The sequence below is a fragment of the Pleurodeles waltl genome, chromosome 9, assembly GCF_031143425.1.
Source record: "Pleurodeles waltl isolate 20211129_DDA chromosome 9, aPleWal1.hap1.20221129, whole genome shotgun sequence".
NCBI classification, from domain to species: Eukaryota; Metazoa; Chordata; class Amphibia; order Caudata; family Salamandridae; genus Pleurodeles; species Pleurodeles waltl.
Genome location: NC_090448.1, coordinates 881,893,058 through 882,181,415, shown reverse-complemented (window position 1 = coordinate 882,181,415; position 288,358 = coordinate 881,893,058). Strand labels below are relative to the sequence as shown.

The 288,358-nt window shown below is 44.5% G+C and overlaps 2 protein-coding genes across 5 annotated transcripts; one reads left to right on the top strand and one right to left on the bottom strand.

The window, feature by feature from the left end:
• Positions 1 to 76,208: 76,208 nt before the first annotated feature.
• NDUFB1 (NADH:ubiquinone oxidoreductase subunit B1) lies at positions 76,209 to 98,351 on the bottom strand. Of its 3 annotated transcripts, none has more exons than XM_069208206.1 (3): positions 98,261 to 98,351; positions 79,459 to 79,603; positions 76,209 to 76,385 (listed from the first exon to the last, which is right to left on the bottom strand). In XM_069208206.1, the coding sequence occupies exons 2-3, from the start codon at positions 79,596 to 79,598 to the stop codon at positions 76,349 to 76,351; spliced, it is 177 nt and encodes a 58-aa protein (XP_069064307.1). In that variant the 5' UTR covers positions 79,599 to 79,603; positions 98,261 to 98,351; the 3' UTR covers positions 76,209 to 76,348. The 3 variants fall into 3 exon arrangements, with proteins under 3 accessions (XP_069064307.1, XP_069064305.1, XP_069064306.1); XM_069208204.1 differs by lacking the exon at positions 98,261 to 98,351 and adding an exon at positions 97,818 to 97,967; XM_069208205.1 differs by lacking the exon at positions 98,261 to 98,351 and adding an exon at positions 97,813 to 97,958.
• A 441-nt stretch (positions 98,352 to 98,792) lies between these two features.
• On the top strand, positions 98,793 to 287,657 carry CPSF2 (cleavage and polyadenylation specific factor 2). 2 transcript variants are annotated; one of them, XM_069208202.1, is made up of 16 exons: positions 98,793 to 98,956; positions 105,586 to 105,735; positions 107,819 to 107,996; positions 118,378 to 118,537; positions 118,641 to 118,746; positions 135,172 to 135,301; positions 140,991 to 141,106; positions 157,196 to 157,383; positions 166,039 to 166,329; positions 194,907 to 195,007; positions 229,956 to 230,156; positions 231,486 to 231,638; positions 245,952 to 246,177; positions 246,874 to 247,176; positions 259,165 to 259,299; positions 287,017 to 287,657. In XM_069208202.1, the coding sequence occupies exons 2-16, from the start codon at positions 105,675 to 105,677 to the stop codon at positions 287,107 to 287,109; spliced, it is 2,442 nt and encodes an 813-aa protein (XP_069064303.1). In that variant the 5' UTR covers positions 98,793 to 98,956; positions 105,586 to 105,674; the 3' UTR covers positions 287,110 to 287,657. The 2 variants fall into 2 exon arrangements, with proteins under 2 accessions (XP_069064303.1, XP_069064304.1); XM_069208203.1 differs by lacking the exon at positions 105,586 to 105,735 and having other exon boundaries at positions 98,803 to 98,956.
• Positions 287,658 to 288,358: the final 701 nt, after the last annotated feature.

Genomic DNA, 288,358 nt, shown 5'->3' with positions numbered 1-288,358 from the left:
CAACAAAAGAATAAATAGAGTACACTCTATAAATGAATCTGCAACCAATTGAGGAATCATGTTTGTCACCACATGATAGTTAAGGCCACTGCATGTGTGCATATGTGTGTGTATCACTCACTGGAGTGACAGGGTCTATACATGTTTGCAGTGGTATTTCTATTGGAGTGTCATCATGCCTGAGGGGCTGGACTTTCAGATATAATGTCACACACATATTTTTTTCTTCAAAGTGTTGTACAGTGCACAGATATTAAGCACATTTCACCCTTCTATGCTTTACAGGTGGACCTGACCCCTACACATTTGGAGAAGTGGCTCAATTTGCAGACCCAGACATATCCAGTAAGTGTTGATATTTCAGTTCTGTGTTGTGTTTGCAGGTGTTGTGTGATTGACTCCTGTGTGTTGGACACATAGCAAGGTATGATGTGCTGGCACATGATCTGATATGTGACTTGACTGGAGTTTGACTTGTTTTTCCATATTTGAGTCTGACAATCAGTGGCATAGAGTCATATTTTGGGATTGTAGTGCAGCCCTGTAGGCATGGCCATGTGAATAGGGTGGCATTTGTTGTTAAATTTCTTGTAATGAAAAATTTGGAGAGAGACATTTTCATGATTTAGTCAGCAAGTCATACCCTGAATCACACAGAGTAGGGATGTCGAAGTATTACCCACAGACTTGAGCCTCCCTGTTCACTAATGAACATGTTAGACTGTATGTTTGACTTCCTAGCAGCATCTACCTCCACATGTTGTGCTACGTTTATGTGGCACTTGAGTACAATGTCATAGGTGTGCATGCAGCTCATGCCCAAATGGGTGCTTGCATGTAAGTGCTTGTTGTAGGACAGGTATTGGTGGTATCAAATGATGTTGACAATTGTCCGCAATTAGGAACATAAATGTGGATGGGATTGTACAATGTTTGTGTCTATCCTAGTTGAACACCCTCCTTACCTGTGGTGGACTGACTAAACCCATGGACAGCTGTCCAAAGATTCCTGGCTGTCCTTGATGTTTGAAAGTATGTGTTGCTTGTCCATCCCCCCACTGAGGCACAGGCTTAGGGTTATGAAATATGTGTACCTAGGTGTGAGGATCCAAGTGTAGTACACAGACATGTAATTCTGAAATTAATTTGTTCCAACCTAGGATACCCACTCATGATTAGCAACTGCATACCATCCTGGCAATTCCATTTACAAATCACATGTCTTGTGGCCCTTGATTGTCATCCAGAAGATAGTTATTAGATGGTCTGTCACATGTGGAGGACTTGCAGCATTTGTTATGTGACTAATGGCAGAACAATGATGCTTAGATCATTTAAGTAGGTACACATCTTTATGAGCATTGCTGTGCTGTTAGATAGGACATGTGTGGGCTGCGTTGGCATATACTTCCTCAGGGAGAATCTGTGATCTGTACTGTGATTTGGCCTGTTTAAGCTAAATTTGATGATTATTTTAAATATCATCAGTAGCTGTATCACACAATGATGTAACTAATGTTTGGTTTTATTTTTTTTAACAGCAGCCAATATGGATGCCAATCAGATCCGCAATTCTAGAGAGGGCGATGCTTTACTGCCACATTCTGGATGTTGAGTCTTGGTTCCGCCACATGGCACGGCGTTATCGCCATGAGAGAGCCACAGGGGTGTGGAGGGCATTTGCCCAAGGGGGTCCATCTGAGTCCACAACAGCCGCCACCACCAGCACCACCAGTCCGACCCAAGTGGCACCAGGGATGACAGTCACCACTGCAGGTCCGTCAACATCATCAGCTCCTGGACCACTGACAGCAGCCCCTGCACCTCCCTCTCCAAGCATGGCACCGGCAACTGCACAACCCTCCACGACTGGCACACAGACTACCCCTGCTGCAGTCATTGACAATGTAGGATTTCATAACATGCAACGTGACATGCAACGGTTGTTGCGCAGACTGAACAGGCTGCAGCAGGAGGTGTCCCAGATCAACAGGAGAGTGCATGGGATAAAGAAGATCCTGTGGAGGGCAAACTTGTGGCATTGTGACCGTCAGCCATGATTACCTCCCCTCCCTCCTCTTTCCTGTTCTTATATTTAGTGGGTTTAGAGGGCTTTGTGTTAGGATAGAATAGGCTGTTAGTTTAGTTAGTATAAGAGGGTTGGGGGGTGAGGGTATGATAGTTTTATATGTGTTTTTTTGTGGATGGGTGATGATGTTGGGGTTTTTGTGTATTAAAAAATAAAAAAAGATACACATTTTGTTTTTAAAAAAATCCAAAAAAATATATAATTGTTTGGGATAGGATAGTGTATGTTTAGGTTAGTATATGTTGTCCTCCATGTGTCCCGTCATATAAGGGGGTTGGGGGATTGATGTCTAGAGTGTTTAGTTAAATGTGATAAGTATGTTTAGCTTAGGGTAGTTAGGGCCAGTTGTGGGTAATGTGTAGTTAGGATAGGTTAGGTTAGTTAAGGTGTTTCCCCTAGTTTTAGCATCCTTTTTTTTACAGTTAAATAAATACTCCTTTACAGTATGTGTCATGTGCTTGGGGATCAGGGCCTTGGCATGGGTGAACAGTGTCAATTTAGTATTAGCATTTGTGTTCCATCCTGCATCCAAATCCCATTATTGACACGGTTATTCCCAATTCCAATTGAGCTGTCACATTGGCAGCTACACCAAAGCTACATCTCTATGCATCTGCCATCCATTGCACTCACCACTCAAGGTTACTATGGTTCCCAATGTGTTGTTAAGTTTGAATGTATGTTTTCAATCTGTCATACTTTGAGACCAGATTTTGTATCGAGGACACTGTGGTACGTTTGTCTGCAGCCTGATGTTCATGTGAACCCTGATAAGGTGAGTGATGGTATATTCTTATGTAGTATAGAATACATAACTCACACCTATCATTTCTTACATTGTACTGCCAGGCTACTTATTTGTCTGTGCACTCGTACACATCCAATCCTGCTGTATGGTGTGTGTGTGTGATGAAATTTAGAGTCAAATGTCACATTCCTAAAGATTGTCTGAAAGGAAAATTTGATGACATTGATTTTCTGCTTAGACATCCCTTGAAGCAGACTTTTTCTGTCCAACACAGCATTATACTGTAATTTATCTATTTACCTCAGACTTAACCCTCAGGAAGAGCAGATGATGGTACAATCCAGACCCCAGTGCATAGTTATCAGCCCACAATCTTTCAAGGCAGTTGTATTAACATTCTATGGGCATCGACATGAGGCAAACATCACTAATCTCTCTCCCGGTTGATGTGTCACATTACACAGAGACAAAGTGGTTGTGTAAGTGCTATTTATTTTAAAGTGCTGTAGTGCAATATTTACATAGTCCAGGCTTGTGAGTCCGTTAGTGTGACGCCTCTATTGTGATACTACACAAGTGCAAAAGAACATGTAATTGGACATGCTGGGGTGAAGTATCACACAGTGCAAAGGAACATGAATTGCCAATGAGGTAGTGATCACAGAGCATAGTGTCAACGTAAACAGTGGGCTGGAGAACAGTGCTTGTGAGCAGCTGTTGCAAGACTGGCATGTTACGAAGCACAGGACCTTGGTTATAAGTGCCTATTTGGCATGGACTTGTGCTACCGGGTACTCTTACGGGTGAAGGTGATCTTCATCTTCTGATGTGTGTGTCGTCTCCTCTGCCCTTGGTGGTGGTGGGTTTGAAGGGGCAACACACACTTCAGTGTTTGAAGACGTGGAGTCAGAAATCCAGGTAGCTGCCAACTGTGGGGCTATTAAAGGCAGTACTGCAGCAAGGAGGAGCTGCTGGTTCTTAAGTATAGCAGCTACATCACTGTGGTAGGCAGCCAGGTCGGCCCTGAGGGGGTCAATATTACATTTGTGCACGCATTGAAAGGTTTGGTGTGCGAGGCGTAGTGTCAACTCCCTTACTGCTGTGCTGATTTCCTTCACACTTTGTTGACGTTCTTGCAAGATAGATGTTCGCCCTTGCATGGCTGCTGCCTGTTCTGCAGATGACATAATGCGCGAACGCACCCCCTCTAGGCTGGCCGCCATATTTTGCATCCCCACCAATACCTCCTTGGCCAGCTCCCGCTCTACTCCAGCTACAGTCCTCCTAAAGCTGGTGCCAGTGTCGTCAGAGTCCTCAGCTGGGTTGGAGCTGGCAGGTCATACTATTGGGGTGGTGGGTGGGTCCTCTGTGATGGCTGCTACTTCTGTGCTCCTCCTTGCGACTGAAGGTGGGGTCTGGAGGGTTCCAGGGACGTCTTGGAGGGTCTGGTGACTGATGTTTGTCAGCTCGTCATCCATGTCATCAGGGAAGTCCAGGACAGGCATATCCCCAGGAGAGCCATCGTCCTCTGCAATGAGATATTGTACAATTAGTGTGACTGTGTTGTGGCATTTGTAATGTGACATGCCTGACTTCCTATTAGTTGCACATTGTGATCTTGGTTCCTGTTAATTGTTCCTATCATTAAGATTAGCATTCTCCCAGGCCTATGACCCACCTGCATGTCACATGTAGTGTGGGCAGTTTGGGGAAATGTCTGCGTCACATCCTCTAGGTGGAGGTTCTGCCCAAATTGTATGTTGCCACCTTATTGTACAACTCAACCCTCCGACTACTTCCATTATCATGGTGTGGCCTTGTACTGGCTGTGGGTGTTCTGATGGCACTTGCACCACACTTAACAATCTGGAACTGCCCCAGTCTCAGATATTTCACATCCAGCTATATTTTGCTGAGACCTAGCATATACTATGTATAGCATTGGCATGGCACAATACAGGTGTCAGCATTGGTAGTGTGTAATGTTGATGTTGGGGAATGTGTGCTACATTGGATTGCACTGATGGTCCTAGCAGTGTTCCATTTCCTCTTCTGACTGTGTGGTTGTGTTTCACTAGCCAGAAACATATGTCCTCCCCCTCAATGTTGTTGTCTTAGCAGTATAACAGTTGGGATGTTGCATGGTGGCATTGCAGCTATTGTGACCCAGGCACAGGGTAGACCCTGACATGTGCAGCATGGGTATGACATTACTGCTGTGTACCTCATAATGTTTATGACAATGACTGATGTTTGTAGTGACTGTGGACATTAGCATTTGACAGGATTATCACATTTGTATTGATTACAGGGGATTGATAACTTCGTCATCCGGAACCCTCTAATTTGGGTGTGTTTGATCCATGGACACATAACTGCCATTAGCTAATTGACCTGCACACACAGCAGAGGTGGAAGTAGCAACTGTTGTCAATGTTAAATTCCACTTGCGGATATGGCCTGAGACTGTTAATTGAGCCCTAGTTCATGTAGTGAGAATACCAGCTGTCGTGTGACAGCATGCCAGTTTTACGTTGTACCCTACCCTCCTGGACTGGCTTTGCTTTTCGAACGTCCTTGGCATGGCAGCATACCCCAATGCAAAGGTTGTTGGTGTAGTGTTGTGGTGTGCCCCAGGTTTGCCCTGCACAGCCCTTGCCCCGTGCCGTACCCCTTTGCCCTTTCCACTCCCTGATTATCATGACTTACATGCATTGTGTAGGAGGTATGTACCCCCCCCTGCTTGCAGTTAACAATTAGGCATTATAGTTCCCCATGCCACTTACCCTGCATCTGTGTTGTCTCCTGGTAGTCTGCGCTGTCCTGTTCTTGAATCCCTGTGACGATCTCTTCAAGGTTGACGGCTGCCACCAAATCCTCCATGTGGTCCAGGGCCTCCTGCAGTGCTGGACTCCCACCTCCAATCTGCAGTGCTGCCTTCCTGTTCCTTGCCATATTTTCCTTGGTCCCGCGCTTGCAGTCATGCCAGCGTTTCCTGCACTCAATGACTGTTCTCTGTACTTCTGCCACACTGTTTATCTTACTAATTGGCAATTTAGAGGTGACAAAAAGTTGGTGCTGGTGTTCCATCACCTCTTTCACCAGTATTTTCTGCTCCTCTGCACTGAACCATCACTTCATTTTCTTCTTCTCCCTCTCCTGGGTCTTGTGTGGGTCCTCCTGGCTGGTTCCTGGTTGGTTGTCATCTTCCTGGGGTCTCTCATAACTTCTGGGATCCATTTTGACTCTCCTTTGCACATTTTGCTGTGTTTGTGTCGCTTTTTGACGCAATTGCAGCAAAAAATGCACGTATCCGGTTTACGACGTCGTAAACCAGATAAAAGTCATTTTCGCTGCGTTAACGTCGTTTTCTTTGCGACGTGGTGCATTGGTTTGAGTAAAAAAAAATTACTCTGACCAGCGGTTTGCGCCGCCGAGCGTCAAAGTATAAATTTGATGCCCGAGCGGGGCAAAGAAATGGCCTTAGCCGGCGTTAAAACTTTTGACGCAAAACTGTCTCTGCTCAGTTTTGCGTCAAAAAGTGTAAATATGGCCCAAAGTCTGCTGAAGTAAAAAAACTAACAAGTAACAAATAAGCGGAACCCACCCTCTCAAGCTGCAATGCGTAGCCCAGCCCAACAATGCAGCAATACTGGTGTTCTGCAGCAATGTCAGTAACAAAGCCCTTCAAATGTGTTCTAAGCAGACTGTTTTATAATCATACTGCATTACGCAATTCGCCTCGAGCTGGACCATTTTTTAGCGAACCTACTGGAGCTTAACACCCCAGGGAAGTACATAATAATGAACAAGTCTTTGCTCTTACTTAAGGGCCGGCTGTCAATCAAATACTATGACCTAGTAAACGAGTTCGGGATCACGTTGTACTTCATAGGCTGCGCATGAATTGCACTGGGCACACACACAACCATGGAACCTATGCGGGAAATTTTGTAGTTATTAACCCTGCAGGATTCCAATCTGCGTTAGATATTAGTGAGAGGATTGTGCTGACTTCCAGTTTCATACAGGTCATAACTTTTATACAATCAATTTCTGTAAAGGAATCCATATAGTCAAAGAATTGTCCAGGAACGAATGGCACTGTGGCATGCGGCCTATGTGACAATAAATTAGAAGCAACAAAGTTATTTGAAGAAGTTTTTTTGTAAAAATCTTAGAATGAGTGCAGTACTTTGTGTTACATTAAAGTGCCGTATATTGTATTCCACAACAGATGCTAAGTCCAGGTTGTCACGACAACTCATGGTAAAGGTATATCGCCAAAGTGTATTCTGGATTATAACAAAGTGCACAGGTGGGTTAGATAAAACAGACCATTCATTGAAGCTCACAAAACCTGAGTTTGATGTAAGGCGTTGGCTCGCCACCTGATCCACGTGGCCATGTATAATGTGTACACTAGACCAAGCCTTAAGGGGAGAATGTCGTTTCTTGACGATAGGCAGGCTTTTATCAACATCGTAGCTGGTGCACAGGCAGCAGCCTCCTGCACAATTAGAGGAGAGGCCGTGACAAAAGGCTGAAGAACTGGCCCTTTGTTGACAGCACTCCTGCACAAGCCAAGAGTCAAACTTAAAATGCTGGCTTTGTGGTTAGCAAGGAAGGATGTTGGAGAGTCAATACTACTATTGCCATGCCCTTCTACACCAGGCTGGTATTATCTCACTTTACTTTATGTTAGATATATTTGAAGATCTGGAAGGTTGACTGAAGTGAACAGTCCTTTCTGAAGTTCAAAAGGACCCACATGGGTAAACATCTTTCAAAGAGTATTTATCGAGTCACGCATGCTACTCAATTGCCTGAAACATTAGAATGGACTTTCTCCATACATTTCCATAAAGTTATTCAGAGATTCATAAGTTAAAATCAGATTTTTCAAAGGTTCTGTAGATTTTGATTAACTATAAGACAGCCAACACTTTTTCTCAGAATTGGTTTATGAGGGCTTGCCGGGCAAACACTGCAGCGGATTATGATGACGATAATGATGATAAAATGACTTGTAGAGAACCAGAATGCTTTCCTGATGCAAGAGACACCACTAGGAGAAAATGTATTACTATTTCTAACTTCTTGCAAAAAAAGACTAAAAGATGACAAAACTCTTACTGTCAGCCGGGAGAGAATTCAATATTTTGCTGTCAAGTAAGAAAATCAGACTCCTTGTGGGCTTTCTCCGTTGATCGGAGGGACTGATAGATTTTTGCTTGAGGTTGAACAATGAAGGCGAGTGGGTGATAGGCAATGATTTTATCGTTTTCCTGCGATAGTGAGAGTCACATATGATAAAGGCATGGGAGGTAAACCAAAAGACTTTGAAGATTATTCTCTTGCAGATGGGAAATTACTGTAAGAGTGACAGAAGCATGAGAATGCAGATGCAGGAGGAGCTCAGCATATTTTTGAACACTTTGCGGATGCTGTAGAAAGTATTGAGAGGCTACAAAATAAAAACCATTTCTATAGTTTAATCTTTAGGAAATAAGGGATTTTACACAATTCCAAAGAGAGCAAAAAAGAACCTTTCATACTTTAGTGATAAAATGAAAGAAAAATAGCTGAGACCTGATTGAATTGACTTTAGAAGAGCAAGGTTGTTGTCTAAGAAAATCACCAGGTTTTAGCTGATGTAACAGCACCACCCTGTCCAAGTGCAGCATGCCACTAGGCTAGGGATCAAATCAAATTGTCCCTACAAAACATAAGGCCCTCTGTCTTGTCTCTATTTTATTTTAGTGTATTCATATTCATCCAGTTGGCAACCTCCTCAATGCAGTTCCTAAAGCGATGTTGCCCTTAGAGCCATTACAGTAGGAGACAATATCAAAACTGTGATTGAAGACAAGTGTCGAAAGAGCAGAAACATAAATATTGAAGAGCGTGGGGTTCAATGAGGCACCTTGAGGAACATCATATTAATCAAAGCAAAATTTGACCTAAATGGATGAAGAGAGACAGCCTATGAATGATCAGACAGAAACGATTGAACACATTTTAAGGCTTGATTACACATATAGATTTCCAAAAGGTGAGTAATTAAAATAGAGTGTGATTCCATATCATGTGCTGCAGGCAAATTTAGAAAGACCGAGTCACAAGAGATGCTTTAGTTCATGTCAATCTGGTGTCATCAGATATTTCTACCAGTGGAGATTCCGTGCTATGAGATGAGTGGAAGTCGGATTCAGTTAAATCAAGAAGGTCACTGATTTCCAAATAATTAGATAATTAAAGATTGACCACTGTTTCCAATATTTTTGAGGGAAAATGTAAGAGAGAGAGAGACAGATCTAAAATTGATCAGCACACAGGGATCTGCAGATGGATATTTCAATAAAGATGACACAAGGGCCCACATCCGGTCATCTGGACCTGTTGCAGTTGAAAGAGATCGATTTCACAAATTGGTAAAGGTAGGAGTGATTGAAACTTCAGCAATAGAAAGTATGGTAGGAGGACGGGAATCCAATGGAGACATTAACTTGATGGTGGTAATTGGAGTTTTTATTTGCTGAGTGAGAAACATTGCAAATTCAGTCACAGAGGAGCCAGTTTCCCAGAGGAGGACAGAGTAGAAAAGCTTGAATAAATTTTGGCAATATTATCTGAGAAAAAAATTGATAGAATAGATCATCCCATAGTTGCTGAGATGGGATAACAGTGTTATCACGTCAGAGGGTTTAAGAGTTTTTGGGCGATGAAAAGAGTCTTACAGGTCGAAGGTTTGGAGGTATTTATCTTGGCCAAGTAGAACGAAGCGTGGACCAATCTGATAAATAGTTTATATTTAGGATTCTCATGACAATATAAAGATTTGTCATCAGTGTTATAGCTTTCCATGTAACAATTTTACCTGCTTAAAATTGTGTTTGGTGGCTCATAATTCTATGTATTGAAGAGTGAAGGATTATTTCCAATTAATTTTGGTAGGCCTTAGAAGTGCTGTAGAAACCGAGGGCAAGAGTGACTAACATGGTGAAACTTTTTAAGTGAATGGATACATCTAACGAAGAAGAAGTAGGGGAGCAAGTCAACGCAGAAGACAGACTCAAATGAGTGACCCAAGTCCAAGCATGTAACATTTTCTTGTGCTTTATTACCGTAGTGGGACGTTGATTGTAGTTGATTGTAGTAACTCATCATTTTAATAGATACATCAAAATGGCCAAAACCATGTAAGGGGAACAGGAATCACCAGTTTGAGATGGGTATGATTGGTAAATACTGGATCAAGAGTGTGCCCCGCTTGATGTGTAAGCATTAACTGTTGAAAACATAGGACTGATAAAAACTTTAATAAAATCTTCGTTTTACGCACTATATACTTTCAAGATGATAATTAAGATTGTCAAGAATAATGAAACTTGTAGTCTTTATGTGTGGGGGAGGGGGCGGTAAATCAGGGCACTGGAAAAAGTGATAGATGGATTAAATTTAAGCACAAAGAGCAAACACCCAACATGTTTTTACTTTCAATTTAAAATCGATATTTGTACTAGATGCATTCATTAGATTTCACATTTGCCAGCAGAGTCAATTTGGAGTGTAGGTCTTTGAACCTGACGATGCTATGACCTTTACATTTGTTTCATGGCTTCATACAAACACATAGAATCCAAGAGAAATCTACTAGTCAATACCATATCAAACATCTTCCATCAAAGTTGCATATTTTAAGATTATCTCCCTGTAAAGCAACAATATCTAACAGTCAAAGAGCTCTTGGCCACCTCCACCTGTGGCTATACTGTTATAGTCTCTAGTCAGAAAGCGAAGAGTGAGTTCCCTGATTTTCTGAAATGTTTTCTAATTAGCCACCTTACAATCCTCTTTTCCATCCTCAATAGTGCACAAATATTCTGCAACGGCAAACTGTACCAGGGGGCTTTCATTTTCCTCGAAAACATGAGTACAGCATGTTTTGCTGCCAATAGTGAGAAGGATTTTGTTTTCCTCTTAGATCCATGAATTGGGTAAATAGTTCCTGATGGAGCCCCAAGTAGTGTCACTGCTAGGCATCTAGGGAGAACAGCAATTTAATCAGTAGTCGACACTACAGAAGTTCAGTCGAGTATATTATCAATTGTGGGCAATACCATAAGACATGCATAAATGTTCCCTGATCGTCACAGTCTCTCCAGCCAGCATCTTATCAATCTGTGTGATCAAGTAGGAATACAGAACGTCCCATGCAGCAAGAGTATTTCTCTCCTCTGCATGAAGTGAGGAAAATGAGTACATCTTGTTAGGATTTTTTTTACAGGACCCAAGGCTCATATTGTGCAGTCTTTTCTTGCTTTAATTTTTAGAGCAGCCAAGAAAGAAACTAAATTTCCCAAGAAAAGTTAAAACTACAAAGTGACATCACAATGGGGGGAACAACCAATGGGACGTCGAGTACAGCTATTTGTATATTGATTGCAAACAAGTCCTCTTTTTTTGCTGCTCACTATCAAGAAAAGTACTCGCACCTTTTCCTTTTGTTCATAGACAGCATGTTTATATTTATTGGTATTTAATCAGTATTTATTGTGCATACCGTTCATATTTCTGTCTTCCCTTGCGCTCTCTCCCTCACGCATGTGTTCTTTTGTGCCTTCGCGTCTTCCAACTGTCCTTTTTCGGCCATTGGAGATGCATTAAACTGGTCTGCTCCTTGCTTCGGCCTTCCTCGTTTGTTGCTCCGGTCGCGTTTGCTGCGTCCGATATTCAGTTTTGGCTTCCTGGTTTGTCTTTCACCTGGGAGAGGTTTGGCTCTCGGTTACTGCCTCCTCTTGTGTAGCGGTAGTAATTTTCTTCGTTCGGATGACACGCCTCTCCTCAGGCCACTCCCCCCTCCACTAGGTCGCTTTTTTAACCCCTTTTTTGCTGGAGTAAATTAGTTTAACCGTTTTTTCTTTATTTCCTATGTATTTTTTCTTTCCCCAGCACAAGGTCTCCCTGATCAAGAAGGAAATTTGTCAATCTTTATCTCTTCCTCAGATCTCTCTCAGAACTCTAGCTCGTCTGGTGGGGTTCTTGCTTCCTCAATTCAAGCTATCTTTCCAGGTCCCTTGCATTATCGTGCCCTCCAGCGTTTGAAGATTCGCCATCTTCACAAGGGTCTTGCCTATTCCGATCCACTTGTTCTAGACCCCGAGTCCAGAGAAGAACTACTGTGGTGGCTGACGCACCTAGACTCCTAGAATGGGAGAACTATCTTCTCTCCCGTCCCAGATCTTGTATTAGAATCCGATGCAAGTCAGATTGGTTGGGGCGCAAGATGTGGTCGGTTCTTGACTGGAGGCACATGGTCTCGGAAGGAGTCATTCTTGCACATAAACAGTTTAGAGATGCTTGCAGGTTCCTTTGCCATCCGCTCCTTCACAGAAGACAAAGTAAGTTGCACCATTCTTCTAAGAATGGACAACCTTACTGCCGCCAGGTACGTCAACTATCTAGGAGGCACTAAGTCCAATATTTTATCAGCCCTGGCAAAGCATTTTTGGGAATATTGTCTTCCTTGAAACATCTCAATCCGGGCAGTTTACCTGCCAGGGAATTTGAATCCAGTCGCAGACTGCTACTCCAGACATCTTCAGGATTCCAGCGATTGGCAGCTGCACCCTTCATAGTTCAATCGTATTATTTCCATCTTTGGCAACATGTCCATAGATCTCTTTGCTTCTCACCTCAATTCCCACCTTCCTTCCGTTTTCAGTTGGAGACCGGATCCGCAGGCTCTCGCCACAGATGCTTTCCTTCAGATATGGCCGTCATCTCTTCTTTACGCTTTTACTCCTTTCCTGCTGATTCCTTGAGTCCTTGCTCAAGCACTCAGACAGCAGTCCACTTTGGTTCTCGTAACTCCCTTTTGGCAAGCACAACCTTGGTATCCAACTCTATTAGAATTAACAACCAACCATCCCATCTGGCTTCCTCATTTCCCCAACTTATTGTTGGATCCCCAAGGTATAATATAATCACACTACCGGAGAGTTGTGAGGGAGAATAGAAACATGTGTTTGGTGGGAAACATCCCATACTAGCTCCCTCTTCAAAAAAGGGAGCTAGTACCAGCGAGGGGTCAGGATAGGTGCACAGCGAGCGCCTCCTTTGATGTAAGTGTGACTATAAGGGGACACTCCCCCTCCTGGAATCTGAGGCCAGTTGCCTCAATCATTCGGGCCTCCGCGAGGTAGTTCCTTGCTGCAGGTAGGCCCTCTCAATCAATATATTATATATTCCCCCTCCCCCCTTTTTATGAGGGGAGGCTCATCTATCTCCACCTTGCAAGATGGTTAGGGATCCTAGGCCCTGAAGAATGCCCCTAGACCTTCCACGTCTCAAAGTAGAGGGCAGAAACATGTCGGGCAATTTTTTGTGAGGTGACCCAGTGAGTCCTTTGTTCTCACCGTGGTGTCCCCCCCCATTTTTAGTTGCACCAGCAGTTACCACTATTAAAAGTGTAGACTACACACAGGTAATTACCTAGGTGCTTTTATACCCATGTAGTTTAGCTGGATCCCATTATCTCCAGATAAAATATATTTACGCACTCCCTCCCGTTCTTTTAACGGTGAGGTTGAGTCCACCCAGGTGGTACTGTCCTACCTGGGTGGGGCTAGGTGGTCAAATGATGAAGCATGAAGCATGACACTATATAGTGTGTGAGACCACCTAGTCCGTAAAAGGAAATCCCCCCTTCCCTCCCTCACCCGACACAACACCCACACCACACATTTTCTAAACCCAGCGAGGTCCAGGAGCCCACGGATAATCTCTTGTGAACTTAGCTCCACATCATTGGTGAACCCCATACCTTTTTGTGGTAACTGGATCCCCAAGGTAAACAACACCACATGGTCCTCGATAACTCCTTGTTTCTCATTGCTTGGAACATTTCGGGTCATCCTGGAGAACCCCAGGAATTTCAGAGGATGTTCTCAAACTCATCCAACAGTCTAGAGCCCCGGGAACCACCACTGCCTATAAATCTGCATGGGCCACTTAGTGCAGCTGGTGTATGGACAGGAATTCAGATCCCCTTTCAGCTGATGTAGTGTTAGTTGTGAATTTCCTTGCTTCCTTGGCTTCCTAGGGTAAAGCCTACCGGACTATAAATGCTTACAAATAAGCCATTTCAGCTGAACACTATAGAGTGAATGGTAGGCCGATTGGTGAGCATCCTCTCATTTGTCAACTTCTAAAGGGAGTAAGATATGTTTTTCCTACATCTCCTATATATAACATTATGTGGGATGTTGATTTGGTGATAAAAAATTTCACTGCCTGGCCGGATAATGCTTTCCTTTCCCTTAAGCAACTGTCTTTAAAATTGACTATGCTTTTATGTCTTATCTACTTAAAACGTGTTTCGGATGTTAAAGATTTGGATGTTACCTCCTTTTCCTTCTCTCCTTTAGGTGTTTCTTTTCAGGTTCGAAGGCGTACTAGAACTAACCTGGCCCCTGTTTATTATCCGTTTTTTCCCTCTCAACCCAAATTGTGTGTTGGAATTCTTTAAAGAATTATGTGACTCGTACTGCAGAGTTGAGATCATCCTCAGCCTCCAATTACTAATTTATTTCCAAAAATCCCATAAACCCGTTTATTCCCCTACCTTAGCCCGTTGGGTCAGATGGATCATGTCTTTAGCATGGATCAGTGTAGATTCCTTTGGAGCCCATTCTGCTAGAGGGGCTATGGCCTCTCAGGCTTTCTGGGCTCGAGCCTCAATGCAGCATATTCTCAAGTCTGCAGAATGGTCTAATGAAAACAGGTTTAAAACTTTTTATTGTAAGCCAATTTCTAATGTTTCGGATCCTGTTATTTCTATGCTTTGAACATGCATAATATGTGCCTCCGGTCTTGTAATAAAATGGAGATGTTCCTAGCCTTGGTGTCTGAAAGGCTAGATTTTATTAAAGACACGGAGGCGAGTATTATCCCACCACTTTATTAACCCTTCCCTGTTCCTTTATTTATAGTTCCAACTCCCTCTCCCAGCGTTGGTTCCTCCTAATCCACATGGTGTTCTTCCATCAGAACAGGATTACTTCTTCAACAGCTCTTCATCCTGGGCTCATGTCTACGCTCGCCAGTTTCAAGATTGTTTTATGGACATTTTCACTGAGATGACTATTTTTTTATGCTGTTTTATTTGTTACTTATTCTCCTCTTTAGTTCTTGCATCAAGAAAATAGGACTTGTTGTTCGCAGTCAATATATTAATACCTGTACTCGACGTCCCATTGGTTGTTCCCCCCATTGTGATGTCACTTTGTAGTTTTAACTTTTCTTGGAAAATTTAGTTTCTTTCTTGGCTGCTGTAAAAATTTAAGCAAGAAAAGACTACATAATACTCGCCTCCAGCTCTTTAATAAAATCTAGCTTTTCAGACACCAAAGCTAGGAAAATCTCAATTCTCGCCCACTGATCTCCAAATAGGGCAATCCTTAGTTTGCGCTTCCAGACGGACTGCTCCTCTCTCTCTGCCTCTCTTTAATGAACATGGTAGTTGCTAAGAGGCGAGGAGAAATGACCTTGTACTTTCAGTCTTGAACGAAGGAGAGTAAACATTTAGTAGTAGATTTCTGTGTAATTCCTATAATCTGAACAGAAGTATTGTTCATTGTCATGTGTAGCAAAATAGGAGCCAGGTGCATGTTGACCCCTACTTGCTCCATACAGCACAAGATTGGTATATAAGGTACAGGTAATAGGGACAGGGTTATTTACATGGACTGGTTGCTGGAGGGGTACTGAAACATGATGATCCGACTTCAGGCCAGATGACATAAAATCTTATGTAGAGACCTTTAGACATCTCAGCATATTAATACAACTAGTCTGTTAAATAGCTACTTATGTATAATATAAGTGGGTGGATAGAGCAAGCTGCAAATACAGATAGACACATTGTGTTGCTACTCCATTCCCGCCACCAACAATCTGTTCTAACATCCTTTAACAGTGATTTATACAACCGTTTTTGGGGACACATGCCTACATGCAACAGAGCTAACTATTGAACCCAATTTTGACTTCGTGACCGGCTGATGCTGAGACTGTGTTTCTTTGTGAGGCCTGTGCCATGTAGGATTAGCACCAGAGGGCCCTGCAGCACAGTTGGTGTCCTTTGTTTGCCCGGGCATTGTTGCTGGAGAAGCACACCTCAACAAGGGCCCATTATGTATGCCATTGGTCTTGGCCTGGCCTTCTAGAGCACTCTTTGACTTGTGTGAGTCCCCTGCTTGAGGGCAAGGCCATCATCTTAGCTACTGTGGGCCTAGCGTTGGCCTGCAGGAGGTGTTTCTGCTAGGATTTGCTGGGCTAACTGGCAGTCTGCTTGTGGCCTCTCCTGCTCCAACTTGAATCCATGCTGGAACTCTTCATGGGTGGGGCCTTTAGGTCTGAGCACCATCGGCCAGCAGACCTGCCAACGCACACTGTGGACCATGTGGCACACGAAATTGGCTCCCCTCACACGGTCTCCCGGTGAGGAGGGAATATCACATGGTGGCAGGGAAATGTAGCTGAAAACCACTGTAAGCAGTGGTTTTCAGCTCATTTTGTGAGACTTTTACCTGCTGGTGTAGATTAATTGGTGTGAAAACACCCCAGGACATCGACAGCAGCCTCAGCCAGCATTTGCTTCTTTTTTAGAGGAGGGGGTTTGGGGCCGTGGTGGGGGAAAAAGTGCTTCTAAGGTGCTTCTCAGTACAATTCCACCCCTCCCTCCAAGGCTTTGCCTCCTCCTCCTCATACTAAGAGATTTTTGGTGAAGTTTGATGGTTGGGCCTGGGGCTGACTGGAGTGGCAGCACATCACCCTGTCGAAGGGACTGACGTATTTAGACAGCAGATCCATCAGCTGTAGCCCTTTGGCACAGCTCTGTGAATGGGGATTGTTCTAATAAGTGTGTTCCTAAGAAGATGCCCTGATGGAAGGAGGCTGCCTGCCTGGAATTGTGTGTGCTGGAGGCTGTTGGGCCTCGGGAGAACATCAAGGGTCAGATTTAGTGTTTGACGGAGGGGTTACCTGTCACAATTGTGATGGATATCCTGTCTCTCATAGGCTACAATGGAATTGTAAGATGATGGACGGGATATCAGTCATGTTTGTGATGGAGTAACCCCTGCCAAACTCTAAATCAGACCCTATGTCTCCTTAGTATGGGCGCACAAGGAGATCTCATTCAAGAGAACTCAGGGTAATTTGCACTTCCGTCTGATAGTCAGAGAGCGTTTCTGATATGTCCTAGTGGCAGGTTTGGGGATTACAGTCTGCATGAATACTCCATGCAATGATAACACTCTAGTTATGTCAGACATTACCCTTTAGTAGTGGCTACATGTTGTCCTGTGCTGTATTCTGGCCAGCGTTCAATCACATAGACCTCCAAGCCAAAGCATATTTCTAATGAACAATCTGAAACCAATCTGGCCAATTTAATTATTCTGCGCTGTGTAAGAGAATGGGCAAGTAAGGCAAGAGACAAAGTAAACTATTATTTGTTTCCAAAGGGTGGGAGAAGCAAGGCTTCTAAAAATGTAGCCTTTGACAAAATGGCCAGTAAAGATGATGGCATGTCTGAGCCCACCAAACAGATGCTTTCTTAAAATCATTATTACTAAATATGAATGATCACGTTCACACTATTGTTTAGTAAAATTAACACCCTCACAATCTGCATTGACCAGAAAAAGTAGAATTTGGATAAACATGCGAAAGGTTGAATATGGAAGGGAGAGAGCGTAGTTTAAATATTACATACCTTAGATATGAAATGCTTATACTTAACAATGCTGCACTAATAATCATAAAATATTATTTGTTTGAATGTTTTCTAAACATACTTATAAGTGTGAAGAAATTATTGTACAGACTATAAGAAATAATTGCTTGCATTATGATTAATTGAATATGTTAACACCTACGAAGATTGCGTTTATTAGAATCCATAAGTCTTAAGTTAGCGTGAGCCGAAAACTTAGCTGTGTAACTCGCATATTAAAGCATATTTTTCTGTTTCTTCAGTGTGCTGACTCGCACAAGGCCATGACCCAGCATTTGTTCCTTTTCTTTGTTTTATGTTGCTAATTCATTCTGTTCCCATCCGCATATTAGCTGCCTTAGTATAAGTTTTATACGTTTTGCAACAAAATTTGAAACATCCAAGGACAATCGACCATGGAAAAGAGAACTTTTGACCCGAAGAACGTGCCAGAGAATGAAGTAACCCCGGATGTGCCACCTACGAAAAACGTCAATTATGAAGACCAATCAAAGTGTTATAAATTATCGTGGGGTGACAATTGCATTACCTAATGTATAATTTGATAGGCTAAAGATAGTGAAGTATAGCGATTATCCAATAGAATTTTGGGGGAATGTATTGTGAAAAAGGGATAAAAACTCATGACACAGAACAGTCATTATTATTAGGTAGGGAATGATATCGATTGCATCCAGAAACTCTGTCACTCTGCTTGGTGACTTGAGACTTAGACTAAACCATCTTCATCCATAGACTGCCCCTTTACACTTTTCCTCCTTATGAGGGAAGTGTCCCCTGTCCCTTAGATGAGATAGATTGACAGCGATCTAACTGATGTCCTGAGGACGAAGACTGATCCTGTATGCTGACTCATTCCGAGGAGGGCAATTATGACAATTGCTATTGAAATTCGTCTATCTGCTTTTCCTTTCTAGGTACCAACTGCTGTATTTTTGGAAAGAGACCCTAGTCAGATGGTTTCTAAATTAGTGTTCTAAATTGTTTTTCATGAAGTCCAACATGCTGATGCTAATTAGTGGTTAGATTAGGCATTCACCTTGACTGACGCAACAGACGCGACTGAATTTGTGCTATGCTGAACTGAGACGTATATGAAATCTTATGCACTCTGATCTATGCATATCTTATGTTGTTTCTCTTATGTTTATGATCTTTGCATTATTGAAGTCTTATCATAGTCGTTGTGTTGTGATTTGCTCAATTGCTTCTTGGTTTTGAGATTAACACTTCTATTATTAGATTGTAATCAATAGGGAATAAAATTCACAAAACTCCAATAAAGGTGTGGGTATTCATGGCTGAAAGGTCATGGTTGCGTCAATAGTTTAATAAATGTCTTCATCCAAAGTAAAGTATATTGTGGTGATATATGTTGATAATGTCATTGATGTTTTACTTGACATATTGATCAGTTATATCGTCCTACGGTGTCTCACCACTGGGTCAAAAGATTCATCGGCCTAAAACGAGTCCTAATGTGTATAAAATTGACATAAAGGGACGCGTTAACAGTTCTGGTAGCAGAGCGACGGTTTGGCCCTTGGGGGCCCTAGGACGGAGATTCATTGTTTAATTTGTTTTTCTGTGATAATGCAATTTGGAAGCATGATGGGTTTCTAAGTTCACCATGGCTTTCCCGGGATCTCGGAGCCTGCCTAAATGAGTTGGGAATGTTCTCGGCACCATAGAGTGCGTGGTTAGGGTCTCTGCACTTGCCTAAACATATGCATTTTGCAGGTGATTGCGAAATATTTGTGTGTATTTAGGCCAAATTTAGTGTTGTTTAGTAGGAGTGGGCGTACTCCACAGTATGAGAGTAGGGAAGTCGGCGTACTTCATGTGAATGTAGCGCTTGTTGCTCAAAATTATCCACGTGGTTGGTTGTTGTGTACGGACCTGTCAATGTCTAAGACTCCGGAGTATGAAGATAAATGTGGTTTATGTTGTAATCTGTGCGGTTTAATAGGTCAATTGGGCGTGGTTGACAAGTCGTGTTTGAGTTATAATGTGTGTATGAAACCTTCAATGGAGATTTGACAAATTCTAAAGTGCACTAGAAGGAGTCATTGACAAGTCGAGAGTAGAATTTGCGGGTCGAATTCTGCTTGCGTATGCGGGAACTGATAAGGAGGGAGTAGCGGCTGAGGCTTCAAGTGAAAGCTCTGTAAAGTTCTGAAGCGAATGTGTTACCCTTCCTGTAGTAAACCGACAGATTTGTGTTGTCATTTTAAGGTGCTCGCAATAATTTGCATTAGTTTGTGTGAGTTGTAGGGGTTCAGTGAGGAGCGGACAAGCCACAAGACTTTGTCAGCTGCAGTGTGTGTGTGTGTGACGTCAGTGGTGCCGCGCTGAGATAGGTCAGATGTCAAGAGGGGTCGCGCATGGATTGGCTGCCGTCCTTGAGAGGCAATAGGTTGAGAAAGGCAGTTGAAGAGTATCTTGGGAACTAAGCCATTTCTGATTAAAAAACTAAATAAGAGGATCGCAAAAATGAATTTTGTCAAAGCATTCAAGAGCGCTTTAAAGGGAGATATATATATTGTTGCAACTGATGGGGAACCTACACCACCTGAGAGCACACCAGCTTATACGGTTATGGAAGAAAAAGGTGTTTCGCCTTGTTTATGGATGAAACAGTGGCGCAAATTAACAGAGAAAGAAGGGTGTCTAGCGTTCCCAGAACATGGGACGTTTAACCCAAAGGTACTAGAAAATCTAAGGTGGATGTTAAGTACGCAGAAACCACCTCCAAGACCGGCACAATATGAGGCTTTGGCGATTTGGGATTTGATGGCTCTTAAACATAGACAAGAAAGGTTTCAGAGAAGACTGAGAAGGGCAGAAAGATCATATGCAGAGGCTCGGTGGGACAATGAGAGCAAAATGTGGAGACGGGGTATTGTAGACGGGTTGAAGTTATTCCCAGCGATAACTCAGGGAGAAGAAACGCAGGGAAAGAAAGCCTCCTGTAAAACCGACAAAGATTCAGGCAAATCTAAAGAAAATAAAAGATCCTGGGAAGAGGAAGATGATTCAGATGATGAGGAATTTATGGATAGATTGTTACATGATCGTCCGCCACCATATGCGGTGAGCGACAGTGCTCCAAGTACTAGTCTAGATCCTGGGAACCAGACGCAGGAAAAGGGAGTTACTGATACGGTACAGACTAGCGATACAGCTTTGATACAGAATGGTGACAGTGTACCCACTGCACCGGACATGCCGATACAGTTGCAGCCTCCACCACAGATAAAGAGAATCTACCCTGATGTCCCAGTGCTTGAGAGTACTACGAATTTGATAGTGCCGCCGGATCCGATATACACAAAGCCAAAGCTAATACAGATTGAATCAACTCCGAAATTAATGTCTCAACCACAACCACAGTTAATACCAGGGTATAACCCTGTAGCGGGACCACCGTTAGTACCTGTTCCGGGTACATTGGAACAGACCTATGGAGTTGCTGCTCCAAGAAGTCTGGGTATGGTCAGACACCTGCCGCCATATTGTTACCCATTACTGTTGGTCCCCCAGTGCCATTATATGCACAAGGTAAAGCAGGGGTGTGCGACCAGGGAGTGATGACTCAGGAGGCGATAAGAGGAGGGTCTATGGGAACTCCACAGATAATGGCCCCTGGAGAACAAGTAAATGAACCACCAAGACCCTTAATGGACCTTGGTCCAGTAGGAGCACCTCTTGAAGCAATGCGTCAAGCAGGGTTGGGAACTTAACTCCGCAAACCATGAGCACGAATACCTCACATTCTCCAATGGTACATGCAGGGAACATTTCACTGCAGGGTTTTACTGTTCAACAGTTAAATGAATGGTTAGAAAAAACTTATACTTCACAGAAGACTGCAGTGACTACAGTTGAACCTGAGAAAGAAAAACAAGATGAATACCTGAACTTTGTATGACTAGGGGCGGAAGCTGCCGAGTTAGTGGAAGGAACAATGGGAGTAAATAGATTGGAATCATACACAGAGGCAGAACTAAGATACTTGTGTCCCAAGATTACCAAGGAAGTAGGCAAAGTACATCAGAGATTAGAGAACCTAGCAGACAAATACAATATCGATATTGGAAATACTATGCATTTGAAAAGGAGTTACAGATTAGATTTTGACTCAAAAGATTTTGAACATATGAGATCTGCAGGCATGAAGGCACATTTGAGAGAACTGTTGCAAAGTGCACAGATTTGGGGTGCATTGGAGAAATGGGAAGGCCGATGGGCAAAAAAAAGAGATAAGGGAAAGGGTGATAGCCCAGGGTCCAATCAAGCTAGGACCTCACCTGATTTGGAATCGGTAAAAATATTACCTATGAGAGAGACAGCTGGTGGTGTTTTAGTACATGTGCCATGGACTAGAGGAGATATTCTATCCTTTACTAATGATTATCCCAGATTGAGAGAGAAACCGATCGAGTGGTATCAACAAACGGACAGGTTTGTGAAGCTTGCAAAGTGTCTCTGGGAGGACTTGAATACTTTGTTTGAGATTATTGTTCCGCCTGATTTGTGGCTTGAGTGCAAGAGAGGGGTAGATTGGCCGACGAAGGAGCCGGCGAGAGATAATGTGACCGGAGCACCTTCAGAAGAGGTGATGAAATATTATCATAAAGTGATTGAGTTTTTTAAACAAAAGGTGTCGCCGAAAGTGACTGATTGGCAGAAAATCGACCGGACCTCTCAAGAGGTTAAAGAGTCAATACATGCTTATTACGAGAGATTGTTAAAAGCGTTCAAGCATTACAGTGGTACTGAGACTATCGAACCGAAGGATATGAACCACCTTGTGTTTAGATTCGTCAAAGGATTGAGACCGGAGGTTAGCCAAATGATTAAGAATCATTTGATTTGTTGGCAAGCTAAACCGATTGATGAGGTATTGCAGTATGCAAAGTACTGTAGTGATGAGATTGAGTTGAAGCAGAAAAAGTTGAAGGAAAAGGTGATGGTGATGCAGATAAGAGCTGCACAGACTGGAATACAGGGAAATGGAGTTCAACAGATGATACAGCTCCAACCGCAAATGAATGGTGTGTTTCAGTCTCAACCGAGGGGCCGAGGTCGAGGGTTTGTGAACCGTGGTTCGGACATGAATAATGTTGTTATTCAAAATGATGTTCAAGGAGCGAAAAAGATGTCACCATGTCACGCGTGCGGGGGCGTGGGGCACTGGAAACGGGAGTGTCCAAATATGGTGCAGGAGGGTGCAGTTCAGCAAAGCACTAATGTTGGTACATTACAAAACTCACGAGGTCTGAAAATAAGACATCAAAATCCAAATTTTCAGAATAATTTAGTACAAATGCAAGCGGTACAGCCCATGCAGCAGATGCAAATGCCACGTTTCCAGTCAATACAAATGCAACCAGTGCAGCAGCAGTTTCCTATGGTGCCTAGACAGCAAATGCAATTACCAATGGCTCCGATGGGACAGCAACAGGTGATGCTTCCTCAGCAGGTCACAGGTCAGGTAACAAATCAAAACAACACTGTACAGCAGTTTCCATTACGAGGAGAAAATGGCATGAATGAGGACTGGTCAGATGATAGTTCAGACAGTGAAGAGTGCAGGCTTGCAGCATCCCTAGAGGTGGATCAGAGAGGCCCATATGTAGAGGGAAAGCTGATGGGCTATAAGGTTTCATTCTTGGTTGACACAGGAGCTACACGCTCTACAGTTCGAAGTGCAGAAGTCCCAAGATTACCTCTCTTGGGGCGTACTATACGAGTGGTCGGAGTAGCAAATCGGTATTTGACTAACCCGATTACCGATCCGGTACAAGTTGAAATTGGCAACTTCCAAGGGCTACATAGATTTGTTGTATATGATTCAAGTCCAGTATGTCTACTGGGAAGGGACTTACTCTGTAAAACAAAATGTTCAATTACCTGTTCCAACGATGGAATTGAAGTACAGACAAATAGTGACGATGAGGGAGATGAAAGTCAATTTACAGAGGAAGAAACAGGGACAAATGAAGGTCTACCCTTTGATTACTCTATTCCCAATGCATACTTTGATTGATCTACCTGTCGAACTGCAAGGAACAGTAACAGAGAAAGTGTGGGATTTAACCGGGAAAGAAGTAAGATTAATAAAGGGAGTGGAACCAGTCAAAGTTCAGATAAAACCGAATGCAGTGTTCCCACAGGTGCCACAATATCACATGACCCAAGACGTCCTTATTGAAGTGTCACAAATAATTGCAGACTTTCTCAGACAGGGAGTCCTGAAAGAGGTCTTGAGCAGTCCATGTAACTCTCCCATAATGGGTTTAAAGAAGCCCTGTGGAAAAGTTCGAATTGTGCAAGACTTAAGAAAAATAAATGAAATTGTGATAAAATGTTGCCCCGTGGTACCTAACCCAGCAGTAATAATGTTCCAGGTTCCCTGTGACGCTGAATGGTTTACCATAGTAGACCTATCACAAGCCTTCTTTTCGATACCTCTTCATGAGGACAGCCAATTTTTGTTCAGTTTCAAATTCCTGGATAAGGTGTACAGCTGGTGCAGAATTCCTCAAGGGTTCTCAGAGTCACCATCCATCTTTAATAAGATATTGAAAAAGGATTTGGAACCTCTTGTGCTGCCTTTCAATTCAACTCTTGTGCAGTACATCGATGATTTTCTAATTGCATCCAAAACAAGAGACAGTTGTAAATATGATACCATTGCATTACTAAATCATCTGGGAAAGAATGGACACAAGGTATCACCTAGAAAGTTACAATATTGTCAGAAAGAAGTAAAATACTTGGGACATCTGATTGAGAAAGGGTCCAGAAGAATATCAAAGGAAAGAATAACAGCTGTTTTACAAATGAATCCCCCAACAACAAAAAGAGATGTCAGGATGTTTTTGGGAAATGTGGGCTACTGTCGCCAGTGGATACCCAACTTCTCAATCATTTCGAAACCCTTGATAAAATTGACAGGTAAAGAAATCAAGGATGAGCCATATACTATAACCCTATCAAAAGAAGAACTTGAGTCATTTTTGGAATTAAGAGAATGCATGTGCAGGGCACCAGCAATGGGAATGCCAGGCTACGAGAAGCCTTTTCTGTTGTTTTGTCATGAACGTGATGCTTGTTCTTTGTCTGTTTAACACAGGTCCACGGAGATGCAAATCGCCCTGTAGCATATTTTTCAGCTACCTTGGACCCTGTCACAGCAGCCTTACCAGGTTGTTTGCATGCAGTTGCAGCAGTTGGTCAAAGCCTTTTACAATGTGAAGGCATAGTCATGGGATATCCTCTGACAGCAATGGTTCCACATTCAGTTGAAATTCTGTTGACACGAACTAAGACACAGCACATGACAAATGCACGTCTCACTAAGTATGAGACGATCATACTGGGGTCGCCTAATGTCACTCTTAGAAGATGCACTGTACTGAACCCGGCAACTTTGCTTCCAAATGAAAATACTGAAATTAAAGATGGGGAAGAATTTGAACATGATTGTCTTCAGGTGACTGAGTTGTACACCAAGCCTCGTCCAGATATTCAGGACACTCAATTGAAAGAAAATGATTGCATCATGTTTGTCGATGGGTCCTGTCTAAGAGATTCTGCAGGAACCCTGAGAGCTGGTTATGGGGTATGTACCATAACTGGCATCGTCGTAGCCTCCTGGCTCGAGAAAGTGTTTTCAGCACAAGTGGCAGAATTAATCGCCCTTACTAAGGCATGCCACGCAGCTGTAAATTTGAAAGTCACTATCTATACTGACCGCAGATACGGATTCGGAATTGTGCATGATTTTGGCCAACTTTGGTCACAGAGAGGTTTTATGACCTCCTCTGGTTCTCCTGTGAAAAACGGTGAACAAATAAGAGATTTGTTACACGCGATTCAGTTACCTCTCGAAATTGCCGTGGTGAAATGCAGTGCTCACATCAGATCACAAGATTTTGTGTCTATGGGAAACGGCTATGCAGCTCAAGTCGCAAGATTTTGTGCATTGAACTGTATATCGTTTAAGGAGCAATGGGAATTGTTACCACAAACTGAAAATGATACGTGTTTAAATCTATCATTACGGGTGGTTGACACTTTAGATGAACTAAAAACATTACAAGGTCGCGCGAGCAAGGAAGAAAAACGCTCTTGGCAAAGAATGCAATGTGTACAGAGAGCTGATGATTTATGGGTTTCGGAGGAAGGAAAATTAGTTTTGCCAAACAGCCTTCTATCCCAGTTTGCCCGGCTCTATCATGGGCAGGCACATCTGGGAAGAGATGCCATGATCAGATCCTTTAAGATTGATTGGTTCAATCCAAAATTCAGACATGCCACGGAAATCACTTGCCACAGGTGCGTCATCTGTCAACAGATGAATGCTGGGAAAGGAACTGTGGTAACTTTGAGCCACATTGGGAGAGCAGGAGGTCCATTCAACAAAATGCAAATGGATTTTATCGAAATGCCTGTTTGTGGAAGATTGAAGTACGTGTTGGTGATTGTGTGTGTTTTCAGTCATTGGATTGAGGCATATCCCACACGTAGAAATGACAGTCTTACAGTTGCAAAACTATTACTCAGGGAACTGATACCCAGATTCGGGTTTCCGGTTTCTATAGAATCAGATAGAGGTAGATACTTCGACAATGAGGTGATTAAACTTCTGTGTGCCGCACTCAACATTGAACAAAAGCTGCATTGTAGCTATCGTCCTGAAGCATCAGGATTAGTAGAGCAGATGAATGGTACTTTGAAATCAAGGATGGCAAAAATGTGCGCAGCAACCAATATGAAGTGGCCAGATGCCTTACCTCTAGTGCTGATGTCAATGAGAAACACCCCAGACAAGAAAACGGGACTGTCCCCCCATGAAATCCTCATGGGCAGAGCTATGAGATTACCAGCAGTACCTGCAAATGCACTAGTGAATATTACAGATGATATGGTGTTGGATTACTGCAAAGGTTTGGCTGACGTGATTCGCTCTTTTTCTCACCAGGTGGAAACTAACACGTTGCCGCCGATTGGCGATCCAGGCCACTCTCTACAAGCCGGTGATTGGGTGGTTGTCAAGAAGCACGTGAGAAAATCGTGTCTAGAACCACGCTGGAAAGGACCATATCAAGTAATATTGACAACTACTACCACTGTAAAGTGTGCCGGGGTTCCCAACTGGGTACATGCCAGTCACACGAAAAAGGTAACGTGTCCTGTTGAAGAGGAACTTGAAGTTTCCGGCACAGCAACTTTGGAGGGAGAGGTCTCAGGGTCAGAGAACAGTCAAGAAGGAACTGAGACTACCGGAGGGCCCACTGAGAACAGCCTTGTCCCTCAAACACTCAATGAGTTTGAGAGGGGTGACAGAGTGCCTATCTCAGTAGAGGCAGCAGGAGATCTAAGTCAAGGAGAGGTTCTCCCAGAAGTAGACGGATACGGGTTAGAGCCCGAACCCAACATAGAACCGGAAGAAGAAATAGAAGGAGAAATTGTAGAGAGAAGTCAAAACGTGTCAGAATCTCCAGAACCAGTTGCAGGTCCGTCAAGAGAAAACACCATATCACAAGAGGAGGGTGCTGTCCAAAGCCCTGAAGGAAAACGTCGAGAAAAGACACATAGAGGCGACAATTGGCCAGACAAGCAACTCCTTAAAATAAGGGAGATATCAAATGACACAATAATAGAAGAGAGTGATACTTCTCAAGCAGATGACCTGAGTGAAGGAGAACAACAAGGTGAACGAAGGTTAAAAAGAAAAGGAATCGCAAATAAAAGATATACAGGTCCTGAATGGGCATACGCTACAACCTCTGAATGGCAACAAGAATTCCTAGCATTCTGTTTTGATCAAGAAGTACCAGGCCAATATTACGGTACCTGAAAGAGTTCAAAGGAAAACTTGGCTAAAATTGAATTTTTGAAAACTGAAAAGAGAGAGACTCTAGAAACTACTGGAAGTGACACTAAAACCGGATTTGACTTTTAAAGAAACCTGATTATGACAAGCTGCTAACCTGATTTGACAAAAGAGGTCCTGGAGTGATTGAAGACGCTGTAATATACGCAGGAGTGAAAAGAAAAGAAGAAAAAAAAAGAGTTTTTATCCTCAAGTTGATTGTTGATCTGCTATTCTGATTCTATATAAACATGGCTTACAATAGAAATAGTAGCAAGGGAAGTAAGGTGTGTGGTTGGTTAGGTCTTATGATAGGTGTTGTGTGTGCAGTAATAATTGTGGGAGTGATTGTAGGAATGCCATGGATAGAGAAAGAAACTATTAACGCTACTTCAGAACCTGAAACTACTACACTAACACCATGGGAGAGATTTGGGCAGGATGCAAGACATATGCATGAAGGGACTAATGCAAAAGGAGAACTTTCTACTAATGTCTTTTATTGCTTATTAAATGAGTATGTGGAAACTATGGATGCGAAAGATTGTTATGTATGTACTAAAATTCCTTCATCTGTGCAGGAGGGAGTTACTTATCATAGCCTCCCTTTAACGTATGGGATTAGTTGTAGCTTGCTATTAACAAGATTCTATAATCAAGAGCATGTGTAATATTTTTATTCAAATTTGGATGTTGTATTTTCTTTTGTGCCTGTGATTGAATTTTTAAACAAGTTAGCTAAGGAACATGATATAAAAATAGTTAGGGGATTCTTTGAGCCGACGCTTACATTTGGAACTGCCTATGCACACCACAATAATTTGACTTGCTTATTATCGCCTGTAGAGAAAAGCTTCTTAGATCACACAGATGATAGACGCAAAGCATTAAAAGAAAGATTAGAAAAAGGATTAGAGAAACGCACATACGCAAATGATTATGCCTACACTGCAATCAAGACACAAGGCAAATTAGCTATAGATGCATTACATGTAGGTAGGCTTTGTATATATAGGCCAAAATCTGAACAGGATAATTTGTTTGTGGGTACGAGTGAATGCAGGCATGTGTTTTTGTTTCAGAGTAAATGGACCTTTATGTTGAATGGACAAGATCCAGCAATCCCTGGAATCTATTACATCTGTGGGCTAAATGCTTATTACCGTCTCCCTAAGGGATGGTATGGGACATGTTATTTGGGGATAGTATTCCCAAAGATTTACCAAATTGATGACTTAAAACAAATACCTAAAACATCTGAATGACAACATCCTAGACAAAAACGAGAATCAGTGGCGGCTGTCATTGGTGATATATTTGGAGCTATAATCCCATCAGTAGGGGTTATCTTAAATTCCATGAAAATTCAAAAGTTGTCTACCATAGTGGATAACATGCTGACTAATTTTACAGGGGCTATACTCCTGATGGATACTGAACTTGCTGCAGAAAGGGCTATGACTCTTCAAAATCGGCTTGCTTTAGACATTCTTTTAGCAAAGAGTGGAGGGGTATGCAAAATGCTCAATGAGCGTCATTGTTGCTCATTTATCCCAGATAACAGTAACAAAATTAGAAGCATGCTTACTAACCTTACTAGAGATAGTACAGATTTGAAAGATTTGAAAGAACTTGGTGTTTGGGAGAAATTTGGAAAGGGAATTGCCCGAGTTGGAAGCTGATTTACCAACATTTGGAATGGGGTACTTGCAAAAATTCTGATGGGATTACTAATTGTTTTGGTTTGTCTATTAGGATTATGGGGGACATGTAAAATTAATGACAAAATAAAAAGAAATTGGACTAAAAGAACCAGAAGAAATGAAGAGAGTGAAAGAGAGAAAATGTTCAATGAGATATGGGAAAGCTCACATAAAGGGAAAGATGTTGAAATGCGTATTATGCGCAAGGTGAAAAATTAAATGAAAGAAAGATTTGTGTGATGACGAGCGTCATCAGAGGAGGGTCTGAGAGAGCGTAGTTTAAATATTACATACCTTAGATATGAAATGCTTATACTTAACAATGCTGCACTAATAATCATAAAATATTATTCGTTTGCGAGAGCCCATAGTCGCTATGGGGTCGCAAAATGCTACCCACCTCATTAATATTAATGAGGTGGGTCTTTGCGACCCCAAAGCGACTCGCAGACGGTGTCTGAGACACCCTTCTGCATTGCAAATTGCGAGTTGCAATTTGCGAGTCGATCGGTCTCGCAAATTGCAAGTCGCAATTTGCAATATTGCTACATCTGGCCCTTAGTTCTTAGGAGAACCATAGACGATTCCCATGTCACAATTCTAAATGTAAAAATGAATGAATATTTTGATGAAATTTGTCTACCTACAGAGTTTAAAATTCCACTATATTGTTTCAGGGGGAAATTTTAATTTAATACTCAATCCAGTTTTAGGTAAAATCAGTAAAACCCGAGTGAAACTATCCAAATAACGAAATTGACTGGTCTGTAGGATGCATGATGGGGCTGACACGGTAACAACAAGTTCTTTTAATGCTACTCTTCTGTTCATGAATCATTTTTGAGAATAGATTTTTGGCTTCTGTTGACTAAGCTCTCAGATTATCAGACATCATATATGTGCTGTGTACCGTCTTGAATAATTACCCTGTACTAGCCATCATTGAATTCTTGGAGGGCAGGGGTAGTCATACCATTAGAGCTTCCTTTCAGAAGGTCTTTGTGACGCATTACATAGGAATTAACGTCAGACTTGTATTTGAGAGTTCTTTTCCATAAATGCTGCATCCGTATCACAGGTGTCCACACTATGGGAAACATTCAACGTTTACACATGGAGCACATCCATTTCTAAGCATGTGGAAGCAAATCTATTCACAAAATACTGGCTCTGAACACACTAGAAAAACAACATAAATCAGAGTTTACACTGTCCAATTAAACAACCTAAAAACCATATTACATCAATATATAGATGCAGCAGGTACAGAGGTTAAATACATGCTTAAATATGCCACTGCCAGGCGATATGGGGATGGAGAAATGCCCAGCCACATGCATGCTTCGATTACTGTGTCAAATACACAAACAACAAGGTGATGGAAGGAATGCTCAAATTAATCTCAGTCACTGGCAATCACTCAGGCTACATCCCAATCCATCATTTTTCACCCACTATGCCACCTCAGGGTGGACTCAGCCACATGAAAATCAGTGTTGACCTTGCTCCTCATTGAAGCAGGCCAGCCTGAACCACCAGGCCAGGTCCTCCCTGAACAGGAACACAAGCTACCTAGGACCAGTTTTTCCCTAGTTAGGGGTTGAATTAATTTCAGCCATTTACATCTATTTCATGATACTCTGCACCGGATATAAGGGAGTTACTTCTAAAATGTCACCCTGACTCATTAGACCCAGATCTCGAGTGACCAAAGCAACACCCACTAAATATATTGCATGACCTGAAACAAGGAAGAAAAGGGATAATTGGGATGCGTCCCCAAGCAATTGCCAGTGGCGGAGATTAATTCAAGCATTCCATTCACCACCTTGTTTTTGCAATTAATGCCCTAAGTGTGCCAGATATTCCCAGACAATGGCCCTGGGCTCACTGTGCCACTGGAACCAAGCAATTATAAGGAAAATCATAACATATACAACTTTCTTTGAGCTAAAAAAAAAACTGGGACATTTTGCACCCCATCATCTAGTTCCTCCTGCAACGGTGATGGTGCATGGACACAGTCAAATAGATGGGTACCCAAGTTAGTGGAGATAGAGATGCAATGGTCAGAGACAATCTCGGCTCTGCTATGACCTAACTCTAATTGCAGATGGACTGAAGAGTAAAACTTCCTCCTCCATTGGTGGCAAAATAGCCCTGATTAAAATGATGCTCTCTGTTTTATCTTTTTTTTGCTAACATACCTGTTCCATTCAATAAACGTTTTTGGAAAGATTGTATTCCTGTTCAGCTCACTTCTAGTTACCTTAGCACTCGATGTTGGGATAGGGTGTGGGGTAGCAGGATGTTTTTATCTGCAGGGGTTGTAGTTATATGCAGTCATATAGGGAGTGCTTCTATAAGGCTAGGTAAGACAACTGGCTTAGGGCAATCTTGTGGGTAAATCCGTTTGGAAATGCCCCATATCAGTAACAGTGATTTAAATGGGTAGGAACTGTCAGGTACAGAGTACGTGTAGAGAGACACCCGGGCTCTCCTATATTTTGTTGCCAGTGCAGGTCAAGAGGGCAGCGCTCACTGAGAGTTAATGAATACATGGCCACACCGGTGGCCCCAGCAGTGTGGTGCTACACCAGGCAGAGTGTACGTGTTATTACTAGTAACGTGTGCTACACACGGCTGATGCGGAAGGTGGTCAGCTACATTGGCGATAAGGCAGCACGTTCCCACCGTGCCCACCGCCAGGAATTGCTGTGTGCCCCTTATGATCGGGCTGAGGTGCCATCTGGAAGAGCGGGGTGTGATTGAGAAGGTTACTGGAACAACCCTGTGGGTGTCACCATTAGTGATCGCGCCAAAACCCAGGCTGCCAGGCGCCATTCGCCTATGCATAGACATGCGGCTCCTGAACTGCTGCATCAAAAGAGAATGGCATCAATGGACAACATTGTGGCCAATTTAAATGGAGCCCAGTGGTTCTTAAAACTGGACTTAAATGCGGGATACCATCAGTTGGAGCTTATCCCTGATAGTCAGAATATCCTGACCTTCTCCACGCAGGTGGGGCAGCCCAAGTACAGGAGGTTCCGCTTTGGAATCTCATCTGCAGCCGAAGTGTTTGAGAACGCAATTCGAGTGGTATTGTCAGGACTTGAAGGCATACTCAACATGAGCGATGACATTTTGATCTACTCGGAGACTCTGGAAGATCACCATCGTCGGCTGAGAGCCACTCTACAGTGACTGGCGAAAGCAGGCCTTACCTTGCACAAGAAAAAGTGTGAGTTCTACAAGAATTCAGGGGAGTTTTTCAGGTACATCTTTTCCCGCAAATGGCCCCGAGCAGACCCTAAGAAGGCGGCAGCCATCCGGAACACCTCCATACCCCGAAATGCAACTGAGGTGAGAAGCTTTTTGGGAATGGCGACCTATTGCAGGCATTTCATTCCCCAGCTGGCCGCCATGGCCAAACCCCTGCGACAACTCACAAGAGTGGGTGCCAGTGGCATATGCCAGTAGAGCGCTGTCGGCGACAGACTCCCAATATGCTTAAATCAAATGGGAGGCTCTGGCTATCCGCTTGGCATGTCAGCACTTTCACTTGTCTCTGTATGGACATGAATTTCAAGTGGTCACTGACCACAAACCTTTTGTCTCTTTGTTTGCTGGGTCTGCCCATCTAGCCCCGCTGAGGATAGAGCGATGGGCCGTACTGCTACAGGCATACCAGTTTCGTGTTATCTACTGGCCTGGTGTAAACAACCCAGCTGATTATCTCTTGTGGCACCCTCCACAGTGCCCGCCCGGTATTATCCAGGAAGAAGGGACGGAGTGTTTCGTCAGAATGGTTGTGCAGGCAGCATGCCCGGCTGCCATGACAGCATCTGAAATCGCAGAAACCTCGGGCCAAAATCCAGTCATCATCCGTGCGAAGGAGGCGTTGGCAAGACGAGAGTGGAAACATTTTCTGGATAGTTCTAAGAGTTTTAACCAAGATGACCGGCTTGCCATGCAAATGACTTGGAAAGTCCGAAACGAGCTGTCCGTGGGGAGCAAAGGGCTCTTCTGCATGGTCGGAGGATAGTAATGCCAAGAAGCCTGTGGGACAGAGTTGTTGAGTTGGCCCAATCAGGTGCACCAAGGGGCTGCTAAGACCAAGTCCTGGCATTGACACTGCTATGGATGAGTGAGTGTGGGGATGCCATTCCTGCGCGATCACAACCATCAGTCAGCCATGTGCTCCTGTCATCACAGAGGCTCCATCACCAAGCCTTAGACCAAGATCAGCATGGATTTGGGTAGCTCTCCGGATGGGCGGCTAACTCTTGTCATGATTGACTCGTATACTCGCTTTCCTGTTATAGAACTCATTGCCTCCGCGGCATTTGAACAAGTGCGTCCCATGATTAATAAGACTTTTGCCATGCTCGGCCTCCCGAAGGAGGTCCAATCAGATAATGGTCCGCCATTTCAGGGACAAGAGTTCAGAGGCTACCTGCTTCAGCTCGTCGTCCATCATCGGTAGATCACACCCTATTGGCCTCAGGCTAACGGGGATGTAGAGCGATTTATGCGGACCCTCAATCGAGCCTTACGGATTGGGGTCAACCAAGGTGAAGATGCCGAGTGGTGCATGCATAAGTTCCTACAGGCCTGCCAACAGACACCTCACAGCACCACCGGGTGTGCTCCAGCAGCCCTCATATTCAGGCAGTCCCTTCGGGATTGCATATCTGCTGACTTTCAGTGGCAGCCCGAGGAGATGGAGTTGGAAGCTGTGCAAGACAAAAGAAGGACAACCAATGAGAAAGCAAGTGACCAAAGGAGTACAAAGCAACCAGACATCAACATGGAGGACGTCGTGGTGGTGAGGGGGTGCCATTCCAGATGGAAGCCAGATGATCCAGAGGTGTGGTCCGTAATGCACGTGCAGGGAACCATGATGATAGCCTAGAGAGGAGATCAGCGGGTCACCCGCAACCTGTCATGTTTCAAGTGTGTCAAAACGTCCGGTGGGAAAGACGCAGATGAAGTCGCCGAAGAAGAGGAAGAAGGACCTGGGGATTTGTCTGGCTACTGGTGAGCCTGGTGGTGTGGCCAACTGCGGAAGGCCCCTGCTCTGGTGAGAGTGACAGCCATCATCTACGGTATCACCTAAGACCCAATCCGGCACCCAGCCAGACACTGAAAGATTTTGTGTGACAGTAGTGATCACTTTGGCTGCCAACGCTTCCACCAGAAAATGTTGGCTGCCATTTTGGGACTCGGCTTCAAAAGGTAAAGGGTCCAGGGTAGGGACACCCTGATTGCTTAACTCTGGTGCTGGGGTCCCAGAGAGACACTGCCAGTGCAGAAAAGCACTTTTTTTTAAAACAAAATTGCCGCAAATTCACGGCCACGTTGCAAATTCGCCACAATTTTTTTTTTAAACCAAGAGCGATATCCTGTGCTTGGTTTAACAAAGTCCCTGAGTGGGCCACGTCCTGAGGGCATGTGAAAAATAAAGGAGGGGGTCCCTGGAGCATGGGCTTATTCATGCTCCAGGGACCACCACCTCCCCGGGGCTAGAATTCAATAGTCAGGGCCGCGTCAGCCCAGGGAGGGGGACTGCACAGCCCTCCCCACTGAATTGTAATGTTGTACTGAGCCCCAGGGGATGTGGTCCCTAGGGCCAAAAACAGCCAGGGGAGGGGGCTACATGGCCCCTTTCCCCCACACTGGACATTTAACCAATGAGGTACCACTTGTTAACTAACCAGTAGAAAGTGCTTAAGTTGCATAGACATTTTGTGCAAAACTGTGGACTCTTGTTGGATAAAGAAGCAGGTGAGCTGCGTTCTGGGCATGAAGTTCATTTCACAGAAATTAAACCTCAAAACCTGCAAACAACCCCCACCACGCATGGCTGAAGGACTATAACTCAGGTCATCACCCTGCACTGGTAATTACCCCAGTTATTACAGCACTCATATCGACTTTTATAAAAACTTCAATAAAAATATCAATGAAACATTACAAGTCAAAATACTGAAGAAAAAACTGTGCAGGGCAGTGCTGTGAGTTATATTTATACTTACTTGAAATATCTCTGGCTATTACTGCTGTATTTCTCTGGTTTTGTGTGAGTAAATTCAGAACCTAACTATAACGTCCCTGTAACCTTTGTTTTTTTCAGTGAATTTCTAAGGTTTTTTTAATTCTATTTCCAATTATAACGTCCCAGTAACCTTTAGTTTTTAAAGTGAATATATAAACTGAGTTTATTAGCAAAGCTTCACCAACGTGTTTCGACCGTAGCCTTGATTACGGTCGGCGTTTGTAGTTAAGGCATCACTAACATGGAAAAGTGCAATCATCGATCCATCAAAATGTTACAGAAGCCTGAGATAACAACATTTGGTATTTTTATGTACATGTTTTACAACCAGTTCTGCAGATAAAAGGTTCAATAATAAATTAAACAAGTATTGTCCGATTTGTACGTGTTGTTTGTTGCACCCGAAATACTAATGATACACAAGTGAGCATGACAGTGCACTTACCCAATTTGTAGAGGTAGACTATACCTATACAATTCCGTGTTAAATGCACTCAGATGCACAAATTCTGAACATACACAATGCGCAAAAAGGTGTGAGCACCATCTTTAAGTGAGTTCATAACGTCAAAACTATTATGTTATCCAATGCTCTGTTTAGTACCTTGTACTGCACAATGGAAAGTGTTTCCAAATGCACATGAGGAAGTGCCAACTGGAATTGTGTCCATGGCATACTGGCTCACTCTGGTGAATACCTTCTTGCAAGCAATTGTACGGGGCACTATTTCAAACACATGCAGTTTTCTGCATACATTGCAATAATGACAGTATCCTGGCAGAAAAGAACAAAAATTATATTAACACCAAACTGACCCCCAGAAAAACCCAGCTTGCCCTTATGGGTCAGGTGAGTCACAGAATGAGATGTCACCCTGGTCTGAACTAAGGTGCTTGAACCAACATGGGGAAGGAAGACAATCTAACCATCATTCCCAAGTGCTAAGCTTGTAGAATCACTTGTGCATGAGTTCAGACCATGGTGTCATCTCATTCTGTGACTCACCTTACCCATAACTTTTGTGACTTGGTGTAAATCTGATCAGTAGTTTTTGAGAAACTAAGGGTCAAAAATAATTCTATATAGTTTGGCATTTTGGCTTGTGAGAGTCTCGGAGACTCTTGCGGCATCACCAATTTAAAAATCGTGTTCTGATTCGCCCAAGGAGCTTTATTTCCCCTGGGTCATCTCTCTCCCACAGGAGTCAGACTCCCGCAAGCGCTTTGACTGGCTGTCAGCAATGTAAGAAAAATTTTGTTGACAGCCATTAGAGGACTTAGGGGGTCATTCTGACCCTGGCGGTAAAATCCGCCAGGGCCAACGACCGCCGGAGCATCGCCAACAGGCTGGCGGTGCTACCATGGGCATTCTGACCGCGGCAGTACAGCCGCGGTCAGAAACGGAAAACCAGCGGTGTACCGCCGGTTTCCCGCTGCCCTGGGGAATCCTCCATGGCGGCGCAGCTTGCTGCGCCGCCATGGGGATTCCGACCCCCATACCGCCATCCTGTTCCTGGCGGTTTTGGCCGCCAGGAACAGAATGGCGGTATGGGGTGTCGTGGGGCCCCTGGGCACTGCAGGGGCCCCCGTAACAGGGCCCCACAAAGATTTTCAGTGTCTGCCATGCAGACACTGAAAATCGCGACAGGTGCAACTGCACCCGTCGCACCCCTTTCCACTCCGCCGGCTCCATTCGGAGCCGGCATCCTCATGGAAGGGTGTTTCCCGCTGGGCTGGCGGTCGCCCGCCAGCCCAGCGGGAAACCCAGAATACCCGCGGCGGTCTTTTGACCGCACAGCGGTATTCTGGCGGTTCCAGAATGACCCCCTTAGGGTCTTAGTTCCCTGTCCTGAAGTAAAAAAAAAAAAAGTTATATGGAGACAGGGTAGGGATACCCCAGGCCCCCCTTTGCCTCATGGGGGAAGGAGGGACCTCCCAGGAGCTGAAAAAGACAAAAAGAACAAGTTACTTACCTTCGGTAATGTCTTTTCTGGTGGATACACCAGCTACCTGTGGATTTCTCACCTAAAGGATTTCCCACGATTGCCCGACTCCACGCAACACTGTATGACGTCATCCAGGCAATAAGAAGCCCTCGTCGATGTGCAGACGTCAGTTATCACCATTTTTTACGTTCCTTTGAGGCGAACAGGCGAACATTAACATTACAGAAGTGATATAAGTACATCAATTAAACTTATATACCAACTTTTATTCCAATAATCCAAAACGAAACTAATAGAAACAACAACACGAATTATGCATATAAATCTATATACATATGCAAACATGTTTCCTTTGATATATATACACATATACAAAAAAATATATATATACATCACATTATCATATACATATATACAATATAAAGGTGCTCACCCAAGGAATTCGTGGTAAGACCAGTCAGGCAACGGGGAGGCGGGTGGGACCTTGAGTAATCCACAGGTAGTTAGTGTATCCACCAGAAAAGGCGTTACCGAAGGTAAGTAACTTGTTCTTCTGATGGATACAACTACCTGTGGATTCCTCACCTAAAGAATAGAGTCCCAAAGCAGTACCACCTCAGGAGGCGGGTGCCTAAATGGTCAAACCATGAAATCCTGCAGCACTGAGCGGGCAAAATGGCCATCCCTCCTGACCTCAGAGTCCAAACAATAAATAATGCTTGTCAAAAGTATGGAGGGATGCCCAAGTTGCCGCTTCTCAGATGTCAACCATATGAACACCTCTAGCCAGGGCCGACGAGGCAGCCTTAGCCCTGGTGGAATGGGCTCCGAGCCCTACAGGAGGTTCTTTCTTTGCTAAAGAATAACAAAGCTTGATGCAAAGAATGACCCACCTGGACAGCGTTCTCTTGTGGACAGCTCTGCCTCTCCTCTTCCCCACGTAACCAACGAAGAGCTGATCGTCTTGCCTGAACTCCCTCGTCCTGTCGACAAAGAAGCTCATCGCTCTTCGTGGATCCAACCGGTGAAGCCTTTCTTCCTCCTTGGATGGATGAGGTGGAGGACAAAATGAAGAGAGAGTAATAGACGGTCCCAAATGAAAGGGTGTAACATCCTTCGGGAGGAAAGCCGCCTTGGTCCTTAACACCACTTTGTGACTGAAAAAGGAGATATATGGGGACTCTACGCTAAGAGCCTGAAGCACACTCACTCTTCTAGCAGATGTTATGGGCACTAGAAAAACAGTTTTTAAAACCAAAAATCTTAATGGACACGAGTGCATCGGCTCAAATGGCGATCCAATAAGAAAGGTCTATACTAAGTTAAGATCCCACTGTGGCATAACAAACGGAGTGGGCAGAAACTTATTAGTGAGACCCTTAATGAACCTCAATACAAGAGGTGACTTAAACAAGGAGGGTTGGTCTGGAAGGCACAGAAAAGCCAACAGCGCTGATAAATAACCCTTAAACTGTGGCAACTGCACAACCCCTCTGTGCCAAGGATAAAGCGAATAACAATACATCCGACAAATGGGCCTTCAAGGGATCAATTTGGTTCTCTCCACACCATCTGACAAATCTGGCCCAGATGCTTGCATAGATCGATTTGGTGGAGTGCCGCCTGGCCGATAAAATAACTTCCACCACCTCCGGCGGGAGAGAAAAGGAACTCAGATTGCCCCGTTCAATCTCCAGGCATGAAGGTGCAGGCTTTGGAGGTGGGGGTGTAGAACCTGCCCCTGTGACTGCGAGAGGAGGTCTGCCCTGTACGGGAGATGGAGCGGAGGGCACAGAGAGAGTTGGAGAAGATCCGAGTACCATACCCTTCTTGGCCAATCCGGGGCTATTAAGATGACTTGGGCCCGATCTTGGCAGATCTTCCTCAAAACCCGAGGAATCAAGGGAATGGGAGGAAACACGTAAAGCAACTGACCCTTCCAGGACATCTGAAACGCGTCCCCAAAGTTCCTTGCATCGGATACTGGAGGCTGCAAAACGACGGGCAGTGGCGTTCTCCCGAGTGGCAAACAGATCTATTTGTGGATATCCCCACCTCTGGAAGATGTAAAGGGCCAGATCTTGATTAAGACGCCACTCGTGATCGGACGAGAGGAGCTGACTGAGACTGTCCGCACGCACGTTCAGAACTCCGGCCAAATGATTTGCTACCAAGCAAATCCTATGTTCCTGAACCCAGGACCAGAGCCGAAGAGCTTCTCTGCAGAGAAGATTCAATCCCACTCCTCCCTGCTTGTTTATATACCACATCGTGGTAGTATTGTCCGTCAGGACCTGAACTGACTGACCGCGAAGGGAAGGGAGGGAGGCCTTGAGAGCCAGACGTATCGCCCATAGTTCCAACAGATTGATGTGAAACTTATGTTCCACTGGAGACCAACAACCTTTGATCTCCAGGTCCCCCAGATGAGCTCCCCACCCTAGAGTGGAAGCATCCGTTATCACTGTGGCCACTGGTGGAGGTAGCGAGAACGGCCTTCCTTGCGACAGGTTGCCGACCGATGCCCACCATCGAAGATCCGCTGCAGCGTTTCTCGTGATCTTTATCGATTCCTCGAGATCTCCTTTGTGTTGAAACCACTGCCTGCGAATGCACCACTGAAGAGCCCTCATGTGCCAGCGTGCATGAGTGACCAGCAGAATGCAAGAAGCGAACAGACGAAGGACCTTGAGGACTGGAACGACCGCTCCATTTCAAAACATTGGAATCAACGCCTGAATGTCCTGAACCCGCTGCGGGGGAGGAAAGGCCTGATACAATGTTGTTTCCAGTACTGCCCCTATGAACAGAAGGCGTAGAGAGGGCTCCAGGTGAGATTTGGGAATGTTCACTGAAAAGCCCAGATCTAACAACATGAGTTGTCGACTGCAGATGATGCCGCAAGAGCTCCGGAGACTTGGCTTTGATCAACCAATCGTCCAGATAAGGAAATACTGCTATCCCCTTTCTTCTGAGCTCCGCTGAAACCACCGCCATCACCTTTGTGAAGACTCGAGGTGCCGAAGCAAGACCAAACGGAAGGACCGCAAACTGATAGTGTTGCGACCCCACCACAAACCGGAGATACTTCCTGTGCGACTTGAGGATCGGAATATGGAAGTACGCATCCTGCAAGTCGACGGACACCATCCAATCTCCTTCGTTCAACGCCAAAAGAACCTGTGACAGGGTCATCATCTTGAACTTTTCCTGCTTGAGGAACCAATTCAAAATCCTCAGGTCCAGGATTGGTCTCAACCGACCATCCTTTTTGGGGATCAGGAAGTATCTTGAATAGCAGCCCTGACCCCTTTCCTGCTCCGGGACCAACTCCACTGCGCCCTTTGACAAAAGGGAAATCACCTCCTGTTGCAGTAACAGAAGATGGTTGTCCGAACAGAAGGATGGGCAGGGAGGGATGGGAGGAGGAAACTCCCGAAAGGGAAGAGCATACCCTTTCCCCACAATATCGGTGACCCAGGAGTCTGACTCCCACATGCGAAGAAAGTGAGCTAGTCTCCCCCCTAAAGGAGATGTGTGAACAGGGAGTGGTGGAGAACTAAGTTTGCTTTCCCTGCTGCACCCCTCCGGAGGAAGAGGAAGAGGTAGAGTGCTGCTGGGCGGCACCTCTCGTGCGTACTCTACCCCTGCCCCTGAGGGATCTAAAAGGAAGAGTTCCTGCAGAGTGCTGTCCTGCCGCATGGAGCCTGCCACGAAAGGAAGCACCACAACCAAATCCTCTAAACCTTCTAAATTACTTTAAAGCAGAGGATGTGGCTGCTTGTAGCCCCAAGGATCCGCCGTGGCTCTACTCTCCTTAAAACGTTCCAAGGCAGAGTCGGCTTTCGATCCAAAAAGCTTCTCCCCATCAAATGGCAGGTCAAGGAGAGTGGTCTGAACATCAGGGGAGAACCCTGACGATCGCAGCCAGGCATGCTGCCTCGTCGCTATGGACATGCCCATAGCCCTGGCCACCAGGTCCGAGGTGTCCAGCCCAAATTGGATCACCTGGGTCGCCGCCTGAGCGTCCGACAAAAGGTTCAACACCTCCGGTGATAATCCCGGGTGTCCCTTAGCCTCATTCATAAGGGCATAAATGTAACGTCCTAAAATGCAAGTAGCATTTGTGGATTTTAAACCCATGCTGCTTGATGAGAAGGCCTTTTTAGCTGTCTGGTCCATTCTCTTAGACTCCCCGTCTGCTGGAACTCCGGGAAACGATCCAGGAGCAGAACAGGAGGAGCCAAACGCTTGCACAACCAAACTCTCCAGAGTTGGGTGCCTGGACAAAAAGTCCAGATCACCTGGGGCCACTCAATAGCGTCTCGCCACCGCCCTGTTTACGGCAGCCGAAGTCACTGGCTTCTTCCAAACTTCCCTAATAGGGTCCAAAAGAGCCTCATTGAAAGGAAGAGGGGGCTCCGCCAGAGCTGATGCTGGATGCAGCACTTCTGTAAGGATGTTGGTCTTCACATCCGCAGCAGGAAGTGGAAGGTCCAAAAAGTCTGCTGCATTCCTCACCACAGCATGAAAAGAGGCAGCCTCCTCTGTATACTCCCCCGGAGAAGCCAAGTCCCATTCTGGGGAAGTGTCTAGGCCGCATGCAATATCCAGGCCTTGCAGGTCCCCTGAAGGCTCCATGGTTTCTCCTTCCTCCGAGTGCTGCTTCTCATATTCTTGTTCTTCCAGCAGGCTCAGCGCCAATCTTCTGGAGCGGAGCCTGGACTCGAGCCCCGGCGTCGATAAGGTGTCAGCCGATGCAGAAGATCTCTGACGACGTCGACCCTCGCAGCCATCCGACGTGGGATCCCCCGGCGCCACAGGCATCTTTAAGGTCAACTGGATCCGTGGTGAATCCATCGCCAAACGGGACGGTGGACGTCATCGGCGTCACCGGTCTTCTGGGCGACACCAAAGGCATCGGCGCCGAAGAGGTACTTCAGGAAGGAAGAAAGGGCATAAAGGGTGTTGGCTTGTAAGGAGCCAGAGCACCCATGTCAAAGGCCAAAGGACCTGCATGCCCGCCTCCAGGCCCCATGGTGGCAAAAATATTAAATATAGCATTTAGAAATGCTGCGGGGTCCGTGCCTTGAGGAGCCGGCGCCGGAGGTGAAGCCAATGACGGCCCAGGCATCTCCACCTCCGGAGAAGCCCTCAGCTCCTGAATCGGATCCTCTTCATGCACCAACAGTGGAGACGTCGGTGAAGCTGGAGTCGTTGGAGGCGTCACAGTTGGGCTGATCTCCCACGTCGGTTGACGCCGAGCTGATGGAGACCTCGAACATGAGCGATCTCTGCTCGATCGGCTCCGTGAGCCATGTCGGCGCCGAGAGTCCCGATGGTGCCGATGAGACTTCGAGGATCTAGAAGAAGACTCCCTATGATGATGCTTCTCCTTCTTCTTCTTAGATCGAGCAAGAAACAACTTAGCCTCCAGTTCTTTCAGGGCCTTAGGATTCATGCGTTGGCAAGGACCGCAGGACTCGACCTCATGGTCGGAAATAAGGCACCACAAGCAATTCTCATGTGGGTCGGTGACCGACATGCGACCTCCACACTGCTTACAGGGTTTAAAACCCGACATCCTCAGCTGCGACATAGTTACACCAGAGTGAAACTGTAGCTCCCGGGTAGCCTCGAAGAAAAAACGTTACTCGAAGGCACGGAAAAAAGGGAACTGACATCTGCACGTCAAAGAGGGCTTCTTATTGCCTGGATGACGTCATACGGCGTCGGGTGGAGTTGGGCAATTGTGACATCATCGTCGACGTGCAGAGCTAGAAGAAAATTTCTGTCGAAAGCTGGTGCGAGGGGGAAATTCTTTAGGTGAGGAATCCACAGGTAGTTGTATCCATCAGAAAGTGCAGCGATCCCGCAAGACTCTCACAGGATTTTAAAAAATGGCAGCCAGGCTGCATTTATTTATTATAAGCCCTGGGGCCAAAAAACATTTTTATGGGGAGTGAGGATGCCTGAACCCCCTCCCTGAGCCTCAAGAGGCCCCATAGTGCCCACCCCAGGGCTGATCTTATTATTTATGGGGAGGAGGGGCCATGAGCCCCCAACATTGAACCTCTAAAGGCCTGGGGAGTCCACTCCCGGAGATGGCTTAACAGCTATGTCCCAGGTTGCCCACACCCAGGACAAAGCGGCTTCCCTGCCCGCAGCAGCGTGGGCAGGGAAACCTGTGTTCGCTCTCGTTTGGCGGGAGTATTTTTAAATCGCCTGACAAGTGGGAGAAAACATCAAGTCTGCTCCATGTGGGCAGGAGCTTACAAAATGCTGCCAATCACTGGAAGTGGACTTTAGATCTGTTTCCCTGCCCACAGTGATGCTGGCAGGGAAACAGGTCATGTGTGAACATGTCATGAATTAGGTCATTTGTGAGGTCATAAGCAGTGCATGGCAGGGGCACAAGGTACTGGTTAATTTCTTTGTTTTTTTAGTTCAAAAAGTTAATTTTATCACTGACAAATTCATCTAGCTATAACATTAATTTACCTTAACTTTTGTTAAAGGGACGTTATAGTTAGGTGAAAATGTCAGTTAAGATATACTGTTTTAAACTACGAAAACCGCTGAAATTCACCAGCTATAGTTATCTCAAGTAACTATAACTCATGCTCTAAAGTAACTATAAATCGCGCCCTCACCATATACAGTCTGGTCATTAATGATGTCATGTTATTCATTTTATCAATAATGTCAGAGATCATGTCATGAGTGACATAATGTAGCATAATTAGCAGAGCAAGGCAATGGCACGAGTGGGAGTTACTGTAATTTATACATTTGTTACTTTAAACCAATAGCTTAAACTAACATATTCACGTAACCATAATGTACTTTTAACCTTTTTTTCAGTGAATTTCCACATGTTTTTAAATGGAAAGTAAGGTATTATTACAATACCTAGTTATAACGTCACTTTTAACTTTTGTTTTTTGTCAATTAATTTTTGAGTTTTGTTTTTTAATAAAGGGATAGTTTATTACCATATATAGGTTTGCCACAGGGACTACAACCAACACCTCACGGGCAGCCAAACCCATGCCACACATGGCCTTCGGACATGTGTGGCGTGGGGTTTGCCATGGGTCAGACTCTGCACCATATCACTACTGATGCCCAACCCTTCCAGCCCTCATTTCATTAATTTACACAGTTCAGCGTTTAATAAAAGGGTTGTCATCAAAAAAATAATAATGCTTTATTTAAAGAAAAACATCAGCAACTTTTAGTCTTTTTTAACATATTTCAAGATACAAAGTGCATTGAACTGAACCCACGGGGCTCTGCAATCCAGCTAAAGAGTATAGAGCTGATGAGAATAGAGCTAGGAGTACTAAAAAATATGACAAGCTCTCCTGGGGTCGTGGATTCAATGGCCCAGTAGACTTACTGATGTTTTTAATATTGCTGGGGGTGCTGCTGCACCCACTAGAGTCCACCACCAACAATAACAAATGTTTGGTGGTGCCACTGCCTCTTCTGGGGGCCCCACAAGCATTAAAATATATTTTGTTAAAATGCCAGAGGGCATTATGGTGCACTCTTTGCTAGAAGCAGTAAATAATAAATAATTAATATATTATAATTATTTTATATGTATTTTCGGTGGTCTGGTGCCCACACGAGACACATGTCCTCTAGATCAATCCCTACAATAGAGCCATCCAAAAGGCAGTTGAACTAAACAATGTTAGCAAGGTGTCAAAGACCATAAAATAAAGCAAATGCATTTGCACTATTTCTGTTTTTATCTAATAAGGAATCACACAAATTGTACATGCTTTTTACTAGCCCAAAATAACTAATATGACTCTGCCTATATTTTATTCACGTAATTGGAAATGAATAAAATAAACTTTCTCAAATTTTCAAACACAAAAGGAGAGGGAAAGTTAAATATTTATAACACTAGCGGAAAACATTCTTTGGTAAAATCTATAAGGGAACTCCATTCTGGATCCATGCCAAGATACAGCATGTGAACAGCTGCATTGGGGTTGCATGATGATGATCAAGGATAATGGTGAAGCTTGCATCCTGGATGTCATAGGCTTGTCTGGTACCTGTCACAAATTACACCAGAGGAGGAACTTGGTCTGCTTCACAACTTGCCTCGATCATTGATAAAAGGCTGTAGCTCGTCTAATATTAGGTACTCACTGCTATGGTCACATAGCACCTAGTCTGAATTCCCAATTAAGCTAGGTAAATCTTCAAAACAGCCCGCACAGCCTACTTTGCCATATATCAAAATACAAGTTACATGATTAAAACATTCAGCATTCCAAGTGGTCTAAGAAAGCAAAGCTACAGAACTTTCCAGAAGAACCCTTCTTCAGTTGTGCTGTCTGAATCTAGAGCTCACTTCGTCCTGCCTTGAGACCATGGACTAAATTCACCGAAATACCAGTGGTAGTGGAAGTGACATCACATGCCCTTTCACCTCCACTTTCACTCCTACACACATACTTCCACATACGCACAAATTCACACTTACACACTCTCTCACATAAACACACACTCACCCGCACGCACACAACAAACATTTAAAAGCATTTTTTACTTACCTCAGATGCCATGGAAGGACATATTCCAGCTAATTGTACTCAATTTTATTACACTTACAGTGAATAATATACCATTATTCACTGTTAGTGTAATAAAAAATTTACAGAAACCTAGAACAGTGGAGCCCCAACTGACGTCCATGATAACGAGCTGCCCCTGTGTTGCTGGCACTGAATTTGGCACCTCTGAGGCCAGGGGTCGCAAAAACAGTGCAAGGGGTAGCAAAGGGCAATCCAGGGGTCGCAGCTGCGATCCCTGGTGACTCCTCAATGACGTCCATGTTCTTAAAATGGAAACTTCTTTGTGTCAGACTACCACTGCTCATATTCATGTGCGACAGCTTCTCATGGAAAATTAATCGTGTTTTTAAGAACATATTTTGAGGTTTCAAACTTTAATGTTGCAGTAAGTGTCAAATAGGGTCATAGTGGATTTTGAAAATGAGGTATGATCATTTCATTTTTTTTGGCTGTGGCAATCATTGTGTTTGTGATACCATGTGTCTGCCACCAAATTCAGCTTTCAATATCGTTTCGAATACGGGCAGTGTGGACTAATAGAAAATAAATGAATGTCCGACGGGATTCCATAGACAATATTTGATTTCACATAGTCACAGGTTGAATTTCACTGCGAACTGTATATATTGTATCTATCAGGGTTTCAAAGATAACATTATATCCTATTTGACTGTATTTTGATATAGGTTGCAACGTATGTGGGAGACAGCTCTTCATTGTTCGTAGACTATATAACGAGGCTGATAGAAAAATGGCTTATGTTCTGATGAGACCTGATCAATGCAATGGGTTGAAATGTCAACAATACGTATTGGGTTAATTACGGACTGTTCAAAATGGAGAACTGGAAACGTATGAAGGATTCCCTAAGTTGCTTTCAGTGTGACAACCTTTGGTGTATTTTTGTACTTCATTTTGATTTTATATAGTCACTTTTTTAACACTGTGGGGGTCATTCTGACCCTGGCGGCCGGTGGCCGCCAGGGCCACCGACCACGGGAGCACCGCCAACAGGCTGGCGGTGCTCCCACGAGCATTCTGACCGCGGCGGTTCAGCCGCGGTCAGAAGCGGAAAGTCAGCGGTCTCCCGCCGACTTTCCGCTGCTCGTTTGAATCCTCCATGGCTGCGGAGCGCGCTCCGCAGCCATGAGGATTCTGACCCCCCCTACCGCCATCCTGTTCATGGCGGGAAAGCCGCCATGAACAGGATGGCGGTAGGGGGGTCGCGGGGCCCCTGGGGGCACCTGCCGTGCCCATGCCAATGGCATGGGCACGGCAGGGGCCCCCGTAAGAGGGCCCCGCAAGGTATTTCAGTGTCTGCCTTGCAGACACTGAAATAAGCGACGGGTGCTACTGCACCCGTCGCACCTTCCCACTCCGCCGGCTCGATTACGAACCGGCATCCTCGTGGGAAGGGAGTTTTTCCCTGGGCTGGCGGGCGGTCTTTTGGAGACCGCCCGCCAGCCCAGGGAAAAACTCATAATACCCTCCGCGGTCTTCTGACCGCGGAGCGGTATTATGGGGGCGGAATTCTGGCGGGCGGCCTCCGCCGCCCGCCAGAATTAGAATCCGCCCCTGTGTCTTCTGTCCTATTGTTGAGTTATTTTCAAGGCCTACGGAATAATGCAATTTTGCAGCTGCAGTGTTTTCCTCATAATTATAGGTCTGACACATTTGCCACTCTGTCCATCATCTGTTGCATTATCTGAAGATTTTAACAAAATAATTATTTCTAGCTCAAAAGTTAATGACACGTGACGGTGCACAGTGGGAGGCCCTTCACATCGATTGAACAGTCACCATTCTTTTGCTTATTGACGTATTTTGTTGTTAAACTGGTTCTAATTAGGTGAAACCTTTGCCCAGACAGTGTTAATGTGTGTAAAAATCACAAAGCAATTAAGAAAATTTATCACAAAAAAAGTGCTGCATTAAGATACATAATTTGCCTCTTGTTGACACAAAATTAAGTCAACTCTGCTGCATAATTGTACATCAATGGCACTACAACGTATGCCATAATTAGTTAGAAGCCACAACGTAACCTTAAAGAGCTTAAATAGTGTTAGTGCAGTACCTTAGGTTGCAATGAACTGTTGGATATGAAATTCCATGATAAATGCGAAGACCATGTTATCACTGCAGTTCATAATAGGCACACCTTTGTCACTGAAATCAATTAGCTAAAGTACATAAGCCTGAATATCTTCTTGATTATAACATAAAATGTAGGTGCATTAGATAAAACAGACCAGACCCTTAAACCAAATATTGCAGCTCGCAAAACCTGGAGTTGATGTAAGAAGATGGCAGTCCACAAGACATGTTTGCCATATGTTTATTGTCAGACCAACCCTGGAGGAACTATGGGGGCCATTGCAACCCTGGCGGTACAAGACCGCCAGGGCTGTAATGACGGAAGCACCGCCAACAGGCTGGCGGTGCTTCCCAGGTCATTATGACCGCAGCAGAAGTGCCGCGGTCGCACCGCCGGGGCCGTGGTTTCCCGCCACAATGGCCCCGGCGGTAGTAATGCCACTTCAGAAACACATCTGAATTTAAAACTCGTAGAATACGTTATAAAAAATAGAATAATCCTTGATGGTTTTCATTTACTAATTATGAGCGAATAGCTTTGTTGAAGCGGTGATGTGAGGAATTGCCCAGCACAAGTATGGACTTGCCATTTTGGGACTCTATCCACCTTTATCCAGCCCTTTCAAAAGATATTTGACAGACTGGATTTGTGTGAATTCTTTGATTAAAAACCATACCGATTGACTCAATTCCCTTTATCATTCAAATTGAGTTAATCCAAAAAATTATTCAGATATCAAAATGCTCAAATCAGATATTTTCAAAGGTTCTTTGGAAATTCCTTAATTGTATCACAGCCAACACGATTGACATAATTGCATCATTGGGACTTAAATGAGAAAACAATGTGGTTCACTTTCCTTTTTAATGGAAACAACAATACTTGTTATAGATGCATTCTAGAGCTTTCACATCTGCATGTGGATTGCTCTAGGATCATTGATTTTTGTACCAGGTAATGATATTTACTTTGTTGCGTGACCTTCACTGTTTATATCTTACTAGGTTGTTTTTGCCAACCCCTTTCCAGTTTTTATATTCATGTCTGGAGAAAATTATTTCATCAGACAAGGAGACAATACATTAAAATAAAGAGCATACCACTGCCTCGTCCAAACACCTAAAAATAAATTTATGGAAGCACTCTATTTGTATCATGCAAACAATTGAGACAATTGAACTTGTATAAACTTAATTTAAGGATCCACACAAATCTAGCAATATTATTGTATTTAGGCAGTACCTTTGTACTGACTAATGTAAATAGGAAGATACTAGTGACACCGTCACCAGAGGAATAACCTGCATCCCTCAGGAGACAACACTTTCACCACGCCTCACATCCAGGGAGTCAGTTCAATAATAGTACCATCTGCATACCAGGACCCATTGTCTCCATCCCAGAGGCTCAAACTGACACAAAGACCACAGCTGCCTAACATCTTCAGCCCTGATGTGGAAGAGCTGAATAGGAGAGGTGTTCCTTACAATTCCTAGCTAGCTGATTGCTATTGCATAGCCATCACATCACCAATTATTGTTGGTGCTGAAATTGGCTCTGCTTTAAAAGGGCCATGCAAGACCTCCGTCCCTTCAGCCTTAGGCCAAGTGTCCATCAGAGTTATTTATTCGATTCTCCATATGTAGTGCACGAGTATACAAAAAAGGGGTCTTGCTTGCCTCACAAAGCAGCACACATCTTCAGTGTTTAGAATTCTGTTTTCCGTATACGGACAGTGGATGAAAAAAGATATTGAGATGGTCAAAGCAGCCACATTAAAATGGTGCCATCTTGGCCATAACCTTCTTGTGCCTCCAGAAATAAAAAAAATTCCAGAGGCCTTAGGTCTACATCAATACAGTTGGCATCTACTTTTTACTATAGTATCATTGTGAAGCATCCATCCCTTTTTTCATATATCTAATGCTGCTTTTTTGTTTTAATTCAGAAACTACGTAAAAACCCTATGGAGCCTTTGTTTGTTTTTCATTTATTCTCTGCCTGTTCTTCCTTTGGTTTTGCCCTTTTCCAACTTCTTTTTTTTAATCTTGACCCAACAATTGTATTATTTTTTCAAGTTAATGTTTCACTTTCCTTAAATCACCCAATTCCCTCATGCTGCGTCACTCTTATTGCTCAGTGGGTGTCTGCTGGTTTCTCCAGTCATCAAAATCTGCTCCTTTCTTTGCCACAGCCCTATGTGTGCCCTCTGGTAACAGGGAGGAGTCATTATTTGGATTCAGCTGGACCATGAGGGTTTCTGTCTCGTGTGTTCACTCTCTTATTTCTAACTAAGGGTCCAGGCACATCTGAATGCTTCATTTGCCGATGTTCCTTCCCCTACACCCGCACAGTAGTCAACGTTATGTGCAATTTGCAGAGAAATACAGTTTCCCTTAACAACCGTGGAAATCCTGAGTTGATTCTGTGTATACCCTTTGAGGAATTTCAGCATGTGTCATAGTTGCAACCCGATCCCTTTTTCTATTCAGTGTTTTAATTGTCTATAATACACATATTGCTTATGCACCTTTTTCGACAAAGCTTCCTTCTAGGAAGCTGGTTCTGTATATACTATATCAAAATTTGATTTAGTCTGCACAGGGTCCAGGGGTTCCCCAGAGACTTAATAGAGACCAAAGCAGATAATACTAATGCTCTCTTTTGTGGTAGCATGGTCGAGCAGTTAGGCTTATCAGAGGATAGTGCAAAACATTTGTTGTACACACACAGACAGTGGAAGAAGCACACACTCAATGACTCAACTCCAGACCAATGGTTTTTATATAGCAAAAACATATTTTGTTAATTTATTTCTAGAACCACAAGTTCCAAGTTGCAGGTAAGTACATAAATTAATAGGTATTTCACATATGTATCAATATCACTCTCATTGTAATTGGTAAGTTGTTCAGTTTTTGAATAAATGGCAATAATTTGTTTTAAAAGTTGACTGCAATTTTCAGAACAGTTCCTGGGGGAAGAAAGGTTAGTAAGTTTTACAGGTATGTACAACATTTACAGTTCCAGTCTCTGGGAGTTAGGAAGTCGACTGGTTGGGGTTCAAGTTAACCCCAAACACCCACCACCAGCAACACGGGGCTGGCCGGGTGCATAGGTCAAAGTTGAGGCAAATTTTAACATGGGCTCCTAAAGACTGGGGGCACTTGGTTGCAGATCTGCTGGCAGGTAAGTACCAGCGTCTTCGGAGGGGAGACCTAGGGGGTTTAGAGGAACACCAAGGGGGCCACAAGTAGGCACCAAACTCGCACCCTCAGCGGCACACGGGCGGCCGGGTGCAGGGTGCAAACAGAGAGTCGGGCTACCAATGTTTTCCTAAGAGGGTCACTTAGATGTTGCAGGTTGGGTCCAGGTTGTCAGTTCGGCAAAACCACAAGTTGGACAAGTAGGAGGGCTGCCTGCTGAACATTGGTGCACCAGTGGTCGGGTTCCCAAGGCCTGGGTACTGCGGGTACAGTGTACCTTTAGGCATCAGATATCTTTTTCTGGAGCTTTCGCAGTCAGGCGGGTCCTCTGGATTCACACTGCAGGCATCGTCGTGGAGGGCAGGAGAGGTAAACTCAGGGTGGGCACTTGCTCGGAATTGCCTTGGGATCCTCTCTAGCTATTTGGGCCACCTGGATACGGGCCGTGGGTGTTGGGTGCGGAATGGTCAGGACTAGCAGGCCCGGGGAGGCTCTGGAGCCCTTAGATGTAGTTTCTTTTTCAACAGGGCCGCTGTCCACCAGAGTTCTTGGTCCTCTATGATGCATGGCAGCCCTCTGGAGCTTGGCAGAGGTCGCTGGACCCACAGGATGCATCGCTTTTTTGCAGGTTCTTTGAAGTAGGAGACAGGCCGGTAGGGCTGGGGTCAACTCAGTTTTCGCCTTCTCTCTTCGCGGTTGGGGCTTCAGCAGTCCTTCTTCCTTCTTCTTTCTTCTTGGGAGGTTGCCAGGAATCTGATGACCTGGGTTCAAGAGAGCCTTAAGTCCTGGATTTAGGGGCATTACAGGGGTCAGACGACAGTAGCCAATGGCTGCTGACCCTGAGGGTGGTTACCCCCTTCTTGGGTCCACTCCTTTTGGGGAGGGGGACACAAACCTAACCCTATTGGTCCCTGTCCTCTAAACTAAGATGGAGAATTCTGTAGGGAGGGAGTCACCTAAGCTCAGGACACCTTAGGGGTGGTCCTAGCTGGGGTGGTCACTTCTTCCTCCTTCTACTACACACACTATACAAATGGTATCCTCCCAGGAAACCGAAGGTCAAAGATTGACCTGAAGCAGACATTATTCAGCTCGCTTGAGGGGGACAGCACACTACCAGGCCCAGTTGCCTTGCTGCAGGACGCCGCTGTTTTGGATCTTCATGCCCAGAGGCGCAATTAACGCCTCAGCACTTCCTGCTGCTTAGGACACACCTGGGCTCCTGCCGGGACAAAGACCGGGGCAAGACGGGCATGTCTTAGCCCGTTATAGCATGTCAGAGGCTGGGCTTCGCCCTCCCCATTTTCAAAGTTATTTTTCATTTTTTGTCAATTTACTGGCTACCTGTGTTGTGGGTTTTTCTTTTGCCACCCCTGGGGGAAGTCTAGGAAATAGGAGGAAAAGGAAAGTTATTACTGGCTCCACCTCTACTCTGCAAAACCATCCTCGGTCTTCCATTGATAACTTGCAGGTACGGGCAGTGGATTTAGTGTCAAACTAAATTAAGTTGGAGGAGCATCATCTTTCTCCAGTGGTGGAAGACATTGAAACCGTGCCCCTTACTAAGTCCCCAGGTCCCGCTGTTACATGCAACATCGGTCCTACTGGAGGTACTTTGCACAGTACTCCTGTGGACCCTGTCTCTCAAAAACTCTTGCTTGGAGTCAGGTGAAGAGGACGTGGGCGATTCAGTGGTGGAAGAAGGGCTGAATGTAGCTGACTGTTCTGGTGCCTTTAGGGATTCTTTGGACTCTGGCCCGTAACCGAAAAAAATAAATTAGGGAGGGCCTCAAAATCTAAGCCAGCCTTCAAACCGTAGGTCCTGAATCTCGAAACCCCTACCAGTCCAGCACCATTGGATCCACCAATCGTCTAATCTTTGGCACTGATGAAGTCTTGGCTTGATGACCTGTTGGACTTAAACATAGCCGACTAGCCTTGCTTGAATCTAGTTTGGACAAGTTAATGTCCGTGATAGGGAAGGGACCTGCTCATTTACAGTCCATAGCAACCCAGCCAGTGGCTTCAGATCGGTCCCTACCCAAGGTTGTGGCCTCTGGCCCAAGGTATTCATTTGATGAACCTGTTCAGTCTTTTTAACAGCTTACAGATCAGGGGGAGAGACGTTGGTCCAGCCAATCAGCCAGCTGCAATTTCTGTTAATTCCTGCCACAGGAACCAGCTACTCAAACTTCTACTAAGATGCCATACCCTGCAAGTCAACTAGGCAACAATGGGTGGAGCACCCTCAGTCCCAGCTCCCGGTCAATGATTTGTCCCCAGCTTCTTGCCAATATGTAGTTATCCTAGATAACATGCCTAGGTTACAAGGGTCCATCAATGAACCCACAGAAGCTCTCAAAAACAAATTCATCTTTTTATTTGTTTGTTGGGTAGGTGGCATAGGCCCATAAAGGAGATAATCCCTTGGCAACTGTGTGATTATCAACTTCAGTGATCCTGGTGTTGCTAAGGAATACCTAGCTTTTTCTAGAGCGGACATGGTGAGGCTTAAGGAAATTAGATTTTACTGTTGGGTTTCTTTGATAAACATCTAGCCCCTTTGCGGGCCGTTGATACCACCGATAATCAAATTTCCCAACATGCTTTTGCGTCAGGCATAGAGAGCCACGTCTTTCTACTTCTCTCCCACTTAGTAATACATATTCAGCCCTGAGCGAACTGGAAGAGATTGATTGACCGGTATTTACAACTTCCATTAAAAGGCCTAATGGAGTTGTTAATGGGGGCGACCAGGTAATGGAGGGGCACAATACTGCTTTGCCGACTGGGCCAGAGACCAGTTTAATTGTAATTCCCCCTGGGGAAGGGATAATCTTACCGACAGGTTCACAACCTCCTGTTAGCAAGATGCTGATTTTGAAACTCCTTAGCTGGAATGTAGCTGGCTTGGCCTCAAAACTAGAGGTCGAAGGTTGGCGGGTATTTATATCTAATTTTGATGTTATCTTTATGCAAGAAATGTGGGCTGTATCAGAATTCGTTCTAGATGGGTTTACTTGCTTCAGCAATGTTGCCATCCCCTCACCCTCAGGTCGTGCTAAAGGGGATTTGGCAGCGTGGTTTAAGATTGACATTGTCCTTCTGGTAGTAGGTCAGCTGGGGTGGTAAGCTAAGAATTTTTATGGTGAAACACTATAATAATGATTTCGCATTTAATAACAACTCTACCTTTCAAGACTGTTGCACAGGGGAGAGTATAGAAGTAAATAAAGGTCCCAAACGGAAATTGGTTTCCAGGTAGTTTTATTCTAGGACGAGGACCCACGACAGCATCAGCAAACACAACCATCCTAGAGGAGAGTATGTCAGCAACTGCCAAAGGGACAGGCTTCTCGAACTCAGAATGTTTGCTGACGCTGCCAGGGCAGGAGAGCAAACTCAAAGTAATTGAATACAAATAAAAGAAAAACACAATAAGACACAATGCAGTATGACAGTGAAGTACAAAACAATACAGCACGTTACAGAGACCTCTCTCTAGCTATTAGCTTTTTGGCTGATAGAGCCCGGGCAAAAGGTCGGTCTTTTAATCTACTCCTGGCAGGGGATTTTAATGCTACACTGGGAGATATATCCATTCAAGTGGACTCCCCTTTTGACCCTCTTAGCTATGAAGTGGATCAAAAGGGTCTGAATCCAAAGGGGGGGGGTGGGGACTTAAATGCCTTCCTTCTGGCACATGATCTCATCAGACCTACTTTTAGTACAATGCACATGGTAGCTCCAACTTTTACTGGGTGGGGATGTAGCTTGACCATCGACTGTGTTTGTTTCTCGGAACCCCTTAGCTTTGATCTATGGAACAGAGGTGATACCATCTGTCTAAAGTGAACATAACCCCTGGTTCTATCTCTTAAACTACCTCACAGGCTGGTCTAAGGGAGGCTGGTCCCAACCATAAACTAGGGACTAAGGACAATGGTAAGAGGATGGTTTGGTGCTCTGCAAACCTAGAGCTTATCATGGTCCAAGTACAAACCGCCTTCCCTTTCTTGTTAACGTTGTGCCAAGTGGATAGCGGTGACGCTGCCAATTCTCTATTAGCCTTCATCAAGCTTTTCTCTTGTATTAAGGATTTTATGAGCAGACCAATTAAGAATGGCCCCATGGTTGGCTGCTTATGGTTTGATAAATCATGTAAAATAGCAAACGCTTCTCTGCGCCAGGCACTTAGGCAAAATCCCATATATCAGGCCATTTTTTCTGCCTGCAGAAAGGCATATGCCTGGGCCTTGAAGAAGCGGAGGGTCGAAGTCAATGTAGAACAGTGGGAAACCATAGTGGGAACCTGTCAGAAAAAGGATTCCCAGGCATTTTGGCGGGTAGTTCGGGCTGGCCTTGCAAATGGTAAATCTCTGGATGCTGTTACATCACATATCACTCCTGAAGCCTGGCTTGTTCATTTCTCTAGAATTTATGGGCCTGACGAGGCAAGGTTTGACACTGAAAAGGTGATCTGGCCTCTGAATCTTAGCCCTCCCTTTTCAGAGTTGGAAGTATCTAAGGCCATCCGTGATAGCCTCCCCAGTGAGGCCGCAGGACCGGATGGGATTTCAATGTATTTATTTATTAAATATCCAGAGTTTTGGTCTCCCCTTCTAACCAATATTTTCAATGTGGTGTGCGGAGCTGGGACTCCAATGTCCTGGCAGACCTCTGTAGTGGTACCAATTTTTTAAAAGGGCAATATCCTGGACACTAGGTGCTATTGAACATTCTCGCTGCTAGACTCCTCAAAATGAATAGGGCAGGTTGTGTTGGAACACCTGGTGTCCAGGGTGCAAGACAATAAAATGCTGTCCAGGGCCCAATATTTTTGGAAAGGTTTGGAGACTATAGAGCAGTGTCTCAACCTCCACCTCGTTATGGCAAAGCAAAAGTACGTGAAGGGAGCATTCCTTCATTTAGCCTTCATGGACTTGTCAAGTGCATTTGACGGTGTCAATAGGCAGAAGTTGTGGGGAATTTTATAGACCATGGATCTTGATGGTGGGTTGGTAAACCTTCTGAGACTTCTACACCAGGAGCGGAGGACAAAAGTGAGGTATGGGCCTAACAGGAAGACTGTTTCAACCTTCTGTGTCAGGAGGGGCGTATGCCAAGGGTGTGTTCTTGCCCCCGTCTTATTTCTCCTTTACATTGATGCCCTGGAGAAAACTTTGGTCTCCATTGGAGCTGAAGTCCCTTCCCTGGCATTTGTAATTTCGCCATTCTGGCTCTATTGTATACGGATGGCGCAGTTCTATTGACCATGACAACGAATGGCCGTAAGCAGCTGGTGGATAGCTTTCTCAAGTTCATGCAAAGTTTGGACCTTGACACTAATTAAACAAAAACTTTTGTAATGGTCTGTGGCCCAAGAACACTAAGATGCGTCCAGTGCACATTGGAGGACGTTTTCTGGCAAAAGTAAACTTTCAATACTTGGGGTTAGAATTTGACGAGGCATGTGGTTGGCTCCCGTGTTTGAAAAATTGGGTTTTACGCTTTACACACACAGTCGATATCACTTATTCCCTATTTGCGAATATAGGGAGGAAGCCAGTTGCCCCCATACTGGAAGTCTACAAGAGAAAGTGTTTACCCGCCATGACCTATGGCATGGGACAGTGGGGGTTATAAAGAGGTTGGGAGCCTTCCGATAGAGGAAAATTGACTTTATCATCAGTTGCTGGGCATTCTGCTCTCCACACCACACGTTTCTATTCATCAGGAATTGGTGTTAGAATATCTACAGGATAGAATTAGTGTTACTCCATTAGAGCTCTGGTGCGCCATATGGGCCAATAAAGAGGCTGTCCTTAATCAGTTGATCATTAAGGACTGCCTCGCTAGCAATCTTGCTTGCTTAATCCCTGTGGCTGGAATATATCAAAGCCTCTCTGACTGCCGTGGGCTGCCCGCACCTGTTTGAGAATCCACATTTAATATCTAAAAAAAAGATCAATTATGGGTCCGCAATTGGCTTCTCGAGCATAGAAGGGCCCGAGAGACAAATGAAGTAACAAAGGTAGCAGTTAGGGAGTACTGTATGGCCCAAACGTCTCTGGGACCAGCACCTTATTTATTGTATGTTCACAATGTATATGAGCGAATGCTATTAACCCGCTTTAGGTTAGGGTCCCTCCGCTGGATGTTGACCTTTCCCCCAAGGGCAGTTCTCCTCTGGCGATATTTGTATTTACCCCTGTGATGAACTATCCCCACAAACACTGCTGCACTTTTAGTTTTTTTGTAAATTTTATGAGTCTTTTAAAAAACTGTATTTGGTACCACTATTACGGAAAAACTGTTTTACTAACTGTCGGGCAGCTTTGCTCTTTCTTCGTCAGCTGAATGACTATGAGGTATGCAGTTCAGTGGGCCATTTGTAAAGAGGAGCGGTGGCTTGACATAAGACGTTTTAACCTTTGTTGATAAGAATTCGTTCTCTGCTTTTAGTGGGATTTTATATTGTTTTTAGGTAAGTTTTTAACTGTTTTTATGATATGTATTTATATGATGTATTGTGTTGTGATTCTTTTATGATCTATTCATATGATCAAATAGAGTATACTATTACTACGAATGTACCAACTACAAGGTGACACACATAGGTCCATATTTACAAGAGAAAAATGTAATTTATTCTCTACACTAAAATCTTTGGAGTGCAGCCTGCTAACAATGCTTCTACGTATAATCCCCTTCCTGAAACTGAATTCCAAACCAACAAGTTACTTAATCTTTTGATGATTCTCTTTTTAGTGGATACTTTTTCTAGCTGCAGATTCCTCTCATTTAAAATATTCCCAGTGCCGGGCTGGAGCTGAACATTGTTTCAGCAATGCTGTCCACATGCCTTTAGGTAGCACTGTATAGCACTACGGTGACTTCGTACCGCACTGAAGTGACAGAGCTGAGCCGCATATAAGTGTCACGCCTATGTACTGATGTCAGTTTTTTAATCTTTCTCCTTCCACACCCTCAGACACAGAGTTACTTCAAAGAAATTGCAGGTAACAGTTTGTCAAAATCTAACTTGAAAATTTACTATGATGCACAGCAGCCCATTCTACTGAAAGGAGGTGAGAGGGTAGTGGTTAGAAAGAGCACTACCAAAGGCGTCTGATGGGGACTTTTAACTGCAGATTTTTCACTTTTAAAATATGTACCACAGCAGTACCTCCCAAAGGTGGAGGGTCAGCAGACTGGACTCAACTTAGAAAGTCTTGCAGGAATGATTGGGCAAAATGTCCCTCTTGTTGGACCGGACTGTCAAAGCAGATGTGTTTCATGAACATGTGCAGCGATACCCATGTGACAGCCTGGCAGATGTCCAGACAGACACCTGGTGGCCAATGCCATTGTAACAACCTTTTCCCTGGTGAAATGAGCCCACAGCCCTTCTTGGGGTTCTGGTGGTTCCTTCTTATTTAGGGCACAGCTGATTTTAATGCAGTGGACTATCCACCTTTGCAAAGTCCTCTTTTGTACCTCCTAGTCTCACTTGGCCCAAGTAAGCCCCAAACCCAACTGATCAACTACACGATGATCTCTGATACAGCCAACGTAAAAACTCCAAGCTATCTTAAGGTCAGGCCAATGAAGCCTCTCTTCTTTTGAGAGGTGGGGGGGAATCTCTGCAGGGTAATTGATTGACTGACTGTTACAAACAGGTGATACCAACTTTGGTAGGAAGGAAGGCCAAGTCCTCAGCACCAATTTATTGGTAGAAAGATTGGTTGGGAGGTTGCATAGAGAATGCCTGGGGCTCACTCATGCAGTGTTCAGAAGTTATGGCAATACGAATGTCTGTCTTGTAAGAAGCTGTAATGTGCAACTGTGCATAGGCTCAAAAGGCATGCATGTAAAGAACATGAGAACTAGATTTTAAGACTAAAAGCTTCGAAGGGACATTTGTGTCAGGCCCTTCAGAAAACGCTCTCACACACACTACGGCTACCCAATATTCCCCCAGGAGACTGTGTATTCTGAGTTGAGTTGGTATAAAAATCCAACATATTGAATTAAACATATAAGGCATACATCACAGACTTTCTGACCATAGTCCATCAGGCACTGATTTAATTGCAAGTGATTAAAGTCGGATGATAGAAGTCAGACAGGATGTACTGTTGATGTTGTGGTCTCAGATGGCTTAAGAGTCCGCAAGACCATTCTCAGGACTGTGTGATGGAAACAGAGCCAAATGGACAAGCCCCTGAGGAACCGAAAAAGTCATCAAATACTAAACCATTGTCTACTTTTGAAAAGTCATTCCATCTAAAGTTTGTATGATTTGTATGATAGAAAAGCTGAAAGTTCTGCAATCTTTTGAATAATTTATAAATAAAGTCACAAAGAGTCTGACCAGCACTGATCTCCATAAATGGAAGAAATCAGAAAATGCATCACAACCTGTAAATTAAGTAGGTTGATAAGACAAACAAAATATAGCTGGCAAGTAACCCTTAAATATACCCAATGCTGGGCTGTGTTGGGCAAACAACTATACATCAGAAAGTCTGGCCAGCAGAGAGAATTTAGGCCACAAACTTTCCAAGCCTGGTGTAGGGATTTTGTGTACAGGCATCCGACTGCAAGAATGACATCTACCAATTCATGTAACAAGTCAAAACAATTCAACTTTCACTGCTCAGTCTCCGTGCATGGAGGTCTAGATTGTCGATATTCAGGTGTAGGACCCACCATTGTTGCTGAGGCAGCAGGTCCTCTAGAAAAGGTAGTTGGATGTGAGAGTAAATGCTCAGTTTCAGGAAGGCTATGTACCACTCTCCCCTGGTGCAGTCCAGGACTATTAAGATTTGGGCCTGATCAGTCCTGACTGTACTCAGAACTCGACACAGGACAGGTAGCGGTGGGAACTTTACAACTTCAAAGAAGGAATGTGTCTCCCAGTACCCTTCCTGGAGGAAGCTCCAGTGTGCAGAAGCCTTGCAACTGTGCCTTCTAAATGATGGCAAACATATCTAGCCAGGTCATGCTCCTCTGATCGAAGATTTTACCTCGGGATGGAGATGCCACTCGTATTCTACCAGCTGACATCCGCTCAGAGCATTTGCTTTTGTGTCCAGGGACCCTGCTAGGTGGATGGCAACCAAAAAGATCTTTTGCTGCTCAAGCCACCTCCAAAGATGCAGAGCCTCCTGGCACGGGATCGAGGACCCCTCCCACCCTCCTTGTTGGAGTCCTCCGGGTGATGTTTGTTCCTTAGGACCTGTATCAGCCTTCCTTTGATGGTCAGCAGGAATGCTTTCTGGGCCAGGTGGATCGCCCAAAACTCCAAAAGGTTAATGTTAAGCTGGCTGTCCACTGGAGGCCAGAGGCTCCTGACATTCACCATGCCAGACGACTTCCCCAACCTTGCTAGAACCTAGACGTTACAACTGTGACATCTGGGTGGGGAAGGGTGAATGGCTTGTCATTTGTCAGGTTAGCACTCGTCTGCCACCACATGAGGTACAGAGCCATTTCTTGAGAGATCTGAACAAAGTCGGAAAATTCCCCCCCACCCCCCAAAAACACCCTCGCCTTGTGGGTGATGCACAAGCACAGGGGTCCACATAGTCTGAGCACCGCCCTCACCTAGACCCAGGATGGAGCCCAAAATATTGAATGTCCCAGGCTGAGTGTAACATTTAAAAGGCCTTAAACCCTACTGTGTCCAAAATAGCCTCTATGAATGAAATCTTCTGTATAGGACTCCGGTGGGACCTCAGTTTGGTGAAGGAAAAGCCTAAGGAGATTAGGATCCTGGCTATTGGTTGGAGGTTGTCTTCAATGGACTGTGGTTAGTCACCTATGAACAGCCAGCCATCTAGGTACGGTAATACATGTATTACTAACCTCTGGAAAAGAGCTGCGACAACGACCATCACTTTTGTGAACAACTGAGTGACTGAGGTAAAGACAAAGGGCAGCAAGGTGAATTGGAAGTATTCTGTCCCCACCTGTGAACCATAGTTAGCATCTATGGGACAGCAGAACAAGTACATGAAAATTCACGTCCTCCAAGTCCAGGGATACCATCTAGTCCCCTGGATCCCGAGGAGAGAAGAATCTGAGCCAGAATGACATTTGAATTTGTCTATCTTCAGAAAGCCATTCAATGGCCAGCGGTCCGGTATATGCCAGAGTCCTCTGTCCTTCTTCTACCCAAGGAAGTAGCATGTATAGCACACTCTCACCGAATAGCACACCCTCTCTGATCTCCAAGATTGGCACTTGCTGAATGGCACCTTTCATCAGCAGGAGATTGACTTCTTACATTAAGATAGTGGCGTGGACTGCTGAAAATCACTCTGGTGTTGAAGCAAAAAAAAATAGGGACACAATGAAAGGCAGGGCATAGACCCTTTGAACAATTTGTAAAACCCATCAGTCGGATGAGATGGATTCCAAGCCGGCAAGAAATTATCATATCCTGTCCAAAACTGGCTGCTTGTGGGCTTGAACAGGCAAACTAATATGGCTTGAGAATCACTGGAGCAAGGAAGGAAGAGTTGGAGGGTTGCTGTCCAGCTGGTGAACCTCTTTGGCTGCCACCATATCCTCTGCCACAAAAGTGCTAAATTTGCTGCTGCACTGGCTAGGAAGGCTGCCATTAAGCTAGACCTGTGGAATAGCCCCTAGACATTCTATATTGGTGGTGGTATTGTCTAACAGGAGGCAATAACTTTAAAGATCTAGGGGTTAAACGAAAAGCATGTGGATTAACTTTACTGGAGGATGCATGCACCACAATGTTTTGAGATGTTGGGTGTGGTCAAAAGCTCAGGGTCACCAAGGGATGGTCTGTGCTGTCTCCCACGGGCTGGAGGGTCTGAGCATAGCTTAGACAAAGTAGAAGTGAGAATGTTCATCAGGGCCTCATTAAATTAACATAGTAGCTACGATGAAATTGAACCAGTTTGAAGAATTTCAGTCAATAAGTCGCCTTTTGATTCCAGAGTTCGCAAAGCAAATAAAGCACTTCTGCTGCTCTTTGCACTACTACAGCAAACAAAAGGCATTTTCTTCCATTGGTGGTCCAAGAAATTAATCCATCTATATATCTGGTGAGGTTTCTAGCCCACTGTCATTGTGGAAGTCTAAGTACAGTCCTTCATCAGAGTAATGAGGTTGGAGCAGATTGTCCACTTACTCGTCATCATCAATGTTGTGAAGGACATTATGTGTATCCTGCAATGCAGAGTAAGATCCAAATGTCGCCTCTAGCCTCTGATAGTAGTGGCATTGAAGGAGAGGCCAAGTCTGGAGACTTGGCTACCCAACTACTGGGTGCACCTTAGTTATTTCATAGTACTACATAAGACTGGTGAGGGCCAACAGTGGTTTAGAGGCTGGCATAGCTATTCGATCTGGTACCGGTGGAGTCAGTATTGGTGCCTGCACTGAAAGAACTGGTGTGGCCCATGGAACTAGAGTGGAGTTCTGAATGAACTTTGCTAAGGGCTCAAGAATGAGCCCCTAGGAGACAGTTAGTGTCATGGGAAGGCCTGCTCACAAATGTTCAACCAGAGATGCCTGTGCTCTGTGGGGCACAAAGGTGCACCAAAGAAACCCAGTAGCATCTGGAAAATATGCAATATGGCCTATTTGAAGATTGCTATTCGATGCAGCATGGATGGCCTGGAAAATTGTGGCCCTAATGACATTGAGCTGGAAAGGAACTTCATGCAGGACACCAAGGAACACTTGAACTTTTCCTCTGGAACACTGCTTGGTTTCGCCACCCTGTATTCTGGAGGTGGAACCCATGTACAACCCCCTCTGCAAAGGCTTTGGCAGGAGTGTTTTGGGGTTGGAGCAGCTGTACCCAGTGGTAATAGCTACAGGCCTCCATTTCTAAATGTAGTTCAGTGGCAGATGGGGGCTCCTTTGTTTTTATTTTTTCTATTATTGGATATATTTGCAACTACTATGTTAACTAGTTTTGCAATACAGATCATTAAAAAGCAAATTTTGTGCATGTGAAATTGTTTGCAATTACTCAGATGGACCTGTCATTAGGGCTACCCTTTGCTCATTAAGTACTTTTTGTGTCACTGGCGTTTTTAAGACTAACCATGTGCCAACCATCATTACCCTACTGAATGAACAGGCTACTGGATTCCAATTGTGTTGAAGAAGCATCAGTCAGTAAGAAGGTACTTTGGAGAGGTCATGCAATCTTCACCATGCCACTGATGGTGAATGGCTGGCCCCTGCCTGACTTCCTGATCCTTTTACTTACAGTCTATGACCAACCAATCCCACACACACACCCTCACCCACCCCACCCCCACCTCCCCACCACCACCAACACTTCACGATCTTCACCTCTTTTTGCCTTCTCTCCTCGTGGACCCCTCTCTGCTTTAGGCCTCTTTCACTTTGTGCCTTTTCTTTCCTTTCCAGCACTTCTAGCGTTTATAGCCCCTTCCAGCACACTCCCATAAGTGTTCTTAAATGGGGGCTGCGGTGTGGATCAGCCATTGAGAGGCTACCTTGGCTCTGACTGATCCTTGGGTGGTGCTCTGACGCCCGCAGCCCCTATCTCAGTCTTTTGACCAAGACTACATTGCCCTTTCGGACCTGCAACTTTTATGCCACCTCCCCACCCCCCTTGCTGCCTCTCTTTTGTGCCTCCTCATTGCTCCTGCTGTCTCTTGGTTTGTGCCTCTTGGTATTTACTATCCTTTTGTTTGAGCCTCGATTTTGACATTTCCTTACTCTTCTCTCTGTCTTTTGTGCCCCTCCTCCTGTACTCCCCTTTTGTTTTCTGCTGCTTTTCTATGATTTTGTTTTGCTTCTGCCCCTTTTTTTGTGCTTCTTTCCATGTCTATGTTAGTGTCTCCTGATCTTTTTTTCTTGATTTTCTGTCTCTTCTCCATTTGCATGCCTCTCTCCACTTTCACTGCCTTTCCTTTACTGTCTTTTCCATTCCAGCGCAGATAGCCCCATCCATCACCCTCTTCTTCACCTCCCAGGAGCCTTCTTAGCATCTACAAGGTGAACAAAGAGAGGACGTGCCAATAAGACACCAAAGGTAAATCCATCTGTGCCATCCTTACCAAGTCTGCACTCACACAAAGACTCCCTGGTCTGCCAGTCACCAACCGCAGCCCAAAAAGCTACTCGGGCAAAACCATTTGTGCCCTCAACTCCAGCCACACAACCCCACTCCACACCCAGGCCTCTCCTACACAGACAAAAGGTGCGTTCTCCTGACACACCTGTCGCTTCACCTGCCCAAACCCCACTCACAATCTCCGCCTACCACAGCACACGCAACTGCCACCTCGGTGCACAACACACACCACACCCTCACCTGCTTAGTGCTCAACACCCATTCTTTGCCGAGCACTCCACACAAGTCTTGGACCTCCTATGTCTCACTGAAACCTAGCTCAGCTCAGCATCCGCTCTGGACATAGCAATGGCCACAACTCTCTGGTACAAAATCACAAGTGAAGACAGAACCAGCAAACCAGAGGCAGACTCGCCATCATCTACCATAAGGGAATCATTTGCTCCATCACTTCGGTGCACACCAGGGACTGATTAGAACATGTGGCCTTCAAAATATGGAGGAGCTCTACTCTATCCCCACCTCTCCCCCCAGATCTAGATCCAATTTCATCTCTACTCTGACAGACCTTATCACTCCTCTGGCCATCGTTTACAACTCCTTCATACTGCTAGGCGACCTCAAACTCCATGTAGAGGACTAGACTGACACCAACTCTAACACTTTCCTGAAGAACTCAGAATCAGAACCTAACAAGTGAACGACCCCACTCAAGCAGCAGGACACCTCCTTGACCCCATGTTCACCAATTCCCCAACCATCATGGTAGACAAGCCCACTTGGACAGACTAATCCCTTGTTTGCTTTGGCTTTCACCTGCGGAACCAGCACAGAATTGCTTATAATCACTCTGCCTGATGCCAGTGGAACAAAATCCCATGAGAATGTTTGGATCTACAAGCTCTGGTTTTGATGCCTCCTGCATCACAGCTACCCAGTGCACTCCATCACAAACCTCAACATGTGGCTCACCGCCTGCAAGAACTTCCTGGCTCTCTTGAGAACCAAGTGCATATGTCGATTTAAGCATCCAAGCAAGTTGGTACACTGAGGATCTCCGGCTTATGAAGCATCATTGCAAGCAACTGCAACAAATTGGCACTGCTCCCATGGCAACACAGAGAAGCATACAAATGCCTCACAAGCACCAAGCCATCAACAAAAAGGATTCAAACCAGCTCCAACATTACCAAGGAATTATTCGCAATTCTGAAGGAATTCATACCCCCATCTGCCAGCTCCACAAACATCCCCTTTTCCCTAGAACTCTGCACTCAATGCTCTCACTACAACACAAACAAAATAAACACCTTTCACAACAACTCTGCCCCCAAGTGGACCTCACAACCCTCAAAATCCTCAACTCCAATAACAGCAAAACCCCGGAAACCACACTGATTATGGCTGTCAAAACTGTGATAGCCAGCCATCACCACAACCAAAACCACTAACACCATGTGCTCCATCCTCAGGTGCCACATCAGAATCTTGCCCACACCATATCTTCACCAAATGGCTTGAGCCCCATCTGTACAGCTTTTACACCCGATCCCAACTTATTACTTTCCACTGTCACCTTTCTGGTCCTCTGGAAACACCACCACCCTGCTGCTCAAGAAACCTTAGGCAGACTGCCTGATCATGGCTAACCACAGGCTCGCCGCTCTCATCCCCTACCAAGCCAAAGTCCTGGAGAAGCTCATCAACACCCGGCCAGCCATATACCTTAACAGTAACCACCTAGACCCTTCCCAATTAGGATTCAGATCCAATCACAACCCTGATACAGCCCTCATCACTGCCACTGACAATATCCGCCTCATCATGGATAATAAGGACAAGGCAGCACTCATTCTACTAGACCTCTATGCCACACTTCACACAATATCCGCACCCCATCCTCATCCAATGCCTCCACAGGGTAGAATTTATGGCCCAGCACTACGATGGATCAGCTCCTTCCTCTCAGGGCACACCCAAAGTGTCAGCCTACTCCCCCCCCCCCCACTCATCTGACCTCTCCAATCTGTTCAACATCTACATTACTGCCATCTCCAGCATCATTCACTGCCATGGATTCAGCATCGTTTACTGTGCAGAAGACACTCAGCTCTCCTCTCCCCATCAGAAACATCCACCACAGAGCAAACTTTGTAAGCTGCATGTCCTTGGATACAGACTGGATGAAAATGAACTGCCTCAAACTCAACAGTAACAAAACAGAAGTGGTCTTTTCAGGAAAAGGCACTTCTCTGGTCCTCAGGCGACTGGCCCATCGAGCTAGGCCCAAATCCCTCCCTATCGAGTGCTGCCAGTAACTTTGGCATCATGCTCGACAATCCAATTTCTGAGATCAATTAAGTCAACAGTCACTTTGACCTGCTTCCACATCCTCAAAATGATCAATAAAGTCTTCAAATAGCTCTCTCCGGACACCAGTAGATCCATCATGAAGGTCTTCTTTACCAGCAGTTGCAGCCACTGCAACATTATCCACGTTGTCAAAGGTGTTCAAATCACAACATGCACTCTCCACTAAAATATAAAAACACCAAAAAGACCTTCACTGGTTCCCTATCCACAAGTGCTTCCTTTTCAAAACGTCTCACACACGCCTACAAAGTACCTCACAACCAGGGCCCAGCATACCTCAAGAAACTTGTGCTGTGTTACACCCTGGCCAGACACATCATCTCAGCTAACCTACTCCTGGGCCACGTCTACTGCATCAGCCAGGTCAGATGTGGAGGTTGAGATTTCTCCTACACTGCCCCCAAAGCATGGAGCAAATTCCCCTACCACATCAGAGCCATCAGCGCTCTCCTTTAATTCTGGAAAAAACTGAAAACCTGCATCCAAAAGGATATAAACAATCCAGCACTCCCCCTTCACAGGGGCCAGGATTCCCTCACAGGTGACAATAGCAAGACAGTAACATTGTCCAATAAATCTTAGTGCTGGATGGTGCTGTGCTCCTACTGGGCATCTGGTCTGGGGATAGTCACAAAGGAGGTTCTAAATGGATACTCTTCACGGTAGAGCGATTTTGTCCCTAATGAAAAATAAACTGAAAGCTAGTGCTCAACTTGTCCCCAGTTGGCGTTTATTATGCCTATGCACTTAGGCTCCTGATAACACTTTATAGGTGTAACTGATTTATGTTGCATGTTTATGTTCTACCCAATATTTTACCTATAACCAACTCGACACAATTTGGAGCTACAATGTATCATTTAATACTGATATTCTGTTATATGATGAAATTAGGACTGGGTGTGTGTATGTATTTGTATATATGTATGTATGTGTGTATATATATATATAAACACGGGGAGACCAATCTCCATCTTGAAGTTCTTCAACATAGAATTAAACATCAAAGAGCACTTCCTTTGTTATTGCTCCTTGTGTTAACAGATAAGGTACTTATCAATGCTTGTGTTACATCGCACCAATTTAGCTTCAGTTTATGAAAATATTTTGCAACCACATTTACTATCAAACGATCATTTGGATAAATTATTTTTTTTACCTACTAGTAGTGGTCTAGTATCTGCACGCTGTGTTTATTTTTTGGTTTATTGACAACCTTTTGGATTTCATTGCCTTAGGGTTATACCACTTGGGTCATGGTTCTTAAGAAAATATTTCTCATTGAATGGGTGATCTTGATTTATATAGTTTACTTATTAAAGCCTTGAAAACATTCTGAGTGTAACAAAACATCTTTAGATTTAATAACTTAGAATTTGAATAAGTTTACTATTATTATTATTTTTAATCGAGCTGTAGAACATTAGCCCAAAGGTGGTTTTAATGCCATAAATATTTAGGAATCATAGTAAAAAAATAATGTATTCTTTTAAAAAAAAAAGTTTAGGATTTTATAAACTATTACTCATAAAATCGTAAACAAATCTAGAAAACCCTAGATCTGTTTTACTATGAGTTCATTTACCATTCTAAGCATGAAAGCAGAGGGTGTGGTACCTTCATTCTTAAAGTACTTACAGTTGAAGAGGTCAGTGAATTTTTCATACACACTCCTGTTAACCCATTGAATTCCGAAGTGACAGATGTTTTAAGGACTGCCCGCCTTCAATGCTGTAACTATGTCACTCTAACTAATACTACCAATGAACTTAGAGTTAGGAGTTTCATTGGATCAGCCATCATCGTACAATTTTGTAACTAGTGTCTTGCGGGGCCTCAAGAAGTATCACTGTTTTGCATCTAGTGAGTGCAGCACCTGCAATTAAGTAAGTATCCTCCAACATGGCCCAGTATACCATTGGTCTGGGCAAGACCACAGGACGTGTTAGTATCCCATGCTGTCCACAGTCTCTCCAACAAGCGTCTGACAGAGTATTGTCAAATCTGTGTAATGAAGTAGGAGCACAGAGCCACAACTTTAGCACTTTGAAGAGAATATCCATCCTCTGTGTGTACCAAGGAAAATAATTTTGCCTTATAAAGATGTCTGCTCCCAGATCCTCATCTAGTACAGTTCCCAATTCTAGGTCCCATTGAAAAAGTAATTTCTCTGTGGAAAGAAGTGAATCGTAAAACTAAGCACTATTGTGTCTACTTCAGCAGTGTGTGTTTTCACCAGACTTTCCAAAACTAACAAAGGCCTAATCCACCCCTTCTCTAACCTGAAGTTGCACTGATGTGCTGTGGGTTAAAGGTTGAAGGACACAAGGTTAACACTGGTGGTGTGTTGTTTTTTTAATATGTGTTTTATAATGTTATATACATACAGCAGCAAAGGCAGTGATATATGTTAGCAGGTCAGTCCATGCACTGGAGTAAATTATGGAAGGATAAGGGGTAGAAAAAAGGCCTACTTATTTTCCAAAAAGAGCCATTCAATCCTTGCACACAAACAAAATATGTATGAAGATTTTGTTAAGGCTCATGTTAACCTGTCAGGAGAAGGGATTTTTCTATTCTCTGAAGTTCTTTAATAAACACAGCAGCTGAAATGTGGTTACAAGGAAAAATGACATTGTAATTGTGAAAGAAAGAGAGAAAATATTGTAGCACTACGCTTTTGTTCAATTACTGAAATCTAAACAGAAGTATCACTGACTGTCATTTGTATTAGAAACTCGATTGGTGGTTGATAGAGGTATAAACCTTGGTCAAACAGCAACCACAATCCTAGTCAGAGTAAGTGCCTGCAAACCCTAAATTACAAAACCACTGAATGCACAGTTCCACAAAAAAGACAATGAAAGCTAAACCCAATATGGGAAAGAAGGGCAGGTCCCTGTGAATGTCCGTAATCTGGGACAAGAGCCCTCACTCACCAATTGGTGACATGCTTCATCATCGGGCTTTGCTCCTCGTCAGGCCGTCGCTGCAATGCCAGACAGGCCCCTCAAGGTGGCTCTTTGCCAGAGATATTTTATTAAGGATATTTGCCAGTGTACGAGTGCAATTATGTGGAGATTGGTAAAAGGAGATGCTATTAAAAATGACTAGAGTGAAAAATCACACTAGAACAATTTATTGAAAAAGGAAAAGCCTCTGTCATGATTAAAAACAATAAGTAAGGGGAAAATAGGATAATGGCTATTCTGCCCTATTCACATACGTTGTCTGGTGACCACAAACCCTATCTTCTGGGGATGTGGTGAAGGCAGGATTGGGAACCCCTATACTGCCACAAAGTAGGTCAACATGTTTCTCGCTCAAATAGTCAATAAAGATCTGGTGCGATTCGTCAGGACCTTTAATAACCTACCTAATCCTCACTCCGCTAATGGACTAAAATAACTGTATATTACAGGAACCCTCCTCACATTAAAGGATAGGCCCCAGAGGGATGGCGAAGAGCTTCAATGGTCCAGTCACTTACGGACATTTTCTCGAAGAAGGACCGGCCGAATACACCCACCCCCAGCTCAACGCTACCCTAAATTAACCTGTGCTCACCCTCTAGTAGCTTGGTACAGAGCAGTCAGGCTTAACATCGAGGCAATGAAGTAAAGTATGTGTGAAACAGTAAAACAGTGAAAACATCATACAAAAACATTCCACACAAAGTTAGAGAAATAGAGCAAAATGTAATAAATAAAACAAGAACAAAAAAACAAAAATCTTGTAAATAGAACTTGAGTTATGAATTTTTAAGGAATAAACTGTAAAATAGTGCTTTGAAACAACCACCAACTGGAGATAACTGGGCACGCTGGACTGCGACAAGGTCAAAAGTTCAGCTGACTGTGATGAAGCATTGGCCGGCTACAGGGGTCCAGCTGAACCAAAGTACCTTAAGTTTTGGTTGTGAAGCGTTGTGTGGATCTATTACAAAGATGGATTGTGCAGCTAAGGCGATGAGGTGGTTCCGAGTTGCGTCAAGGCTGCTGTGCGGGTTCCTGTTGCACAGAAATTGAGGACCCCATTGATGGGGCTTGCATTGCCAAAGCCAGTGTCAAGGATGCTTTGGCAGCTGGGACAATGCGTAGGATCCGATGAGCACTGAGGCTGCAAAGCATCTATCGATTAGGGATGCGAGGAGCTGGTGCCGGGGAAAGCTTTGCGCAGTGCCGGTTCCGAAGGCAAGGTGCCAGTCCCAAGATGCGGAGACACAAGTCTGTTGCGTCTTTTCTGACCCATGTAGTAGCAGCAATGAGCTGGTTCTGATCCACACAGCAGCAGCCTCAATGAATCGGTTCTGCTCTTGCAGCAGAGGAGACATTTGTTCTGGTGGACCAAACACCTTAGGTCCACTTCCAAGGGTCCAGGATTCAGGTGGTGACACTTGGCAGTGCTGACTCCAGGCAGAATCCAGGAGCAGGGTGGTTTAAAGTTTTTTATGTATTGAGACTTCAGATCAGGAGGCTAGCCAACTAGCCCTCTGGGTTCAAGTGATGCAGGTCCAGTCCTTCTCACCCAGGCAGGGGAACAGCAAGCAGCACAGAAAAGGAGTCCCCCAAAGTAGCAATCCAGCAGTCCCTCAGCAGCACAGCAGTCTTTTCTGACAGAGTTGTCACAGGTCCAGAAGTGTACCGAGTTGGTGTGTGTCAGAGGTCCAGTACTTATGCTCAGTTGGGACTTTGAAGTGGGGCATACTTCAAAGACAGGCCTTTGAAGTGCACAGAGGTCCCGTTTGTCCCACCCTTGTCCCAGACTACCTACAGGGGGTTGTGCAGCCCTTTGTGTGTGGACAGGGCCCAGCCTATTCAGCTGTAAGGTTGTGCCCACCTCTTCCCTCACATCCTCCCGGGATGGCCCAACAAGTCACACGTAAGCTCCCATATTGTGTGGCTGTCCAGAGGGAATGCATCAGTTCCAGCTGTCACCCACCCCAGACAAGTGATAAGAAACAGGCATAAAATAGCTAACCTAAGAAAATGCCAACTTTCCAGAAGTGGCATTTTCAGAATTGCAATTTAAAATCTGACTTCACCATAAGTTATTTTAAATTGTGATTCCAGAGACACCAAACTTGAAAAGTTTATCTCTTCTAGATTGTGAATTAAACTTTTAATAGATAATAAGGTAATCCGAATGTTATCATATGGGAGGGATAGGCCTTGCGTTAGTGAAAAACGACTTTGGGAGTTTTTCACTACTAGGACATGTAAAACATAAACTTACATGTCCTGCACCCTTCCCCCCGGGTTGTCCAGAGCGTACCTTAGGGGTGACATATATAGAAAAATGGAAGGTTTGGGCCTGGTATAAGGGCTATTTTGCCATATCAACATGGCAGTGCAATATTGCACACACAGGCTCTGTAATGGCAGGGCAGAGTCAAAGCTAAAGGGCTAATTAAGTGGGTGGCACAATCAGTGCTGCAGACAAATAAACATATAAGTTACAGGCCCCTTGCACATGTAGTGCACTTTACTAGGACCTATAAGTAAATTATGTATGCCAACTGGGGATAAGCTAATATTACGATATTTAGAGGAGAGAGCACAAGCACTTTAGCACTGGGTAACAGTGGTAAAGTGCACAGAGTCCTACGGCCAGCAAAAACGAATTTAGCAAAAAAAAAGAGGAGGAGGAAGGCAAAACATTTGGGAATAACCCTGCAGAAAGGGCCAGGTACAGCAAGTAGCAAAACAGGAGCCATGTGCATGCTGAACCCTGTTCACTGCAAAAATTGCCATATACAAGAAAGATATATAAGGTACCAGAGATAGGGGCAGGATTACGCACATGGACTGGTAGCTGGACTTATTTCACGCTTGATGGCATAAAATGGTATGTGGGAGGCTTTACATGTCCCTCCACAAACACCACTATTCTGTTAACCAGCTACTTCTAATTTATATAGGTATTAAACTAATTAGAGATGTGGTATGAAATATAATAAGGACATATCTAAAGACTGTCCTTTTGTACATATTATTTGCTGAGTGGTTTATACTTTTTACATTCATTTCTACTCATATTGTATGTAGAAGAATGGTATATACACTTGCTAACCATCTAACAGGCAACACCAATACCACTATGTGTGTGGGTGTTGTACTGATTTTGAAATTCAGGGCTCAACTCTATCACCCACAGATAAGAGATTCTCTGAGAAGTCTGTCAAACTCCTAACACCTTTACAAGTATGACTGAGAGGAAGAGTGAAAGACTCTTCCAAATATCCCTTTTCTATCAGGAACGCTACCAGGTAAACCACAATACTTTCAGGGTAACACAACAAGATCAGGTTTCTTTTAATGACTATTTTGAGATAATTTAGATCTTATCCATGCCACCGCACACAGACTTCTAGGCAAGAGCTTATGGCCAATGTAGCACCACACAGTTTACAAACACAACCACTCAAATATATTAACTGGGGAGTTTTGTAATATAGAAGTATGAGTAATTCCCCTCTCTCCTGTGAATTATATGCTCCATCCTTGCCGTCATCATCTCACAACATAATTCAAACAAATATCCGCTCGAGATGCTCACTGGAAGTCTACAAAAAAAGTAAAGGATCTTGGGTGCCATCTCCATACTCACTACTACAATTCAAAGAACCAATCAGGTTGGTGACTACACAAACTCAGTACCTCTGACTTGATTACATGGATAACCCTAGTCACATTTTTGGTCAGGGGGCTGGGAAATGTTTTGTCCTTTGACTATTCCCAGCTAACCTATGCTCCCATCTGTCCACTGGAAAGGTGGGCCCCTAAGGTTTTTAACAGTCCATCACAGGTGTTGATGTTTAGGCCTTCAGATGTATACAGACTAAATTTATCCTGAAACTGCTTGGAAGCAATACAATTCCGGCATTATGACTTTGACAGAGGTGTGAGGTTTAGTCAAGGTAACAATGACCTCAATAGTGAATGCTGTAACTTTTTTTAAAAGAGTTTACGCACTGAAGCAAACATCAAAGGTGATACAGGGTATCCAGTCTAGTGCCTCTACAGACACAGACTATCTGTGAGCCTATCATTGACCCTGAATCGTTATCTTGGGTTTTAATATTTTACCATGATTCCCTAGATCAACTAATTCACAAGCCCCCAACCCCTGCATAATACATATTGTAAAGGCCCAATCCACTCTGAATAATAAGAAAGCCATCCATTTAGCTCGCCTCCTGGCCACATCTATAAAATACAGACTCCATTTTGTGTTCTTAATTAAGCCAGCCGGCTCAGGAAATATAAAAAAAAAAAAAATCAGCATGTTAAGTCTTACCATCAGTATGTTAGTAAAGAATTCAACATCTAAGCTAAGGAAAGAGAGGTGCCCGAGTTATTTGCATAGTTTATTACCTCTGTCCAATTTATAGAGGAGGGTAATAAAAGCCTCTGCCATGGTTGGGTTAAGATCTGTCTTGGAGATTGTATCATTCATTAACTTTGTAATGTCCTGCAGTAGCAAGGGTGCAAAAGTCCTATAGACGTCAATCGATAAACCTTTAGGGCCTACTGTTTTGGTATAACTCTTTCCTTTTTAATTGCTATCAGAACCTCTTTTTTTTTTTAAATAGATGCTTCCAAGCTCCTTTTAGCTGTACCGGATATTGTTGGAAGAGATGCATTAGAGGGGTAAGCCTTACAGTATCTAGGGTGAACAAACTGATAAAGTGAAAACACCCAAATGTCTCATTGCTTCTTATGGCACTCTCAAAAAATTCACTACAGCGCTCACCAATGAAGGTGAGTGCTCGTTTATATCTCTGTATAGCAAAGGACAGGTGGCCAGCTTTAGAACACTCTTCCTTTTATTTAAGCAAATTATAAGGTAGTTGGTGTTCTCGGTCTTCCATGTTCCTGGTATGCACCCCTCAATGAATAATGCTACACCAAGTTCGTTGTGACGGTGTTCCGTGTTGGGCTTCAACATCCAACAGTTCTTACACTAGTGATTTCAGAGTATTTCGGAGATGTATTACCCTGTCTTCATCAGCAAAAACCTGCCCCTTCATAACTGCTTTAAGGGTGTCACAAATTATTGCTTTACTCAGTTGTCCTTTACCTTCGTGTGTGAGTTTTAATATATTAAACTATGTTACTGGTAATGACAGAAGGGAATGTGGCCATTTTAGGAAGAAATGAAGACATCTTCAAGCAACTCCTAACTCACAAGAAACTATATTTGCTGCACATGACACCTGCACGCCTTGTAAACAAAACCAACATTAACCATTACCAAGCTATACTAGCTACCCCTATTGGTCCATAACCTATCTTTCCAACCGCTCATTCTCCATCTCCTGGGGCTGCTCTCTCTCCTTGTTAAGTCCCCTACACATTGGTGTCCTCAAAGGTTCTCTGCCGGGTCCACTCCTATTCTCTCTCTAGAGCACCTCCCTTAGCAGCAGCATCTTGCCTTTCAGGTTTGTCCAATATGCAGAAGATAACAATTAATCATCTTTTCGGTCCCTTCCTTCTCTCTTTACCTTTAATAGAAGAGATTATTTCTACAAAGGCATGCCACCGTAATGCTCTCTCATCTCCCGGACAGTGTGACCCTTTCCTTGGCAGCCAAAAGTGTCCATTTACCCAGACATTGCAGTTGGTATGCTTTCATTACTATTAATGACACATACACCGGGTACCAACTTCTCAATATACACACAATCCATTCAAACATACCCTTCTATGTTGCCAAAGCATTGACAGCAACACTAGTTATAGGCAAAGTTGACTGCTGCAGTTTGCTACTGAAGTGCATATAAAACAATTCCCATCCCAAATGCTGTGTGCAAAAAAGCTGGGCCATCTAAATCATAGCAAAACGGTCATGGTAAAAGTTATTGCAAGTAAAGGAAGTAAAATGTTGCATTATTTAAGTTGAAAATTGCCTAGGCATACTTGCTTTCTATTCTTCACTCACTGATTGAGGGGCGTTATAAATTACTTATCACCCTGCATGCCTAACTCCTGTCACTCTTCCCTGCCTATGTTTCGCAATACTCAGTGTCATTCTCCTCTTCCGGTTCATCTGTGCTCCTCTCATGGCCTTTAGGAAACCGCCTCCCGCTGGAGGTTATTGGAATGATTATTCTGACCACACCATTTCCCACCAGTGCCATCCTGAAATCTCCTTCCATTGTGTTCTCTGCCCTCCTGCATGCTGCATTATTCAGGGCAGTAGAGCACTTTTAAAAAGGCGTGCACACCACTTGCTGGATGACTCCGAGTGTTTGGTACAGTAAGAGAAGTGTAAAGGAATGGTAACTCCGAGTCTTGCCCCTCCAGCGCAGTGGAGGTATGCTGCTCTGTCATGTCTGTGTCACGATGGGTTGTGTTCACGGTATTCAGGAAGAAGTAGTACTCTTCTGGATACAGCACTGGAAGGGCACACCTGGGAATGATACAACAGTCTGCAAACCACAGCAGGCTTCGGGGAGGATTACTGACCATGGGATTGAAAAAGAGACTGAGACATTGTATATTTGCTGTCTGTGGAAAGGCTACTGGGGTAGAGTGACATGTGGGGGTTATTCATGGAAAGCAATGAAGCATAGTAGTGACGCTAACAAGTTATGGATTAGCTGTCATTTAATGTTTACATACATCCGTTTCAAGCTCTTCACCAAATCAAAAAGCAGATGAAACAGCGAGGGCAAGATGATACACCAAAATATGTAATGGAACATAGAAGTCCTTCTATATTGTAGAATTCATTTCCACGTAACTTCTTCCCCTGGCTTCAATTCCCTGCAAGAAACAAAGCAGATAATTGAGATATGCAAACTAAGTGGTCACTATCCATATGTATTCCAACAATTATCTTACTATAGCGTTAACCTATACTGCATAGTATCATAAGACAGATGTTTATTGTACGGTAAGTTAAAAATCATTGCAAATTTAAAATGGAAGTATCAAATGTACTTATAAAAAGTTTAAACATATGTAAGAAGAAAAAGTGCATAATATTTTGAAAAACATAAAAGGGAACCACGCTGATCTCCTTCACTGCCAATGATCTTAGTCTGTGTCTTTCTTGCTTAATGAACCAGTGCTACTTCCATGTAACTTCTGCATGGCTTCCGACATCCCTTGTGGATTGTCTTGCAAGTGCGTATGGTTGAAAACTGTGCTCCATCTTCAGAACTATCAACTAGATAGAACTGCTAAGCTTCTCAGTGGTGGTTCAGCAGTTTTGGGGGACCCAGAAATTGACATGGCTGCTAATACGGAACTTTTTGAATATGTGGTAGTTCTAATCAAGATCAAAATAAACTATTATTTCAAAACACCTGTTAATATATTGTTTCAATGCAAGAAATCATGCAGTTCCCAAAAAGCTCCCTGCTAGCAGAAGGAATTAAAAGCGGCGCTCTCTGTGGTGTTAATTTGTACTAAGTTTTTTCCCCTTGCCCCACGTTGATCCTGAAATACTCCTGCGTTGCAGCTCTTAACCAAAAGTCACTATTATGGTGTTATTCAACCACCATAATGTCTCACTAGGCAAATCATTTTTCTGTTCATTGGTAACAGGTACAACTGCATATAAGAATCTCATGTGTTTATAATCATAGGCCACTGCTCCCTTTTGTGTGCAAGCCGTCACTATGGAAAATTAAGTATGCCACAGGGTAGAACAAAATGTAAAGATAAAATTAATATACTGCTTGGAAACAAAGACATAGACGGTTAGATTAGCTCAACTGTGCAGTTTACATGGACAAATGAGGTATGACAGATACCACAGGACGGTAGATCTCCAAAACGTACCATATTGCTCTGATTATAAATTAGGTATGCAGAATCACAGTACGAAATTCCACCTCATCATGAATGGGCTTGTGTTCCCGCACCTGGTTTTCCCGGGTGTTGAAATACAAGAACCAATTTTTTCGAGGCAGTAATTCCATCCAGTTAAATAGTAAGGGGCTTTGACTACAGCAGAAGAAGCCAGGTCTCACCTCTGATTTTATTTCTGTCAGGCGCGCGCATTTGATGCTTCCGACTGTGAGGCCACCCTTGCCCTTCCCTCTCCTACTCCTCACACCTACCTTCGCACTCACCCCACAGAGGTCCCCACATACATTTACCACCTGCTCGGAGGAGGTGGTAAATGTATGTGTTAAACCCAACAATATAGGGAATTCTGTGTGGTTTTACGATGGTAATTCCTCAGTCTACAGGGGTCAAAAAGTAACTGCATTATACCGGTGTGGCCACAGCAGGGATAACTATATATATATATATATATATATATATATATATATATATATATATATATATATATATATATATATATCCTTGCCTTTCAAGTTGTCCTATTCACATTCAACATAGCACCTTCATTTTGCTTCACACCAGAGATACCCTAAATTTAACCCACCCATCCACTTTTTCTTTCTACAATAACGTTTCAAGCTATTCCAGAATGTGGCGGGTGGCAAGTCACATGACTGTGCTAATTAAACTTGCCACTTTAAAAAATCAACTTTCAAAATAAAAATGAGTGGTCATAAAAAGGGCCAGTTACATTGGGACTAAAAACAACTTATAATGTATGACAAGATACACACCTTGATTTTCTACAGACATGCGTTCAAAACTCCTCCAGTTGTTCAAATAAAATTTGTAATTCTAATGACATGAATGTGTGCTAAGCTTTTAGATGAAGCACGTATACTTCCAGCACACAAGACTTTGTAGGTCAATTATGTACTTTCACTTTCTGCTGCACATAGAAACAATGGGCAGATAAGACGGATGAATATAAGCATGTTACATACATTATATACCAAAGGCGATTCACTAATCGAAAACCTTCTTAAATTTTGATAATATTATCCTCTTCCTCAAGTTGAATGGGGAAGGGATTCCAGTTTATGGCATCTAAACATCGGGTTTAGTCCTATAACGGATAGTAAGAATTTAAATAACCCTATTGCTTTTTCCAGCTGGATCCACTTATCCTCCACGTACATCTCTAATCTGGTGGTTATGTGTCTCTGACCTGGTGGTTAAGTGTAAATGTCTGCAAGCTGATTGGGCCTAGCAAGAACCCTACTCCAAGTAGGCTGATTTGTTTGATGCATCTTAGAGCAAAGCCTATCTGTAGCATTTAACACTCGGCCTTACAAAAAGACTGTAGCCAAAGATGCTGATTCCATAGATAAGAAAGTCATTACCAATGAGACTCAAAAATATAGTTACCAACATTTGAAATCTAAAAATACCTCCCAAAAATGAACACGTTTTGTTGGAAACGATTAAGATGGCTTGAAGCACATTGAACTGGTTGGTCTATGGCAGTGGTTCCCAATCTGTGGTCCGGGGACCCCTAGTGGTCCGCAAAGCCCTCTCAGGGGGTCCGCGACTGCTTAGAAAATTAAAAAATATTAATGAATTAGGTCCCCAGCTTTCAGTAATGACTCAGCTGGGGGTCCCCGGATTCCAATAATGATTCAGTGGGGGTCCCTGGGTTTCAGTAATGATAAAGTGGGGGTCCACAGAAGTCAAAAGGTTGGGAACCACTGGTCTATGGTATGAATTATACTGCTTTTGTTAGCATCAAAGGACTTTTTATTTTTAAGAAATCCGTTTTTTCATTCACTTTTTACTATACAATACTTCAGTTTGGAGAATATAAACAACTAGCCACACTCCATCAATTCAGATCTGGACGATGTCTAAATGGCATGCAAATGCTGTGCTTACAAATATTTGAATTAAACGCATCCCAGTACAAAGTCACTGCATGGGTAGTTATCTAACATTTTTGACGTGGGAAGATTGTGTGGATAAACGAGGATGCACCTCAACTCACCTCCTGAATAACACACTCTTGTTGCGAAATGCTGTCAACTGTTCGTCATTCTTTCGATCCCAGTACCATCCAATCACAAATCCCAGAGGGACAAGTACATTGACCCAATGATCACGTACAAAGCTGAACATGTTCACCATTGTGGCTAAAAAAAGTTTAGAAAATCACAAAAAGTGAAAAAACAAATATAACACTTTAAAAATTTGGCACTGCATATAATACATTTTATAAGTAGTTCAATTAAATCATCTCATATGTCCAATTAGTCACGGGGAAATTACATATCTAAGTATTTGGAGACCCGATTGATGTTAAAGCGATACTGAAAACATGCAAACAGATAACATTTCAAGACATTTCGCCCGTCTGGTAAAAAGGGTAAAGGAAATTGGGTTCAACAAAAATAAAGAGAACATAGGGGGGGATGAGCAAGAAGGAGAGAGGGGTTCCCGGTTTCAGCTTTATTGAGTGGGGGATTAGGCTTTGGTAGTCGTGTTGGTGGGCTTTATTGCCCCAGCTACAAGCATCATTATTACAGGTGCTGGCAGCTGTAGGGTAGGGAGGCCTTTCAACGTGGTACATCACAGCACCCCCCCTTGCCCACCCTGGGTTCAGCGTCCAAATTGCTATGTGCACACACTTTCGAGTATTAAATAAGCTCTGTGGTAGTTACAGAAATGTTTTGGTGTCCATACAAAGTTTATTATCACAGCAGCAGAAGTCTTGGGCACTTCCATGCTACTTATGCAGCTTTATTCCACTGTCCTCCTCTTTACATGCCAAACTTAATAACCCCCAAACCTAGATTTCCACTCTGTTCTCAATTAAGGTTTGAACTCGGATGACGCACATTTGCTAAAACATCAACTGAGGAAACATAATTGTGATTTAAAGGTCGATTTAATTTATTACTATGGACGCCCATGCTCATGGACGTCATTTAGGGGTCGCTGCTGCAACCCCTGGCTTGCCCTTTGCGACCTCTGACACTGTCATTGCGCCCCGGGGCCACAGAAGTGGCAAAATCAGTGCCAGAAACACAGAAGCAGCTCCTCCTCATGGACGTCGGTTGGGGCTGCGCTCTGTTTTCTTTTACTATTGTTGTTACACTAATAGTGAACAATGTTCCATTAGTGATTTAACAAATAAAGTACAATTAGCTGGAATATAGCCTTCCCTGGCAGCTGAGCTAAGGAAGAAAAGTGATTTTACATGTAAGTTGTATGCATGCTTTATGTGTGAGAGTATGTAAACGAGTGTATGTGTAAGAATGCATGCGTGTGTGTGTGTGTATATATGCAATTGAAGGTCAAAGGTCGTGATGTCACTTCCGCTAACCCTAGCATTTTGGCGAATTGACATTCATGCTAAGGCTTAGGCTTGGTCTAGTCCCTAGTGTGAAGGCCTTGTAAGGAAGAACTCATCAGGGTCTTTACAGGCTAATGCCATCTGCAAGATGAATAGTAGTTCCGGTGCAAAGGATCGTACAATTCTTTTACAATTAACTCCTGTTATTAATGTAATATAATAGTGGGTTGGTTGGGTGTAGCCTCTGGACCCAGATTTGTACTAATTATCACATTTAAATTTGAACATAATGTAATTGGTATAGTCGATTTATCATAAAAATTTCACAGTTTTGGAAATTGGTTAGCGTTTTATGTTTCCTTTATTTACCATGTGTGGGTATGGGATTTTTTATTTTGAGGTATTTTTACATGTTTCATAGTTTTCAAATGTTTCATGATTTACAGAGAAAATGGTTTTATTTTAGAATATTGTAACTGAACATTTATGTTACTAATTCAAAATCAAAATTCTGCATATTTTATTACTTCAAACCATAATGCCAAATACTCCCACAAGCTTTCAGTCAAAATCAAAAGGAGCGGCAATGTTTTCATAAAACTATCAAATAGAATACAGGGGTGTGGATTTTAATACAATATCTACTTGCCCATGGGACAGGTTGCTTCATAAACCTACTTGTCCTGCAACAAACTCCACTTGTTCCTTTGGTGCCATGTACTACGGCGACAAATAATGACAGCATTCTCAAAATATAAGCGCTCTGATAATGGTCTCTCTGATTATGCCTGTGTCCATAATATAGTGAGGTTAGAATACTAGCAGTTACCTTATTTTGCCACTTTTCCGTATATGTGTACACTGGGACGGGAGTTAGCAGTAAGCAATAGTTCCAGAGTTGGAGTACCCTTTTGAGTCTGTGCAGACCAACTAATCTGTATGTTTTAGGGGTTTTCACAAGCCCTTCTCTACTCTTTTCCCATGTTGAGAAAGGTTGGAGATGTACTCTTTGACAATGGCAGAAGTAAAAAGTATTGCTGGGTATGAAAAAAGTGGTTGGAAGGATGGTTAACTTGGAAACTCTCAACAGCTTTTCTAACCAGCAAATCTACACATGCATATTTGCTCATTCTCACATGGAGTCCACAAATATTTTCTAGGAGTACAATTTCCTGTCCTACTTCCATACATTATTCTGAATTCATGAAAGCCATAAATCTACACTTTTGCAAGGACATATACCATGGGTGCACTTTTGTTACTTTCTTTGAATTGGGCATCTCATTTGGTCTGGCGTTCACCAAGACCTTTTGTAATTATTAAAGTTTTAACTCCCTATCGGCTGGCTTCACTGTGACAGCATTCTTTTCTTTCACTATTAGCGTACCAGCAGACAAGGTATTGCTCAGTGCCAGGAACTACTGTGGCAAAGTGTGCTTTTTGGGACCACCATATGTTTTTGCTATTTGCCGATGTTTGTCGTAAGGGTGAGGGCAGGGCAGCTCCAAAAACAATAATGTTTTACAAAAAACATGTTATAACAAGATATGCACTGACAAAACCAAACGGCTGGTCACCAATGTCGGACCTGTTGGTTTTGCCAATGCTTGTTTATTGTCATGTTTTCCGTAATCTTGTTGAAACTGGTTAAACTGATTTTCCACTATGAATATTGCTGGCTCATTTTACTAAAAGATGCTTCAAAGAAATGGTACCTAAGATTTCACAGTAATTTAGCTAACTTTTTTTTTCTTAGCTGCATTTGTTTGTGAACATTTGAAAGCAAATAATCATCAGTCTTACTTTCACACTTATGCAAATACTTGCATCTAATCATAGAGCATTCTGGCAGCATTATACATAGTATCATATTGTTAAACTTTGTAAACGTGTATACGTTGTTATGCTGGAACCTCCGTAAGTAATGCAGTCCGAGCTAACAATATTTCCTTAAATTGCTCACCCTAATAATAAAGGATTTGCATTAAAGAATAACAAATACAATTTTAAACAGAATTAGCACATGGACACAAATATTTCCTTAACTGCAGACGATGAACTACCCTGATCCATAATGTGTTACTGTAGACTGGCAGCCAAAGGATTTGTGCTGCATGGGGTTGGGCCTACTTGTGCCGAGGACAAAATAAACAATAAAACTTGCTGTCCTTGTATTCAGGAAAACACATTTTAGGAGGTAATATTCATTTATTGTAAAAAATAAACTTGCATGCCTTGAACAAGCAGCCTAACATATTGTTGACAAAACTCATCTCTATGAGGTTTTGCTCTTCAAATCAATTAATTCATGTTCAATTCATTGGTCATATTTCAGATTCAAGAACAGATTATTTTTATGAAATGTAAATCCCTGGTAAGAGAATGTAGGGAACAGTGTAGGGGTGTGGCCAAGATAGAGGCAAGACCGGACGTGCTCTAACGAGCTGCACTGGGGCCTTCCCAAATCCTGCAACATCTTGTGGCACCTGAGCCTGGGATGACTGATATTGCTCACTGCGGCTCTCGTAAGCGGTTACTGCTGACATCTGACTCCTGTTCTAGAGCGGCACATGGGAGCCCGCGGGTTGCGGTGACGACTACGCCGCTGGCAGCGTCATTTATGCTGGGCGGCATCGCAAAGCGTTACTGAGGGGCTAGGTAGCATGAGTACTTGAGCCACCCTCGTGGGGGTGCTGGAAGGCAAAAGGAGCAGCGCTAGCCCAAGTGGCTGTGAGGAGCCACACTGACAGGCAGCGACGGTTGGTAATTGCGAACCCACGAGAGGGCCCCCAACCATGTGTGGCAGCGAGTACTCAGCTGAGCGGGGGACGACGGAAGTGAAATCCCACTCTTCAGGACCCGCACTAGGGCGATGACCGATAAGGGAAGTGCTTTGCGGTCCTATGTGCACACCCAACCAGTGAATACTGGACGCTACATGACCAGCAGCTATGCAGCTAAGGGCTGACAAGACTATTATGGGGTTTATGGGTGTGGTGTTTTTGCTTGACGCCAGAGATGGTGAGGAGGGCCTGCAAAGCATGCCTAATACAGGGGAGGGGAACCAGTGCAAGGTGGTGAGTGCTACAGGACCCCTCCCCACTATCTGTGGCCCACTGCGTGCTGGACTGTGCTTCTTTCCTGGACACTGCTGAGCGGCCATCTGCTGCCCACTCATATGGAGGGCATGACTGTGGGGTGCACTGAGTGCCAGCTGCGGGTACAACCTGGCCTGAGCAGACACCCTCTCCCTTCCTGAACACTGCTGCCTGAACATTGATGCCAGGGAATACAACCTGGGATATAGACCTCTTGTGCTTGAAACCGGTCCTGGATCGAGGAGACGAATGCCGTTGTCCCGGTGGAGCAAGATGGAGGCTTGAGGGGAGCTGCTGCCTGGTGAGTCAACAAGAATGTATCCTGTAGCAGGGGCCCTTGGGCCGGTGCAGGAAGGACAGGGTTGCCAGATCTGGCATGTGAACCTTTGACTGCTCTTCTTGTGGAGCCCCTCTGAATGCCGTGATTACAAACCTGGGCCCACTGCATGTTTCAAGTGCTGGGGAAGCCAGAGGCCCTACGCTTGCTCTCTGTCTGAGCCTATGACACCCCCCGCACCTATGACATTAGTACTTCTATCAACCTGAGTGAAATTGACTTCTGATTAGGTCATCTTGGTTCACTTCCTAAGGCCTTTCTACATAGCTCACAACCACTGTTTGGGGCGAGTGAGGAGCCTGGCCCAGAGCACCAGGAACAGCCGGCAGTCCATGGGGGAAGAAAACTTGCAGCATTACTCAGCCCTGAACCTTTGGGCCAGTCATGTCGGTGAAGCCCAAGCCTATCAAAGGCCTGACCTCTGCCCCAGTTGGCGACACTGCGCTATCTGCCGTCTCTGAACCCAACAGTGGCAATCTGGCCCGTCTGGAATCCACTCTGCGGCAGCACTCAATCCAGTAAGAAAAGATCCTACATGCTATACTGGACATCAAGACAACTTTAGAAACCAAGACTGATGCTGTGTCGCTGGATGTGAACCTCCTTCGAACAGACCATCAGAAGCTGACAGAGAGGGTGAATGCCGCAGAAACCCTACTGACATTTATGCACACTACACTGGTTGAACGCCAGACACAAATGAAGGACTTACGGGCAGAGGTGGCCTCTCTTCAAAGATGGGTGGAAGATGTGAGGGCCACTCGTGATCCAATAACATCTGCTTTTTGGAGTTTCCTGAATGTTCCGAAGGACTGAGATTGGAACTCTTTCTTGAGACCTGGCTGGTGAACACCGTTTTGGAAAGGCAAGGTACCGAAATTGTTCTCAGTGGAGCACGCACATTGCATAGCAGGGCAACATCCTCTTCTAGGAGCTTGTCCGCAATCTGTTATTGGCGTATTTCTTATCTTTAGATAGGGACCTGATACTACAACTGTTCAGGACAAAAGGCCCTTGGTATTCAGAGAACCACACCATCACTGCTTACCCAGACTTTACCGCAGAGGTCCAATGGCTTCGTACCTCTTACATGGCAGTCAAACAGCGACTCCGTGAGTCCAACTTGAAATATGCAATGCTATATCTCGCAAAACTCAAGGTAGTCGATGATGAGATATCTTACTTCTCCTTCTCAGAAGATGTATGGACATGGCTGAATGTGAAAGGACTAACATCCAAAATTACTGACGATCCACACATGAGAGACTGGCTGACCCCCTGGCAGTGGCACGGGGAGCAGGAGGCCATCCAACCCGGGAACAGTTGGCACTGGAACTGACACAAGCAGTGTTGCTACACCATAGTCAGGATTCCTAAGATGGATTGCATCTGGACCACACCTCAGGGACTGACTCGGACACTGGACACTCTAAGACCTCAAGTGTGGAGCCCTTTCGGGGCCCACAACTGACTCCAAGATCGGTGGATAATATTTTGTCAACATTGATGATTTTCGTGCCAAGTAGTGGATAGCTTGTCCTGTCCCCACAACGCTGACCTCCTGCTGTCGTGCGGCTGACTATGGCAGGGTGATTGGTCATCTGATGTGGCGTTCATTTCCCACCTCCAATCGCTGGAAACCACTACTACACAGAATATCGTGCCCCACGTGCACTGCAGACAGGACATGGTTTCTTTAGTTTACAGTTGTGTTTGCTACAGTTGGATGGGCAGTTTTGGCTGGGGGCACATGGCCCTTCTGACCTGGGATGGATGGGAGGTGTATGTTCTCACTTTTTAATCAGGGAATGAAGTCTCATACATTCTTTCTTCAACAAAGGTCTAGACAGACATCAGGCATACAGACATGTCTGGGACACACAGGAGGCACTGCATGAGGATATGGGTTGGGACATATGTACCAGACCTCACCTAATACCTTTTGTCATGGTTACAGCGACTCACACTTCTATGCTGAACTATAGCGTGATAACATGGAATGTGCATGGCTGAATTCTCATACTATTTTCCTGGGCATGGGATACACCCCAGAATGGACTTTTCATCTGCAATGCACCCCTGGATATACACATTATTAACATGGATATCTGGCCTGCACTGTTACGGACTATTGCCCACTACTGTTGATGCTCCGGTGGGGAAAACACCCAGCCATGTCGACTTGGCGGCTTTAAACAGAAGCACTGGATGACACCCACTTCCAGGAAACCAAAGGACACCACCCAGTCCAAAGCTGTGAAGTGGGACACCCACAACGTGGACATATGGGGAAAGTGTATTTCCACCACATGGGGGGGGTTTACCAGGTCCTAACTGATGAACTATTGACAACAGAACAAGAACTGCATCGCCTCAAGGAGTAAGTGGTTCAACAGACCGTACATGTCAAACGCCTCTGATGTCTGAAGTTCAAATACAGGGAGCCTGTGGCAAGGTTAGGAAAGCACGACTATAAATGGCAGACTGAGCTTCTCCATGCTAAGGGAGACCCGGAGGGCAGGTTACTGGCTTGGCTAGTTACGGAAGATCAGCTGAGGATGCCGATATGTGCCATCAAACTGAGAGATGGCACAATGCTTAACGCCCAAGTGGACATTAATAACGCATTCTGGGACTACTGCCAAACCTTATACACAGCTGGTGTGTTACCTCTCTTTGGTCACATGGGGGATTCCTTCAGAATCTTCCGCTATCTCAGATAGATCCGCTACAACTAGCCGAACTGGAAGCGCTCCACTAATTATAGGAAATGGGAGTGGCCATTGCACAGATAACCCGGAACAAAATCCCAGGCACTGACAGCCTACTGACCACATCATCTTTAGTGCTCACCTCTCTCAATATCTCCTGGACATGTTCAATGAAGCACGGACGCTCGACCAACCTCCGGACTTGCTCCGTGAGGCGTTGATCGTGGTCTTATCTAAACCAGGTCGTGACTCTCTGGGTGTCCGATCATATCACATAACGCAAACAGGCTTCTCCCTGTGATTGCCACCCTTCTGGGTTTATCCCAGGGCAAAATACCTTCTAAACATTCGTTGGCTACTACCCCTAATATGGGCCAATCCAACAACAGCTCTGACCAAAACGCTGGTATCGCTGGATAATGAAAAAGCATTGAAACCCTCAGCTGGGAATATCTGACGGCTACGTTGGAGAGAATGGGCATGGGACCAGAGTATCTTGTGTGAATTTGCACACTTCACAAAAACTCAAAGGCTCATGTTCCGAAGTAGCAACTGATCTGAGAGCTTGGTTATCCAGATGGGCACAAAACAGGGCTGCACTCTGTTGCCCCTGATATTTGCCATGGAGCCACTAGCTTGCAGCCTGTGCCCAAGGGCGCACTGATGGGGATCCAGGCACAGAGTGAACAGCACAGTCATTATATGCAGATGATGCACTGGTCTTTTTGCGGGATCTTACCACCTCCCTCCCTGCCCTGATGACGTTATTAGAGGAGTTCAGTAAGTTTTCAGGCCTCAAGGTGAACTGGCCCAAGTTGTACCTGTTTACCCTTGCCCCGTCCCTGAAATAGACCAGGAGAGCACACCAGGAGCTTGCCTAAAGTGGTTATATGATTCTATTAATTACCTGGGTGTCCAGATCTACCATACTGATGCCAACCTCAAAGAGGGTAACATACATAAGGTGATGGACTTGATCTGCAAGTCCCTTCCCTTTTGGGGCTCTCTACCATTATCTCTACTGGGGCGTGTAGCAATTGCCAGGATGCTAACACTACCTCACCTCCTCTACTTCTTCACTGTGTTACCGATTTGCTTACCTAAGAGTGTTTTCCAGGAATTGCATGGTATTTTGACAGGGCTGATGTGGGGCCCAAATACACGAAGAGTGGCACTCTCCAAACAACCAAGTCCACTAACAGGAGGAGGTCTGGGAGTCCCCAATTACGAATTGTATTATGCAGCAGCAAAACTGCAATGGCTGAGGCATACCGCCTATCCTGAATGGGTGACAGTGTGCAAAATACTTGGGACGACCCCAATCTATACTTTTCTTTCGGCCCCCAAAGTCCACCCCCGAAATGAGACGCACCAAGGAAGGTGGCCCGCTTAAGCTGACAGAGGACTGTGCATCAATAAGGACCACCATACTCTCCATTACTACCGGTGTGGCTACTTTTGGAGTTTTAGTACATGCCTGCCAATTTGACATGACACTCTGGAAAGCAGCGGGTATAGGCTGCCTCAGAGATTGTTACACTGATGGCACACTTACGTCCCTACAAGACACCGTAGACACTTATGAACTGCCAGCAGTGCAGCTCTTTACCTACCACGTGACACAGCATGCGATCCATGCTGCCTAGGGGCCAGACATGGTAGAACCCCCCCCACAGGCCCCTGTGCTGCATGCACTCCTGACACATGACAGGGCGAGTTAAGCAATATTGTTACTTTGTGTTGCCTTGAACTCCATCCCAGTGGAAGCACTGGACGGGGCTAGGACCAGATGGACCATAGACATCCCGCAATGGCTGACGGACAAAATTTGGGCCTGGGCATTACAACAGGTTAAAGAGGTATCTGAGAACTCTTGTTTCCCTTTCACTCAATTTAACAACCTTCACAAACATACTTGACAACACTCAGACTATATCGCATGCTCCCTGTGGTGTCTCCCTCCGGTCCTAGATGGCGTGTAGTGAACTTTGGGTTCTACCACATGGTCTGTGAACTACTCCCGTAGGCATGACACAAACTGCAATAGTACTGATGTGCTATATGCCATCAAAATGTCCGTGCAGTCAGATGCACATAGGTCAAACACGCCAGAAGGTGTGAATGCTAGGATTCTACAGCACTGCAGTAGAATTTGACTAGGACCAGGACCACGGACCGCTAGAGTGCTCATTCACCCCTAAATCCAGCATTTTAGAGACTTCCTCCTTGATGCTTTTTCTCACTCTGTCAGTTAACCTGTAACACTTGTGCATAACAGGTAGGCTGTCCCCAGTAACAATGTTATGGGTGCACCAGTGGGTGACCCCAGGGGTAAGTGAGAAGAGGGAGGCAAACTGTCCCAGCAACTGGAGACAGTCCCTCTGCGGATCTAGGGTCAGAATAGGGAAGAGGTTTACAACTTCCACTGAGTCTGCTCTTTGGAAGACATGAGTTCAAGGAGAGGTTAATTCTCCTCTTCCACCCCATCATCTGTGACTAGAGCATGATCAACTCAGATCTCTCAAAGTGTGGTTTGAAACGGTTCACTTGCAGAACCATCAAAGGGTTCCTAGGAGTCGGCATGTCCACCAAGTTGGTGACAATAGTTGTGCACTCCTTCACCTCAAATGGTCCAGATTAACGGTCTTGGAGACCACGGGGCTCTACTGGGGTCATCATCCACGATTTCTGGCCATTCTGAAACTTAACCAGAGTGGTATTCTGGTCATACCAATGTTTCAAGTCTTACTGGCTCGCTTTTAGATTCTCTTTGTCTAGGTTCCGGACATGGGCTGTCTGGTTCCTGAACACCAGCATGTAACTAAATGCATTCTGGGGGGCTTCTTGGGCATCTTGCTCCCAGCCCTCCTTCACCAAACTGAGAGGCAGTCTCACAGGGTGCCCATACAGAAGTTAAAAAGGGCTGAAGCCAACCCCCTTTTGTGGCACTCCCTGTAAGCAAACAACAGGCATGGTAAAAAGATATCCCACTTATGCCTCATGGGTTTAGAAAGACCCATAAACATGCCCATCAGGGTACGGTTGAATCGCTAAAGCAACCCATTGCTTTTGGAGTTGTAAGGCATGGAGAACTTGTATGTTACACCACACGTCTTCCACATGGCCTTCATGTACAGTGACATGAAGTTGGTACCCCAGTCAGATACCACCTCCTTGGGGAAATCCACACGGGTAAAGATCCCCATAAGTGACCTGGCCTCTGTGGGCGCAGGTACACTGTCCTCAGGGGGATAGCATGCCACCCTCCAGGTACCGGGTGGCATGGTCCACCAAGACCAGGATAAACCTCTTGCCCATGGCTGTCTTGAGATCCAGAGGCCCCACAATGTCAATGCCCATCCACTCAGAAAGGGGTGCTCACAACAGGAAAGGGTTGAAGAGCAGCCTTGCACCTCTTCCCAGATTTGACACTTGCCTGGCAAGTCTGACAAGTCCAGCAGAATGCATCTGAGTTCTTTATCATTTGGGGCACATAAAAGTGGATGACAAGTCTGTCAAAGGTCTTGCTCTGCCCCAGGTGACCTGTCAGTGGCACATCATGAGCCAGACCCAGTAGAAAGGCTCTGAAACACTAGGGTACCCCCAGCACACGCGCTGTCCCAGGCTCAGCAACATGGTGGACCACATTAGGGATTAACTGCTCTTGAGACACCAGATGACAGCGGACTATTGTCATACCAGCTCCTGTATCTCTAAAAGCTTCCACCTACCGCCCATTGATGGTCACCCACTGCCTGTACATCTTTGTATTATCAACCATGAGAGTTCTCTGGACCACCTCACCATCACCAGGGAGACTAGGGTTAGCTCAGCTGGCCCTTTACCACTAACTGGGGCCAGCTTCTCCCCAAATGCTACACTGGCCACCCCAAGTGTCTGCCGACTGGTGGGGGGCTGTGCCCACTTATGACACTTGGGACTGCCTCTGATGTGCTCTTCCTGACCACAGGCAAAGCATTTGATGGGTCCCTCGCCTGCAGGCTTTACTGAAGAGAACCAACTCTTCTTCTTAACAGGGGGCTGGGAATATTTGCTCTGGAAACTAGTTTGGGGCCCTTTAGAGAACTTCTTACTTTTATCCTTGCCACCCCCTCCTTATGTTGAGGACCCTGCCCACCCTCTGCGAAGTCTCCCCCATACAACTTCTGGTGGACCCTGGTACTCACCCAACGGTCCACCTCCTGAGCAAGCTTCCTGAGTTCAGTATATCTGCTGTCAATCAAGTGCTGGTGCAGCTCTGGAAAACACAGATTAGACAAGTGCTCCCATACAAACAAATAGTACCGCCCCTGGAAATCTGTTACCTCACTGCCCTTCACCCACCCATCCAGTGCTCTGCAAAATGAATCAAGTTTCCTACTCTCCCTGAATTTCTTTCTGTACATTTGTGGTGTCAGGCCATACCTAGTGATAAAAGCACCCTTCATGTTAGAGTAGGTGAGCTCACTAGCTGTTCCTGGTGCTAACAATGTGTCCCTCCCTTCTGCTGCAAAGTAATTCCACAGGCCCACCCCCAATCTCTTTTAGGAATTCCATGCACGTGGAGAGCTGCCTCATAGCCCTGAAACCACCAGTGCACAAGCATCTTGATTGGAGGGGTAGGAGAAATGGGACAAAAAAAAAAGGGCTCAGGTAGAGAGCAGACATAAATTATTGGTTAGGAAAATATTTTTTTTGCAATGGGATTTTTTTTCCAGAACAAATGATACAGAATAAAACTGTTGCTGTCTTAAAGAAAGACAGACCAAGTATGTTTTCCCCTCCACACTGACTGTGGATCAAGAGGCCCCATTTCATCATTCGTTTGACAGTAACACATATTCAATATTTATATTCTACACTTGTTATCTTAGATTTATTAGGTTAACACATATTCATTTATAAATGTGATGGCTTGACATCAAAGTACGGTTAGATAACACCAAAATGTTCTCTTGATGAATTCCATACGTTTTCAACTGTGCGAGGGCAGCCTATACTAATATACTCTTACCTCTCTGCTCTTGTACTGTACACCAATCCACATTCAAAATCAAATTAGAAACTGTAGGCTTTACTTCTCTATCATAATCTGGCACAGTGCTGTCTTGCCACCACTAGTCCTATATCCCACAAGATTTTCTCATGTTTAATGGGAATCAATTCCTCCTATCTTTCCAGTGCATTGGTCGAGGGGCAGGGTTACACTTAAAGTCGAACTATGTTCTAATTTACCTTCTATTTGCCTCCAAAACTCTTGGACTCCGGGCATGGTTAAAGTGACATGCTAGAATGTGCCTACTCACCCACTTTCCCTAAGACATAAATTAGTAAGTATTCTTTAAAATGTTTTCATTTGCACTCTTGTGTAATAAGCGCTCGTATTGTAATTGTAACCCGTTTGAATTAACTGTGTAATGTTACCCGTCTAGGATAGATAGTTTTCTTCCACTCAAGATTCTTCCAGGTGACCCATTTCTTGTTCCCACTTCTGCTTTAGTCTATCTCATAATAGGTACATCATTAATGGGTGTTTTTTTAAATCCTCAAACTCGCCTTATATTTCAGTGGCTAGACCACTAGTTTCCAATGATGAGCATTAAAGGACAACAGCTTTCTCATGCTGACGCATGCTCGCACTAAGTTTCAGTTATATGTACTGAAATATTTCCAGCAGCTGAAACAGACATTGACACTATCTTATTTGATTATCTAAGATAAAGTGCCTATGCCAGACTAGAGAAGGTGTTAACCTCAAATTGTAAGGGGCAATGTGTCCCTACAGATAACACATAAAAAGTATTTAAACTTGAAGCCTTCTTTAAAGGTCAAAACCATGAAGGTTTATAAATTAATTAAAGTGCATTACAGAAAGGAAAAATAATAATCAAATGCATAGTGACTCAGCATAGGAAATTAGCATAAGTAAGGCTCAATCAAATACTAGAAGAAATTAAGGCTTCCAGGTAACACATTTTTAAGTCCTAAGCAAGAGAAAGACTAACATAGGTCTGCTCTCTAAAGTTGGGTAATTCACAATCTGGCTCACATCCAACAAGCATTGACAGAGCCAATAGGTCTCGCCTTTGGGACCTTGGTATTGCCAATGTTTGTAAACTAAGTTGTACAGTATTGATTCTGCTGTGCAGCATGGTGATAAGTTATAATAAAAAAGTGTAAAAGCATTTCTGTTACTTTTAAATCACCAAGAAGATATTGTGTAGAACTGACCGACCTTATCAAAAAAATATTTATTATAAAAATGTTTTCTATATTTTTGTCCTTGCACAAGTGGCAACTTCTTTCTTCCTGTTGTTATGCTTATTTGTTATCGTTTTGTTGTTTGTTGGGGGGAATATAAGTAACGGGAGGATTAAGTTTTGGAAACAGTATTTAAATTATAATGTAAGCAACGGACGGACACTAGGGGAGAATGAATAGATGCCATATTCCGAGAGCATATTGGAGGTGGTGCTTAGTGATGCTGAGGTGGTGCTAAGGTGGTGGTGTGCTGGTGTGGAGTTGATGCTGAATGGTACTTAAGTGGCGCTTAGTGACGGTGAGGTGATGCTAAGATATGCTGAGTGACGCTGAGGTAGTGCTTAGTGATGCTGCTTTGGTGCTTAGTGATGCTGAGGTGGTGCTGTACTGGTGCTTAGGTGGTGTTGAGTGATGCTGAGTTGGTGCTACAGTGGTGCTGAGGTGGTGCTGTGCTACTGGTAAAAAACAACTGCTACAATGTAGCGTCCGTCTGGTACATCTACACTCAATGTACCAGCACACTCCGTTATTTACTTAAATAAACTTTCACAATCCTAACTAAACAAAAGGAAATATTTTTAGCAAAAAAAATACTGTCTTCTTCACGTGGCACAAAGTAGGTCCCTGCACACCAACTTTTTTCATGTAGATTTATTTGTGAAACCTATTAAATGCACCAATAAAAAGACACTTCCACACTGTTTCAAGAAAGCAACAGGATCATATTTAATCTGCGGAATTCCGTGTTTCGGCCTAGCAAAAGCGATATGCAAAGGCAGGGGCTTCTTGTAATATATCAGCCAAGTCGTAGTACAAATCCAACTTAAAACCAAAGGGAAAGAGAAGCTGCCAGTAATCATACATGTTCCGTGGTTTTCTGTTTGTTAGCTTAAAGAAAGTGCTATACCGAGCCATGGGGAGGAAAGGAAATGTGAACAGCTAGTACTAAGGAGTGGTCAAAAGCACATAAAAAGGCATTATTTTCCCAAAAATTATACATTAAGAAAATGCATAGCCAAAAGCTCTGTCTCATTTAGAAGCAGGGAGGTCTAGAGGGAATGTATAACAGTGAGGAAAGAAAGCACAAACAGCCACTAGCAACACAAAGAAATAAGGCATTATTTAAAAAATAAAAAATAAAAATAACAACATCAACAAAACGCATCGGCCAAGACCCTTTTGTCATTCAGAGGCAAGGACGAAAATAAGCACAAACAGCCACATCCAAATTCCGCTTAAAGGCAAAGAGGAGCTGTCACAAGTCATACACATTCCACGGTGTTCTGTCTGTCTCCCGGATGAAAGCGCTCAAATATCTCAAAAGCCAACAGCCCTCTGTCATTTGGAGGCAGAGAGGTATGGAGGGAATTCACCAAACTACGAAATTGAAGTGATTAAAGACGCTTCCAAATCGTGCTCAACGGCAAGAAGAAATGCCCCAAATCAACCACATACAGCAAAAAAACTATGAAAAATCACACACACACACAAAAAAAAAAAAAACATTAGTGCGCACAAAATGTAATAAAAAACATGAAGAGTAAGGACATGTAACTGGGGCAGTCTTCATGGGAGAGTACAAAAGTAGGGACTACTAAGCATATTCACCAAACAAAAGCAGACATCTACGAAGGCCAGCAAAAGGAACCAATAAAAAGATGGACGGTACATTATGTCTCGAGGAGAGAGCGCACACGCGCTGCCTAGGCAAGACCTAAAAAAGGACCTTTTTCAAAGAGAAATCCATAGTGAAAAATGCATTGCTAGCATAAGTGGGTCATACATCATTTCACAGATTGACAAATCAAAATATAAAATAAAATACAGCATCTTCCAGCACCATCCAAACACCATCCCCAAAATGAATATCAAAAGAACCCCTTTTGACCTAATACCATTGGATGAATCAGTTCACATTTGTGTACACTCAAAATAATGACAGTCTCAACTCGTGAGTAGGCCTACAATAACACAAGCAAGAAAAAGCCCTGAAAGTAGCAAAAGGGTTTCTCTGGATTTCTTTGAGAACAGCACACCAACACAGAGCAGTAAAACAGTGCACATTTTGCTGCATGTAATGAAAGGGGAATAAAAGTAGGCATCCTGGCTGTGTTAGAATTCAAGATGTAGTTTAGGTTTAGTTTAGCCAAGCACAGGATAATATGGTTTGAAAAAGGTGCAGCATTTTCGTTTCAAAGCAAAAATGTTCATAAAAGTCACAAATTTTAATAAATCAGAATTATCTTCATCACAGAGCTGTGCGTTGACTGCCTCAATGTGAACAAGCAAGACAAAGATTTTGGCTTTCAGCATATGCCCAAGTGAAAATCCTATTGAGATCTCTTGCTATGGCATGGAGTGGGGCATTGCTTATGAACTGAGTGATGTCAAGAATACCGATGACTAGATACCTGACAATCTGGGGGGTGGGGTGTAGGACTCGAGTGGTAGCTTGAAAGTTGATTTTTTTTTATGATTGAAGACTTTGTTCACAGTTGCAAATAAACTGTCTGCCCTTTAAGATTTAAGATTCGTATTCTAAATAAAGTATTGGTGATTGCTGCCATAGAAGTGCTGTGATTTTGCTCAAGGAGGTATTGCATAAGAACAATTTCTGGCCAAAGCTGGATGTGTGGAACTGTTGAGTTGTTTAGGACAAAAGTTAATTCTGCTTTGTGGGGTTGGGTCTGAAGTTAGCACCAAACATCCAGCTTAGGACAATGTAAAGGTGGCTAATTCTGTTGGCGCGTGATATGGTTGTGTAGAGTTTGGTGGCTTCAGCCAACTGGTATCTGCATTCATTGTTTGGCAAAGAGGATCCTCAAAGTTTCCATAAACAGAAAGATCATTCAAGTGAAGGTGAATCTTGGTAACAAGTGTCACAATGGATCACAGCATAATGTGGAGATATTGACGATCCCATTAGGAAAAGACAAAGTTGACTGACTAAGGCAAGTGTGAGTCATTTGATGAGCTCCCCTGCAGCTCGTGGCAAGAATGTAAATGAATGCGTGATTGTGGCTGGAAGAAGACATTTACAGTCCTGATGTGCTCCCAGCATAAATCTCCATGCAAAAGGAAGTGTAGAGTGTCATCCATAACCAAGACAGATGCGTTTTAGTCATGTATTGGGGGAAGGGTCTGAAACATAATTTGTGAGACTAAGGGGTGGTATCTGCCATGATTTTGCAGTTACTGTCACTCTTCTCAATTACTTTTAGAAAGGTTTATGACTAGATGCCACCTCGCGAATCTGTGGGAGTTGCGGGGGGAGTTAGATGGAATGGGCAGAGCCACTGATGCAAATTTTGATACTGGTGTTTCTCCACCCTTGCAACTAGGGAGGCGGGGGTTGGGTCCTCCATTAATTTTATTACCCATATAAAAGGTAAACCTACGTACACAATTGATATTCCCAAGGACTTAAAGAAAACAGATCTTGCTCACTATGCTGATGATTTTGAAGTAATCTCACAAACTTTTAGCGAAAAGAAAGGGGCTAAGAATCTTGAAGCATCGCTCAGCAAAATCTCTGGATGGTACAGCGACTGGCAAATAAATCTCAACACAAGCAAAACCACAACAAAATTGTTCACCAGAAAGCAAATCGAGAATCATCCACGAATTTGCCTCAAAGGGAGAGCTGATAAAGTGGGAAAACAGCAACTCATACCTGAGAGTGACACTTGACTCCAAACTCAGCTGGAAAAAAAACACATTGAGAAGACATTCCAGAAAGCATCAACCAAACTGGCTGCATTGTACCCTCTTCTGAGAACTAAGTCGATGCTTATGCGGAGCAAGGTGTGCCCAATAAATGCTATTATTCAACAAACTATGACATATGCTTCACCAGTGTGGAGCGGTTTCAAGCCGGAGTATCGGAAGGCTCTGCAGACACTACAGAACAAGGCCTTACATATAGCAGCAGGTGCTCCTTGCTTCGGAGGGGGGGGAGGGGGGGGGGGAGGGAAGACAGCTAACCTCCAAAGAGATTTAGGCACTGAGATGTTGGACAGCCATCTCCGCAAACTCAACGAGAAATTCTACAAAGGATTGGATCTAAAGGAAAACCCACTGATCAAGAAACTTGCTGACATTTCTGCAAACCCTTTTGACCACTATCCGTGGCCCATCACAATGCTGACCATGTGAACCAACTTCACCTGTGACAAAGTGACAATAAGTAAACAAAAAAAAAGCGGTTTAAAAATTCAAAATGAATATGGAGTAATGGGGCTACCGCCACAGTTTCAAAACCACACCGCTACCAGAAGGAATCTGACAGCCAAAGACGACAACATCAGAATCCCTGCCTGCCTTAGACAATCCAGCCCGTGTAAACACAAGAAATTGTTTCAACATTAAGACCATACGAGCGGGTACAACTTAGATGCATCCTACTCTCTCTCCACTAAATGTAAGCAATTACTCGGTTCACAGAATTACAACATATTCCGTTCCTAACGTGGTCCATAGCAATTACGAAAGGGCCATCCCAGTATTGAAGTTTGAGGTCGCTTCATGGATGACCTACACCTTCCGACTTATTAAACCGAGCAATGTGAAGAGTAAAGGCAGCAGCTCCTTCCAGTCTCAAATGACGGAACCTTAAATAAGAAACTATCAACCCACTAACCTTACCTCCCTTCAGCCGCAGGAGGAGGCCCAGTGCTAGGACAGTTGCGCTAGGACAGTTGCGAGAGGACACCGGCGCAAAGCGCTCCGCGCAGGGTAACTGAGTAAAACAAATGAAGACGGGCAGGTGATTGTGAGTGGCAAGGAAGCAGCCATCTTTTAATGATAAAATGGTCATTTTGCAATCCTTGGAATGATGTCCGAGTTAAAATAAATCTAAGGCACTAATCAAAGGTGTCTTGCTTTTTGCAAATGTTTTAAGTAAACAATATTGCATAGTTTTTGTTTTTAAAATTCGACAATTTGGGAATTGAAAAACGCATTTTAGCTAAAGTTTGAATGCTAGCTACAGTTGTTCGAATTTGACAAATAGTTCTGTCCTGTTGTGAATAATTTCTTCATACACATTATATGTAGCACGTAAAAAACAAGGCGCGCATAATGTATACCGAAATTGTTTCCTTCCAATTGTTCTGTCTCCCGCTACCCGCTTTAGTGAGTTGTCGTTTATGTTGCATGCAGAGGGCAAAACTTGGTATGCCTTGCGCCGTTCGGGTGAATGTAGCGGCCATCTTTAAAGTGAGACTTCTGCCATTAAAATGGTGTAATGTGCGTTTACAAGTTCCGCAAAAATATTACTACGTTTGAAAAACATTTTAACAGTCCACTTACTATTTAAATACAGTGTTTTTGAGTAGCAGCGCCAGAATGTACCACAATTATTTAGAATTTCATGCCTAACATTTTATTTTCTACTATGACTCTAAATAAATGCATTCTTAGTTATGAAGTTACTACTTTCTAGTAAATAATTTACAGTTTGATCGATAATATGTCAAATGTTAAAATATATATATATTTTTTTCCCCTATCTTCTTAAGCCAACTTAAGAAGAATGTATTTAGTTATTCAAAGATGGCGACTTCGTTAACCAGCATCTCAACACCGTGTATTTGGCATCGACCGCCTCTTCCGGTAGCCTTTCGCTTCTAGCCCTCATCCATGATGGTGGCTGAAGGGGTTTCAGTATGCTGATTGTGAAGCCCAGGGAGAGTGAGAGCCATGAGCTCGGCGCCCTCTGAGTGCTAGCAGCGACCCCTACCTTCATGGGAAGGGGAGGGCTCCTAGCAGCCCCCTAGGCGCAGGTATGTGCGAGGTGGTAGACCATGGTTAGAGTGCCAGCGGGCACTCGGGAAAATAGGTCCACCCCATTAACGTGCTAAGGAGTGAAGGGCGCTTTTCCCCTTTTGAATAAGGGGAAGGTGGGACCGACCTGTTGAGGTCAAGGGGAGGAGATGTCTGTAGGGTCCTTCAACCAAGAAGGTCCCTCATCATTTTGAATGAGAGCCCTAAAGGATCTTCACTGGCCAGGAGTGGGGGAAAATGCTTTGCAGGAGCCAGGGGAAGGAATCAAGAGGGCCACTCAAGGGCCGCAACGCAAAGAAGCCATTGATGATCCAAGAGCGATCCACCCCACTATGGGTGGCGCTGGGACCATCAGTAAGGGAGGCTTATTTTGACAGGGAGGCATTTAGTTATTGCAGGGACTCGAGGCGCCAATGTGTAAGGTAGATAGGGACCCTGCAGTGGATATTGCTGTAACAGGATATATAAGAAATGCTTCAAAAGGTGATATATTGGGGTGGTGGGGGTAGCAGTCAAGAAAACACCGCAGTGACTAAGAGACAGTGATACTTCAAGTGCCTTAGCAAAGAGTGGGACGCATCAGAACTTAAGGAAGATGAATGGAGACCAGAGGTTCCAGGCAATCCTATAATAAAAAACCATGAGCAACTTCTAGGGGCCAGTGGGCAATTTGTCTGCTGCAAGGGTCCGCAACGTCTGGGCCCAGTAAGGATTCCGAGATATAAGGGGGTCCCTGTACGAATCAGGATCTCCCCAGGAGCATGGAAAGGATCGTGGGGCTTTAGCACAGACCATGTATGGTTCAGGAGTACTGATGAGTGGATTTGTTGACTAAACTTGGGAAATATTGAGGCAGTGCACTGCACGCCCAAGACATATCTGTAGAATCCTAGAAAATATATGTGCTTTCTAGGAGCCATGAGCCTGGGAGCTCTGCAGTGTTTTATAACTAAGTGAAATTAATATGATCAAGGGCCTTATGCACCTAGGAGGCATTGAGGCCCTGAGAGGAAGCCAGTGCGCAAGCAGACTCTAGAGGAATCAAGAATTGAGGTTTACAAGGGTTGGTGAATAAGAAACACAAATTAAAGGAGGCACTGAAAGTAGTGGGCACAAAGAGAACATGCAGGGACACTTAGCAACAGTAATATCATCCATTGGCTAGGTGCACGGGGGTGCATCATTCAGAAATATAGAAGGATGTTCAGGGAAAAGAAGCACAAATGCTTTCGAAGACCAAGTGGGCATGAAGGCCGGTAGAGTAAGAATCCCCACAGGCACGAGGAGGACAATAAGATCCTGGACTGAAAACTGTATTGTCCGATCAATGCGAAGGCCGTGTTAGGGAACAGAGAGGGGAATGTTCTGGAAGGATTTGAAGCACGTGTGATGCGTAGAAGACCTGGAACTTGATTGCACACTGTAGGGACACAGAATCGAGGCAACCAGGAGCCCTTAGAATTGTAAGCTTCTGCAGGCATCAGAAGCGATATGGGTAGAGGAGCCAAAAGAAAAAAAACGATTCTGCAGTTTTTGGGAGCGTTAATCCTGTAGGAGCTAGGAAGCTGTGCAAAGTCTTGCGAGCCCTTGCGATGGCTGTATGCGAGGTCCTGTTGGCCCTAGGAGCTAAGGTGGCAATGTGTACCATGGAGCCATGTGGGATTCAGAATTCCGTACTACCATGTAGTTGAACTAGATCAAGAGTTTTGTTTACATGCCTGCAGGAGCACAGGACTCTCTGCATACATCAAGAGCACATGGGAACCTGCACTATTCATCAAATTAGTTTTTTTAGGGGCAAGAGCCCTGGTAGGCTTACAGGGCCAAGGGGAGAGGGCAGTTATGCAAATAGAATACATGCTGGCAATCCCTGTACGTGTGTCTGTTGCAGTGAGCACTTGATAGAGGAGGAGCACCAATGCTTTCATAGGAACCCTATTTATTTGTATTTCATGATACTGAAAAGCTGCTTAAGAGTCCTGTTGTCGGAAAGTAATGGGCATAGGGTTCCAGTGCAAGTTTAAGGAACTGTTTGTACAACTCGGCAGGTGTCTTAGACACCAATAATTTCATGCAGTCTGGAGCAAGGCAAACACTGAGCAGTAGAGCACTGGATAATGGAGGAAGCTACTGCAAAAAATATACTTCAAATGGCTAGCATGTTTTTCGGTGCAGACCTTAGTCATCTGGTCGGATGTTAAAATGAGAGTAAGGTAGACAGACGGGTGCCTAATAGTCATGGCAAGCTTTGTTGATCTTGCCTAGGTCAATAATACTCTTAAGCAATGATCTCGGTCTTGGAATTATTCATACTGAACCAGTGGAAAGCGTTTAGCCTGCAATACAAAGATGGAAAACTCCACACTTTGGCAGGCACTAGGCCGCTCCAGACATTTGCAGCATGATTAAGGCATACTTGTGACATCCATGATTACTTTGAGTGTGGTTTACATACTGCGGCAAGAGCAGAGGCTCGATTGTTAATCTTTGTCAGCTCTAAGTAAGAAAGAATTACACATTAATCAAAAGTTTCTAAAGCTTTGGTTGCCGAAAAGATGCCTAACGTTTGTCTGAAGTTAAGCATGAGCCCAAGATTTTTTAGGAGGGAGATAAATAATAATGCAATGCTTTTAAATGTTGGATGCAGTTTGCTCCTAGCAAACTTTCGATTTACTCCACTTCCTTTCAAGGGATTTTTTTAATAGTAGTTCACTATGAGAAAACCGTTGTTGAACCAATTGTTGATCTCCCTTTGTGCAAGATGAGGCGGATTTACTAATCTGGATTCTGGTCAGTATTTTCCAGAACATCTGGGATGGATTATATCTGTTGTGATCCTGGAGTGATATTGATGGAATTAAATACTTGGGTGAAGGTTTCTGCATGCATTTTGAGGTCCCTTGACCAGGATGGTCAATTCACTGGGCTATTTACAATGAGGAAGGCTGAGTGATGGTGTTTGTGCACCAATTATTAGGGCTGAGCGAATTGTCAGGCCATTAGTCTGATGATTATGTTGGTTTTCATGAAAAGTGCAAATAGTGGTCCTACCTGAGTGTTTGAGTATGCTGATCAACTTTGAATCCTGGACTAGTGTGATTTTAAGCTTTATACATGTTCACACCTGCACTGATCATGACGTATCCAATGATCCAGAAGGGGATCGTTAATGGATCCTACCTACATTTTTGTTGGTCTCAATCCTACCCCCCTATGCTTATCCTCGTGCCTCCTTGGATATTTCGTCTTATGTTTTTTTTATAGGCCAATTTTATCTCGTGAACGATACACACATTCAATTCACAGTCTCTGACAATTCTTGGCGCTTGCAGACTTCTCTGTACTCTTGATCTAAAAAGCATTTTTCTATGCTCCAGATCATTGCAGCTATTCTAGGTAGATGGGTTTTGCTGAATCACATTTGACTCGTGGTTCTCTTGTGGCCATTTTTCTGCAGGCAAGACCATCATCATGTTCATGCAAGTATCACTTGCCCTTTAACCTTAACCAGAACCTGTGACCCTGAAGTCTTGTGGGCCTCTCTGTACTCAGATGCAGACATAGCGACAATTTCTTCATGTGTACCTGATCCTTAAAATACAGTTTTTGCTTTGATGTATATCATATATCATTTACAGCTGAACATGGAATGCCACCAGGTACCTCAAGCAACAGCACAGATGGGACCTGTAGGAGACAGCAAAGCGTGACCATGGGTTGATCAAGAGAATGTGAGAAAGTAGTTGGGATGCTAGTGTTCACTTACATGAAAGATGCACAAAGGCATTTGTTGAGGTATTTAGTCACTCGAAATGCTGCTTTAAGTTCTACTGTTTATAAGGAGCCTGTGCTGAGAGCTATTGGCTCTTTTATTCAAACCACGCAACAGAAGGACAACCACCTGTGAGCTTCTCAGGAGTTTGCAAGGAACCTAGTAACCAGCCAAGAAAGGATGGCAGGTCCACCTCCATAACAACCTTTTAATGGGAATGCTTTGCAATACGAACTTTTCACAATCACAGGAATTTTGTTTGTCCAAGGCATGTTAGATTTCATGACGAGGTCAAGTTTAATCATCTGATGCTACAGACAGGTCTCTGCACAAGAGAACGGGAAAACATTCCAGATATGAAACCCACCTTCATAGTTGAATAAGACCATTTTTGTTCTTTCTTTGTGATGTTACACGGAAACTTACTGGATTTCATCTGGTCCTCAATTGTGGTGATACATTGAGCTAGTGTATCCATCAAACTGAAGGGATTACAAATCTGCATATGCAGCTAAATGGTTTCTTCATATGAGATTCAGCTAAAATGTTTGGTGAGATGGAAAATGACGGAGCCGTGTAGAGGTTAAGAAAATCCAAAAGGGATGAGTTTCCAAAGATACCGAAGGTACATACCTTCAAACAGGAGAACTTGACCCTGTGAGACATTGTCATTAACCCCTTTCTCCTTTTGGAATCTCTATTGACCTGGCTAACTGAGACAGGCCTCGAAAAATCTACTCGCCGACTCGCTATGTCAAGTTATATTTTATCAGGTCGAGCTATTTTTAGGACCTACTCACCCCTTCTGGGGAATTTACAAAGAACAGGTGTTCTGTTCAGTCGGAAAGGGAAGGAGCAATAAAGATTCCTTTAAATCTTGTTGTTATCATGTGACATTTTCTCTGTGGTCAGAGACAAATGTCAAAAGTCAGTTTGTCTCTTAAAATTAATTTTCATTCTGACTGAAGCGTTCCAGGATTTAGTAAGATGAACGGTCTAACCTGCTGTACAAACCCACACCACATATAAAAAAAAAGTCAACAGTACAAACATTTCAAAATATATTTCAGCAGTTGTGAAAGTCAATTTTTTGTTCTGCTGTCTGGTGAAAACAGTATTTTAATGGGATAAAAACAAATCTGAACCCATTACTTGGTGATGTGCAAAGTATTATATGTATCCCCAAATGCATCACCAGGGACCTGCCTCATTAATATTCATGCAGCCCATTGAAAATGGCTAGCATTCACAGGGATAGTGGCTTGCTGGGGCCAGCAGACCACCATGTCGGTGACAACTTTTTTAAATAAAGCTTTTTGTATTTTAAATGCAGTCTCTTTTCTCTAAAAGAAAATGGAATGCATTTCAAAAATGAAAAGTTTTCAGTTTTTTTTATTTTGTTCTAGAGTGGGCAGAGGTCCCTGTGACCACTGCCTGCTCTGAAAAAATGTTGGCGTCCCCATTCACAAAGGGGACCCCATTCCCATTTGCAAACAGGTTACCACCTCCTTCACGTAGTCGGTAAAGTATGAATATTTTGCGACCGCATTACCAGTCACAAAACATTCATACATATCAGTACGACCCACTATTAGGAAGGGACTAATAGTGACAAGCCCCTTCCTAATAGTGACTCGTAATAGGTTACCGACTCGCAAATAGTGTTTGGTACATAGGAAAGTGCATTTTACCAGTCTCTAATGGCCCAGTAGGCCGTTTGCAACGGGTAAAATGCGTTGTATATCTGGCTTGATTGATTGTAAGTATTAAAAAGGTAAAAGTCAGATTACTTGTTTTGTAGGCTGACATTGGTCGTGTATTGAAGAATTTGGTGTTTTTAAATGCTTTGTCATTTGGGTATATATTTCCTCTATTTAGTTTGGTTCTGGGTTTTCCCTGCATTGTAAAGTTTGGTGATTATCTGTTAGGGTACGTGATGGTTTGATGACTTCCATTAGTCTTGCATGAGCTGCTAAAAAACAGCACAAGAACCAGCAACCTCATTGTCACCAAGTAAGTCTAAAGAAAGTAGTAATTTTGTAGCAGGTGCCAAGAAGCAGTCTTATGCACTAGGGAAACCTGGGAACAGAGGTATGGTCCTTTCTGGCTTTGCTGAAGAAAAAAACCTAATTAAAGTGAAGTTACAGTTACCAAACAAAACCTAAAAACCACTGAAATTTGCCAGTCATAGTTCAGTAAAGTAACCATAGCTCGTGTCTCTGGCATGCACTGCTTTTGTCCTCAAGATATCACTCATGATGTTAAATGGCATTGATGACATCTTTGACATCTCAAATTACATCAGCAAGGATATCATCCTTTCCCTTCCTTTACGAAGAACATATATATATATTTTTTTGAAACCTTAATCTCACTTTAACTATTTTTTTTCTGAGTGAGTTTTTTTTTTTAAATTTAAATGTTTTAGGGTTATCTTTAGTGTTTTTAAAAAAATATATAATGTATATTAAACCCAATCGTTTTCTGCAGTCTAACCAGCCACAGAGGCTGGCTGCAGCATCACGCCGTACCTGAACCTAACCCTCTGATAGCGGCCATTTCCTACCATGGATGGGCATCTGGCTTGCACAGCAGAACCAGGACATTGGACCTGGTTTAGGCACTTCATGATTAAAGTGCTACTGTTCCATGCAGTTTTTTGTGCAATTTTATTCAGTCCTTTTTTGTTTTGTTAACGAAGAGCAAACAGTCCTTTAGGGATTAAGGGCCAGATGTAGCAAAGGGTTTTTACCATTCTGTGTCAATGGGAAATTGTGTTCGTACATATAGCCTTAAAATTGGAAAAATCACTTCTGACCACACCCTTGACTATTTTATTATTATTATTTTTTTTAGGTCCCTTGATGCATCTGCATGAATCTTGCAATGCCAAATTCAGATCGGATGAACTTGTTTTATTAGAATGTTTAGTGCAGATTCATTGAATGGCACCAAAGCTATTAGGAAAACAAATATCGCCTTTTCAATCTAAACTCAGACCTAGCTGTAAGTACAAATATACTATCGCTGTCTGTATGATTGATCTATATGGGTTAAGCTTAAGAACATAAATATATTTTTTAAATGTATTGCTTATCAGTAGTTACCAGCAGGGGAATGTCCCATGCAGAGCAATGAATCCCGATGTGAATGTAAAATAACTCAATCTGCGATGTAATGACCCCTGTACACATCTAAGAAGGATGCAAAAAAACAGGTAATTTTAAAACGCCGGTGTTGTAACACATCGATCAGTGTCACATTGTTGCAGATGTTTTAGGGACCTCTGAAATAAATTATTGTTTACAGAAACAACTCATGCTTTGGGTCTCGGATGAGTAACTCTAAATAAAAAAGGTAATTGATAACATTAACTAATGTTCATCTTAAATATGTTCAGCTTAAAAACTGCTCAGAAAACCAGGGGAAGCAAGATCTGCACACTTATTATTTTTATCTGCAGATGACCAATTTGCGGTGTAAAAATTATACCACAGAGGATTTATTCTATCTGTTAAAATATTGAATTATTGAACCACATCTAAACTGCTGAATATAAAGACGGTGCCATGCTAGAAAGGGATTTCTTTGTAGAAATGGTGCTCTGCAGACACTAAGGCATCTGTTGCAATTTACGGACTCAGTCGTCAAATAAAAGCTAAACATGACAACTGTCTATTGTATAGTTGAGGACTGGAGTATATGATAATATTGGACTGTTGTTTTTGTTCACAGTAATGGGCACATGAGTGAGAATGTTTCAAAGCAGATATATAGGGGGTCATTACGAGTTTGGTGGATGGAAAAGGCAGTCCGCCAAACTCCCGTGGTCAGGTTGCCGCCATTGCGGCCCCCTTCCTGTGGGCCCCATTACGAGTTTCCCGCTGGATCAGCGGGAAATAGCCCATAACATTGACGCCGGCTCATAATTGAGTCTGCTGCAGTGCGTAGGATGCACCAGCACCCATCGCGCTTTAAACTGTCTGCTGAGCAGACAGTGAAAAGGGCAACGGGGCTGACCATGTGGGACCCGTGCATGGGCAGTGTAGGTGCCCCCTTGGGTTCCCCTCCACCCCATCTCCGCTAACCTTTACATGGCGGGGCTACCGCCATGTAAATGCTGGCGGAGAAAGGACTCGTAATCCCCAGGGCAGCGCTGCTTGCAGCGCTACCCTGGCTGGGTAGGACCGCCAGACCGTCATTCAGTCGAAATCTGGCAGTCCGACTTGATGCAACCACCACGGTTGTAATGTGGCTGCTGGACCGCCACATTGCCGGCAGTCCAACCACCACCGTGACCCTTTCATAATGATGCCCATAGTTTTGTGTGTGGTCCAGAGACAGTCTGTTCAGCACATTCTCTTCGCCTATAAACTTTTGCATGTGCTTAGTAATGATAATATTGCTCCTGGGCTTATTGATTCAAAATTTGGTAATACTCTTCTAATGATTAATTTCTTATTGAAAGAGTCAGGAACGAAAATGTCTCATAAAGTACCGCAAGCTTGAAATGATTGTAGCTCTTTTAAATTTGTTAATGAATTGTTAACGAATTTTAGGTGTTTTCCTCTAATTTTATGTTTTTAACTGATATAAAAGTAATGTAATAATACGCAAAACAGTTCCCTATATACTGACTGCTCATTTATTCACTCAACTCTTCAGTTGTTGTAACTGTTCCACAAGGGGTTTCTTTTCTGGTTCCTCATGCTGTTTTGCAGCAGTCTACGTAGAACTGTAAAGTGCTTGTGCTCAACTTGCTGAGCTATTGTACTAGTCTGAAAATGGAGCAGATGTGAATGTAATGTTAAATTATTTGATATAAATCTGACATTATCCTGAAATACATTTTACTAACTTAGTGAGAGCGGTTAGACTCACTACTCTCTCCAGGTAACACACCTTTCTCGTGCAAGATAAATCACATTAGAAAACAAGGGTGTTAGGATTGAGTTATCTGACAGCTGCTTCGCTTTTCTCTACTTCCAGAGAGACCGTTGTAATCAACAACAAAAATTGAATTAAAATTCATTCTACATTATACAACCATCCTTTTTCATGATAGCAAACATACTTTTGTTTGTTTCAGGGTCCTTGTGGCTGACACCTGCAGCAACCATGACATCCATTATCAAGCTCACTGCTCTCTCTGGAGTGCAGGACATGTCTGCGGTCTGTTATCTGCTCCAGGTGGACGAGTTTCGCTTCCTCCTCGACTGTGGGTGGGATGAAGAATTTTCCATGGATGTTATTGATTCTCTTCGGAAGTAAGTAGTCATTGGAAGGAAGAGAGCTGTTAGTGCTTTACATTTGTCACCCAGTATACTATAAATCAGTGGAAAACCGAGTGTTCTCATCCATGCTTTCTTTCCTACTTTACCTGAGCATTCTTAGGAAGAAATGTGATAGCATATGAAATGTTTTATGACAACAACTATAGTTGAATCTCCAGGATTTCCTGCCTGAGAGCAAAATATGCCAGTTTTAGAGAACTCAATAAGTGCCCCTCGCCATGAGTTTCAACTCAAACTAAGTGAAAATCTGGCACGCTGTAGTGACAGAAGAGTTTCCAAAGGGTCTCTCTGTCCACTCTGTTGAATGACTTCTCATAGCCAAAGAAGTTGACATAGAGGGGGGAGTTCCATTTCATTGACTGCTCAATAATGATATGTAGTGTTACAATCTGGTCTATACAGGATCTGTCTTTGTGCAAGTCAGCTTGCTAATCTTACAACTGAGCATGGACGTGTTCCTTCATTCTGTTTAGGGTGACGCTATTGAACACTGCCTGGGCTTGAAAGAAGAGTTATCCCTCTAGTCTATACTTTTTGCAGTTACTCAGTTCCTCTTTCTTGTGAATCTTGATGAGATACCCCTCTTTCCAGTCTTATGGCACTTTTTCCTTTTCCCAGATCCTCCCAAACGTGGGGTAGAGTACGTCTACTGATGTTTTAATGTCTGCCTCCAGTGGCTCTGCCGAAATGTTGTCAGGTCCTGTTGCATTCCATTTCTCAGAAGTTTGATGGCTTGCCGTATTTTTTCCTTGGTGGTCGACTGCAGTCAATTGGCAAGTCCACAGCAACTGGCCGTATTTGTGGTGGAGACTGCGGCACGGGCTGGTTTAGCAGTTCTTCAAAGTCTCCACCCATCTTCATTGTTGGCCTTCATTACCATTTGTCATCCCAGCTTTGTAATTAATAGGTGTTGCTGGCTTCGTATGAATTTTCAGGAGATCTTATGAGGAAACGACCTTAAGCCTTTCAAGTGAGACCTGGAGTCCACCAGGGTTGTTTGCTCTCAACTTTTCTCTCCCTGCTGGCCATAGACTAGATCATGAAGACATCCACAGCAAGTAGAAGAAACTGGATTTAGTGGACACCTTGGATGCTGCTCGATACCCTGGACTTTGCAGATGACCTGGCCCTGTTCTCCAATGCCCATCTGCAGATGCAAGAGAAGAGTGACAAGGTAGCAGCCACATCAGCACAACTTATTCTCAGCATTCACAGGAGAAAAAGCAAGACCCTTAAGGGTTAAATGGTCAGCACAACTGCATTCACTCTTGCAGGTGATGCACTGGAAGAGGTTGAGGTCTTCACCTACTTGTGTAGTGTCACAGACAAGCAGGGCGGCACAGACACCAACGTCGAGGCAAGAATTTGCAAAGCAGGGGCTGTCTTCATTCAGCTAAAGAAGATATGGAGCTCCAAGAACTAACGCTGCAAACCAAGATCAAGCTTTTTAATACCAATGTAAAATTGGTCCTTCTGTATGAAGCAGAAACTTGGAGGACAACAGTGACAACCAGCAACAATGTCCAGACCTTAATCAACACCTATCTGAGGAAAATCCTCTAAATCTGCTGGCCAAACACCATCAGCTGCAACGACCCCATGGAAGCAGACCCCCATGGAAGCAGACTTTCCAACTCCCTCCTCATGAAGAAATCATGAAAAGTCACTGGGGCTGGATATGTCACACCCTCCCCAAATCCGCATCAAACATCACCAGGCAACCCCTGACCTGGAACCCTCAAGGGAAAAGGAAACGAGGAAGGCTAAGAAACAACTGGCATCAAGGCCTCCAGGCTGACGGCAAACAGATGGAGGCTGACTGCAAACAGATGGGTAACACCTGGAGTCAGACTGAAATAAAAGCCTAGGACAGAGGTGGCTGAAGAGTCCTGGTTGAAAGCCTATACCTCAGGAGGGGTAGTTGGCATAAATAAGTGGAAATTGTCCACTGTGCGTTAAGAGTAACATATGGGCAGAGGTGTCAGACTGCCTTGATGTCCATGCTTGATCTCAATACTATCTCCCCTGTCAGTGTCTCATTTCCCCAAACATTTTCTCCCACCTGTAGATCTCAGACAAGGGCAGGGTTTTAGCCAGGTTCATAAGTTGCCTCAGCTGCAGAGCCTGGGGCACCCAGGGGCTCCAGTGCTTGAGGCATCCCAGGATTTGAGTACGCAGGCACACAAGACTCAAACATGTTTGTCACCTTAGGATTGGAGCACTTGGGGCACTCTTGAACAAGAGCTTGTGGGTCTAGTATTTAAGAGATTATGCACTGACTTTATTGCCCACCACCTTAAGGGTTTAGTGAGCATATGTTGTTCTTATTCTAGAATGTTTGTACTTGAGGAAACTCACTTGAACGTGGAGAGGATGCATTTAGCCAGTGTACCTTGGAGTCAGTTGGAATAAAGTATTCATCTGCATGACCTGGATGTGTGGAAAAGTAACTACAGTGGGGCACTCTACCTAAGGCACCATATTAATTTGATCTCCTGACACAACTGCTACATAATAATTTTGTCTGAGCACTTTACCACAAGTACCCTCGTTCAATTTGAACAGATAGTTAAAAAACCAAGCACTTAAATGTCCAGAGGAAAATATAAAACCTTTGTCCTTTTACACAGCCATTACATCTGGTGTTCTGACAGTTTAAAAACAAAGGATCTTGAAGTAACCTGCACCTTGAGAGATATCACTGGAGGGAAGAGTGTGGGGCACTCAAGGATTGGAATGTGTGAGGCAGCCTGGGACTGGAGGAGAGTGTGGCGAAACGAGGAACTGGCTGCACCCCAGCACTGGAGATTGGAGTCCTCTTCAGATGACTATCATTCCCAGGCATGGAGAGTGCCGGTCAGTCTGAGGACTTTGAAGCATCCTGAGTCAAACCAACTATTCCAGAGTCAGCCATAGACCTGGTGAGCGCCTTAGGTAAACCACAGTGTCCGTGTTAGCCTTGGGGCAAGATTGGAGGCCACAGTGCATGCCAGATTCAAACATTTGAACTATCATATTTTCACTTTCAGACACATTTCTACTAAAGTTGTGTTTGTGTTTCTTAATTGATTTTTCTGTGTGATCATTTGCTGCAGCGTGCACTATATTGTGTTAAGTACTTACGCCAATCAGCATTTGAAACTTGCATTTACCCTGAAATATAAAGTTTGGGTTATGTTTCTATTTTCTCACTAACTAATCTTATAAAATAGTACGCAAGTCCCAAGACTATACCAAGAATTTAAGTCAAAGGTGAAAAGAAGCTATATTTCAAACACGAAATATTGTAGCATCTTAAACAGTCAGGAGACAGGAGAAAATAAGAGGAGAGATGAAACCAAACTACAAGAATAGTTGATGTGTTATGAATCTATTTTCTAAACAGCCACCAAAGCAAGAAAACTGTTAGGAATTGCCAGCATCCAGCAATAATGCCCCTGAACGATCTTTAAGGCACAAAATGGTTTCTGGGTCGGTACCTTGGACCCTTTGGTTGAAAACCACAGACCCAGAGAGAGCACCTCGAACGGTAGTCAGACTGCAGGGGAAGCTATTGATACCACATCCTGGTGCACAATCCTAACCAGTTTACAGGAGAAAGATGATCTTCTGAATACCAGCAATGATTGTGTTCTATTAGCCCACCCTTCAAAACATGAGCTGATTAACCACGTCCTATAGTCAGCCTGCTTGTGTGGGAGAGCTGTGTCTGTGTGAAAACCTGGCAGTTGTGACTGCTTTGATCCATCGAGAGACACTCTGGGCATGCTGTGCCATTGTGCTTCACATAATTTCAATGTCCTTTTTCCGTAGACTCTCTTGTTTAAGTTGGGTTTGAAATTGTACTATGAAAGTTCATCCCTTTCTGCTATTATTTATACACTGAGTAGTGGCATAATAAGTTCATGCTAATCCACATAATAACCTGGTTTGGTGGTCAGCTGGTCAATGTGAGTTCTGATCCCACGTTCATCTTTGTGACAAATAAGATGATCGGAGGTAAATTACCTCTCTCAAATGTTTTTCTCAAGTTACAAGTGCCTAGAAACTGTCAGTATGTGTCAGAAAACTAAAATTAGTGGCTCCATGCAAAATAAACGGCCTGTCATGTTCTACTGTGAACACTTAACAATCTGAAGATTTGACTTCATGGTCCGCTTAAAAGAGCGCCCTTGTGGGAACACACATAGACCAGAATGATTCTCAACAGTTGTTTCAAGAATTAAAATTAATATATGGTTTTTAAGGTCTTTCTTGTTGGAAGATTAAAGGCTCCCCTCTCAGCCTTATAGAGACATGACCATTCTAGCACAAAGTAACTTTGAATGTAGATTTTCCAAATAATTTATGATGGAAAGTCTTAATTTTATTAAAGACACGGAGGTGTGTATTATGCTTTCTTTTCTTGCTTTATTTTTAATAGCAGCTGCAGCCAAGAAAAAACACCAATCCCAAAAGGTTTGCAGAACAAGCAACCAATGGGAACAAAAAAGAATCTAACCAATCAGAACCCAATACACATGAAGATATACCAATCCTGACTGCAAGCAGCACTCTTTTCAACTGCGAGATACTCAAGAGAAGGATTTAAACATTGGTAAAATACAAAAAATTATACATATGGCTAGGATAAACGCAAGCAAGTCCCGAATTCTGTTCAGAGTAGGAGAAGAGGAGAATTTGATTGGGTGATGAGGACAAGGATCCGGTTTCAATGATGATTGGAAAGAAGGAAGCCTCTGAGGAGTAGCAGAATCCGGAGCTTCAGCCTGAAGTAGACGATGGAGCGTTGGTAGAAACTAAAAAGGGTGGGTAATATAGAACAGAGTTAGTAAAAATGCGGTGGGATAATACTCGCCTCCGTGTCTTTAATAAAATTAAGACTTTCCATCATAAATTATTTGGAAAATCTACATTTTATGACAAGACCGAAGGCTCCTATTATGCTTGTTCAAAGCATATTAATTACTAGAGAAGTTGCGGTATTAACAGGTTTATAATAAAATGTACGAAAAGTAAAATCATTTGACCAATCTGCCGATCTTAGAATGTCTTCCAAGCGGGAGCCAGCCCAGAAGGCTTTGGACGCCATAGCTCCTCTAGAAGAATGGGCTCCAAATTTTGAGGTGTGAATGCCTGCAAGCAACATTATCCATTTAACCCAACGGGCCAAAGTAGGTGAAGAAACCGGTTTATAGGGTTTCCTGAAGGAAATTAAAAGTTGGGAAGCTGAAGATGTTCTAAGATCGGCAGTCTTTTGTTCATAAACCTTTAAACAATTTCCCACACATAATCTTGGATAATTGGGAAAAAAAGGATAGAAAACAGAAGAAATATTGGTTTGGGTACGTCGAGAAACATTGAAAATTACGCCTGTAGGAGTAAAATGACGGGGAGTGATATCCAAAGCTTTGACATCAGAAAGACGTTCGATAGAGACTAGACAGAGTAACATGGTTAAGTTAGCGGAAAGCATCTTCAAAGACGAGTCATTGTCCTGCCAAGATAAAAACATTTGTAAAACGAGGTTAACATCCCACAAGGCAGAATATTTGGGAAGGGGAGGGTTGGAGAATTTTACTGCTTTTAAAAGGCGACAGATGATAGGGTGTTCCCCTATAGGTTTTCTATTTATGAAAGGATGGTGGAGGGAAATGGCTGACCTATATAAATTGATGGTCCTGTAGGATTTGCCTGAGCTAGCTTGAGAAGCAAGGAAATTAGCTATCAGACTTAGATCTGCTGAAAAGGGATCACAAGCTTTTCCCAGACACCAGCTAGACCAAATAGACCAGGCTGATTTGTAAGCCTTGGATGTGCCCGGAGCCCAGGAGTTGTTGATGTAAGCTGAAGCCTCAAGTGAAATTCCTGGATAAGATGAGGAAGACCTGACACTTTCCAGGCTGATAGAAGAAGAGGTTTGTTGAGGATGAGATTGTGAGGAAGGCCTTGGGGATTGAGAAGGAGGGATGGGAAGGAAGGAGGACTGGGAAATCGATAGATAGTTCGAGAAGAGGAGGATACCACACTTGGGATTGCCAGAACGGGACAATCAGAACTACAGTGGCTTTCTGACGCTGAAGATGAGCGAGTACTCTGTTTATCATGATGAAAGGAGGGAAGGCGTAATTTATTGAATGGGACCACTGTTGACGAAAAGCACTGGTCGCTAGAGCCTGAGGATCTGGTCTCCAGCTGAAGAAATGAGGAAGTTGGGAGTTGAGTCGAGATGCGAAGAGGTCTATTTGGAAGGGACCCCATTTGTGATGTAATAACTTGAAAACAGAAGAATGAAGTTTCCAGTCGCTGGAGTCGGAGAGATGACGCGAATATCAATCTGCCACTGAGTTGAGCAAACCTGGCAAGTATTCTGCTCGAACTGAAATTTTTCGGTGTAGGCAGAATTCCCAGAAATTTTTGGCTAATTCGGCTAGAGGTTTGGATTTGGTACCGCCGAGATGATTGATGTATTTGACTGCAGATAGGTTGTCCATACGGAGAAGGACTGAACAGTGGACTCTGTTTTTGGTGAAGCTTCTGATCGCAAAGGAGCCTGCAAGCATCTCTAAACAATTGATGTGCAATGAAGACTCCTGAGGTGACCATGTGCCTCCAGTCGATATTTGACCACACCTTGCGCCCCAACCTGTTAGGCTTGCATCAGATTCTAAGACAAGATCTGGGGCTGATGCAAAGATATTCCTGCCATTCCAGGCTTCTAGATGGTCTAGCCACCATTGGAGTTCTGTACGGGATTCAAGATCGAGTAGGATGGAATCTGAGTAGGCAAGACCCTTGTGCAGATGGCGAATCTTTAGTCTCGGTAGTGGAGAGGACCTGGAAAGATTGATTGAATCGAGGAAGAAAGAAGTCCTACAATTCTTGCAAGAGACATTAGGGAGAGAAGAGTCTGCTGTAAAGAGAGGGTTATCTCTGATTTGATAGATTTTATTTTTGGTTCTGGGAGCTGAAGAGTGCCTTGAGTGGAAGTGACTAAAAAACCTAGAAATTCCATGCTTTGCAACGGAATAAAGACTGATTTCTCGTTGTTGATTATGAACCCTAGATCTGAAAGGAGAGAAATGGTGTAGGAAAGTTGAGAACGAAGAATAGAGACGTCCTAATGCATGAGGAGAATATCGTCTTGGTAAATTATCAGTCTGAAACCTTGAGCTCTGAGATGAGCTACAATTGGTTTCATTAATTTGGCGAAACACCAAGGGGCTGAAGAAAGACCGAAGGGTAGGCAAGTAAACTGATAGGTTTGATGCAGCCATTGAAACTGAAGAAACTTTCTGTGAAAGTAATGAATGGGTACTGTTAAATAGGCATCTTGAAGATCCAGCCGGACCATCCAGTCGTTCAAAAGAAGAGAATCCCTGAGATGAAGGATTATTTCCATCTTGAAGTGACGATAAATGACGAATTGGTTGAATTGCTAGAGATTGATGACTGGTCTGATTTTTTTGTTTCTTCTCTACTACTAAAAAAGGGAACTTATAAAGCTTGATTGAAGAGGATGGGCGCGTTGAATAGTACGTTTTCGAAGAAGTTCTTGGATTTCGAATGAGATCAGGTTTGACATTTTTGATGAGAATTTGAGAGGGGAAGATGAGACACTTGAATGGGTGTATCGTAAAATTCTATTAAATAACCTTTGACGGTGTTGAGAACCCAGGGATCTAAGGTAATCTCTTTCCACCTGTGGAGAAACTTTTTTTAAACGACCCCCTATAGAAAGATGGCTAGAAAATTGGCTTACCTGAGTTATTGTATGCCTTGGAACTACGTTGATTTCTGCCCCTGAACCCTCTGGAACGTTGGGGATAGAATTGCGGCCGGAAGTCTTACTGTTGAGAATTGTAGGAACCTCTGAAGCCTTGATTTCTGAAGGACCGGCCGGTAAAGTGGCCTTTTCCTCTACCGGCCCTGGCAAAAACCTGTGCATTGAACACCTTCTTAAGGTATTGCTGTGCCTTATCTAAAGAGGCAAAAGTGGTAACATATCTACTCAACTCTTTGATAAAAGAATCTCCAAAGAGAAGTCCGTCAGCTTTAGGCCCTGGATCCATAGCGGACAGATTCGCAAGTTTCGGATCCAACTTGAGCAGAAGTCTTTTGCGGCGTTCATGTGTCATGGCAGAGTTTGCGTTGCCGAGTAGACAGAAGGCTCGCTGAATCCAGAGAGACAATTCCTCAGGATCTATAGCGTCATCATTGAGCCTTGCGGATTCAGCCATTTCACGGGCTAGGGGACCAACCATATCCAGGACTTTGCCCTGGCAGAGGGACCAAGCTCTGTCTACTCCCTTGCGGGGATCTTTCCCGAATTTAGAGGAGAAAGTTATCATTGACTAGTCAATAGATGGAGTGGATGTAATGTGTAGGGGAAGCGTGGGTCTAGGACACTCAGAACGGAGTTGGATAGAACTTGCTTGTCTAGAGGAAGATGTAATTTACCCAAGATGTAATTTGCCACGTGTTCAGAGGGTAGCCATTCAGTGGAATTGGGGTGATGAATTAAGCCAGGCTCAAACATGGGATTACCATCAGCGTCTAAAAGGGGGGAAGGGGACTGGTCAGATGACGCTGATTTTGCCTTTTTGGGAGGAGTCCCAAACCAAAAATCAGAAGTATTAAAATTGTCATTATCTGTATTGGACCCAATATCGTCCATGTCATCATCTGTGTCTTTAATGGCTTCAATCACAATCCTATGGGTTTTGGAAATATGTTTTGTTTTTGTTTTACTTTTTAAACCCATGGTATTTTTCCCCTCCGCATTAGGAGGCCTGTGAGGAGCTTCGTCCTCTGTCCTGTGTGAGTTTAACTCACTGTTTGTTAGCGCAGAAGAGGCGTTTGGCTGATTAGAAATAGAAGCCTCCGTGGCTTTGCGCTTTCTGCTTTCCCCCGCAGAATGGGCCAGTTGTGATTGGGAGAGACAGGAAGACACAGTATTGTCGATTTCTTTTGAAATTTTTGCCATTGAGGCAGAAACTGCCTTGGTTACAGAAGACTGAATAAAGTTGTTTAAATTATTTGAAAAGGCCACTTCAGAATCATCATTTTCGGTGAAAAAGGCTGAAAAATCCATTTTACTGAAAGGCAAAACAAGAAACCAAAAACTGGTAAACACAGGGTTAAATAGAAAGGGGAGGGGTTTGAACAAAAGTTCAGTGACTCACAGAATGGCTACCAACCAAAAAGAAGAAGCGATGAAGCCACGCCTAACCATGAAGTGGCAGAGCAGTGAAGACGAATACTGCTGAGTGCGAGGAGGCTGCCGGTGAAAGTAATGCGGCTGGGAAGCGATCGACTGGAGACCGGTAGGTCTAGAAATAGGCTGGTATGTCTGCGCGACGGAAGGGCAACAGCTTTGAAGCGGTAATAGCAGGAAATAAGACGCGCGTCAAAAGGCGTTCACAATGGAACGCAGACACGCTGGAAGCCGGCTGAAGGAAGAACGCGAGTGAAGGGCGTTCGTAATAGAACGCTGGAACTCGGCGCGAGGGAGACAACAGGAGAAGGGAGAAAGGTCTAAATATACATTTTTAAAAGCGTATGGAAGCGCAAACACGCGCTCAACATGAAAGATATAACAACCATAAAATAACATGTAATATTTTGAAAGGCTAAATAAACCATGCACAATAATAGAATCAGAGTACCAAAGAGATATACTTATCTTGACTGTGAGCAGCAAGAAAAGAGGGCTGCTTGCAGTCAGGATTGGAATATCTTCATGTGTATTGGGTTCTGATTGGTTAGATTCTTCTTTGTTCCCATTGGTTGCTTGTTCTGCAAACCTTTTGGGATTGGTGTTTTTTCTTGGCTGCAGCTGCTATTAATATATTAAAAATAAAGCAAGAAAAGAAAGCATAATAGGAGCCTCCGGTCTTGTCACAAAATTCTGGTTTTAAGTTTTTTTTAAAGTTGTAAGTTGGTGCAGAAGTGATTCAATTAAACTGAAGTTGATTAGGCGTTAAAACGTGATTGAAAAGGTAAGGACATTTTTTCAGCTGGGACTTTTTTCTTTTAGAGAAAGTTTGGTTCTCAGATACATTAGGAATGCATTTGGTAAAGAATTAGTTGATAGGCCCAGATTTATTCGCGGTCTTGGGTTGTATTTTTTTAACTTTTCCCGCAAGGGTTGGTGGTATATTTCAAGTTTGACTATTAGCAAAGGTCGTAAAAATTGCACTGCGTGTGGTTTTAAGATGCCGATTACAAATTTGAAAACCTATTCAATCTGATGTGTGATCATACCTTAAGCATTATGTGGTTACAAAGAAAAGTTTACAATACAGAATTATGCATGCATTTCTATTATAACATGTATATTTGTTCCTTCCAGGCATGCTCACCAAGTCGATGCCGTCCTGCTCTCCCACCCAGACCCCGTGCACCTAGGTGCACTCCCGTACGCTGTTGGAAAGCTAGGCTTAAACTGTGCAATCTATGCAACCATACCTGTTTACAAAATGGGGCAAATGTTTATGTACGATCTGTACCAGGTATGCTTTACTTTTTAATGTCAATTAAATTACTTATTTTCCTATTTAGAAGATTGATGTTGTGCTTAGTAACATTTTTATTTTATATTTCTGATGGACTTAGTCACGCCACAATACTGAAGACTTCAGTCTCTTTACGTTGGACGATGTCGATTCAGCTTTTGATAAAATACAGCAACTGAAGTTCTCCCAGATCGTGAACTTGAAAGGTAAAATCTGGAATGTATTGTTTTCTTAGGATTTCTCTTTTTTTTGTGGCCACAGGCCTACTTAGAGACCGGTGGGCATACTCTATGCAGTCTGACTGCTGGGCATATGTTCAGTATGTTGGCTGCCAAAGGAATATAATGAGATGCATTGTCATGTTTGCATTTAAAAAACACTCTGGCAAAGCATCTCTAGTATCACAGCTTTTAGAGGAGTGAGTCACGATGCCCCTTCCCCCACTCAGCATCCGTCCCATATTTATATCTTGTCCACTAGCGACTTAATTCACAAGACAGTTCAGATCAACATAGCGATCCCTGAGTATTGGTACTTTGGGCTGAATGAACCACCCTCCTCCTTCCAAGAATCATTCATATAGCTAAGAACTTCACCTATTTTAGGCGGGTCTCTTGTAAACAAGTGTTATACCACTGCTTATCGTTAATATATTCCAGGATCCTGCCTGTCTTTCTGGAGTTTCTTAAGCAGTTTACATTTCTAGTTCTAAACATGGAAGAAGAGAGGAAGAGAACATTTGCCTTCACTGACGAGATCGTTTGGCACCCATGAACTCATAATCTTTATTATATATTCACTAAAGAGCATGTTAGTCATAGCTATTATCAGATTGAACCTCACTACCTTATCCTTTCTTTCCTCCCTTCCTACCAATGAGGAACAACTAGACAGGTTTGGGGCCCTTCTACTCTATCGGTTCTCTTGTCTACTTACCAATCTAGTTTAGATCCTACTCCATATAGAAATTACGAGCTTTTTATTGCAGCCTTTGGTGGGATTCATAAATCTACATAAACTTGAGAAATCTGAATGGTACACAAAATGCATGGCAGGGGGAAAAAAGAGACACTCCTAGAAACCCACTGAATACATGTTTAGTGCAGAAACACAGCAAGCTGCAAAAATATTGGAAGTGTGAATTTGTAATTTAAATAGACCAGCAGACAATGGCAGCTACATCCAGATTGTGGGGAGTCTGGTGAGACATCGGGTGCTAATGGCCAATATTTATGCCCCAAATGTTGATAGACCAGATTTCTTTTGTACGCTAATGGCAAATGTCGTCCGCATGAAGTATGATCACATCTTGCTGGGAGGTGATTTTAACCTCTTACTTGACTCACACCTAGACTCCACTGTCTCACCCCTGACTAACAAACCCAAATCAGTACAAATCATTTGTGAACTATGCAGCACTTTTCTACTTCACAGCCCTTGGTGCCTGCCCAATGCCTCTGCCCACTTGCATCACTCTACACCTCATGACATATGGTCTCTTATCGATTATTGGTTGCTTTCCGCCAGACTGTCCCCATGGCTTGCACACTTTCTGACCACGCACTTGTAAGTCTGGTAGTGGCTTGGAAAGATATTGGCTGTTCCCCGCTATGGCATTACATAATGAGCTCTTTCGTTCTGAACTTCGCTCAGCAATTGTTGAATAATTTGCGCTTAGTGTTGGCTCAGTCCCGACCCAAGGTACACTGTGGGAGGCCTTTAAGGCCTATATTCAAGGTGTATGCATATCCAAACAAGCAGGAGTCCTGCACATTATTCGTGCCAGTCTAACCCACATGGAGGCACAATTGATAGAGACAGAGAAACTTGCCGCACAGCGACATGGTGCTCCACTGCCCACACAACGCTCCTCCCTTGGCTGAATATCGGGATCTGGCAGAGCACGAGGTCCTCTTCCTGGAGAAGTACGCAAGAGCCCGCCTTTACGGGGAGGGTGAACGCACGGGACACACGTTGGCTGGGTCACTATGACCTGCTAGGGGCTCTTCCCACTTTCCTGAATTATCTATGTCCCTGTCGGCGAAGGTATTTTGACTACCTTCATTATTGCACTCAACTGTACTGCACTCTGCTGTCAATTGACAACGTCTCCCTATTCTCATATCTAGAAGAGGTGGCCATGGTATGGCTCACTAGGGCCCCCCAACAATTATTTGCCGAACCCATATCCTGTGACGAAATTATCCACGCTATTGACTCCTTAGACGGCACTAGAGCCCCTCGACTAGATGGCTTTACTGGTACCGTTTACAAACCGGTCAAACACATCCTTGCTCCTCACCTCCTAGCATGTACGGTGAGTCACTTGCGACAGGTTCTCCACCTCCAGCACTATGTGAATCAGTCATCACCCTGTTCTTTAAACCCGGCAAGGACCCCCACGGCTGCGGCTCTTATCAACCCTTATCACTTCTAAATTCCGACAACTATATTTTCACCAAGGTTCTCTCGAATTCGCTTTCTCACCTTTTTGGAGCAGATTATTTTGGTGGTTCCACCCCACATCCCTCAATCTACGCACCGTTTTTTTGGTCATTAATCACATTTCTCCCGACACTGCTGTAGCTGTAGCGTTACTCGTTGCTGAGTAGGCTTTCCATTCACTGGAATGGCCTTCTCTGCATGCTAAGGTTCACAAGTTGGGCATACCACAAAACTTTATTTCCATGATTGTTACTAAATTCCCATCCGACAGCTCGGATTAGAGCCAAGGGCTCCTCCCTTTTTGAAGTTTCAAGGGGCACTAAACGGGGCTGTCCACTTTCTCCCCTCCTTTTCATCATTGCATAGGACCCACTCCACCCACCCCCGGTCAACCATTGTCAAGAAAAATATATGTAACGTGCTGCAATTTCAAACCAGCCCATTACTCCTTTCTTTATATGATGTTGACATCTTACTTTTTGTGTATCATCCCTCTGCACCCTCCCACCTATCCTTTGTGAGATCACCCACTTCGGGTCGTTCTCTGGCCTCCATATCAAGAGGTCCAAATTGGACCTGCTCCCATTCACCGACTCCACTATTCCCTTCCATAGCGAATTTCCCTTGTCCTGGTGTCGGGACCGGTCAGGTACTCGGGCAGCATGCTTCGCCATGATAAAGAACAGGTGATCAGACTTAATTAAGGCCCTGCTATAGACAAATTAACATCTCAAATAGATTATTAGATTCAGCTTCATCTCCTGATGGCTGGCTGCATTGCTATAATAAAGATGGTCATACTCCCCCGAATCTTGTGTTTATTTCTCAGTATACCAATTCTCTCACTAACTCCTTCTTTGCCATGCTGTGCAGCCTTCTCCTCAAACTCATATGGGATAGCTGCCACCCTGAGAGGCAGCAGGGATGCATTGGTACTACCATCTGAGCGAGGAGGGTTTGGCGTACCCCACATTCTACTATATTACCTTGTGACCCATTGCCAATATGCCCACCAATGGTTCCACCCTGACGCCAATATATGAAACCTAAAGTCGATCTGGCCACCCCTACCACGCTTTCCTCTTTCCTCCCCTCTGAGATCCCCACTAGATCTCACGAACATTCAACCACACTCTACTACTAGTTGGGCTTGGAAAAAGCTCTTACGGCTTCTAGGGGGCACCCTCCTTTACTCACCATCATTACCACTGGCTTCCAACACCTGGTTACCTATTACTGGAGAACTAATAGTCCAGCGCACACTCACAAGACACGCACTTCACACCTTTGCTGACCTGGTCCCTGCAGGCCTCATGATGACATAACAGATGAGAACCACCTCCCCGCAGCCACCCAGATGGATCGATTCATCCTGAGGCGCATCCAGAGTGTCCTCTGTGCAGCTATATCGACATACCCTTTAGCTCCATCTGAGCCCCTCCCCCTGTCTTTGCTGATTGCCGACGAGAGTGGACGATGATTGGTTTCTAAACTCTTATCACATGTGCACAGCCTTCCTTCCCTCTCGCAATGAGAAACTCCGTCGATCTTGGAGTCCAATTTGAGGCACACACCCTCTGATAAAATACGGTAGGTCTGCTGTGCACAGGCACGTTTTGTTTCACCCAGTTATCGCCACAAGCTTCCACATTATACATTTTTATGTAGAGTGTCTGTCATGCCTAACATTCTTGTGTGTTTCGACCTCACAAGGCCCTCTGCCTGCCCAAGATACCACGATCCGGAGGCAGATTTTGCACACCTGCCCTGGACATGCCAATCAATGGCCTCCTACTGGTAATCCATTTATTATATGCTTGCCCAAATGACAGACCTAAATCTCATCCCGACCCTCTGGTAGCCCTACTAGGCTACGTTCAAGATATCCCCACACTGGTGTGCCATTTCACCGCCATCGCACTGTTGTTGACTAAACGTAAAGTAGCACTCCCCTGGGGCACTAGATGCTCTCCAACCACCAAGGCATGGCTTGACAGCCGGCCTTTTGTGACATCGTTAGTGATTTATATGCCATACTGCAGACCCCCACCTCTTGCCCTAAGAACATTTGGCAACCGCTCTGTAATTATTTGATGATCACAGGACACCCTAGTCAATCCCCTGATTTGACCCCCTTGGGCACCAACCTTCCCCCACCCCACACTCTTCAAGCCCCCACTGTACTGTTTTAACTGATTTATTTATCTTCCATTCCTTGATATTTTGTTTATTTTTATTTTATTATTATGATGTTTTAAAATCTTTTTTTTATTGAGTTTTCATACCAAGGTTAAGTTAGATACATTCCACGATAACAAACCGTGCACTTACATTTGTCAATTCAGAGTTATGGTGTGTTGTATCAAGTAATCAATTGTGTGTAGGTCTATTGTATAGGAGTTATTGATGTAATCTCATACATTCCCTGTGTGTGCAGGTTGAAACAAGAGAAGTCTTAAAAGAATGTTGAACGATTTAACAAATGAACAGGGGTAGGAACCAAGGGGAGAGATAGTGTTATGATTCAGGAGTGGGTATGTGGCAAGGTACGATACACCTAGTAATCCAAGGCAAGGGTGTGGTGGCTGTGTAGGCAGGTTGAATATGTTGCTGTTGGGCGAAGAAGGGAATGTGAGACCAGGTGCGTGCTGCTGCGGGGGAGTTATTAGCAGTATGCTGCAGGGACTGTGATAGGAAGGTGGCCCACTGTGGCGAGACAGTCCCTGTATCTCTTCGTAAAGGAGGCCATCTTCTTCCGCTGCTCCTCATTTCCAGACCGCTCCACACCAGGCAGCCATAGAGGAAGGCATTGGGTAGCGCCAATGCATTGCAAGTGTGCGTTTAGCAAGGAAAAGTGTAAGTGAGGTGAATTGGACACATATCTTGTGGTGTTTGCGTCATTTGAAAATGCAGAGTGAGCACGACTCCCATATGTGGATGACGGTGAGTTCTGTGACTTGTAATATTTCGTGCACTCTCTGCCAGTAGTGGTGAAAGGCTGGGCAGGACCAAATCATGTGTTGTATGTAGGTTTGCATCTGGGGATCGACAGCATGGGCATCGCACCCCTGCATGGGGGAAGATGCGATTAATCTGGACTAGAGTGAGGTATGCACGATGTAGCATAAAGAATTTGAGGTTTTGGAAGCAGGAGTTGCGGGATAACTGCTGTGGGAATTCAAGGGCAATGTTCCTTTCTTTGTTTTTGTAGCGCATGTCCAAACTCCTCCCGTGTGTGTCAGATCTGGTCCAAGGATATCATTGGCAGTGTGCAAATGGCTTTATATAACCTGGTGATGAGGTGGGGGTCAGGACCCATTGTTAGTATTGTTTTTAGTATGGGGTGAGGTGTGGGTTCTGTCTCAGTTACATTCCAGAGAGCGTCGTACGTGTGAATGAGTTGGCGGTAGGTGAGGACCTGTCCGGGGGGGAATGCCATAGTCTGATTGTAGTTGGTCAAAGGAGAGGAGCTGACCATTAAAAAAAAAATCAAAAAGTCCCCAGCTGTGGTGATTACATTTCCTGTCCAGGGGGGGGCTAACTCGCGGTGTATATAGTATCCAGGGAACCTAGGGAGGCCCACTAATGGCAGCATGGGTGTGTCCGCCTTGTCTGGAGCCATGTGGTGTATTTTGGACATGCATGCGTGGGCCACAGCCACCTGCAGGGGGGCTGAGTCATTGGGAGAAGACGACGATGGACAGCTGGAGAAGACAACACGCCATCTGCGTGGCAAGTCTTTACAATGTGTCTCCCAGTTGTCCGTCCGGAGAACCATTTTATTTGTGCCGCCAAGTAATAAGCTTCAAAAGATGGGGCATCCAGCCCCTTGATGATCTATCTGGAGTTCTAGCCTTCGAAGGGCCATGCAGCGTCTCCTGTTGCCCCAGATTAAATCTCTCAGCAATGAGTCAAGCTCTTTGATTAAGGATTGGGGGGTTAAGTATGGGAAGGTTAGTGAAATAATAGACTAGGTGAGGTAATATGATCATTTTCGCCACTGCCATCTTGCCCAAAGGGGCCAGGGGTAATGAACGCCAGAAGTGCATTTATGTTTTGATGCCCATCAGTGCCACCCGCAAGTTCCCTTCGAATATATCCAACGGGGAATGGCACAATTGGATAACTAGATAATGAGTGGCCGTTCCCTGCCAGCGTAGGGGGTTTGCGCCTAATCGTATGGGTTGCAGCAGTTGATCAGGGTGGAGTGGGTATATGGTGGATTTATCCCAATTCAACCGGAGTCCGGTGGCTCTAGCAATCTCGTCCAAAGTGTTGCAAATTGGGGAAAGGTTGGAGGTTATGTCCTTTATGTAGATGAAGAGGTCGTCAGTTACAAAGACACTGTGTGTCCCGTCTTCTAGGGGTATCCCCCAGTGACTACCCTCCCACAGAAGCATATCGTTAAAGGCTCCATTGCTAGTGCAAAGAGCAACAGTTAGAAGCAGCTGAGCAGGTCCCCCTGCTCAGCTGAAACAGAGCTGAGATGTGGCACCCCAAGCAGACTCAGGGGGTCGGGTTGGTGAAAAGTAGCCGTGTGTACATGAGTAGACGTGGACCAACTCCAATCTGGGACTAGACCCGGAAAAGGCAGTGTTATGATACTGAATTAAATGCCTTCTCCAGGTCCAGTTTCAGACAGGCTACTCATGAGTGGCGCTCTTTGATGCAGTCTTGTATGTGAAAAAGCCACTGAATATTTTGATAGGTGCAGCGAACCTGTTTTGATCAATATGGATGAGTTCTGGGAGTATTCGTGAGTAGCAGTCCGCAAGTATCTAGCCTAGGATTTTGAAATTGGTTCCCAGGATGGCAATTGGCAGATATGATGATGGTTGAGTCAGGTTTCTGCCTGGTCTCAGGATTGCTAGTTACCGGCTGGCCTTATCTCCTTCCCTATGTACCTTGGTGGCATGTGCAGTGAAGTTAAAGCTGTGGAGATGTTGTAAGCTATGTGTGTGTGTGTGGTTTTTGCAGCTGTTAACTGTGGGACCTTTTCAGTATCCTGGTCTACTGCCTTACTCAATTGGGTGATCTGCATCTCAGCAGCTGTTATTTCCTTGTCTAGTTTTCTATGTGCTCCTACCACCTGTTGTATGCAGTGACCTCGCATTACCTCCTTGAAAGCATTCCATTCCACCAACCTTGTGGAGACGGTGTTGTGGTTCTTCGCAAAATAGCGAAGGATGTGGGTGCCTTGTTCTTCCTGGAAGAGCAGGTCGTCTAGGCAGTACTGTTGAAGGCGCCAAATGGAAACCAATGGTCTGATGGACGTCCGTCGCATGTCTGTGTAGTGGGCGTTATGGTCAGAGACGACTCGGCCTAGATAATCGGTGCAGTGTAGGAGGGGAGTCAGTGAAGCTGTGTATAAGAAACAATTATGGAGTACGTGTAATCGGTGTGGTATGTATAGAGTATAACCAGTAGAGTTTAGCAGTGAGATTATGTACGTGCTGCCTAAAAGGGGCCAGTGTTGTGCCTAGTTGGAGAAGCATGCTGTTTGTGTATGTGAGCAGGGGGGGAAGTGTGGGAGGGGTGGATGGGATCTGTTGAGGTGGAGATCTAAGGCGCAGTTATAATCCCTGCCTAATATCCAGGGAAATATGGTCTCGTGGGTGAGAATGGAGGAAAGGGCATCCTAGAACTCCCCTTGGTTCGTGTTGGGGGCATAGATACTGCCAAGCAATAGGGGGCAACCATTGAGGTACCCCTCCAGAAACACCCCACCCCCTCAGGTGCATGCAGAATAGGTAGTTGCGTAAGTGTGGCGTCTCCAGCACCTCCATAATTGATCTAGCTCATCTGTTGCAATGTGTGTCTACTGTAGGAGAACTATGTGTGCATTTTGTCTCTTAATGTAGAAGTATACTGTATATCTCTTGCGGGCAGTATGCGCACCTTGCCGATTCAAACAAGAATATGTAAATGTCATGAAAACACAATCGCACACACAAGGAGTTTCACAACTAGGCCCAAAAACTCGAATGTCTTTGAAAACAGGGGTCGGGGGCCCAGCCCGACCTCCGCCTTAACGCCCTGCTAAAGGATTGTCAATATAATGAGGGCAGGCCTGGAAATATCATTGTAGTCCTCCGGGACCGGAGCTCAGGAAGTTGCTGCTGCTCTGCACCGGGACCTCTGAATAGTGAGCACGTGGAGCTGGGCTGACTCCCTTATATAGAGTCAAGCCCAGCCCACAGACCTCACCCAGTCATGGGGCAGGGAAAGCTTCTAGAAGGTCCTAGAAAGGGACCACACCCTGACACACTCGGTAAGCCTGCAGCAATACCTTGCAAATGAACAGTTATTACAAACATCATTAATTTTTTTCAAGGTTAAAATCTGCAATGCAAAAGGTTGACAAACATAATGCATGAATTATAACTTCGTACTTGTACAGCGCACCCGTTAGGGTCTCAAGGCGCTGTATGCATACTGCTGTGGAACCCCTCCTGGCTTTTCCCTGTGAGGTGCCCACTCCTGGGCAACCTCCAAGGTGAAGCCAAGCATCCCATCTCTGTTGGGGCCGTTGTGGAGATTAAGCAAGCTATTGCCCAGAGTTACAGAGTGGGACCCATGAATTAGATTAGGCACCGATGCGAGAATTATCAGGTCCGAGGAAATTGAGCCCAAGACCCCCGAGGCGGGAATTGAACCCTGGTCCCAGGCCAGATTTCTGCATCAGGGTCTGCCGCTCTAACCATTGAGCCACACTTCTCCTTTGCATAAAGACTAGGTTTTTGCATTTTAGTTGCCTGTAGAGCGCGCACTGTCCTGATGTTAACAGGCAGGTGCTGTAGCCTACCCGCAGTTATGGTGGAATGGTAGAACAGTGTGGGGTATGGAGTTAGTGAAAACTGGTTAGGTGGAACAGGGAGAGCCTACCATAACTACAGTACACCCAAAGAGGGCCTTTTATAAAAAAAAAAAAACTAGGAACTGTGGGGGTGGCCAAAAACTCAAATGTGGTGCTGGTATGGAAGATCCCTGACGGAAATTGTGTATAGGATGGTGGGACCCGGAACAGGGAAGGGAAGGGGCAGAGACCAGCAGGAGGTATGTATGGTGAGCGGTAACCCTTGGGGAAAGTAACGGGGCGGCCAGGACATCGTTTGTGAAAATTATGGTGGGCTTTTTCAGATTATGGTCAAATAAGAGTGTCAATTGTGGCATTTGAGGGTGGGGCGGGTCCCTGCGGGAGTCCTCCGACAAGAGTGTGTCTTCGTCCGAAGTGAAGAGGTGGGAGTCTTTTTCTTCATGAGTGATTATGCTGTGAGGTGTGATGTTTGCTGCTGACCGCAGGGCATGTCATCTGTCCCCAATGATTTGTTCTACATCTGGGGGGCAGTGTTGTGGATGTTTGCCGAGTTCTCCCTATTTGGGAGCAGCTTTGTTTGTTTCTCTTAGACTTGGATATGATTGGAGAGATTTGATGTGGTCCACTGCTGCCGCTCCGTATCGTTGGCCTGTCCAGTCCCAGGCCTCCTTTTGGTCGCTAAAGAACAAGGTAATGTCGTTTGACTGGGAAAAGGAGCGAATATTGGACTCTGTGCTGGCGTAGGCGGAATTTGACTTCCAGAAAAAGACAACCTTTGCTGCTGGACTGCCTTGGTGTAGTCCGGGAAGAGCATAATGACTGTCTTCTATTTTGAGTGGGCATGCTCAGCGAACAGCTCGGAGGAGGGCATCCCGGTCCTTAAAATAGAGATGTTTTGCCAACATGGGCCGGGGAGGGGTTCCTGGTGGAGGATGACAGGCAGGCACGCAGTGTGCTCTCTCCAGTTTAAAAAAAACGGGGTGAGTTCTGTGGCCGAGCTGAAGGATTTGAACCAGGTCTCAAGATATTGAATAGGATTGCTACCTTTGACTCCTTCGGGTAGGCCCAGTATACGGATGTTACTGAAGCAGCCTTTGATGTCATCTGTGTTGTCCTCCAGGTGATGGACCTGGGGTGTGGGAGTAGGCCACAGGGGCCCGAGTAGGCCAGTCGAGGGGGCAAAGGCAGCGCAGGTCCTGAATGCAGAGAGGCTCGTTGCCGCTGCTCACCTTGTGTGCTTCAGGCCTTAAGCAATTTGTGGAGGCAGTACTCTTATCGCCGTATGCAGTGTCTCTTTTTCAGTCTATCACAGCTGGGGCCCGGTGTTTTGCTCCCAAGTAGCAGTCCTGAAGGAAGAGTTGTGAGGTCATCGGGGGCCGCGTCCTCTAGTGCCTCGAAATTCAATTGCGGCCCACGCAGCCTATCTCCGAGTAGTCGCCACCACTCACAGGGCCAGCCACACCACCCGTGTATATCGGATGGAGACTCAGTTGGGTGCAATCACGCACTCCAAGAGCATCAGGCTAATGCTCCTATCTGCCCAGGGGGCTGCCACGCAGGAGCCCACGCCAGACTGGATGGCGATTTGTGGGCTGGCGGACAGAGCTTCAGGGACTCATGTCCGCCACCTTAGCTGGCTTGTCCACGCCCGACCCTGCTTTGCTTGATACCCACACACACAACTCACTGAGAGCACTCGACTTCTTGCTGTACCACCCAAGCTCTTTTACTTGTTTATATATGCAGCCTGTTTTATTGCTATTGAGTTGTATGAGGTCGCCATTGTTACATTTCTCTATTTGAAAATCTATAAATAAAGCTTAAAAAAAATAAATAGGCGAGCAATTCTCTATTTGAGCATACAGTGCTAAATTAATTTCAGTTTGAAATTTCTTTTACACATTTTCTGCAATGGAATAACCAGGGGCTAGAATATGTCTCACTGTGACTCTTAAAAGCTGCTAATAAGCAGGTACCTAGTTAGTCTTGGAAGAATGCAAGGGACCTGGAAAGCTAGATGCAATAGGGTCCAGTAGAAAGGTGACTTCACCAAATCTGCAATTTCTTACTTGTCTATTCCAGCATCAAAACGAGGCTTTGCTTTCTTAAGCAGTGAGGCATAAGTGTGTAAAGTAGAACACCGAAATACAAATGTCAGTACATTTAAAATGAGTGTCAATGTGCATTAATGCAAAGACTACGATAGTACATCAAGCAAGTATAAAAACAATTTCACAATCGTTGGTTTTTATGTCTACCACTCAGCTAGTTTGTATCACGTGTAGGTTTCAGAACATCTGTCTGCCTCATTCACATGATACAAACTTGATCCACAGATTTCAGCTGCACTCTTTTTTATTGATTTAAGTGTACAATGTTCAAAATGCACAGTTTGATCCTTTATATTATCAGGTGCTGCTGTTCATGCTCTGCTAATGCCATCATATACTACCGTTCTATTATAACTACCTACTGCCATTGCATAGCTATTGTATGATCAGCTACTGAAGAGCATAGGACATTAATGTTGATGTCCGAAATGTGAATTGTGTAAATGACTAAGACTTTGACTTTTGCAAAGCTGACTAGAACAAATCTGAAGTGGAATGTTCACAGTTCATTCAAACAATGGGTACTTGCAAACCTTAACACATGCTTGATTCTGCACTACATCACCAGTTTTTTTAATATTTAAAAAGGTGCCTAAATGGAAGTTCATAATACCTGCAAAATGCACAGAATGAGACCATGTATCCCAATCATGGTTAACATCTTGTAGGAAACTGGGTTTTTGTTGCAGTAGTCCCCCAGCTTTTGCCTGGCATTTGATGCAACTTTACCTGAAATGCACTGGGTACCTGCCAACCAGGATCTCAGTGCCAGTGTTCTTGCACAAAACTGCATAATTGGCCCCCCAATTGGCAATACCTTTGGCACCCCAGCAAGTCTTTAGTAAACGTTACCCTAGGTCAGACCTGCCAACTCACACGGTGCCGCCATGTGACACATGATATTGGCTCCCCTCTCACGGTCTCCCAGTGAGGAGCCAATATCACACAGTGGCAGGGAAAATGAGCTAAAAACCACTGAAAACAGTGGTTTTCAGCTCTTTTTTTCGGTTGCTTTTAACTTCCAATGTCCACTAATGGGTGTGAAAACATTACAGGACATGGGCAGCAGCCTCAGCAAGCTTTTTAATTTTTTTATTTTTTAGTAGGCGAGGGGTTTTGGGGCTGCGGTGCGGGCAAAAGTGCCTCTTAGGTGCTTCTCAGCATGAGGCCACGCCCCCTCCAAGGCCCTAATCCCTCCTCACTCTGAGGTTTTCGGTGAAGTTGGCAGGTCTGCTAGGTACCTAGGGCATGGGTACCAAAGCGGTTCCCCACGGGCTGCCGCATGTATTGTGCCACCCTCTGGGATTGCTCACCTAGCTTATGCAGACTGTCATTGCAGGCTGCATGTCTTTGTGCAGCTAAAAGTTAAAACACTGCATGGAATATATGTAAGTCACCCTTACAGCAAGACTTCCAGCCCTACGGCAGGGTGCATTTTATTACGTGTTGGCATTTCTGTAAGAGCAGATATGCCCCTGCTATGTCTTTGTTGATTCTTAGACATCATAAGTGATCAGGGAAGCCATTTTAAGAACATTTGCTGGACACTGGTCAATACGAGTTTCCCAGCTACATGATGGCTTCACTGAAAACATGGATTTGTTTTATCAAACATCACGTATTATTAAACCCACACAGATTCCAGCGTTTGATTTATTAATACATGCACCAAGAGGTGCCCCCTGAAAAACCTACCAACTGCTGGTGTGTTAACTGACTAGTCTTAGCCAGCCTGCCACCAACAGACACATTTCTGACCCCCAGGGATGAGAGCCTCCGCTCTCTGATGACCTGCAAATCTGCCTTCCAAGGTAGAGTGCTTCAAAGAGCCCAATGCCCTTGGTACACAGATCTGGCTTCCCTCAGAAGTGAGGAGATGCCGACCCACGCTCTCCCCACCCCCACCACCCGGGACTCTGTGCCCATTTGGCACCTGGACAGGCGGGAAAATTAGTAGTCAGAAAGGCGTGTCCACCCTCAGTTCCGTTCCACTGGTGAGCTGCCTGGCATGGACACAATTTAAATATCTGCCATCTTGGTGATGGCAGGACTAGGAACTATGGGACCGGTTTATGCCCACTTCCCACTGAAAGTGGTCATATAGAGGGCTTAGTTACCAAGGGGTAAGTACCTCCTTGGCTGCTACCCTACACTCCCCTAACACCCTTAAATGAAGTATTTAGGGTAGCCCCTGGCACCAGAAAATTATATCCTGTCGACCTAAAAGAAGATGGACCCTGAAGAGTCGTAAAAGCAAGAACAGAAGACCAGCAGCTGACTTGGCCCCAGCCCCGTTGTCCTGCCTGCTGTCCTCAACAGCCAAAGAATGCCGCTCCTGCAACTGCCTGTGCCTCCAAAAGCCTGGGAGGACTGTCAGCCTTCAACCAAAACTTGGGCACTCCCCTGGAGCAGTGGAGCAGCTCCCTTGCATCCAGCAGGCACCCCAGAACAACTGCGAGGCCTCTGGACCGCCAAAACCTGATACTGAAAGAGCACCACTGCACCCCTGCCTCCTAGCCCTAGTTGAAGTGGGTCAGCGGCGCCTGCGTGGTTCCCCGACCGGCCAGAGATGAAGCCCACCTTAGGTGTGCCAACTGTTGGTTTCCCGGCACCGCCTGCAACCTCTTTTTGTAGGCCCACTCCAACCTCGAGTATCTCCTGTACCGGAATCCGACTGCAAACGACAACACTGCACCTGAGCCCCACAGCCCGGGGAGGAGTCGGCCAATGGTGGCCCTACGTGCCCGAGGATCTCAAGGGGCGAGCCTCCCTGTGGATTCCCCTGAGCTGGTCCCCCAGTTCCTGGTTGCAGCCTCTTTCTGACCAGACCGATCTCCATTGAAGTGAAAGGGCCATCCAACGCAGTAACACACCTCTGCACCCAGATATCCCAGAGCCTCCTGAGGTGACCCTGGTATGGCTACGGACCTTGCCCCATACTCACTACATGTCCCAGAGAACAGTCCTGTAAGTCGTTGTCAAGTAACCACATGGAGTATACGTTCCTTTTCCCATAAGATAACATTAGGGTGGGTACTCGAGGCTGAAAAGCACCTCTGCACTCGGACACCCCTGTGCCTCCCAAAGTGACCTGTTGGTGCTGACTTGGACCTTGCCCTATATTTACCTTAACTCCAGAAGATTGGTCTCATTAGTTGCTGTAATGTACCTGTATGCAGTAAATACCTTTTCTCCATAGAAATAACAATACTGCTTCAGAAATGACACTGTGTGGATTTTTCAAACCTGTAAAAATTCAGAACTTTAAACCTACTTATCTGATCGTGATGATCTTGGTACCTAAAATTATATAAGTATCATTTTCATAAATTGCTATATGTCTCCTTATTGAGTTTGTGTATCATTTATTGACTGTGTGTATGCAGCAAATGTCTGACACTCCTGTCTGATAAGCCTAAGGCTTCTCGACCACACTACCCCTTAAAGGAGCACCCTGTCCACTCGTAAGGGAGCCCCTGGACTGTTTGCATGATATACCTCATATTTGTATACCATATAAAGAGTCCGCTTCCTACATTGGAGGCCCAGCGATGGGGTACAAGACTTGACAAGTGCTGTACCACTCAGTTAATAGGTGATTCCACTAAGGGATCCAAAATGGTCTTTAGTTGGAAACATTTTTCCAATTTCCAATTTTTCCTTATTGTTTAAAAATAACTGTGAGGGCCTTGTGTTAAGTCCCCCAGTCCAAATTGTTTAGAATTTAAAAGTACTCTTTTTAGTTAGGCCCTTTTAGAAGCAGATTTAGATTTTTTTCGGAGTTTCTAATAAGGTCCCAGCTGCATTAAAACCATGACTGAGGCAGCAGGCCCATCACAGGAGTTCAACCTGGGCCCCTACAAAAACCTTAAGTCGGTCCAACTTAAGGCTCTCTGCCAAGCAAGGAGCCTTCCCATGGGGTCTAAACCCACTAAAGCACATCTACAAGTGTTGCTTGGAGAAAATGATACAGCCATGGTGGGTAAAGAAACCCATAATGAGAATGGGTAAGAGGATGCTGAGAAGGATGAGGATTCCCTCAGTAATCCTACTGATAGTAACACCATTGGGAACACGTCTGACAGTACCCCAGAAGGTGGAGATAGTGAAGGTGCTGATCTTCAAAAACTAGCTAAGAGGATAGACTTAGAGGCTAAGCTCTTAACTATAGAAAATGAAATAATTGAGATGTGCCTAGGGGGCCATCTGTAGTGGGAGCAACATTTTAAATAGGGAGAAAGAAGCTTTTGACCATAAAATATTGATTGTCCCTAACTATACAGAGGGTGATGATATCACCAAATGGGTTACAGCCTGGGAGAAGACTTGTAAAATGAGGAAACTCAGCCAAAGGTATTGGGGCTCTCTACTCTGGGAGATGTGTTCAGGAAAGTGCAGTGATAGGCTCCAGGCACTGGATGAGACAGATGCTGAGTCCTATGACTGCATGAAGGATACCCTAATTGAGGGCTTTGGACTCGTGTCTTATAAGTGCAGGATCCAGGTCAGGGAGTCTCGGAAAACATCATGTCAGTCCTGGGTAGATTTTGTAAACGTTTCAGTGAAACCACTAGGTGGTTGGTTGAAGAGAAATAAGGTGCAAGATTATGATGGGCTTTATAAATTGCTTATGAAAGAACATCTGTTAAGTAACTGTATTTCTGAAAAGTTGCCCAATACCTGGTGGACCTGGGTTTTGTCTCCCCCCAGGAGTTGGAGAGGAATGCTGATCATTTGATTCAAAGCTAGAGTGTCTAGAAAGAGCCAGGGAGGGGTGACCAAAAGAAAGAGGTTGCTATGCACCCCCAAGAGAAAGATGGTGGACAGTCTAAAGAAAAAGGTGAAGGGTCTTCTGTAGGTCCCCAAAAACCTGTTAACGAGGGTGGGACCAGAGACACTTAACAATCCAAGGGTAGGTTCCAGGTCAAAAACTAGGATCCCAAAAAGGCTTGGTGCTTTGACTGTAAACAGACAGGGTACAGAACCAACAACACTTCCTGTCCTAACAAAAAACTAGTAAACCTCCAGGAGTTTCCAGTGTAGCCTTTGACAATGGTTCATCGGATGAGGACATCCTTGTAGCCTTAAACTGGGAGTAGGGCATATAGTGTGTATGTTTCCAGGACACCAATGCAAACCACAAAACAAAATTAAATACATGAGATTGTTATCCTAGAATTTCTATGCTCAAAATACAATACACTGTTTTATTTGTCTGCGAGTTGCAAGCTACTTCATAAATGATTATTCTGTTTCAGGCAAAGGCCATGGTCTGTCCATCACGCCACTGCCTGCTGGCCACATGATTGGAGGCACCATCTGGAAAATTGTTAAAGATGGAGAAGAAGAAATAATCTATGCTGTTGACTTTAACCACAAACGGGAGATGTAAGTTTCAAAGCATGGATAAATTGACTGGCTGGTTTGTTTTCAGTATGGCCATGCATTTGTCAAGCTGAGGCGTTTAAACACAAAATTAACTAATTGTGATGCTTTGTATTGTGTTTCTGTAGGAAAGTACCTTCTTTCTTGTCATGGTTACCTCCATTTTCTGCCTGTTGTCAGTATGTTTGACTGTGTTTACTGGGTTCCCTGCTAACCAGTACCCCAGTAGTTTTGCTGTCTCCTCTAAATTGTACCTTTTTCTTCCCACAATTGGCATACTTACCCCCCCCCATGTCCCTAGAATATGGTACCTAGGTACCCAGGGCTTTGGGGTTCCAGGGGATCCCTATGGGCTGCAGCAGTTATTCTACCACCCATTGGGAGCCCACGCAAAGGGTTCTGCGGGCCTTGCATTGCAGTCTGCGTGAAACAGGTGCATGCACCCTTTTTCACTTCAGGTGACTACGCCAGGTCACTATAAGTCACCCCTATGGTAGGCCCTCTCAACCCAGAGAGCACGGTGCAGGTACCTGTGTTGAGGGTACCCCTGCACTAGCAGGGTTACCCCCACAAACTCCAGATTCATTTTCCTGGACTTTGTGAGTGCAAGGATGCCATTTTAGGTGTGTACTGAACATAGGTCACTACCAATGTCCAGCTACATAATGGTAACTCGAACCCTGGCATGTTTGGTATCAAACGTGTCGGAATCATACCCCAATACTGTTGTAAGTATTGGAAGTATGATTCCATGGACTCCTTAGAGGCTCCCCAGCATTGCTACCACCAGTCTTGCAGGTTTTTCCGGGCAGCCCAGCTGCTGCCAGCCCTCAGACAGGTTTCTGCCCTCCTGCTGCTTGATCTGATCAAGCCAAGGAAGGCAGAACAAAGGATTTCCTTTGGGAGAGGGAGGCAACACCCTCTCCCTTTGGAAATAGGTGTGACTGGCTTGGGAGGGGTAGCCTCCCCAAGCCACTGGTTTGCTTTGAAGGCCACATTTGGTGCCCTTTGTGCATAAACCAGTCCACACCGGTTCAGGGACCACCAGTGCCTGCTCTGGTGTGAAACTGGACAATGGAAAGGGGAGTGACCACTCCTCTGTCCATCACAACCCCAGGGGTGGTGCCCAGTGTTCCTCCAGAGGTTCCCTGGGTTCTGCCATCTTGTTTCTGAGGTTGGCAGGGAACTCTGGGAGCATCTGAGTGGCCAGGCCAGACATGTGACGTCGGAGCCCCCTCCTGATAGGTGCTTACCTGGTTAGGTGACCAATCCCCCTTTCAGGGCTATTTAGGGTCTCTCTCTTGAGTGGGTCCTCAGACTTGGCTCAGATTCCAGCAGGACTCCTCTGCAACCTCTGCTTCAACTTCTGGCCACTGGAACCGCGACTGGACCCCCCAGGATCCGAAAAAAACGCTGCTACAACAAAGAAGACTCTTCTGCAACTTTGTTTCCACGTCTCCTGCCAGCTTTGCAACATTTCCCCGGCCGTGGATTCTCAGAAGACTGCAACTTTTCAGCCTGCACAAGAAGAAGAAGGAATCTCCCTTGGAATGAAACCGCAGGCACCTACAACAAGCGACAACCAGCTGCATGGATCTCCTCTCATCTTAAGCTGCGTGGATCCTGCATCACGAGTGGTGGTCCGGAGTAGTCCTCTTGGTCCTCTCTGCCAGCTGTCCAACCTTTGGTGGAGGTAAGCCTTTGCCTTCCCACGCAGGACAGTACCCCCGTGCACCATGTCTCTTGCAGCTGTCAAGGCTTGTTTGCATCTCTTCCAAGGGATCTGCCTCGGCTCCTAAGGGCTCTCTATGACTCATCCTCCTGGGCCTTGCTGGTCCCTGGCAAAACCCCTTTTCCACTAACCACGAGTTTGCCTTTGCCAGGACTTGATGGTGGAATTTCTGCACCCACACCACTCTGCAATCTTCCTTCCAGTGGGGGACATCATCTGCATCCATCAGGAAATCTTCTCCGGCTCCAGGGATGCAGTGCTGACCTGTTCTTCATCACTGTTGACCAACTCCTGCATCCACAGCTGGGTGGGTAGAAGCTCCTACTCCTCCTGGACTCCACTGTGACTTTTGACTTGGTCCTCCCTCACCACAGGTCTTCTTTCTTCAGGAATCCAGGGATGGTTTTCTTGCAGTCTTCTCTGGGTGTCTTCTTTTTCTTCTTTTCATCCTTTTGGGTGGTTTGGGGAAAATTCAATGTTTTACTCCTGCCTTCCTGGCCGCTGAGGGGGTACTGTGTTACTTACCTCTGTGGTTTTCTAGTACACCCAGGTCCCCTCTACACATTTTACTTACCTAGGTTAGGGGGTACCTTATTCGCATTCCATTTTTTTAGTATATTGTTTGTGCTTCCCCCTAGGGTCACTATTGGTTATTGCTATTTGCACTGTTTTTCCAACCTTTTCTATGCTTGTTCTGATTACTAGTGTGTATATGTAGTGTATTATTTACCTCCTAAGGGTGGGTTTACCTGTCTAGTATTTTGTGGTGATTTGTTAAAAAAAAAAAAAAAAAGTACCTTTTATTTTTGTACAACTGAGTGTTTTCTTTCATGTGTGGAAGTGCTTTGTGACTACAGTGGTATTGCATGAGCTTTGCATGTCTCCTAGATAAGCCTTGGCTGTTCATCTACAGCTACCTCTAGAGTGCCTGGCTTCTAGACACTGCCTACACTTCACTAAGAGGGGATACCTGGTATACGGTGTAAGTACCATAGGTACCCACCAGACCAGCTTCCTACATTTTTCCATAATTCTAGTTACCACTAAGCAGACAGATGTGGTGTTGAAATTAAAATATCTGTCTCTACATACTCACATTGCAGTTGTTTGTATTTTACCTCAGTCCAACAATTCCTAAAACATCCTGCATAGAATGGTCAAGTCGTTTTTCACCCAAAAGTAGCACGTATTTCTCATTATACCGTGCATATATGTAAAGTTGATTGAATAATATATATTGAACTGCTTTTATAGTGCACTCTCAATAACATTTTTGTATCTAGGTCACATTAAGACTTAGTTTCCATAGAGTTGACTCTGCCCAATGTTATGGTACATTATCAGTAATCCTGCAGCTATAAGAGATTGGGCCTAGATATTGCATGGTCTATCTTGTCAAGTTGTCAGTCGGGAAAAGAGCAAGCTGAAGTTTTAATCCTGGCTGGCCTCTCAATCAAATTTTGATAGCCTGTGGAATCACCTTTTCTAGTATTTGTTCTGTTTATTGCCAGATTTGGTAGCACAATGATACAGGATAACCCACCCACAGTACGAAGCACTAGACATAAAATTGTCAAGTGAACACCATAAGAAAGGAAATAAATAAATGTTAACTGTGTGTTATGGTCCTTAAAGGCCACTGAGGGCATCTCATAGCATTAAAATAAAGCATGATTAGTAAGTGCAACAGAACACAGAGAGGGGCATCATTGGTCCATAGTATCTTCCCGATTGGCATTTTTCATACTGATCATACAAATGAAATTATTTGAACCTTCCCTTTGTTTGAAATCGGCACTGCTTCTGAAAGTTAGAAAATATTTACACATTTAACAAAATTCTTTTATGTTATGTTTCAAAGCTCGTGCCTTTTATGCAGCGATTATCAAAAGCATAATATGTTATAGTGTGAAATTTGAAGAGACTTTTTTTACACACACTACTATTTCATCGCACTAAAGTGCTTTAGTGACTCACTGGCCACTGTATTTGGCTAACTTTCATTTCCGTTATGGGAAAACGTTGGACGTCAAAGGTAACTATTAAAAAATAGAACCACAGCAGCCCGTTTTGTACACAATTGTTTGGCAGAGTGTTTGACGTCGCTGCTAACAAAACCAGTGGCTTAAAAGAAGAGACCGGGCCATATGTCCTCTCGTTGGTTCAATAATGATTGTAAACTAGTGAAAATAGCACTACTTCTATCAAGAATAACGAAGGAGGGAACATCAAAAAGCAAACAGCACTAGTATAAACATAGGAAGTGAAAAGGGCGACGTGGTGATATAATTTTTTTCAAGGGTGTTGTCAAAATTATGGGTATTGAGATGTGCTTACATGTCGCAGTATTTGACGGTTGATCTTAAAGGGGTCTCAACAAGCACCGGGTTGGGTTTTCGGAGAGGTAAGTATTTGCCACCTCTTTGAAAACAAAAGTGACTCTAGAAAGAAAGACTGGTAAAAGCCTCATTCATTTAGAGCAGAACTTAACGTGTGTTTTTTCTACAGGGTTACATGCACAGACTGCGTTCTATCACAAACATGATCTACCTGCGATAGTTCGAAAACTGCTTGAAAAATTCACCTTGACTTAAACTTTGTTTTCCCTCCTTTGTTTATCTTGAATGTCGTTCTCTTCCACTTTCTCCGGGCCTCCTGTGTATTTAGGCTAATCTAAATAGCATGCCTGTCAGTCTTAATCTCTTTTTTTAAAACCTTATCCCTGCAGCCTGAGAATGTATATTCATTCCATCAACCATTTGCTTACACCCACGCGATTAATGTACCACATAGACCCTGGACTAAATGCGTGGTATGGTTTCTTTTTCAAGCACAAGACTAATCCCAGTAACCAACTGACTGGCCAATAACTTTGGGCTCCTGTGTAACGTACTAATTACTGTGAAGCGCTTCAGTGCCTCATTATGGGTAGTGAGTGCTATATAAATGCAAATTCAATTATATCCCAGTCAAAGACCATGGAAGGATCAGCTGCCCCATTAAATTATATAATACTGGAGATTTTAAAAGTTCTAATAGTCTGTATTGGATTGTTTACACAGATCTCAGGACGTTGTTGATGCTAAAGCAGCCCAACATGAACACCTGGTATTTAAGTGTCTTACAGATTGAGTGGGCTGCTTCTTTGCCTCAGTCTTTTCTTTACTTTTTTCTGTTTTACCCCTTCCTTGTTTATAGTTATGGTTCTATCTGTTTTCAAATGTGTTTTCCCTTGCAACTAATATTAGCGTGACAGTCTTCAGCAAAAGTGTTTTTTTAAATAATTGACTTGTTCTCGCAGTGTTCCTCCTGCCAACTAAAAATGCTGTCAAGCACTCCGCTGTTACCTTGAGTCCTCGGCAAACAGTGTATTATGATAAATCATGTGACATGCAAGGATTGACATCAGGGCGGATTAACCTACTGTCCTTTGCATCAGAGTTTCTGGCTGTTCTAACCACGGTAGAATGGTCTGATCCTGGAAACGTATCCATTCTTGTTCCTATTTTCTGCATTATATCATAGTGAGCAGTTGTTACCAGAGTACTAATCATCACGTTATGTTCTGAAATATTCCCACACAATTCACTTGAAAGTCTGACCTCGACTTAAATGTAAGGTCAGCATGATTAGTGTTTGCTTTTTTAAATGTAGGTATCTCATAATAGCATGAGCTTATTTGGGCTCAAGGTTTAACCAAGAGGCTGAAGCTGCTGTGCTGTACCATTACCTGACATCTTAACCCAGTGTATTCATTTGCCTTCATGATTATCACAGTGGACACTAGTTGATACCCCATGTAGGTGCCACGTTGTAATTTTCAAGAATTGTTCTGTCAGTGCACAACACCCACATCCACTTTAATCCCACACTCTCTTTGTTTTGGGTTTTGACTTGCCATAACATTACAATTAATAGAGTGAATGTCTCTCATATCCTTTGCTTGTCTCTTTTATCCAGCCATTTGAATGGGTGCTCTTTGGAAATGGTCAGCCGGCCTTCACTGCTTATCACAGATTGCTTTAACGCTACGTATGTGCAACCCCGAAGGAAGCAGAGAGATGAACAGCTGTTAAGTAAGTACTGTGATATAACTGTGGAATGCGTAGAAAAATATGTAGAGTAACCAAGATAGTAAAGTAGAAAAACTTAAATGTCAACCGAAGTGGCATAATTCGCATTCCTTGTTTTGGGTGTATATTATGTTCTGTATTTATATTGTCTTGACTTAATCAGTGGTGCCCTGTTGTTCAGGCTTGATCATTTCCTTGGCACGTGCTTGCAAGTGCTGTGGTTCATGTGGCTCCAGCATGTATGTGCTATTTATGGATGTACCTGATCTTACCTACAGGGAATCTCGGTACTCTGTTGAGATCATGGTCTGTGTTTGTCTTTAGCTTGTACAGTACCACTACAAAGACACACTTAAAACAGTTATTGCTGTTTTGCCAAGCTGATTAGTTGGAACACCTAAAAACAACTGATTTCAAATGTAAACAAAATATGACCTTCCTTGAGTGTTTTGAGAAATTTTACTATGTTTGAATAGGGTGATATTACATTCTTGATGCATTCTAAAAATCATTTTGTGTTGCAGTGCAGGCTCTTGCATCCATATTCTAAGCTGGATGCAGGCTCATACTAACTGAAGGCATCATGTGCTGACCTGGTTATGTTCTCTCGCTTTCACACAAGTCACTATCACAGCACTGTGAATGGATTTTCACACTTGCAAGCAGCCGTGAACATGCTAGGCTGGTTTATGCTATTAAAAAAATAGGTTTACAATTTTATGTAGCATAATTTGCGTTTTTACTGGTATGGCCTTTATAGCTCTCATTGAGCTACTTAGTGCTCATTGTTGACCAGGAGAGTGTGGTTGTCCATATCCTGGGCTGTTTGAAGTGCATGTTATTGCACATAATTGCGTTGTCAAATTGTGCAAGTCCACTAGGCTTTGGGGGACTGGCGAACCAGTCCCCTGGAGTGGGTGTAGCTCACTTAAAGCACTGAATGTAGTTAGTTGTCAACTGCATCATGCTTGCAACTGTGTTAAATGCATAAAATAATGAGATTGGTGTGTAGTCTGTGAACTGTTGGCAGTGAAAAGCATCGTATTGCCATCTGTAATGCACCAAGTACTGTGTTGATGGCATAAAACAGCGCTGTTGGTGTATCCTGGGGGTTTTGGTGATTTTTAGGTGCTGGGTATTGCAGTGCTGGTCGTGTTTAATGTTGGGTGCATTGCGACTGGGGTAAGTTAATAGGCTTCATTTTCCGCCTTTCCGTTGTGTCATAAATGTTGAGGTGTCCTATATGCGAGTCTTTGGTGCTGTTTAAAAGGGACATTTTTCCAGATGTGTGGCTCTGCTAGTCTAGGTATGTGAGTGCATAGACTAATTTGTTCCTAACTGTGCAGAGAAATTCAAGTTCACCTACCTGTAAGACTTGTGGCGGTATATTTGATGCTTGAGGGGGTGATGGTATATTTTGGTAGTTTCGGGTTAGGGTTGAAGTTACTTCAGAGTGCATCTTTAAGTAAAATTTTACTTTCTGTAGTTCAATTTACCTTGTATGTCAGGATGGTGTTGGCATGTCTAGTGTGTTCCTTTACATTTGCTGAGTGATATGTGAATTTTCATACATTGATCTTCAGTCAGGGTGGTCCTGTACATTCATTGGGTTACCAACATTGAAGTGATGTATTCAGTCAGTGCCCAGAGCAATTGCCCATCAGTGTAGGGATAAATTAGGGAGCATACTAAGAGGGGTAACTAAATTATGTGGCAAGGAAAATCAAATTATGTGACATAGTATATAATTAATTTAAGTTTATGTGGCACTTTCTGTAGCATTGTTTTTTCTAATTTTAACACACATTGGCACAAATGAGATTTTATTGTAGTTACATTTATATAGTGGTTCATACCCCTAATGAGGGGCGAATCATTTTAATGAATTGCTGGTGTGATACCTGTGGGTGGTTGCCTGGCTTGATAGGGTTTAATTGAATTTCTTCCTTTGTGGAAAGAGTTTTGATGCTGTGTGTGAGTGAAGTTTCTACATTTTCAGCATTTCCTATTCAAAATGTTTATTAACAACTAATAATGCTTTTGTTTTGCATGAAAGTACAGCAACCTCACATTAACACAGTCATTTATATCCTTCGTACTTTGTGCAAAATATATAATACTGCATTCTGCAGAAGACATGCCTGTGTGTAGTGCTTTGTAGTAAAAATGATGTGCCACTTTTATGTTGCTCATCACAGCTATGTTTTAAAACCTTTATTCAATTTCACGTTTACCATGTGTTTACACTGAACGAATCATGTTCAGATTCATAACCTTAGAGTTCTAAAGGTGATGACTGAGTGGCCATTTCTAAAGTACATCGTTACCCAGGTACAGTGGTAACTTGCCACAGTAGGTTCTAGGTCCAAAGCATAAAAATTAGGGATCAGAGAAAAAAAGATTTCTGATCTGTTTGTAGAAGTTCTTCATCCCATATGCACTTTGATCAGAAGCTGGGGGTGAAATTCCTATGGCCTGACGCACAGTACCTATTGTTTGGGGTCAAGGACAACAGGTTTTCAGGTTTATTTTGTCCTTGGGACATGTAGGTCCAACCCCTGGTAGCACAAACCCTTTGACTGCCAATTTACAGTACCACATTATGGAGCATTAATGGGAATTGTCAGCAGTAGAGGTAATATTTGTGTCCATATGTTAATGCTGTTTGAGCCTGTATTTATGGTTTATTAATGCAAAGCCTTTAATATTCGGGTGAGCACTCTAAATGTTGTAAGCTTGGACTGCCCTACTGACAGTGGTTCCTGAAAAAAGTAATTTGTACACATGTTTGCAAAGATTAACAGTATGAGGCTATGTATAGTGCTCCCCGAATTCTCTCTCATTAGATGCAAATATTTGCAGAAGTTTGAAAGATCGATGATTCTTTGCTTTCAAATTTTAATAAGAAAATCCAACTAGGAAAAAAACGTTTGCTTATCTACTTTCGGTACCATTTCTTTCAACAAAATGTTTTGACGCATGCTAGTACTTCCAAAAAATATTTATAATGGAAAGTCAGTATAACCGGTTTCAACAAGATTATGGGAAACATGAAAATATACAAGAATTGGCAAAGCCAATAGGTTGACATTGCAGGTCAGTCATTTGGTTTTGTCAATGTGTCTTGTTTTCACATTACTTTTGTATAATGTTATTGTTGTGGGATGCTGCTGAGCCCTCACCATTGTAACAAGTATTAGTAAAAAGCAAAAATATTTTTTGGATTCAAAGTACGCATTGCCACAATAGTTCTGGAACTGAACACAACTACTTTGTGTTCTAATATGCTCCTTGAGAAGGGGTAGAATGTGGTCATTCACAGTGAAGCCATCCGATAGAGGTATAGAATTTTAATACAAAAAAATGTCTAGGTTAACGCCAGACCTAATCAGAGTCCAATTCTTAGTCACAAAGTGAACCCATAGTATGCATCTTTGTGTTAGAGTAGATTGGCATATTTCATGAATTTACAGATGTGGACCAAGAAATCATACTCCTAAAAAATGTTTGAACTGTATTTTAGCAGGGGCAAATACGGATGAGTAGATTAACTTCATGTGAAAATCTGTTGAGGGTTAACAAGATCACTTTCCCTCCATTCACTTTGATTATCAACCCTGGAAGTATTATTACTTCTGACCCTTTGCAGGAGTTAATTTCCAGCCTTGCTCAGTGTGAGAAATGATTAACGAAGAGATGGTGAAAACCCTTAAAACATGCAAGTTAGTAGGTTTGCACAAACTCAAAAGGGTATTCCATCTCTTGAACTATTGCTTACCGCTACCTCCAGCATTACTATGTAGATCTGCAGAAAGGTGGCAAAATAAGGAAAATGTTAGTATTCAAGCACTACTTATAGTATTAGCCTCACATAAAAGAGAGGCTGTTATGGGAGCTCTTATATAATGAGATTGTTGCCATAATTTGTCGCTGCACTACATAGCCCCAAAGGGAAAAGTATATTTTTTTACAGGACAAGTAGACTTATAAAGCAACCTGTCCCATTGACAAGTAGATATTTTACTAAATTTCACACACTTGGATCAGAAGACAGTTTCAGGATTTTTACATAAGAATTTAAGAGACATTACCACATAATCTAGCATGACACAGTTTGAGAATTTGAAGCTGGGCAGTTATGTATCGAAGTCTGAGTGAGGAATACTGTGTGTAAAGCCTTTGGATGTCGCTTGGTGCATTTTGTTCACTAGCATGATGACTAAGGACCACATTTATGGATAGATGGGCAGTCACTGAAGAGATTTTAAGTGATTTTTGGATTGTGGCTCTGCTTGTTGAGCTGAGGAACTGAATTATGGATGTATTAAAGATGCAGAGTACACTATTGGAGAAGACCGAAGAACACAGAATTATAGTAGTCTATTCAGGAAAGAGTTATTGTAGGGAGTTGGCTCTGTATGCACTATTTCAAAGTAAGGAATAGTATGCACAGAGTCCAAGGGTTCCCCTTAGAGGTAAGATAGTGGCAAAAAGAGAATACTAATGCTCTATTTTGTGGTAGTGTGGTCGAGCAGTAGGCTTATCAAAGGAGTAGTGTTAAGCATTTGTTGTACATACACACAGGCAATAAATGAGGAACACACACTCAGAGACAATTCCAGGCCAATAGGTTTTTGTTATAGAAAAATATATTTTCTTAGTTTATTTTAAGAACCACAGGTTCAAATTCTACATGTAATATCTCATTTGAAAGGTATTGCAGGTAAGTACTTTAGGAACCTTGAATAATCACAGTAGCATATATACTTTTTACATAAAACACATTTAGCTGTTTTAAAAGTGGACACAGTGCAATTTTCACAGTTCCTGGGGGAGGTAAAGTAATGTTAGTTCTTGCAGGTAAGTAAACCACCTATGGGGTTCAAATTGGGGTCCAAGGTAGCCCGCCGTTGGGGGGTTCAGAGCAACCCCAAAGTCACCACACCAGCAGCTCAGGGCCGGTCAGGTGCAGAGTTCAAAGTTTTGCCCAAAACGCATAGGCTTCAATGGAGAGAAGGGGGTGCCCCGGTTCCAGTCTGCCAGCAGGTAAGTACCCGCGTCTTCGGAGGGCAGACCAGGGGGGTTTTGTAGGGCACCGGGGGGGACACAAGATCACACAAAAAGTACACCCTCAGCGGCACTGGGGCGGCCGGGTGCAGTGTGCAAACACGCGTCGGGTTTCCAATGGATTTCAATGAGAGACCAAGCGGTCTCTTCAGCGGTGCAGGCAGGCAAGGGGGGGGCTCCTCTGGGTAGCCACCAGCTGGGCAAGGGAGAGGGCCTCCTGGGGGTCACTCCTGCACTGAAGTTCCGATCCTTCAGGTGCTGGGGGCTGCGGGTGCAGGGTCTTTTCCAGCCGTCGGGATTTTAGAGTCAGGCAGTCGCGGTCAGGGGGAGCCTCGGGATTCCCTCTGCAGGCGTCGCTGTGAGGGCTCAGGTGGGACAACTTTGGTTACTCAGTCTCGGAGTCGCCGGAGGGTCCTCCCTGAGGTGTTGGTTCTCCACCAGTCGAGTCGGGGTCGCAGGGGGGAAAGTTGCAAGTCTCACGCTTCTTGCGGGGATTGCAGGGGTCTTTAAATCTGCTCCTCTGGATACAAAGTTGCAGTCTTTGTTGAACAGGGCCGCTGTTCTCAGGAGTTTCTTGGTCTCTTGGAAGCAGGGCAGTCCTCTGAGGATTCAGAGGTCGCTAGTCCCAGGGAAAGCGTCGCTGGAGCAGTTTTCTTCTGAAGGCAGAAGACAGGCCGGTAGGACTGGGGCCAAAGCAGTTGGTGTCTTCTTTCTTCTTCTGCAGGGGTTTTTCAGCTCAGCAGTCCTCTTCTTCGGTAAGTTGCAGGAATCTGAATTCTTAGGTTCAGGGGAGCCCTTAAATACTAAATTTAAGGGTGTGTTTAGGTCTGGGGGGTTAGTAGCCAATGGCTACTAGCCCTGAGGGTGGGTACACCCTCTTTGTGCCTCCTCCCAAGGGGAGGGGGTCACAGTCCTATCCCTATTGGGGGAATCCTCCAAAACCAAGATGGAGGATTTCTAAAAGTCAGAGTCACCTCAGCTCAGGACACCTTAGGGGCTGTCCTGACTGGCCAGTGACTCCTCCTTGTTTTTCTCATTATCTCTCCTGGACTTGCCGCCAAAAGTGGGGGCTGTGTCCAGGGGGCTGGCATCTCCACTAGCTGGAGTGCCCTGGGGCACTGTAACACAAAGCTTGAGCCTTTGAAGCTCCTGCTAGGTGTTACAGTTCCTGCAGGGGGGAGGTGTGAAGCACCTCCACCCAGAGCAGGCTTTTGTTTCTGTCCTCAGAGAGCACAAAGGCTCTCACCGCATGGGGTCAGAAACTAGTCTCTCAGCAGCAGGCTGGCACAGACCAGTCAGTCCTGCACTGAACAATTGGGTAAAATACAGGGGGTATCTCTAAGATGCCCTCTGTGTGCATTTTTTTATAAATCCAACACTGGCATCAGTGTGGGTTTATTATTCTGAGAAGTTTGATACCAAACTTCCCAGTATTCAGTGTAGCCATTATGGAGCTGTGGAGTTCGTTTTTGACAGACTCCCAGACCATATACTCTTATGGCTACCCTGCACTTACAATGTCTAAGGTTTTGCTTAGACACTGTAGGGACATAGTGCTCATGCACATATGCCCTCACCTGTGGTATAGTGCACCCTGCCTTAGGGCTGTAAGGCCTGCTAGAGGGGTGACTTACCTATGCCACAGGCAGTGTGAGGTTGGCATGGCACCCTGAGTGGAGTGCCATGTCGACTTAGTCATTTTCTCCCCACCAGCACACACAAGCTGGCAAGCAGTGTGTCTGTGCTGAGTGAGGGGTCCCTAGGGTGGCATAAGACATGCTGCAGCCCTTAGAGACCTTCCCTGGCATGCGGGCCCTTGGTACCAGGGGTACCAGTTACAAGGGACTTACCTGGGTGCCAGGGTTGTGCCAATTGTGGAGACAATGGTACATTTTAGGTGAAATAACACTGGTGCTGGGGCCTGGTTAGCAGGGTCCCAGCACACTTCTCAGTCAAGTCAGCATCAGTATCAGGCAAAAAGTGGGGGGTAACTGCAACAGGGAGCCATTTCCTTACAGTTATTTCAAAAAAAATCTTTATTTCCATTAAGTTGTAATAGGGGAGGAGACCTCCTTGACGGACACACCCTGGAAAGAATCTTGACTTCCCCTGGTGATGCTGCTGTAATACGAAATTCACCACCACTTCATCTCTTTTAACATCATCCTCCCTGTAAAAAAAAGAATGAGACACTCAATCAACAGTGTATAACTTCCTTCAGACAGCTAACTAATATGGAATTTACCTAACCAGTCCTTAGCAGATCCTGGACCCTACAAAAGCTTTAAAAGCATTATTTTAAATCATATGCTGAATTATTTGGCAAGGAACAATTTGAAAAAGTCCCTAAACACCACAGTTTTTCCATGCAGTTTAAAGACTTTCCTCATCCAATCACTCATCAAGAAAAGGAACATGACCCATATAACCCTGCCAACTGCAGACACATTTTCATTGTCTCATTCCTTGGAAAACAGATAAGAATGGTGCTCATCTTGGTTTTCCAACTCTGCTGAGAAGAATAACCTACTCTTGAACTAACAATCTGAGTTTCACCTAGACACAGGCAGCATTGATATCCATCTGGGATAATTTAAAGTAACAGTGGATAAAATGGAGTTGCACCAGTAATACTTTTTTTAATGTATCCAATAAGCTTTGACACTGTCCATTATCAGAAAATTACTGCTGTGACTAGAAAAGCTTGGCTTGTGAGGAATACCCTGAATTGGATCAAACCAATGCAGTTCTTCTTACACATCAGGATGCCTTGCACTGTGGCATACTGCACGGCACAATGATTTCCCCAACCTACACCTCATCCCCTGCCAGACTTGATCAGGTCATGCAACCTCACATGCTGCAACTATACATATGAAACACAGATCTTATGGTCATAGACATAGTTCAGTTTGATGACTCCTCATACGCTGAATTGATGATAGTCAGTCATCTAATAATCATTTCACAAAAACAGAGATCAGAACCTGTGGATACTGAAACAACCACCAGCCAGTGGCAATTTGTACCATACAGCTGGAGGATCTGCATGCAACTGCAAATTAAGTAAGAACCTCAGATTTCCCATGGACTCAAATGACCACCCATGTCAATGAGGACACTATATGTGAACTTCCAAGAAACATCTTCTCTCATCTGGCATGCCATCAGAAATTACACACCATTCTTACATTCCTAATATCACAGGTAGATTATTCAAATGACATGTAGTGAGGAGCTCTCTGCTTGATACCATAAACATTACAAAGGGTCCAAAAGACTGCTACTACACTTTCATCAATGGGAACACCTGACACCGGGGTTTCTAACGCTATACTTACACCAGTTACTAGTAGCCAAGTGCTTACCTTTTAAAGCAGTTCTATCTTCCCTTGAGATACCCAGTGGGAAGGCTCACAGAAAATGCAAGTCAGTGGCTCACTAGACTAATGCATCCACTCAAATGATCTGTCTTTGAACTCATGAACACAGGTTTGAATCTCTGTGGGTTTTCTTAGCCTTTCATCCTTCTAAGGTTGTTAAATTGATTATGATTAAGTTGGGTAACAATAAACATCTTTTTTTTTCAAGGCCAAAAGACACTACCTGGGAGAATGTTCACTTTACAAATACACGTTATGTCATGTTGTTGGTGAAATTCCAGCAATATTTCCTCCACAGAAGGCTAAGCTCAGAATTAGCCCTTCAACTCATCATCCCTGAAAATATATATATATATATATATATATATATATATATATATATATATATATATATATATATATATATATATATATAATTCTTTAGCAAAACTTTAGAACTCTTTGCCAGTCAACCAAAAATAGTAGTTTACAAGGTAAATCTAACTTTCAGGAGGAAAATAAAAAAATTAAAAAATGTTTCTTCCGAGAAGTAGAAAAAGTCGGAACCTCTGGCATCAACCTGAGCAACATTCAAAACCAGAACAGTACATACTGTAGGAAACTGGATGTTTTTTTGCAGATGCTCCCCAACACTTTTTTGCCTGCTTTAGAACCACGAGATGCTGGTTTTCAAATGTGACAGTATACTGAGACCTGCTAACCAATCCTCAGTGCCAGTGTCCATTCCTTAAAACAAAGTATGTCTAATTGTAGCACATTTGGTAAAGACCTTTGGAACCCCTGTAAGTCCGAAGTAAATGGTACTTTGGTACCTACGACATGGGTACTAAAGAGGGTCCCTAAGGGCTGCAGCATATCTTATGCCACCCTAAGGGACCTACACACAAATTGCACGCAGCTTGCCATTGCTGGCAGGAGGTATTATCACCTCTGCCAACAGGATGGCTAGTACATTTGCTTACCATTGCCAGGGACTTAAAATGCCCCTGCCGCCTTTGATATGCAAACCGAGCTTAGGGGGTCTATTGACCCCAAGTGTAAGTAGCCAATTGGCTACTACTCTTCAGTCCCCTAAATTGAGTATTTAGGAGACCTCCTGAGACCAGGAATACAGATCAAGTCAAGACTTGACTACCAGGAACCGAGGAAGAGAAAAGAAGGACCAAAGAGAGCGAGAAATAAAGTCCTGCTGCAAAGATTGGTACAAAACCGTGCCAGGCTGCTTGTACTTATACAATCTCTGTGACCAACTATGCAAAGTGTTGGACAACCACCTCAAATCCGTAGACGAGTGCCCAACACCTCTACAACAAGAAAAGATCGCCCTTGGAGTAGAGGGGCTACTCCCCTGCATTCACAGGCAGCTGTCCAGTCCACAGTGTTGCTGACCATTGTGTCCACCACCAGAGCAAGCTACCAGGAAGAGGTAATCGAGGCACTAGGAGGTCAGACCCATCTTCCCAGCAAGTCTCGAGACGCTGACCCCCATTTAGCCCCACAGAACAATACCCTGGGTACCGGAGCAGTTGCAGCAGCCAAGGCTTGTTGTGTCCAGTCCGGACACTAACACCAAGGAAAACCGACCTGCACGTTGAGGGACTTAAGGTACAGTGAGACCCACATCGACAGTTGCCCAGCTGTCTTGTTTGGATCCTCTTCTGCAGATCCAAGATACTGAGGGGTCTCTAACCATTGTGCCCAAACCCCTCAAAGCACCTTTGCAGCTGAGCCCCACAGCCCACGTCAGAGACTGTACCCACAGGGTCCTGAGACCTGAAGAGCTGAGCCCACCCTTTGGTTTGACCAAACTGGTCCCCTATTTGCTTCCTGCAGTCTTTCTGCAGGAACCAAGAACCCTGAGGATCGCCAGCAGCACAACCCAGTGGCTCTAAACCCCACTGCACATGAGCCCCGCAGCCTGAGTAAAAGTGTACCGACTGTGTCCTCACGTGGCCAAGACCCTCAAGAACAGAGCCCCTTTGGGTTCAGCCGGACTGGTCACCCAGTCCCCTTTTGCAGCCTCTTTTGTCCGGGTCCGTTTCCCATTAAAGTGAATGGAACACCCAACACTGTAAGGGCACCTCTGCACTGGGGGATGCCCCAGTGCCTCCCAAAGTGACCTCATAGTGCTGCCTTGGACCTTTGCCCATACTCACCTTAACTCCCACAGACTGGTCCAGTAAGTCATTGCAAAGTGCCGTTTTGCAGTATATGTTTATTCCCCTTAGGATAACATTACACTTGCAGACTATAGTATAGGTGTATTTTACTGTGACTTAAACATTGATAAGTCAAAAGGTACCTAACTGATAAAGATGATCTTGATGTCTGAATTTATACAATAATCACTGTTGTTTTTATAAATTGGTGTTGGATTTCTTTATTGTTATCTCGCTTACTGGGGGGGGGGGGGTGAGAGAGTGAGATAAATCCTTCACACTATCCTCTGCTAAGTATAACTGCTCACTCACACTACCACAGAAGAGAGGTTTCCTACATAATACAGCTTACTACACATATTGCATAGGAGTTCCAAACAGTCACAGAAATATCAAACCTGGATACTGTTGAGGGGGCAGTCTTACATGCAGGCTGTATGGAGAGAGTGTCCAAATGCTGTTGAACTCACCACAGTTAGACTTTGCCTTTGCCGACTATAATCCAGGCAGGCCAAATGAATGGTGCTTATATACCACAGGAATTGCCACTATGGGTTTCTGCTGTGGCCAACTGTAATCTGGAGAGGCTACTAAGGCGGTCCTGAACAACACCGCTGTCCTGGCTGGCAGTTAAAGGAACCGTTTGAATGTACCACTAGACATGCTTATTTATAGTAAAAGAATCCGCCTAAACCCATTCAATCATCAAAGAGGATATGCACCTAATACACATAGGTATCTGCCAGTTTTAACTGGTGCATTTTAAAGGAAGGTAACATACTCCAGCCGTGCAGGCCTGCCCACAGACCTCCTCATATTAAAACTGGAGACTAGCAAGCGTTATTAACAATGGATGTGTGCTGTACAGACGATCTGGACAGATGTCTGTTCTGTTAAATCCCTCTTATCCATAAAGCCACAACACTTTAAATGTAGATCTATATGCGCTTCATAGCAGTAAAAGGTGGATTGAAAATCTTTCAGTAATCACCTTAAAATCTATATGGGATCTGTAGAGTGAATCATAATAGTTGGCAAATACAAGCTGAGCTCACTCTTATCTGTTGGGTATCCTTCCTGCACCACTAAGCACTGCAACACAAGAGACAAGGGCAGCTCTTTGCTCACTCATGCGACAAATTCTTTGCACATAGGCTCACAGCAAGTACAACACTCTTTCAACCAAATACTTCCTATGATGTAGCATCCTACCATTTCAGTAATGTTCTTTGGCTTTCCAGAATGGGTTAAGAAGCTCTATATAAATATATTTACAATACAATACAACTGACCGAACAATTGTTTTAAGGTACCTAGTGTGGAGCAGAAGCATTATCCTTCTCTACACATTCAAAAAGAGGAAATGCGTAGATGTAACTTGTTTAAATGCTCCTTAAGGGATAGATGAGAATTGGACCAGCCAGAGTCAATTGGCATTCTAGTAATAATCGAAGCAGTAGTCCACCATCCCCCCCATCTCCTGCTTCAAATGGATGTGTTGCCAAAGATCATGCTTTGCCTTTTGTTGTAGTTTAATGTTGAGGAATTAACATGCTTCCATGATACAGTCTTCAAACTGATTTTGGAGACGGATCTTAACACCATTGGTCTTTACAATTCAAAGAAAGCATGGCTCGGGGTCTAGCCCTTTGTTACTTCACATAAAGTTATCCGAAGGCCGATTTAAAAAGTGGGAGAGAGTTTGGTTGTAACTGGTTGCCTAAGAAAGAAACTACTAATTGAAGCAGTAGTAATCTAACCCCCATTTTATAAAAACAGTTACTAGGTGAAACATTGTTTCAAAGGCCACGGAGAGGTCCAACAGGACCAATACGTTTTGCTTCCCCTGTCAAAAAGCATGTGGATGTCGTTGGTGGTAGAAACCTGCATTGTCTCTGTCCTAAATTACTGAACAATCCCTAGTTGAGCAGGGTCCAACATGGCACAATGCTTGTGATCGTTCTGGATTCTGAATGGCCTTTAAAAATAACTGCTGCTTAATGATAATGTGATGTTAAGATGAATTTGCATGAATGGTGCAAGCAACACATTTTTAAGTGAAAGAAAGAATCATTCTTTGTAACGTGTTTGGAGTATGTTGAAATTGATTTTTGTTGGATGCTGCAGCCTCACCCTTAAACAATCAGTTGAAGAAGTTTACACTGGATTCTGCAATCAACAATTGTTTACAGACTGCCAAGAGCAGCACTGTATCCGTGGCATTTTCTGTTACCTTTGATCAGTTCTGCATCAGTTGGTAATTTAAGTATCACGTGCATTAAATCAATCATTATACCAAGAATGCTGTTGGATATAATAATGACAGTAATCCCAATTACATTAGAGTGGGATAAAAAATTACATTTGACTCTTAAGTAGATTATCGCCATTGCTTTAATATACACAAGTGCCTTGTCATTGTAATCTATGATGATGTATTTGTCCATTAACCATACACACCTGACTATTTGTGGTGTTCCCTAGGGGATGTTCTGAGCATTGCAGTCCACATACTACAATATTTGCCGCACCAAAACTCACGCTATAATGCTTTGCAGGGCATTACTGTTACAAAGCAACATCGCAAAACAAAATAAAATGATGGACGGAGTGTTGAAACTTTTCAAACACTAACCCCAGTCACAGATCTGGTTCTTCGTTCTTTTTCTCGCCACGTCACCCCAGTTTGGACCCAGCCATATGCAAATCAGTCTTGACCCTGTTCCTCATGGGAACAGTCCATCCCGAACTGCTAGGCCAGGTCTTCCCTGGACAGGAAACAAGCATCCTGGGACGGGTTTTAGGGTATCGCCCTTCATCAGCCAGGCAAACTCAGATTTGTCTAGTAAACATTGCTCCATTATTCACATCACGTTACATTTGGTTTTGACAACAGTATCTTCTAGCTGTTCAGCTTAGGCTCAATAGAAGCACAACCACCTACAACAAACAAGTGGTGGTTTGCAATAAAGGGTGGATTATGTTTCTAAACTGTTGAATAATCAAACACACTGTAAAATAATAAAGAAATCAATGAAGTATTCTAAACCATATTCAGGCTACTATATTGTGAACCTAGGTTCGGTGAAGTAAATATCTGTTTTAATTTCCCAAGAGGATTATTCAGTGACTAACCAGAGTGACTACAAGTGTACATGTATGCTGTCATTGGCACTAGTATCAAACAGACAAAAAAACTAAAGTGACCGCTTTTTCATCAGCACCTTTCATTTGGGTGATTAATGCTTGTCGTTTTTATCCCTTATGCTGGGAATTAACACAATGGGCTTATGTCTAGGTCAATTAATTAGCAAAGCAGTAATTGGACATTTGGACGGTTTTTAGTGATTGACATTGGGAGCAATTCGTTATTCTCTCTGTTGGATTTTAACTTTCACTTGCTCTCTGCTTAGTAAGTGTACCTGAATTAGTACTTAAAAAGTCGAGAACATTCAAACTGCTCTGTGCCCAATAAAACCATAACAGCTCTTTTCTATCTTCTATTTTCTTCACTACCATGTTGTGTTATCTGACACGTATGATACCTGAATGCCATGAAAAAATGCAAGCTCATTTGAGCTGAAAAGCCTTAAAATTAAAAAATTTAAAAAAATTAAAACCGGGACCGTCGTTCAGTTGACACACAGTCAAGTGGGAGAAATAGATACTGCCACGTAGCAGAGCATTAAGCCAGGTAAGGACACTGGCGGTAGTCGGTGTGCCCTGTGAGGTCCCATTGGGCTATGTTAGCTTAACACTTACCCTCTCCACTCCTTTCAGTGCCCATACTTTACTACATTTTACCACTGCTAGAGGCTTCTCATTTCTAACATTCCATAATCACCACCTTGCTTTGAGGAGGCACCTTTCCTTCATAGCAGAGTAATTCATGCTTCATTTACCCCTTGGCATGAACCACTGCCCTACCAGTAACAGTGTGGACAATTCCCGTCCGTGGCACTGGAGTGAAAATTAATTTTGGAGATCACATGCGTGCTAGGATTTAAAGCTCTGCCTCTCATTCACTACAGTCACAAAATAAAGCGGCACATTTTTAAGATGAAGTGAAGTGCTACTTTAGAAGATCCTGGGGCAACCCTAAATTAATGAGATCCCTCTGAGAGTGATGCCTGACTTCCTTTAAGCATCAGCTTAAAAATATTAATCCTTCAACTGTCTCAGTCGCACATGCTCACAACGTTTGTGTCGCCCTGGAGTAAATTAGAACATCAAAACTCTCACAACTGGCCTGCAATATGCCTGAGCTCAGCCCAGCTAAACTATAGATATATTATATATATATGACACTAGGTGAATCTTGTTGGTGCAGGTTTTAAAGCCAAGGAAATAATGTTGCAAAGGTGTTTGTCTTTTTCATAACTTACAGACTACCTTTGCTTTTCTCCTTAATGAGATATGAAAGTAAACATCTTGTAAATCTAAATTCACCAAAAACATGTCGGGTAAGTAGTATGAGTTCTAAAGTTAACATTTTGAAGTGTTCTTTTTACAAATTAATTTCTTCAAACACCTTTACCATATGAGCCAGTACAAGCCCTTCACACTGATAGAAGTCTTGTTACACCTGCTCACTATCCATAACCGATATGATCTTAAATAAGATTGGCATGACTTGGAGGAAAAAGTACTGGTATAGCAATAACAAACTGTTACTCTGCTGGCCCCAGGACATTGCATCTTAAGACCCAAGCCTGAAAAAACGGTCCTTTGTAAACGAGAAACCTAAGCTGCGTTTCTCCTCAAAGGCAACTAGAATCTTGACCTTCCATCTTGTTGTATCGTCCAATTTTCAAACTTTCTCCTCTCATCCTCCCGCATCTCAATAGCTTATGAGTACTCTGACCATTTTCCATGTTTGCACATTGATTGTTGTGTGACCTGTAGATTTGTATACTCTTAGTATTTATGTTTGGAGCACATACAGATCACATCATCTTCTTCACCGTTCTTTCATTTCAGCAGAATATGAAGCTTCTCTAACGCTGACTGGCCTGTGTGGATACCTAATCATACATTACGTGTTTTGACAGTAAAGAGCTATTCATCTTCAAGCACCAATGCTAGACCAAATATCTTGTACAGGAAGTAGTTATATACGATTGTGAGCTGTTGATAGGCAAATTGTTATGCATGTGTATACTTTTTTCCTCTGTCAGGTCACTGCTGGCAATATGGTTTATGATTGTAACCCACCTATGTCTCTCTTAAACCCTTGCCTACCATTGCAAAAGATAATCCACATGAACACTGCTGAGACGCTTATAAAGTGTGTTTTAGCCCCTGTAAAAACACTTAGAAGTAGAATGCCACCAGGCGCTAATGATATTTTAGTTCGCAAATACTATGGTCTTTAAAATGCCCTGTTTTAAAGTTCTGTCTAGATGTGCCCTATTAGCCTGTCCGAGTACATACCTTAAATGTACAATATAATTTCAAAAGTCTCTTCATTTGATTTTACACAGCCAATGTTCTGGAAACTTTGCGTGCCGATGGTAATGTGTTGATAGCTGTCGACACTGCAGGAAGAGTTCTGGAACTGGCCCAACTACTCGATCAGATCTGGAGAACAAAAGATGCTGGACTTGGTGTTTACTCTCTCGCTCTGCTCAACAATGTTAGCTACAATGTAGTGGAGTTCTCCAAATCCCAGGTCTGTCCTTGTGTAAATATTAAATATCTGTATGAAAGTTTCTGTGTTTATTTTGTTTGTGTGTGATAATGTGTCTAGATTAAATGTTGTTTGAAGGCTTATTTTAAAAATGTATTTGAAGAAAGATTCTTCCTTGATTCATTAGTTAAGAATAATTGCCCAACACCAGGCCTAATCCCAGGAATAGTATTTTAAAGCCCGTTCACCTTCAGTTTGTTTTAGACATTATTCCAAACATTACAAGAAACCCGTTTGGAGGCCTCCAAATTAACACTTTGCTCCTTCAAGTTTTAGTGCAGTGTTGACTCTAAGGACTCCAAGGATGCTTGGCACCAGTGAGACACTTTAGTTTATATTTCTGTCCATTACAACCAGAACCGCTGCAGACTAACTCATGCTTACACTTCATAAGTGGTTCCCATAGCTCATGATGAGCTCTCTGCTCAAAAATCCATTTAGTCTCTATTTTGTTCTCCTTTACAAGGCTCTCGATCTTCAGCGGTGTTTTACACTGTCAACCAAGTTTTCAGTGCTAAATTCAGCACCTCAAGTTATGGGGGGGTAGTGTTATTGATGTTATTGATGAATCCATTATCCTCTACAAAGGTGTTATTTTTGACATTTTAAAACTGTCCGGAGAAGAATGAATGAACGCTTGTTTCATGAGATGTTTGATACAGAAACACAGATGAAACTATTTGACCATGAAGAGCCATGGGAACTAGATGAAGACCATGATGGGTTATTTTAAGAGAGCTCAGATTCCACCCAGTGACTCACAGATTTAAACTGAGGACACCTTATGAATTTCAGATTAGGCCCGGCATCATTCCCCTTTGATCAAGTCCTTTATCCTTTTGCCAGTTCTAGCCTCCTAGCCATGAGCAAGTTATAGATGGAGGATGATCCACCTTTGTCTGCTCTGCTTCATTACTAACTCCCCAATAGCTGCAGTGGTGAAACAGGTTATCTTCAGGTCTTTCAGGGACTGGTACCCCCAGATGATTAAGAAAGCTTGATCTTGTAGTGAAAAAGGAATGTTTGTAAGCTGAACTTAATATACGAGGGATCCACTTAAAGGCTATCTTTAGTAGGTTCAATGGTTCATGGCAGTGGAAAATACAAAAAAAATGTTGTTTTTTTCTCCAGATGAACAATGTTTTGATGCAAAGTGCTCATTCAGGCCCATTAATTTCTAATATGTTAAGATTCTGCCGATCTTCCTTACTTGGGTGTATATTAAATGGCTTGTGAAGTATTTATTTGTGCTAATTTTCTGTTGGCTTCCTCGTAGACAAACGTCATTAAATTCAAAATTAAACATTTAAAACTACTTTGCGGGAACTAGAATAGGATATCAGATAGGACATAGTCGCGCCATAAACCGGGGGAGGGTGGGGTAACCTGAATATACAGTCTATCAAGAATGGTGGGCAACTTTATCATGTGGTTGTCCGAGGTGAGAGGAACAGGGATCGGTTGATTACAATTTTGTAAACTTGCTATTTGGTGCAGGTTGCATTTTGCTGTTACAAAAAGCATAGGGAGATGGCAATCGGAGATACAACAACAAGCTGCCCTGGGTGGGTCAGATGCCCCCAAAAGGGAGACCAAGGCACTCCAATTCACACTATGGCATGAAACTACAGGATTGTGCAATAGAATGTCAGGCAACTGTGCAATCCTGTGAAGCGATATAGAGTATATTCCTACCTGCCACACACGGGGTGGGTAGAGTGTGCCTTCAGGAGATGGGCCTCACAGACCGTAAAGCTGAAAGGCTAAGGAAGAAATGGAGGGGACAGCTATATGTGTCCACCTTTTCCTCGTATGTCAGAGGGTGGTGATGTGGGTGAGACCGGGAGTTCCCTTTAAGATGATCTACGCAGAAGCTGACACGCAGGGGAGATTTATGTTGCTCTAAGGCACATTTGATGGCACAGACATAACCATACTCAGCACGTACACACCCAACATAGATGATGGGGCTTTCTTCCCCAAGCTACAGACACTATGACGGATAGATTGTTATGGGTAGGAACCTTCAACTGCATGATAGATGCCAACACGGACAGACAGCTACTGCGACCAAATCCAGAATGGTGTGCTCCCTGGTGGACACTATGGTCGACCTGGTAGGTGAGGACATATGGTGCGAGAGACACCCTTAACACAAAGAATTTTCCTGCTACACAACACTTAAAGTAGGCTAGACTGAGCATTGGGTACGGCAAACCTGAGGACAGAAATACAGAAACTAAGCTACATGGGGAGATATCTCAGACCACTCCCTGTTACTGCTGGAGTGGAATAGACAAGGGGACAATTCCGGAGGTGAGAATGTATAATTGCATTCTACGGAGTACGCAGGTGGGTGCAAACGGAACTTGGAGACCTGGAAAGTAAACTAGCGGAGGCACAGAGAAGGAGATCAGGAAAGCATGGGCCAAGTGACATTCTCAACACAGTTGGTGGGCCCCCTTCTTGAGGTGTTCAGGGAAACCAAGGAATGAGGGTTATTACCCCAGAACCTAAGAGAGGTTGTGATATGTATGGTCCCCAAGCCCGGGGGGATAAAATCGAAACCTCTTCATATCAACCCCTCCCCATGCTCAATGTAGACATGAAAGTACTATGCAAGATCCTAGCCGTTAGACTAGCAACGGTGGGGGGATTGCTGGTACACGAGAACCAGTGAGGCTTTATGCTGAAGCAGAGCAGAGCTGATAACCTGCGATGACTGGCACATGTTATGCACTTGATCAGGAGCTAGCATTGGTATCGATAGACATTACTAAAGCATTTGACATAATACAATGGAGCTACCTACACATGCTGGTGCTGCACATGTGGTTTGGCCCAAATTTCAGACGATGGGTGGAGGTCCTTTACACATCGTGTCGGCCAAGGGTACGCAGTTGAGAGTTAGTGTCTGAAGACTGGGGAGTATGGCGAGGAACAAGGCAGGGATGCCCTCTCTCGCCCTTAATGTTCGCCTTGCCACTGAACCATTCGCAATGCAACTCAGGAGAAATATGGGGACAGATGGAATAAGAGTGGGACAAACCACACACCTCTTATCTTTGTACAACACCCACGGGACTCTGTCCACCAGCTGATACAACACCTGGTGCTGTTTGGGGAGGTGGCGGCCTTCGCATTAACAGAAAGAGATTGCTGTTGCACCCACTGGGGGTGCTGGGGGAAGGCAGGAGGGGGAGTTGCCCCCGCTGGGACTTCCGCTGGGAGAGAACCACGTTATGGCCCCTTGATACTATGGTGGGGCGTGGCCCAGAGCATCAAAGACGATACTGCATTGCTTGACTTGTGACAAGGTTAACAGGTCTCTTCCTCCCCTGGTGTCTCTGCACCCTTTACAATGTCCGGTACATGCTTCCATGTGAATTATTTCGCACACTGGACAACCTACTTACTTCCCTGGTTTGGGCGGGGAAAAGGAAGCACTGGCAGCCTTAAACCAACTGGAGAGAAATCGCAAGTGGGGGTTGGGTCTTCTAGCCCTGCAACTGTATTATTATGCAACCAACTTGCATTATGTCCCACGGTGGTTACCTGGGGCGGACTGCGCAGAGAAAAGAATCTTCAGGGGTATATGACACGCACACGTTAATGGAACTACTTATGTGCGGCAAAAGGGTACGTACCTCCAGGTACCCATATTTAATACCGTAGACTGCGGAGATATGGGAGCGGACAATTTCAAGAGTGTTTAAAAGGCCCGCGATCACCAGGGAAATAGACATATGGACACTGATCCCATTCTGCCGCACAGATACGAACATGTCCATGGTGAGATGGAGAGAGAAGGGAGGGGTGCCTAAGATTGGGGGACCTGTACCCGGGAGTCACGTTTACGGAGGTGGAGAGGTTTAAGGTTGGGGGAGGACAATTCTTTCAATGTTGTAAGCTGAGAGATACAGCACGTGCAATTTGGGCTGACTTCCGCAGGGCCCCGATAGTCACGACAGCGCTGCGGCTGATGTTGATGGCGGGCAGGACTAGACACATGGGCACTCAGGCATACAAGCGGACTGAAAGCCGATAACACCCGTGGCTAGGAGGGCGTGGAAGAGGACTTAGCTACACAATTTTCTGCTGCAGAGTGGAATATGCCATGAATTGGTGAAACGAGTATCTTGTAATGCTACAATTAAATTGCCACATTTTCATTACCTCCACCGCACATATCTAACCCCGATCAAACTGCACAGTATGTATCCAGAGGAGCGAGCTGCCCCAGATGCATCATAGACGAGCCTCGTTCCTGCATATGGCCGGGGAGCGCCCGGAAGTGCCGCGGGTACTGGCTGAGGGTGGCGCAGAAGCTGAGAGGGGTGACAACACTCACATTTGAGACAACCCGGCAGACATGTTTACTGGGTATAATCACATGACATAATGGTGTGAAGAAGCGCTGGACATTCTTGCAGCTGGTGCTGACCCTGGCAAAACGGAGTGTGGCCATGGGGTGGCTGGGGACATGAATAATGTCCATAGGACTATGGTGTAGGCATGTCTAAGAATGGACCAAATCGGAGCAAATACATCTGAAAAACTCTCAAAGAGATGACAGACTGGCAGAAGACCTGGAAGAATGGGCAGACCTGATGGATAGCATGCTAGAGCCAAGCCGGGGGAGAGCGCAAGCACCACACACAACAGAGACCTGTCAGATGCCTCAGAGCGGTGCATGAGTAGTGCACGATCAGAAGTGACCAGCCCCATCATAAAACGATAGATGCTGGGAACACGGGGACAGTGAGAGAATTCTAATAATGCAGCTACAATCTGAATGGAAAGCGACAGTGGGGGTAGTGTCCCGGCAGAGAAACGACAACCATACATCAAGGATCCATTGAAGGTGTACACGGACTGACTGTAAACCTGTACCGGTTGAGGGCAGGGGGAGGGTACAAACAGTTATTGTTATTGTTGACTGTTCACTCCATAACTGGGGAATAACAGAGATGAATAACGGATTGAATTTCCAAGGTTTGATTATAGAAATACGCCCCGATCAGATATGGGAGATGTGCGAAAAATATTTAATAAACAGAACGTGGGGAAAAAACATTTAAGACTACTTAATGTTAATAACCTAGGTCAACGTTTACAATTTCTAGAAAATAAAAAAAATGTTAATGCATCTTTCACCACCGTGCAATTTTTCTTTTAAAACAGTCTCAGACAGGATAAAAGCAAACCCAGAGATGTAAATTAGCAGTGAAAAAAATAATGTACCCTTTCTTCTCTATTCTTGTTCACAGCCTGCATTGTGCATGTGGTCAACATTTTAAATAAAAATGTTTTGCAGGAGAGTAAGTGCAAGTTTAATACTGCATAACCGCAGTTAGCGCAGTAAAAGAACTGATGGAACTCAGTCAGTAAATAAGCAGTGATTTGTGTCAATGTTAAAACCCTGACTGTTATTAGTCATTCAACAGATTTTTTTATATTCCTTTATGGTAATTCTTAATTTGTGCTCAGTGTTTACCGGTGTTGGCCCCGGCACTTATTTCAAAACACTGGCTCATGATAGTCCATCATGTGGTGGCGCAGCCCGTTTTTTTTTTTTTGTTTTTTTTTTACAGCAGAACTTCTCCAAAAAGGGTTCAATATACTTAAAGAAATAATACAACCCTTGGGTCCAGGTAGTCTTTGTAGGTAGTGCTGACCATGGAATAGTCCAAAATGATTCACATGTATTTTGTGGTAGTTTGTATTTGCAGTGCTGACAGCGACAATGGGTAGTGTCAAGGACAGTAGCCTTCTGAGAAATACCTAGGGTCCTGGCACTTACATGATTACAAATTAAGCATTTTTTATGGATAATGTATTGGAATTTTATCCAAATCAATAGTCCCTTTTTATGTGGCATACTTAAATGGAAAGTTATTTCTGCAAGTCTGACAGTTTTGTTTAAAGTAGATATAGAAAAGTTGCCCTTGTGTTACAAGGAACACTTGGACTAGGATTTCAGGCTTTTATCAGAGGATCAACAAAAATTATTTCTGTGGGTTCCTTATTTCGATCCCATGCCAATGATGAAATTCATAAATAGATGCAGATTGTCCTGTTAGTGTCAAAGATTAAAGACCATTACAGGTCAGAAAATACGGAGTTTCCAGCGAGCAGCACATCATCAGTCAGCAAGCACAACAACAGTGACAGTACCTGTGCCCTGGGAACATACTACATACTCAACAGATACTATAAAACCTTCAAGGTAGCATTCAAAACGATACCCTTCACTAGCAATCCATTCCCAAAAAAGTCTGTGGATGGAGATCTAATTTTATCTGCTCTAGTCGGATCATGGTTTGACTGTCACCCTTTTGTATCTGGGCACCCTCAGTACTCGTACAACACCTTCACGTCATTCAAAATGAGGCTTCCCATTTTATCTTGAGTTCCAACAAATGTTATGCAACAATACTAAGATTCTGAGTTATCCATTGTGAGCATTCTGATATATATGTCGCATGTATTTGTATGGCACAGACTAAGGAAAGAAAGGCAATGGAGTGCTTTATACAGTTAAAGGTAGAGATTGAATCTGGACATGGAGTGCTCAGTTCTGTGAGGGCAAGCTCACAAATTAGTGTGTCACAGTGTTGTGCTCTTTAAAGAGAAGGGATTTCAGATTTTTCCTAAATTGAAGACCTGCAAGGATAGTGTTAATGGACATAGGCATGTCGTTCAAGATTCAGGGTGCATAGATGGAGAAGACATGTTGCCTTGTTTTTTTTTTTTTTTTTCCTTGACGTTCAGTCCTGTGGCGCAGTTGCTGTAAGTATGCTGACAGGCATCGGACATCATGAGCTTGTGAGCCTGGAGGCGGGAGAGAGTTGAGGTTTAGAACTTATCCCTCTTCTCTTCTTCTGATTGTCTGAATTTGATCTTGAGAAGACCTCAAACTGACCTCATATTTTTATAGCCTTCTTGAACTCACCATTTCTACTGTGTTTATTTCCTCTGTAGTTGATACGTGGAACAGTCTAGCACTTTCAGATCTGAGGTTTCAAAAGTGTTTAAAGGACGGGTCCATTTACAAAGGTCATTGAGACCTTCCTCTTGAAACGATTTGTAGATGGTATCCAACACTTTGGATTTAATTATTTTTGCCACGTGGGAGCTAGTGCAGGATTTTCATGGTTGGAGTAATTTACGTTTCCTCAGGATTAAGTGAATTCCCACTGACTGTTCTTGTAATTCCTTGGGGTTTAATAATCTCCTCCTTTGTAGACTATGTAAGAGCACTTGGGAGTTCAGTCTTATGATTCCTTTCTGGAAAGCGTGCACCCCTCTCAGCATCACAAGTTGGATGTTTCTATTTTTGCAACTGAAGTAATGTGTTACCTAAAGGAAAGCTTGTGGTGAAACCAAATACCAGCCTTTTGTTTTTTAAATAATTTTTGCCCTGAGGCCTATATCGATCTCATATTACCAGTCAATTGGAGTGCAGAGTTACCGAGATACCTTTTTAATGATCTCTGTTTAGAAAGTGCTTATTCATAGGAAGTTTGTATTTAGCCAGAAGATTTTTTCTGAAGTCATTTGCAATCCTAGTGTGGTGTTATTGGTTGTTATCAGGCTGTAGATTTGTGGATATACTTAATGAGGCCATTTCAGTTAGTCCTTTCTATTCAGGGCAAATACCTCAAAGTATCCAGAGAGTCCCTGATCCCCGATGGTAAAGAAGAAATGGATAAGCAAAATTTTTCAAACAAGCCATTTCATGACGGATTGTGTCCTGATTAAGATTAGGCCACCAAATAACGAACTTGGCTCTTCAAGGTAGCCATGGAACAAATTTAACTGAAGGGAATGTAGCCACAGCTTTTTTTAGGTCATGCCTAAAATTATATTTTAATGATCATCTTTGACTGTCAGGTCTAGGTAAGGATCCAAAGTTAACGTTTCCACTGTTGGTTCTAACAACTAAACACATCAAGGAGGAGTTTGGAAGAAAGCTAGAAACTTAAACTTGTGTTGATATTGAGAGTAATGTGGGTAGAGTAAAAATAACTTTATGGTGGGGGTCTACTTTCCTAGTACTTTTTTAAATTGTCTGCCACATAACACAAGAATTCTCCCTCATCAGCATCTGACCTTGCCTAGTAATTGTTAGCTACACTTTTTGATCTCCAAATACACCAGTGCTCCTATCGAGAGACTATAAGGTGCAAAATGATGTTCGTCCTACAGTTCTTCTGTGTCAAGGGCTGCCACTGCATCACTTTTTAAAGTGGAGAGTCCCCTTCATCTGGTCCATTTCTGAGGAATAATTATTAAGTTCTGTGAAACTTTGTCCTTTCCTACCTTCTTCCACTTCACACCAGCAACATGCCATATTCACTTTGTTTTTCGAGGCAAGGCTTAAGGTACTTTTACAAATTTTAAGATTGCTTGATTCTGCCTCCTTTATGTGTACCCTAATGATGGTGCTTTCTGAAGGTTGATCCTTCCAATCTCCATCTTCCCAGATACCGCAAGAACCAAAAGTTCAGGGCTGGTACCAACATTGTGAGGGTTAGCAAGAACCAGGGCAGATTAGAAACTAGATAGTAAGTTAAGCACAATGTATGTTCATTTTACAACATCTGTCCCTTCCTCATATGTTTTTCATTGTAGGTGGAATGGATGAGTGACAAACTGATGAGGTGTTTCGAAGACAAAAGAAATAATCCGTTCCAGTTTCGACATCTCTCTTTGTGCCATGGTTTTGCAGATCTTGCTCGAGTGCCTAGCCCGAAAGTGGTCCTTGCCAGCCAGCCGGATTTGCAGTGTGGTTTTTCACGTGAACTGTTCATTCAGTGGTGCCAAGACCCAAAAAACTCAATCATATTAACTTACAGGACCTCCCCTGGTACCCTTTCGAGGTTCCTGATTGACAATCCGACACAAAAAGTGATAAATATAGAGGTAAGGTAACATCTTTTATTAACTTTAAAAAAAAGTGAGCTCCAGAGAACAAATATTTAAATTCCTGATATCTGCTGATTTGTTGCTCTAAATAACATTAGTAGTATTTTGCAGCAATTTAGCAGGTCTGGGTCCAGTACATAGCGGAATGTCCTGCTTGCTCTAAATAGTAATGCAGACTTGTAGGATCAAAAATAAGTATACGCCTTAAGAAAGCCCTGGGTGTGAAAATATGTTGGCTTTTAAGTGTGTTGCAGTTGAAATTTCGTACATTGTTATGTTGTTATAAGAAAGTGATACGCATTTGGCTGGTGGCTATTTTGGAAATTGAGAAATTTATCTTGTGGAGAGAAAGATAACAATGGATGTTCATTGCTTGTGTTGAAAAGATACTTTTAAAAGCTTGGTCCCCAACTATTGAGACAGTGGGGAAAAAAGTGGATCTACAAAACAAAGTGATCGTAGTTATTCAATAATTCTGCATGACTGAATGACAGATCAGACATAAAGAGCACTTATGCGTATGGTGCATGTTTTCAACTGCTGCCCTGCCAGGATCATTCATCATAGCGCACAGGTGTACACGCACAGCTTGAAAGAAATGTTTAATTTTTATGTCTAGCTTATAGACCGCTTTAGTTGTCAGAGCACTCGTCATCACCAAATACTCATAAAACGCACCAAACACAGACACGGATACAGAATTTAGGGTAGCCCCCTCAGTAACTGGCTTGTTTGAGCGGTCTACTTTCGGGTTTTGCTTTGCTAGATAGTCATTCACTTTCAGCACGAATCCTTGTAACATTCTGCATTAGTTAGGAAAAGTAGTTCCTGCTTTGCTCTTGCTATTGAACTCTAATGCAGCCTGGCCAGTTGTCACTCTTGGGTGGGAGGTTTGACTCACGCAAAAATGGTCATTCCCCTGCATCACAGTGCACCACAGTGCCCGATTTCTCTTGTAAACTTCAGCTGCACATCCGCAATGATACCCGGTGCCAACCATTATCCTGGCTGTACTATCTTCACAGTGTCAGGGAGTCCATCCTGACTGCACATCCAGTCTTCTGCCTACGAGCTTTAATTTTCAGTCTCACACTGAAATAAAAATGTTCCTCATTCCTCTAGCACCTTTGGATGTTGGGAGCTTTAATATGTTTACTTCACGATGTGCTTTCCTCAAAGCACTTTGACATCACAATGGGACCTGAATTACCTCGGAGCTGCTCCAACACTGTTTTGTGTACGCTAGTCGATATTATGCATTCTGTTCAGCAGCAAATCTTCCTAAATAAAATTCAGTTTTTACAAAATGGAATTTGGCTGTAATTGAATGAGTCTGATATTTAACAGGAGATCCGAAACATAAAATCCCCAAATAATTAATGTTGTCAACTGAACCGGAGTAAAATAGCACAGCCTGTCATGATGCCAGGGTTAAGATTTACTGACACTTTTCATTAGGCTAACTTTATGTGGGCACGATCGTGCAGCAGGTGAAGCTTCTGTATGCCCCATTGAGGGTTTACACTTGTATACCCAAACCGGATGATACATCCTCTACTACAAGTTCAGCTGTCCCCAAATATGCGACCTCTTAATAGAGCAAGCACTGGCAAAGCCATTGGCTTTGTCAGGGGGTTTTGGCGATATGTACAGCAAGGCTATAAGAAAAGGAAACAACAAAAAATACTGTTACTCAACCGCTCATTTTGTAGGTGCACGCGTGCAGTAGCGCATGCGCCCCTTTACAAAATGACGAGGGCAACTTTTTTTAATTTTTATTTGCGGATTCGAAATACAGCTGATGCTGAAAAGCATAGTTCTAGGACATTTTATGAGCAAAGTTAGCCAGCTGTTTTTTAGCTGAGCTGTCACATTAACAGACGAGTGTTTATGATCTTAAATGACATAAGTAGAGGCTTTTCTTGTCTTCTGGCTAGAATTCATCCTCTTTCATATCGACGTGCGAGGAACCATTTATATGTAGTATATTAGTACTATATGGTGCTCCATGATTATTTACTTGGCTTACAGTTCTTCATAAAACCTACCCCAGTAAAAGAAGTATATGAAAGTATAGTAGAACGTTATTCTGAAAATATTATATTTTGTACTAAAAAAATCGGCAGCTCTTACTTTATTACAAAAAAATCAAACAAACAGCATTTGTAGAAAGGATGGGAGAGAGCGATTTTGGTTATTGAAACATACTGTCAGGAAACAAATTTCCCTCACATGAATTACATAAAGGCATGAATCATACTTTGTGATTTGGGTTTATAAAACAGGAAAGCTTGTTTTAATGCAACGTGAGTGTCAAATTAAACTCTGCTAGAGCATAAAAGTGCGTTTTGCTTGAAAGTGATAATGTTTAAAAAATAGGTATGATTATGGGCTCGTTCATTTCTCTACCGCAGTAACAGTCTAATACAAACAGAAAAGCTGCAATAAAAGAGAAATGTTTAAAGTGATCCATAAAGAAGTAATTGCCACTGCAGGAAGTCCGACAGGCAAGTCATCTAATATTATGGGCTGGCAAGTGTTTGCTGCGGGGTCACGGCTGTGGAAGGCGGGGCTTTAAGTTCGATGAAAAAATTGCAGACCTTCTAAAAAGGGCGTGGCCTATAGAATTAAGTGTGTGGCTTAGACATAGAAACTATGGGGCATATCAAGGGTTTGGTGCTGCCCTTGCACCATGCAAGGGGGCACAGGTTGAAGCCAAACCTATAATGAGATTTGATAAACACGTCAGGGTTTGGTAAATCTGGAATAATACAAGGCAGTGCAAGTTGCTGCCTTGACTTACTCTGCCCTAGGCAGGCATTCCATTGGTGAAGCATGGGTGTTCTCTTGCATCCACTGATGGATTCTGAAACATTCCCAGATTTGCCAATACTGCTAGACAATGGAATCTGTCAGAATGGTACACTTTCCCAGGGGAGGCATAGCAAGGGAAAATATTTTATTTCTCCTTATCTTATTCTCTTTCTGAGTGTGCTGAAAAAAAAAAAGGAAAAAAAAAAGCTTAGAGGGATTTTTTTGCGCAGAAAGGAATTCCTTCCTCCACAAAAACAATCCTGCCTGTTGGCACTAGGCTGGAGTGCAGGCAGAGAGCGGCAGTGCGCCATATTTTCATAGATATGGCACATCCCGGCCCTCTGCTTTTCATGCAGCGCAGCAAAGTATCTTGCTGCGTTGCGTGAAATAATGATAAATATGGCCCCAATTTTTTTTGATTCCATAGCATGCCACCCAGCTGGTATTTTGGTGCCTCTCTGAGCGTCCTGTTTTTCCATCCACATATATATAACAACTTCTGCCATACTCCTAAAACCCGACAAGACTATTGGCTTAGTTAGTGGCTATTAGCGGTTCAAGATAAATGAGTAGCAACTATAATTTTGTTACAAACATTTAATTTTGAAAATGTTTGAATTCTGAAACTATAAGACTATGAATGAAATATTACTGAGGCCTGTGGAAGGGGTAGTGGTATTCAGATTCTGTCAGTCCTGCTATGTCCCCTGTATAGTAGACATGCATCTCTTTTGTCTCACATCTCCTCTATCTGCATATCTTACACTTCATCTATTTTCTCCTCAGCACACTCATTTCACTCTCTTCTCAGTGCATGTCCTCGCGTCAGTTTCACTTCACCACCTCCAGAGAACACACCCACTCGCCTTTTACCGATTTAGTGTGGGCGTCGGCCACTGGCTGACGCCCACACTACCTCCCTGGTGCGGGTCACGACCAGTGGCTGACACCAGGGAGGGGGTTAATAAATCCTCGGGTGCTTCGCACCCGAGGATTATTATTATTATTTTTTTTGTCCCTGGGAGACACGGAAGCTCTTCCATGTCTCCCCCCGCCCCCCACCCGCCCCTTTGTGACGTAACAATGTTGATTTCCCCATCGGAGCAGGAAGCAGCCTTGCGGAAAATGGCCTTCCCCACGTTCGGGAAGGCCTCGTAAGAAAGGGGAGAATCTCCCCTTTCTTACGAGGCCTTCCTGAAAGTGTTTCCTGGCCCCCGATCACAGCACAGCTAGATGAATGTTATCTTAAATGCCTATCTAGATTAACATCTTCTAAGATTGTTTTATATCGCTCTGTTCCAAGCAGTGCAAAAAATGACACAGTAGCTCAGCAAGAGTGCCACTTGTACTAATGCAAGCAACGAAAATTCATCCTCTTGTTCAGAAGTGAAAACAGCTACAGTTGGAGTGTAGCATGCTCCTTCATGTTCGTGTCGCCCAGGAACCTGCCACACTGTTTATAGTTATGCACCTGCACAGATGTTTAAAAAAAAAAAAGGTGGTGACGGTCCCCTTTGTCAGTGCACTAAGGCCCGGGTAGGTTGCCCTTATGTCTGTTTATAATCTTGTTCCATATAGCCGTGCACAATGCCTGCAATTTGTTAGCTTGTAAGCATTATAAATAACATGTTTAAACAAAGGCTCTTTATCCCTTCTTCCCCCTACAAAGCCAGCTTCTGCTGACTACCGGCTGCCCTCTGCTATTTCATGATTCCAATATATCTAGTGTTACATACTACCCCCACTATTTAAAGTATTTGTAAATAGCAGAGGTTAAAAAAGCCCTGCATCAGAAACCGCAAGTCCCAACTCTAAACCACTCTGCTGGCCTGTGCTGTAGCTGTGCTTGCCACCTGGTCAGTACTTTTCCAACATGGCTGGTATATTCATGTCAAATCGGTACATAAAGTGTCCAATGAAAAGCCCAGCATTTTCCTGCATTTTCAACAAGAGCTTGAAGATCAGAAATACGAAAATAAATATTTTTCTGTGCCAGAAGTTGCCACTGTGCTGCAGCCCATCAGCCTCTTTCACCTCTGCCTCCTATCCTGGAGCCCTCCAATCTGTGAACAAAGACAACCTGGAATTAAACCAACAATGATGTGTCTTTTTTTATAGGCAATCAATGATCTATCACTCCCCGTGAGGGTATGGTCCCTACTTTAACAACCTCTGCCTTACATGTTCCCACCACACCTTTTATTATTCTGCAGTCTTACTTAAATTTGGTTCTTATTTTCTTCATACCATCACCATTCAAACCAAAGCACACTTCTTTTGTTGATTTGTTTTTTCTGATCAATAGAAACTGTCTCTGGTGACACTTATTTCATGCCATTTGATTGAAGAGTTGCTGGCTCTGTCAGTCTGACCACTGTTTATGGTATTCTTCTTAGACAAGCTGGTCCTCAGCACATGCCCCTCCTTGCCGCTAGGGATGGTGTCAGCTTTCCAATTGAACCGTTCTGTTACTCTTTCATCTTCTATTTCCCTTCCTTAGCCTTCCACAGAGGAGGAGAAGTTAGATCTTCTGAACCTTAGGTCGATGGTTTCCTATTACAATTGCACAAAATCAAAGATGGATCACCAGCAGTTTGTTTTGCCGGAGCCAGAAAAAGTAAAGCAGTTACTATATTTTCTATTTCCCACAGTCATTGTTTGCATTAAAATATGCTGTACATCAGGATTCCTGCATACACTACGCTACACAGACCACAGCGGGTGCTATGCCCCTAACCAGGAATTCCCTGGTGGGCTTTTTGTGCCAGGCTGCCACTTAGTCTTCATTGTGTGTACCTTTGCCAATTATTTTTGCCTAGCTCATTATTGCTGCTAAGACTCTACTTGATAGTTACATTACTAGGGCTTACTGCATGATTTCCTACGTTAATATGCATTGCCATGTCCAGCCGACTGGTGAGTACTACTTTGGGACTCATCATAAGGTGGGGAATCTGCAGAAGTATTAATCAGAAGAAAGGTATACTTTCCTTTGTTAACAACATTTCTGCTGGCTACCATATCTTTTTTGCGGATTTCTCACTGCCCTCCCTCCTCCCTTTTTGTGGTAGTCCCATTCATAATAAGGTTCCAGGGTATCCATATTTGTATATCCTTTTGTTTTATTGCCTGCTAATGTTCTTCTCCGTATGCTTTGAATAGGTGTGGAAAATGCCCTCTGAGTGAAGTTAGGCTGCAAAGTATATATACACAAGTGTTGTTGTTTACTGGGAAGATCCAAAGTCACATCAGTAGTCGAGTGGGACTACAGGAGAGCAATTGCTAAAGAAAAAGTTTCCAGACCCGGTTTGGCTGCTGGGTATGTTCTTAAGGTGAAAAGTCTTTAATAAGATGCAGTATCTTCCAGAAGCAAAGAAACTATTTCACTGATGAGTAGTTCTAACCGCAGATTCCTCACCTTCAGAATATTCCCCCAGGTGTCAGACTGGAACTGGAAGCTTTTTCAGCAGTACTTCAGTGCATCACTATATGGTGACTTGTGTCTGCACTGGCTCCCTACAGTCCAGAAATGACAGTGGTGTCGCATTTAAGTGCTACCCCAGGTCGCTGACATCAATTCCTTTCTTATCGGGCCTTCCGGCATTGATTTAGAGCTCCCAGTTTCGTTGGCCTTCTGATGACTGCTACAACAAAATCCAGTGTGCTCGTTTTTTTGCTCCCTCCTAAGACTACAGGCTTCAATCCGTGCCATGACTAGGAAATTGAGGTTGGTAATGGACCCTTGTGTGGTGTTTCTCAGGCCACAGTGATCTGCAAGGACCCTCTGTCATGTAACGCTGGGATCCATCCTTTTTTGCTGTTCCCCCCCCCCCCCCCCTTTGGGCCCATCACAGTCTCCTGTACCAACTTTCATTGCGACTCCATGACCTTTGTTTGTCCTATCACCAATGCGAAATGCGGATCTGGCGCTCGTTGCTCGTTCCAGTGTCTTACACTTATGGACTTCAGTAAGATCCCGACTGATGTTAAACTATGAAATTACTAAAGCCCAACTGACCACCATAGAGCCTGGCTCTAATCCTATGGCTCTTCTAGAGTGGATGCCCCATCAGAGGATCCAGTATATTTTAGCTTTGATTCTGACTAAAGATTGCTGCCACCCAGAAAAGATGATGTTGGGAATTATTTACTCCCTCAGTATGATAATTTTTATAAGGACTTACAAGTCGCCAGTGTGCTTGATACTTCCCCTGAGGTTTGAACTCACCATTTGGACGTCCATCAGAGAAGAGTGCTTCTTTTGCAGTGGTTGATGTGCGGCTGAGGTTTTGGACCTACAACTAACTTCTATTCAGATTAAAACAAATGTACTTACTGAAATTTTACAGCATGGAGAAGTCACACCTGACCCCTTCCCCTCAATCAAGGAAGCCTTCACTGACATGTAATGGGCATCTTGGTCAAAGGCCTGTAGTTGCCTTCCGGTGAATAGGCAGGTGGCGGTTGGTGACCTTGATTTCCTTACAAATATTGTACTCTTTAGAGTCTTCTTATTCTGACTTCAGCCAGCAAAGTGAACCCCCAACTTATTTCCAACGAGCCTCTCAGATGAGGAGTCTGAGAAGATTGAAGCATTAAAAAATAATGTTCTCTTCAGCTGGTCTAGCACTGTCAGTCAGTCAGTTCAGTATGTGAGTCGAAAAAACGTATGCAGTCTGTTGCATGGCCACACCCTGTGAAATTTTGTCTGTGGTCCACATAGATATTAGGGCCTCACAGTCTCAAAAAAATCAGGTTGGTCAAGATTAGGCCAAACACTTGATTCATGATGGCCTTAATAATACGGATTGTCCTGGAAGCGAGATTGGCACCAATGTGGTGGTCCATCGCTATGTGTGGATGTGCTGCATAGGATTCTCTGGAGAGAAGCAGGCTGACTGATTTGCATATAACTGAGTCCAAACTAAGGTGGCGTGGTAGGCAAAAAAAACAATGGGTTGGAGTGCTACACTAGGTCATTGCCAGTGGGTAGACTTATTGCAAGCAGCCTCCCATCAACTTTTGTGTGTTTGATGTAACACCCTAACTGGCTAATATTATGACCAGATATGGGTTGCTTGCTCACTATGCCACTGGAACCACGCTACACCTGACTGAAGAGCCCCAGTTAGGATGAAACTAGTCTTGGGTTGCTTGTGTTCTTGTTCAGGGATGACCTGGCTTGGCAGTTCGGGCTGGACTCTTCCTATTGGAGCAGGATCAAGACTGATTTGCATATGACTTGGTCCAGACTGAGGTGGCATTGTGGGCAAAAGACCAATGGGTTGTACTGCTACCCCAAGTGGTTGCCAGTGGTTAGACGTTTTGTATGCTGCCTTCCACCAGATTTTTTGTGTTTGATTACTCTACAAAGGAACCATCGAGATGGTTCCAGACTTGAAATTAGAGGTTTGATAGATACTCTTGCTATTGCCGCATGGTGAAGAAGGTTGAGTCCTCCTCCCTGCCCCACCAGTATCTTAGATCTTTGATGACAAATTATAAATGGTTAAGCTCACCCAAAGCTGTCTTGCTTGGATCCAAGAGACTGGGGTGTCCATGGATGTGAAGAATGTGTATTTTCATACACCTGTTCTACAGTCCCACAGACATTACCTGAGATTCATGGTGGGCCAGAAGCAGTTTCATTTTGCTCTGCTCCCTTTGGCCTCACTGAAGTGGTAGAGGTGGTTGCTGCCCATCTTCAGAGGTCAGGGATACCAATCTTCCCGACCTCAGCAACAGATTGTTGAAGGTGGGCTCACCTCCGTCAGTCATAAACTATCTCTAGACGACAGCACCACTCCTGACATCAGTGGGGTTAACACTCAGCAACCCAAATTCATCCTAACTCCTTCACAGAGGCTTATTTTCATTTGAGCTGTCCTAGATACAATTCGGGGCCTTCCGGCCTGTGCAATGAGTCCTGGACATTCTGGCTAGGATTCTGATATTTGGCGTGATCCTGGATCCCAGTGAAAGCAGTTCTGAGGCTTCTTGGCCTTCTCCATCTTGCCGGCCGACAATGGCGAATGGCACATGCAAGCTCTGCAATGGAATCTGAAGTTCTAATGAGCTCAGCACCAAGGAAATCTGCCAGATGCCATCCAGGCTGCAGAAAAGACTGTACACAAACTGCAATGGTGGCTACTCTACCACAATGTTACATGCAATAGTGGTACATGATGCGTTCCTGCTGGATAAGGAGGCCATTTGGGAGAGGTGGAAATCAGGGGACTCTTGTCTCCTGTGGAAACCCAGCTCCATATCAGTATCTAGGAGTCGTGGGCTATTTGTCTTGCATTGCATACATCCATGCCGTCTGTATGAAACTGGGTTTTTGATTGCGGGGATTGAAAGCCCTTCTCAAGCAACAACCAGAGTCCATGTCAGGGTGAACCACAGGAGTCTAACTTGTACTTAACCCTCTGGTACCTTGGCACAAAAGTAGTCAGGCGTAACTTAGAGACAATGTGTTAACTATTCATGCAGCACACAAACCATAATAATGTGAAAAAACGACACAAGAAAAATCCCACATCAGAAAAGTAGAGTAAAATGTATTAATTCAAAGGATACCCCAACAACAACAATACTATCGGTAGAAGTGTCAGGAAAGTATAGCGCTTCAAAGCACCACACGTCACTCCTGGTCATCTGGTTGTGCTTGCTGGGGGGAAAGTCCCAAGTTCAGGTCAAACTGATGAAGTGTGGCCCAATACAGGGAGCATGTTAGTCCCACAGAAAAAGTTATTTTCTCAAAGTATGTTGACACAGTGAAATGTTTTTTTTATTGTCGATCAAGAATGTGTTAATTATTTATAAAGTCATTCTTTTCCACTTGTCCAAGTTGTATCTTACGACATTAGCCCATCTGCTGTTTTGTGGATATAAGGAAAATGTCACTTACCCAGTGTACATCTGTTCGTGGCATGAGATGCAGCAGATTCACATGCTTTGCAGATCCCGCCATCTAGTGTTGGGCTCGGAGTGTTACAAGTTGTTTTTCTTCGAAGAAGTCTTTTCGAGTCATGAGATCGAGGGACTCCTCCCCTTTCGGCTCCATTGCGCATGGGCGTCGACTCATCTTAGATTGTTTTCCCCTCAGAGGGTGAGGTAGGAGTTGTGTATTATAGTAATAGTACCCATGCAATGGAGTAAATATGTATGTACATAATGTGGTTTAAAGTGATATATTTACAAATTCACAAATGTTCAAGATCAACTTTGAAACGGCTACAGGCTCCCGGGTAGGCAGGTGGGCACATGTGAATCTGCAGCGTCTCATGCCAAGAACAGATGTACACTGGGTAAGTGACATTTTCCGTTCAATGGCATGTGTAGCTGCAGATACACATGCTTTGCATAGACTAGTAAGCAGTTATCTCCCCAAAAGCGGTGGCTCAGCCTGTAGGAGTTGAAGGTGTTTGAAATAAAGTTTGTAGTACTGCTTGTCCTACTGTGGCTTGTTGTGTTGTTAACACATCCACGCAGTAATGTTTGGTAAACGTATGAGGCGTAGACCATGTGGATGCCTTACATATTTCAGTCATTGGAATGTTTCCTAGAAAGGCCATAGTAGCACCTTTCTTCCTAGTTGAATGTGCCTTTGGTGTTATAGGCAGTTCTCTTTTTGCTTTGAGATAACAGGTTTGAATACATTTAACTATCCATCTGGCAATGCCTTGTTTGGATATTGGATTCCCTGTATGAGGTTTTTGAAAAGCAACGAACAGTTGTTTTGTTTTCCGTATTTGTTTTGTTCTATCAATGTAGTACATTAAAGCTCTTTTGATGCCTAATGTATGTAGTGCTCTTTCAGCTACAGAATCTGGTTCTGGAAAGAACACTGGTAGTTCTACAGTTTGATTTAAGTGAAACGGTGATATGACTTTTGGTAAGAACTTTGGATTAGTTCGTAAAACTACCTTATGCTTGTGTATTTGAATAAAGGGTTCTTGTATGGTAAATGCCTGTATTTCACTTACTCTTCTTAGAGATGTGATGGCAATGAGAAACGCAACTTCCCATGTTAAATATTGTATCTCACATGAGTGCATGGGTTCAAACGGTGGACCCATGAGCCATGTTAAGACAATGTTGAGGTTCCACGAAGGAACCGGTGGTGTTCTTGGTGGTATAATTCTTTTTAGGCCCTCCATAAAAGCCTTTATGACTGGGATCCTAAAGAGTGAAGTCGAATGCGTAATTCGCAGATAAGCTGAAATTGCGGTGAGATGTATTTTTATGGATGAAAAAGCTAGCTTTGACTTTTGTAAGTGCAGTAAGTAGCTTATGATGTCTTTTGCAGATGCGTGTAAGGGTTGAATTTGATTATTATGGCAGTAATAAACAAATTGTTTCCATTTATTCGCATAGCAATGTCTTGTTGTAGGTTTTCTAGCTTGTTTTATGACCTCCATACATTCATGTGAAAGGTCTAGATGTCCGAATTCTAAGATTTCAGGAGCCAAATTGCTAGATTCAGTGATGCAGGATTAGGGTGTCTGATCTGTTGTTTGTGTTGAGTTAACAGATCTGGTCTGTATGGCAGTTTGACATGAGGCACTACTGAAAGGTCTAGTAGTGTTGTGTACCAGGGTTGTCTTGCCCAAGTTGGTGCTAGTAGTATGAGTTTGAGTTTGTTTTGACTCAATTTGTTTACTAGATATGGAAGGAGTGGGAGAGGGGGAAAAGCGTATGCAAATATCCCTGACCAACTCATCCATAACGCATTGCCCTGAGACTGATCCTGTGGGTACCTGGATGCGAAGTTTTGACATTTTGCATTTTCTTTTGTTGCAAGTAGATCTATTTGTGGTGTTCCCCATTTTTGGAAGTAAGTGTTTAGTATTTGGGGTTGAATCTCCCATTCGTGGATCTGTTGGTGATCCCGAGAGAGATTGTCTGCTAACTGGTTCTGAATTCCTGGAATGAACTGCTATATTAGGCGAATGTGGTTGTGAATCGCCCAATGCCAAATTTTCTGTGCCAGGAGACACAACTGTGTTGAGTGTGTTCCTCCCTGTTTGTTCAGATAATACATCGTTGTCATGTTGTCTGTTTTGACAAGAATGTGTTTGTGTGTTATTATCGGTTGAAAAGCTTTCAACGCTAGAAATACTGCCAGTAATTCTAAGTGATTTATGTGAAACTGTCTCTGTTGAGGGTCCCATAGTCCTTGGATGCTGTGTTGGTTGAGGTGTTCTCCCCACCCTATCATTGAGGCATCCGTTGTTATTACGTATTGAGGCACTGGGTCTTGGAAAGGCCGCCCTTTGTTTAAATTTATAGTGTTCCACAATTGAAGCGAGGTGTATGTTTGGCGGTTTATCAACACTAGAACTTGAAGGTTACCCTGTGCCTGTGACCATTGTGATGCTAGGCATTGTTGTAAGGGCCGCATGTGCAATCTTGCGTTTGGGACAATGGCTATGCATGGGGACATCATGCCTAGTAGTTTCATCACTATTTTGACCTGTACCTTTTGTTTTGGGTGCATGGCCTGTATTACATTGTAAAATGCTTGTACCCTTTGTGGACTTGGAGTGGCAATCCCTTTTGTTGTGTTGATTGTTGCTCCTAAGTATTGTTGTACTTGACACGGCTGAAGGTGTGACTTGTTGTAGTTGAGGGAGAAACCTAGTTTGTGAAGGGTTTCTATGACATACTTTGTGTGTTGTGAGCACCGTTCCTGCGTGTTGGTTTTTATTAACCAATCGTCTAGGTACGGGAACACATGTATTTGCTGTCTTCTGATATGAGCAGCCACTACTGCCAGGCATTTTGTAAAAACCTTTGGCGCAGTTGTTATACCCGAATGGCAACACTTTGAATTGGTAATGTATCCTTTGGAATACAAACCTTAAGTACTTTCTGTGTGAAGGATGTATCGGTATATGGAAGTACGCATCCTTTAGGTCTAGTGTTGTCATGTAATCTTGTTGTTTGAGCAATGGGATTACGTCCTGCAGTGTCACCATGTGAAAGTAATCTGATTTGATGTAGATATTTAATGTTCTGAGATCTAATATAGGTCTTAGAGTTTTGTCTTTTTTGGGTATGAGAAAGTACAGTGAGTAGATTCCTCTTCCTCTCTGATGAATTGGTACTAACTCTATTGCATCTTTTTGCAACAACGCCTGAACTTCTAGTTGTAGAAGATCTATGTGTTGTTTTGACATGGTGTGTGTTTTCGGTGGGACATTTGGAGGGAATTCTAGAAATTCTATGCAATAACCATGTTGGATAATGGCTAGGACCCACGTGTCTGTTGTTATTTCCTCCCAGTTTTTGTAGAACTTGGTTAGTCTCCCCCCCCCCTCCAACCCCCCCCCCCCCCCCCCCCACTGGTGTTGTGTGTTGGGGATTTGTGACATGTAAGTCACTGTTTGTTTTGTGGAGTTTTGGGACTTTGGAACTTCCCTCTATTCTTTGGGAATTGTCCCCCTCTATATTGTCCCCGAAAAGTTCCCTGCTGGTATTGGCTCTGATAAGTGGGCCTTGTTTGTGAGGTTGTGGGTTCAGTGGTTTGTCCTCGAAACCCCCCTCGAAATTGTGATCTTCGAAATGTGCCTCTGCTCTGTAGGGAGTAGAGTGCGCCCATGGCTTTGGCTGTATCAGTGTCTTTTTTAAGTTTCTCGATAGCAGTGTCCACCTCCGGCCCAAACAACTGCTGTCCGTTAAATGGCATATTCAGCACGGCTTGTTGTATTTCCGGCTTGAATCCAGATGTACGCAGCCATTGCATGTCTCCTTATTGTTACTGCTGTATTGACAGTCCTAGCAGCTGTGTCTGCTGCATCCATTGCTGACCGTATCTGATTGTTCGAGATGCACTGTCTGTAGGAAGTTGGCTCTGTATGTGCTATTTCAAAGTAAGGAATAGCATGCACAGAGTCCAAGGGTTCCCCTTAGAGGTAAAATAGTGGTAAAAATAGATAATACTAATGCTCTATTTTGTGGTAGTGTGGTCGAGCAGTAGGCTTATCCAAGGAGTAGTGTTAAGCATTTGTTGTACATACACATAGACAATAAATGAGGTACACACACTCAGAGACAAATCCAGCCAATAGGTTTTTATATAGAAAAATATCTTTTCTTAGTTTATTTTAAGAACCACAGGTTCAAATTCTACATGTAATAGCTCATTCGAAAGGTATTGCAGGTAAGTATTTTAGGAACTTCAAATCATCAAAATTGCATGTATACTTTTCAAGTTATTCACAAATAGCTGTTTTAAAAGTGGACACTTAGTGCAATTTTCACAGTTCCTAGGGGAGGTAAGTATTTGTTAGTTTTACCAGGTAAGTAAGACACTTACAGGGTTCAGTTCTTGGTCCAAGGTAGCCCACCGTTGGGGGTTCAGAGCAACCCCAAAGTCACCACACCAGCAGCTCAGGGCCGGTCAGGTGCAGAGTTCAAAGTGGTGCCCAAAACACATAGGCTAGAATGGAGAGAAGGGGGTGCCCCGGTTCCGGTCTGCTTGCAGGTAAGTACCCGCGTCTTCGGAGGGCAGACCAGGGGGGTTTTGTAGGGCACCGGGGGGGACACAAGTCCACACAGAAATTTCACCCTCAGCGGCGCGGGGGCGGCCGGGTGCAGTGTAGAAACAAGCGTCGGGTTTGTAATGGAAGTCAATGGGAGATCTAGGGATCTCTTCAGCGCTGCAGGCAGGCAAGGGGGGGGTTCCTCGGGGAAACCTCCACTTGGTCAAGGGAGAGGGACTCCTGGGGGTCACTCCTCCAGTGAAAGTCCGGTCCTTCAGGTCCTGGGGGCTGCGGGTGCAGGGTCTCTCCCAGGTGTCGGGACTTTGGATTCAAGGAGTCGCGGTCAGGGGAAGCCTCGGGATTCCCTCTGCAGGCGGCGCTGTGGGGGCTCAGGGGGGACAGGTTTTGGTACTCACAGTATCAGAGTAGTCCTGGGGTCCCTCCTGAGGCGTCGGATCTCCACCAGCCGAGTCGGGGTCGCCGGGTGCAGTGTTGCAAGTCTCACGCTTCTTGCGGGGAGCTTGCAGGGTTCTTTAAAGCTGCTGGAAACAAAGTTGCAGCTTTTCTTGGAGCAGGTCCGCTGTCCTCGGGAGTTTCTTGTCTTTTCGAAGCAGGGGCAGTCCTCCGAGGATGTCGAGGTCGCTGGTCCCTTCGGAAGGCGTCGCTGGAGCAGGATCTTTGGAAGGCAGGAGACAGGCCGGTGAGTTTCTGGAGCCAAGGCAGTTGTCGTCTTCTGGTCTTCCTCTGCAGGGGTTTTTCAGCTAGGCAGTCCTTCTTCTTGTAGTTGCAGGAATCTAATTTTCTAGGGTTCAGGGTAGCCCTTAAATACCAAATTTAAGGGCGTGTTTAGGTCTGGGGGGTTAGTAGCCAATGGCTACTAGCCCTGAGGGTGGGTACACCCTCTTTGTGCCTCCTCCCAAGGGGAGGGGGTCACAATCCTAACCCTATTGGGGGAATCCTCCATCTGCAAGATGGAGGATTTCTAAAAGTTAGAGTCACTTCAGCTCAGGACACCTTAGGGGCTGTCCTGACTGGCCAGTGACTCCTCCTTGTTTTTCTCATTATTTTCTCCGGCCTTGCCGCCAAAAGTGGGGCCTGGCCGGAGGGGGCGGGCAACTCCACTAGCTGGAGTGTCCTGCTGGGTTGGCACAAAGGAGGTGAGCCTTTGAGGCTCACCGCCAGGTGTGACAATTCCTGCCTGGGAGAGGTGTTAGCATCTCCACCCAGTGCAGGCTTTGTTACTGGCCTCAGAGTGACAAAGGCACTCTCCCCATGGGGCCAGCAACATGTCTCGGTTTGTGGCAGGCTGCTAAAACTAGTCAGCCTACACAGATAGTCGGTTAAGTTTCAGGGGGCACCTCTAAGGTGCCCTCTGGGGTGTATTTTACAATAAGATGTACACTGGCATCAGTGTGCATTTATTGTGCTGAGAAGTTTGATACCAAACTTCCCAGTTTTCAGTGTAGCCATTATGGTGCTGTGGAGTTCGTGTAAAACAGACTCCCAGACCATATACTCTTATGGCTACCCTGCACTTACAATGTCTAAGGTTTTGCTTAGACACTGTAGGGGCACAGTGCTCATGCACTGGTACCCTCACCTATGGTATAGTGCACCCTGCCTTAGGGCTGTAAGGCCTGCTAGAGGGGTGTCTTACCTATACTGCATAGGCAGTGAGAGGCTGGCATGGCACCCTGAGGGGAGTGCCATGTCGACTTACTCATTTTGTTCTCACCAGCACACACAGGCTTGTAAGCAGTGTGTCTGTGCTGAGTGAGGGGTCTCTAGGGTGGCATAAGACATGCTGCAGCCCTTAGAGACCTTTCTTGGCATCAGGGCCCTTGGTACTAGAAGTACCAGTTACAAGGGACTTATCTGAATGCCAGGGTGTGCCAATTGTGGATACAATGGTACATTTTAGGTGAAGGAACACTGGTGCTGGGGCCTGGTTAGCAGGGTCCCAGCACACTTCTCAGTCAAGTCAGCATCAGTATCAGGCAAAAAGTGGGGGGTAACTGCAACAGGGAGCCATTTCTTTACACAAGCCCCCCCCAGCCTACAGGCCAGGAGACTCAGCCCAAGCTGGGAGAGTCTTCCTAGTCTGTCAGGCGAGGAAGAGTAGGAGAAATAGGCTGGTTAGTTGCAGGGCCTACTCTGCCTTACATCCTTCTGTTCAGGTCATTCCCTTTGGGGAACTGACCCACTTCCACAGTGATAGGACCTAGTCTGAATTGCCTCTTGTCTGCCTCTTCAATGTCTCCACCCATTCTTTCTATTTTGGTCTTAGAGGTGTCCACCTCTGCTAACCTTATCTTGGCCAGGGTCACCCCTAGCTTACCCAGAGAGGTTACCCAGAGCTGGAGTAACCCCACCATGACCAATAGGGTCAGGGGGCCTAACTTGCTATTTGGCATGGGGTCAGACCACCATGCTAAGGATAGTGCAGCCATAAAGGCTAACACCCAGCAGAGGCCACTGACAGCTGTCAGTGCCCAGAACCACACCTTTAGCTCTTCACCTAAAAGGGAAGGGGCTAAGTTACAGGCTTCTTTGGGTTCAGGTTGCCTGTCTGCTGTATTAGAGTGGGGGGTTACCACATCTTGTAGTAAACACCCTTCTTCCACTCTTTCTTCTGTTAGCTGAGGAGCCACCCACTCAGGTTTAACAGTTGCCTGACTAGCCAGGACTTCTTGTGGGTCAGGTTGGACTTTATCAGGGCCATTTTTTGAGTTCTCCCCTACTGGAGCAGAATCTCCTTGGCTTGCTGTAACCTTGGCTAAAGGTTGTCCACCCTTCCTACTCTGTTTTCTTTTCTTCTTCTTCTGGGGTCTGCTTGCATTTACTGCAGAGGCAGGACTTCCAGAATCCTTGGGAGAGGACTGGCACTGGACCAGTTCCTCTCTTGGGCTCTGACTAACCTCTGGGTAGTCATTTCCAAGGAGACAATCAAGGGGGAGGTCTGTACTGACTACTACCCTTCTCCAGCTAAGAGTGCCACCCACTTCTATGGGTACTAAAGCCACAGGCCTCTTAGTGACCCTGTCTAGGCTAACTCTTACCCTGGCAGTCTCACCTGGGATGTACTGGTTTGAGAGCACCAGCCTGTCATGCACAATAGTGTGACTGGCACAAGTGTCTCTCAGGGCAGTGGTTGGGATTCCATTCACCAGTAGGTGGTGGAAGTGTCTACTTCCCTCTGGAATCTCCAACTCACCTGTTGGGCCCTGTTTCCAGTTGAAGGCTAGGAAGACCTCCTCATCTGAGGAGTCATCTCCCATGGCTACACTGGTTACCCCTGGAATTTTGTTCTGGGGTTTGTTTTTGGGACAAGAAGTGTCCTTGGTGTGGTGCCCAGACTGTTTACAGTTGTGGCACCATGCCTTAGTGGCATCCCAGTTCTTACCCTGGTACCCACCTTTGTTTTGGGTTGTGTCTTGGGGCCCACCCACCTGTTCTGGTTTTTGGGGGCCTACAGAGGACTCTTTTTCTTTGTTTCTAGTGTCACCCACTTTCTCCTGGGGAGTTTTTGTAACCCCTTTCTTTTGGTCACCCCCAGTGGAAGTTTTGGTTACCCTAGTCTTGACCCAGTGGTCTGCCTTCTTTCCCAATTCTTGGGGAGAAATTGGACCTAGGTCTACCAGATACTGATGCAACTTTTCATTGAAGCAGTTACTTAAAATGTGTTCTTTCATAAACAAATTATAAAGCCCAACATAGTCACACACTTCATTTCCAGTTAACCAACCATCTAGTGTTTTTACTGAGTAGTCTACAAAATCAACCCAGGTCTGGCTCGAGGATTTTTGAGCCCCCCTGAATCTAATTCTATACTCCTCAGTGGAGAATCCAAAGCCCTCAATCAGGGTACCCTTCATGAGGTCATAAGATTCTGCATCTTTTCCAGAGAGTGTGAGGAGTCTATCCCTACACTTTCCAGTGAACATTTCCCAAAGGAGAGCACCCCAGTGAGATCTGTTTACTTTTCTGGTTACACAAGCCCTCTCAAAAGCTGTGAACCATTTGGTGATGTCATCACCATCTTCATATTTTGTTACAATCCCTTTGGGGATTTTTAGGATGTCAGGAGAATCTCTGACCCTATTTAAGTTGCTGCCACCATCGATGGGACCTAGGCCCATCTCTTTTCTTTCCCTTTCTATGGCTAGGAGCTGCTTTTCCAAAGCCAATCTTTTGACCATCCTGGCTAACAGGGGGTCATCTTCACTGGAGTTATCCTCAGTGATTTCAGAGGTGTTGGTCTCTCCTGTGAGGGAACCAGCATCTCTGACTATTATTTTTGGAGTCAGGGTTTGAGGGACCCTGTTCTCCCTAGATAGGACTGGTAGGGGGGAATTTTCCTCCTGGTCACTATCCTCTTCCTCTGAGTTGCCACCCTCAGAGGGGTTGGCCTTTTCAAACTCTGCCAAAAGCTCCTGGAGCTGTATTTTGGTAGGTTTGGGGCCCATTGTTATTTTCTTTATTTTACAGAGTGACCTTAGCTCCCTCATCTTAAGATGGAGGTAAGGTGTGGTGTCGAGTTCCACCACAGTCACATCTGTGCTAGACATTTTGCTTCTAAAAGTTGGAATACTTTTTAAGAATCTACAACTGGTTCTAGAATCTAATTCAAACTTTTACAAACTTTTAAACTCTAAAAGAAATGCTAAACAGGATCTAACACAAGGCCCTAGCAGGTCTTTTAAGAATTTAGAAAACTTTTCAAATTGCAAAAATCAATTTCTAATGACAATTTTGGAATTTGTCGTGTGATCAGGTATTGGCTGAGTAGTCCAGCAAATGCAAAGTCTTGTACCCCACCGCTGATCCACCAATGTAGGAAGTTGGCTCTGTATGTGCTATTTCAAAGTAAGGAATAGCATGCACAGAGTCCAAGGGTTCCCCTTAGAGGTAAAATAGTGGTAAAAATAGATAATACTAATGCTCTATTTTGTGGTAGTGTGGTCGAGCAGTAGGCTTATCCAAGGAGTAGTGTTAAGCATTTGTTGTACATACACATAGACAATAAATGAGGTACACACACTCAGAGACAAATCCAGCCAATAGGTTTTTATATAGAAAAATATCTTTTCTTAGTTTATTTTAAGAACCACAGGTTCAAATTCTACATGTAATAGCTCATTCGAAAGGTATTGCAGGTAAGTATTTTAGGAACTTCAAATCATCAAAATTGCATGTATACTTTTCAAGTTATTCACAAATAGCTGTTTTAAAAGTGGACACTTAGTGCAATTTTCACAGTTCCTAGGGGAGGTAAGTATTTGTTAGTTTTACCAGGTAAGTAAGACACTTACAGGGTTCAGTTCTTGGTCCAAGGTAGCCCACCGTTGGGGGTTCAGAGCAACCCCAAAGTCACCACACCAGCAGCTCAGGGCCGGTCAGGTGCAGAGTTCAAAGTGGTGCCCAAAACACATAGGCTAGAATGGAGAGAAGGGGGTGCCCCGGTTCCGGTCTGCTTGCAGGTAAGTACCCGCGTCTTCGGAGGGCAGACCAGGGGGGTTTTGTAGGGCACCGGGGGGGACACAAGTCCACACAGAAATTTCACCCTCAGCGGCGCGGGGGCGGCCGGGTGCAGTGTAGAAACAAGCGTCGGGTTTGTAATGGAAGTCAATGGGAGATCTAGGGATCTCTTCAGCGCTGCAGGCAGGCAAGGGGGGGGTTCCTCGGGGAAACCTCCACTTGGTCAAGGGAGAGGGACTCCTGGGGGTCACTCCTCCAGTGAAAGTCCGGTCCTTCAGGTCCTGGGGGCTGCGGGTGCAGGGTCTCTCCCAGGTGTCGGGACTTTGGATTCAAGGAGTCGCGGTCAGGGGAAGCCTCGGGATTCCCTCTGCAGGCGGCGCTGTGGGGGCTCAGGGGGGACAGGTTTTGGTACTCACAGTATCAGAGTAGTCCTGGGGTCCCTCCTGAGGCGTCGGATCTCCACCAGCCGAGTCGGGGTCGCCGGGTGCAGTGTTGCAAGTCTCACGCTTCTTGCGGGGAGCTTGCAGGGTTCTTTAAAGCTGCTGGAAACAAAGTTGCAGCTTTTCTTGGAGCAGGTCCGCTGTCCTCGGGAGTTTCTTGTCTTTTCGAAGCAGGGGCAGTCCTCCGAGGATGTCGAGGTCGCTGGTCCCTTCGGAAGGCGTCGCTGGAGCAGGATCTTTGGAAGGCAGGAGACAGGCCGGTGAGTTTCTGGAGCCAAGGCAGTTGTCGTCTTCTGGTCTTCCTCTGCAGGGGTTTTTCAGCTAGGCAGTCCTTCTTCTTGTAGTTGCAGGAATCTAATTTTCTAGGGTTCAGGGTAGCCCTTAAATACCAAATTTAAGGGCGTGTTTAGGTCTGGGGGGTTAGTAGCCAATGGCTACTAGCCCTGAGGGTGGGTACACCCTCTTTGTGCCTCCTCCCAAGGGGAGGGGGTCACAATCCTAACCCTATTGGGGGAATCCTCCATCTGCAAGATGGAGGATTTCTAAAAGTTAGAGTCACTTCAGCTCAGGACACCTTAGGGGCTGTCCTGACTGGCCAGTGACTCCTCCTTGTTTTTCTCATTATTTTCTCCGGCCTTGCCGCCAAAAGTGGGGCCTGGCCGGAGGGGGCGGGCAACTCCACTAGCTGGAGTGTCCTGCTGGGTTGGCACAAAGGAGGTGAGCCTTTGAGGCTCACCGCCAGGTGTGACAATTCCTGCCTGGGAGAGGTGTTAGCATCTCCACCCAGTGCAGGCTTTGTTACTGGCCTCAGAGTGACAAAGGCACTCTCCCCATGGGGCCAGCAACATGTCTCGGTTTGTGGCAGGCTGCTAAAACTAGTCAGCCTACACAGATAGTCGGTTAAGTTTCAGGGGGCACCTCTAAGGTGCCCTCTGGGGTGTATTTTACAATAAGATGTACACTGGCATCAGTGTGCATTTATTGTGCTGAGAAGTTTGATACCAAACTTCCCAGTTTTCAGTGTAGCCATTATGGTGCTGTGGAGTTCGTGTAAAACAGACTCCCAGACCATATACTCTTATGGCTACCCTGCACTTACAATGTCTAAGGTTTTGCTTAGACACTGTAGGGGCACAGTGCTCATGCACTGGTACCCTCACCTATGGTATAGTGCACCCTGCCTTAGGGCTGTAAGGCCTGCTAGAGGGGTGTCTTACCTATACTGCATAGGCAGTGAGAGGCTGGCATGGCACCCTGAGGGGAGTGCCATGTCGACTTACTCATTTTGTTCTCACCAGCACACACAGGCTTGTAAGCAGTGTGTCTGTGCTGAGTGAGGGGTCTCTAGGGTGGCATAAGACATGCTGCAGCCCTTAGAGACCTTTCTTGGCATCAGGGCCCTTGGTACTAGAAGTACCAGTTACAAGGGACTTATCTGAATGCCAGGGTGTGCCAATTGTGGATACAATGGTACATTTTAGGTGAAGGAACACTGGTGCTGGGGCCTGGTTAGCAGGGTCCCAGCACACTTCTCAGTCAAGTCAGCATCAGTATCAGGCAAAAAGTGGGGGGTAACTGCAACAGGGAGCCATTTCTTTACACTGTCCTTCCTCTACCACTTGTTGCGCTCTTTTTTGAAACTCCTTGGGCAAATGTTCTATAAAATGTTGCATTTCGTCCCATTGAGCCCTGTCATATCTCGCCAACAAGGCTTGTGAATTGGCAATGCGCCATTGGTTGGCTGCTTGTGCTGCCACTCTTTTCCCAGCTGCATCAAACTTACGACTCTCCTTGTCTGGAGGTGGTGCGTCTCCTGAGGTGTGTGAGTTTGCCCTCTTGCGTGCTGCACCTACTACCACAGAGTCTGGTGTTAACTGTTGTGTGATGTACACAGGGTCTGTTGGTGGCGGTTTATATTTTTTCTCCACCCTTGGAGTTATTGCCCTTCCTTTGACAGGCTCTTCAAACACTTGTTTGGAGTGTTTTAGCATTCCAGGTAGCATGGGGAGGCTCTGATACTGGCTATGTGTGGACGATAGTGTGTTAAATAGAAAGTCGTCTTCAATTGGCTCTGTATGCAGGCTAACATTATGAAACGCCGCTGCCCTTGACACCACCTGTGTGTAGGCTGTAGAGTCCTCAGGTGGTGACGGTCTGGTTGGATAACAGTCGGGACTGTTATCTGACACTGGCGCATCATAAAGATCCCACGCGTCTGGATCATCCTGACTCATCCCTGTATGAGTTGGGGATTGCATCATTGGTGGAGTGGCTACCGGTGATGGCTGTGGAAAGCATTGTGGAGATGGTGGCGGGGTTACTTGTTTAGCCACCTTTGCCTGTGGCTGCTTGTCTTTCTCTTGGAAGGCAAGTTTTCGTTTCATCCGAATAGGAGGGAGAGTACTGATCTTCCCTGTTTCTTTTTGGATGTGGAGCCTTCTTTGTGTGTAATCCTGCTCCATTGACTCTAGTTCCTGTCCAAATCTATGTGTTTGCATTTGTGAGGACAGGCCTTGTTCCTCTGTGTAGGAACTTGTTTTTGGTTCCGAGACCGGATGTTTCGGTACCGAAACCTTTTCGGCTGCCTTTTTCGGCTCCGACGCCACTTTTTAGCTCTTCGGCGTCGTGATCTCTTGGTGCCGACTTGCCTTGGTGCCACTCTCTCGGTGCCGAGATTGCTCTTACCCAGTGTCTCGGGGTCGAGTCTGCTCTGTGCCGGTATCTCGACCGGAGTCGGATGACTTCGACACATGCATGCCCTTTTTCGGTGCCGATGCTCGGTCACCTATTTTTCGGGTTAAGCCATGGCCTGCCGGCGGTGGCGTCCCCTGGGCTTTTATGGTCTTTGCGTGAGTTTTGTGTATCGACGTCATACTCACGGTTTTCGGCGTCTGTTCAGGTTCGACCTCTTCCGAGTCCGAATCCTCGATGGAGAAGGCTTCCTCTTCTTCTTCCATCTTTTTTTGTCCTGTCGGCACCGACGCCATCTGTAGTCTTCTTGCTCTTCGGTCCCTTAAAGTCTTTCTGGACCGAAATGCTCGACAGGCCTCACAAGTATCCTCCTTGTGTTCTGGAGACAGACACAAATTACAGACCAGATGCTGATCTGTATACGGATACTTGTTGTGGCATTCGGGGCAGAAGCGGAATGGGGTCCGTTCCATTAGCCGTGAAGACGCACGTGGTCAGGCCGACCAGGCCCCGCCGGGGTTTCGAAAACCCCGAAGGGCCAACGGAGCTCTTCCAAATTCGGTGTCGATCTGTTGTAACTAACCCGATACCGAACGCAAACAATACCGTCAAATTTTCCGAGATTTTCACTAACTTTCCGAACCGAAGTGCGGAGCAAAAAGGAACACGTCCGAACCCGATGGCGGAAAGAAAACAATCTAAGATGGAGTCTACGCCCATGCGCAATGGAGCCGAAAGGGGAGGAGTCCCTCAATCTTGTGACTCGAAAAGACTTCTTCGAAGAAAAACAACTTGTAACACTCCGAGCCCAACACTAGATGGCGGGATTTGCAAAGCATGTGTATCCGCAGCTACACATGCCATCGAACATATATATATATATATATATATACTACTGTTCTTTATATGTATTTTTGTGTTTCACTTGTGCCGTTTACCAGCACGATATTCATGAGCCCCTTGTGTTCACTTACACAATTTGGCTAGTAGAATTGTGGTTGCTACTTATGGCTCTTTATTGCTGTCTAAATCATTACTGAACATTAATTTGATTATGCATACTTGCCGGTGTTAATCTTATTTCTGGAGGTCCTTTTAACATTGTGTTACGCATTACACCTGTTGAGACATTGTTGTAGATACTTATCTATAGTCGGGTCTCGACTGGTTTCCCTTTGGATCTCCCCTGTGGCAGTTTTCTTGGCTTCTAAAACAACCAAGTGTCACTCCTGGTCATCTGGTTGTGCTTCACAGGGGGAAAATCCCAGTTCAGTCCGAATTGATGAAGTGTGGGCCGAAAACATGGAGCAGGTTAGACCCACAGAAAAGGTTCCATCCTCAAAGTCAGGGGTGAAGAACCCAGTTTGTGTTGGAGGAGGTCATTACGAGGAGCAGTGAGAGCGTCGTGGATGGGCATTTCTGTAACACAAAAAGCAGACTGAGTATTGCAAACGGTCTTCTCTGTAGCTTGAAGATCTGGTCGGGTGTCGCAGCCCTTGGTTTCTGGAGCTTCGCATTGGCTGTCACTGCGGGCTGTCTTTGCTTTAGCATGTAGTGTAGTTCTGATGTTGCTGGTTGTTACTGGCTGGTTCAATGGAGCTATGTGTTGGAACTCATTGCTGGCAGCAATGTCTCGCGAGAATTGACCGTTCATGGTTGGGAAGAGCCCAAAACCTCAGGATTTCCCCTTTCTTTGCAGAGGAGTGTACTCTAATGCCAGCAAAGGGTCCAAGACCTGGGAAGGCACCTCTTTGGGTTCTGGAACTCACTCTAGCAGAGGCCAGCAGGGCTCAGGCAGGTCCAGTTGCAGCATGTCAGCTGAGAAGGAGCAGGGAGGCCTCTGGAGCTTGTTGTGTCCCTGTAGCCCAGAGCAGGCGGTCAGCCAACTGACCCTTCAAGTCTCTCAGATTAGCCTTGAATGAAGGGAGCAGGTCATGTCTAATTTCACAGAGATCAGGGCAGGCATCAAGCTGTAAAGCAGTCCTCTGGTAGAGGCAGGGCAGTCCTTTGAAGAACATGGCAGGCCTCAAGTAGCAGGGCAGTCCTCTAGGGAACAAGGCAGTCCTTGGGTCCACAGGTCCAGGAGTATACTGAAGAGTTGGTATGAGGGTCCAATATTCGTACCTGGTTGCAAATCTTTTATATGAGAGAAACTTATAGGCTCTCGCCCCATTTGGTTCTTGAAATGCATTTCCTTCCCCTACACAGGCTCCAAGAGGTCTAGACTTGTGTCAGGTTCCTTGGTGAGTGTGCTGGAGGCAGCCTTTGAAATATAAGTGGGGGAGGGAGCAGCTCTGTACCACCCATCCTGGCCGGATGCCCATTCTGCCAACACCCAGTCCCTCTTTGTCTCACTGTCTGGGAGGAGTACATAAAGGCCAACTGCCAACTATTCAGTCATGTCACCAAGAACCCAGGTTCCAGACACATAGGACCAGGACAAGAAAATGCCAACTTTTTAAAGGTGGCATTTTCAAAGTTAGAACTTAAAATCGACTATCATTAAAGAGGTTTTTAAATTACAATTCTTTTTGCGTTTAAACATAATATTTCTACCTATTCCCAAAATGAAATCCAGACAGCAGGAGGGGAGGAAGACAAAATGTGGGGAAGACCACACCGAAGGTTGTCAGGTCCAACAACGCCGATCAAGGGGAGGCTGGTGCAGGTTCTCTCAGACATCACAACCGCTGTGAGGCAACAAACAGGATGAAATGGGATCTCTCCCACCTTTGGAGTTGGCTAGAGCATCATGGCATTTTCCACACTGTAAGGCATCTGGAGGGATATTTAAACGCCTGGGTGGACATGCCCAGCTGGCAGCTGTGGAAGTATGTGAATCAACAGTGGCATCTTTTTACCACTATCTAGAACTCACAGTATCAAAGTTTTTGTGCGTTTGAGTTCCCACTATGTCTAGAATGGAACACTGCACTCCTGTACGTCTTCCCGCCTCTGCCTCTCCTGCCCTTAGTTCTGAAAAAGATCAGGACTGCCAAGGCTCAAGTCATCTTAGTGGCTCTAAATTGGGCCAGGAGAGTGTAGTGCCCAGAATTTGTTGACATGAGCATCTGCCCTTCACTCCTGCTACCACTTTGGGAGGATCTTCTGCCACAGCAGCAGAGCAGGGTCCGTCACCCAAATCTGTGTAACCTACACCTTCATGTTTGGAGGTGGAGTGGCTGCAGTTCATTGTTATTCATCTGCCACCTGAATTTGTGGATGTTATCCTTGCTGCCAGGCATCCTCCCTCTAAGTCCATTTATGACAGGGGCTGAGATAAATTTACAGGCCATACTGTCAGAAGTTGTACTGTTTTTACCTAAGATAAGGCCTGTATTTGGCACTGTTAAAAGGTATTTGTCAGCTCTTTTGACCTCTCTGCTTGTCCAGGATCAACCACATGTTGTGATGCAGTTTATTAAAGGGTTGCAACACATTCCCTTCCAAACCATTTGTGAAGCTTGTGGTGGACCCTTAGAACCACTGCACAGCTGCTCATTGCATCTTCTAGCTTTAAAGACAGCTAGTCATATCAGTGAACTTTAGGCACCATATTTACTCCCTTTGACGTAGACAATCTATCACTCTTCCAGCTTTCTTTGCCCTCCTCATCCCTCAAAAGAGAAAGAGAGACTGCATCAGTTGGACCCCGAGAAGGCCCTAAGCTTTTACATTGAACATACCAAGAACCACTGGGTGGACGATCAGCTCTTTGGGGGTCATCCAAGGCAAAGAAAAAGAAGGCTGTGCAGAAGTGGACTCTGTAGAGGTGGATAGTGTGTTACATTAAGAGCTGCCATGCACTGTCTAAATGCAATCTCTGGAAAGACAGAGAGACAATTCCACAATGGCTAAAGTTAGGAACACAGCATTGGCATGCAGAGCACCTGTCCTTGATATCTACCAGGCTGCACTGTGGGTGTTGATGACCACATTCACAAGGCACTACTTCCTTGACCATCAGGTCTGATAGAAAGACCTTTTGCCCTCTCGCTGCTGCTGAGCTTCTTGGTCTACGTCTACTCCATAGAGACTCTTGGAAGGTACTGCTTTGGCGTCCGTTCTAAAAGTGAGGAATCTGTGGTTAGGAGTATTTACCAGCTGAACAAGTTACTTTCCATCTGGTAAAGCTCTTTCTGGTGGATACTTTTTATTACTGCAGGTTCTTCCCTGCTCTCCCTGTTCTGTGGAGTGGCATCTTTTTCCATTGGAAAGGTCCCAAGATTGTGATCAGCGCAGTTGTACCACCAATTTGTTTTATGCTTTGAGACTGAGGGAACTCAGAGTCACGCAAGAAGCTGACATCAGGAGGCAGGATCAGCACATACATATAGATTTGCTCTTACATTTCTGGACTGGTACAGAGCTTGTGCGGAGCTCCCCTGGCACCACCTAGTGGTGCTGGAGTATTGCTGAAAAAGCTTTGGGAGCCAGTCTGAAGTCTAGGGGAATATTCTAAAGGTGAGGAATCGCCCGTTACATGAAGTATCCACTGAAAAGAGTTACCCAAAGTTAAGTAACTTGTTCTTAGGTGCTCATGTAGAATTTGATATAAGATGTCAGAGACGTATGCTAAAAATCACAGCAGGAGCCAACACCATGAGATGAAGTTCTTTTACCATTATACTATAATGTAGATAAAGGCAGAATACCTTTGGAAGTTATTCTTTCCCAGTTGAATGCATTGCTGGGAGGTCCTGCAGTGTCTTTCTACATCAAGAAGCTGCAAAGTACTGCTGCAAGCCTCCAGTAGTGCACACTAATTGATGGCCTCTCTGTGTTTGCTGAAGTTTTTAGATGTTGTAGATTTAACTAATGAGGTCAAGGAGTGCCAGCCTGTGAGGTATAATAATCTGAAAGCTACATTAGCCAACTGTCTGCAGAGGATCTGTTTTTGTGAAGGAAAACAGGCTTACTGTGTAACAGTGAGCTTGCATACTTTTTCCAAGAGGACCTGGACTTTCCAGAGGATCTGGACTGATAGGGGTTCGTTCTTGTAGAGGTTTCAGAAAAACGGTTGTAATTTGGTCCCAGTGGAATTAGGGTGTGCATAGTGTCGTTGAGTGGACAAATCTGGTCTCATGTATGTGGAATTGTGGAGCAGTTGGTTGTGTCATTGTGTTATAGGCAGAATGTGCAGTGCTGAGTGTAGGGGCAATATTATGCTTGGTGTTTTTCCTGAGTCTTAGCCAGTCTTGGTCTGCAGCAGGTGTGGTTAAGGGAGGTAGGTATAGAGTGTTGAGTTGGGATGCATGTGATGCTGTGGCACTAGGTCTCTGAACCTTGCAGTGGGGTGGGATACAGGGGTTCATGTGCCCTTCTCTACTGCATTGCAATGAACGTTTTAGTGTGATTTGGAATTTAGGGATGTGGTGTTTGTTCAAGAGTTCTGTGAGTGATTTGTGTGGCTGTTCTAAATTTTAAATTGGCAGATGCTTAATTTCCACAGAATGTGGGGCTTCCTTGTTATGCTACCAAGTGGATAGGAAGTCATCTTTGACGGGGAAAAAAACAAAACAAAAAACAGAAGATGGACTAAAATATCCACTATCAGCCATTCATTACTATTGGGGATTGAGACTACAAAAATAAATAGAAAGAGACAGCTGTCGCCTTGTGTTTTTGATTCGACCCACCTCATTATTTTTTCCTCTTCTAGCTACGAAAAAGAGTGAAACTTGAAGGGAAGGACCTGGAGGAGTATCAGGAACAAGAGAAGATCAAGAAAGAAGCAGCTAAAAAGTTAGAACAGTCTAAAGAGTAAGTGTACCTGCTAGATATTGTTATGAAATGTATTGGTAGGCTAATAGTAGCCTAACATTACAGCTGTCATCAACTGGCCCTTTTAAAGTCTTGCCTACCAGGCAGCACAAGTTGTATGTGGGAATGGCGTAATTGTGAACTTGCAGTGGGCTTAGAGCACGCTCGTTGCTTACCATCGATTCGCTCTCATTTTCTTGCTTTTTATTTAATGGCTTTCCTTGCTGTTCTTGTTTGTCCCTTGTGTGCAGCATGGCATCTTTAAAATCCTTTTGATCGGGCAACTTGTATCATTCAACTGCCCACATGTAGGGAATTACCTTTCCTCTTTTTCATTCAGTCTTACATGAGAGGCAATGTGTTTTCTAGCACTCTCCCTTGTGTGCCGTTTCTTCTCAAATTACACTGTATTGCTTCCTTTCCCTCCCAGCTTGTCTGTAAAAGCACATCAGCAGCAGGGATGTGGAATTCCTATCGAATGACGCCAGGGACATCTTGTTTGGGGTCAAGGGCAACAAGTTTTTATGTTTACTTTGTCCTTGGGACAAGTAGGCCCAACCCCCTGCAGCACAAACCCTTTGGCTGCCTGTTTACAGAGAGTTGAACTCTCTGCAGTTGAGGTAATGTGTTTCCAAAAGATAATGCTGTTCGAACTTGTATTTATGGTTCATTATTTGAAAGCCTACATTATTAGGGTGCGTGCTGTAAATAAATGTTTTAAGGTCACACTTCACTACTGACGTTGGTTCCAGTACAAAAAAACAAAAACGTGTACACACATGTTTGAAAAGTTTAGGCTAAGAGGCTAAGTATAATGCTCCCAGAATGCTCTTTGATTATATTCAAATGAAGTGTCATTTAGTAAAATGTGTTGATGCATGCTAGTATTTCCCAAAAATATTTCTAATGGAAAATCAGTGTAACCATTTTCAACACGATTATGGGAAGCATGAAAATAAACAAACACTGACAAAGCCAACTGATCTGACATATTTTTATAAGTCTTTTAGTTTCATCAATGCGTGTCTTGTTTTGACATGGCTTTTGTAACACTTTATTGTTGTGGGAGCTACCAGGCCCTCAACATTGTAACAAACATTGGCAAACCCCCCCCAAAAAGTTTTTGAACTCTTAAAGCACGCGTTGCCACCAGCGGCATAACAAAGGCCCCGCAGCCGCCCTCCAGGGGGCCCCGTCAGCACAGCACCTGCCCTGAGTGAGTCTGGAGAGGGGGCTCCTCCATGTTCTTTGCAAAGGGGCACCCTCCAGTTTCGTTACGTCACTGATTGCCACTGTAGTTCCTGACACTGAACAAAACTACTTTGTGTGGCAATATGCTCCTTGTGGAAGAGCAGAATGTGATCACTCACAGTAAAGCCAGCCGAAAGAGAGAGAAATAGAAGTTTAATAAAAACAAAATGTCTTTGTTAACACCAGACCTAATTAGGGACCAAGACCCACATGTAGGTAGCTTTTTGCATGTTGCAAACAGCGACTTTCGCTGTTTGCGACGTGCAAAAAGCACATTGCGATGCACAAACCCAGTTTTGCGATTCAGTAACCTGGTTACCGAATCACAAAACGGGTTTGCGACTCGCAATTAGTAAGGGGTGTTCCCTTCCTAATTGCAACTCGCAGTGCAATGTAGGATTGTTTTGTGACCGCAAATGCGGGTGCACACCAATCGCAGTTTGCACCCATTTCAAATGGGTGCTAACACTTTCGCAAAAGGGAAGGGATCCCTATGGGACCCCTTTCCCATTGTGAATGTCACTGTAAACATTTTTTCAGAGCAAGCAGTGGTCCTGCGGACCACTGCCGGCTCTGAAAAAATGAAACGAAAATGTTTCATTTTTCATTTTTGTTATGCATCTCGTTTTCCTTTAAGGAAAACGGGCTGCATTACAAAAAAAAACCCAAAAAACTGCTTTATTGAAAAGCAGTCACAGACATGGTGGTCTGCTGTCTCCAGCAGGCCACCATTCGTGAGGGGGTCGCAAATTGCGACCCACCTCATGAATATTCATGATGTGGGCATTTGCGAAGCCCTTGCGAATCACAGATGGTGTCAAGGACACCATCCTACATTTGGATTTGCGACTCGCAATTTGCAGGTCACAAATCTGAACCTACCTACTTGTGGCCCCAAATTCTTAAAGAAAGTCACAAAAGTGCACCCATGGTATATGTTGTACCCCTATAAAATATTTGTGAACTGTATTTTAGCGTGGGTAAATACGATGTGTAGATTTGCTCATGTGAAAATCTATTGAGCATTTGCAAGTTCATTTTCCCTCCAGCACTTTCTTCCCAACCCTGGAAGAAGTTCTAATTCTGCCATTGTCAGGAGTAAATGTCCATCCTTTCTTATTATGGGAAAATATTAGAGAGAAGCTGGTAAAAAATCTTTAAAACATGCAGGTTAGTAGGTTTGCAGACTCAAAGGCATTCCAGCCCTGGAACTATTGCTTTCTGCTTCCTCCAGCCCCAGTATGCAGATCTGCTACAGTGGGGATTGAAATTCCAAGTATTCAAGCCCTACTATGGTAGTAGCCCTGGCATAATCAGAGAGGCTATTAATTGCTGCCATAATTTGTCGCCACACTACATGGCACCAAAGGGACAAGTAGATCCTTTTACAGGACAAGTAGATTTGAGAAGCAACCTGTCCCCTGGACAAGTAGATATTTTAATAAATTCCACACCCCTGAGCAGGGATATTGTTGCTGGGTCTTGGCTGAAGAGCACACTTAAAGGATTGCCTTTGCTTTATCTCCTGCATTTTACATATTACATGAAAGCACAAGCTTTGGTACACAAAGACTTTCATAGTGCTGTGGGCGTGGGAGGGAGCTGGAAGGGTTCGGTGGAGGGCCATCTGCTGCAACAACTCAGGCGGCGTCTTAGGGCGAATATTTACTTATCATAACACTTCTTTTTCTACTGCAGAGGTCCAAATGGCTGGATCCTGGGAAGGAAAAATTAGGTCTTAGCAAGTGTTTCAGTTTATATTTGGACACTTACTTATTTTTAAATTCTGTTCAGAGTTACCGGAGTGAAAAGTATTTGAAAATGAAACCACAACATTTATAAAGATTAAAACATCAAATTCAATGTGCAGTTTCCAGATTCCATAAAATGTTTGTTTCTCCTCCAGTATTTTAAAATGTTTTTTAATATTTATAATATAATTTACAGACAAACATTGGAAAAGTCGACATCTCAACACTCGCATCATTCAGGCGAAATCTATTTGCTTTACCAATGCTTTTTTCAGTTGAGCAGCTAATCCAGGAACAGCTGTTTTTCAAGGTCCTGTTGGCCAGGCTAGCTCACTTGGTTCTGCCTTTTACTAGAGCATTCTCAGTAGTTGCAGGTGTATAGATCTGTTTCAGTGTTGAACTCTGTGGAGCACACAAGCAGGTCTCTTAAATCATTATTCATTGCTGTAGCTTCTCCAGATTGGACTAATGTTCAATATAATTGCTTGGCAGAGCATAAGAGAACCGTGAGTTGAGCAGCTTGGAATTTCCTTATGCTCAGAGCTCTTGCTCTCCGGAGTGTACAAGGGGAATTAATGCCGAAGGAGAAATAGGGCCGTCAGTTCTCCGCACGCGGCAACAGTCTGAAACAGCTGGAAACTTATCAAACCACAGTAAAAAAGTGTGTGATGGCATGTATGGCTGTAGATGCACATGCTCTGCAAAATCCTTCCATCTAGTGTTGGGTCCGGAGTTTTGCAAGTTGATTTTCTTCGAAGAAGCGTTTCGAGATACGGGATCAAGTGATCTCACTAATAATTCACATGGGCATGAAGTCCTTTGTATCTTTGGACTCTCTCTGGTTCGAAATCTTTCTTTCCATCTTCTCTTCATCGAAGTTATTGTATTTCTGTCGCGCATTCCTATCTTTGCGTTCTCTCGACTCATCGGTCCAGGCACTGACCAGGCGCCCTCCGTGGCGTCTTCGCCCGTCTCGGGCCTACCTCAATACACGACAACAACCATTAAGCTGAGCTGATGGAATGAACACCGGTTCTTTTCTGCCCTCTGTGCCACACTAAACTTCCCCGACCAACATCTGGTGTGTAACTTGTGCCTCTTCCCTGATCACCAGGAAGCTACCTGACACTCATGCAGATCCTTGCAGTAGAAGAAAACGCTTCGGGACAGAAGAGTTCATCAGCTGGAGATGGCGCACAAAACTCCGGACGACACACCGGACATCTTTGGGGAGGATTATGCCCTGGAGGAACTTAAACAAGAGGAGGTCTTCCCGGTCCAGGACTCCGACTTAAGTTGGATGTTGAAAGCCAAGAGGTAACATATGCGCAACACCTGAGTACTGTGGCCTCTCCTGCCCACCTTAAAAACTATCAAAAAGCCCCTTTGAGAGGCTGCCAGACCGCCACTACCACAAGGCCATGGCCTGATCCGAAAAATTGTTTCAGCTGCCCCACCGTCCAACTTGGCTCCGAAAATAGCCAAGACAAAGACTGCATCTTAGGCTGCAACCTGTGACACCTCTGTCCAAGACATCGCTGCCATCTCTGTTCAATCTTCGTCTTCGAGCTGACCACCTGCCACCTCCACTTCGGTGCAGAAAACCAGAAAACCAAAAACATCAAAGGAGAAAGACTCCAGTCAACCTTCAGCTACACCTTTGCCTCTGAAACCCATTTTGGAGACTAGGGACACTTGTCAGCTCTGCCTCAATATCCAGGAAGGGTACAGGGCTCATTAGTGCTTCTCCCTCTGTACCTTTTAAGAGGAAGCTGTCTTTCTAGAAGGCTTTGGACACTTCTCCACCTCCAAAGAAGACTACCAAGGAAAAGGCTACCCGCACACCTCACAAGGCTTCTCCATCTTCTCCTCCACCTTCTCCACCCCCTTAACGCCTTTCTTCTCCTCCACTTCCCTTTCCTCCTCATTTGCCTACTGCAGGAGATTATACCCTTCAGGGATCTCCTTTACTTACTGGAGAAGATTAGGGTGGGGCACAGCATGACCCAGATCCGTGGGACACATATGACCCTGACCCCATACTGACCAATGAACCAGATATGTACCCTATACACCCCTCACCACCAGAGGGCAGTACATCCTAACAGCAGCTAGTGGCAAGGGCAGCCGCTTTCCACAATTTGGAGCTGCACAGGGACCCTATCGAACAGGACTTCCTGTTCGATACCCTTACATCTACCCATAGGGATATCCGAATTCCCCCTATGTTCTCTGGGATCCTTTGTTATGCCTACTAAGTTTTCAAAGAGCCCGTCCACTCTAGGGTTATTACCTCTATAGTAGATAAGAAATATAAGCCTGTTCCCTCAGATCCACTATACATCAGGTCACAGATTGTATAGTAGCCACCACTGCATGAAAATGTGCCAATAGCCAGGGCACAGGGGACTCTCCTCCTGACAAGCAGAGTAAGAAGATAGGTGCTGCTGGCAAAAGAGTAGCTGCACAGGCAGCTAACCATTGGCATATCGCCAGAACTCAGGCCTTACTAGCTAGTTAGGACCAGGCTCACTTGAATGAAATGGAGGAGCTTCTCCATTTTCTCCTAGATGAGCACCGCAAAAGAGGGCAGCAAATTTGTTGCAGAAGGACTAACCATAACTAATTACTCAGTACACTGTGCCCCAGACGCTGCAGACACAATTAACACAAGTGTCTTGATAAGAAGGCATGCATGGCTTCGATGCTCTGGTTTCAAACCAGCGCTGCTTAGCATACCCTTTGATAAGGAGCATCTTTTCAGTCCTCAAGTGGATTTTAACTTTGAGAAACTGGAAAAAGACACGGACACAGGTGAAACCATGGGTGCTCTACAGTCTTCCACACAAAGGGGCAGTTTTCATTGCCACACATTCAGAGGTGGTTACAAATCCACATCCTCTGAAGCATCTACTTCCCAAACCAGTAAGCCTCCACACTACTATTCTATGGGTTTCAATACGGGGTCCTACAGAGGCAACACCACAAGGGCAGAAGGAAGACCACTGCCTCCCAAGGCTTTACCTCCACTGCAAAGCTTTACCTCCCCGCCCACCCCACATGTGTCAGCGGACAGCTTCAAAATTTTCATCCAGAATGGGTCAACAGCACCACAGATCAATGGGTCCTTTTCCATTATCCAACATGGTTATTGTCTGGAGCACATTACCACTCCTCCAAACATTCCCCTACACACTCTCAGACTATTCCATGAGCACCTCATCCTTCTCAAACAAAATGTTCAATCCCTTCTTCTCAAAGGAGCCATCAAGCCTGTTCACTTACAACTCCACGGATCACAGGTATTCTCTCTATGCTTCCTTTTTCCCAAAAAAGACAGCTCTCTCAGGCCTATTCTGGTCCTCAGACCATTAAACCAGTACATTCTCTCGGAACACTTTCATATGGTTACTCTGCAAGATGTTATTCCACTTCTACACAGCAACTATGATGGCCCTAGATCTAAAGGTCACCTACTTCCATGTTACCATCAACCCGGCACACCAAAAATGCCTAAGATTCGTCGTTTGTAAGGAAATGCCTCCTTGGCATGGTTGCCCCCTGACTTTTTGCCTTTGCTGATGCTATGTTTACAATTGAAAGTGTGCTGAGGCCTGCTAACCAGGCCCCAGCACCAGTGTTCTTTCCCTAACCTGTACTTTTGTATCCACAATTGGCAGACCCTGGCATCCAGATAAGTCCCTTGTAACTGGTACTTCTAGTACCAAGGGCCCTGATGCCAAGGAAGGTCTCTAAGGGCTGCAGCATGTCTTATGCCACCCTGGAGACCTCTCACTCAGCACAGACACACTGCTTGCCAGCTTGTGTGTGCTAGTGAGGACAAAACGAGTAAGTCGACATGGCACTCCCCTCAGGGTGCCATGCCAGCCTCTCACTGCCTATGCAGTATAGGTAAGACACCCCTCTAGCAGGCCTTACAGCCCTAAGGCAGGGTGCACTATACCATAGGTGAGGGTACCAGTGCATGAGCATGGTACCCCTACAGTGTCTAAACAAAACCTTAGACATTGTAAGTGCAGGGTAGCCATAAGAGTATATGGTCTGGGAGTCTATCAAACACGAACTCCACAGCACCATAATGGCTACACTGAAAACTGGGAAGTTTGGTATCAAACTTCTCAGCACAATAAATGCACACTGATGCCAGTGTACATTTTATTGCAAAATACACCCCAGAGGGCACCTTAGAGGTGCCCCCTGAAACTTAACCGACTGTCTGTGTAGGCTGACTAGTTCCAGCAGCCTGCCACACCAGAGACATGTTGCTGGCCCCATGGGGAGAGTGCCTTTGTCACTCTGAGGCCAGTAACAAAGCCTGCACTGGGTGGAGATGCTAACACCTCCCCCAGGCAGGAGCTGTAACACCTGGCGGTGAGCCTCAAAGGCTCACCCCTTTGTCACAGCCCAGCAGGGCACTCCAGCTTAGTGGAGTTGCCCGCCCCCTCCGGCCACGGCCCCCACTTTTGGCGGCAAGGCTGGAGGGAACAAAGAAAGCAACAAGGAGGAGTCACTGGCCAGTCAGGACAGCCCCTAAGGTGTCCTGAGCTGAGATGACTCTAACTTTTAGAAATCCTCCATCTTGCAGATGGAGGATTCCCCCAATAGGGTTAGGATTGTGACCCCCTCCCCTTGGGAGGAGGCACAAAGAGGGTGTACCCACCCTCAGGGCTAGTAGCCATTGGCTACTAACCCCCCAGACCTAAACACGCCCTTAAATTTAGTATTTAAGGGCTACCCTGAACCCTAGAAAATTAGATTCCTGCAACTACAAGAAGAAGGACTGCCTAGCTGAAAACCCCTGCAGAGGAAGACCAGAAGACGACAACTGCCTTGGCTCCAGAAACTCACCGGCCTGTCTCCTGCCTTCCAAAGATCCTGCTCCAGCGACGCCTTCCAAAGGGACCAGCGACCTCGACATCCTCTGAGGACTGCCCCTGCTTCGAAAAGACAAGAAACTCCCGAGGACAGCGGACCTGCTCCAAGAAAAGCTGCAACTTTGTTTCCAGCAGCTTTAAAGAACCCTGCAAGCTCCCCGCAAGAAGCGTGAGACTTGCAACACTGCACCCGGCGACCCCGACTCGGCTGGTGGCGATCCAACACCTCAGGAGGGACCCCAGGACTACTCTGAGACTGTGAGTACAAAAACCTGTCCCCCCTGAGCCCCCACAGCGCCGCCTGCAGAGGGAATCCCGAGGCTTCCCCTGACCGCGACTCTTTGAATCCTAAGTCCCGACACCTGGGAGAGACCCTGCACCCGCAGCCCCCAGGACCTGAAGGACCGGACTTTCACTGGAGGAGTGACCCCCAGGAGTCCCTCTCCCTTGACCAAGTGGAGGTTTCCCCGAGGAACCCCTCCCTTGCCTGCCTGCAGCGCTGAAGAGATCCCTAGATCTCCCATTGACTTCCATTACAAACCCGACGCTTGTTTCTACACTGCACCCGGCCGCCCCCGCGCTGCTGAGGGTGAAATTTCTGTGTGGGCTTGTGTCCCCCCCGGTGCCCTACAAAATCCCCCTGGTCTGCCCTCCGAAGACGCGGGTACTTACCTGCAAGCAGACCGGAACCGGGGCACCCCCTTCTCTCCATTCTAGCCTATGTGTTTTGGGCACCACTTTGAACTCTGCACCTGACCGGCCCTGAGCTGCTGGTGTGGTGACTTTGGGGTTGCTCTGAACCCCCGACGGTGGGCTACCTTGGACCAAGAACTAAGCCCTGTAAGTGTCTTACTTACCTGGTTAACCTAACAAATACTTACCTCCCCTAGGAACTGTGAAAATTGCACTAAGTGTCCACTTTTAAAACAGCTATTTGTGAATAACTTGAAAAGTATACATGCAATTTTGATGATTTGAAGTTCCTAAAGTACTTACCTGCAATACCTTCCGAATGAGATATTACATGTAGAATTTGAACCTGTGGTTCTTAAAATAAACTAAGAAAAGATATTTTTCTATACAAAAACCTATTGGCTGGATTTGTCTCTGAGTGTGTGTACCTCATTTATTGTCTATGTGTATGTACAACAAATGCTTAACACTACTCCTTGGATAAGCCTACTGCTCGACCACACTACCACAAAATAGAGCATTAGTATTATCTCTTTTTACCACTATTTTACCTCTAAGGGGAACCCTTGGACTCTGTGCATGCTATTCCTTACTTTGAAATAGCACATACAGAGCCAACTTCCTACATTGGTGGATCAGCGGTGGGGTACAAGACTTTGCATTTGCTGGACTACTCAGCCAATACCTGATCACACGACAAATTCCAAAATTGTCATTAGAAATTGATTTTTGCAATTTGAAAAGTTTTCTAAATTCTTAAAAGACCTGCTAGGGCCTTGTGTTAGATCCTGTTTAGCATTTCTTTTAGAGTTTAAAAGTTTGTAAAAGTTTGAATTAGATTCTAGAACCAGTTGTAGATTCTTAAAAAGTATTCCAACTTTTAGAAGCAAAATGTCTAGCACAGATGTGACTGTGGTGGAACTCGACACCACACCTTACCTCCATCTTAAGATGAGGGAGCTAAGGTCACTCTGTAAAATAAAGAAAATAACAATGGGCCCCAAACCTACCAAAATACAGCTCCAGGAGCTTTTGGCAGAGTTTGAAAAGGCCAACCCCTCTGAGGGTGGCAACTCAGAGGAAGAGGATAGTGACTTGGAGGAAAATTCCCCCCTGCCAGTCCTATCTAGGGAGGACAGGGTCCCTCCAACCCTGACTCCTAAAATAATAGTCAGAGATGCTGGTTCCCTCACAGGAGAGACCAACACCTCTGAAATCACTGAGGATAGCCCCAGTGAAGAGGACATCCAGTTAGCCAGGATGGCCAAAAGATTGGCTTTGGAAAGACAGATCCTAGCCATAGAGAGGGAAAGACAAGAGATGGGCCTAGGACCCATCAATGGTGGCAGCAACATAAATAGGGTCAGAGATTCTCCTGACATGTTGAAAATCCCTAAAGGGATTGTAACTAAATATGAAGATGGTGATGACATCACCAAATGGTTCACAGCTTTTGAGAGGGCTTGTGTAACCAGAAAAGTGAACAGATCTCACTGGGGTGCTCTCCTTTGGGAAATGTTCACAGGAAAGTGTAGGGATAGACTCCTCACACTCTCTGGACAAGATGCAGAATCTTATGACCTCATGAAGGGTACCCTGATTGAGGGCTTTGGATTCTCCACTGAGGAGTATAGGATTAGATTCAGGGGGGCTCAAAAATCCTCGAGCCAGACCTGGGTTGACTTTGTAGACTACTCAGTGAAAACACTAGATGGTTGGATTCAAGGCAGTGGTGTAAGTAATTATGATGGGCTGTACAATTTATTTGTGAAAGAACACCTGTTAAGTAATTGTTTCAATGATAAACTGCATCAGCATCTGGTAGACCTAGGACCAATTTCTCCCCAAGAATTGGGAAAGAAGGCGGACCATTGGGTCAAGACAAGGGTGTCCAAGACTTCAACAGGGGGTGACCAAAAGAAAGGGGTCACAAAGACTCCCCAGGGGAAGGGTGATGAGACAACCAAAACTAAAAATAGTAAAGAGTCTTCTACAGGCCCCCAAAAACCTGCACAGGAGGGTGGGCCCAGAGCCTCTTCACAAAACAATGGGTACAAGGGTAAAAACTTTGATCCCAAAAAGGCCTGGTGTCATAGCTGTAAACAGCATGGACACCAAACTGGAGACAAGGCCTGTCCCAAGAAAGGTTCCACTCCAAACTCCCATCCAGGTAACACTGGTATGGCTAGTCTCCAAGTGGGATCAACAGTGTGCCCAGAGCAAATCAGGGTCCACACTGAAGCTACTCTAGTTTCTGAGGGTGGGGTGGATTTAGCCACACTAGCTGTCTGGCCGCCTAACATGCAAAAATACAGACAGCAACTCTTAATTAATGGGACTAGAATAGAGGGCCTGAGGGATACAGGTGCCAGTGTCACCATGGTGACAGAGAAACTGGTTTCCCCTGGCCAATACCTGACTGGAAAAACTTACACAGTCACCAACGCTGACAATCAGAGAAAAGTACATCCCATGGCAATGGTTACTTTAGAATGGGGAGGGGTCAATGGCCTGAAACAGGTGGTGGTCTCCTCAAATATCCCAGTGGACTGTCTGCTTGGAAATGACCTGGAGTCCTCAGCATGGGCTGAGGTAGAACTAAAAACCCATGCAGCAATGCTGGGTATCCCTGAACTGGTGTGTGTGAAAACAAGAGCACAATGCAAGGCACAGGGTGAACAAGTAGAGCTGGAGTCTGGAAGAATGGCCCAGCCTACCAAGAGAACAGGAAAGTCAGCTGGGAAACCAACTGCAACACAGCAAAAGAAAGGGAACCTCTCTTCTCAGGAAGAAGTTCTGCCCTCTGAGGGAACTGAGCCTTTGGAGCTTGAACCTTATCAGGTTGAGCTCTTAGGCCCAGGGGGACCCTCAAGGGAGGAGCTTTGTAAGGGACAAGAAACCTGTCCCTCTCTTGAAGGCCTTAGGCAGCAAGCTGCTGAAGAGTCCAAAGGCAAGAAAAATGGAACGCATAGGGTCTATTGGGAAGATGGACTCCTGTACACTGAGGCCAGAGACCCCAAACCTGGTGCCACTAGGAGAGTGGTAGTGCCTCAGCTGTTCAGGAAGTTCATCCTAACATTGGCCCATGACATTCCCCTTGCTGGACATTTGGGACAAACCAAGACGTGGGAGAGGTTAGTCAACCACTTCTACTGGCCCAATATGTCCAACATGGTTAAGGAGTTTTGCCTCTCCTGCCCCACCTGTCAAGCCAGTGGTAAGACAGGTGGGCATCCAAAGGCCCCCCTCATTCCACTTCCAGTGGTGGGGGTGCCCTTTGAAAGAGTGGGTGTGGACATAGTTGGTCCACTAGAACCTCCCACAGCCTCAGGAAATATGTATATCCTGGTAGTAGTGGATCATGCTACCAGGTATCCTGAAGCTATTCCCCTTAGGTCGACTACTGCCCCTGCAGTAGCCAAGGCCCTCATTGGTATCTTTACCAGAGTGGGTTTCCCTAAGGAGGTGGTGTCTGACAGAGGTACCAACTTCATGTCAGCATACCTAAAGCACATGTGGAATGAGTGTGGGGTGACTTATAAATTCACTACACCATACCATCCACAAACTAATGGCTTAGTTGAGAGATTCAACAAGACATTAAAGGGCATGATCATGGGGCTCCCAGAAAAACTCAAAAGGAGATGGGATGTCCTCTTGCCATGTCTGCTTTTCGCTTACAGAGAGGTGCCACAGAAGGGAGTAGGATTCTCACCCTTTGAACTTCTGTTTGGTCATCCTGTAAGGGGACCACTTGCCCTTGTTAAAGAAGGCTGGGAGAGACCTCTCCATGAGCCTAAACAGGACATAGTGGACTATGTACTTGGCCTTCGCTCTAGAATGGCAGAGTACATGGAAAAGGCAACCAAAAACCTTGAGGCCAGCCAACAGCTCCAGAAGTTTTGGTATGACCAAAAGGCTGCACTGGTTGAGTTCCAACCAGGGCAGAAAGTCTGGGTTCTGGAGCCTGTGGCTCCCAGGGCACTCCAGGACAAATGGAGTGGCCCTTACCCAGTACTAGAAAGGAAGAGTCAGGTCACCTACCTGGTGGACCTGGGCACAAGCAGGAGCCCCAAGAGGGTGATCCATGTGAACCGCCTTAAGCTCTTCCATGACAGGGCTGATGTGAATCTGTTGATGGTAACAGATGAGGATCAGGAGGCAGAGAGTGAACCTCTCCCTGATCTTCTGTCATCAGACCCAAAAGATGGCACAGTAGATGGAGTGATCTACTCAGACACCCTCTCTGGCCAACAGCAAGCTGATTGTAGGAGAGTCCTACAACAGTTTCCTGAACTCTTCTCCTTAACCCCTGGTCAGACACACCTGTGTACCCATGATGTGGACACAGGAGACAGCATGCCTGTCAAGAACAAAATCTTTAGACAGTCTGACCATGTTAAGGAAAGCATCACGGTGGAAGTCCACAAGATGCTGGAATTGGGAGTAATTGAGCGCTCTGACAGCCCCTGGGCTAGCCCAGTGGTCTTAGTCCCCAAACCTCACACCAAAGATGGAAAGAAAGAGATGAGGTTTTGTGTGGACTACAGAGGGCTCAATTCTGTCACCAAGACAGATGCCCATCCAATTCCAAGAGCTGATGAGCTCATTGATAAATTAGGTGCTGCCAAATTTCTAAGTACCTTTGACTTGACAGCAGGGTACTGGCAAATAAAAATGGCACCTGGAGCAAAAGAAAAGACAGCATTCTCCACACCTGATGGGCATTATCAGTTTACTGTTATGCCCTTTGGTTTAAAGAATGCCCCTGCCACCTTCCAAAGGTTGGTGAATCAAGTCCTTGCTGGCTTGGAGTCCTTTAGCACAGCTTATCTTGATGATATTGCTGTCTTTAGCTCCACCTGGCAGGATCACCTGGTCCACCTGAGGAAGGTTTTGAAGGCTCTGCAATCTGCAGGCCTCTCTATCAAGGCATCCAAATGCCAGATAGGGCAGGGAACTGTGGTTTACTTGGGCCACCTTGTAGGTGGAGGCCAAGTTCAGCCACTCCAACCCAAGATCCAGACTATTCTGGACTGGGTAGCTCCAAAAACCCAGACTCAAGTCAGGGCATTCCTTGGCTTGACTGGGTATTACAGGAGGTTTGTGAAGGGATATGGATCCATTGTGACAGCCCTCACTGAACTCACCTCCAAGAAAATGCCCAAGAAAGTGAACTGGACTGTGGAATGCCAACAGGCCTTTGACACCCTGAAACAAGCAATGTGCTCAGCACCAGTTCTAAAAGCTCCAGATTATTCTAAGCAGTTCATTGTGCAGACTGATGCCTCTGAACATGGGATAGGGGCAGTTTTGTCCCAAACAAATGATGATGGCCTTGACCAGCCTGTTGCTTTCATTAGCAGGAGGTTACTCCCCAGGGAGCAGCGTTGGAGTGCCATTGAGAGGGAGGCCTTTGCTGTGGTTTGGTCCCTGAAGAAGCTGAGACCATACCTCTTTGGGACTCACTTCCTAGTTCAAACTGACCACAGACCTCTCAAATGGCTGATGCAAATGAAAGGTGAAAATCCTAAACTGTTGAGGTGGTCCATCTCCCTACAGGGAATGGACTTTATAGTGGAACACAGACCTGGGACTGCCCATGCCAATGCAGATGGCCTTTCCAGGTTCTTCCACTTAGAAAATTAAGACTCTCTTGGGAAAGGTTAGTCTCATCCTCTTTCGTTTGGGGGGGGTTGTGTAAGGAAATGCCTCCTTGGCATGGTTGCCCCCTGACTTTTTGCCTTTGCTGATGCTATGTTTACAATTGAAAGTGTGCTGAGGCCTGCTAACCAGGCCCCAGCACCAGTGTTCTTTCCCTAACCTGTACTTTTGTATCCACAATTGGCAGACCCTGGCATCCAGATAAGTCCCTTGTAACTGGTACTTCTAGTACCAAGGGCCCTGATGCCAAGGAAGGTCTCTAAGGGCTGCAGCATGTCTTATGCCACCCTGGAGACCTCTCACTCAGCACAGACACACTGCTTGCCAGCTTGTGTGTGCTAGTGAGGACAAAACGAGTAAGTCGACATGGCACTCCCCTCAGGGTGCCATGCCAGCCTCTCACTGCCTATGCAGTATAGGTAAGACACCCCTCTAGCAGGCCTTACAGCCCTAAGGCAGGGTGCACTATACCATAGGTGAGGGTACCAGTGCATGAGCATGGTACCCCTACAGTGTCTAAACAAAACCTTAGACATTGTAAGTGCAGGGTAGCCATAAGAGTATATGGTCTGGGAGTCTGTCAAACACGAACTCCACAGCACCATAATGGCTACACTGAAAACTGGGAAGTTTGGTATCAAACTTCTCAGCACAATAAATGCACACTGATGCCAGTGTACATTTTATTGCAAAATACACCCCAGAGGGCACCTTAGAGGTGCCCCCTGAAACTTAACCGACTGTCTGTGTAGGCTGACTAGTTCCAGCAGCCTGCCACACCAGAGACATGTTGCTGGCCCCATGGGGAGAGTGCCTTTGTCACTCTGAGGCCAGTAACAAAGCCTGCACTGGGTGGAGATGCTAACACCTCCCCCAGGCAGGAGCTGTAACACCTGGCGGTGAGCCTCAAAGGCTCACCCCTTTGTCACAGCCCAGCAGGGCACTCCAGCTTAGTGGAGTTGCCCGCCCCCTCCGGCCACGGCCCCCACTTTTGGCGGCAAGGCTGGAGGGAACAAAGAAAGCAACAAGGAGGAGTCACTGGCCAGTCAGGACAGCCCCTAAGGTGTCCTGAGCTGAGGTGACTCTAACTTTTAGAAATCCTCCATCTTGCAGATGGAGGATTCCCCCAATAGGGTTAGGATTGTGACCCCCTCCCCTTGGGAGGAGGCACAAAGAGGGTGTACCCACCCTCAGGGCTAGTAGCCATTGGCTACTAACCCCCCAGACCTAAACACGCCCTTAAATTTAGTATTTAAGGGCTACCCTGAACCCTAGAAAATTAGATTCCTGCAACTACAAGAAGAAGGACTGCCTAGCTGAAAACCCCTGCAGAGGAAGACCAGAAGACGACAACTGCCTTGGCTCCAGAAACTCACCGGCCTGTCTCCTGCCTTCCAAAGATCCTGCTCCAGCGACGCCTTCCAAAGAGACCAGCGACCTCGACATCCTCTGAGGACTGCCCCTGCTTCGAAAAGACAAGAAACTCCCGAGGACAGCGGACCTGCTCCAAGAAAAGCTGCAACTTTGTTTCCAGCAGCTTTAAAGAACCCTGCAAGCTCCCCGCAAGAAGCGTGAGACTTGCAACACTGCACCCGGCGACCCCGACTCGGCTGGTGGCGATCCAACACCTCAGGAGGGACCCCAGGACTACTCTGAGACTGTGAGTACAAAAACCTGTCCCCCCTGAGCCCCCACAGCGCCGCCTGCAGAGGGAATCCCGAGGCTTCCCCTGACCGCGACTCTTTGAATCCTAAGTCCCGACACCTGGGAGAGACCCTGCACCCGCAGCCCCCAGGACCTGAAGGACCGGACTTTCACTGGAGGAGTGACCCCCAGGAGTCCCTCTCCCTTGACCAAGTGGAGGTTTCCCCGAGGAACCCCCCCCTTGCCTGCCTGCAGCGCTGAAGAGATCCCTAGATCTCCCATTGACTTCCATTACAAACCCGACGCTTGTTTCTACACTGCACCCGGCCGCCCCCGCGCTGCTGAGGGTGAAATTTCTGTGTGGGCTTGTGTCCCCCCCGGTGCCCTACAAAATCCCCCTGGTCTGCCCTCCGAAGACGCGGGTACTTACCTGCAAGCAGACCGGAACCGGGGCACCCCCTTCTCTCCATTCTAGCCTATGTGTTTTGGGCACCACTTTGAACTCTGCACCTGACCGGCCCTGAGCTGCTGGTGTGGTGACTTTGGGGTTGCTCTGAACCCCCGACGGTGGGCTACCTTGGACCAAGAACTAAGCCCTGTAAGTGTCTTACTTACCTGGTTAACCTAACAAATACTTACCTCCCCTAGGAACTGTGAAAATTGCACTGTGTCCACTTTTAAAACAGCTATTTGTGAATAACTTGAAAAGTATACATGCAATTTTGATGATTTGAAGTTCCTAAAGTACTTACCTGCAATACCTTCCGAATGAGATATTACATGTAGAATTTGAACCTGTGGTTCTTAAAATAAACTAAGAAAAGATATTTTTCTATACAAAAACCTATTGGCTGGATTTGTCTCTGAGTGTGTGTACCTCATTTATTGTCTATGTGTATGTACAACAAATGCTTAACACTACTCCTTGGATAAGCCTACTGCTCGACCACACTACCACAAAATAGAGCATTAGTATTATCTCTTTTTACCACTATTTTACCTCTAAGGGGAACCCTTGGACTCTGTGCATGCTATTCCTTACTTTGAAATAGCACATACAGAGCCAACTTCCTACATCGTTGCAGGCAAAAATTACCTGTTCAAAGATCTGCCTTTCACCAGAGTCTTCACTGTGTTTCCGCCCGCTGGCCCAGTGGGAAACAGGGCCTTTACATTGACGCCGGCTCCAAATGGAGCCGGTGCCAATGTGGCAGTGTGGTGGGTGCAGCAGCACCCGGCGCGCATTTCACTGCATGTAATTCGGGCAGTGAAATGCACGACGGGCAGTGGCGGCGTTTCCACTGTGGCATTTCTGCCACAATCATAATAGGGCAGGCGGACCACCACTGTGAGTCTGGCGGTCGAGGGACCGCCAGATTCATAATGAGGGCCTTAGTCATTAAAGCTTTCATGGAAGGCCTTAAAAGGGTTATTCCGCCCTGAGTGCCTGCTGCACTATCCTGGAATCTAAATATTGTGTTTACCAGACTCCTAGGCCTTCCTTTTGAGCCATTTCATTCATGTACTCTTCAGTACCTTTCTTGGAAAATGGTGTTCTTAGTCGCCATAACATCACTCAGATGTGTTAGTGAGCTCCAGGACCCAACTTTGGAAGAAACTTTCTTTCAGATTCATAGAGACAAGGTGGTCCTTCGCACTAACCCAAAGTTCCTTTCTAAACTGCTTTCTCAATTCCATATCAACCAATCCATTGAGCTACCAGTCTTCTTTCCGCGTCCTGACTCTGTTGCAGAAAGAGCTCTCCACACTCTAGATGTTAAATGAGCATTTATGTTTTACATTGACAGAACCAAAAACCTTAGGAAAACTAAACAGCTCTTTGTAGCTTTTTCACTTCCTCACAAAGGCAGTCAACTATCCATCTAGATATGCTGTTTTTGGATACTGAAGTGAATACAGACTTGATATGCTAAAGCAAAGAGACAGTTACCTGTTACTCCTAGAGCACATTCTACTAGGAAAAAAGGAGCCACGATGGCTTCCCTTGGAAAACTCCCTATAGCTGACATTTGTAAGGCAGCCGCATGGTCTACACCGCATACTTTTACAAAGCTGTACTGTGTGAATGTACTAGCACATCAGTAAGCCAATGTAGGTCAAGCTGTGCTACGAACACTTTTCCAGTCAACTTCAAATCCAAAGACTAACTACCACTTTTATGGAGGGACTGCTTTACAGTCTATGCAGAGCTTGTGTATCTACAGCCACACATGCCTTAAAACTAAAAATGTTACTTACCCAGTAAGCATCTGTTCGTGGCATGTAATGCTGTAGATTCTCATGCTCCCTCCCTCCTCCCCGCATTCCTGTGGCCGTTTCAGTTACTTTATATTTGTATGTACTTGTACATATGTAGTTACATTTGTATGGACATCTTTCTCTATACTTCCCCTACACTATTTTTCTCACCCGCCTGCGGGAAAACAATCTAACAAAGGAGTTGATGCCCATGCTCCGTATCACTGAGAAGGAGTCACCACTCAAAATCGTGCCTCGCACACCTTCTTTGAAGACAAATAACTTGCAACACTTGGGGCCCAACACTAGATGACAGGAGTATGCAGGAGCATGTGATTCTACAGCACCACGTGCCACGAACAGATGCTTACTGGGTAAGTTACATTTTCCATTTGCCAAGATAAAGTAATACCATTTTTAGTGTTCCTCAATAGAGAGGGTCCCTGGAATTAGTGACTGCTTAGATTATACTTTCTGGTTGATTGTTTTATTGCAAGGAAAGGAAAATTATGTGTTGCATTCTGGACGTTATATAGTTATTTTACATTCTAACACAAATAGTTACAAAAAATATCAACTCTATAAACTCTGTAAACACTATTGGAAACTCTATGATCAGCAGACCATAGTTAAAATGTTAATTGCAGACAGTGATTTTGTCTTTCATAGAGGCACAAAACACTATTTTATTAACACTGTACTTTCTACCTTTCAGATTAAAATGGTTTAAGTAATCGTATTCATTGCTTTGCTCAGGAGAAATCAAGCGTACACGTTCTTAATTCCTGTAATAAAAGTATGCCTCTTATGTTCTGAGCCTTCCATCTATGATTTTAGGGTGCCTTGGGGGGCTCAGTTTGGGTTTATACTGTATTCACACCAAAGGACCTCTGGAGTTACTTCTGTTCAACCCAGAACATTCTAGCAGATGAGCTCTGCACATTACAAACAGGGCTCCCTTGTCTGTTGTCTGCAGATTCTCATCCAAAACCTGGGTGATTTCTGCCTCTGTTGCTGCATGGTCTTAAAGGCTGATTTAAAGTTGTGTAACAGACAAATGGTTTAATTTTATTTTTTTGGCTGGATGGCTAATGGATGATGTAATTGGGATCGTTTGGGTCAAGCTTTGCTTTTTTCAGTGACTGGAGAGTCTGCCCAATGTTGTGTGTATCGAGGAAAATTCCTTGTCTGAGCAGTGTGATCGTTTTTCACCATTTTGGATCAGAAAATGTTACCTTCATAAGTAGTGGATTGGGAGTTTTGTTGATTCCAGGAAGTGTGCGGAATATTTAAAGGAATCCATTTAGGCAAGCGCAAAATAGAACGGATGATGGGTGCTTGTTTGCTATTGCTGATGTGCCTGATTTTTCTGTGAAGATTTGATGCTATTGCACCTATCGGTCAAGAGATGCAAGGGCGTCTGGAATTGGGTCGCTGCATAGTTTTCTGCTTAGTTTGAGGTCTCTGTGGTGGGTGAGTGTAGTAAGTAGATAAGTAATACATGCAAGTGGAGTTTGTTTTTTCCACTATTTTCATGTACACAAAAGGTATTGTCTGCTTTCGGTTGTACCAGAATGTTGAGTAATTCAGGACTCAAATATGGCAATAATTAAATTCACAGTGCATAACGTCAGTGGAGGGTGCAGATACGTGGGTCTGACATGTATTTTATTTAATATATGCTGAGGTGTTCGTTGGGGTTGCATGCTACAAAAATCATGATATAATAATTCATAGGGAAGTCCGTGAAGAAACAGTTCTGTTCTTTTCATGGGTTTTGCTTTGCTATGGAGGGGTGACCACATGCTACGGATGATAAATGGGATTTTTGCTGTGTTTATATACATTGTAAAGTCATTGAGTGGTTTGATGTGCCGAGGAGGTTGATTACATCTTGGTTCATGGTCTTTGTAAAATTATAGGTGAAGTCCCTGATGAAAACAACAGAGTGGTTTATACATGAAGTCATAACAAGATCTGTGATTTTTCTAAATGGAGTTTGCTGACTGCCAGAGGCCGAAATCAATATGGATGAGGATGTCAAAAATGTGTGTGTTGGAGGGTGTGAGCCTTGTTTTCGTCATGAAAATTACATTTGTTGTGTGTGGATGTGTCTGTGGAGGAACTACTGAGTAATGCTCATTAATGAGCATGAGGTGAGGTGGCGGTTCTTTGCATTGGCCTTAGGTGGTTGACCAAGAGGTGATTTGAACCTGCACCAATTGAATTGGAGAGGGCAGTGTGCTTGGGTGGAAGCAGAGCGGTAGTGGTTGTGTAGCTGAGATGCAAGAAGACTGGCTTTATGACCTTTCTTGAGATATTCCCATTGTTATTGTAAAAGATTTTCCTGGCAGGGAAGGATGAGAGTGAGTGTGCTAAATTTCACACGCATAAAAGAGACAACCGTAAGATAGTTTTTCGGGAAAGACATAGCTTAGGGCCTAGAGAAAATGTTAAGTAACACAACACAGAAATCAAGCGAGCAAGAACATAACATGTATAACGATCATTTTATTTCACATAAATTATGATAGAGTTCCCAACGATAATGACCAAATTATACAACTGTAGATTGGAAAAAAAGGAAATTACATGAGAGTACATGGACGATCGCACTCAGAAGCAGCTTACTGACCTATCACAACTGTGCAGCCCAAAACATCAGCACACTGTATTTCGCAGTTATTTCGAAAAATAAAATGATTAAAAGCAGCTCAGAGTGGGTGGAGGAAAGACACCACTCTGGCCTGGTGGGTAGTGTAGAAAGGCTCGGTACACAACATATTACCAATCAGCCACCCGCCCTCAGTGCAATTCACTCAAAGTGAAAGTCTGTTGTCAGAAAAGTGCCAGCCTCCCTCGCAGCCCCTTCAAGTTACAGAAGAGGGTGACGGCGGAGGCTAATCATATCTTCCCAAGTGACCAGAAGGAGCCCAAGGCTTTCTGTATCCACCAACCCCACTCTTCTTAAGCCCCAGGCTGACAGTCACTGCGCACATGCTGAGCAGCATTGTGATCTGATAGCTCGTGCTGGCGCAGCACCTTGAGTAATAGGACTAGTACTGAGGATCTCTGTGTGGCGTTACATTTCAGTGTGGGGAAATGCACTAAAAATACATTATTTTAACCCGCAGTGCGTGGCACTTGGCAGGTCTGGTTGGATTGGCCTGACCATCAAGACAGACATTGGGGGAAAGGCTGCTAAAAGAGACATGGATGCGCCCAAGCACTGCATGGGTGAATGCTTTACTGTTTGCATGAGGCGTAAAAAGACACATAGAAAAGTGGACTTGTATGTCACACAACTGAGCTTAGGATGGTAGAGAAACCCAACCTAAGAAATTAGACTGAGCGTAATATAATGAAGATGATGGTACAGAAGGGCATGCGTGCATATGTTAATAGCGCCTTAAGTGTGCTTGGACAGGGTTTGCGACACACATGGAGCTATAATGTGATCATTCTGGACAGAGAACTTTAGAAACTATATCAGATCACATTTATGAAAGTGTGTTATGTAAATTAGTTGTGAAATCAAGGTTAGATCTCAGCACCACACCACAAGGTTCTCTGGGAAGGAATCACCTACAGGAAGCCAAGGAATTAAGTTTAGTAAATATTAACTGTATATATGTTATGCCTCCTCTGAAAAGAGAGTAAATAAAGTGAAATAATAGAATAAAAAAGAAAGGAGGACAAAAAATATGCCGCTTTACATAGAAGTTGGGTGAGAGCCACACTCAATATTTAAGAACTAAACATATTTTTGCCGGAAGTTCTAAAAAGGTAAATATTAAAGCAGACCTCTGCCCCTTAGAATTACAAAACAAATGTGTAGTTTGTTGTAATATTAGTTTAGATTTCAGTTTTTGCTATTCCTTTGTCCTAAATATTGTCAATATAAAAACTGTAAAATATTGGTATGGAAACTAGCTATGGAATTAAGACATGGTAATATATAGCTGCAGCTCGAAGACGTTCATTAGTATTTAATTACTAACGTGTACCAGTGTTTCTCCACGAGTGACCCCAGCTTGTTTGTGGAAGGTAATTTAGTTCTGTCTTTGACAGTGAGTGAACTTCCCTGTTTTTTTCAGAATGCAGCTACAATGCATTCTGTTTTTTAGAAATACATTTGCAATGCTTATTTCAATAATGTAAAACGCAAGTCTTGTCCGTCTGTATGCAGTGTCAATACGCCTAGTTCCTCCTTTACTTGCGGTGTGGCTCTATTGTGAACAGCAGTATGACGGAATCTCAGCCTTGTATCCAGCAGCCCTATTCCTACGGGAAAATAAAACAAGAAAACCCTGAGATTGGTGACATAGAAGAATGTATGATGTGCGATCTTCAATACAATGTCGGTCGCAGGGATTGCTCAGAGGAGGGTTTGAACGTTTCCTAGTGGATAAAAAGAACAAGTTCACAAATTACAATTATGCAGTGCATCTATAATGGTCACTATTTATATTTCCTACACATGGCGAGTAATGGGCAAACATTCACAGATTAAGACGTGTTGGAGATTAGCATGTGATTTTTAAATTACTTTGCTTTCGAGATTGTACCTGGTGTATTTCTGAGGTTTTCAAAGCGCACCAACTCTAAGTGTGAGAATGATTTAGCCATTGAGGGCTTCTTTAAGCCTTATATGGAGCTCTTAGCTGGCAAGTCGTGCAGAGAAGGAAGGGGAGCGAGAACGATGGGCATCGTCATTCTTAATGGACCAGTAGCACGTATCTGTGAGCATGCCTTACTAACTGACCGACCAGCATACAGGCACATACACACATAAGACTTCTTGAAGCAGTCATGCAAACACATATCAACAAACTGTATGTAGCAACACGCAACATATATCCATGTGTAGAGGCAGAAAAAACACATAAAAGCACCTATACACACACAGCCTACATAAGATCACTGAGGCAAACAGTCCTATACTAAATCACCTATGTGAATAAAAAAAAAATTGCTTGCAGGTATTCAGGTACACTGAAAACCATACATACAGTGAAATAAATATAAACAAAAACAAGAAATATGCTGGCTTATATTACCTCAAACCAGATGCAAACAGGATGCCCATACATTGTTAGCTAGGTAATGCATGACTTTGTGAATGGTCAGTAGATGTTTAAGTGCTTACTTGGATGAGTGGATGGAAGCATGAATGGCATGACTACACATAGATGTGGAGAGATGGATGGATGTGCTATTGTGGTTTGAGTGTGTAAGTGGCAAGATAGATTGAGAAATTAATCTTTTGTGTGGGTAGAAAGATAGCCCTTCATGCATCCTTCCATGCACTCATTCACCTATTGGTTCATTCATACATGTACTCACCTATTTTTACCATCATTGGTTCATTCTGTCATTCACCTATCCTGACACACAAACTTACCTCTATATGAAGAATCACTTTAATTGAGAAATAGATTGCAAAATGCAGTAGTGGGGTAATCTAATCCAGATTTCTGAACCCAAACCCCTCTCTTAAGAAAAGGCACGATCACAGTACTTGTTCAGCCATTAACGAAAATCTGTTTGAGTATTTCCTGCACAGAAAGTATCATTTATATACCCTACTGCTATCTCTGATGCGAGACCTTTTAATAACCATAAATCCAAGGCTGAATACATAGTTTCAGCTCCAGTTTTCCCAGCAGCCATATGTACCCTCCTACATGATAGTGTTAACTCTAACGCAGGTGCATAGAATATACAGCCCTAAATGAATGATTTCGTCAATGACTAGAACTCTCAAACGAGTTCTACATTGTAAGGAAATGCCTCCTTGGCATGGTTACCCCCCTGACTTTTTGCCTTTGCTGATGCTAAGTTTTGATTTGAAAGTGTGCTGAGGCCTGCTAACCAGGCCCCAGCACCAGTGTTCTTTCCCTAACCTGTACTTTTGTTTTCACAATTGGCACACCCTGGCATCCAGGTAAGTCCCTTGTAACTGGTACCCCTGGTACCAAGGGCCCTGATGCCAGGGAAGGTCTCTAAGGGCTGCAGCATATCGTATGCCACCCTGGGGACCCCTCACTCAGCACAGACACACTGCTTGCCAGCTTGTGTGTGCTGGTGAGGACAAAACGAGTAAGTCGATATGGCACTCCCCTCAGGGTGCCATGCCAACCTCACACTGCCTATGCAGTATAGATAAGTCACCCCTCTAGCAGGCCTTACAGCCCTAAGGCAGGGTGCACTATACCATAGGCGAGGGCACCAGTGCATGAGCACTGTGCCCCTACAGTGTCTAAGCAAAACCTTAGACATTGTAAGTGCAGGGTAGCCGTAAGAGTATATGGTCTGGGAGTCTGTCATACACGAACTCCACAGCACCATAATGGCTACACTGAAAACTGGGAAGTTTGGTATCAAACTTCTCAGCACAATAAATGCACACTGATGCCAGTGTACATTTTATTGTAACATACACCCCAGAGGGCACCTTAGAGGTGCCCCCTGAAACCTAAAACGACTATCTGTGTAGGCTGACTAGTTCCAGCAGCCTGCCACACACCAGACATGTTGCTGGCCACATGGGGAGAGTGCCTTTGTCACTCTGTGGCTAGTAACAAAGCCTGTACTGGGTGGAGATGCTTATCACCTCCCCCTTGCAGGAACTGTAACACCTGGCGGTGAGCCTCAAAGGCTCACCCCCTTTGTTACAGCACCACAGGGCATTCCAGCTAGTGGAGTTGCCCGCCCCCTCCGGCCACGGCCCCACTTTTGGCGGCAAGGCCGGAGGAGATAATGAGAAAAACGAGGAGTCACTGGCCAGTCAGGACAGCCCCTAAGGCAACCTGAGCTGAGGTGACTCTGACTTGTAGAAATCCTCCATCTTGCAGATGGAGGATTCCCCCAATAGGGATAGAAATGTGACCCCCTCCCCTTGGGAGGAGGCACAAAGAGGGTGTAGCCTCCCTCAGGGCTAGTAGCCATTGGCTACTGCCCTCCCTGACCTAAACACACCCCTAAATTCTGTATTTAGGGGCTCCCCTGGACCTAGGAACTGAGATTCCTGCAACCTAAGAAGAAGAGGACTGCTAAGCTGAAAAACCCTGCAGAGAAGACAGAGAGACCAACTGCTTTGGCCCCAGCTCTACCGGCCTGTCTCCCCACATCTAAAAGACACTGCTCCAGTGACGCTTTCCCCAGGACCAGCGACCTCTGAATCCTCAGAGGACTGCCCTGCTCTAGAAGGACCAAGAAACTCCTGAGGACAGCGGCTCTGTTCATCCAAGACTGCAACTTTATTTCCAAAGAAGCAACTTCAAGACAACTGCGTTTCCCGCCGGAAGCGTGAGACTTGCTACTCTGCACCCGACGCCCCCGGCTCGACTTGTGGAGAAACAACACTTCAGGGAGGACTCCCCGGCGACTACGAGACTGTGAGTAGCCAGAGTTGCCCCCCCTGACCCCCCACAGCGACGCCTGCAGAGGGAATCCCGAGGCTCCCCCTGACCGTGACTGCCTGACTCCCAGATCCCGACGCCTGGAAAAGACTCTGCACCCGCAGCCCCCAGGACCTGAAAGATCGGAACTCCAGTGCAGGAGTGACCCCCAGGAGGCCCCCTCCCTTGCCCAGGTGGTGGCTACCCCGAGGAGCCCCCCCCCTTGCCTGCCTGCATCGCTGAAGAGACCCCTTGGTCTCCCATTGATTTACATTGGAAACCCGACGTGTGTTTGCACACTGCACCCGGCCGCCCCCGTGCTGCTGAGGGTGTACTTTCTGTGCTAACTTGTGTCCCCCCCCCCGGTGCCCTAAAAAAAAACCCTGGTCTGCCCTCGGAAGACGCGGGTACTTACCTGCTGGCAGACTGGAACCGGGGCACCCCCTTCTCCATTGAAGCCTATGCGTTTTGGGCACCACTTTGAACTCTGCACCTGACCGGCCCTGAGCTGCTGGTGTGGTAACTTTGGGGTTGCTCTGAACCCCCAATGGTGGGCTACCTTGGACCCAAACTTGAACCCTGTAGGTGGTTTACTTACCTGCAAGAACTAACAAACTCTTACTCCCCCTAGGAACTGTGAAAATTGCACCAAGTGTCTAGTTTTAAAATAGCTATATGTGATTTATTTGAAAAGTATATATGCTATTGTGATTATTCAAAGTTCCTAAAGTACTTACCTGCAATACCTTTCATTTGAAGTATTACATGTAAAATTTGAACCTGTGGTTCTTAAAATAAACTAAGAAAATATATTTTTCTATACAAAAACCTATTGGCCTGGAATTGTCTTTGAGTGTGTGTTCCTCATTTATTGCTTGTGTATGTACAACAAATGCTTAACACTACTCCTTTGATAAGCCTACTGCTCGACCACACTACCACAATATAGAGCATTAGTATTATCTATTTTTGCCACTATCTTACCTCTAAGGGAAACCCTTGGACTCTGTGCATACTATTCCTTACTTTGAAATAGTGCATACAGAGCCAACTTCCTACATTGGTGGCAGCGGTGGGATACAAGACTTTGCATTTGCTGGACTACTCAGCCAATACCTGATCACACGACAAATTCCCAAAATTGTCATTAGAAATTGATTTTTACAATTTGTGGTATTTTTCTAAATTCTTAAAAGTCCTGCTAGGGCCTTGTGTTAGTCCCTGTTAGCATTTCATTTAGAGTTTAAAAGTTTTGATAAAGTTTGAATTAAGTTCTAGAAATAGTTTAGATTCTTAAAAAGTATTCCAACTTTTAGAAACATAATGCCTGGTGCAGATGAGAATGTGGTGGAACTCGACCTCACACCTTACCTCCATCTTAAGATGAGGGAGCTAAGGTCTCTCTGCAAAATAAAAAAAATCCCAATTGGCGTAAGACCCTCCAAACAACAGCTCAAGGAGCTTTTGGCAGAGATTGAAAAAGCCAACCCCTCTGAGGATGACCTCACAGAGGGGGAAGATAGTGACTTGGGGGAGAATTCCCCCCTTCCAGTCCTAATTAGGGAGATCAGGGACCCTCAATCCCTGATGCCAACTATGATAGTCAGAGATGCTGCTTCCCTCACAGGAGGGGCCAGCACCTCTGAAATCACTTAGGATAGCCTCAGTGAGGATGACCTCCTGTTAGCCAGGATGGCCAAAAGATTGGCTTTGGAGAGACAGCTCCTAGCCATAGAAAGGGAAAGACCAGAGATGGGTTTTGGTCCCATCCATGGTGGCAGCAACTTAACTAGGGTCAGAGATTCTCCTGACATGTTGAAAATCCCTAAAGGGATTGTGACTAAATATGAAGATGGTGATGACATCACCAAATGGTTCACAGCTTTTGAGAGGGCTTGTGCAACCAGAAAAGTAAACAGATCTCACTGGGGTGCTCTCCTTTGGGAAATGTTCACTGGAAAGTGTAGGGATAGACTCCTCACACTCTCTGGAAAAGATGCAGAATCTTATGACCTCATGAAGGGTACCCTGATTGAGGGCTTTGGATTCTCCACTGAGGAGTATAGAATTAGATTCACGGGGGCTCAAAAAACCTCGAGCCAGACCTTCGTTGATTTTGTGGACTACTCAGTGAAAACACTGGATGGTTGGATTCAAGGCAGTGGTGTAAATGATTATGATGGGCTGTACAATTTATTTGTGAAAGAACACCTGTTAAGTAATTGTTCAAATGATAAACTGCATCAGCATCTGGTAGACCTAGGACCAATTTCTCCCCAAGAATTGGGAACGAAGGCGGACCATTGGGTCAAGACAAGGGTGACCAAGACTTCCACAGGGGGTGACCAAAAGAAAGGGGTCACAAAGCCTCCCCAGGGGAAGAGTGTTGAGACATCCAAAAACAAAAATAGTAAAGAGTCTTCTTCAGGCCCCCAAAAACCTGCACAGGAGGGTGGGCCCAGAGCCTCTTCACAAAATAATTTTTGGTACAAGGGTAAAAACTTTGATCCCAAAAAGGCCTGATGTCATAGCTGTAATCAGCCTGGACACCAAACTGGAGACAAGGCCTGTTCCAAGAAAAGTACCACTTCTAACTCCACTCCAGCTAACACTGGAATGGCTAGTCTCCAAATGGGATCAACAGTGTGCCCAGAGCAAATCAGGTGTCACACTGAAGCTACATTAGTCTCTGTGGGTGGGGTGGATTTAGCCACACTGGCTGCATGGCCCCCTAACATGCAAAAATACAGGCAGCAGCTCTTAATTAATGGGACAAGTGTAGAAGGCCTGAGGGATACAGGTGCCAGTGTCACCATGGTGACAGAGAAACTGGTTTCCCCTGGTCAATACCTGTCTGGACAAACTTATCCAGTCACCAACGCTGACAATCAGACTAAAGTACATCCCATGACTATGGTAACTTTAGAGTGGGGAGGGGTCAATGGCCTGAAACAGGTGGTGGTCTCCTCAAATATCCCAGTAGACTGTTTGCTTGGAAATTACCTGGAGTCCTCAGCATGAGCTGAGGTAGAACTGAAAACCCATGCAGTCATGCTGGGTATCCCTGAACTGGTGTGTGTCAAGACAAGGGCACAGTGCAAGGCTCAGGGTGAAAAAGTAGACCTGGAGCCTGGAAAAAGGGCCCAGCCTACCAAGAGAAAAGGAAAGACAACTGTGAAACCAGCTGCAACACAACAACTAGAAGAGAACCTCTCTTCTCAGGAAGAAGTTCTGCCCTCTGAGGGAACTGAGCCTATGGAGTTAGAACCTTATCAGGTTGAGCTCTTAGGCCCAGGGGGACCCTCAAGGGAGCAGTTGTGTAAGGGACAAGAAACCTGTCCCTCTCTTGAAGGCCTTAGGCAGCAAGCTGCTGAAGAGTCCAATGGCAAGAAAACTGGAACTCATAGGGTCCATTGGGAAGATGGACTCCTTTACACTGAGGCAAGAGATCCCAAACCTGGTGCCGCTAGGAGAGTGGTAGTGACTCAGGAGTTCAGAGAATTCATACTGACCTTAGCCCATGATATTCCTCTTGCTGGGCATTTGGGACAAACCAAGACGTGGGAGAGACTAGTCAACCACTTCTACTGGCCCAACATGTCCCAGAAAGTCAAGGAGTTTTGTGTCTCCTGTACCACCTGTCAAGCCAGTGGTAAGACAGGTGGACACCCAAATGCCCCCCTCATTCCACTTCCAGTGGGAGGGGTCCCCTTTGAAAGAGTGGGTGTGGACATAGTGGGTCCACTTGAACATCCCACAGCCTCAGGGAATATGTACATACTAGTAGTAGTGGATCATGCTACTAGATACCCTGAAGCTATTCCCCTTAGGTCGACTACTGCCCCTGCAGTAGCCAAGGCCCTCATTGGTATTTTTACCAGAGGGGTTTTCCCTAAGGAGGTGGTGTCTGACAGAGGTACCAACTTCATGTCAGCATACCTGAAACACAAGTGGAATGAGTGTGGAGTGACTTATAAATTCACTACACCATACCATCCACAAACTAATGGCCTGGTTGAGAGATTCAACAAGACATTAAAAGGCATGATCATGGGGCTCCCTGAAAAACTCAAAAGGAGATGGGATGTCCTCTTGCCATGTCTGCTTTTCGCTTACATAGAGGTGCCTCAGAAGGGAGTAGGGTTCTCACCCTTTGAACCTCTGTTTGGCCACCCTGTAAGGGGACCACTAACTCTTGTGAAAGAAGGATGGGAGAGACCTCTTCATGAGCCTAAACAAGACATAGTGGAATATGTACTTGGCCTATGTTCAAGGATGGCAGAGTACATGAAAAAGGCAAGTAAAAACCTTGAGGCCAGCCAACAGCTCCAGAAGTTTTGGTATGACCAAAAGGCTGCAATGGGCAACCAGGGCAGATAGTCTGGGTTTTGGAGCCTGTGGCTCCCAGGGCACTTCAGGACAAATGGAGTGGCCCTTACCCAGTGCTAGAGAAGAAGTCAGGTCACCTACGTGGTGGACCTAGGCACTAGCAGGAGCCCCAAGAGGGTGATCCATGTGAACCGCCTTAAGCTCTTCCATGATAGGGCTGATGTGAATCTGTTGATGGTAACAGATGAGGAACAGGAAGCTGAGAGTGAACCTCTCCCTGATCTCCTCTCATCGAACCCTAAAGATGGCTCAGTTGATGGAGTGATCTATTCAGACACCCTCTCTAGCCAACAGCAATCTGACTGTAGGAAGGTCCTGCAACAGTTTGCTGAGCTCTTTTCCCTAACCTCTGGTCAGACACACCTGTGTACCCATGATGTGGACACAGGAGACAGCATGCCTGTCAAAAACAAAATATTCAGACAGTCTGACCAAGTTAAGGAAAGCATCAAGGTGGAAGTCCACAAGATGCTGGAATTGGGAGTCATTGAGCACTCTGGACAGTCCCTGGGCTAGCCCAGTGGTCTTAGTCCCCAAACCTCACACCAAAGATGGAAAGAGAGAGATGAGGTTTTGTGTGGACTACAGAGGACTTAATTATGTCACCAAGACAGATGCCCATCCCATTCCAAGGGCTGATGAACTGATTGATAAATTAGGCGCTGCCAAATTCTTAAGTACCTTTGACTTAATAGCAGGGTACTGGCATATCAAAATGGCACCAGGAGCAAAAGAAAAGACAGCATTCTCCACACCTGATGGGCATTATCAGTTTACTGTTATGCCCTCTGGTTTAAAGAATGCCCCTACCACCTTCCAAAGGTTGGTGAATCAAATCCTTGCTGGTTTGGAGTCCTTTAGTGCAGCTTATCTTGACGATATTGCTGTCTTTAGCTCCAGCTGGCAGGATCACCTGGTCCACCTGAAGAAGGTTTTGAAGGCTCTGCAATCAGCAGGTCTCTCTATCAAGGCATCCAAATGCCAGATAGGGCAGGGAACTGTGGTTTACTTGGGACACCTTGTAGGTGGAGGCCAAGTTCAGCCACTCCAGCCTAAGATCTAGACTATTCTGGACTGGGCAGCTCCAAAAACCCAGACTCAAGTCAGGGCATTCCTTGGCTTGACTGGGTACTACAGGAGGTTTGTGAAGGGATATGGATCCATAGTGACAGCACTCACAGAACGTACCTCCAAGAAAATGCCCAAGAAGGTAAACTGGACTGTAGAATGCCAACAGGCCTTTGACACCCTGAAACAAGCAATGTGCACAGCACCAGTTCTAAAAGCTCCAGATTACTCCAAGCAGTTCATTGTGCAGACAGATGCCTCTGAACATGGGATAGGGGCAGTTTTGTCCCAAACAAATGATGATGGCCTTGACCAGCCTGTTGCTTTCATTAGCAGGAGGTTACTCCCCTGGGAGCAGCGTTGGAGTGCCATTGAGAGGGAGGCCTTTGCTGTGGTTTGGTCCCTGAAGAAGCTGAGACCATACCTCTTTGGTACTCACTTTGTAGTTCAAACCGACCACAGACCTCTCAGATGGCTGATGCAAATGAAAGGTGAAAATCCAAAACTGTTGAGGTGGTCCATCTCCTTACAGGGAATGGACTTTATAGTGGAACACCCACCTGGGACTGCCCATGCGAATGCAGATGGCCTTTCCAGGTTCTTCCACTTAGAAAATGAAGACTCTCTTGGGAATGGTTAGTCTCATCCTCTTTCGTTTGGGGCGGGGGGGGTATTATGGGGGGGGGGGGGGGGTTGTGTAAGGAAATGCCTCCTTGGCATGGTTACCCTCCTGACTTTTTGCCTTTGCAGATGCTAAGTTTTGATTTGAAAGTGTGCTGAGGCCTGCTAACCAGGCCCCAGCACCAGTGTTCTTTCCCTAACCTGTACTTTTGTTTTCACAATTGGCACACCCTGGCATCCAGGTAAGTCCCTTGTAACTGGTACCCCTGGTACCAAGGGCCCTGATGCCAGGGAAGGTCTCTAGGGGCTGCAGCATATCTTATGCCACTCTGGGGACCCCTCACTCAGCACAGACACACTGCTTGCCAGCTTGTGTGTGCTGGTGAGGACAGAACGAGTAAGTCGACATGGCACTCCCCTCAGGGTGCCATGCCAACCTCACACTGCCTATGCAGTATAGATAAATCACCCCTCTAGCAGGCCTTACAGCCCTAAGGCAGGGTGCACTATACCATAGGTGAGGGCACCAGTGCATGAGCACTGTGCCCCTACAGTGTCTAAGCAAAACCTTAGACATTGTAAGTGCAGGGTAGCCGTAAGAGTATATGGTCTGGGAGTCTGTCATACACAAACTCCACAGCACCATAATGGCTACACTGAAAACTGGGAAGTTTGGTATCAAACTTCTCAGCACAATAAATGCACACTGATGCCAGTGTACATTTTATTGTAACATACACCCCAGAGGGCACCTTAGAGGTGCCCCCTGAAACCTAAACCGACTATCTGTGTAGGCTGACTAGTTCCAGCAGCCTGCCACACACCAGACATGTTGCTGGCCACATGGGGAGAGTGCCTTTGTCACTCTGTGGCTAGTAACAAAGCCTGTACTGGGTGGAGATGCTTATCACCTCCTTCTTGCAGGAACTGTAACACCTGGCGGTGAGCCTCAAAGGTTCACCCCCTTTGTTACAGCACCACAGGGCTTTCCAGCTAGTGGAGTTGCCCGCCCCCTCCGGCCACGGCCCCACTTTTGGCGGCAAGGTCGGAGGAGATAATGAGAAAAACGAGGAGGAGTCACTGGCCAGTCAGGACAGCCCCTAAGGCAACCTGAGCTGAGTTGACTCTGACTTTTAGAAATCCTCCATCTTGCAGATGGAGGATTCCCCCAATAGGGATAGAAATGTGACCCCCTCCCCTTGGGAGGAGGCACAAAGAGGGTGTAGCCACCCTCAGGGCTAGTAGCCATTGGCTACTGCCCTCCCTGACCTAAACACACCCCTAAATTCTGTATTTAGGGGCTCCCCTGGACCTAGGAACTGAGATTCCTGCAACCTAAGAAGAAGAGGACTGCTAAGCTGAAAAACCATGCAAAGAAGACGGAGACACCAACTGCTTTGGCCCCAGCTCTACTGGCCTGTCTCCCCCACTTCTAAAAGACACTGCTCCAACAACGCTTTCCCCAGGACCAGCGACCTCTGAATCCTCAGAGGACTGCCCTGCTCTAGAAGGACCAAGAAATTCCCGAGGACAGCGGCTCTGTTCATCCAAGACTGCAACTTTGTTTCCAAAGAAGCAACTTCAAGACAACTGCGTTTCCCGCCGGAAGCGTGAGACTTGCTACTCTGCACCCGACGCCCCCGGCTCGACTTGTGGAGAAACAACACTTCAGGGAGGACTCCCCGGCGACTACGAGACTCTGAGTAGCCAGAGTTGCCCCCCCTGAGCCCCTACAGCGACGCCTGCAGAGGTAATCCCGAGGCTCCCCCTGACCGTGACTGCCTGACTCCCAGATCCCGACGCCTGGAAAAGACTCTGCACCCGCAGCCCCCAGGACCTGAAAGATCGGAACTCCAGTGCAGGAGTGACCCCCAGGAGGCCCTCTCCCTTGCCCAGGTGGTGGCTACCCCGAGGAGCCCCCCCCCCTTGCCTGCCTGCATCGCTGAAGAGACCCCTTGGTCTCCCATTGACTTACATTGGAAACCCGACGTGTGTTTGCACACTGCACCCGGCCGCCCCCGTGCTGCTGAGGGTGTACTTTCTGTGCTAACTTGTGTCCCCCACCCCCCCCGGTGCCCTACAAAACCCCCCTGGTCTGCCCTCCGAAGACGCGGGTACTTACCTGCTGGCAGACTGGAACCAGGGCACCCCCTTCTCCATTGAAGCCTATGCGTTTTGGGCACCACTTTGAACTCTGCACCTGACCGGCCCTGAGCTGCTGGTGTGGTAACTTTGGGGTTGCTCTGAACCCCCAACGGTGGGCTACCTTGGTCCCAAACTTGAACCCTGTAGGTGGTTGACTTACATGCAAGAACTAACAAACTCTTACTCCCCCTAGGAACTGTGAAAATTGCACTAAATGTCTAGTTTTAAAATAGCTATATGTGATTTATTTGAAAAGTATATATGCTATTGTGATTATTCAAAGTTCCTAAAGTACTTACCTGCAATACCTTTCATTTGAAGTATTACATGTAAAATTTGAACCTGTGGTTCTTAAAATAAACTAAGAAAATATATTTTTCTATACAAAAACCTATTGGCCTGGAATTGTCTGAGTGTGTGTTCCCCATTTATTGCTTGTGTATGTACAACAAATGCTTAACACTACTCCTTTGATAAGCCTACTGCTCGACCACACTACCACAAAATAGAGCATTAGTATTATCTCTTTTTGCCACTATCTTACCTCTAAGGGGAACCCTTGGACTCTGTGCATACTATTCCTTACTTTGAAATAGTGCATACAGAGCCAACTTCCTACATACATAATAAACCAAATACTTGTAACTTTGTCTGATACTAAATAACCAAAAAGCTTGTAGAAAGAAATAGCAAAACACGAGAGATACCATAAGTGAGATATTTAAGTTTAAAAATGGTGAATTTACCAATCAGATTTGAAATAATACACATACATTTGAAGGATTACAGGTCAGTAGAGAATGTTGAAAGCACTTATTTGCATTAGAGGCTTTATCAAATATTAAATATCTAACTGAAGGAAACAAGGAAGACATTTGATCCTTTTAGGACTAAACAGAGTACAAAAATGTAGAATGATGCCTTGCTATGTATTACATAGCTTTCAAATATAGGAGTGACAACAGTAGGGCATAGCGTGAAGAAGAAAATTTCTTCAATTTCAGCAAAGGCAAACATGTTGGGCTAGAACACACCTCCTGCTGTTCAGGAGTTTTGGTTGTCTTTCTTAATTCATTTCTCTGAAATAAATATTTTTCTTTTGTTTATGCTTTCATGTTACGTTATGTATGGTGACAGTAAACAAAGTGCTTTCTACACTTTCCAGAGCAGATATTGATTCCAGTGACGAGAGTGATGTAGATGAAGATGTTGACCAGCCAGCAGTGCACAAAGCCAAGCATGACCTGATGATGAAGAATGAAGGCAGCCGGAAGGGGAGCTTCTTCAAGCAGGCCAAGAAGTCTTATCCCATGTTCCCGGCCCCAGAGGAGCGGATCAAGTGGGATGAATATGGAGAGATAATAAAGTATGTCAGAAACCCAGTCTTCTTGTAGGGTAGAATAGTTTGCAGCCGCATACCATAAAATCTATTCACAAAATAGATCGGTTTTAGGCACCTCTTGGAGAAACATACAGGTGACGAGCAAGGTTGTATTCTGGGAGGTTAGTTCAGTCACCTATACTCTAAATGTTGATTTATCTCTGCTCCTTTAATGTTTTAGAGTGCCACACAAAATATTGGTTTTCTTTTTAAAAAAAAGTTTGCTTTATTGTCAGATTTTAGTTAATGATGAACAACCGGCTGAAGAATTTTAGTACAGGACATCAAAGAAATGGAGGTAGAACTCGTACTGTATGCTTAAAATTCAAAAGATAAAGAAATTAAATAAAACAAATAACCCTAGCATGTTAGATACAGCACTACAAATGTAAGTTACTAATTGCTAAGACATAGGAATTTTAAGTTGCCATCATCCTCCCCCTTTAATAGCTAATTAAAACGTGTCAACTCACCTCTTTAAGGAAGAAGGTCATGCAAATTTAGGCTACTTAGTGGTCAAATGGCTGTACCAGATAACACAGCGATGTATGTGTAATTAATTTGTGCCTTTGGCACAAGGCAGAGAAAAAAGAAACATGGTACACACAGTGCAACACTACACACAGTGTGATCAGGTTTTAAAATTGCGACCTGGATGTTCTATGCATCCCAGTAGGGTTTGCTCATCCAGCTGACCTGGTACTGCCAAATGAGAGGTAAGAGAATGTTCATGAAGTTGGCATAAAACAAACTACAATTTTCAATGTGTGGTTTGGTAACTATGGTATTGGGGGTTGGCATATGGCCCAAGATCACATGTTGGGATGTATCAGTATCTGAACTTTGAACACATACTTGTTTCCCAACCACATGACAGACATGCTGCACCGAGGTAAAATTAAATATTGCTCTTTAGTGCTTTCAGGGGAGCTTCAACTATCGTCTTAGATTTGTAGGAAAATACTTTAACTATGTAGTATTTTTAATTGAGCATCCATTGAGGGTCTAAAAAAACATGTTTAAAAATGAGAATGTTTGCCATTAGTGGTTGCATTTATTAGTTATTTTAGTTAGAACTGAGTTTTGTTTTGCAAGTACTTCAGTTGACATCCTTATTTGATGGCTGACTTTTTTTCTCTTATTAAATAAATGTTCACTTTTTGCTGTAAAATTAAATATAATGTATGTCTACATTAAAGAGTTAACTACTACAATCTTAAACCATGTGTTACCCTGATAAAACTGGTAGTAGTAGTACTATTTGTTGCCTCACAAAGCTGACTTTAATACATTGCTATTCCTATTGCCTCGCAGACCAGAAGACTTTCTGATTCCAGAACTTCAAGCAACGGAAGAAGAAAAATGCAAACTGGAATCAGGCCTGACAAACGGCGAAGAGCCAATGCACCAGGATTTGTCAGATGTTCCAACCAAATGTGTGTCTGTGACTCAGCCGATGGAAATAAAGTATGTATTCAGAAACAAAATGGTCTCACAACAGGTGGGCACTGTTTAGTCATTCTCATGTTTTGTTGGGTTCTCCTAGGACAGCTTGATTGTTGCAATTCTTTATTTTGCATAGAAGTAGCTGAAGCTGTAAGATACTATAGATTGGTGATGGGGGTATTCACTGTACAGTTGGGGAACATGGATAGGCAAAAACATAAAATGTGGAAAATATCTGGCAACTGATGTAGTATTCTGTTTAGATTTTGGTGTAGTGATCTGCATAAGAAGCTTGAGAAGGCCTCTCTGACAATGACTGTTTTCGGTTTACTCAAGTGGTAAGTTTAGTGGGAGCTACTCCACAGTGATGTCTGTATGGCTTACCTCTGCAGAATATAGTCAGTTTATCCTATTGAGGTTGAAGGCTTCAGCTCCCACACCATGGGTTCACATGCTTTCGAAGCTCCAGTGTTTGAATTTGGGTTCTCTTAGATTGTGCTGAAGTGTAAGAAAAACAACAGACTACAGCGTTTGGTCAAGTTGAGGAGTCAACAGTATGTGGCCACTAATTTGTTATCAAAAGTGTATGTATTCTTCACTAATAACTGCTAGAAGGATTTCCACAGATCTGGCAGGATTCAGGAGCACCATTAAGAGCAATATTTGAAGAAGAATTTGCAATGCAATAGGTCTTACATTTTCTTGAGTTAGAGCTATTGGAATTGTAAATTCATGACTGGATTTTTCTTGCCACATAAATTGGTCAACCCTGCCTCATAATTTCGTCTTTTCCTGCCATGTAGTTCCAGTGGCCCAGCATTTAACTAAAGCACTTCCATTTACCTTTTGCCTCTATCTTAAAACATATACAATTATCAAGTAAACCTTTATCAGAAATAAACGTGGCATTAGAGTGTTATGTCCAAAACTTCATTACAAAAATATAATTTGGGACGGATTGGAGGGTGAAAGGAAAGAGGGAATCTGGAGTAAAGCTGGAGAGGACAAATGGCGTAGTAACGGTGTAATGGGCCCTGGAGTAAGAAAGGAAAATGGCTGACTGCAATTTCAGTAGGAAAATAGAGCAGTAATTAGAGTTGAGTGAGGTCTGTAGGTCTCTGGGCACCAGTGCCACTGCACCTGTTGCTCCATTGATAACTAGGCCTCAGGAGAGAAAGTGGATGGGGGTCAAAAAGAGAAGCAAAAGAAATAACACAGACAAAAGGAAGAAAGAGAAGGGGTCACAAAGAAATGAAAGAAGGGAAAGAAAGAATGAGAACATGAAAACACAACTAAGAGAAGAAATAGAGCAAACGTGTGAGACAAAAGAAAAAGGGAAAGAAGTTAGTGAGTGAAAAATTAGGAGGAAAAACTAATGAAAAGTGTGAAAAGAAAGAGATAAATGAACATTAGAGAACAAAAAAGAGATGGTGAGAGAAACAAACAGCGAAAGAACCAGGGCATGTATGTATTGGCACATTTCCCACAGATACAGAATGGGAAAACCACTTTGACACTTCGGGTCCCGACAAGTAACTTGTGGCTTTCACATACAGGCAGGAACAAGTGGGATTTATAGTAAAACGTGAATTGGCAAATAAAGCTAAGAAAAACACCAGAGAAAGTGAGGAAGAAAGATCTAATAAAAAAAAATACATGAAAGGACGCATGCCGAGTCAAAGGAAAAGGCAAATATAAAAGACAAAAAATAAAGTGAAGAGAAAACAATACTGAAAAAATTGAACGCCTGATGAAGAAAAAAGAGGGGAACTAAACGAGGAAAGAAATAACCAAGTGCGAGTTTGAAAGAGGAGGTAGCACGAGGAAGAGGGAAGTAAAAAAAGGGAGAGGAGTAGAAATAAACAGTTGAAAGAAAGAGTGAAAAGGTTAACATGGATTTTGAGAGCTGGAAAAAGAAAAGGGAGGAGAATCAAAACATTGAGAGTAAATAGAGTAAAGTAAAGAACAGAGTGAGATAGGCTTAAGAGACTCTCCCAAATAAAGATGGCAGCTAAGAATAGATTTAATTGGCTCCCCCACGTCCTCAGACAGAAATCAGAATGTGGAACAGCAGGGGGCACTGCAGAACAGCAAGAGGTGTATTAGCAGAGTTGTATGTGAACCTCAATACAGCCATATTTGGGGTGCGTCAGATCAAGATTTGGGGTATAGGCAGAGCTGTGTCCTAGCCCAGTGCTGGAATTACAGAAAGGCAGCGGTTGAGGAATGAGAAATGTAGCGCTGTGTAATTCCTGGTATTGGAATAATGGGGCGCTGCAGGTTAGGGTTGAGGTGCACGGACAGTTTTATGTGGGCTGCAGTACTGGAATAGTAATGGGCACACAAGGTCAGAAGTGAGGTATGTTAAAGGAGCTATGTGTGGAACCTAGAATTGGTGTGCCAGTTTTGCCGAGTGTTAGCCTGGAGGTGCCCTTGTGAAGCTGCGAGTGGGGTCCTGCATGGGAGTTGCATTGCCTCTGAACCACAGAAGTGAAGAGTCCCGAAGGGCGTGTGTGAGCCTTAGTACTGAGAAGAAATGTGCACTGAATGTTTGAATTGATGGATTCTGGCCGAGCTGTGGTGGTTCCCATCAATAGTGGCATTGGATGTTAGACTTGAGGTGCTGAGCTGTGTTTTGCTCTTTTGGATCCAGTATTGGCTTTGCAGTCGGACTGACTATTAGAATTGAGCTGCTATTATAGATCTGTATGTGAGCGAGGTCCCAGTATAGGGAAGGAAGTGACCTTGCCGAGGTAGAACTGTGGTGCACTGATGGAGCTGCGCCTGAGGTCCTAGTACTGGATCAGCAGAGTGTACTGACTGTCAGAATTGAGGTTCCCTAACAGACGGCGTGTGTGGGATTCAGGCATGGACACGGTTGAGGGTTTGGAGTGTGTGAACTGAGGTGCACCGATGGCGCTGCGCCCGAGGTGGTCCCAGTACTGGAGCAGCAGAGTGTACTGACTAAGAACTGAGGTGCTCTGACAGACAGCGAGTGTTGGGTTCCTGGCACTGGCACATCAGAGGGCTTGGAGTGTGTGAACTGAGGTGCACCGATGGAGCTGCGCCCGAGGAGGTCCCAGTGCTGGAGCAGCAGAGTGTACTGACTGTAAGAACTGAGGTGCTCTGGCAGACAGCTTGTGTGGGGTTCCTGCCAGTGGCACGGCTGAGGGCTTGAATTGAGTAAACTGAGCTGCACCAAGTGTTGTGGGAGCTGGGCCCAGTGTCCAAAGAGGTTGTTAGAGTCCCAGGTCTTCGTGATTGTGTGCAATTTTAGCCACAATCTAGTTGATGTCTCTCTTTTTGTTTGCCAAGAAATGCTGGAGTCACCTGTGCGTGCGTTTGGCACGGAGATACCTGTGTCCTTTTGAAATTCATGCCCTGCAGGTGATGCAACATTAACAGAAAGGTTATCCTGAACTGCAGTGGTTTCGGAACATCTACTGCCACATCAATACATGCACACAAATGTGCACAGAAACACGCACATACCCTACCGCAGCTGCCATGTTTAATACCACTTTTCAGTGCTTAATTTGAACCGTTGCTGGCCACCGGCACTTATTCTGTGGGACAGCATCAAACATTTCCCTAGACCTAGAGAAAGAAAAAAAAACAATGCGAAAGGTTTGAGGAAGAGGAAGGCAGGAAAAAACGTCACAAAGGGAGAAAGGAACCTGCAAAAGTCTGGCAGTGGATTAAAGAGGCATCCGAGGCTTGCTGTTCTACACGCTACATTCAGAGCTTCAGGCACCGGCGCTCATACTTAGCACTGATGCCTTCACATTTTATCATAGGATTTTGCCTTCATATTCCTCTCAGAAGTGGCCGTAAATCTGTAAGAAGGACATCTTCACAGTGCATTTACTCAAAAGGGAAAGAAAGTCACACCCATGGTTAATCCTCTCTGCAGTTTATCAGCTTTTAAGATTAAAGCAAACACAAAGTATCTGCTTTTACCCTCTGTTGTGCTGGCGCGTGGATACTGCTGACCCGGCCTGATACGGTTTGCCCACAGACTTCCTCATGAGAATGCTTACTTACAGCAGTCCATATGCACACGCAGATGTTCATTTCTTTTAACCCTACATGTTTTATCATTTTGCTCCCAGCAGTGTTTTTTAACTCCATATATATCCAGTTTCTTCACCATCAAAACATTTTAGCCAAGGAGAGACCCAACAAATGCTGTTTCCATACTGTCTGATCATGTTACATTATTTTTAAAGAATCATATATTCTAACTTTAAATACCATGATATAAAGCTGACAGAAAGGCAGATTACGCACTTTGATTAATACAATGCTACTACGAGCAGCCCCGTGGCATAACAAAACTTAATGACTTAATGGGCCCCCCGCAAAGTTCCTGCAGGGGCCCCTCCTCCCGTGGCCCTGTCAGGGACCTGCCAAGCGTGCACTGTATTCTGTGCTGAGGGGCCACCTGGAGCTCACCACCCCCCTCATGTTACGTCATGAGCCAGTTCTTACGGCTTCCAAGCACTCAGCATGCAGCAGCACTACGTTCTTTCTCCTGACTGATGATGTAGCAGGCAGAGGGATCACCCGGTTCTGGTTATAACTCAAGGATGACAAAATCATGTACCTCATGTTTCTCATCAGTTTTGGGGTAGATGCTGCCAGACCAAACTCTCTTCAGGCTACAACGAGACCTGAGCACCCCAGAAGCATTCTGAGCAAAGAGTGCCACAACTTGACACTTACAAGGAAATCTGTACCCAGTATAATTAGATATAAAGCAGTGGACAAAACCAGCAAGTCTGCCCTTGGTAAGTTGTTGCAATGGTTATTTTATCAAGCGAGACGCCCCTTAATGGAAAAGCACATGCTGCCTAAAGTGGAGGCCATATGCTTGCAATAAAGGGTACATGTTAATAAAAACAAGCCTTGGCAATGATATAGGTTTCGCACATTTTGAACAGCGCCCACAAGCAAAAAAAAAAAAAAAGCTCTAATGAAGTTAGCAGAGAAGCCTGAGAATATTTAAAGGAGATAAGCTATGCCCTGTGTGCAATGTTGTGAGTGCTGGCAGGGCGGGGCTCTGGAGACAGAGATAGAAAGAGCAATGTCATGTGAGGGCATATGGTGTTTTTATTTAGTAAAATAAGCTTATTAGTCAAATAAAACTTATTTTAGGAGCAGGGTAGATGACATCACTTGAATAAAGCCAAAACAAATGTCAGCCCCTAGGGGGGAGGTGGGAGAAATGGAATGCTGCAGTGAAGCACGGGCAGCTACTAGCCAAAAAGGGAGCACCAAAGAAATGTCCAAAACTGTCCCTCACAGCAACAGATAACACCAAAGTGGAACGATGCACTACTAGGTCACTGCTCTAAAAACCGAAAAAGGAGGGAGAAAAAGGCAGAACTGACTACTGGCGAGCAATAATTTTTAAAAGACAGGGCAACCGACAAATAAAATTGCTTTAACTCAAATTATAGGTATTCTTAAGTATACACCACATTGAATGCTAACGCTCGACCTAAAAATACGAGATGCATAATAAAACCTTTTAATACCGCTTTAAAGAAGAGACTGCCCAAGGAATTGGATGCTACCCTCTTCAGGAGTAGCATCTCACTTAAAATACCCTTAACCAGCCACAGTTTTGCAGTTATGTTTATCAACATAGTGGAGCCTGGGTGAGTCCACTTTTTAATGAAGACGATACCAATTGTAGGAAAGGACCCCTTTTATGCATGCAAGAGAACTCTGCCTGCTGTGCCCACTTGAGGAAAAAGGATCCACTTCTATCAGGACAGAAGAAATGACTCCAGGAGCTAGGTGTCCAGTCTGCTGTTCAGCATCATGGACACAAAATCTGGAGGAAGCCTGCACGTGAGAGTTCAGCTGCCCTGGATCACCTGCCTGCCACAGGATGGCAAAATGCCTGTTGGGAGTCAAAGCCCTGACCTACCAGAGGTGTCCCTAAATTGTTGGGACCAGTGGCCATCTTCAAGATGGACCTGGTCCTCTTACATGAGAGACACTCACCTGTGGGAAACCGCTGGATACAGCCCTAACCAGAGACCAGTTGACCAGTGGCAATTGGACCTGCTGTCTGCTTCATGGTAGCATCATGGTAGATCGGGTCCTGAGGGCGGAGAATGACCCCTGAAGTTCAGGGACCCACGGGTAACCCCAGGAATCCTCACCACATCCCTTCCATAGCTGCAGCATCTTTGGCATCTTCTCAGCATCTTGCGTCAGGGCCGTTAACTTGCTGGAACTGAAAACATCTGTGAGGACTCTTGAGACTGCTGGATCACACAGGTAACTGTCTCCCTGAGCATACGTGGTCCCTATGACTGGTTCCCATCCCATTGTCCCCACTCCAAAAGAGGATTGGTTGCACTAGCACATTAGCTCAGGAACTGCAGCACAAATTACGATGATTTATTAGAACTCAAAAAAATTAACTTACCTTTTAAAATTCATATCTCTGTTGCCTCTCAGTAGGTGTTTGCCATTCTAGTGTATAAATTAAGATAAAATGCACTCTGTTTATAAATTGGTGTTGATTTTTGATTGTGTATTTTTTGTTACTTCCCTGTTGTTTTGGTACTTCTAATGCTTTTCGCTTTTTCCTTTAAGAACACCTAAATTCTGTGTGCTGCAGCTACCCAGGACTCTGACCTAAGAGTTTATCTGAAATAACCTAACTGGGCCTGAAATAGATTATGGCATAATTACATGTTGAGGTCCCCCAACCACAACACATAATAATCAATGTTCCTACAGCCATGATGAAGAAGTCCAGTTACAGCTCCGAAACATTTTCTTCTCTGTGATGGTTTCCTCATCATGAGCTATCCAGCATAATAGATTAGCAAGTAATAAACCACTAAAATAGAAGGGAGTGGGAAGAGAGACAATCTGCATTAATTAATTGAACATGTTCGAAATGGTGGCTTTCCCTATCTCATAATCCCCTTCAGTTTTTTATGGTTTGAGCCTTTTTTTGCTAGGGCCTTGAACTGTAGATTGTCCGACATGGGCTACATAGTCCGACAGCAAGAAAATCAGATTTTTTGGTTATTTTCTCTCACTGCACTTGGGAAAATCGTTTAATTTATGATGTTCTTCTGAACACAACACCGGTTTAAGGAGCAGGTCTCGGAAATTCTACACGACCACTCTCTATGGCAAGCTCTATTTTATGAGGTCGGGCTATTTTTAGATTCCACTCGACCCTTTCCAGGATTTTGTAAGGTGAACTGTCGGACCTATGTGAAATGAAAGGCTTTTGGTATCAGGTTTTTCTTAACGCACGTTTATATAACTAAGTCAACTTTACTAACATTTCAAAATATATTTCAGTAGCTGTGAAAGATCATTCTTTCTACTTCTGTGTGGTGAAAAAAATATTTTTATAGGTTGAAAAAAAAGTCAGAACGCGTTACTTGGTGATGTGCAAATAATACATTTTTTTCTGAAACCCACTTTTCACAGCTTATTGTTACTACACTATATAGTTTTATCAGTAAAGCTGCAAGTTAGTTGGGAAGGTGTTTGGACATTTACTGTCTGTAAGTGCACTGCCACATCATGCTTTAGTAATATATTTATTAAAAGCGAGTGTTTAAACATAAACTAAGAAACACTCTTGCCCTGATGGCAAAGCTATCAGTAAACTAAGAGGCAAGTTATGCATGGATCATGTGTACCCTATATGTGGGCTAGATTTATTTATACATGGAGCAAATGTTTAGTGTATTTAATCAAACAAAGGAGGATTTTTTTTTTTTCAGCACAAATGCTGAACTCTCATATTGGAAGGTGCATTCATATGTGAGAATGAAGAAAAAGGTGACTGTAAAATACAATATTTGCCTAGAATCACACAATTTGAGACCTGTTTCCAGGTCAAGTACCTTACAGTTAGGTCGAGTAGTTTATTCAAGCTACTCGACCTGCAGGTCTAGTAACATTTTTATGATTTTTCGAGGCCTGAGGATGATCGAGATCCTTGAGTAATGACTAACTTGTCTTTCAAAATTTCAGTTGCCTTCTGCCACCAAACACCAAGGCATTCCTGAAAGGGTGTGACGTGATGACTGGCATCTGAAATTGAGAAAATAATAACGCACATGGTACCCCAACGTAACTGCACTGTTATGGCTGTTGAAGAGAACCCCTGGGGGAAAAGCTGTCTCATGAAAATCTCTCCACTGAAGATGTTTTTCCTGCTTCTCCTTCTTTGAAACACACATCAATTTTGCACCTCTCTTTGAATTAATTTGAGAATACTCTTTCCAGTTCTGTGATGGTCCCAGTTCAGACAGAGGACATTTTGAAATGTAGAACGGTTTTTATTCCTCCTTTGTATGTGTTCAGCCTGCTCTGTTAGCAGTCCTGGGCACAGGAAGATGAAGATGCCCTTCTTTAAACTCCCCAGAATATTCAGAGTGGGCGACTGTTGGCATCATGTGACATCACACTCTCAATTCTGATTGTCAGGTCTATTTAGACATATGTAACACTTGGGGAACACGTGAAAGGAAGAGAACAGGATGCCAAGACCGTTCTTGTGTATCGCCTGTGTGGCTGCTGAGGGACCCTGCTTTTGTCGTACCAGACTTCTTTCTTTGGGTTTGTTGTAGATACAGTGCCTGCTTCAAACTGGATTTTAGTGTTTGATGTGGGAGGACACTGATTTTCCTGTGACACCCCCACACATACCCTAGCCCTCAAAGCCCTCGTCCTGACACATGACATTTTGGGAAGTAAGGCAAACAGGAACTTCTAGAAAAGTTGTTAGGGTAACCCCTGGAAACCTCTACCCCATGTGTAAGGAAATGCCTCCTTGGCATGGTTACCCCCTGACTTTTTGCCTTTGCTGATGCTATGTTTTGATTTGAAAGTGTTATTTCCCTAACCTGTACTTTTGTTCACACAATTGGCACACCCTGGCATCCAGGTAAGTCCCTTGTAACTGGTACCCCTGGTACCAAGGGCCCTGATGCCAGGGAAGGTCTCTAAGGGCTGCAGCATATCTTATGCCACCCTGGGGATCCCTCACTCAGCACAGACACACTGCTTGCCAGCTTGTGTGTGCTGGTGAGGACAAAACGAGTAAGTCGACATGGCACTCCCCTCAGGGTGCCATGCCAACCTCACACTGCCTATGCAGTATAGATAAGTCACCCCTCTAGCAGGCCTTACAGCCCTAAGGCAGGGTGCACTATACCATAGGTGAGGGCACCAGTGCATGAGCACTGTGCCCCTACAGTGTCTAAGCCAAACCTTAGACATTGTAAGTGCAGGGTAGCCATAAGAGTATATGGTCTGGGAGTCTGTCAAACACGAACTCCACAGCACCATAATGGCTACACTGAAAACTGGGAAGTTTGGTATCAAACTTCTCAGCACAATAAATGCACACTGATGCCAGTGTACATTTTATTGTGAAATACACCCCAGAGGGCACCTTAGAGGTGCCTCCTGAAACCTTAACCAACTACCTGTGTAGGCTGACTGGTTTTAGCAGCCTGCCACACTCGAGACATGTTGCTGGCCACATGGGGAGAGTGCCTTTGTCACTCTGTGGCTAGTAACAAAGCCTTCACTGGGTGGAGATGCTATCACCTCCCCCTTGCAGGAGCTGTAACACCTGGCGGTGAGCCTCAAAGGCTCACCCCCTTTGTTCCAGCGCCACAGGGCATTCCACCTAGTGGAGTTGCCCGCCCCCTCCGGCCACGGCCCCACTTTTGGCAGCAAGGCCGGAGGAGATAATGAGAAAAACAAGGAGTCGTCACTGGCCAGTCAGGACAGCCCCTAAGGCAACCTGAGCTGAAGTGACTCTGACTTTTAGGAATCCTCCATCTTGCAGATGGAGGATCCCCCCAATAGGGATAGGAATCTGACCTCCTCCCATTGGGAGGAGGCACAAAGAGGGTGTAGCCACCCTCAGGGCTAGTAGCCATTGGCTACTAACCCCCCAGACCTAAACACGCCCTTAAATTTAGTATTTAAGGGATTCCCTGAACCTAAGAATTTAGATTCCTGCAACTTAAAGAAGAGGACTGCTGAGCTGAAAAAACCCTGCAGAGAAGAAGACGACACCAACTGCTTTGGCCCCAGCCCTACCGGCCTGTCTCCCTCCTTCAGAAGAAAACTGCTCCAGCGACGCTTTCCCCAGGACCAGCGACCTCTGAATCCTCAGAGGACTGCCCTGCTTCCAAAAGACTGAGAAACTCCCGAGAACAGCAGCCCTGTTCAACAAAGACTGCAACTTTGTATCCAGAGGCGCAGATTTAAAGACCCCTGCAAACCCCGCAAGAAGCGTGAGACTTGCAACACTGCACCCGGTGACCCCGACTCGACTGGTGAAGAAACAACACCTCAGGGAGGACCCTCTGGCGACTCCGAGACTGTGAGTAACCTAAGTTGCCCCCCCCTGAGCACCCACAGCGACGCCTGCAGAGGGAATCCCGAGGCTCCCCCTGACCGCGACTGCCTAACTCTGAAATCCCGACGCCTGCACCCGCAGCCCCCAGGACCTGAAGGATCGAACTCCAGTGCAGGAGTGACCCCCAGGAGGCCCTCTCCCTTGCCCAGGTGGTGGCTACCCCCGAGGAGCCCCCCCCCTTTGCCTGCCTGCATCGCTGAAGAGACCCCTTGGTCTCTCATTGAAACCTATTGAAAACCCGACGCGTGTTTGCACACTGCACCCGGCCGCCCCAGTGCCGCTGAGGGTGCACTTTCTGTGCTGACTTGTGTCCCCCCCCGGTGCCCTACAAAACCTCCCTGGTCTGCCCTCCGAAGACGCGGGTACTTACCTGCTGGCAGACTGGAACCGGGGCACCCCCTTCTCCATTGAAGCCTATGTGTTTTGGGCACCACTTTGAACTCTGCACCTGACCGGCCCTGAGCTGCTGGTGTGGTGACTTTGGGGTTGCTCTGAACCCCCAACGGTGGGCTACCTTGGACCCCAATTTGAACCCCGTAGGTGGTTTACTTACCTGCAAGAACTAACATTACTTTACCTCCCCCAGGAACTGTGACAATTGCACTGTGTCCACTTTTAAAATAGCTATATGCATTTTATGTAAAAAAGTATATATGCTATTGTGATTATTCAAAGTTCCTAAAGTACTTACCTGCTATACCTTTCAAATGAGATATTACATGTAGAATTTGAACCTGTGGTTCTTAAAATAAACTAAGAAAATATATTTTTCTATACAAAAACCTATTGGCCTGGAATTGTCTCTGAGTGTGTGTTCCTCATTTTTTGCCTGTGTGTATGTACAACAAATACTTAACACTACTCCTTTGATAAGCCTACTGCTCGACCACACTACCACAAAATAGAGCATTAGTATTATCTCTTTTTGCCACTATCTTACCTCTAAGGGGAACCCTTGGACTCTGTGCATACTATTCCTTACTTTGAAATAGTGCATACAGAGCCAACTTCCTACACCATGGGTTAAAGAGAAGTGAGGAGTCACCCCACCTAATAGCTTGATAACAGGCATAAATGTGGCACCCTCTTCAGAACACTCTCTAGGCCTTGCTGAAGATCAGAAGAGTACGGGACTTGCTGGCTGTGGCCTTAGAGGAGCCCTGAAGGACTCAATCTTCTCTTTCTTGTGTCCAGGACTAAGACGTAGATTACAAAGGTCTGTTGGCCAAAGTCCTTTGTGGCTATGGGGAGACAGCAAGCTGCAAGAGGCCTTTTCCGGTAAGTACCCAGCAGACCAGTAGCAACTGGACCTAGACTGAATCCTGCTGTTGGCCTCTGCCTAACACCCTGTGTATCTCGAAGTGCCTCCCCGAGGGCCTGGTGGGTTTTAAACATGTACCTCTGTGGTTGATTAGGACTGAAAGGACTAAGAAGGTAAAATCATTGACCCTGGTGAGTGTATCAGACTTGTGCTCCATCGCGATCAGCCTGACATTGTGCCTTGGCCCAGTCTGTAGATTATCATTGATGCATAGTGCTTTTTGATGCCATTTCTACTTACATTTTTCATAACTCATATCTCCGGTTATTGGATTTTTTTTATTTGGCGTCATTTTGTTTGTTAAATTTAACTTTGTTTCTAACTTATTTTGGGATTTTTATTGTTTTGTATTTTGACTTTGTTACTGTGTTTATATTGTCTAAATACTTTACGCATTGGCTTAGGGTAAACCAGTCTGCTCTGTGCTGTAGCTACCAGGGAGGTGAGCTCAGGTTAATTTGGTGACTTTAATCTTACATCCTTACCGTAATTGTCAATCATCCATGAGGTCGTCCGCTCAAAATAATATCCCAGTTTTATAACCTAGTCTTACTGCTTTGAAAATTCTGAAACATCTTACATTTGTACAGATATTTTAATTGGGTCCTCTTTATATCTTGAACCACAGCTTCAAGTGTATAAGATTCAGGTTTCATTTGGGTAATCCCGTTTTCAGCGTGTGCTAAAGCAGTGCATTCCCTGAAAAGGCATCTCTATGACCTTCAGCTGAAGATCTGTAGAGGATAGGTAGGTGAATGGTGCCAAGGAACTCAATAAGCTGTGTTGGTGACCCAAGGTTCTTTGATTTCCTTACTTTACTGGGATAACCATGATCTTCCTTAAGAGTTTAATTGTTTCTTTGCACAACTCCTGCATATGGGGGGTTGGTTACTGCATGTAGCGCCTAACTTGCCTCACAGGGATCTTTCATTTCTCATCAAAGAAGCAGTTAAAATAGACAGCTTCAGGGCCAAAGCAAGGTGACATTTGTTCCATCACTTTGCTTTCTTCATCTAATGGTTTCAGAAAAACAGTAGTAAAAGGAGTCCTTGGAAAAGAGAGACTTTTCATGGGGAAATCCTTATCTTCTAGTACAATAGTAGTAATGGGAAGCACCAGTGTGATCTCAAAGAATACCTTTTTGAACTTAGCTCTTAGTGTTACATAGAAGATTGCCTCAGAGTTAAGTACATCAGGTGTGAGATCCTTAATGTAGAGGGCGTACACAAAGCACAGTGCACATCTGAGGACAGTTATTTCTTTGACGAGTCTACCTGTAAAGAGGAATTAATACCTTCCATGCTGTATTCCTTTCTGGTCAAGGACAATACACCAGGTGCCATTTCATTGACACCCCTAGAGGAACCTCAGCTTCCAAGCTAATAATGAGAATATGCGGGAGGCATCCTTGGCCTTCTTAGGTGGAGGCTAAAGTTTGTTACCACTTCCTCACTTCTTTTACTGGTAGGGATTACACCCACACCAGACTAGAGACACATTTCCTTTAGTTTCTCTTGGTGTTTTGAATTTCATTAATTTGCTGTGCTAATTGTCCCAACATGGCGGTCAGATGGGAGAAATGGCACCTAGAAAAGCCATCATCCTTGTTTACCTCTCTGGCTGCTCACACATGTAACAGTTGTTGGGAAAAGCGGTTATTTAAAACTTCTTAAGGCACACTAATGAAATAGTGCAGATGTTACTTAAGAAAAAATAAAAACATTGGTCTTTCTTGTATTTTCACTCTCTTAAATCCTGTTGCATTTTTATCTTGTTTTTAGGAGTGTTGTACAATACTGCTTGCATTGTTGGAGTGGTAAAACATGATGACGATCTCTTGATGGAAAATATGATCCCACGTTAGCAAATATTCTTTAATGAGCATGCAACAGTTACCCCTCTTGGACATATGTTCCACAAGTCCCATAATGATGTAAGGACTGTGCCACCGAAAATACAAATTTGTGAACTTCAGTCTTGTATTCCATCTACAAATTTCCTCACATTTTGTGTCTACTTGGATTGCCCACACAGGAGCATCCGATGGCATGTGTCTCACATCATAGTGGGCTGGATATTGCCACCGAATGGTCAGTGACTCCCAAAGAGGGAAAAAAATGACACCCAGACCCACTCACTAGATGGTAAAATAATGCTGAGCACGTGAATCCAAAAATTATTCATGCTGATAACCAACTGTTTCCCCAGGCAATGACCTCTCCTTTCAAGACTTTCTAAATCATATTTTCAGATTGATACCCACAACAGAAGAAGGCAGCCTCTCCCAGCCTCTAATAAGTGCTGTCCTGTAAAACTCTGCTATTCTAACATGATTTGTGCGTTTGTCAGTTATTAGGTGTCTTTTTCATTGGTGGTGTCTTCATCACCTCTAATCTTGTCCCCCCCCCCCCCAGTCTGAGAACCTGTGCAAATACATTTGCTTGTTAGTAACAGTCTCATTCAGTAGGTATTCACAGTTTTCCTCTTTCTTTGAACAACTTTGTAAATAGTGCGTATCTGCTAACTGTGTAGAAAAAGTGACAATAGATTTCCCGTCATGCTGTTCTGTTTTTATTTTCAGAGCCCGAGTTACCTACATAGACTATGAAGGGCGATCGGATGGGGACTCTATTAAAAAGATTATTAATCAGATGAAACCTCGGCAGCTGATCATAGTTCATGGGGCTCCCGAAGCCTGCCAGGATCTAGCACAGTCATGCAGAGCTTTTGGAGGTAAAGATATTAAAGTGTACACCCCAAAACTACACGAAACCATTGATGCAACCAGCGAGACGCATATCTATCAGGTGAGAAAAATGCATTGTAGATGAGATAAAGATGTAGGTCAGCCCTTAACATCATGAATTTTTCAGTCCTCTACTACTCACTTGTTCTGGCTTGAAGCAAAACAAAATGGCTCTACCTAATTAGTTGCTTGCAAAGCATTGTTTCTGTGCCTGATGTAACGTGAGCAAGCTAGACTAATCTCAGGAAGAGATTTGCCAGGAAGCGGGCACATACAGCTTGCAGCCTTTAACCTTTTGGGTAACAGTTAACGTGTGCATGTTTTGTGCCTTTCACAGTGGCAGCCTCTGCTCGTTGATTAAAATGAACTTTTACCATTATGGTAAGAGGTGAGTGAGGCCTGCTACAAGACCCAGTTTCTCCAACAGAGTAATGACATTGAAGAGTGAGCACTGTAAAAAGTTATTGGAAAAATGAGGATACGCATATTATATTATTAAGAGCCTCAGTAAAGGGATTGTTTGTACTGTGATAGCTTAGTGAGTAGTGCAGGGACTGGAAGGATATGTGTGTAACATGTATGTCACAAGTATGAAGCTCCCCAGGTTCAGCAAAGCCTTCTGTCCTTCCAAGGTCTAATAGTTCATTTATTAAATATCACGGTTTTTGTTAATGCACCAATAGACCATTCATTTTCCTGTATGTCCTATGTATGCAATTCTACACATTTGTCATTGCTACTTCTTACTTTTGTCCAGGTCCGGTTGAAAGATTCTCTTGTGAGTTCTCTTCAGTTTTGTAAAGCCAAAGACGCTGAACTAGCTTGGGTCGATGGTGTCTTGGACATGAGAGTATCGAAAGTTGACACTGGTGTCATTTTGGAGGAGGGTGAAATTAAAGAGGAAGGGGAAGATTCGGAAATGCAAGTGGATGTTCCTTCGATTAACCCTGCCGCGATTGCGCAGCAGAATGCAATGAAAAGCCTGTTTGGAGATGATGATTTAGAGTTTTACGAGGAGGCAGAGATCATCCCAACTCTTGAACCTTTACCACCAAATGAGGTAGGAGCTTGTGATCTTGTCTTTAACTTGAAGCAGAAGTCAAAGATGTACATTGGGAGATTTATTTATTTATTCATCGTTATTATTCATTAGAATACATATTTTTAATGCTGACCATGCTCAGTGTGCTTTATTCTGTTTCAACAGGGAACAAAAAAGATAGATTATATTTTATTTTAAAAGAGATGGCTTTTTCCAGTTGCAGGTGGATACAGTAGTGTTAGGAATGAATATGTAATTAGGCGGTGTATGTGCAAAGTGTTCTTTAGAAAGCAACTATCTTTCAGATGTCCTAATGTGCACCCAAGATGCCCCAATTCACAAAGCCTCTAACAAAACGCTTAGCTGATCATATAGCCTCCTAATCCATTATAATGCCATATACTTACCACCACCTGCTCACTCCTTCCACACAGCTGTTCAGACGAAAACATACGTTTCATTAAAGCCCTCCGCTCCTTTAGCACATCAGATGATTCTTAGGTGCTCAAAAAAGGAAAGTGTTCAAGTCCTAGAGCAGCAACCTTTACATCAGCTTCCCATGACTTCTGAAGAAAACAAAAGTGAAGATCAGAAACTGGTTGCTAAAGGTCCTTCCTCAAATCATGTCACTCAAACAAATGGTATTCAGAATTTACAGAACCTGAAACCACTCAAATGCCAAAACAGATGGAGATAACTTCTAAATATTTCAAACAAAATACGAACGTGCCCCTGTCCTAGCCAGAACTGCTTCAACCATTCCCCTCTTTCTGACACATGTTCACGCAATCAGTGATCTATCAGTCCCCGGGCACCACAACAACCTGATCAATCATCTGGGAAACTACATGCAGCAACCATCTCTCTACTCCACATTTGATGCAAAGGCCCAGCCTCAAGCCTTACTCTCTGTCCCACAACACACTGAGTGCTGTCTCTTTTTATGCCCTAAAGACCCTTGGCAGTCTTAACATTGCACCCCTTATGTGCATAACTCTTTTTCTGTACTATTGACCTACCCATTTAAAATAAGCCCTCATTTCCCAATGCCTAAAAACAATTATAAACTTTACACAGCTACTGCCCAGTGTGCAGCCTGCCCTTCCTCAGAAAAATCATTGGGCTCACCGAACAACTGCAAGAGCACCTATTCTTCTACAAACATCTTGATGACTGCCAACCTGATGCCGGCCTCTTACATGTTATGACATGTCTAAGCGGCATTAGGCACCATTGACCGTTCAACAGTTTAACAGCAATGTTTGTGTGTGTCTGTGTGTCACAGTTGTAGTACTTTCATGAGGTAAATCCCTACACCATAAAGAACCCAGATAATAGGCTTCATGCACCACAGTTACATATCTCTCACCTAGGCATGCAGATTCATTCAAGATTTGGTCCTTCCCTCTGTGTTTTTTTTACTGCACTTGCACCTACTCCTCTACTCATACAGGTCACCTTCCACTTTATTATCCAAAGGAGAAAGTCTTTTAACTGTATCAAAACAAATTCCTGTTGCTGGAAACTAAAGTGCTTTTCTTTAACTACATGAATACTTCCCTCAATCTAGATTCTAGCTTCTTCACACAAAAAACAATTAATGGAACATTTTGTGACTTTTCTTTTTTTTTTTTCTTTCTTTTTTGTTTTTTTAGCTTTAGATTCGAGTTAGCTCGGAAGCTATCACTCCAAGTAAATTCAAAGACGTCACACATTATTTTGTTGTTCAGAGTCTACTAATGCTGCTTTTTCTGTGTTTCAAAAATTCACTTTGTTGGAAAATGGGTCTCTGGTTGGCAGAGTTATGCACCCTGTACAAGTAGGGACCACAGTACTAGTCAGGGTAAGTCAGATACACTCCGTACATTAACCTGTGCGCACCCTCTCGTAGCTTGTTACAGAGCAGTCAGGCTTAACTTAAGAGACAATGTGTAAAGTATTTGTCCAACACTAAACAACACACTGAAAAGCACCACAAAAAAGACTCCACACCAGTTTAGAAAAATAAAGAATATCTAAGTAAAACAAGACCAAAACGAGTCAAAGCCAATAAGCAGAAAACTGGATATGATTTTTTTTAACCAATATCTGTAATATAGTGCTTAAATGTCAATAGAGCTAAAAGGTTCCTTGAGGTCACGCTAGACCAAGGTAAATCCAAAGCTCGGGCCAACCGCAATGGAGGTCAAGCCGGCTACAGGACCCAGGTAGATCCTGCTGAACAATACCTTGGATGAGGGTTGCATTGATGATGCACAGGCAATGCATCGGTTCTGATCCACACAGTTGGGTGGATGTGTCATTGTCAAGCAGCGCGGACACCTTTCGATGAAGGCGATGCTTTGTTGTTGAGCCAGCTGGCTGTAGGTGATGCATCATTTCTGAACTGCACAATCCGAGAGCTGTCGTCCGCAGTTTCTTAGCGAGGGAGGCACTGCATCGTCATCGAGCTACACAGACCCCTTGCGATGAAGATGTGTCATCGGTGAGCCGCACACACCTCTTGCTATGAATTGTCATCAAGCCTGCTGGATGTAGGCAATGTGTTGGTTTTCAACCGGCTTAATGGCAGCGATGTTTGTCAGAAAGCAGCTGCAGAGTTGAAGTGAAGTCTTTGATGTGTCTGAGACTTCAGAACAGGAGGCAAGCCAGCAAGCCCTTGGAGTCACTTGGTTCTGGGGATGAAGGGATGCAGATCCAGTACTTCTCACTCCCAGGAAAGGAGGGCAGCAGGGCAAGCACAGCAAAGCAGGAGTCCAGCAGAGTGGAGGGGAGGGCAGTCCTCTCAGCACAGCAGTCCTTTATCCTGACAGAGTATCATCAGGTCAAGAAGTATACTGATTTGGTGGGGTCATACGTCCAGTTCTTACACCCAGTGATGCCTTTGAAGTGGAGGCTAATTCAAAGAGGGGCTTTGAAGTGCACAGAGGTCTTTCCTTTCCTGCCCTTGCTCCAAACACACTACAGAGGGTTATACAGCTCCTTTTGTGGGGACAGGCACAGCCCTATTCAGTCGCATGTTTCAGCTCCTCCCTCCCATCAAGCTCAGTAAGGCCCATCAGCCTGGTGATGGGCCATCAGGATGTAAATGGCATACCTCAGCTCCTTTTGTGTATGACTGTCTCGAGGGAATGCACAAAGCCCAGCTGTCGCCCAATCCAGACATGTATTGGAAGCAGGCAGCAGTCACATAGTGCTTAAGAGCAGAAAAATGCAAACTTTCTAAAAGTGGCAGTATTAAAGTTGTAATCGTGAATCAAACTTTACAATTAAAGAAGATTTATTATTATAGGTCCATAAGTACCAAACACAACAGCCCTACTTCTTTTCAATCAGGAATTACACTTGATAAAAGTATTAAGCGATCCCTAAAGCTTTCCTGTGAGAGGGGCTGGCCTCACAGTAGTGAAAAGTGACTTTGGGAGTTTTTCACTACCAGGACACGTAAAACTAAGAAGCATATGCCTTGTGTTTTACTTACAGTGCACCCTGCCAAATGGGCTACATAGGGACTACATTAGGGGTGTCTTATGTGTAACAAAGACAGAGTTTAAGGCTTGGCAAAAGGTTTTAAATGCCAATTCGACATAGCAGGATAAACTGCACATACAGGCTCTGCAGTGGCAGGTGATACATGTTTAAAGGGCTATTTAAGTGGGTGGCACCCCTTCTATCTGGCCCACCCCTTCCGTCTGGAACGACTTCTGGTGCCCACAGCTCTGGGAAATGCCCCCGCTTCCACGGACCACGCACACAATCTGGGCATCATCCTGCACTTCTCTCTATCCATGAGCCTCCAAGTCAACGCCGTCTCATCGTCCTGCTTCTACACCCTCAGACTCCTTTGAAAGATTTTCAAGTGGATCCCCTCCGACTCAAGGAAGACAGTCACCCACACACTCATCACTAGCACACTGGAGTAGGCCAACACACTCTATGGCGGCATCACAAAGGAACTATAATCAAGACTACAAAGAATCCATAATGCAGCAGCCAGACTCATCCTGCGCATCCCCCGACACAACCACATCATCTCCCACCCCAGAGACCTACACTGGCTCCCAGTCAACAAGTGCATCACATAAAACTCCTGATCCACACCTACAAGGCACTACACAACATAGGGCTGGCATACTTCATCCACCACCTCTCTTTCTACGTACCGAACAGAAATCTCCGCTCTTCTCAGCTCGCCCTCCCAGCCGCTCCAAAGATCTGGAAAAGCACAGCAGGAGGAAGATCCTTCTCCTACCTCGCAGCCTGGACATGGAACACGCTACCCCTACAACTCAGGAAGACTGCATCACTAAAGCAGTCCAAGAAGGACCTCAAGGCCTGGCTCTTTGATTGAGCAGCATGCCCACAAACAGCGTATTGAGTCCCTACGGGTGATTAGCTGCGCCTTAGAACTCACTGGTTGATTGATTGTGATACAATCAGGCCCATTAGTAGCATTTCATTTACAGGCCCTCGGCACATACAGTACACCTTCCTAGGGACTTATAAGTAAACTAAATATGCATGTTGTGGATACACCAATCTTACCATGTTTTAGGGGAGGGCGCACATGCACTTTAGCACTGGTTAGCCTTGGTAAAGTGCCCAGAGTCCTAAGGCCAACAAAAACAGGTTGAAAAAAGTGAAGCAGGGTGGGCGAAAGTTGGTGTGAAGACCACCCTAAGGCTATTGGGTCTAACGGGTGACCTCCACCCCACCAACACCCCAATCCCCCTCGCCCCCCCCTCCCCTTCGCACACACACTTTCCCAGGTGAAAGTGGGGAGAGCTACCCATCCCCTTGGGAGTTCTCTTCACTAAGGCGGAACAACCTAGAGATACCATCATCATTGGTGTGGTCTGACTGAGGTCGGTGTTCCACGCTAAAGTCCATTCCCTTTAGGGAAATGGACCACCTCAACAATTTTGAATTCTCCCCCCTCATTTGCATTAGCTACCCGAGAGGCATGTCGTCTGTCTGAATCCGGAAGTGAGTCAGGTATGGTCTCAAACTCTTCAGTGCGCAGACCACAGCAAAATCTTCCTGCTCAATAGGGCTCCACCTCTGTTCCTGGGGTGGTAACCTCCTGGAAATGAAAGCTACAGGTTGGTACAGGCCCTCTTCATTAAACTGTGACAGTACTGCCCCATGCCATACTCTGAGACATCAGTTTAAACTATGAACTCCTTGGAAAAGTCAGGGACCTTGAGCACAGGGGCTGTGCACATGGCTTGCTTCAGGGAGTAGAATACTTTCTGGCATGCATCTGTCCATATCACATTTCTAGGTTATTTCTTGGACGCAAGTTCTGTCAAGGGGGTCACAATGGTGCCACACCCTTTATCAAACCTCTTGTAATACCCAGTGAGGTCTAAAAAGGCTCTCACCTCAGTCTGAGTCTTTGGGGGCTCCCAGGCTATGATGGTGTCAATCGCAGCCTGGAGGAGTTTCCCTTTACCCCACACTCACCAGGCATCCTAACTACACCATAGTCCCCTTCCCTATTTGGCACTTACTATCCTTGTTAGTCAGGCCTGCGCCTTGCAGAACCTGAAGCACCTACCGGAGGTGAAAGAGATGGTCCTTCCAGGAACTGCTGAAGACAGCTATGTCATCCAGGTATGCAGGGCTGAAATCCTCCATTCCAGCCAGAATTTGGTTTACCAACCTGTGGAAGGTGGCAGGGGCGGTTTTGAGTCTAAAGGGTATTACCCTGTACTGGTAATGACCCTCAGGGGTAGAGAAGGCAGACCTCTCCTTGGCTTATCAGTTAGGGCGATCTACAAGTATCCTGAAGTGAGGCCAAAAGAACTCGGGAACCGTGCAGCCCCTATTCTGTCAATCAGATCATCCACCCGTGGGATTGGATGAGCATCCATTTTGCTGACTGAATTGAGCCCCCTATTGTCTACACACTACCTAAGTTCTGATGTAGTGCCCTTTGGCCACCAGCACCACTGGCCTGGGCCAGGGGTCACTGGAAGGTTCAATCAGCCACAATTCCAGCATTTTGGAAACTTCTTCCTTAATGCTGGCTCTTATTTTTCCTGACAGCTGATAACTTTTATTCTTGAAGGGGGCTGTTGCCTGTGTCTCTGTCATGGGTACACAAGTGTGGAACCCCAGGAGCGAGGGAAAACAGAGATGAGAATTGTCCCAGCAGCTGGCAACAGTCCTTCTGCTGTTCCTCCCCTCCATTTGTCACCAACTGCATGGTGATCTCAAACCCCTCACAATAAGGCTTGTAACGGTTGAGGTGGATAACCCTTAAGGAGTGTCTGGGGGTCTTGAGGTCCACCAAGTAGATGGCTTCCCCCTTCCAAGTCAACAGTCTTGTGGGGCCCAGTCAAACGGTCTCAGAGGGCCAAGGGCTCCACAGGCTCCATCACCCACACATTCTGCCCAGATTGTAAGTCCACAGGGGCTGCCGTCTGGACGTACCACTGTTTCATTAATTCCTGTCTGGCCTCTAAGTTTTCTGAAACTTGCTTCCACAACTTGGCCAACTGGCTCCGGAAGGCCAGCATGTAGTTCACTAAATCCTGGGGACGCTTCCTGGGAGATTGCTCCCACTCTTCATTTACAAGGCTGACAGGTCCCCGTACAGAAGCTGAAGGGAGCTGAATCCATTCCCTTTCTGTAGCACCTCTCTGTATGCAAAAATCAGGCATGGCAGAAGAACGTCCCACTTACGCTTCATACACTCAGGTAGGCTCCTAATCTTGCCTTTCAGGGTCTTGTTGAATCTCCCAACAAGCCCATTGGTCCATTGGTTTGTGGATGGGAGGGAGTAGAGAACTTATATATAACTCCACACTCCTTCAATGTCAACTGCATTTAAACAGACATGAAGCTGGTGCCCGTCATGCACCACTTCCTGGTGGAAACCCACTCAAGTAAAAATCCCCATCAGGGCCCTAGCCACTGCAGGCTGCGGTAGTAGTCCTCAGCGGTATAGCCTCTGGGTACCTAGTGGCGTGATCCACCAGAATCCGGATGTACCTGTAACCAGAATAGGTCTGGGAATCCCTGGGCCCTACAGTGTCTTTCCCACCCTTTCAAAGGGGGTGCCAACGATAGGTAAGGGTGACAGGGGAGACTTTAGCTTCTGACCTGTCTTCCCACTGTCCTGGCAGTTCACCCAGGTCCTACAGAATGTATCCGAAGTCCTCCTCATCTTGGGCCAGTAGAAGTGGGGGACAAGCCTGACAAAGGTTTTATCCTGACCCAGATGGCTTGCCAGGGAAATCTTGTGAGCCAGCCCCAGTAGGAAGGACCAGTAGCACTGGGGGACCACCAATGCCCTTGTCACATGCGACGGTCCTTAGCTTCACTGTACAGGAGGTTGTCCTCCCAGTAAATGCAATAATTGCCAGAAGCCTGCTGCCTGGGACTCTGCATGTCGCCTCATGCCCACCAAGCCTGGGCACTCTCTCTCTGCCTTGCAGAAAGCTTCACTGGTGGGTCCTCCTTCTACCTGCCATTCTGCAAGACCCGGTAGGTCACCAAAAGAGACAGTTTCCTCTCCACCAGGCTCTGGGATAGCCTCCTGAGGCACCCCATCTCCCTCTGCTGGGAGACACTCAGGAGCTGGTTCTCCAGTCCTCCACCTCACCTTGAATTAGCAGCTGTCTGTCCCATAGTTCTAGGCTTCAGACCTTTTTGAGTCCCTCTCCGGGTAGCCATGGACCTGGTGGTAGCACAAGCCCTCTCAGGCTCTCCCAACATTTCCAGGTGTGACCTGAACTCCTTTTCCTTCCAGGCGGGGTGCTTTTCACTCCCTAAGAAACAGTCCACAGGCATGGCAGGGCTTACAGCTACTTGCAGAAGCTCTGAGACCTCCCCTCACTCCTCAAGGGAACAAGGGTCACTGGGTAGTGATTCTCATGGTTGTCTTTTACCACTCTCTGGTGGAATACATTGGGTAAAATCTGGTCTGGGGCACCAGATGAGTACTTACCATAGTCATACTGGCACCTCTGACCCTCAGAGCCCCCGCACCTTGCCCATTGGTGGTAACCCACTGCCTATACTTGATAGTATTGGATGGCACATGGATCTTTGGGACCATCTCCATGTCATCCAGGGACGCTAGGGTAACACTGCTTAGCTCCCCCCAGCTGGGACATACTCCTCCCCAAACACAACATTTGCCACCCCTGGTATCTTATCTCCAGTTAGTGTCTTGGGACACTTGAGATCCCCCTGGTAGTGCCCATACTTGTAGCACTTTGGTTGTTTGTTCTTACTCTTGTCAGGGAGGCTCTTTTTCTGGTGGCCAGATTGGGTATGGGACCCTTTCCCTTGAGAACTAGTCTGGGGGCCTTGAGAGCTCTTCTTCTTATCTCTCCCCCTCCTCCTTCTGGTGTAAACACTGACCACCCTTTTGGAAGTCCCCCCAGATGCCTTTGTGGGAACTCCGATGCTGACCCAGAGGTCCTCCTCCTCTTCAGCAAGCTTCCTGGGGTCATTCATCTTTCTATCCATTTGGTACCGGTACAGCTCTGGAAAACCAATTCAAACATGCTTCCTCATAATCAGGTTGTACAGCTCATCAAAGTCATATACCTAGCTGCCCCTCACCCAGCCCTTCAATGCCTTGCTGGAATAATCAAGGAAATCCACCCAGGTTTGTGTGAGAAGTTTGTCGCTCTTTCTAAATCACTGGCAGTACATCTCTGGAGTTGACACAAACGTGTTGCTGAGTATAGCCTTCATGGGAGTTTATTGTGCCTGGTTCTCTGCTTCTAGTGTAAGGAGTGTCCCTCCCACTGTGGGCATATACCTCCACAAGCTACCCTCCCAATACTCTTAAGCAACCTTGTGCACTCTGAGAGCCACCTCATAATTTGCAAAACACTGCTTGATGCTATCCCCCATCAGCTGGACTCCTTATCTATATGCGGACCCTCTCCTCACCAGCAGACACTGTAGGTAAGATGCCACCATCACTGCTGGACTCAATCTCCCTGGACTTAATGTCCAGCTCCTTTTGCTCAGCCCACGCGCTAATATTAGTTTCTTTTCCTTGATGGCCAATCTCTCTTTCTTCTCCTCTAAACCCTTCTCTTTCTCCAATTGGAAATTATCCAATTCCAGTTTTAATTTTCTTTCCTCCCTCGTCTTCCAGTTCCTCTGGGGACAGGCCTCTTGACGAGATGCTCCTCCCTGGCCGGGGAGGAATCACTGCTTCTTGCATGGTATTCCTCTCCTGGCTCAAAGGCATACTCTAAACCTCCACTGAATCATGGTCCTGCTCTTCATCGTCCTCAACTTCCACATCATCATCACCTTCCTTCTCAGGCGTCTCCTGTGTGGCATCGCGAGTTTCTTTCCAGGCCCTTAGTGCCTTTTGCAGCTCCACCTTCCTAGTGAAGCCTTAGGTAGAAATCCCAAATGCCTTGCATAAATCCTTGAGCTGCGTCACTGTATACTTCTCCAGCTTGGCCAGCTCAGAATCCCATTTGCAGGTGCAAGTATGGGACCCCCAATCAGAGACACGAGTTATAGAAAAATAAAAATGCCAATCAGGGAGAATTGCAAAAATTTAAAATACTAATCAGGTAGAGTAGGGAAAAAATAGATGCTATTGAGGATCAGAGACATTTAGCTCAAATTGGGTAGTAGTGTACACCAAATTACTGCAAGGCACTGCACAAACCCAAGTGCTATCCTTGCCACTGATCACCAGAAAGACTCAACACCAGTTTATAAAAATAAAGAATATTTATCTGACTAAAACAAGACCAAAACAAAAAGAAATCCAGTAAGTAGAAGTTGGGTAATGAATTTTTAAAGAATATCTGTAATATAGTGCTTACAAGTCAATAGCGCTGAAAGGTTACTTTGGGTCACACTCGACTGGGGTAAATCTAAAGTTTGGGCCGAACCGCCATGGAGCAACCGCACCTTACCCACACATAGCCTAGTGAACAGTACCAGGACTTGAGGGTTGCAGTGATGATGCGCAGGCAATGTGCCAGATCCGATCCACGTGGTCGGGTGGATGAGAGGTCGTTGAGCCGCACGGACCATTTGCAATGAAGCTGATGCATGGTCTTTGAGCGGGCTGGCTGTAGGCGTTGCTTCTGTTCTGAGCTGCACAATTCAAGAGGTGTCATCTGCAGTCTGAGAGGGAGGCATCGCCTTGCCGTCGAGCTGCACTAACCCCTTGCAATAAAGACAATGCATTGTCATTGAGCCTCTTAGATGTGGGCGATGCATCTGTTCCGACCAGCACAATGACTGCGATGCTTCGATTTTTGTCGGAAAACAGCTGCAGAGTTGGAGTGAAGCCTTTGATGTCCTCGAACAGAAGGCAAGCTAGCAGGCCCTTAGAATCAAATGGTTCTGGGGATGAAGGGATGCAGATCCAGTCCTCCTTACTCCCAGCAAAGGAGGGCGACAGGACAATCGCAGCAAAGCAGTAGTTCAGCAGAGTGGCAGTACTCTGACCACAGCAGCCCCTCTTTTTGGAAGAGTATCCTAAGGTCCAGAAGTGTACTGATTTGGTAGGGTTAGAAGTCCAGTTCTTACATCCAATGGTGCCTTTGAAGTGTGGCTGACTTCATAGAGGGTCTTTGAAGGGCACACAGGACCTCCCTTTCCTGCTCTGGCTCCTGACATACTACAGGGGATAATGTAGGTTTTTGTGTGGGGACAGGCACAGCCCTATTCAGGTGCAGGTGTCAGCTCCTCCCTCTCATCTAGCTCAGGAAGGTCATCAGTCTGGTGATGGGCCATGCCTTATCTAAATGGCACACCTCTGCTCACTTTATGTGCGACTATCTAGAGGGAAAGCTCAAAGCCCAGCTGTCACTCAACCCAGACATGTATTCAGGCAGGCAGCAGGCACATAGGTCATAGGAGCAGAAAAATGCCAGCTCTATAAAAGGGGATTTATTATTACAAGCCCATAGGTACCAAACACAGCAGTCAAACTCCTTCTTAATCAGGAATTACACTTAATAAATATATTAAGCAATCCTCAATGCTATCCTATGAGATGGGTAGGCCTTACAGTAGTGAAAAGCGACTTTGGGAGTTTTTCATTATCAGGACATGTAAAGCTAAGAAGCATATGTCCTTCCTTTTACTTACACTGCACCCCGCCCTATGGCCTACCTTAGGTGTTTCTTATGTGTATTAAAAGAGGAGTTTAAAGTTTAGCAAGCGGTTTTAAATGCCATGTAGACATGGCAGTGAAACTACCCATACAGGCTGTGAAGTGGCACGTCTGAGACCTGTTTAAAGGGCTACTTAAGTGGGTGGCAAATCAGTGCTGCAGGCCTACTGGTAGCAAATAATTTACAGGCCCTGTGCACTTTACTGGGGGACTTATAAGTAAATTAAATATGCCAATTGCGTATACACCAGTGTTAGCATGTTTTATGGGAGTGAGCACGTGCACTTCAGCACTGGTTGGCAGTAGTAAAGGGCCCAGAGTCCTCAGGCCAACAAAAATAGGTCGGCAAAAGTGAGACACCGAAGGATTGATTTGGGCGAAAAACACCCAAGACTGTCAGGTCTAACACATTTTGTATGCTTCAGTTTACCAAAAATGTAGCAGCCAAAATATTAATTGACCCCAGAGACGCACTTATGCAATTACACTAACTCCCCATCAATTATCAGATATTTTTCATTAGCATTACAAACAAGATGAAAGTAGCTGAGAATAGAGATTATGAACGAGTAAGTCAAGGGCCAGTTGACTGCTAAGGATAGGGGGTGAGGAGGTTATATTGAATTTGTTGAAATAGGTGTGAGAATATAGTGGTGAGATTGAGGATACATAACAGTGTGGAGGGGGAAAATGGCATGTTACGCTGTTCAGTCAAATGGAACATGAAAAGCAGATAGGAGCTGGGAAACAAGCTCTCAAGCTATGCATATTATGTCATAATCAATAACTGGAATTTTTTATAGGTGATATGTAAAACCAGAGAGGTGGGCTGGACTTATGTTCCAGAGAGCCTAATTAATCTTCTTTTGTGGTTTGTGGAATAGATCCCTGGACATCAGTCCGTCTTTATGAATGAGCCCAGACTGTCTGACTTCAAGCAGGTACTTTTACGAGAGGGAATCCAAGCCGAATTTGTCGGAGGAGTACTGGTCTGCAATAATCTTGTGGCTGTACGCCGGGTGAGTCCTTTTCATATCTGGCTAGAAAATGTTTTAGCTTATTTTCATAGCTTATTTATATATACACAAAATAAACATTCTTTTGGGAAGGGGTGTAAACTGTAATCTTTACTTTGCCATCAGAGGAATGCAAATGTCACTGTTGATGTGTGGGGCCTCACTGTTGTACAATTATGATGTACTGACTTTGTGGAATAATACTGACCACAGGTGATAACTGGATCTACTATCCCGGATTACAGATGGGATCATACAATCATACAACATAACTTGACATCACCGACTTACCACTTGGCTTCTGAAATTCTCCAATATAGGCATCTCAAAATTCTCTACAGCTGAATGAATACTCTGAGAGAATTTGCCATTTTATAAGGGAATTACATATTATTAAAATGGACGATAATCTGCATTCAGTGTCGGAGAATCTGATTTATCCAAGAATATGCCAAGAAGTGATGGTAAAACCATAGCATCTATATTTGGCTAAGGCTAGCCTTCAGTTTTCCTTTATGAAAGTGCAATTGTCTCCATTGCTGCTTAACTCTGATTAATTTTCCAGGCCTCTTTTTCCTTCTCTCAAACGAAAGATTTCCTAGATGACTTTAAGAAACCCTACCTCCTGTTAAAAAGTTTGATCCCCTATTAGGTATTACATTAGCTAGATAGGTGGGTGTGATCCAGCCTATGTGTCCGTACAGTACCATAGATGTCAGTAGAATCATACAATTCCGCCTTATTAGGAATTAAGATGTGGGGAAAGTTGGAACATTTTTGTAATTTGAGAGTCTAGCCATACTGGTTTGGTGTCTTTGAAGTAATCCATAGGCAGACAAATGTCTTTTATGAGTGGCTTTTGTCAAAGGTCTCATTAGACCCCTTACTTGAAATCTCAGGGCCTCAAACGGTAAAGGTGTAGCTGTGGGTCACATAAAAAATGTCTTGCTCTCTGTCTATTTTTTACAGGTATTGTTATGTTGACTTTGACACCAAACGTTACTTGATTGACCAGGCCACTCTGTACATCTAGTTTATTTAATGAGATTCTCACTGTTAAACTTTCCTGTCAGTTTCCTGTCTTCTCCCACCTCTTCAGTTGATGAATGGCTTTGTTACTCTGTTGGCTAATACTGTAGTAGGACTTGAATGCTAGCAATTTACTTATTTTGCCACCTTTCTACAGACTTACCTAATGGGACTGGAGGTAGCGATAAGCAATAGCTCCAGGGTTGGAATTCCTTTTTGAGTCTGTGCAAACCTACTAACTTGTATGTTTGGAAATTTACTCTTGTCAAGGCCAAAAGTAAAGCTTCTTCCATCGTTGGGGGGAAAAAAGTGCTTGGAGGGCAAATTAATTTCAACACTAAACAGATTTTCGCTTGAGCAGCTCTACACATGCATATTTGCTCGTGCAAAAATACAATTTACAAATATTTTCTAGGAATACTATTTCCTGTAAATTCTTGTGAATTCATCAAATATGTTAATCTGCACTAATGCAAACACATATACCATGGGTGCACTTTTATGATTTCCTTTAATAATTGGGTCCCTAGCTAGGTCTGACGTTAACCAAGACCTTTTGTTTTTATTAAAATTCTCTCTGCCTCTCTATCCATCTTTCAGCTGGCTTTATTGTGAGTGATCACAATCTGCTCTTTCACAAGAAGCATATCGGCACACAAAGTAGTTGTTCAGTGCCAGGAACTACTGTGTTATTGTGTGCTTTTCATACCGAAACAATGTTTGCTTTTTTCAAATGTTTGTTACAATGGTGAGGGCCATTTCCACAGCAATAAAGTTTTACAAAACCCATGCCAAAATAAGTCACGGATTGACAAAACCGAAAGACTGCCCACCAATCTGGACCTATTTGCTTTGAGAATGCTGGTTTATTTTCACATTCCTATAACCTTGTTGAAACTGGTTACATTTATTTTGCATTTTGAATATTTTTAGGTCGAGCCTAGGCAGAGCGCATGCACTGTCTCTTGACATGTTGTAATCTACTTCTGTGGGCTTTCACCACGCCCATCTCACGCCATCACTTTCATTCATTCTTTGGCTTGCCTTTCAAAATTCCCTTGATTTCGTAGGTAAACGCTATACGTTTGTCTCACCTTAAGGATGATTTGTTACCATCTTGGAGACTGACCCGGTTACATAGATTATTGCACGATCCGCTAAATACCTTAGTGTGGCACACTACTTTTTTCTTTTTTGCCTCTTCGCTTTGCGCCTCTTGTCCGAATGTTGTTTCTTCCTCTTCCTTGTTTTTAGTCATACCGCTGTTTTTTTGTGGTGTCGGCGGCCAAGGGCTGCAAGATGGAGGAGGGGGCTCTTTTTCATTTTATTTATTTTTGGAAGTTTCATATTGTGTGAACTCGAGCAGAGGAGCGCTTTACATGAGTACCACTTACGTACAAGTTCAGCAGTTGAAAAATGTACACACTGGTGTATTTTAAACAGAAAAAACACAGAAATCCCCAACGCTGTTCTTTCTGCACGGGGGAGAGCCGATACTACAATATTCAATGCACCCAGGAAACTCACCACATAAAGTTTTGCTTGGCATTTCTGGCCCATAACTCAGTGTGGGTGGTCCTAGGACAATGAGACCACCACCAAAACATTCTCTTTCTGTCCAGGTCATCTTCTGGGTCCCCACACTAGGTTGGGGAGGCCCAAAATCATAACCTCTCCCATCATTCAATGTCTTTGTAAGCCCTCTCGTGGCTGGAGCTTTTGCTTTACAGCTGGGAGTAGTTTGTGTCTTAAAGGGCCCTTTTTCTAATATCATTGCAATAGGCCTGCTAGGCCTGAGAAACATGTAAGTCAATACACCCTCTAGGGGTTAAATATATGGTTACACTGCATTACTTTCTGCCATTCTCTTTTCATGTGGTTATATCCTTTAGGGGCTGACTATATGGTTACATGACTTTATTTCTTCCACATGCGAATTTTATTGTGGTGTCCTCTGGGACAGTTCTGAGCATTACAGTCAAGATACTACAATATTTGTTGCCCTCTGAAACTCGTCCTAAAATGCTTTGCTGGGCATTTCTTTCACCAAACATTTTGGCACATAACACAGCCTGCGGTGGTCCTAGGACAGTGAGGCCACCACCAAAACGTTCAACACAACATGCTCTGTCATCTTCTGGGTCCCCACACTAGTTTGGCGGGCCCAAAATCATAACCTCTCTCACCATTCAATGTCTTTTTAAGCTCTCTGATGACGAGAGCTTTTGTGTTACAGCTGAGAGTAGTTTGTATTTTATCGGCCTTGTTGGTAATATCATTGCGATAGTCTTGCTAGGTCTGAAAATGTGTAAGGCAGTACACCCTCTAGGGGCTAAATATATGGTTATACTGCATTCCTTTCTGCCATTCTCTTTTCATGTGGTAATGCCCTCTAGGGGGCTGACTATTATGGTTACATGGCCATGTTTCTTCCAAATGCTATTTTTATCATGGTGCCCTCTAGAAGCTGTTCTGAGCATTGTAGTCATGATACTACAATATTCATGGCATTCATAAACTCATCCCATAATGCTTTGCGGGGCATTCCTTTTACAAAACTTTTTTTCCCATAACTCGCCGTGTGGTTGTCCTAGAACAATGGTACCACCATCAAAACGTTCAGCAGGATGCACGTTCTGTCTAGGTCATCTCTGGGTCCACACTTTTGAAATAATAGTATAAATAGGATACATATATTAGTTGCAATTTTTCATTTTTTGCTGCAGATCGAGGAAGAAGTGGTTTAGTTATATGCAGGGCCAATAGAATTATGTGGCAGAGAGAACTAAATTATGCGGCAGGGTTGACCAATTTATGTGGCAAGAAAAGTGCGGTTATGCATTTACAACACCAAAAGCTCTAACTCAAGCAAACGTAAGACCTGTTGCATTGAAAATGCTTGTTTTGGAAATACTAGCATACATTAACACATTTTACTAAATGATTCTTCAAAAAATGGTACCTTTTTCACAGTAGTTTAGCAAAACATTTTTTTCTAATTGCATTTCTTTGTGAACGTTTTATTTTGAAAGCAAAGAATCATCAATCTTGCTTTCAAAATGTTGCAAATATTTGCATGTCGTCGTGTGACTCTGTATCTACATCATCCACAGGATGTGATGTCAACGGAGTCTAATATTACCCCTTCGCCAATGCGCCAACGTCCATTCCTTCTTTTTTGCGCTTGCAATGGAGATCCGTAACGGTTGGTTCAGCTGTTTTTGGCCTTCATTGACATTTTCATTGACAGGGCAGAGTGCTTTTAATGTCCATGTCTTCTAGCTTTAAGCCCTGTGGGTCCTGTGGATGACAAATGTCAGCTACACACCGCCACTATGTTTGTATGTGATGCCTGGGAGAGCACCACAATGCTGAAGAGTGGGACTCCTGTCTGCGTCTCCATCCAAAGGCTCCACAGGAGCGCCGTATGAAGCTTCTAGCGGCGCAGATGTTGAAGCCATCTCAGTCTTCACGTCAGTCACGGTCGTCTTCTCGTACCGAAATGACCTTCCCCTGGAGTGCCTATGGGCTCCGAGTAGGTACAAGAGGTCTTGACTGTGTCCACATTGGTGGGCTCGCCCTCGGCTTAAGTTCGACCTCCAGTTTCAGTTGCCGAAGCTGTTACGGCGCTGGTGCACAGCCCTTCAGGGTTCATACCTTTGGCGCAGGTATCCATTCAGCTGACTCAGGCGAATCTCCTGGCAGCGTCAGTCGAACTCACATCCCTTTCCCCGTCTTAAGTCAACGTTGAGGATTCACCTTCTCTGCGCCGCTCTACATAGGGTACAGTGTCCGTTATGTCAGTTATCCCTGGCCGTCTGTCACATTCTGGGGAGTCCCCTCATGTTTGTACGTCTAAGGGACATTGTGAAGAGGCTGTGGATGCACCACACATTTCACATGAGGAGCAGCCTCTTCTTGAGGAGAGCTGCATAGCTGTCCCAGCTATGGCTAGTGGTTTGGATTGATTCCTAGCCTCAGCCTACTTTCATCCACTTGCCTTGCTACAGAGGTGTGTTCCTCTCTAGCTGACACGTTGAGAAGGGTTAATATGATTTTGAATTTTACAATTTATTCAGTGGAATTAACCTCTGACCCTCTCATTGATGTTCTCCATCAAGGACAAACGAGAGTTGAGCCCGGGCTTTCTTACAGTGATACCCTACATGATGTTTTGTTGGGCTCTTGGGCTCAGCCTGATACAGGGGCCTCTGTTGATCGAGCTGTATCTCATAGGCATCGTCCAGCCCTGGGTGATCTGACTTGTTAATTAGACATTGTAGTCACCGTAGTTTGGTTGTACAGGCTTCTTTAGCCTCCCATGATATTGAGGCTTTACCGCATGTCCCATCTAATAGAGAGTCCACAAGTCTGGCTGTTTGTGGAAAGCCTTACATTCTGTGAATACGTCTTGGTTCTCACATTCATTATGGGACTCACTGACAAGCATCTTAATTACACTTCCAGATGACATCAGGAACTCTTTTGCCCCTATGATTCAAGATTGCCAGCAGGCAGCTAAACTAATCATTCTTTTGCTGAGGTATGGATACTACTGACTCTGTGGGTCTGGCCATGGCCTCTTCAGTCGCTCTACGTCACTCTGTGTGGTTATGCACCTCTGGGTTTTTGGAGGCAGTTCAGGCCTCTTTGATTTACATGCCTCTTTATGGTGCTTGTTTATTTGGTGCACAGGTTGACTCCGGTTTAAAGCGTTTTCATAAGAGTAGGGGTGGGACAGCGAATTAGCTAGATTCCTCTCTATCCTTTGGTCTAGGTAATACCTTCTGTCTTAGCACATAAGCCGCGCTTTGGCAGTGTTGTGAGACTTTTTCAGTTCTGTGTCTGTTCCACCTAATGGTGGCACCCAGTGGGGTGTTCCTGCTTACTATTTTTCCTTAAATTGCTAAATATAAAGTATTTTTTGTTTTGTATGCCCGATGAGCTTTTATGTTCGATGGCATGTGTAGCTGTAGATACATATGCTTTGCATACGTCTGCCATCTAGTGTTGGGCTCGGAGTGTTACAAGTTGTTTTTCCTCGAAGAAGGTTTGCGAGTCACAAGATCAAACGATTCCTCCTCTCGGTGATAGGCGCATGGGCATCGAGTCCTTCGTTAGATAGTTTTCTTTCCACCGTCAGGTTTGGAGGTGTTCCCTCTCGGTCTCGTACATCTCTGTTCTGTCTTCTGACCTTTCCTCTAAGTTTCTATAAACATCGGTATAATTTTGATCACTTTTTTCGACTCTTATAGTCGATCCGATCGCAGTCTAGGTAGATTACGACCCTTTAGGAGCGACCTCGCCCTTCTAGGCCTACTTCGACACGTAGTCGAACAATGTTAGGCTGATGGAAGGGACTCCTTTTCGGTTCTGTGCTTGGTGTCGCTCCAAATTTCCCTACACCGATCAGCATTTGGTGGGTAATTGCGATCTGTCTCCGAAACACAAAAGAAAACTCTAACGCTTGTATATCATTTCGATTCAAAAAGACTCTTTGGGATCGAAGGGCGCTTCGAATGGAGATGGCGTCCAAGTCGTCAGAACACACACCAGACATCTTCGGAGATGAACACACGCAAGAAGTAGGACAGCGTGTAGCCGTTTCCATTGCAGATTCGGATTCAGATTAAGACTCCGATGTCAACAGCTAATATATGCCACATGCGCTGTACGTGAATACTCCAGCACAGTCACACCAAACAAAGACTATCAAAAAGACTCCTGCATCGGTCTTCGGGCCATGGTTGGACCCGAAAATTACTTTCAGATGACCAACGCTCGGGTTCGACACCTAAGCAAAAGACCAAAGTGCTATCGGCATATACCAAACAGCCTGCCATATCTGTCTCAATACCAACCTGGAAATCAGACTTTTCCACATCCGAGCTGAAAAAATTAGCAGCACTTTCAGAGCTGACATTTTCAGTTCGAGCCAAGCATTCCGTAACCAAACCTTCGGAATCAAAAGCTGCAAGTAGTAAACACTCTCCAGCTACTGATGAGTCATCAGAGATACAACCGATATGAGAGGTTATGGACGCTAAACAGTGCAAAATCCATATAAATAAAGAAACAGGAAGGATCCTAGCCTGTCCTCCTCCAAAAATAAAGAGAAAACTGACTTTTCAAGAGACTTTGGATGCCTATTAAGGTAACAGAACAGAAAGAGAAACAAAAGGCAATCCAACAGCCTCAGCCTTCACCACCACATTCTCCTATCCTTCCTGCTACCCACCACCACCTTCAGCCAACACTTAGCGCAGTTTTCTATACAGGAATCATGTACATCACCACATACAGGTGACCGAATTGATCCCCAACAAGAGGTAGACCTTTGGAATATATATGATATAGATCCCATTCTCCCTAATGATCCAGATTTATACCCAGCATGATCATCTCCCCCTGAAGATACCACTGCTTAGAATCAAGTTATAGCTAGAGTAGCTGCATATCATAAAGTACTGTTACATACAGACCCTCTTGAGGATGACTTTCTATTTAACATGCGAACATCTACCCATAAGGAGTATCGGTGTCTCCCTATGCTTCCAGGAATACTTAGACATGCTGAAGACCTATTTAAAGAACCTTTGAATGCAAGAATTATTACACCCAGGGTGGATACAAAATATAAACCTGCACACTCTGATCCAGTTTTTAGTAGGGCACAATTACCACCGGATTCCATAGTGGCAGGTGCACCTAGAAAAAGTGCCAATAGCCAGTCTACAGGAGATTCTCCTCCTCCAGACAAGGAGTCGGAAATTTGATGCAGCGGGTATAAGAGTTGCTACTCAGGCTGCTAACCATTGGAGGATTGCAAACTCCCAAGCACTCCTCGTAAGGTATGACAGGGCTCATTGGGATCCGATGGAGGACTTGTTACAATATCTTCCCCTCGGAACATCAAAAAAGGGGACAACAAATAGTAACAGAAGGACAGGCTATTTCTAACAACACAATTAGATGCACTACAGATGCAGCTGATACAGCAGCAAGGGGAGTCCACACCAGCATAATCATTAGGAGACATGCATGGCTAAGAGCTTCAGGGTTAAAGCCAGAGATACTGCAAGCAGTATTAAACATGCCCTTCGATGAAGAACATCTATTTGGGCCAGAGGTTGATACCTCAATAGATAATCTTAAGACTCAGAAACAGCTAAATAAAGCTATGGGTGCATTATACTACCAACTAGGGGCACTTGCCGTAGGCCACAATTTAGGGGTGGTCTGAAATCATCAACCACAGAACCCCATCTACCGCTCAACAAAGACAAGGGCCACACTTCTATAACATAGGTTCATTCAGAGGCTCTTACAAAGGATCTAATTATAGAGGAAGAGGTAAATCAGCCGCTCCCAGAGGTTCCTCCACCTCAACAAAACAGTGACTGCTTACAAATCCCCACAGAGCACACATCTCCTGTGGGAGGAAGGCTGGCAGAATTTACCCACAATGGCACAACATCACCACAAAACAATAGGTTTTATCAATTACCCAACATGGCTATCGTCTAGAGCTCATCTCTACTCCACCAAACTTCCCCTTTTTTCACACAGACTCACTCAGGAACGTCTCACTTTATTAAAACAGGAAGTACAATCTCTACGACTCAAAGGAGTCATAGTGATAGTACCAATATCCCAACAGGGGTCCGGAGTATATTCACTATACTTCCTCATACCAAAGAAAGATGGTGCTCTCAGACCAATTTTAAATCTATGCAACCTTTCAGAACACTTTCATATGGACAATCTAGAAGACATCATTCCCCTACTACAAAAACAGGATTACATGACAGCATTAGACCTCAAAGATGCTTATTTCCACATTCCCATACATACGGCACACCAAAATTATCTAAGATTTGTTATAGCAGGAAAGTACTACCAATTCAAGGTGCTACCATTTAGGGTAACAGCACCAAGGGTGTTCACCAAATGCTTAGCGGTGGTTGCAGCATTCCTCAGAAGACAACACATACATGTCTTCCAATATCTGGACGACTGGCTCATAAAGGCCAATACAATTAAATTTTCTCAACACACTCAATATACCATAGACATTCTACACAGTCTAGGATTCACAATCAATTACCACAAATCTCACCTGCAGCCATCACACATACAACCATATCTGGGAGCAATTCTGAACACTTAATCAGGATTAGCATACCAAAACCCAGGGAGGATTCAAGCATTTCACCATCTCATATCTCAACTACAATACAACCACACTTATGAAGTAAATGTTAGTGATGAAACTATTGGGAATGATGGCTTCATGCACAGCAATAGTACCCAATGCAAGACCGCACATGAGACCACTACAGTAGTGTCCTTCTCAACAATGGTCTCAGGCACAGGATCAAATTCAGGATCTAGTGTTGTTGGACTGCCAGACTCACCGCTCTCTGCAATAGTGGAATTACACCAACCTAACAAAAGGGTGGCCCTTCCATGACCCTGTTCCTCAGACCACAATCACAACAGATGCATCAATGATAGCTTGGGGAACTCATCTCAACACCCTTATTATACAGGGGGAAGGGGACTCATTTCAACAGACTTATCATATAAACCACTTGGAATTGCTAGCAATATCCCTAGCACTCAAAGCCTTTCAGACTCAAATCACACAAAAGATAGTGTTAATAAGGACAGACAATTTGACCACAATGTATTATCTGCAAATACAGGGCGGGTCTGGGGGAACACTCGTCTCAATTGTCCCTTTTAGCACAGACAATTTGGAAATAGGTGATTCACAATCAGATTCAATTACTGGCAGAGTATATTCCAGGGATACACAATCATCTAGTGGACCTCTTAAGCAGGACGCTGCAACAAATACACAAATGGTAGATTCACCTACAGCTGATTCAACAATATTTCCAAATGTGGGGAACCGCAGACATGGACCTTTTCGTCACAAGAGAAAACGCAAAATGCCAAAACTTTGAATCCAGGTACCACACACTCAATCCAAGGACAATGCTCTTGAATCAATAAGTCAGGGATATTTGCTTACGCTTTTCCAACTCTCCCACTAAGTCCATTTCTGATCAAAAAGATGAAACAGACCTCACTCACAATCATACTTGCAGCTCCCACGTGGGCACATCAACATTGGTACACAACACTATTGGATCTGTCTGTAGTACCACATCACAAACCCCCAAACAGACCAGATCTGTTGACTCAAAGCAGAGGTCAATTCAGACATCAAAATCCCAGCATACTCAACCTGCCGATTTGGCTCCTGAAGTCATAGAGTTTGGCTACTTACAGCTTCCATCTGAATGTCTGGATATTCTAAAGGAAGCACACAAACCCACAATTAGACACTGTTATGCAGCTAAATGGAAGCATTTTGTCTACCGTTGTCAGGCTAAAAACATTAACCCCTTTAAATCTTCAATACAGGATATTGTTTGTTATTTGCTACACTTATAAAAAGCAAACCTCACATACTCCTCTATTAGGATACTTTTAACAGCAAGAGCTGCTTACCTCTAAAACAGACAACATACTTTCCTGTTTAAGATTCCTGTTATAAAGGCTTTTATGGAGGGTTTTAAAAGGGTTATTCCACCTAAAGTACCACCAGCCCCTATGTGGAATCTTAACATCGTACTCACAAGACTTATGGGGCCACCATTTGAACCCATGCATTCTTGCCCTCTTCAGGTTTTTTCATGGAAGGTTGATTTTTTGGTAGCAATCACTTCTTTAAGGAGAGTTAGTGAAATTCAAGCTTTCACTTTAGAGGAACCTTTCTTTCAAATTCTCAAACACAAAATAGTTCTTTGGACAAACCCAAAAATCCTACCAAAGGTGGTCTCACCTTTTCATATCAGTCAGTGGAATTGCCAGTCGTCTTTCCACAGCCAGATTCAGTTGCTAAAAGAGCTCTTCACACCCCTGATGTTAAGAGCTCTCATGTACTATATAGACAGAACAAAAGATTTCAGAAATTCCAAGCAACTCTTTGCGGCATTACAACAACCTCACAAAGGTAATCCCATTTCAGAAAAATGGATTAGCACGATGGATAGTCAAGTGTATACAAATTTGCTAAATTAAAGCTAAAAGACAGTTACTAGTAACTCCTAAAGCTCACTCTACTGGGAAGAAAAGGTGCTTCAATGGCATTCTTAAGCAATATACCAATGGCAGACATATGTAAAGCAGCCACATGGTCTACACCACACTCATTTACTGAACACTACTGTGGATGTATTATCTCGCCAACAAGCAAATGTTGGACAGGCAGTGCTTAGAACACTATTTCAAACTACTACAATTCCTACAGGCTTGCCACTGCTTGTTTTCAAGAGGGGACTGCTTTACAGTCTATGCAAAGCTTGTATATCTACAGCAACACATGCCATTGAACGGAAAATGTTACCCAGTAGACATCTGTTCGTGGCATGTAGTGCTGTAGATTCACATGCACCCTCCCTCCTCCCCGGAAGTCTTTGGCCGTTGCAGTATTATATATTGTAAATATGTGTATACGAATGTATGTCGGAACGACGCCTGCCGGAACAACGAATGCCTGAACAACGAGGTCGGAACAACGACCTCGTTGTTACCACTAATGCCTTTACCACAAATGCCTTCACAACGATTTTTCGTTGTAAAGGCATTCCTGGTAAAGGCATTAGTGATAGGCATGCATTGTTCCTGCATGCTCCCCCCCCCCCCCCGGCCCCCCCACACCTAAAAATTACTGCAACACCCCCAGCCCCCCTAAAACCACACCAACCCCCCACCCTTGCCCCTAAAACTACCCCAACCCCCCCAACTCCTCCCTAAAATTACTGCGACCCCCACCCTACCCCCAAAACCTAAAACAACCCCAACCCCCATCCCATCCCTGAAACCTAAAGTACCCCAACCCCCACCCCCTATAACTACTCCGAGCCCCCACCACGCCCCTAAAATTACCCGACCCACCCCTAAAACCTAAAAGCACCCCAAACCACACCCCTAAAACAACCCCAACTCCATCCCTAAAACCTAAACTACCACAACCCCGCCCCTAAAACTAAAAATACCTGACAACCCCGCCCCTAAAACTAAAACCCCAACCCCCCACCCGCCCCTAAAACGGAAAATACCCCAACCCCCTCCCACCCCTAAAACTAAAACCCCCACCACGCCCCTAAAACTGAAAATACCCCACCACGCCCCTAAAACTAAAACCCCAACCCCCCACCCCGCCCCCAAAACGGAAAATACCCCGCCCCTAAAACTAAAACCCCAACCCCCGCTCCCGCCCCTAAAACTGAAAATACCCCGACCCCTCACCCCTGCCCAAAAAACTAAAATCCAAAACCCCCCACCCCGCCACTAAAACTGAAAATACCCCGACCCCCACCCTGCCCCTAAAACGGAAAATACCCCGACACCCACTCCCGCCCCTAAAACTAAAAACCTGACCCCCGCCCCCTGCCCGTAAAACGGAAAATACCCCGAATCACGCCACCCCCACCCCTAAAACTAAAACCCCGACCCCTGCCCCGCCCCTAAAACTGAAAATACCCCGACCCCCACCCTGCCTCTAAAACTAAAACCTCGACCCCCCCCCCCACCCCTAAGACTGTTGGGCTCGGAGTGTTACAAGTTGTTTTTCTTCGAAGAAGTCTTTTCGAGTCACGAGATCGAGGGACTCCTCCCATTTCGGCTCCATTGCGCATGGGGTTCGGACGTGTTCCTTTTCGCTCTGTGTTTCGGTTCGGAAAGTTAGTTCGAATCTCGGAAAAATCATCGGTATTGTTTGCGTTCGGTATCGGGTTAATTACAACAGATCGACACCGACTTTTGAAGAGCTCCGGTGGCCCTTTGGGTTTTTTTTTCTATTCCCCGCCGGGGCCTGGTCGGCCCGGCCACGTGTTTCTTCAAGGCTGATGGAACGGACCCCATTCCGCTTCTGCCCAAAATGTCATAACACGTATCCGTATACAGATCAGCATGTGCACTGGGTAAGTGACATTTTCCATATATATATATATATATATATATATATATATATGTACATACTCATTTGTGCACTCTTTACTTCACCCTCCTCCGGCAAAACAATCAAACTAAAGAACTTGATGCCCATGCACCCTATCACCGAAAGGAGGAGGCACTCGATCTCCTGACTCGAAAACCTTCCTCGAAGAAAAACAATTTGTAACACTCCGAGCCCAACACTTGATGGCGGACTTATGCAAAGCATGTGAATCTACGGCACTACATGCCACGAATAGATGTCTACTGGGTAAGTAACAATTTACTTATAAAGCACACTAATCACTTTTGAGGGCATTCGGGCGTTGTTGTAGCTGTGCTTGTCTCAGTCAAGCAGCCACATTGTAAGATCTCTTCTGAACACCTGGATGGCGGTAGATGCCCTTAGGTGGAGGGGAGACGGTTCCATGCCCTTGCGGCTAGGTACGTGAAGGGGCAACCACTGTAGGTGCTGCAGCAAATTTGTGGTGTGATTGCGAGGGAGAGCGAGGCAGAGCAAAGGAGTCTTGATGGATGGAGGAAGTCCGTGCAGTGGTTGAGGCATGCTGGTCCTAGGTCATAAAGGGATTTGTACACAAACGTCAGGAGCTTGAATTGGCACCATTTGTTGGGATCCGTGAAGGGTTTTTCGAGCCGGGGTTTGACTCATGCATGTTTCCAGTCTTCCGGGTAGGTAGCTGTGCTGATAAAGGAGTTGAGGATGTTGGTGAGTTTGCTGGTGATGGTGCTGATGCCTCAGTTGAACATATGGTGAGGGCAAGAGTAAATGGGTGATCCTGAGTGGATAGATCTCTTGTGAGATGTTTCCAGTTGGCTATGGTGCAGTTGGTGGTGGGTTCCGAGGAGCTCAGATGGTTGATGGTGTCCGAGGAGCTCAGGAGATTGATGGAGTCCGAGGAGCTCAGGAGATTGATGGAGTCGGCCACGGAGGGTTGGGGTGCGATGTTTTTGTAGTTGGTGGTTATTTTGTTGTGGAAGAAGTCAGCAAGGGAGTCGCGTAAGGTTCTGTGAAGGGATGGTGCAGTTCTCCAAAGCAGATAGGTTGGAGAATTCTTTGAAGATTTTGAAAAGTTCTTTGCTGCAGTTGGAGCTGGTTTGAATGCAGTTGGTTAGAGCTTATTTCATGCATAATTGATGCTTTGTTATATTGACTGAGCTCACTCTTGAAACCAGATCGGTCGATAGGATCCTTTGTGGAGCGCCACCTTCTTTCAAGCTGCTTGCACCTGTGCTTGGCGGTTCGGTGTTGTGGAGAATTCCAGCCACTTTATTGGTGTGGTTGTTGGGCTTGCTGGGGACAACAGTGTTGACGCAGTTTGACATCCACATGATGAAATTTCTGACAACTTTGTCTGTTTGGATATCTAAGTGGTGAAGGTTGAAGGCGGTACACCATTGGCTCCTGATATCTTGCCCCAGCTTCGATAGGAAGTGCGGGCTGGTTTGGTTGCGTTGTAATGGGCTAGGGAAAATGTGAAGTGTATGATGAAGTGGTCCTTCCAGGTGGCCAAAGAGACTGTTGCTGGAGGTGAAGATGGGATCCAGTGTGTAAGCCCTCCTATGTTCATGGCCTCCACAAGACCAATGATGATGTCGTCGTTGGGTTCGTTGAGGTGGAATTTCAGGTCTTCAAGAAAGATTTGGTGATCAGTATCGATGGCTTGGGTGGTGATAAGTTCAGGGATGTTTTCGCAGAAATGTTGTCATGGCCAAGGTAGTCTGTATGCAAGGGTTCCTTTAAGTGAGGTTTTTCCATCTGGGTTGATCACAAAGTGAAGCTGTTCCATGATTTGAGCGTCGTTCTGTGTGAGGCAGAGCAGTGGAGTGTGTCCTTGTGATTAATGGTGATTCTGCCGCCTGGCCTGCCTGTGTGATCCGAGTGGATGATCTTGTAGCCGTTGGGGGTGGCTGCGGCGATGTCTGGTGCAGAGGAGGTGTTCAACCAGGCTTCAGTGATGAAGGCCACATCTGGAGCGAGGAAGGTGATGGTATCCCATAATTCCGTGGCATATTTGCTGAGGGAATGAACGTTGATCAAGATGCACTGTAGGAGACGGGGATGTCTGGGGGTGTCGGAGAGGGGGTGTCTAACTGTGCTGGGCTTCTGATGTTGCATGAGAACTGGGGGTCGACCTCCACGAGGGCACTGGAATGGGATGCACTTTAAGGTGCTCCTACGTGGGGAGTGTCTCACAAAGACCTACGGTGTGTCAAACGCCACCAGTAAAACGATTTTGGGAGTCAAGATCCAAAATTAGCTTGCATCAGAGGGCCACAATTACGACCCGTCTTCCGAGGTGGAGGCACAGACAGTGCAACACACTTTATGGGGAATTTGGGACACACTTCACATGTTCACTCACAAGAGCTACAGTCGGAGGCTACACCGGAGGGTGATAAGCCAGCTAGGATATTGGCTTGGCTCTTGCGGTGCGTGAGGCCCCCTACCTAAAATCAAGGAAACTTAGGGCCTATGCAGGCAGCAATTTATGGCTAATTGCAACATCATTTCTCTGTTCTTTATAGTTACCGAATGCTGGGGCAGATATCGCCACCGTCTAATTCTTGTGTAGGATTGTCTTACCAACCCTTATAAGGGGAGCAGGTGGCCGCCTTGGATGCAGATCTCACTAGAGAGGAATTATTTGAGGCCATTAAGAGTGTGCCCTGTTGCAAGACACCACACACTAAAGGCCTCCTTTCTGATTTTTAATCCAGCTATTCAGGTTTGCTGGTCAACCTGCTCTTGGAGGTCTTTCGGAAGGCCCGACAGTTGGGTAGCCTGCCAAGGTCTATAGAGGAAGCTCTTACTATGTTGTCTAAACCAGAGCTTAACCCTGTGCAAATTGGCTCATATTGTCCGTTGTCTGTGATCCACACAGATATTTAAGTTCTAGCGAAGGCCATAGCTAATCGATTGAAAACAGTAATCCCCCACTTAATCCATGACAATCGGTGTGGGTTCATCCTGCACTGTAGCACCCTCATGAATATATGTAGATTGCCATATGTCATGCACTTCATGCCTTGTTCGATACAGGAGGCAGCATTGATTTCCTTGGATATTGAGAGGGCATTTGATACCTTGTATTGGGACTACCTCTGGGACGTGCTGAGGTGGATGGCATTAGGCCCTGTATTTATCAAATGGGTCTCTCTGTTTTATGTGAGCCCCTCAGCAAGGTTCAAGTCATGCAACTTTGTATCTGATGCCTGGACCATAGAATGGAATACAGGGCAGGGTTTCCTGTGCTCTCCATTGATGTCCGCCCTGACAATGGAGCCCCTAGCAATCCACTTGCAGGCTGAGTCGAGGAGATGGGCTACACTTGTGGGAGCGACAGATCACTTGGTTTTGTTATACTCCGATCACGGCATTGTGTACTTGCAACAGGCTGAGCTCTCGGTGCTGCTCCTTCTGCAGGAACTGCGAGGATTCTGATCTCCCCGTAAACCATTAAGATTCCCCCTGGCAAGACTGGAGGTTAGGCCCCTGGAAGCTTTGCCACAGGTTGGGCTGTGATGGAAGCTGGAGGCGTTTAAATATTTGGTTATCCAAGTGGCACATGCAGAGGAGAAACAATACTCCCTTAATATAGGTAGGCTGCTGGCTAGGTTGTTAGCCTCTGTAGCATTTTGGCAAACATTGCAGCTGTTGGTAGCAGGTAGACTCTCCCTCGCGAAAATGGTGTTGCTCTGAGATGTTTGTATATATAACAGAATTTGCAATGTTTGATTCCCTAGAGCACCTTCAAGGAACTTGATAGCCTACTGGTGGCACGGATCTGGGCGGTTAAGAGCAACAGGATAGGCATACAAATTCTCAAACTAGACTCTACACAGGGGGGCTGGGACTAGTGGACCTTGCGCTCCATTACCTGGTGTCGCAGCTACAACATGTTGAAGATGGTTTCGGAAGTAGATACCTTGGAGAAGTGTGCCTTTGCTGGAGCCCTGGGTGCCATCCGTGTTGATGGCAGGATCACAGCACAATAATTCTCACCCATCCATTGGTCAATAAGTCCCTCGGGCATGGAAGAGAGCCTTCAAGAGGATGTTCTGTACGCCACTGTTTTCCAGGAACCTCCCGATAGTGTGAATACCCCAATTTGCGGACCTCAACTTCAAATTATCATTGACAGTGTGGAGGGAAGGGGGTTTTAAGTTTCTTGGAGATCTCTACCCAGCTGATAATTCTCTCACCTTTCAAGAAGCGCAGGGAATGTTTGGTGTGGGCCCAGTACAGTTCTTGCAGTTTGCAGCCCTCACTAGGTTGATGAGCGGCCTGTACACTGCAGGTGATCCTGGAACTTGGATCTTCCAGATGATTGTTGTCCAATATATATATACCGGTTCCTAAAGGTGGACCGACCGCAAGTTGACCATCATATGCGGGGTGTTTGGGTAGCGGATCTACAAGAGCCCATCACTGACTCAGAATGGAACAAGTCTTGTTCCCTTGGTGAAGGAAGTGTCCAGTAATGCACGTTTCATATTGGCTCATTTTTATGTCATGCATTGAGTGTACCTACCCCCTACGAGGCGTAGTAAAATATACTCCACCTACATGGATGAATGCCTGAGTTGTAGAGGGTTGGGGGCAGAGCGGGATTTACCCACATAATTTGGAGTTGTGGTGTTTTGACCCAGTATTGGCAGAGGTGATAAGCTGCTTACAACAGACTACTAATATTCGCCTTGTGATCACGGATAAATGCTTTCTGCTGGGCCACATCCTGTGCCACGAGAATAGTAGGGTTCAATATTGATTGGCTCAGTTGAGGCTTTTACTGGCTAAGCATGGGGTTGCTATCCAGTGGATGCCTCCACCTGGACCCATGATACTGGCATGGTCTACGGACCTGGTGGAATGGGCTTGGGTGGCATTGAGACGTATGAAAGAGGTTCATGCTGATGAGTGCGTGGAAGATGATTGTTGGGATTGGGAGAGTATGTTGCATGGAGTGACAGGAGCCATGGGATGTGCCTGCTGCTGAGGCATTAAATGGGGCGCTCAACCCCCTTGATAGGACCAGTGGGGCCATCAATTGAGATTTGGTTGTGCAGTGCCCCTGGCTTGAAGCAAACCTTATGGATAGCGATGACAATTGTTTAGGCCATGCCCACAGACGACATGACATAGTATGCCACCACTGGAATGGAAACCGATATGAGGGTGGTGGAAACCCATGAGGCTCCATTGTGAGGAATTGCTGGTTACCTTTTGAGATAATTGAATGACCTTGATAGGAGATAACGGTACTATGAATTGACCATTCAAAGCACTGGCATAACTGAACTTTACATGTTTTCTTGTTGCTGACAATGACTGTCACTATTTGTTTTTATTATGTTATGTGACAAAGTTGAAAAAACATTTATTTTAAAACAAACTTTTGCAAACGAGTACCCGCCTTTGTTTTAGTGGAACCACTGCCAGTAGTGCTGTCTGACCTTTCAACGTTTATTTAGAGCACTCACCATAATAATAAAGACTTTGCATTAATGAACCATTAATACAAGTTTGAACAGTATTAACATATGGACACAAATATTACCTCAGCTGCAGACAATTCCCTTCCATGCTCCATAATGTGGTACTGTAACCTGGCAGCCATAGGGTTTGTCCTGCATGGGGTTGGGCCTACTTATCCCAAGGTCAAAATAAACATTAAAACATGTTGTCCTTGACCCCAAACAATATGTCCTGTGCCTCAGGCTATAGGAATTCCACATTGATTTTTGTGTGCTTATTTTTATTTTTGTTCAACACATTGTATCCTACTTTTTTAGGTATACTACATTTAAATTGATGATTCATTGCATCTGTCCCAAGAGAATACAACCGTGGTGTAACCCCAAGTAATATTCAGATATAGTTCTCAATAGGCATTACTACAATTTACCGTGACCAGTCTTCAGACATTTAAATGTCGTTCGAGTAGAAAAAAAAGAAAGTCTACTTGAGCAGTGAAAGCTTGGCATTGTCCGCATGCCCTCCCTAGAACACAATCTTGTGTGATGTTTAGTTTCCTGTTACTCAAAAATTCTTTTAACATGATGTGTGTAATTTGCTCACTTATTTAGGGTTCCAGAATCTAATTTAGAGAACGAAACGTACAATGTTTTGAAACTGTTTTTATTTGCTTGATGGCTAAACTAAATTGTATATTTTTATTTTGTTTCATTGACCATTTAGTAGTGCTCTCTTTTCATGGTATGTGATTAGCTACATCTGCTTCCTTGGGTACCAACTACACAATATCTTCTACTTCAAAGCATATGATCATTCTGATGGAATGTCACTTTGCCTCTCTTAGAAAATTCTAATAATTTTTAAGAGCGTCTAGATGACCATGCTGAAATGTTTCAGGGGTGGAGAAAGACGACAGTAATTTTGGATATGTTTTAATATAAAGTAATAAGCCACAAGAAATTATATTGATATATATTGAGAATGGCCTGTGAATGTTTTACACAAATGTACCATAGTAGGGGAAGCTTGATACGCATAGAATAGTTGGATAACACTGTAAGGAGGTAATAAGTAGTGTGCGGAGCAAAGAACCTAAGGATGATATAGTGTATAATTAAAGGATTATCTCACACCTACTGTATATTCATAGCATAGATGTTTTGAAAATGGATTTTCTGAATGAATAATGTATCCTCTTTGTATGCTATATAAACTAGAAAGTGCATGCATTTATTCATTTCTGAAGACAAGTTCACATCTGAGCTACTAATACAAAAACAAGTGATCATTTATATTAGAGTCACGAAATAACCTAATACAAGAAAGAAAAGTAATTTACTTGAAATCCTAGGTCTGCATATTGGTATCTTCTTTGACTTCATCAAAATCCCATGATCTTCTCCATCAAACCCAGAGACTAGCATGAATATGATTTAGCTAGGGTGTAATTAGACATTCCGCTAGAATAAAACTGCCTGATACACATGATTATACTTACACAGTGAAGCTGGGAGAGTCCTCAAAGTAACAGTGTCCCTTTTTTATGTAAAGGAAAATACATCTATGAATTGTTCTTTTTTCATTTTTAATGGATCTTTAATTGGAATTTCATTCACACATTTACAAATTATTCGATTATAATTAGTTGTATTGAGAAATACATAACAATGTTCCCTAATATATATATATATTTACTTTGAAACCAATTTTTTTAATGAATGTGTGAGCTATGAACATTTGTTCTGAGATCCACACGCAAGCAGAGATGTTTCTATATTTAATAATTCAAACCTGATGGTCATGATAGAAAGGATTACAATTATGTGATTTTTCCATCTTTTTATGGGGATCTATCAAATACGGAGATGTAAAAACACATCACCAAGTGACCTGAACTCTGCAGGAAACAAGAGGATCTGGCCATGCACTGGTAGAAATTAGTTCCGTACGCAGGGACCTAAACAAACTACTATAACAATAAGCAGCTACTGTTATACTAAATGCACTCAGTCGCAGTCAGAAATGGTGGATCTCATAGGCCCTGTACTACAACACTCGACAAAACAGGTATCACTCTCTCACCAACTGCACTTCCCCTTTTCATACAAAAAGCTCGCTCTTACAAAACATGGTATTAGCAAGTGACAAGGCCAGCTTCACTAACATACCAACATACGATCCAACTCATAATAAGTGCATGTCCCCCTCTTCTCATGCACAATATTACACAAGCAATCCACTGATTCAAAACACACAGTGGTAGTCACTGTACAAAGCAACATCTATAAGCTTTTTTCATTTTTATTACAAGCTATTTGAAAGTCATCTCTGCAGGTATGCTATTGAATCTGTGAAATTTCTCCAGGCATAGATGTTGGCTTGGACAATGAAAGTTCACCTATAGAACTCCAATAAAGATCAGATCAGAAAAATCTTTATTCGGTTAAAAACCACAGAAGACAATAAAATAGCATAAAGAAAGCAGGCAAATTTAAAAGCACACACAAGATTTAAAATACAAAAGTGCAAATGCATTTGTTTACCATCAGACATATATATTCACTTTGCAGAAGCTGGAGGTGGAGCAGAGCCTGTCTACACCTCCTTATGTTCAAACTTCTTAGCAAAGGCAGTAAGAATTTCCTTTTAGGCTCAATGTATAGGTTGCAAAATAAACAAAATGCAACATAGACTGAGCCGAAGAATAATGAAAGGGACAAGGTTCAAGAGCAGAGTCAGAATATGCCAACATGGATCCTAAACCTTACCAGATAGAATCTTTCCTGGGTTTGGAATTGGAAACAAGGGATAAGGTTCAATATGGTTGTAGACACTAAAGGAGATGAATCTCCACGCTCTTTATTCCCCTCACTGCACGTTCTCTGTGTTTTTGAATTGGTCAGGCAGTCCTGCTCCAGCTTGCATCTAGGGACAGTTGCACTGGTCTGGGGATGAGCCAAACAATCAGGCCTCCCTATTGCTGCCAATTGCTTTTTCACATATCTTAACAATGGTATACTAGATGCATAGTATAGGGATAAACAGTAATTTACAATATGATTAAGCAAAGTCTCTCGTTTTGACCATATTAAGTGCCAAAACATAATTGGAGCGAATCTAACACGGTCTTCCAAAGGGAAACGGCCTAATTCAGTATGACATAAGAAGATAGGCATACTATTGCGTATGGACAAGAGCCTTCTCAAAATAGATTCTCTATAATTTGCAGGTTCCAGACGTCAAATTAGCCCAAGACTCCAAACCCATAATTAATAGTGGAAAGATCGCGTGCCTCGTACGTAGTGATCAAAATGTCCAGGTGTTTGAAGCCCAGCTTCCCCGCAGATCTAAAGAGTGCCTCAATGGTTTGATCATTTAACATTAATCAGGGGCTACCATGTCCGTAGACGGTCAAAAGGATCTCCCTAATAGGTGAATGTCAGGACTTCAGCTAACTTTTCTCCATAGACAAAATGCAATCTCTGTTATGTCTTTTCCATACAACCATCACATGGGATTTTGCCAAGTTGGTCCTTAAACCTTCATCATTCATAAATGAGACAAATTTGTCCAGCAGTTTCTCAAGGCCAGTCCTCCACATCAAAACACAGTTGTTTCCGTAAAGCAGGACAGGTAGTCTCCTAATAGCCCCCCTCTGTGTGTTTGCCTCACCATCTTTTAGCCAGACTTCCAGATCGTTAATACTTAGACAGAACAAAAAAGGTGCCAGCACACACCTGCCTTATGCCACATCTCATCTTTATGGGGTCTGTGCACTCCCCATTGGCACCATATCTTCTGCGACCAGTTACATCTTCCTGTAAATTAGCCAGAAAATAAACCAGAGCATGATCTAGACCCATGGTTAACGTTTTGTGCCGCAGCTTCCCCCTGTTTACCCAGTCAAAGTCTGATGTGAGGTCCCTGAGGGCTAGATGGTGATAGGCCTGCTTTGCCATTTATTAACCGCAAAGTGAGATTGAGGCAATGTTCAAGGGTGCCGAGGCCTTTCCTAAACCCATATTTTACTTCAGAAAACAGTTTTTTCTGCCACTCAAGTTTCCAGCCGACTCAGCAGAATCATCCCGAAGATTTTGCTAGTTGAATCAATCAATTAAATAGGGCGATAACAGTGAGCATCTGCCCTGTCCCATTTATTAAAATCAGGACTATGACAGAGCTGGACCCACGACAACTGTACATCCCAAACATTGAGCAACCGTGGTGCCCAGAAGTCAAGCTTATCAATAAAAAGGTCAATTGGGTCTAAGTCTGTGCCTAGCGCCTAATTCTTAGCACTCTGTACCAATGCATGTATGACCTCAATCAGTGTGGAAAGCAGTTACCCCTCCCCCAACTGCCCAGAGGTTAAACCAGTGCGGTAACACTATCATTACCACCATAAATCTTAGAAAAATGCTAGGCCTATTTATCTGTTGGAATCATAACATCTATGGGTATATTATGCGAATCGCAAAAACATGGGGCATTTACTGTTTTCCAAAAGAGCTGGGAGTCATTTCTTACACATGCCTCGTGCAGTTTTCCCCAAGCATCTCTCCTTATATCGGCTTTCTTGTAATTCAGCCTGCGTGCTCTTACCAGCCCCCTGCTCCTTGGATGTGTTTCAGAGCAAGAATTAGGTCTTTGTGAGCGGCAGAGCACTTGGCATCAAACCGCCTCTGTGTCTTTGTGGCCCTAGCCTTGCCCTCAGTAGGTACAAGGACGACAACACCTTGGCATATCCCCCAAAAAAGCCTGCAACACACACTTTGGGTCAGATCCGTGTCCAGCCATACCATCACCACTTCCATATTCCTATATACTAGAGTTATTAAGGTAGTCTCTGTATCCACAGAGGCCCATTTCCACAGGGCACCCTTGTTCTGGTGATACACAGTTGGGGTTACAGTGGGGGTAATACACGGTTTCTCACATCCAAGATAGAGAGAAAAGGATAATGATTGCTCAGATAATTGAGCAGTACCGTAAAGTGTACAATTCTGTCCTTACAGTGATGGGGCAACACAATAAATCAATTAGGCTGCCCGTGCCTCCACCCATAAATGTTACATAGTCTGTTAAGGGGGGGGGGGGTCGTGCAAGATCAGTTGTAATAAAAAAGTAATATACTTGGTTAGAATTTAATTGAATATAAATATCTCCACATGGGCTGTGCTCAAAGTGCGTGTAATCCTCATTTTCCCAACACACTTCTCCACACACTGTTTTTAGAGATTGAGTCGACAGTGCGATCCCAAATTAGTGTAAATTCCATTTTAGGCTCCGTATGGCTCATGTTTAGTGACTGCTCAAGAGTGGCTGCTAAATCAGTATCACTAAAAAATTAAAATTCTGATGATAAGAATTAACAGTCACAAGCATTTCCCTGGATTTGACCAAGAGGGTAATAATCTTAAAGTGGGGGAAATCCAGGTACTTTTTTATAGTTACCACGCCTAAGGTCGTGGAAATCAAAGTTAAAAAAACACCTTTGTGATGTCCCCCTTGCGGTCTTTGCTTGTGTGTGAATTGATAAAAGCCTATTTACAAACCACCCCAGAGGCCCAGGTCTCCTATAAGCAAACCATGTAAAAAATCTTAATAGTGTCCAACAATTCAGTTTTACCCAACTTGCCTGAAAGACCAGCCATATTTCAAAACAACCATTGAAAATCGTAATAAAAACCCATGGCGTGAGAGGCAGCCCCAAAAGAAGCATCTTCACATGCAGTTGTGGTGGAATTTACAGCATTTAAGGCAACCTGGGTCTGCCCCGTCACTTGCGGGACGTTATTCCACCTATCAGTGGCTGATACAGGTTCTCTCATATCATCATTATTAGGACTCTGGGTGAACGATGGCACCACCAAAGATTCATGCCTGGCTAAGTTCCATTCAGCAGGGGTAAGACTGACAGACATATCCCCCAAGCAGCCAGTGTCCAGAAGGCAGTTGGCAAGGAACCTTAGCTCAGGAGTCTATCAACTTGTTCCAGGGGAGAAACTCCGATTAGATGTTGGGTGTTGGGATCACAGAAGGGCTAAAAACCGGAATATCTGTGACAAAAAGTTTAAATGTGGTCATGCTCAGTGCTTTATAAAAGTAACTCAGTGAGACTGCTGTGATACGCCACAGGAGGGGTGGATAGGGGACAGCCTTTCGAGCAGCATCCTTACAAGATGTTTTTCTAAAGTTGAGTACTAAGCAATCGCCCAATTCCTTTTTATTAGATGGGCCAATCCAATGAACCCGGTGCACAGCGATTATGTTGCTGGATAGACACTCACAAATATAAATATTCGATGTTGTTGTCACCCAGTGTACAACTTTATTTTTTAATTGGTAGCTATCTTTCTCCTGGTTGTTTTTTATGACAGGCACATTCTTTAAGATTATTAGCAATGGCATGGCTTGGCTCCCGACGGCATCTCGAGTATCCTGTTAGTGACTGCATGATCTGAACTCTGAGTATTGAAGGCCCCTCTGCTAATATCACGCTGGGGTACTCCTGCTGACTGCTGGAAATCATTTGACTAATTGCACGTGCCTTCTCCTGCACACTTTGTGAGATTGAAAAGGTTTTGCTAGAGCCACAGTGCACCTGAGATCCTTGGCGCCCCTGGTTGCTGTTCTTCAAGACAGCCTTTGCCTCTACACAGTGTATAAGAGGGTAGGGTGATTTCGGAGTATGTGAAAGGTTGCCAGCTTTCGCAACCTTACCGGCACCCCCTGCCATTCCCCTGCTTAGTGGGTGTGTTCATAAGGAGTCAATACTTCTAAGACAGGTCAGCACTGGGTCTAGAAGTTTGGCAAGGGCGGCCTGAAATGCAGTTGTTAACGACACATAAGCAGAGTCTTTCTCAAGGGGATCCGTCCCCTTGTTTCCCCTCTGCGGCTCTGCTGCTTCAGGGGCAAATTGGATTTTCCTGACACAATCTTCTTCGAACGTATGGCAGTTTTCCTCTGTTTTTTCCCCTTTTTTAGGAAGAGGGCTCATGTGACTCATGTGATCAATCTGGCTACTGTAGATGTCAATTACAAGGTTGGCATTCTAGACACATGGATTGGATGCTGAGGTAGTTTCATTATTTCCAGGAGAACAAGGCGAATGTGGGGCTCCTGTGTGAAACACTGCTGGGCTGATGAAAGAGCTTTCTTACCAACCTCCTTGACACCCTCAATCTCGCTATTAATGCCCCCTTTGCATTCGTGGTAAAGTTTGTAATTGTTTTAGTTAGTGTCTTCCTTTTTGGGGACATCACTGTAGACTTCCTTTTCCCCATCTCCCCAGCCTCCTCCGGGCTGTAACTGGCACAGAAAGGCCCGGTCTCCACCCCCGGGCAGCACCCACGCTGATCCTGTGCTGCGGGTGCCTGTAGAGCTTTTTATAGTGCTGAAATGCATCCCAAAGGCGGCAGGTGAGGAGCTCCCTGGGCCACATCCTTGACCCTGTGGATGTTGGGACAGGTAGTCTGTGCACCATTGCTTCCTGCGCTGCGGTTGCCCGATGAGTGCTTTATAGCATTGAAATGCGTCCCAAATTGGCAGCAGGTGAAGAGCTGACAGGGCTGCCTCCTTGACATTGTGGATTTTGGGACAAGTAGTCGGTGCAACGTCTCTTCCCACGCTCCAGGTGCCTGATGACTACTTTATAGCACTGAAATGCATCCCAAATTAGCGGTAAGTGAAGCGCTGACATAGCCGCCTCCCTGACCCTATGGATGTTGGGACAGGTAGTCGTGCAGCGTCGAAAGATCATACAATGCTGTTTAGGTGTGACCACGGTCAGAAGGTATTGGTGCCAACCACAGTAACAGATGCTGCTAACACAAAATCGTAGGAAGATTGAGAACTATCCAGATAGAGTGGATCAGTGTATTAAATTAGTTACTCATTGTATGGTTCACAGCTATTTCCAGTTTAGGAAGTAATACGGCAACTGTGCTTTCGAATGAAGTCTGCCAGAGGGTATTCAACCTCCATAAACTATTTGCAAAATCAATGTAAAATATCTTTTAATTTGAAATAAAATAACGATATGTTAGGGTATTGATTACCTAGAAACTAAATGGGTCATTGCTGTAATCTACAGATAAAACGGAGCAGTCAAATAGCCACTTTCACTGTTTCAAATTGGAGAGCGTTCATTTTACCTCAAAACTGAATAGCTTACGTCTGTTTCATAATCGAACCTAAGAGTTGACATCCATGTAGGTTCTGTGGAAGGCTAATGGTAGAGTCTCATCTGATGCTCCTATATGTCCGTCAATCCTAGTTTGCCACTTGCCACCAATATTGAAAATTATTATTGAAAAATGAGGTTGCTGGCTCACAATATTTTTAACTCAAGTTGGTATATCACTCACCGAAATGTGCACTACTATGTGGCGTACACTTTGGTCATTTTGAGTTCTTGCTCAATTACTCTGCACTTGTCTGAATTCCATGGCCTTCTGTAGACTTCTAGCGAAGTTGCCAGGAAGGCATTAAATCTCAGCTGTAACACCCAGGCTCTTTACTAATCTCGCAATCACCATTACAACTGCAGAGTTACTCAAGTATATTGAAAGTTGAATAACATGGAATTTTTTTAACGTACTTACAATACTTATGTAACAACACTATGCCTCTTAAAGATGCTATAATCTTAGTGTGCAATTTCATATGTAAACACAACGATGAGGTACTACTTTAGGTATCTAACTACCGATGACTTAATCTCTCAGTTGTGCATGTGGTGTCTTAAATATGTGTTATCAAAGTATAGCAATGTTTTTGCTCTTAAGTATTTAGCATTTGTAGAACCTTCATAAAATAAATATGCCCACTGAGTGTCTGTCAACCATTGTTCTCTCTTCTTTTTGGCAGAGGAGAACCTTATTTTTTTTTTCTTTTTGATTAATTTTCTTCTTTTAAATGCAACATTTGACCATATTATCATAACCCCATCCCTAACTGGTGTTTGAACCGTCAGTCTCGATAATAATGGTCACTACTTTGTACTAGTTGTTGAGCCATACAATTCTAACAACTTATTATTCAAGAGGTGGACTGTTTTGTTGCCGTGATGGGTAATCACTGTGTCTTGGTCAAACTTTTGTGTGATATGACTCAACACATCACAGCAGTCGTTCTTCTAGCAACTTCAAATTAAAATGTAATCTTCTTTTCTCTCCTAGACTGAAACTGGACGCATTGGACTGGAGGGTTGCCTGTGTGACGACTTCTACAAAATTAGAGATCTTTTATACAGTCAATATGCCATTGTTTGAGGAAGGCCCTGCATTTCAATGTGATGGACGATATAAGGGACGCTGATTTTTTCAAAAACTGTATTTTTAAAAATTTTGCAGCTTTAACTGTAGTTTTTTTGTTTCCAACTTCATTTTGAAGAGCCAGTCGTTCAAAAAAAAAGAAATGCTGCAAGAAATGGACTGAAAAAAGGCGATGCTGAGGGACACTCTTCGAAACAACATTCCATCACTTTTGTTGTTTATAAACACGGTTGTGCAGCTAAGGCTGCTTGTGAGTTTCTTGCAGGTTTGTCAGTGACAACAATCCTTGGCGCGATGTGTGGGACTTGAAGTCAGAGTCTTACCTTTCAGTATGTGTACATGATTAAGAAACAAGGCAGCAAAGAATCGGAATAGTTGTTTTTTAGTTCATGTAAATTAAAAAGGAAACTGCCCTCGGAAATCCTTTAAATTTATATAATAGTTTTTGTGTTTTTGCGGTAAATCAAGACCCGTTGTAGGCTGCATACAGAGGGATGGAGTTCGAAGTTCTACAAAATATATAAAAGTGCTGTCCGAAAAGTGAAGAGTCTTATAATTGTTGTGCAAAGTGAATTAATGATTTATTACTACTTTTAATTTAATACACAAAATGCTGCAAATATCTAGGGGCAAGGTAGTGCATACGTTCCAAAATCCTTTATTGCCCTCTGTCCAAGCTTTTACGTGTGTACCACGGATATACTTTATTTGTCTAACAAAATACGCACCTCACAGGCACCTTCTTCATATGTAATGATCTGGTTACTGAATGGAAATTTCCATTATACTAAGTCTACTATTCATCATCTCAGTGTTTAGTAGTTTGGTGTTGCATCTGTAAGCCCAAACCAGTAAATATTTTTGGTATACTTTCTCCTAAGGAGAGGTATAAAAGAGCCCACCTCTAAGAAGCAGTCTCAACTTCTAAACAGAAAACATACCCAGATTACAGGACTGTGGTGAGGAAAAGTGGAACTCATGGAAGTGAAGTGGCAAGTAAGTAATCGGAGCATTACCACTTTCCCTCTTCCTGTAATCCAGTCATTAACAATGAGATCACATCAATCAATAGAGTTGGTCGGAGGTAATGCAGAAATAAGGAACCTAATTTAATAAGGGGGAAAACATCACGCTCCAACAGCATGAAGTGCAGCAGCACCAAAGTCATCTCACGAGTGGAGCCCTTGAAGTCCATAATACTTAGGTAGCAGGTGAAGCCCGGGCAATAAGAAGACACTCCGTAGGC

Bases quoted from the DNA above. Each gene is read 5' to 3' on its own strand.
- NDUFB1 (XM_069208206.1), bottom strand. From the start codon at position 79,598: ATGGTGAACATGTTCAGCTTTGTACGTGATCATTGGGTCAATGTACTT. The intron at 76,386-79,458 runs GTGAGTTGAGGT...TGTTTCTTGCAG, and splicing joins AAGAGTGTGTTATTCAGGAG to GGAATTGAAGCCAGGGGAAG.
- CPSF2 (XM_069208202.1), top strand. From the start codon at position 105,675: ATGGCACCAAAGCTATTAGGAAAACAAATATCGCCTTTTCAATCTAAA. The intron at 195,008-229,955 runs GTAAGTGTACCT...TACACTTTCCAG, and splicing joins AAGTTAGAACAGTCTAAAGA to AGCAGATATTGATTCCAGTG. The intron at 246,178-246,873 runs GTGAGAAAAATG...ACTTTTGTCCAG, and splicing joins GCGAGACGCATATCTATCAG to GTCCGGTTGAAAGATTCTCT.